Here is a 245,761-nt window from a genome sequence, read left to right as displayed (position 1 = left end):
TTTGGATGTACCACAAGGGTATTAGGGAAGAGAAGCTAGTGTTTGGATGTACCACAAAGGTATGATAGAAGAAAAGCTAGTTTCTGGATGTACCCTTGTTGTAGCACAAGGGTATGAGAGAATAGAGCTAGTTTTTGGATGTACCACAAGGGTATGAGAGGAGAGAAGCTAAGCTAGTTTTTGTACCATAAGTGTATGAGAAAAGAAAATCTTGTTTTTTGGATGTACCACAAGAGTATGAGAGAAGAGAAGCTAGTTTTTGGATGTACCCTTGTTGTACCACAAGGGTATGAGAGAAGAGAAGCTAGTGTTTGGATGTACCAAAAGGGTATGAGAGAAGAGAAGCTACTTTTTAGATATACAATAAGAGTATGAGAGAAGTGAAGCTAGTTTTTTGATGTACCACAAGGGTATGAGAGAAGAGAAGCTAGTGTTTGGATGTACAACAACGGTATGAGAGAAGAGAAGCTGGTGTTTGGATGTACCACAAGGGTATGAGAGAAGAGAAGCTACTTTTTAGATAAACAATAAGAGTATGAGAGAAGTGAAGCTAGTTTTTTTGATGTACCACAAGGGTATGAGAGAAGAGATGCTAGTTTTGGATGTACCATCGGATGTACCACATGGGTATGAGAGAAGAGAAGCTAGTTTTTGGATGTTCCACAAGGGTATGAGAAAAGAGAAGCTAGTGTTTGGATGTACCACAAGGGTATGAGAGGAGAGAAGCTAGCTTTTGGATGTAGCCTTGTTGTAGCACAAGGGTATGAGAGAAGAGAAGCTAGTGTTTGGATGTACCAGAAGGGTATGAGAGGAGAGAAGCTAGCTTTTGGATGTACCCTTGTTGTAGCACAAGGGTATGAGAGAAGAGAAGCTAGTTTTTGGATGTACCACAAGGGTAGGAGAGAAGAGAAGCTAGTTTTTGGATGTACCACAAGGGTATGAGAAAAGAGAAGCTAGTGTTTGGATGTGCCACAAGGGTATGAGAGGAGAGAAGCTAGCTTTTGCATGTACCCTTGTTGTAGCACAAGGGTATGAGAGAAGAGAAGCTAGTTTTTGGATGTACCACAAGGGTATGAGAGGCGAGAAGCTAGCTTTTGGATGTACCCTTGTTGTAGCACAAGGGTATGAGAGGAGAGAAGCTAGTTTTTGGATGTACCACAAGGGTAGGAGAGAAGAGAAGCTAGTTTTTGGATATACCATATAGGTATGAGAGAAGAGAAGCCAGTTTTTGGATGTACCGCAAGGGTATTAGGGAAGAGAAGCTAGTTTTTGGATGTACCACAAGGGTATTAGGGAAGAGAAGCTGGTTTTTGGATGTACCACAAGGGTATTAGGGAAGAGAAGCTAGTGTTTGGATGTACCACAAGGGTATGAGAGGAGAGAAGCTAGCTTTTGGATGTACCCTTGTTGTAGCACAAGGTTATGAGAGAAGAGAAGCTAGTTTTTGGATGTACCACAAGGGTATGAGAGGAGAGAAGCTAGCTTTTTGGATGTACCCTTGTTGCAGCACAAGGGTATGAGAGAAGAGAAGCTAGCTTTTGGATGTACCACAAGGGTATGAGAGAAGAAAAGCTAGTGTTTGGATATACCATATGGGTATGAGAGTAGAGAAGCTAGATTTTGGATGTACCACATGAGTATGAGAGAATGAGAGAATAGAAGCTAGTTTTTGGATGTACCACAAGGCTATTAGGGAAGAAAAGCTAGTTTTTGGATGTACCATAGGATGTACCATTTGGGTATGAGAGAAGAGAAGCTAGATTTTGGATGTGCCACAAGGGTTTGAGAGAAAAGAAGCAAGTTCTTGGATGTACCACAAGGGTATGAAAGAAGAGAAGCTAGTGTTTGATGATATCCATCGCCCCAAGGCTATGAGACAAAAGGAGCCAGTTTCTGATGATTTATATCACCATAAAGATATTGGTAAAGAGAGCCATTTTCCTGTGATATCCATCACCGCAAGGGTATGAGAGACGAGAAGACAGTTTCGGATGGCAAGGATATGAGAAAAGAGAATCCAGTTTCTGATGGTATCCATCACCAAACGGGTATGACAGAAGAGAAGCCAGTTTCCCTTTTAGCGCTGTGTGCCAGTCAAGGGATTCTCGCGTCTTTGGTACGATGCGAGGAGAGAGCGAACCCACGACCTCCTGCAATCGAGTGGGCTTCTGAATCGGGTAATGTATCTGCTATGCAATCTGTATTGTACTTTAGCATTTTGTTATACGTTCTCCGAATTAACTTTGCCGCGTTTCTTCACATACATAACTAAACAAAAAGTGCTACAAAATATTCTGATAAAGTTATTGGTCAGAACACTATTAGTATAGAAATATTATGCAGGTCAATACATTGTCCGCTATCTAAGTATGAAATCACGCTATAAAATCGCAAATTTTATGTTTGAGGCTTTAAAGCCATTATTTTGTTGTCGTGTTTCGATACCGTGAACTGGATGTTTCGAATTATTTTGGTCAGTGTCAAATAATGGTCAAAAGCTCAAGGGGCCAATTTAGAAAATTGCACTAGTCTTTAAGTTTTATGGTAACAATTTAAGTTATAACATTTGAATACTGTCAACAGCCTGGAGACAAAATAATTATAAAGCTTATTATAATGATTATTATTAATTGTCATTATTTAATGTGGCCATTTTTCCTTTGATGAAAGGAGCGTTTCGGAAACAACTATACTGTATAGTCATTAATTTTATAGAAAGGTAATGCTTTATTTTTGGTTTGGAAATTATTTACTGTGGTAGACACGCAGAAAGGTTAGTTAGTAGCCTACAAGGAAATCTGTTAAAAATTCTTCAATGCGTTATTTTTATTATTATTATTGTTCTAATTATTATTATTTTAGAAAAATATGTTGTAGATAACTTTCAGTTTTCAACAAAATCGAAAAATGGAATGAAATAATTTTATTCACGTAAACGGTTAAAAATTTGACACACTTCTTTCTTAACAAGGTCACAAAAGACTTAAAAATGCTATATGCAATGTGACAGTTAGAATGAACGCTTCATTTCCATCTGTTACACGTATAAATATTAATTTTATTTTAAGTGCTATTATTGCGAAATATTAATATTAACCATTTGAATCTACGCTGTTAGGTGTAGCAGCTGAATAAAGTCTTGATTTCGTATTTATTTTGATTTTCTTTCCTTATTATAATACACATTTTTTTATCCATGAATTAAAATATATGTTTCTGATTTTTTTTGTGTTTATTTTTTTTTTGTGTGTATGTTTAAGTAGAAAAAGGGCTATAGTTGTAAAATGAAGAAAACGAGTATCAGTTATAATACATTTCGATTTTAGTGATAGTTTGAACATTGTGAACATATTTTCCTCTTGAAATATTGTTTCACACTTCCAAAATATAACCTTCATAATTTTAAAGATATGGTAAAAACGTCACACGTTACAACAGATCATTTTAAGTATTTTTTATTGTTTGACATTTCATAGATTTTACTGTTAACTATATTCATTTGTAGTTCTTCGTCTGTGTTGTAAATCTTATATACGTATTTCAGATGAACCTTAAACCGGCTCTCTTCTTGATGTTCTGTTTTATCCTGGCAGCTTCTGCCAGACCAGCGGTATGTATCCTTTGAATATTGGAATATTTTTTTAACCATATATCAATCAACCGATAACAATCTCTTTTCTTTAACTGTGTTGTTATATAGTGTCCCAAAAAGAATGATATTAACCAATGTCCTTTTAACAGAAATGTGAGTAGTATGAGATTTATGAAAAAAAAAACTGGTTTGAAGGCTACCTATCATATAACAAAGCATTGTTTCAGCTATTTCGTTTAGAGTATTTGGTTACACATATCTCTGAAGATTTTAAATATATATATTGACAACAAGTAGGTACGAAATTATTAGCAACATTGTAAATTTCAGCTGTTGCCTTTGTGATTTCATGTTGTGATATCTTGGTTAGTTATAACAATATATTTGAATAAAAATTTCCGCAATTTCGAGGACCAAAATTGTACACATATTGAACATAGATAATGGTATTTACAGATAATAATATTAATTCAAAATTAAGATTCCTTAAGTGAATTTCTCTGCTCGCTCGTGCTAAGACAAGTTTCATTTAGTAACTTGATTGACAAATTTAGGCATTGAAAAGGGACAGATGAGCCCCGCCATGAGAATACCAACATAGTGCGTTTGCGATCAGCATGGATCCAGACCAGCCTGCGCATCCGCGCAGACGCTCAGGCTTGTCTGGATCCATGCTGTTCGCTAACAGTTTCTCTTATTGCAATAGGCTTTGAAAGCGAACAGCATGGATGCGCAGTCTGGTCTGGATCTATGCTGGTCGCAAACGCACTATGTTGGTTTTCTCATGGTGCGGGTCAGATATTGGTAGCATGCTATTATTTTATTTTCGGAAACAGCACAGGGTTTGCAAGAATATTAATTTTAAATGTTTTAGATGAATAATGACAAAATTGGAAAGTAATTGTTACTACCAAAAAGACAAAAGTATTATTTTTAAGGAAAGACTTTACCAAAATATTATTTTCAGATACATAAATTTTGTGCTTGCCATAGTTAGCAATTCAAATATCTTGGTCTGGTCGCAGTCTGGTCAGGATCCATGCTGTTCGCTTTCAAAGTCTATTGAAATTAGAGAAACCGTTAGCGAACAGCATGGATCCTGACCAGACTGCGCGGATGCAAAATCACTATGTTGGTTTTCTCATGGTGCGGCTTTTAATGATTCGAGCACTACCTTAAAATAATACATTTGAGTTCTGTTTCAGTAATTATCTATCAGTATAAAGAAATTCAGATTAGCATGATCAAGACTAAGGTTGTCCCCTGTTAGATTACCTATACAGTATAGAGGGAGTCTTCCAAATAAATAATATAAGATATATAAAGACAGAAAATGTTATAGTTCTCACAAAAAAGACGATGAGTATCATCATTTCATTGAATAACAATATTTTGTTGAATTAAGAAAACGGTACATAACAAAATATTTCTGACAGCACCCAAGAAAGTATATCTGGCATTACCCAAATTTTTATTTTCAATTTTTGCAATTATATATTAACGAGAGCAGTTGTAAGACCGAACCGCAAGCAGCCCGTGTGATCCAGCGGCCTTGGGAAATCCAAAAGATTTCGGAATATTGCGGAATACGGTACAGTTATAATAACACTATTTCAAAGAATATAATATATGAACAGAAAAACGAAAATGGGAATGATGAAGGAAAGGGCGACAAGGGCGGTAAAACTCAGAAGAGAGGTCCGGAAAAACTTCTTGTAAAACTATGCGATGGCCTTGAAAACGGTGACATCGCTAACACTGACCCCAACTACGACGGTGTGTTTACCGATCTCGAGCCAGTGTGTGACGACCTTCTGGAATTCGTAGATTCGCAAGAGGAAGGCGGTGATAATAATGATGGTAATAACGATGTCAGTGCTTCAATACAAAATGTAAGTTTGCAATTTTTTTTATAATCAACAACATCTGTTAATTTTAGACACGCGCAGCAAAACGTTGAAAGGTAATACTTCTTAGAAAGGGAAAAAATAAGTCAAAATATTATTTTCAGATATAAAACATTTGAGCTGACAATAAAGCAAATTTCAAAATACTAGTGTTTTGTTTTCTTTACGTATTTAAATGAGATGGAGTAAATGTTTTCAGAACGAACCCTTAAGGCATTTTTAAATGAATAAATACCTTTACAAGTTCACAGATGATGCATTTTTTATTCTAGTTTGAATTATTCAGTAGCTACATATTTCCTTCACGCTCCACATTTTGACGGGAAAACATAACAGATTTACATTGTAATGGCATTTTTTACCTAAATTAAGCGAATATGATTTTCGACCCCTCCTGCAAACCTATCATTTTCTTTTCTTATACACTCAGGACGAATACTCCGATACACACATATTACTTATTGCTGTATTTTTTTCGACCCCTCCGGCAATTTTTTTGTCTCAACCTCTCCGATGGCAATTAAATTGATTATCAATCTTTGAAGGAATGTTTAAGTTTTCACCTTTTTTTACGCCCGAAGGGACTTACTACGTTATACTCCCGGTGTCCGTATGCCCGCCCGTCTGTCCGTCCGTTAACAATTTCGTGTCCGTTCCATAACTCTTGGACCCTTTGCAGGATTTAAAGAAAACAACTTCATACCAATGTAAACCACATTGGGACGACATGCAGAGCACATATTGGGGAAGGCTCACTTCAAGGTCAGGTCAATGTCACACTTGTGTCCTCTCTGTAACTCTTAAACTGCTTGAAGGATTGTAAAGAAACTTAGCACACATGTTCATCACATCGAGACGACATGCAGAGCGCATGTTCTGGATGTCTCGCTTCAAGGCCAAGGTCACATTTAGGGGTCAAAGGTCATTGCTCTGTAACCTTTGATTCCCTTGGAAGATTTCAAAGAAACTTTATTTAAATGTTCACCACATCGAAACGATGTACAGAGCACATGTTCTGGATGGCTAGCTACAAGGCAAGGCCACACTTGCGGGTCAAAGGTCATGCCATCGGGCATGTGTTGCTCTGCAATGCGGTGCTCTTGTTTTGTTGTGTTCTGGTAATTTCGGTCAAAATAGCCATACTGTGGGTAATTTTGAGATCTCTTCCGGGAAATGAAGGTTCTACCTATAAGACTGTCTTGCACTATTTGCATTTAATGGGCCCGATTCCGGCCAAAGTCACATATAGTCTTTACACATATATATGAAATATTGTTGCTCCTTTCCTTGTAAATAGCCTCAATTAATTTTGTAATTGTACCGAAGTACAAAATAAGTAAATGACATAATAAACCACGGAAAAGGCGTGACACAAAATGAAATATTCTAATTTCTTTGTTTAAATGTCTGTAAGATCAACATACCATTCATTCAAGAACACCAGATCTCACTCGCCGCGAACAAATAAATTCTATATAATTATGTAATGCATAAAAACTTGACAATACATTTTCGAAAATAGGGATTGTGAGTTCAAATCCCCGCTCCGCCATCTAAAACTACTAATATACAGATAAATGTTTCGTCTAGGTTGATTACACCCGCCTAATTAAAGTACCAGGCAAGGTTCTGGATTTGGAGCATCGTCTTATCTTGCACTGTCCTCCAACAAAAGTTACTTAAACCTTCAGCAAGAATCGCCGGTAGGGAATACCGATGGCGACTGTAAATAAGCTTACAAACAAATCTGTTAATAAAGACACTTAACAAAGATATGCTAAAAGAATTTTAAAACATGTAATATAACTTGGATATCGGAATAAAACATTTAAGATTGTTTCAACCTAAGCTTTACTTTAGAATTATTATCAATTATCATTTTCTATTATTGCTTATTATTATCAGTATTATTTTTTATCATTATGATGATTATTTTTATTAAAAAGTTTGGAAAGAAAGACGGAAAAAAGGCAGACAAGAAAGATGGAAATGAAGAAGACAAAAGCAGCGAAGATGACGGAGAGAATGACGCCGTAGATGCTCTTCTTGGCTTCTGCGAGAAGTTGGAGAATGAATTGGAGAAAGGCGTAAGTAAATATTATCCCCTTTATGCGTCGGTTTCCGTGTATATCTTGCCTTTATATTATTCAAATGTTTAGTTTATTTGAGATTTACCAGTTATGTTGTCACTTATCACCTTGACTGACCGTTAGGCTTTTAGACTATTTTGGCGAGTTATGTAACTGATGTTACAGTGAACCCTTATCAAAATACAAATGTAGTTGTTGTACACAGCAGAACAATAAAATTTCTATCTGAATCATTTTATACAGAAATAAGTGTCATAAAATTACGAGGATTTCTATTCCTTGTATGTAATGTTTTACTTTTTATTACATCTTCTATATAAAGAAAACTTGATAGGAAATCCATTGGTGTCGGTGATGTAAACATTTTTAAAAAGTGTACAGAGATGTTTAATTCAATGGTTTTTAATATTGAGCACTTCGTTTGTGTGTTTTCAGTTACCTGACAATACTCCTTCAGAGCTGTTAGCCATTTTCAAATCCGTGGATCCTATCTGTGAGGATGCTGAAGAAATTGCTGAATCCGAATCTGAAGACTCGGATGAGAAAGGTGACAAAAGTCCCAAGGGAAGTCCTAAAAAGCTTCTTGTAAGACTATGCGAAGGTCTTGAAAACGGTGACATTGCTAATACTGACCCCGATTACGACAGTGTGTTTACCGACCTTGAGCCTGTGTGTGACGACGTTCTGGAATTCGTAGACTCGGAAATGGAAAATGAAGAGGGAGGTGATGTCAAAAACGGTAGAGAGACCCAAGGTTCAATACAAACTGTAAGCCTTTTCTTATCGATTCATAGTTGCTTTGTTACCTTTATAATTGCTCCCTCATTCAGTTGGGTAGAATTCTGTCCTTCTGTCTGTCTTTCTGTATGTCATAATTTTGGGAAATTACACTTTAATCAAAGAAAAAGCCTCACAGAAATACTCAAATATACACATTATAGTATTTATGGCTTAAACTATGTTAACCAAATTAATCTTTTGACCCCTCCTCCGAATGGTTTTCGTTCTTTACCTCTCCGTGGGAACAGAAATTGATTATCTTAAATCTTTGAAAGAATGTTTCAGTTTTTATCTTTTCTTTACCGTGGTCTGCTCATTTCGGGCAAAATAGCCATGTCGGTAATTTTGAGATTTTGTCCGGGGAATATATATAGGATTAAGTAACTGGCGGAGATTTGAGGATGGTACTAAAAATCCTGTAAGATTTTCTTGCTTTTTCATGCATTTAGTGAGTCCGATTTCTTTCAAAGCAACACATAGTCTTTGCAGTATGTTTTTCAGTAATTTATGGAAATAATAGTACGAAATATCGTTGCTCTTTTCCTTGTAAATAGTATCAAAGGATATTATAATAGTACAGAAGTATAAAATGAATACATGGCATACAAATGCTCAGATAAGACGTTAAAATATATTATATATTTTTTGTTTATATGTCTACAAGGTCAGCATAATATTAATGCAAGAACACAAGATCTCACTCGCCGGCCGCAAAATATCCGCTATATAATGCTTTAAACTTGACAATATATTTTCGAAAACAGGGGCCATGAGTTCAAATGCACTATAATGTAGAAATCGAAATAAAACATCTAAGATTGTTTCAACCTCAGCTTTACCTTAGAATTATTATCAATCATTGTTTTGTATCCTCTCTGTTATTATTATCATTAATATTTTTTATTATTATAATGATTATTTTATTATAAAGTTTGGAAAGAAAGACGAGAAAAAGGGAGACAAGAAAGACGGAAAGAAGGGAGACAAGAAAGATGGAAATGAAGAAGACAAAAGCAGCGAAGATGACGGAGAGAATGACGCCGTAGATGCTCTTCTTGGCTTCTGCGAGAAGTTGGAGAATGAATTGGAGAAAGGCGTAAGTAAATATTATCCCCTTTATGCGTCGGTTTCCGTGTATATCTTGCCTTTATATTATTCAAATGGTTCGTTTATTTGAGATTTACCAGTTATGTTGTCACTTATCACCTTGACTGACCGTTAGGCTTTTAGACTATTTTGGCGAGTTATGTAACTGATGTTACAGTGAACCCTTATCAAAATACAAATGTAGTTGTTGTACACAGCAGAACAGTAAAATTTCTATCTGAATCATTTTATATAGAAATAAGTGTCATAAAATTACGAGGATTTCTATTCCTTGTATGTAATGTTTTACTTTTTATTACATCTTCTATATAAAGAGAACTTGATAGAAAATCCATTGGTATCGGTGATGTAAACATTTTTAAAAAGTGTACAGAGATGTTTAATTCAATGGTTTTTAATATTGAGCACTTCGTTTGTGTGTTTTCAGTTACCTGACAATACTCCTTCAGAGCTGTTAGCCATTTTCAAATCCGTGGATCCTATCTGTGAGGATGCTGAAGAAATTGCTGAATCCGAATCTGAAGACTCAGATGAGAAAGGTGACAAAAGCCCCAAGGGAAGTCCTAAAAAGCTTCTTGTAAGACTATGCGAAGGTCTTGAAAACGGTGACATTGCTAATACTGACCCCGATTACGACAGTGTGTTTACCGACCTTGAGCCTGTGTGTGACGACGTTCTGGAATTCGTAGACTCGGAAATGGAAAATGAAGAGGGAGGTGATGTCAAAAACGGTAGAGAGACCCAAGGTTAAATACAAACTGTAAGCCTTTTCTTATCGATTCATAGTTGCTTTGCTACCTTTATAATTGCTCCCTCATTCAGTTGGGTAAAAATCTGTCCTTCTGTCTGTCTTTCTGTATGTCATAATTTTAGGAAATTACACTTTAATCAAAGAAAAAGCCTCACAGAAATACTCCAATATACACATTATAGTATTTATGGCTTAAACTATGTTAACCAAATTAATCTTTTGACCCCTCCTCCAAATGGTTTTCGTTCTTCACCTCTCCGTGGGAACAGAAATTGATTATCTTAAATCTTTGAAAGAATGTTTCAGTTTTTATCTTTTCTTTACCGTGGTCTGCTCATTTCGGGCAAAATAGCCATGTCGGTAATTTTGAGATTTTGTCCGGGGAATATATATAGGATTAAGTAACTGGCGGAGATTTGAGGATGGTACTAAAAATCCTGTAAGCTTTTCTTGCTTTTTCATGCATTTAGTGAGTCCGATTTCTTTCAAAGCAACACATAGTCTTTGCAATATATTTTTCAGTGATTTATGGAAATAATAGTACGAAATATCGTTGCTCTTTTTCTTGTAAATAGTATCAAAGGATATTATAATAGTACAGAAGTATAAAATGAATACATGGCATACAAATGCTCAGATAAGACGTTAAAATATATATATATTTTTTTGTTTATATGTCTACAAGGTCAGCATAATATTAATGCAAGAACACAAGATCTCACTCGCCGGCCGCAAAATATCCGCTATATAATGCTTTAAACTTGACAATATATTTTCGAAAACAGGGGCCATGAGTTCAAATGCACTATAATGTAGAAATCGAAATAAAACATCTAAGACTGTTTCAACCTCAGCTTTACCTTAGAATTATTATCAATTATTGTTTTGTATCCTCTCTGTTATTATTATCATTAATATTTTTTATTATTATAATGATTATTTTATTATAAAGTTTGGAAAGAAAGACGGGAAAAAGGGAGACAAGAAAGACGGAAAGAAGGGAGACAAGAAAGATGGAAATGAAGAAGACAAAAGCAGCGAAGATGACGGAGAGAATGACGCCGTAGATGCTCTTCTTGGCTTCTGCGAGATGTTGGAGAATGCATTGGAGAAAGGCGTAAGTAAATATTATCCCCTTTATGCGTCGGTTTCCGTGTATATCTTGCCTTTATATTATTCAAATGGTTCGTTTATTTGAGATTTACCAGTTATGTTGTCACTTATCACCTTGACTGACCGTTAGGCTTTTAGACTATTTTGGCGAGTTATGTAACTGATGTTACAGTGAACCCTTATCAAAATACAAATGTAGTTGTTGTACACAGCAGAACAGTAAAATTTCTATCTGAATCATTTTATATAGAAATAAGTGTCATAAAATTACGAGGATTTCTATTCCTTGTATGTAGTGTTTTACTTTTTATTACATCTTCTATATAAAGAGAACTTGATAGAAAATCCATTGGTATCGGTGATGTAAACATTTTTAAAAAGTGTACAGAGATGTTTAATTCAATGGTTTTTAATATTGAGCACTTCGTTTGTGTGTTTTCAGTTACCTGACAATACTCCTTCAGAGCTGTTAGCCATTTTCCGATCCGTGGATCCTATCTGTGAGGATGCTGAAGAAATTGCTGAATCCGAATCTGAAGACTCGGATGAGAAAGGTGACAAAAGCCCCAAGGGAAGTCCGAAAAAGCTTCTTGTAAGACTATGCGAAGGTCTTGAAAACGGTGACATTGCTAATACTGACCCCGATTACGACAGTGTGTTTACCGACCTTGAGCCTGTGTGTGACGACGTTCTGGAATTCGTAGACTCGGAAATGGAAAATGAAGAGGGAGGTGATGTCAAAAACGGTAGAGAGACCCAAGGTTAAATACAAACTGTAAGCCTTTTCTTATCGATTCATAGTTGCTTTGCTACCTTTATAATTGCTCCCTCATTCAGTTGGGTAAGAATCTGTCCTTCTGTCTGTCTTTCTGTATGTCATAATTTTAGGAAATTACTCTTTAATCAAAGAAAAAGCCTCACAGAAATACTCCAATATACACATTATAGTATTTATGGCTTAAACTATGTTAATCAAATTAATCTTTTGACCCCCCCCCCCCCCCCCCCCCCCCTCCAAATGGTTTTCGTTCTTTACCTCTCCGTGGAAACAGAAATTGATTATCTTAAATCTTTGAAAGAATGTTTCAGTTTTTATCTTTTCTTTACCGTGGTATGCTCATTTCGGGCAAAATAGCCATGTCGGTAATTTTGAGATTTTGTCCGGGGAATATATATAGGATTAAGTAACTGGCGGAGATTTGAGGATGGTACTAAAAATCCTGTAAGCTTTTCTTGCTTTTTCTTGCATTTAGTGAGTCCGATTTCTTTCAAAGCAACACATAGTCTTTGCAATATGTTTTTCAGTGATTTATGGAAATAATAGTATGAAATATCGTTGCTCTTTTCCTTGTAAATAATATCAAAGGATATTATAATAGTACAGAAGTATGAAATGAATACATGGCATACAAATGCTCAGATAAGACGTTAAAATATATTATATATTTTTTGTTTATATGTCTACAAGGTCAGCATAATATTAATGCAAGAACACAAGATCTCACTCGCCGGCCGCAAAATATCCGCTATATAATGCTTTAAACTTGACAATATATTTTCGAAAACAGGGGCCATGAGTTCAAATGCACTATAATGTAGAAATCGAAATAAAACATCTAAGACTGTTTCAACCTCAGCTTTACCTTAGAATTATTATCAATTATTGTTTTGTATCCTCTCTGTTATTATTATCATTAATATTTTTTATTATTATAATAATTATTTTATTATAAAGTTTGGAAAGAAAGAAGGGAAAAAGGGAGACAAGAAAGTCGGAAAGAAGGGAGACAAGAAAGATGGAAATGAAGAAGACAAAAGCAGCGAAGATGACGGAGAGAATGACGCCGTAGATGCTCTTCTTGGCTTCTGCGAGAAGTTGGAGAATGCAATGGAGAAAGGCGTAAGTAAATATTATCCCCTTTATGCGTCTGTCCTCGTGTATATCTTGTCTTTATATTCTACAAATGTTTCGTTTAGTTGAGATTTACCAGTTATGTTGTCACCTATCACCTTACCTGACCGTTAGGCTTTTAGATTGTTTTTTCGCGAGTTACATAGTAGAACAATAAAATTTCTATGTTACTAGTAATCATTCTATATAGAAATAAGTGTCATAAAATTATGCGGATTTCTATTTCTTGTATGTAATGTTTTCCTTTTTATTACTTCTTCTATACAAAGAAAACTTGAAAGAAAATTCACTGGTATCGGCGTTGTAAAAATTGAGAGTGTAGAGAGATGTTTAATTCAATGGTATTTAATACTGAGCACTTCGTTTGTGTGTTTTCAGCTACCTGACGATATTCCTTCAAAGCTGTTAGCCATTTTCCGAGCCGTGGATCCTGTCTGTGAGGATGCTGAAGAAATTGCTGAATCCGAATCTGAAGACTCGGATGAGAAAGGAGACAAAAGTCCCAAGGGGAGTCCGGAAAAGCTTCTTGCAAGACTATGCGAAGGCCTTGAAAACGGTGACATCGTTAACACTGACCCCGATTACGACAGTGTGTTTACCGACCTCGAGCCTGTGTGTGACGACGTTCTGGAATTCGTAGACTCGGAAACGGAAAATGAAGAGGGAGGTGATGTCAAAAGTGGTAGAAAGACCCAAGGTTCGATACAAACTGTAAGCAATCGATTAATTGTTGCTACCTTTTGTTATGTCACCCGCATGCAGTTTGGTAGACATGATTTAGTGCTGTCCATCTGTCTTTCTGTCCGTCCGTCTGTCTTTCAGTATGTCATCAACTTAGTCCACGAAACTCGTCTGACAGCACTGGAGGAATTTACACTTTAATCTAACAAAAAAGCCTTACAGAAATACCCAAGTATACATATAGTATTTATGGTTCGAAATGTGTAAATGTAATTTTCGACCTCTCCTGCGAATGGTTTTTGTTCTTCAGCTCTCCGACGTTTAAGAAATTGGTTATGAATCTTTGTTTTCAACTTCTTATCGTGTTCTGATAATGTCGTGCAAAAAAGCCTTATTTATGCTAAGATTGTTTTGCCATTTTGCATTTAGTGCTGCCGAGTTCGGCCAAAATCAAACCTAGTCTTTACAGTATGTTTTCAGTAATTTACAGAAATAGTAGTACGAAATACCGTTGCTCTTTTCCTTGTGGATAGTACCACTGAAGGAGTTTATAAAATTAAATAAGTATGAAATGAGTAAATTACATTTAAAAGCACGAAAAAAAAATGTGAAACAAAATTAAAATAGTCTAACTTCTTTGTTTATATGTCTGTAAGATCAACATACCATTCATTCAAGAACACCAGCTCTCACTCTCCGCAAACTTGACAATGTATTTCCGAAAACAGAAGTCATGAGTTCAAGTCCCCGCTCTGCCAACTGTAACTACTAATATAGAGACTAGTGTCTAGGGTGATTAATTCTGGCTAATTAAAGAACCAAGGAAGTTTCTTATTTTGCACTGACCTCCCACTTACATTACTAACAGTCTTCTTCAGAAGTCGCCCGTATGGGATACCGGCAATTGTAAATAAGCTTAAAATCAAATCAGTTAATAAGAAAACGTCATAAAAGATTTGATGAAAGTATTTTAAAACATGTATTCTTACCTTGATATCGGAATAAAACATTTTATATTGTTTTAACCTCAGCTTTATTTCATCATTATAATTATTTTTAATATTATCATCATTATTATTATGATGATGATGATGATGATGATTATTATTATTCTTTCTATCATATAGTTTGGAAAGAAAGAAGGAAAAAAGGGAGACAAGAAAGGTGGAAAGAAAAAGGACGAAGAGAATGACGCAGTAGATGCTCTACTCAACTTCTGCAATAAGTTGGATGAGGCAGTGGAGAAAGGCGTAAGTAAACAAAATTATCTTCCGCCTTGTACAACTGTTCCAGAGTTCGTCTTGCCCTTTTGAAGATGTTGCTTAGTTTATTGTGTACCAGTACTTCTTACATCCATATTTTTAAGGTTTTGAAAGGCTTACTCAGATATTGCCATCAGCAGTACTTGAATCATTTTAAATAATAGATATAATCATACTGCTGATTCTGACCACCAATGTTAATTACTTTCAAAAAGTCTACCGCTACTAGTGTTATCGAAATTTATGTAGAGTCGTATCCAACATTATTTCTTTGCTTCCAGTTACCCGACGATATTCCAACAGAGCTGTCCGATATTTTCAACGAAGTGGGTCTTATCTGCGACGATGCTCAAGCGATTGATTAAGCACAAACTGAAGAAACTGAATAGAATTTACCTAGATTTCTCCGATGCAATAAACCTTTCACTATGACATAATTATTCAGAATTGCTCTACGCTTGTTTTACATTGAATCACAATTATCTTGTATACTCACGAGCAAATTCAAAACTTAATCTTACTTGACTTAAATGACGTTTCTTTTGCATATTGTGTCAGTTGACTTGCACATACTGTAACTGTTTAAATCCTATACCGAATCTATTTCTTGTGGTTTTCGTTTGACAATAAATATTCCGTATCATTCAAGCAGACGTTTTGTGTTCTTTTCTACATAACATCCCTTACAAGGCGTAGTAAGTCAGAAGTATGCGCCATTATATGCAAACTGATCCACGTAAGACGGGAGAAATCTTCGTAAGACAACAAAAAATACAAGAGGACCATGATGGTCCTGAATCGCTCACCTGTTCCCACATGACCCAGTTTTGAGTATGACGTCGTTTTTTCTATTATTTGACATAGTGACCTAGTTTTTGAGCTCATGTGACCCAGTTTTGAATCTGATCTAGATATCATCAAGATAAAAATTCTGACCAATTTTCATGAAGATCCATTGAAAAATATGGCCTCTAGAGAGGTCACAAGGTTTTTCTATTATTTGACCTAGTTTTCAAAGGTACGTGACCCAGTTTTGAACTTGACCTAGATATCATCAAGGTGAACATTCTCACTAATTTTCATGAAGATCTCATGAAAAATATGGCCTCTAGAAAGGTCACAAGGTTTTTCTATTTTTATACCTACTGGCCTAGTTTTTGACCGCATGTGACCCAGTTTCGAAATTGACCTAGATACCATCAAGGTGAACATTCAGACTAATTTTCATGAAGATCTATTGAAAAATATAGCCTCTAGAGAGGTCAAAAGGTTTTTCTAGTTTTAGATCTACTGACCTAGTTTTTGACCGCAGTTGACCCAGTTTCAAACCTGACCTATATATCATCAAGATGAACAGTCAGACCAACTTTCATACACATCCCATGAAAAATATGGCCTCTAGCGAGGTCACAAGGTTTTTTCATTATTTGACCTACTGACCTACTTTTTGAGGGCACGTGACCCAGTTTCGAACTTGACCTAGATATCATCATGATGAACATTCTGACCAAATTTTATGAAGATCCATTCAAAAGTATGGCTTCTAAAGAGGTCACAAGGTTTTTCTATTTTTAGACCTACTGACCTAGTTTTTGACCGCACGTGATCCAGTTTCAAATCTGACCTAGATATCATCAAGATGAACATTCAGACCAACTTTCATACAGATCCCATGAAAAATATGGCCTTTAGAGGTCACAAGGTTTTTCTATTATTTGACCTACTGACCTAGTTTTTGATATCACGTGACTCAGTTTCGAACTTGACTTAGATATCATCAAGGTGAACATTCTGACCAATTTTCATGAAGATCTTGTGAAATATATGGCCTCTAGAGAGGTCACAAGGTTTTTCTATTATCTGACCTAGTTTTCAAAGGTACGTGACCCAGTTTTGAACTTGACCTAGATATCATCAAGGTGAACATTCTCACTAATTTTCATGAAGATCTCATGAAAAATATGGCCTCTAGAGAGGTCACAAGGTTTTTCTATTTTTATACCTACTGGCCTAGTTTTTGACCGCATGTGACCCAGTTTCGAAATTGACCTAGATACCATCAAGGTGAACATTCAGACTAATTTTCATGAAGATCTATTGAAAAATATAGCCTCTAGAGAGGTCAAAAGGTTTTTCTAGTTTTAGATCTACTGACCTAGTTTTTGACCGCAGTTGACCCAGTTTCAAACCTGACCTATATATCATCAAGATGAACAGTCAGACCAACTTTCATACACATCCCATGAAAAATATGGTCTCTAGAGAGGTCACAAGGTTTTTTTCATTATTTGACCTACTGACCTACTTTTTGAGGGCACGTGACCCAGTTTCGAACTTGACCTAGATATCATCATGATGAACATTCTGACCAAATTTTATGAAGATCCATTCAAAAGTATGGCTTCTAAAGAGGTCACAAGGTTTTTCTATTTTTAGACCTACTGACCTAGTTTTTGACCGCACGTGACCCAGTTTCAAACCTGACCTAGATATCATCAAGATGAACATTCAGACCAACTTTCATACAGATCCCATGAAAAATATGGCCTTTAGAGGTCACAAGGTTTTTCTATTATTTGACCTACTGACCTAGTTTTTGATATCACGTGACTCAGTTTCGAACTTGACTTAGATATCATCAAGGTGAACATTCTGACCAATTTTCATGAAGATCTTGTGAAATATATGGCCTCTAGAGAGGTCACAAGGTTTTTCTATTTTTAGACCTACTGGCCTAGTTTTTGACCGCATGTGACCCAGTTTCGAACTTGACCTAGATATCATCAAGGTGAACATTCTGACCAATTTTCATAAAGACCCCATGAAAAATGTGACCTCTAAAGTGGTCATAAGGTTTTTCTATTTTTGACCTACTGGCCTAGTTTTTGACGGCACATAACCCAGTTTAAAACTTGACCTAGATATCATCAAGGTGAATATTCTGACCAATTTTCATGAAGATCTTGTGAAATATATGGCCTCTAGAGAGGTCACAAGGTTTTTCTATTTTAAGACCTACTGACCTAGTTTTTGACCGCACGTGACCCAGTTTCGAACTTGACCTAGATATCATCAAGATGAACATTCTGACCAATTTTCATAAAGACCCCATGAAAAATGTGACCTCTAGAGTGGTCACAAGGTTTTTCTATTATTTGACCTACTGACCTAGTTTTTGGCGGCACGTAACCCAGTTTCCAACTTGACCTAGATATCATCAAGGTGAACATTCTGACCAATTTTCATGAAGATCTTGTGAAATATATTGCCTCTAGAGAGGTCACAAGGTTTTTCTATTTTTAGACCTACTGACCTAGTTTTTGATCGCACGTGACCCAGTTTCGAACTTGACCTAGATATTATCAAGGTGAACATTCTGGCCAATTTTCATAAAGACCCCATGAAAAATGTGACCTCTAGAGTGGTCACAAGCAAAAGTTTACGCACGGACACAAGCAGGGACGGACGTACGGACGGACGACGGACGCTGCACGATCACAAAAGCTCACCTTGTCACTTTGTGACAGGTGAGCTAATAATCCTTGATCCCTAAGTTAAATTGCTTAAACTTACTAAATTTACTCTAGGCAGAAAGTCCCTTTAAACATTGTATTGCTTTTTTTATCCAGCCAGTCTTAAGGGTATGCAGACATCTTATGGAACAATTTAACACAAACAGAGGAAGAGGGAGTTGGAGCAGATCAGTTGGAAGCAGCTCGTACTATTACAGAAGCCACGAAATTAGTCTGATTACCTTTTTTATAAAGAAACTGGTCTTAGATTATTTTTTTAAAGATTGTTAAAACTTTCTTTGGCAAGCTTTCATCTGAGAATGAATTCAGATAAATAAAAACAGTATATACTAGGTTAAATCACCTTTATTTCACAATGTGAAAAACAGCAACAAGAAAAAAAACAATAATAAGTATCTCTTTATACTTTTAAAGCTTACAACAGTTCTCATAAAAAGAAAGAAAACTGAAAAATCAGACAACAACAACAATATGTAAAATGTACAAAACTGCAGTATTGGTCAAATACTGAATATATTGACTAGATCATACAACTTTCACATAAAACTAATGGGCCAAAAATATCACAGTGGAACAATTGTGACGTTTGAAATACTAGGGAGCAAAAATACCCTTATGCTCTTGCACGTTTTCGTACTGTCATTCTTTTTTTCCCCTTCAGTCAAGGATGTTAATAACAAATCAAACCAGCCAGTAAACAATATTCATTTCATTATAAAGGCACCTAATTTTAAGTTATTTCTCACTGATATGCCATCAGTTTTCAGTGTTATAAAAACATTTTAATGACTTGAGGTAAATACAGTTATCTAGAATTCCAAGCGACCAAGCGTTTCACTTTGAGTTAACCAAAATTTGACTTAAAATTGTACTTTGTGCATGTGTTTCTGTGCTGGAACTTGAAAATGTTTTCTACATACCCAGAACTTTGAGATAAGCCAATACAAGTTTCAAGTTTATAAGCAAGTACACATAATTTACATAAACAATATTGCACATCAACAAAACCAACTGTGGTGCTACAACCCTCTATGGCATATAGAATAAATAAACAGAAGCACGTAAGTTACAATTTCTAAGTATTGCACAACAATTATGGAATAAACAATGGTAAAACTCTACAACCTACAATACTATAGAGTCTGAATGGTCCTATAGAAGTGGCAAGTACATGGTTCAATAACTGGTACCCTTGTAGAAATGGTAAGCCTATGGTTCAATATACAGCATATTTTATTTACAACCCTTCTTTAACAAACAAGAGATAGAAAAAAGCATGTGTTCAAAAGATATTGCAATAATTATATCAAAAATTATTACAGGACTCCTTATGTAAAATGCCAGTCCCTAGTTTGTGCTCTTGACTGGTCAATAGTTCAACATTAAATTTTGCAGGGCTCAAGTCAAAACATATGAAAGAAAATAACATGAAAATTTATTTTTGATGTCATTTATCATGTCTGACGCAGGAGTGTAATAAAGCCATTGCTTAACAAGAGCTGTCGGATGACAGCGCGCTCGACTATTCGAAGAATTCATTGAAGAATGTGGTTAAAATATTACCACAGATATTCAGACAAAAGAAAAAACAAGAGCACCGCCTTGCGGGTGCTGACGCTCATCTGATTTTTTTGTTTAATAGAAATATTGTCCTACCCATGATTTTCTAAGTCTAAAAAGGGCCATCATTCTTGCAAAAAGCAGGATAGAGTTATGTTTCTTGATGTACAGTGTCCACTTATGATGGTGAAAAACTGTTGCAAGTTTTAAAGCAATAGCTTTGACAGTTTATGAGAAAAGTTGACTTAAACATAATACTCAACCAAGAAAATGATTTTCTAAGTCCAAAAGGGGCAATAATTATTGCAAAAAGCAGGATGGAGTTATGTTGCTTGCTGTACAGGGTCAGCTTATGATGGTGAACAAGTGTTGCAAGTTTCAAAGCAATAGCTTTGATAGTTTAAGAGAAAAAGTTGACCTAAACATAAAACTTAAACCAAGAAATCTGATATTTTCTAAGTCCAAAAGGGCCATAAATCTTGCAAAAGCAGGACGGAGTTATGTTTCTTGCTATACAGGGTCAACTTATGATGGTGAACAAGTGTTGCAAGTTTTAAAGCAATAGCTTTGATAGTTTAGGATAAAAGCTGACCTAAACATAAAACTTAACCAAGAAAACTGATTTTCTAAGTCCAAAAGGGGCAATAAATCTTGCAAAAAGCAAGATGGAGTTATGTTTCTTGATATACAGGGTCTGCTTATGATGGTGAACAAGTATTCCAAGTTTCAAAGCAATAGCTTTGATAGTTTAGGAGAAAAGTTGACCTAAACATAAAACTTAACCAAGAAATCTGATATTTTCTAAGTACAAAAGGGGCCATAAATCTTGCAAAAAGCAAGATGGAGTTATGTTTCTTGCTATACAGGGTCAGCTTATGATGGTGAACAAGTATTCCAAGTTTCAAAGCAATAGCTTTGATAGTTTAGGAGAAAAGCTGACCTAAACATAAAACTTAACCAGGCAACGCCGACGCAGACGCCGACGCCGACAACCGCTCAAGTGATGACAATAACTCATCATTTTTTTTCAAAAAATCAGATGAGCTAAAAAAGATAAGACAAACAATGTTCCTGTATTTGTGGATTTCGATAAGTCTTGCACTAAATGGCAATGTGTGAACCAATTTCGAAGTTCAAAAAGGGCCATAATTCAGCCAAAATAGTTGTCAGAGTTATGTACTCTTGCCTACAAATTGAAATCATGATGATAAACAAGTGTTCAAAGTTTAAAAGCAATACGTCAAATAGTTTTGATGAAACGTGGACTTGTATGAAAACAGAACAAATTTCCAAGTCCAAAAAGGGCCATAATTCTGCCAAAATAGACGACACAATTATGTACTCTACAGATAGAGTCTATTAAACTGAACAAGTGATAAAAGTTTCAAAGCCATATGTCAAACACTTTACACAAAATATTAACTGGTACAAAAAACTTAACCCAGATTTCTTAGTCAAAAGGGGCCATAATTCAGCCAAAATCCTTGATGGAGTTATGTACTCTTGCCTATAACTGGACATGGTGATGGTTAACAGGTGTTAAAAGTTTCGAAGCTTTATCTCAAAAGACTTTGTCAAAATATGAACTGGTACGAAAAACTTAACCAAGATTTCTAAGTCAAAAAGGGCCATAATTCAGCCAAAATCCTTGGAGTTATGTTCTCTTGCCTTTAACTGGGCATGGTGATGGTAAACAAGTGTTGAAAGTTTCAAAGCTTTATCTCAAAAGACTTTGTCAAAATATGAACTTGTACGAAAAACTTAACCATGATTTCTAAGTCAAAAGGGGCCGTAATTCAGCCAAAATCCTTGATGAAGTTATGTGCTCTTGCCTATAACTGGTCATGGTGATGGTAAACAAGTGTTGAAAGTTTCAAAGCTTTATCTCAAAAGACTTTGTCAAAATATGGACTGGTACGAAAAACTTAACCAAGGTGTTATGCTGACGCCGTGGTGAGTAGGATAGCTTTACTTATTCTTCTAATAGTCGAGCTAAAAATGATAATACACTAGTGTAATAAAGTCTTGACGTCAACGTCATTTATAGTATAGGAGACGTTGGTCAAACTGACTTGTTTATATAGTAAAAGCGTAAAATTCAATATGAAAAGACACTAATGTAATATCCTCTATATAATAAAACACTAGCCCTTTGGACCTTGTGCAACAGCTCTGACTATTGACAGGCCAGCCATTCAGTAAGTATATACTGCTTCATACATGAATACTAAAACATAAAAAAAGCAATAAACAAAACAAATTTCAAAAGATTATGAAACTTCGCATTACATGTACTCAAACATTCATTTTAGTTTCATTTTCTGTTTTCTAGTTCTTTCAATATCAAAGTATAACAAAGTGTCCAACAACAACAACAACGATAAAAACAACCAGCGCCCAGTTTAAAGGTGGTCAATCACATTTAAGCAACATTTGACAGTTTTCATATACTAATATTCTGTTAGAGATTTTTTATGGAACAAAAAGACTCATTACACAGAGTTAGATCCCTATAGTATTGGAAATGTGTATTTTATTACTTTTTATGAAATTACCACTCTTTAATATAACAGTATTTATAAAGTGGACTGTTATTAATATAATTTCTAGTTTCACATTTGCATTTGATAAATATTGGGATATTTCAACAACCTACAACAAAAGGCAAGTTTTAAAACTGTGTGTAGCTTCGAAATTCATCTATTTTCAACCTACATGTATCTTGGTTGCACAACCAAAATAGACAATGGGAGGTAATAATAATTTAATAACTTGCATTCCTTTTAAATTTTGGCAAAATATGTACCTGTCAATGCAGGTCTTGGCCAACTTTGATACTGTAGTGTTTATATTCGTAATACTTGTTAGTCAAAATAGATTCATTTAATTTATACTTATGCTAAAATAACACTATCTTAGTTGGGCAACCAGGATAGGAAAATCAAATTTTAAAAATACTTCCAGTGAAAATCTGACGGGTATTAAGGACTCAATGAACATAAATAAATGTAAATGATCAGTTGGTTAAGTTTTGAACAAATCTATTAGTTGGCCAAAGTCTGATTAACCACCTTTGTCATCAAAATATAATCAGTCTTTGAACATAGTTACAAAGTTTGATATCAGAAACACTAAAACTAAATAATGAAGAGCAATACAATGTTCATTAAGCCAAGTACAGGGTACAATAAAAGCATTTTACATCTCAAATGATATTTATAACTAGGTCTTCACATGGAAACTATGAAATCCATAATGTCTACTAATTAATGATTATGCCTGCTGTACATTTTCTGGTTCTCAGTTCAGGGTTTAATTTACTCTTTTGCCATAGTCAGGTGAAACTTGAGTCCAGGCAGGTCAAATTTTGCAGACTTATCCATAAAGTGAAAAACTTGTCATTTTATACTTTTCAGGTGGTACATTGAAACACCTTTGTTTTGGTGGTATACTGAAACAGATACCTAAAATGGTATATTGACAAAGACACCTTTATTTCAGTGGTACACTAACAAAGACACCTTTACTTCAGTGGTACACTAACAAAGACACCTTTACTTTAGTGGTACACTAACAAAGACACCTTTATTTCAGTGATATATTGTAGGCTGACATAGACACCAGGTCTATTATTAACTTGGTGGTATATCAATAAATATCCCTTTACTTATGTTCAACATTGAAAACATTTTGGTTGTATATTAAACCAAACATCTTTATTTTGGTGGTATATTGATAATTCTAACACGACCAGCAAATAACCTATAACCCATGCGCATGCAAAGTAGTGACGTCATCCTTTATGTATAGTATGATCCATGTGTGTAGCACGAAGTGTAGTTCATGTTGTAAAAAGTAGTTACCATTTTTTCTAACACTGCTGATACTAGTATGTCGTGTTAGAATCGAAATAACAAGTTCCAAAGTGTGATTTATCGTAAAATAACCCGAGTTATTGAAAATAACAGCCTACGGCCTTACATTGAAACAGACATCTGTATTTTGGTGGTACCTTGAAATAAACACCTGTATTTTGGTGGTATATTTAATCAAACACCTTTATTTTGGTGGTATATTGAAATGAATCCTAGGATGTTCCTTCACAGTGAAGTGTATTCCCTGGTCAGAGTGCAGGGAGTTGTTAGATCTAGCCAAGTGGTTATCATAAGTCAATCTCGACTCCGCATTCAGCAAATCAACTTCCTCCTCGGTTGCTGAGTAGGGGCCTAAAAATAATCAAATATTTAAAATCAATATTGCAATACAAAATGTCCATACACATACTAAAACAGGCAATCTCTGATGTATTTATTATTTCTCTGCAAATAATGACAACTTTTCTCAAAAATGGAATAAAACAACTTTGGTAAGAAAGATTTTTTTAACAAGAGCTGTCACTATTGGTGACAAATGCCCCCGAAGTAGGCCCAAGAATGCCACAGTTGTATTCGCAAAAAATCACATATCATTTTGTAACCTTGACCTAAGAGGCCTTGGTCATACGTGTGACACATCTTCTCAATATGGTTAACATTTGTGTCAAATTATTCTCAAATCCCTTGATAAATGGCAGAGATATGGACCAGACAAGAAACACCTTTGACTTCTAAGTGTGACCTTGACCTTGGAGCTAGGGGTCTGGGTCTTGCACATGACACCTCATCTTATTTTAGGGAATATTTATGCCAAGTAATTTCAAAATCCCTTCATCAATGGCAGAGTTATGGACCGGACAAGAAACAGACCATGTTAACCTTTGACCTCTAAGTGTGACTTTGACCTTTGAGCTAGGGGTCTGGGTCTTGCTCATGACACATCATTTCATTATGGTGAACATTTATGCCAAGTAATTTTAAAATCCCTTAATGAATGGCAGAGTTATGGACCGGACACGAAACATACCCTGTTAACATTTGACTTCTAAGTGTGACCTTGACCTTGGAGCTAGAGGTCTGGGTCTTGCGCATGACAATCCCTCATTATGGTGAACATTTTTGCCAAGTTCTTTCAAAATCCCTTCATGGATGGCAGAGTTATGGACCAGACACGAAACAGACCATGTTAACCTTTGACCTCTAAGTGTGACCTTGACCTTGGAGCTAGGGGTCTAGGTCTTGCGCATGACACTTCATCTCATTATGTTGAACATTTATGCCAAGTTATTTCAAAATCCCTTTATGGATGGAAGAGTTACAGCCCGTACAAGAATTTACCGGATGCACGCAAGGACGGACGAACAGTGCAATTTTAATATGCCCACCTTCGGGGGCATAAAAATCAAAAACATACAAATCAATACCCATAAGGATCTCTGAACTGGTATTGATAATTAAAATAAAGATCACAATGACTATCATTTTATCCTATTTTTATAGAACATCTAATATCAAGCTTTTAGAAAAACTTCTAAATGATTGTTCTGAAGTTTCAAGATATTTGTCAAAATAGCAATCACTTGAAAAAATTGATATAAGGTCCAACTTGTGCCAATGGACTTCTTTCATAAGTGGTCACCTGCCATTGTCAGTCACTCTGACCTCAGCCCCAACTCCCTTATGCATCTTCTGTCACCATTTAACAGTCACACTACACCTATTTTCTACTCAACAATAGATGTGGGGTCAAGATTATGAAAACAATCATACTTTTTAGTTTTTGCTAATCATAAAATACCAGAAGTATCCTCCATTTAGTAACATCAGTCAACATTATTTATACTTTGGCCAAATTTTATAGTTACATACTATACTGTTCACAGAAAATATTTGCACTCCTGAAAAATTCCCTACCTGTGTTAAGTGGTCATCTGTTTTAAAATGCCAAGTTGGCCTTTTCCCTTGACTGGCTGCTTAACAAAAGTTTGACTGTAACACCCGATTATGTTGTTACAGGATGTGACTCAGACACTGTAACATGTAACACTTACCTTCACTCTCTTCCTGTTCCTCCACTAGACATGCGTCATTGTACTCCCCTCTAACATTTGTCTGTCCAGTTAGCGCCCCGTGTGCCGACAGCTGGGCCAATGTCCTCCGTAAGTCACCAACTTTTCCACATGGGTCCAACATTAAAGGTATGTCTGTATCCTTAGATCGCTCTTGGCTTGGATCCTAAGCAAAGATATAACAGCTATATAAATATTGTTGCTGTTCTACCACTTTACTAAAGTCTAAGGTGGTGCAGGAATGTTACAATGAAAACATTACATGCAACACTGGATATACATTGTAGCAGAAAGTTGACAATGAACCTGAATCTGGAGCAACTCAAACAAAATTCTATGATTCTAGTTGATTTTGAAGATAAGAAATCATATTCTGATGAAGGTGCTAGAAAAATAGTGAGAAGTACCGGGAATCAACAAGCAAATTTGATGAATTGGAATCCCCCGCCCAAAGGGTCTGTGGTGAGGAACGGCAAAACAATACATCTGGCAAAAAGTTAAGAATGTTACAAAGAAGCAAATAATTTCATTAGTCAAAATCAAATTAACAGAAAATGAAGGCTTTTTTTTGTTGGGGTGGGTGGGTGAGGGTACAAAACTTTACATGTTGATTATACATATTGATGGAAAATTAAAAATGAAAAAAATGGGGGGGGGGGGGGGGGGGGGAGGATTACATGATCGGGGTGATGATCATGACTGGGTGGAGGAGTGAGGTGAGAGAATGGTACAACTTTGCATCTTTGCATGTTGATAAATATTCACAGAAGGTTTGAAAAAATAGAAATAAACAAGAGCTGTCACTAATGGTGACAAATGCCCCCGCAGCACCTTGACCTTTAACCTGGTGACCTTGACCTTTGACCTGGTGACCCCAGTCAATAGGGGTCGTGTTCTCTATAAGTACTATTAGCATGTGAAGTTTGAAGGTCCTGGGTGCAGTGGTTCGCGAGTAAAGTGCCTTCATGCAAAAAGTTAACATTAGCCCCTGTGACCTTGACCTTTGACCTGGTGACCTCAAAGTCAGTAGGGGTTGTGTACTCAATAAGTACTATCAACATGTGAAGTTTGAAGGTCCTGGGTGCAGTGGTTCGCGAGTAAAGTGCCTTCATGCAAAAAGTTAACATTGGCCCCTGTGACCTTGACCTGGTGACCCCAAAGTCAGTAGGGGTCGTGTACTCAATAAGTACTATCAGCATGTGAAGTCTGAAGGTCCTGGGTGCAGTGGTTCGCGAGTAAAGTGCCTTCATGCAAAAAGTTATCGTTGTGACGAACTAACGAACTAACTAACGAACAGAAGGACAGTTGAAAACTAATATGCCTCTCTTCGGGGGCATAAAAAAAGGAATGAAAAAAAAAAAAATTAGTGGGGGCGGGGTGGGGGGAGGGGGTGTGACCAAGGCAAGGTGGCGACCAGGTGTGGGTACAAAACTTTACATGTTTATCATAAATGTTCATGGAAAAGAATGAAAGAAGTTTAATGAAGTTCTTCCAATTGGTTGGTTTGTTATGTACAAATCTGTGGATTTTTAATTAAACAATTAAAGGGCAATAACTCTATGAAAAATTGACCAATAAAAAAAGAAAATGATAGGCATCATCAAAGTCTGTTGGTTCATATTTATTTCAAGTTTCATGAAATTCTACAAACTTGTTACTGAGAAATGGCTGCAGACGTGTATTTTTCATTAAATCAAGGGCAATAACTCTAAGGGAAATTGACCAATCCAAAAAAAAAAACTTGACGGGCATCACTGCAGTATGTTGGCTCATGTTTATTTCAAGTTTGATGAAATTCTACCTGCTAGTTACTGAGAAATGGCTGCGGACGGATATTTTTGTGCTTTTTTCATTAAATCAAGGGCAATAACTCTAAGGGAAATTGACCAATCAAAAAAAACTTGAAGGGCATCATCGCAGTATCTTGGTTCATGTCTATTTCAAGTCTATTTCAAGTTTGATCAAATTCTACCTGCTAGTTACTGAGAAATGGCTGCGGACAGACATTTTTCATTAAATCAAGGGCAATAACTCTAAGGGAAATTGACCAATCAAAAAAAAACAACTTGACAGGCATCATCGCAGTATGTTGGTTCACGTTTTTTCGAGTTTCATGAAATTCTACCAGGTAGTTACTGAGAAATGACTGCGGACGGACAACGCCATTTCAATACCCACCTCCCGATTTCATCGGCGGGGGATAATAAATAAGTACATTGTCAATTCTATTAGCCACAATAATACACATGATCTTATTTCATATTTCACCTTGACTCTGCTGTTGAGAGCATACAACTTGTTAGTAATGTCCCGCCCCATGATCGTATTGAGTACAGTAGCCAGAAAAGGTTCCTTCATGAGAAGATATTCAAGTGACTGTCGAGGCCAGTAGAGGTAGCGACAGGTTGTGGCAGCATACACTGACACCTGCAGCAAAAAAAATTTCCTTCATCAGATTAAATGAAAACAAGTTTAATAATTCTACACATATTGATTTCACCAAGAATTTCTGCAAGTTGTGATCTACAGTTTACTAGGAAACCACCACATTCAAAGCTTTATAGGGAGTATAATCTATTGTTTTTTCTATGTACTACATTGCTTTGAAAAAGTACATCTAAAGTAACTCAAAGACATTACTTTGATCATACACTAAAGTGACTTGCTCACAGGTTTTCTATGTACTACAATACGTTGACAGTACACTAAAAAGACTCCCTCACTGTTTTCTGTGCAATACAATATTTTGACCTTACACTTCTATGCACTACATTACCTTGACCATACACTAAAGTATCTCACTCACAGTTTTCTATGTACTACATTACTTTGAACATACATGAAAGTGGCTCACTCACTGTCATGCTATGCACTACATTACCCCGACCGTATAAGAAAGTGGCCCATTCATAAGTTTTTTATGTACTACATAACTTTGAACATATACTAAATTCACTAACTCACAGTTTCTATGCAGGACAATACTTTGACCATATAATGTACACTGAAATGACTCACTCACAAGTTTCCTATCTAATACATGTCTATTGATTAATCTGTCCATACACGAAAGTGACACACTCACAGTTTTCTATGTACTACAGTACATTGACTGTACACTAAAGTGACTCACTAACACTACATTATTTTGACTGTACATTTTGTTAAGACTTGTATTTTGTAAAAGTGGCCTTTTATTTTCTCAAAGTATCCTAGGTAATGAAAAGAATCTAAGAGTATACATGTGTCTAACACATTTTTGGAAAGACAAGTCAAATTAACACTCTTCATAAATTTAAAACTTTTTTTTCTGTTCTGTTGTTACTTTCAATGTTAAAAAGGCATCTGATAATAAATTCTGTGTAAATAAAAACCATTTGACATTTTTAAAAAAAATCCCCACAAACGGTGACTGTGAAGAATTAATCATTTTTGAGAACTGACAGATGTAACTAGACTGTTGAACGAAATTATCTGTCTCATACTTGTTCACAATTTGTATAAATCAAAATACACAATTAGAAAATTCAACAAATATACTGTGAAATCATTAATATTCGTGGGGGACTAATTTTCATGGATTTTGTGGTTGAGTCAATCCACAAAATTTAATCCCAATGAACAAGTAAAATTCCTATTCAAATTCCCATGTTCAAATGTTGAAATCCACAAATTCATATCCCCACAAAATTGCTGTTTTGACCAAAACCTCGAAATTTCATGCCCACAAAATTATATGATTTTACAGTAGTGTGTATTATTGCAGAAACTGGAACATAGTAAAGTACACGGCCAGTAACAACATATTAAGGTAGTTCTGCATGTTCGGATCAAAATATTTTCTACAATGTAGAATTTGATTAAACCCTGTTTTTTTCCAAAAGTTCTGAATATACTTAGAGAATTCTGCAAATAAAAAAGATAGATTCATGTGCTTGATTTTTTGCTAGACTGATTTGAAAAAATTGGACCTCACGCAAGTTTTCATAATGCGAGTCAATGGGAAAATCACAATTTTCATAACATTTTCACAAATAGAAAATTTTCTACAATGTAGATTTTAATGGAACTTCTCACAGTTGTAAATAAACATATGATCTATAATGTGGTGAAATAAAATGTATTGATCCGTGTGCTTATTTTTGAGATATTTGACTATAATTAAAGTGAATAGCACATTTAAAGCTAATTTCAGTACATTATTTAGAATTATTTAATGTGTCAGATGTTTTAATATCATAGTTTAACTTTAGAAAGATACTAACCTTACTATTTTTATTAGGGATGGCAACGAGTACTGATTTTGGTACTCATGTACTCGCCGATTTTTTCGATCGAGTACTCGGTTACTCGTTAAAAGTGGTGTCCATAACCGGAACAGGCGAGAATCGACTGTATTTAGCCTTTGTTCACTATTAAAGGAAGATAATTCAAAATCATAAGTTGTTTCACCATGGCTCCCGTAAGCAGTGATATAATGTTTCAAAACCATTTTTGTTGGATACAGTTGTAAATAATTACATTGGGCTAAAGGGAAAACTCAAGAATGTAAAACCAACACAGATGATAACAGTTGATTGATATATTACAAGTAACATTTTACGTCCACATGTAATAACATAAGAAATATCAAAACACAAAAAAAAATTGTCTTTAAGTTTCTTGTTAGCTATGCTATATTTCAAACTGCAAGCAAACTGCGGTCGGCATAAAATTGGACTGGTTTACTTTTTAAATTATAAATGGCATGTTCTTAATCTTTATGATGTACCGCTGCTTTTAACGTTTGCACACTGACGTGGTGTGATTTTCTAATTGTTTATGATAGAAGCGGTATGGCAATAAGCAGCATAATTACAATTTACAGTGATCACAACTTTTCAAGCAGGTGTTACCTGTCAGGGGTCATTATTGACCACTGTGCATTGATTCACACCTTTGTGTTTGTATAATCTGGGTAACTGATCGAAAAGATGTTAGGTAGACACTTTGGTGTTGGTTAAACAGCCGTGTTAAAACTGAGGTGTTTCTAGTCTGCAAGTACTTAGTTAACTGGTTAACCACTCCCATCCCTAATATTAATAAATTTACTCACGGGTTGCCATTAATTCATAAAATGATTTTCATTTCTATCTGCCAAATCCAGCCTTTATTCTACGTTTTCCAGTCAAATGACGTTACGCCATCACTTCCAGTAAATCAAACATGCAGAACTACCTTAAACTGAACTCCAGATGAAGTTGCTATAAAACGTATCATGAGAACCAGTCTGATAATTCTAAAAATCAATGTGACATTTACATGCTTTCAACTACCTGAAATTTCTCATCCCCAGTAACACTACTTTCAAATTCAGGAGAGTCAATGAATTCCATCTCCTGTACGAGGTGTAACAGATTACGGTGGCTGTAAACTTTCATCCTGAAGCATACAAGTATGTGTTACAAGTGTAAACATTGAAAAATATTGAAACTATTAGTTTATGAATTTCCCTGGTGTAACATACTTTTCTTAATTTTTCTCATAAGAAATCATTTTGAAACTAGAGTAATGTCCAATTTGTACAACAAAATATTGTATGACACATGCCATAACAAGGTAAATAACTGAACTACATGTATAACAAAGCTATAATATACATAACTAGGTTTGGCACTGATCACTCCTGTGAAGTCTGGTAGAATTCTAATCACTGGTCTACTCTAGAAGCAACAATTACATCACAGCTTTTGACAATCAAGGGCCATAACTATGCTTAAATTTGTTATTATTTTTATCATTACACTTAGTGGGAGACATTACTTAATTAGGGGGAGACTTAGATATTACTTAATATCAAAGTTACTACTTTCCTTTCATGTGAATTTGATGGAATCTGAAGAGATGAATACACAGGATACTGGGGTACTCGTGATAATGTTAAGTCCAAATAAGAGGTTCAAATGGACAAATAATAATATATAAGATGCTCGCTTATGAGGATCCTGACCTTTTGACCTTGCCTTTGAGAAATTTTAATGAAAAGCCAATTAACAGCTCATTAAAAATAACTTAAAGCTTTTTATCTGTTATAGCCCCAAAAATGCATAACCATTTAAACAAACAAAGGGTGCTACAGATTTAGGGGTGACTATTGAGGCCAATTTTGACTATTGCAATACTACTGATATTGCTGAAAAACTATTGCGATACTATTCTACTGCAGGTTACTATTGCAATACTATTGCAATAGTTATCGGCCACCATGTTTTATACAGTAAAACTACCAACTGGCATTGTTACTCAATGTAAGACACGGCACTGTTTATAATTGCTGTTAATACACATTGAGATACATGTTTGTATAACTGAAATGGACAGCAATAAAATCTAACATTAACTATTTTTAACATTTTTTCTATTTCTTGCCTTCCTTGGCTTTGAAACAATAAGTAAAACAATAAACCTATGCAAGGTATACTCAAACGAATCGGCCATTTTGTTGCGAATGTCAACAATTTAACGAATTTAATAACCCAAATCATCGAAAAAGACGAAAATTGACGGATCGGACTAAGGTGTACCAGCACTAAATGAAGGGCCCTACCGAACAGTTTGCTATATCATACAAGTAACCTACTTTCTCCATTGTACATTTTCTCATTTAAGATTAACAGGTTATTTAAATATATTCAATCAAAGTTTCTCAGAAACCAAATTTATTTATTTTCTCCCAGACTTCCCAGTCCTTTGTGGAAGTTTATTTCCGTGAGGGTAACTACTGTAATGGAGACGTAAACATTTTCCAAAGCGCAAATGAAAGCTGGCTCTGTTTCTTGGTTTATAAATTATAAATTATTTCTGTATTTACTAAAATTGACTAAAATTTTAAAACTATCGAAACTTTCGATTGTTGAAGGAACTATCGGCGATTGTTATTGGATCATGACTTTTCTATCGATGCATACTATTGGGACACTATCGCAATGCATCGATATTTCGATGTATCGTTACACCCCTATACAGATTATTTGGTTCATCAAGTGCTTCATGAGAAGAAGTTGTTTAAAAATATTTCTGCAACACTTACCTGCAGTCAAGCAGACACATCTGAATAAAACTGAGAAAGATCCATCCCAAGAATGCTACAGACCAAGTTTAGTAAAGATCTTTTAAGCAGTTTAAGTGAATGTTTTTTTTATATCTTAGTTCTGGCTGCCCCTAAAAGGCATTCAGTTTCATTTGAATAGGACGGAAAATGTAGGAGTTGAGTACACAATAAAGTGAAATTGACAGGATAGTTCAAACATTATAAATATATTTTCTTTCAAAGGCATCAACATGGCTTTTAATGAGTCCTTGAAACATGAGGGCCACGATGGCCCTACATCGCTCACCAGAGCTGATCTGGCCTATTGACCTAGTTTTTGACCCACATGACCCAGTTTCAAACTTGACCTAGAGATCATAAAGACAAACATTCTGAACAAGTATCATAAATACTGGGTCACAACTGTGGCCTCAAAGAGTGTTCACAAGGCAAATATTGATAGACGATGCACGTCACACGCCAAAAGATGCCGGACAATGACTGGTCACAATAGCTCACCTTGAGCACTTTGTGCTCTGGTGAGCTAAAATGGTAAATCCACAGTTATTATTTTACCCGCATAACAATATGATAGTTATAATACTCACGTTCCAGAAACAAGCAGTCCGAGACGATCAGTTTTAGTTATACCTTGTGCAGCATATGCATCACCTTCATACAATGTGGATTCCAGACAAAAGTTCTTGTCTATCAACTTCTTGAATAATCTCCTACAAGGCAAGCATATGATACTCCAGACAAGAGGGCTATGATGGCCCTATATAGCTCACCTGTTATCATTGCACTTGAGGAAAGGTCCTAAAAAAAAAATATCTAAGTCGAAAGGACAGGAACAAGTTACTAAAAATAAGCTATTTATAGTAACGTAAAAGGAAAGTAATTAAAAAAAAACATTGTAAGTGAACAAAAGAAGGACCTGCCAAATAAATCTGTTGACATAAATGAAATTTCAGATCAGTATCTTCATTTGTTATGGAGATATACCCATTTTAATTTGAAATAAAGGGAGGTAATTTGACATAAAATCAGTCCATAGTTATCTACCCGGATTGTCTCAGTCCAACTCATAACAATAATGAAATTTCAAATAAGTCCTATAAGTACTTACTGATATAAATCCATTTTGATTACAATCAGGGGAGGTAATCAGATATAAAATAACTCTGGAACCTACGATTGGATCTGATTTGTCATGGAATCCAAGATTTATTGTTGTTGAAGATATTTTGGAAGTTTGTATCAAATTAAAACTATAAATGAAGTCTCTATATGGCTGCAAAAGCCAAAATAGCCAATTTTGGACCTTTAAGGGGCCATAACTCTGGAACCCATGATGGAATCTCACCAGTTCAAGAAAGGAAGCAAGATCTTGTGGTGATACAAGTTGTGTGCAAGTTTGGTTAAAATCAAATCATAAATAAAGCTGCTATTGTGCAGACAAGGTCAAAATAGCTAATTTTGGCCCTTTCAGAGGCCATAACTCTGGAACCCATTAAGGGATCTGGCCGGTTCAAGAAAGGAACCGAGATCTTATGGTGACACAAGTTTTGTGCAAGTTTGATTAAATTCAAATCATAAATGAAGCAGCTATTGTGCAAACAAGGTCAAAATAGCTAATTCTGGCCGTATCAGGGGCCATAACTCTGGAACCCATAATGGAATCTCGCCAGTTCAAGAAAGGAACCAAGATCTTATGCTTATACAAGTTGTGTGCAAGTTTGGTTAAAATAAAATCATAAATGAAGTTGCTATAGTGCAGACAAGGTCAAAATAGCTAATTCTGGCCTTTTCAGGGGCCATAACCCTGGAACCCATAATGGAATCTGGCCAGTTCAAAAAAGGAACCAAGACCTTGTGGTGATACAAGTTGTGTGCAAGTTTGGTTAAAATCAAATCATAAATAAAGCTGCTATTGTGCAGACAAGGTCAAAATAGCTAATTTTGGCCCTTTCAGGGGCCATAACTCTGGAACCCATTATGGGATCTGGCCAGTTCAAGAAAGGAACCGAGATCTCATGGTGATACAAGTTGTGTGCAAGTTTGGTTAAAATAAAATCATAAATGAAACCACTATCGCGCAGACAAGAAATTGTTGACGGATGCACGCACGCACAGACAACGGACAAAGGGTGATCACAAAAGCACACCTTGTCACTATGTGACAGGTGAGCTAATAAAAAGGATATAGTTATAAATATTTCATTTTAATTGCTGAATGAAAGTGGCTTTCTTTAGTTTTTATGTACAGATAAATTTTCAAATATTGTAACATTAAAATTTCCACTAGGTAGAGTATAAAAAGTACAGGCCTTTGAAACTGATTCAGTAACTACTCAATCAAGTTAGCAATTTTTATCAAAATGAGCTGATTTTTTCAAAGCTCGTGCAAAATGAAAGACAGAATATGATCAAGAAATCCATGATTTGTGCTAGCCAATCACATCATGCAAAGGTTTTGTAAAATTTCTATAATAAAAAAAAAACAACTGTGATTTTGCCTCATTTCTACATTTTTCCCAATCAAAATGACATTGTTAATGATATACCACCATCAGACACTTTTAGAAGGGTGTACAGTTAATATCTGGATTTTGCAAAATAAAGTCACAGTTAGTGAAAACCCTGATGCTTTAGGTTTAAGCTTCAGCCTGCCAACGGCAAGTTATTCTGCCTTTGCGACCAGTGCAGACCAAGATCAGCCTGCACTGATGTGCATACCTGGAGACATTCATTGGTTGGAACACAGTCTGATACAGTCTTTCAATGTTCTCCTCAAACTTTATAGGTTTGATGTTGTAAAGTATCATCAATGTCTGGATGATGTTTATAATCATGAACGCAAAGTTCCAGGAAAAATAGTCCGGAGCACATAATACAATCCAGGCCCATACTGACAGCAACAGGAAACCTGAAAGATAGTAAACAAGAACCTTGATGAAGACTTAACGAAAGCAAACATCAGCTCATAAATAACGCTATAATACACATACATGTATAAATGGATTGCACTTGTGAGTGTCCCAATTGTGAGAACATTTGGTGAAAGTTACACTCCAATACCTATCAGTTATGACCACCAGTACTGTAACAGTTAAAATAAGCCTCCACAGTCATTTCTATTCAAAATTGTTTTCAAAAGAACTATCCTTATTTCATCAGTTATTGCACCTATGATCAACTAGACATGACATATATTTAATCTTGAAGTCCTAGTAAAATTTGCTATTAAAATTTCAATCTCTAACTCAACTGGTACCGTAAACAGTTTTGTAAACATTAGGCCTGATCTTAACAACTGTATCACTGATTCTACTAAATCCTGGCATTCTACATATTCAATAATAAAACAAAAAAACAATAGACAATTAAACTGTTGAAAGTTTCAGTATGTCAATTTCTTTTACAGCACAACTGTTTTACAAATCCAATTCATTTAAAGGAAATAAAGTTACATACTGATCACAAATGCTGTATGTAAGAACAGAACTCCATGCTTTATATGGGGTGACAACAGCCCAAGGAACAAAACTGCATTGGCAACCTAGTCAAAAAGAAAGTATGAAAACATGCATTGTTGAAATACATCAGTATCTTAAAACAAAAATTTATTCCAGCTTTAAATGATACTGTCAAATAAGATGGTCTGTATGTAATAAAGGGTTCTGGCATTGGACTGCTACATCTTAGGGCCACAATTCAGAAACCTAAATCCAGACCTTCAGAAAAAGCACAGGCAAAAAATCAAATTACTTTAATCCTTCATTTATTAAATAATCAAGGCCTTTGAAATGCTCATCATTTGATTTACCACAGTTCAGAGTTCAAATATGCAGGAATTGAACCACCAGGGTGTCAGTCCGAGTTCTGACTGAATTCTGAACCATGGTATATCAGACGATAAACAACAGTAAGGCATTGTTTATTTTCAATTTAACATGCTCATTTAAGCATGATGGCATAAATTATGCTGGATTTATTTCATCAAAATAGGAATGAGTCAGACATCATGGAGCCATTTGATATCATGACTAAAGTGATATTGTTCTCTCAATGGTCAGTGCATGAATCTTTGTTTAGTGCAGAATATACAATGCTTAATTCCTTCTTTGTATAACTGACAAACAAATCCACATTTGAATACATAATTTCATGTGAAAAGAAAAGAAAACCGGTTAGATATTTTCTCTTGAATACTTGCTGTATATTATGTAAAGATCAATACCTGAAATAAGGTGTGGTTTGGTGGCTTCCATGACAAGCAGCCCAAAGCCATGGAACTCCAGTTTGTGGAAATAAGCGAGTCATTACCAAACACAGCATCAACAATCCTCAGAGTTGTATGAGTGTTTCCAATCAAACTAGTAGTAGAAGTAATATTCTCTACCAACATTGGGCCAGCAGTGACATTCTCAGCAAACACTGCGGATGTTGCAGAAATGTTCATCCTCAGTTATTGAAAACACACTGGCATCTGTAACGTAAGAAAGACAGAATAAAAAGCAATATAAATTTTAACGTAATAAACTGATGCAGCAATTACACAAGTTGCATGTATTTAATTATATTATCAAAATTAATCAAATGTCAACATTTCACTTTTAATTCACTTAAAATCTCTTAATATTCAATATACATTTATTGTACTCCTTAAGGAGGGAGGTGGGGGGTGTGGATGGTTCAAGTTTCAAGTCAATATGTTGAATTATTTATTGTTTTTTTTTTTTTTTCAAAAAAATATCAAGGACAGGTTTGATATCTGAGCTGAATGAGTGACCTTGACCTTTGACCTACCATCCCAATATATGCCTCCTGCACATTGTCTCATTGCCACTTACCTACATGGCAAGTTTGAACTCTACATTGAATTGTTACAGTAAAAACCAGACCTGCTGGTAACTCTGAAAGTCAGATGATTTCCAAAGTCCCAATCTTTTCTCTTAAATTCAGTAAGAAATGCACTCTTAATACTGAAAAGTCTGAATTCTAAAAATCGACAATTTTGCAAGGCCACAAAGGAATACAATAAATTTCAACTTGCATACCATGTAGGTTACATGAATTTCAAACAAGAGCTGTCACTAATGGTGACAAATGCCCCCGCAGCGCCTTGACCTTTGACCTGGTGACCTTAACCTTTGACCTGGTGACCCCAAAGTCAGTAGGGGTCGTGTACTCAATAAGTACTATCAGCATGTGAAGTCTGAAGGTCCTGGGTGCAGTGGCTCGCTAGTAAAGTGCCTTCATGCAAAAAGTTAACGTTGTGACGAATGGACGGACAGTTGAAAACTAATATGCCGCCCTTCAAGGGGCATAAAATATCATCTAGCTTAAATAAAAGTTTTGATCAATTACTAGAAATATATTCTGCATGCCCACGGACAGAATGTCAAGCCCACCAGCACCTTTGGCCTCTAAGTGTGACCTTGACCTTAGGGACCTGGTTCTTGCGCATGACAATCCGTCTCATAATGGTGAACAATCATGCCAAGTTACATCAAAATCCCACCATGCATGAATAAGAAATGCTCCGGACAAACTTCAATTTGACCTCCAACTGTGACCTTGACCTTTGAGATAGGAACACGGGGTTTGCGCATGATACTCCTTCTCATTGAGGTTAACATTCATGCCAAATATAAACAAGATTGGTCCATGCATGTCGAAGTTATGGTCAGGACAAACTTCAATTTGACCTTTGACCTCCAACTGTGACCTTGACCTTTGAGATAGGAACATGGGGTTTGTGCATGACACTCCTTCTCATTGAGGTAAACATTCATGCCAAATATAAACAAGATTGGTCCATGCATGTCAAAGTTATGGTCCTGACAAAATCGGACGGACACACATATACCGGACTGCCAAAGGTGGCGACTATATCGAGCTCACCGCAAGCGGGCTCGACAAAAAATGATATGAATGGTTTCAAATTTATTTTGAATTGATAGTTTTTTAAAGATACATTTTTGAAAGGAAATGGGAAAAAATGTTAGCCATAAGGCCACATTTAAATAGTCTTTGTTTGCTGTCTCTCGATCCTACTCTGTAAAGTTGGGTAGGTAGGTAGGCAAATTATCTTTTTTATTCCACTGCTACTTATAACTAATTATTTTATATTTCTCATGAAGATAAATGAATAAAATATGAAAAGATATCTTATGTCATTTTACATCTGATTTGTTGATACTTTTGCGAATATTTGAAAAAAAAATCTAAATTTTAAATGATACAATTAAACTTCTTTCTGCTCTTCTACAACAATGAATAAGATTCTAAATTGTTGTTATCATTTTATGTGTGAGCGCTGGACCTCAGTCTGGGTAGGATGTGTGGTAGTGTAAAACGTATTTCATTTCGTAGGGTTTATTTTTTTTTTTAATTTTGTTCATGTTTTTTTTTAACATACAAACTTAATGTAAGGGGAGAGAGAGTGATATCTGATGAGGCTAAGGATCCATGGTAATGTAGTTTATAAGGATTCACCGAAAAAGTCACACTCCCAATCCCCAGACATCGATCTAAAAATTTCCTTCCGTAAATACTGTGTGCTAAAACAATCTACATTTCTGAAAATTTACTTAAAGTAATTTACATAAGGCTCTAAATACTGAAATCATTTTGCATATGTTACGAGGAAAATATGCACACATTTAATAAACAGAAAACTTACGATATAAACGCATGTGTATTGTTTTCCCACCGAAATATACAGAGTGCGTCAGCAATTAATTCATTTTTAGCGCTCAGAGTTCAGGATTTTTGTTTACCGTCTGTACTTCAAGTCGTGAAACATGATGTTCTGAGTTATTTTCATATTAACATCCGATAAATTGATGAATTTTGCGCAGCGACATCGAATAAAAATGGCGGCATCCATAACTTTTTTCTGTGGCAGCACCAACGAGTTTAATCGGGAGAGGCGTATTGAATGAATAAGACAGGTTACCAATCTCAGGAGCAGAAATGGACAGGAAATAATAGTTCCCGCTGTTAATACCCTTTTGATTTATATTGACTTGAAAAGAGACTGGAGTAGCCCTTCTGCAAACACAATATCAGTCATGAAACGCATGTGCTTCTTTCCCGCCAGAATTATAATAATGTACCCTCAATGTAATTATTTTCGCAAGCGTGCAAAATCAATCTCATTTCAAATTTACCAAAAGTATTCTAAGATGCTAAACAAGAGGTTTTTACATTTTGTATATAGATTTTTTGGGGGGTTTCGAACAGACAGCAATATTGCAGCAGACGACTTTGTGCACGTGAATAGTTGTTTCTTTTTTACTACACTTTCTATAAAAGATAGGTTCTTATTTGCAACATAATTATTGAAATGTATGAGCAAATTTAACATTTTACATCTAGAAAAATATTATAATGGTCTCATGTAAGTATGGTATTTCGCGCTTTGAAAATTTGCTTTTTGCACTCGTCGGCAATATGAAACAAATTTTGTAAGCTTGTCAATGCAGCAATCATCCAGGGTTTCCACTGGGCACAATTTTTTTTCCACCACTTAAATTTTTTAAAGAAAAAGATGCGCGCGGCAGAGGATCAATAATGTCGGAAAAATTAGAATTAATATAATGTCACTCAATTAGTTCAGTTTTTTAAATTTATTTTCTACATTCCACAAATAACTCTAATTTTGAATTATCTCCCTTTAATGGTCATTTTTCACTACTAAGATGTTTCTAAAACATGAACATTTAGCTCTTTAATTTCTAACTTTTTATTTCAAAATTTATATAATATCATTTATCCAAAAAAGCGTGTTCTATTTTATTTGATGACTTTTGAAATAAAAAGCTTTTCAGAAAGGCTTAAATTTCATTATATATATATCTAAATTTCTTTGACATTTCATACATAAAATGTATAGCAAAAATACCACCTACAGGTACAAGTAGCTCTTTATTTTGATGCCCCTGAATGGGACCGTGTATAAATGCTATACTTTGGGCACGTAAAAGAACCAAATGAACTGCTTTAGTTCATTTGTATCTCAATTCTTCGACTGAAATTTTACGAACGCGCTGAAATACGCGACTGAAATTTATGAGCGCGTAGATTTATTTAACAGTAATATTTTACCTTTACGATCGCACAAATTTATCTATAATATATTCGACTTTTCATTATTATCGATTACTTCCGCGAATTGGCTTGATATTAAAAATAACTTGCAATCAAGAAAATGGGTGGGGCTTTAGACGAACCCGGCTGTACATTTTCCAGGTTCACCCTGGAAATGATGCTGGAAATACCTGGTATTACATGGTAATCCATGGAAATCCCTGGTAAATGATGACTTTTCCATATTCTGTTACATGAAATGTGGTATAATTTCCATGTAATGTGGAATTTTATTTCCATCCTTTTCCAGCATAGGCTGGGCTATGATGGAAAGAGGCTGGACAACAGAGGTAAAAGGCTGGAAACCTCTGGAAATGATTCCAGGGCAACATGGAAAGTGGAACTTAGTAATTTTTAAGGCTGGAAAAATATGGAAAAAACTTTGAAATTTTACAGACCACCATGGAAAGAACTTAGTTATTCTTTAATCAAAATAACTGAGGAATAAATTTAAAATGCTTCTTTTTCAGTCCAGGGTAGTAAAGGCTGATCATGACTATTGCAAGCTTGCAGAAAGCTTACGCAAGCTTGCGTGTATTATCATACAGAATTCTGCAAGCTTGCAATAGCTTTGCAAGATTGCACAAGCTTTTTTAGTTGCAAGCTTGCGCAAGCTTTTTCTGTTAAAGCTGGACTTAGAAAATTTCATGCCAGTTGTAAGGTGGGAAGCAGTAAACAAATTCTAAGTTGAGAAACATGGAAAAAATCTATAAAAATCATTATTTGATGATGATTTATTTTTATTTTAACATAATGGTATTCAAATTAAATGACATGAAACAAAGAATCTAAATATCAGGTAAACAATTATTTTTTCTATATATGTCTATATAAGGGCATGTCACACTAAATACCAAAACCATTTGTCTGTAGCATGCACAATATAAATAAGACAATAAAATATGACAAAAAAATATCTTTATGTTGAGAATGTCTGAATTGATCATACAGAGAAAACTGTACAAGTGTACATGTAAGTATATAGGTCATATGGAATAATATATATATATATATATATATATATAATATATTAATATACAGGTGATATTCTCATAACTTTCACTCAGTAGCAAAGCTGCCATTTTTAGAGGATGGTGTTAGTTATACATAATCTGACAATTTTTTTTTTCAATTTTTTCTTTCCAGAAAGAGGAAATCAGCTGAAAAAGGAAAAATCACATCCTTGAAATTTTAAACTAATATTAAAATTTATTGAAATACTATGCTTTTTTTCTCCTAGAAAACAACAGCAGCAACAGTAATTGCATGAAATAGTACAATTCTTTTCACCAATTCATTAAAAGTTATTGTCAAAGGGATTCCTAGATAAGTGATAAATCATTTGGGTCTATTAATCTGCTACAGTGTATGTATATTGCTTGTCTCACTACAGGAGATTATCTCATGCAGACTGATAAGATTTGGCACATGCTTTATATTTAGAAACTCATAACAAGAGATCAACCAATGGAAATAAAGTCAAGGAACTACTTCTGGGGGCTGTACATGTACCACAAAAAGTAATCCATAGTTTTTTCTGTTTTATATCAGAGTAATCTTCAAAATTTATGAGCATGTAATTGAATGGAATAATATCTTCCTCTAGTACAAAAATATTTTAACATCATAGATGTATCATTACCTTCATTAATAGCTGACTGTAAATGGCACATTTGCCCAAGAATATCAAAATTTCAAATCTACACAGGAAGTTCTTTGACAGAGCAGAATAGAGTAAATATTTGGGAGAGTGTTTCCCTAAATATTTTACTATGTGCAGCTTATTTCATCTTGGAAGTTAACAATAATTAACAGAATGCACCAGGTGAGTTCATAAAATTTATTTATTTTCAAACAGTAATCTAGATTACCTTTAACAATGTCAAAACTAGAACAATGGATTCTAACAGGAAGCAGGTGGTTTAGTTTTCACCTGTAATGCAACAAATGATTTTAACTTCATGTCATTTTGTTCCACTGCAACTATTATGCAGCAGCAATTTCTAATTTATCACGCTTTTAATTTATAAGAAGGAAAATTGGATATTCATTTTAAATGAAAATATCAAATGGAGCAAAATAAAAATTAGGCCAGTAGAGTTATCTCCACAGGTGGCACTACTGAGTAAACAATGCTACCAGTCTGCTGACTACAAAATTACACAGTATATTCAGGGAATATTTGGTTTAAATCAATGTTTTTAACCTGTTATTATATGAAAATTATTTTTTAACAGGAAGAAATGTTTATGGATAATTTAGTTATTATTATAGATCATTAAACCCTTTATTGAAACAGCAGAACATTATATCGAAAATGTAGCACATCATTTTTATTACAAAATTTGTAATGCATATCTTATTTACTTTCAAGTAACTTTTTTTTATTATGAGGTGCAGTGAATAATGCATATATTATTCATAATTTGTAATTTTAAATGTGTGGCAAAATTTAAAAATTGTTTTACATAATCTTATGCAAAATTTGTTTAATGAGCAGTTAACAGCTTTTACGTATTGTTACATGCTAAATTACATAATATATAAATAACTTCTCCAACTACTATGAAGCAAAAAAAAGTATAAACAGTACTGTCAACTGATGAATGAATCAGAGACATTTTTGGCCTCATTATTCATCACAATGTAATGTACAGTTTCAATTTTAAATCATTATAATTTATATATACCAAATAATAAACTATGAAAAAATTATGGACATCTAAGTGTTAAATTAAATCTATTTTTCAGGTATAGCATCATATGTGTATACACATATAAAGTATCAGCACACATGAATGAATTGAGACATGTTTAGTGACCCAATGTATTGTGTTCAAACTTGGCTCCATCCAACAGTTCAAAGACATGTAAGTATACTGGCATTATATATACCAGTACACACACACTACCATAGTTCTAGGTCAACTGACAATTTTCCCCAAACATGACTGAATATATCAACCAATTTCCAGCAGGACCCATAGGAGGTTTTGTAGTTACTCCCCTTGTATCAAGTCCAGACCAATATTATTATATATAATAGTTAAAAGGTACCAAATTAAGTAATCACTTGGCAGTCAACACACCTTGGGATGTCAGTGCAGGTAACTGGTAGAAATAAAACTTGTTACTATTTATACAATAAGAGCAATGCATAAGCCCAACCTATTAATCACTAACCCAAAACATTGAAAATATCTGTCTGCCTTCATTGGAACGTTATTCTACCAACATTTGAAATCAAATTGAGAAATAAAGCTTCGTGAAAATGCAACAAGTAATGTTATTACTTGCTTAAATCTTCAGTGTTGCCTGTATCATAAAGATGCACTAACTTTGAATACCATGTAAGATATTAATTTTATTTTGAAACTATGATCTATGGACAATACTTAAATGAAGAACTGCTTTAATGGTTTAATATCTAGTGATTCATTATTTCAACAGGTCATAGCAGTGGAGCAAATGGTGGCAAATGACGGCTTTGTGGTGGTTAGTGAAAAACTGTGGCAATCTACATTGGTGGTGGCAAACACTGACAAAAAATTTCTGGACCAGCAGTGACATTAAGCTGAAAATAATGACATATTTTACACTGTACTGAAGATGTAATTGCGAAAATTATTTATGAAATAATATATCTCATCCAGTGATTTGTCGTTGAATAAATCATTGCTTGGAATTCAGATGCGAAGGAATTATATCACGAGGGCGTAGCCCGAGTGATATAATAATACGCATCTGAACGACAAGCAATGATTTATTCAAGAGCAAATCACTAAATGAGATATATTATTTCGATTCTAACACGTTATAAAGGATTTTAAAGTACATCCTTGATGACATGCATTAAATATTTGCCCGTTTTCAATCGGTTTCTTTTCCAGCGCGCCGCTATGCCGCTTGACGCCGTGACGTAATAATTGTGACGTCAGAACAGTGATTTGTTGTATGATAATTCACTGCTTTCTTCCTTCTTTGTTTCATAGGAAAATGAATCGGATCGTGTTAGAATTAAGAAATAATATATCTCATTCAGTGATTTGTCGCTGAATAAATCATTGTTTGGAGTTCTGATGCGAAGGAATTATATCACGAGGGCGCAACATTACTGAAAGGATTTTCTTCAGACTTTCACAAGTGAACAATCTTGACGGGTAGATACAACTACAATTACACTGCATCCAAAATCAGTGGCACAGAAACCTGTAGGGGACTATGTATTGCCTTGCAATACTTCAGCACCTTGTTCTTTTATATGTGTAACTTGTAAATGATTATTTGTGTGTTTTATAAAGTTAAGAAGTCCTAGATGAAATTTTTAGTTTTTAATTTGAGCCTCACCTATGGACATGCACTGCTTAGGGGAGCTCATTTGTGATCATCCTTTGTCCAAGACCGTGAATCAAACCTACAACCTGCTGCACACAGCATTTTCATTTAGGATATAATTATATGGGGTATAACTTTTTGCTATTTCAGGGCCCTTAGAACTAGGCTGGAATATTTTCCAGGTTATACCAGGCTCATTTTCCAGCATTCCCTGGAAACTTTACCATGGTAAAACCTGGAACATTTTCCAGCCTAATCCAGGCTATGCTGGAAAATGTTCCAGGCTTTTCCAGACTTTGGTTAAAAATGGTCCGAATACTCCAGGTTCATGGAAAAACAGGAATTTTATTCCTGGCAGCCTGAAAGATGTTCCAGATTTTACCATGGTATATTTTCCAGGGATGCTGGTATATCATGGTACATATTCCAGCCTTGGCTTTTTCAAATTTTCCACATTGATAATTTGGTTAGGCTGGAAAAGGCTGGAAACTTAGTCCGAATACTCCAGGCTTTTTTTTCCCATGGAATTCCATGGTAAACCCTGGAACTATTTCACCCGGGAAGCGCTCAGCAAATATTTCATTTCATTTGCTTTCGTAATAGTAGGCGGGTCTGAATTTGGCGAATCAGATTGACTGATAATCGTTCTTGCGTGGAGGAACACTCTCGTGACTCCGCGAAGTTTTAAATTATGCCCAGAGGTGTAATTCGGTATCGACACAATGTATTGTCTTCGTTGGTGTATTGTCATCGTGTATTGCTAAATATCGGATTATCCGTGACACGCTGTGTATAATTATTGATCGGTGATAGTCGGCACGTTTCTATTGTACTATAAGGTTGTTTCCGGTAGTAAGTAAAACAAATGTTTATTTTACGAAAATTTAAAATTGTTAACTGTGGAAATTTTTTTTGCCAATTTTATTTTTTTTCGCCAAAAAAGGAATTGGCGAATAGCAGCGGAAACCTTGATCATCAGTCATCTAATATATTTTTCACACCTTGTGATGCAAACACACTGGCTGATGTACATGTAATTACTGGCCAGTGATAGAAATTCAGGGGTTAATTGAAAGTGATAGACGTTCGGGAGTTAATTGAAAGTGCTGCTCAGTCATGTGAATGCAGTTTGGGTTAATGTTCTGCAGCTGATCGGAACTTATAAAAAAATGTTCTGCTCAGTGGGCCAATAAAAAAATTCGGAGTGCAGTGTTTTTTTGCGGGTCAGTCGGGAGACAGCAAACCAACCTAATTTTAATTTTGGCCTAATTTCCTAATATATATCAAGTCATCACTGCAGACAAAAGAAAATGACGTTGTTATGATAATAAACATTATACGATCTCACAAGCCTACAATTCAGTATTCCCATAAACCCCCAAATGGGTGTTTTTCACCCCTAGAATGGTCCTTTGCTCCCCCAGTTTTGGAGACAGCTGTTATATATCTCTTAGTGAGGGGGTGCAAAAGTGCAAGAAAAACTCAGTTTTCACCCCTAACCTTAAATGCCAGTGGGAACACTGTAAAATTGATACTACATTGGGCACTTTTATTCTTCTTAAAGTTCACTTTGCAGTATTGGCTTATACATATTTGTGGAAAAAGAAACAATTTCTGAAAGTGGTTAATTTATTCCCATTTTGGATAACAAAATAATTTGCAACTTTAATACCCAATTACGAATGTTATTATTAGTATCAAGATAAGTAAAAATACATTTAATATAAATTAATCCATGCAAGATTTGACATAAAAAACTATATCCACTTTTATAAGCATAAATTTGATGACATTAGGTGTCAAGGTCATTGCAACGCCCTACAATCAGTAACTGCTTACTGTAATGCAAACCTGTAAATAGAATCTTATTATTGTGAATCAACTGTTGTTGGCTCATTCTGCTCAAGTCCTTTGTCAGTGTTTGTGACAGTATTGGGATACATTACCCTAGTCTAAATAATGAGACCTTGGGTAGACCGATTTTACATTTTAATATTTTACGTTGTCTACCTAGAGGTCTCAACCAGAAACAATCAAAACTGTGGTGGAAACTGTCGTCGATTGAAATTACGATTTATCAGTAGTCACAATTTTTCTTTAGCCCTAACAACTTACCTGTTGTTTTAAATCATAAATAGTAAATAAAAAACATAAGAACAGGACATATTTATCAAGAATTTCTGTTGAAAAAAATTTAAACCTCTAACATTTCAATCGTCTTCATGTAATGGCGGTCGGAGGCGTGACCAATGAAAACGCTTCGTGTAGTTATGTGTTTACCTGTATCGGCCATTTTCCAATATGTAGTACACGCGATTTAAACCTCTGAATTTTTTTAACTGCCATAGTTTGAAAGTTTTTTAAGGAATCTAGATAATATATATGTTACGCGCACATAGCCAATCTGCGCATTTGGTAAATCGCGCAGCGCAAATAACCAATTTGTTATCTGCGCAACGATTTGTAAATCAGGCAACCTTATATATTTCTTATATGCGCAGGGTAACTGTCTTGCGCGTTTGGTAAATGAGTCTGCGCTTTAAACATATGGATGATATCTCCCGATAAAATTAAATATCATTAGAGGGTTAGACTTGTAGGCTTATATAAAACTGTTTAATTTTAAAACTGACGGTGATCAGGCACGCGTAAAGGTGTGAACTGACTGTGCTTAATTTGTAAAGAACAAGAAAAACATTTTTTTAAAGTAAATGAGCGTATTTATGCGGTAATTTCAATAAGATGCTCGCGTCCCTGGTAGTTTATGGACTAAAAATTTCTGTTGATGACGGTATTAAGAGCCATTTGTCATAGGTGTTAAAAAACTTTAAAATGATACAAAATATCCAAAGTATATTTAATAACACAAGTTTTTTTAAATTTTTTTTTTTAACTTTTAAACGCCGTAGCCTGTGCGTGATGTCGATCCAGCGCTAATATCAAATCCTGAAATGACACCGATATTTCAAATATATATTGATCATTTCTTACAGATCGTACTGATATTTTTTAATGTTTTGCAGTACAAAAGAGTAATTTTCGCTAGAACGTGAACGAATTTTTGTTGCTGTGCAAGATGTATCCTGCGCTAATAGAAAATTCGGAAATCACTCTGATAATATGAATAACTGCCATAAACCGTGCTAACTTTTACATTGTTTAACAATTACAGACTGATATTGCAAATCTTGGTTTTAAAAATGTGTCATAAATTTATTTCAACATCAGTAAATTCATGGAAGTCGGTCACCAGGTTTCAATATCTGCAGTATGATACAATATGCAATAAAACTCAAACATGCGTGAAGGTGTGATTTCCTTCGGATAGCCACATCGTCCTCTCTATTCTTTTCATAACTAAAGTATTTTATTTCGTTCAATCACACGCAGTCATTTTATACCGGATATAGAACATAAAGAAGACTTACATAAAAGAATGAATTGCTACACACTTACCACAATTCACCATATCGCTTTTTTTCATCATATTGAAAAAGCGCAATTCTTTTTTACCAACGCATATCTCTTGGCATTGCCAAGATTAAAAATAAAACAAAAATAAGCAGAATTAAAAGACGATTCTTACAGATCTTTTATACTTATATCATTTTTTAATGTTTTATAGTGAGACAGATAGAATAACTAATAAGTTTCGTCAAAATGTGAACGAAATTTTACATTTTGTAGGTGCGCAAGATGTGTGTCCTGCGTTAATAGAACTCTGAAAATTACTCCAATAACTTGAATATCTTTTATAAACCATTTTAACTTTTACTTCGTTTTTCGATTACAACCTAAAAATGTAGTTTTTGAAAATCTGAATATAATGTTTCATCGTAGCCTGCGCGGGATGTTGTTCCTGCGTTAATAGCAAATTCTGAACTTACGCCGATATTTCAAACATATTTCAATTCTAAAGGATGCTATTTATGTATCTTCATAAAAAATGTTTTCGGAGTAGAAAAAAAGTAGAGAGAAGCCTGATTGCGGTCATAACGAGAACGAAATATTACATTTGTTATCTGTGCAAGATGTGTTTGCCCTGCGCTAGTAAAAAAAAATCTGGAAATAATACGGATAACTTGGATATCTTTCATAAACAATGTTAACTTTATCATTGTTTTGTGATTTCAGGCTAAAAATGTAGCTTTTGCCAAATGAAAACTTTGCTATTAGCGCGGGACCGACCTCCCACGCAAGTTACAGGTGTAACATTATAGATCCATTTAGATTTGTAAAAAAAAAACACTATTGTTTAAGTCTGTAATCCTAAATCAGGCCATCCTTAAAGAATTGTTTGTTTGCAGTAACGCGACCCAGAATTTTTAGTGTGAGTAGGTAGGTAGGGATTTTTTTTTTTTCGGTTTTTTTTTTTTGTATGCTAATTGTACAACACCTGCATTTTCTTTTTAACCCTCTGGTTTATACACCTTCTGGGTACTAACACTTCTCTGTAGAATGCTAACTTGATTGTAACATATCTGCAAGGGTGGTAGTTTTCACATAGTATGAATACTAATTTACTAATATTACTAGTAATATCACCTTTTTAATAACAATAAAAACAACAGATAGCCTGACACCAGTCAGAAACAGAGCTGAACTTAGAAATTTAAGATTATCAATATATTAAACAAAAATAATTGGCCAGACCTTTTGAATGTCCTTGCACTGGATAGGGTAATAAAAAAACATTACATTCCTTAGGATTCAGCATTGAAGTACATAGCAAAATCTTCGATATTTTAATACCTTGTAGACCTGAGTCTGATTACTAGCACCGCACTCCTTCAAAGCATATGTATCATGTAATTTTAAGACAATACTTAATTGTTTTACATTGTTTACTCAGGGCTTAAGCTATGTTGATATTTTAGGGAGAAGTCATTTCCTCCTCAGCTAAGATTATGGAGAAGTGGAGAGATTTTAGGGAGAGGTGGAGTGATTTTAGGGAAACGCGGAAAGATTTTTAATAGCGCCATGACATGCAAGTTGAAAATGGAACTAAATATACTTATCAATGTAAACCTAATTTCTTATCCTTGTGAATCTAATGTGATTAAACTGCAATGATTGCCTTAACCAAGAAAAGTCTAATCTGAATATGAATACAATTAAAAAAAGCTAGGTTAATTCCATATAAGCAAAACATAAATCAAGCTTCCAGTGCTAATGCACTCAAAGTCAAAACACAAAAACCCATAAAATTATTTCACAGTCACTTCTTGAATTAAATACATGTCAATAGCAGTGACATCACTATGACATCACACATAATACACGTCTTCTTTGATCTGCTAGTGTCTTCTTTGATCTGCTACTGTCGGCACACATTAAAAGAAACAGTTGTCAAACAGATTAAAACCCAGTTTCTGATGGCAGGTGTCAAAAATTTGCATGAATTTCAGTTACATTATTTAAGTCACAGAAAGTTTCAGTAATAATAACTATGTTTCTAAAGTCTGGGTTTTGAAAAATAGGAAAAAGTGGACCCATGCAAATTTAATTTCACGCAAATAGGAAAATCTAGAAATGTAAACATTATGGATATCTTTCGCTGGTTTTAGTCATTGCATTGAAAGGATGTTTAACTTTTATAAATAAATTTTCAGGTAAGAAATTTTGTTTGTCTAATATTTTTGACGTTTATTGTGCTCTTTCCAAGTGACTTGTGCAGTGTCACTGCAGTTTTATCCTCGGGGCAGATTAAAAAGATTATGCAACGACAAAAGATCGAAACTAAAATTATTATTTGTTTGCAAAATTGTTTGAGAAATTATGACAGAATGATATCCAAGAATTTATCTATCCCAGATGTTTTACGATCGAGAAAATAATTACTTTACAAATCTAAAACTCGGTTAAATAGTCTGCAGTATTGCACAGATAAAACTATGTACCACGATTTGTCCATGTGGAATTTTCTAAACAACTTTTTGCATGTATTTTTGTAGTATATCAGGAAATCGGCAGGGCGTTCGGTAGACCCAAGGTTCTGGGTTTTCACTCGCACTTATCGAGAAAAACTCGTATTTGACCCGCACAAAAAATTTCCTGTGTGTCAGCTTCACCCGAGGAAATTTTCTTTTATGCGTCTCGAGTTCGAAAGAGCTGCCCCTTGTCAATCAAAATCCGGATGAATTCGAATATTGTTTGCCGCCATAAGCGGAAGTATGGCAGTAGGCGGAGCTTGGTATATTAATCAGCTTCTGGCAGATGTCAGTCATGCCACGCGCCGACTGACACGGGGACTTCTCGCGGTTTGTATTTGGTACAATAATGTCCGTCATTGCCAAAGGTATTTATTGATCAATGTGTAAAAGTTAATTGATAAACAATGCATAGAAGAGCAGCCTATTATCGTATTTGTGTCACTTGTTATAATTAGCGGTATACAGAAAGGCCAGAGTTTTTTTATTTTTCGTTTTACGGGAGCGCCGGTCCTAAATATTGCAAAAGTGGAATAAAATTAAAATTCATTTTCCCGAGTTTTATTTTATTTTTTCCGCCGGTCGGCTGTTTACAGCCCCAAAGAAAATAAAATTAGTGTATTCACCTGGACGTAATTTCACAGGAAGGGAGTTTAACGCGTGCAAAATATCGTGTTTTGCCGCACATTTATCGGCATTATCCACTCGCCTGCTCGCATTGGCGAGTTAAGTCTGAGTAGGACGAGTGGACCTCGCTGTGTACTCGGACGATCGGGCGAGTGGTTTTTTTACGTCCTTACTTTACCAAAATTCAGAAATTACATCTACAAAACGTCAACAAACTTTGAGATGGTTCAGTCGCTACCCGGATTGACTGGAATTTACCCGCGAATCGTAAAGATATCAAAACGTCATGCCGGTAATTTTCCATTCCACAAGCACGTGTGACCTTAGTATCGTAACATCTAATTTACATCGACACGTACACAAAAACCGTGCGTAGTGCATTCATTATTTAATATTTTCGCTTGAAGTTTTCAACACCCCTTGAGAAATAATACTTTTTGATTTCTATAATGATTTTTATAAGATATCGACAGAAATGTAGGCAAAATTCTATAAAAACGGTCGAATTTTCATATAATCATTTGTAAAAATTCAAACAGCGCGATCTTACTTACTTATTTCTTTCTAAAAGTAAATAAATGATGAATACTATGGGCTTAAAATTCAGACTTTTGACCAGAAAGTACAAAAAACAGAATAAAAAAATCTTAAATAATGAAAAAGCGGCTGCGATTACAATACATGGAGTAAGACGATTTTTGGCAAACAGATTTCTGTTAGTGCGGCAGAAAAGGTTACGTGACCTCGTGAACGTAAGTAGAAATGCGATTTTAAAATAAAGCAATGTGATGTCACTGCGGGTTTTAATAAGTTTTAAATGAATCTTTGTACATGTATTTTTTGACCAACAATTTAAAAGTTTTTCTTGTCAAACAATAATGTAAATTCCTCGAGGGCAAATAGGTCACAGAGGTAGGATATCCACTATAGTAACTATCGTTTGAGACATTTACCTTTTATACGGGATATAGCACATTCGCTTTTGATAACAAATTAAAGAAGAAATTTTTTATTGATTTCTATTTCTCAGCAATTTTAAGAACTGATGTGGTACGATCAGACAGTGATACATGCACATGGCGCGAAAACATGACGTAATGCCATGACAATCTCGAGCAAAAATACCGCTTTGATCTCCGCTTCAGATGTCAAGATACTGACACACTTCTTTTAGCTCTTACAGGGGGTGTAAAATGATCATGAAAACAAGGTCAACATTACTTAGTTTATCACTGAATAATTACCGATAATCTTTAACGTTTTTTCTCTCTCTTTCTACATGGGTGGATGGACGATGATTGTGTCCAAAATTTTTTAGACACTTTTCAAAATATATATTTTTCGGGAAATAATACTATTGTACATAATACTCATTTCATAAAAGTGACAATATTAAAAGTATTAAATTGTCTAAAGATTGTCTTACTCACATTTTGTTTTCAATAGATTCAACTTACAAGTTTGCCATAGAAAGGTAATACAATATCAAAGGTGCTTTGACATTAAATTTTATTCAAAACATTAATTAGTTGTTTGCAGAACAAATAAATTTTTGTAACAGCAGATTTTTTTTACATTTTTATTTCAATGGTGACCCCTCACACTTTACACAGGCTTGGGACTGTCTGGCATAAAGCAGCTGGTAGTGTTGGCAAAATCTCAGACAGATGGTCCATTTCTTTTGTAACTTCAATAGAATTCATAAGTGTATAAAGAATAATAAAGAATACTTTTTATTGGAGACAATATTTTGACAAAAAGTGATGCAACTTCAGTACTTGAACTTAGTGTAGTATAAAAAGGTGCAAATTACAGAAGCAACTTCAGTACTTGAACTAAGTGTATTATAAAAAGGTGCAAATGAGTTAAATGAGGTAAATTTTCAGATTACTTTTTGCTAGATTATCTTTCGTTTTTCATCACTGAAAAAAAATCTTGCCCTCTGCACTGTGACTGTTATTCAAAGTTATTAAATACTTTATTTTGCTGATAAAATCCAGTATATTATGAGCTGGCATAAACTGTAAAGTTAGCTCGTTAAAGATGATATTGGTGAAAGATACAATAAGTAAATATTATGTATAAAAAGCAGAGGTTACACAGCAGAAGATGCAAGCAAACCAAACCACCAAAACTACTATACTACTAAGCCACTTTATACCAGACGTGTTTAGTCTCTACTTGCTGTCACTGAAATTTACTGTGGCTGTTGTAACAGATAAAATAATTTTTGTCTTCCACTTAAACACGGTGGGGAAACCACGTGACTAAATCGGATAACGTGCACGCAATAGTGCTAAAAATAGGCCCGCTTCAGGTATGTTTTTTCACTATAACTTTTTTGATACGGAATTGTTTTAAACGAGATAACGTGCATAAACCCCGCAATAAAAAGTTCTTTCAGCGGATATATGTAACTTGATGAAACCCCCTCCCGTTTTTACGTAATCCTTGCCCAACCGATTCGAAAGATGCAAAATATTTTGGTAACGAACACGTCTGTTCACAAGTTACGCATCTAGGACATATTCTGCAGAGAATTTTCGCTGGAATGTAGGTTTAGAATAAAGCTTGTCATTGTCCAAAGTCCTGTACCAAATTTTTAACATGACTATTCATGAATATTGAAGATATTGTAAGACAAAGGGTGCGGTAACGTACACCTTATTTTTCCCCAGAGGGTAACGTACACGTCAAAGACTATTTATCACGCATGTAGAACATCTTTGTTTTTAAATGACTGAATTGTAAACATTTTGATATTGTTAAAAAAGATGCAGATGCTGGGAATAGGCTGTTTTTCTTTCGATAGGCTATTATATACAGAAATGCTACAGTGAAAATGAGCAGCAGTTGGAATTTTATGTTTTTCTTTCGATAGGCTATTATATACAGAAATGCTACAGTGAAAATGAGCAGCAGTTGGAATTTTATGGTCTAAACGTGTATGTTATTTTGACAAGTAGACTTTGTTAGCAGTTTCCATTTAAAATGTCAACTTGTTTTCTTTCCAAATATCAAAAGTCGATTAGGTTTCTGGGAATAAACCATATAGTTTTTTCTGTCAGCGGTGTTTAATCAAATCCATGTGTTCAAATCTTTTTGATGACCCGTTGAACTGTAAACATTTTTTGGTATTGTTAAAAGATGCTGGAATTAGTATAAATTCCGACCGATAACTCGAACGAATAACATGTTTGATAACCATGATTTTCTTCATTAAAACATTTCAATACAGAAAATCTTTTTGTATAATATGACAGCATGCACTTTATTTGTATCATTGACAACATTTTTCAGTTCAGTTATGCATGGGACCATAACAATCAACCAATAATATAAACACGTTGTCGTTTAAAACTATCGTGCGGGAGTAATATGTTATTCTTTCTGGAGGTTAGTGACATATCATTTTGCTGGTCAGCTAGATATTCATTTAGACCTCCTTACTGAAACAACATATCAGTATTGACCTAAATTTAGCATATCTAAAGACTATAGCCATTCCATGATTGATTAAGTTATAAATGCTGACATATTCTGATAATATAGATCTATAAATGCGTCAATTACATTCAAAGCTTTAAAATAACAGACTCGGTTAAGTCACAAAATCAAATATCTTATATGTTTTGATAATGATTTCATTTTTTTTCCTAATTTATTGTACATGTATAAACATTAAAGAGATTATAATTAACTATTAAACTAAACTAAGCTATATTGGATTGCGATTTTATAAAAATGTGAGTATTTTTAAACAAGTACAGATAACTTAGACAGTTTTTGTGTCGCCTGCTACAAAGTAGCTGCGACATATAGGTATCACTTTTCCGTCGTCTATCTGTCTGTCCGTCTGCCGACTGATAGGCGTCCGTCACGCTTCTTGTCCGGAGCATAACTCAAGAAGTATTAATGGTGCAATTTGTTACTTCACACAATGATAGAACACAATGGGAGGATGTGCAGTATCGAAGAACCATAACTCTAGGTAGTCCCATTTTTCAGTTATAAAAATCCATACAATAATTTAATACAGTTGAGTACTGATTTCATAAATATCAAATGGATAATTTGACCTGTCGAGGAAACACAAAGTTACCTTCTTCGCAAGGCCACTCATATCAACCACGCATGTGTACAGTATTTTAACATTATAGTACCATATCATCATTGGCATAAGTATTCATGTATCTTTAAGCCTTTGATGATATGTTGGAACTTTTTAAAAGTGTTTGATGTTATGGAATACAGTACATGGGCGTACCCTAATATTAGGAGCCTGGCCAAAGTTGTTGTGAAATAATGACGGACTGGAAAGCCTGCCGTCGAATAAAGATTCCTTTGAAATTTAGATTTAAAGGAAACCTTTATTTTTCACGTTTTATTTTACTCTTGAACAATGTTACCACATACATTTATGATCAGTCTCCGTTGTCAAGTGCTTAAGGTCGCTTATCTCAAGTCGCTGTAACCTGTTACTGATAGACGGTCATGAATTCGAGCCCCTCGCTAACGATATGCAGCCTGACCGGGACTCAAATCCGGGGCCTTTTGCTTATAAGGCAAAAGCTCTACCGACTGAGCTTACGAGCCACTTACACATGTCCCCAACATTGGTAATTAGATTCGATCTAGCGCATACACCCCTGCAACCATAATTTCAGGACTCCAACGCTAAGGATAAATCATAACATTACAAGCGCTGTAAGACTTTCCATACAATGTTGCCACGTTCAAACGTTATGTGGGAAAGTTGACAGTTGCTGATAGAGAATGGGAGTCTAGTACTTGCTGTGGCATCATTTTAGTCGATTCTTGATAGAAAAAAAACTTAAAGTGTATAGGTTTCTTTAATAATTTATAATTTTAGATCGATTGTAGAGTAAAATTCATACACATTATATCGTCCACTCTCCATGACTGTTTCCTTGAGTTCTGCCAGTACTCGCGAGGAACGAATGCATTGTGATGGTAGCAGTCAAATACTGCGGACGTAATTCGAACCCACGGCCTCCGGGCTACAAGTCCAACGCTCTACCCATACATTATGATCTTAGATTTAGACTGATAAATTAAAAACAGATTTTGATGAATTGAATATATCCGAACTTACCGATGTCTGGTTAGATGGGCTTTTGAAGAGTAGTTTTTCCCACAACAGTGGTAAGGACACGCTCCACTGTGTCTCTTCTCGTGCTCTTTAAATTACTTTTTCTCCGAAAAGACTTTCTGCACTCCTGGCACATTTATTCATTCTCCATGCTATAAATAGATAATAATTATGATAGTTTTAATGCTGTTATCCTCGGTGCAACAATGATAACTATGTGCGTATTAAATGTTAATACCTATTTTTGTTTGTCTTTGATTTACGTCCTCTTTCAAACGTCATAATCATATGGTGCGGACAACTAAACTAACCATCGTTACTGGAAAGAACAAGTACTAGGCTTCCATCCCCCGTAAACAACTGTCAACATTTTCACTCAAAGATACATGGTCGGTTGCGCATATGATATATTTAGAGCAAAATAATTTCAAAATTTTATCATTTTACCTTTTTATGTATAGATATACAAGAAACGTTTAAAGAGCAGTAAACGTATAATTATTTCCAAGTTAGGGTGAGGAATGACGCTGATCATTTTCACTGTAGCATTTTTGTGTATATACTAACCTATCGAAAGAAAAACAGCCTATTTCCAGCATCTGCATCTTTTTTTAACAATATCAAAATGTTTACAGTTCAATCATTTAAAGACAAATATGTTCTACATGCATGATAAATAGTCTTTGACGTGTACGTTATCCTCTGGGGAAAATGACGTGTACGTTACCTCCTGAAAACCGCAACGTGTACGTTACCGCACCCTTTGTCTTACGATATCTTCAATATTCATGAATAGTCATGTTAAATATTTGGTACAGGACTTTGGACAATGACAAGCTTTATTCTAAACCTACATTCCAGCGAAAATTCTCTGCAGAATCTGTCCTAGATGCGTAACTTGTGAACAGACGTGTTCGTTACCAAAATATTTTGCATCTTTCGAATCGGTTGGGCAAGGATTACGTAAAAACGGGAGGGGGTTTCATCAAGTTACATATATCCGCTGAAAGAGCTTTTTATTGCGGGGTTTATGCACGTTATCTCGTTTAAAACAATTGCGGATCAAAAAAGTTATAGTGAAAAAACATACCTGAAGCGGGCCTATTTTTAGCGCTTTTGCGTGCACGTTATCCGATTTAGTCACGTGGTTTCCCCACCGTGTTAAATTAAGTAAAACAAGCTTTCTGAATTTTAAAGACTTGCCAGTGTGAGTTACAGTGCCTGAAGCAGTTTATTCACAAGTATGCATGAAACTTTTATTCAATGTTCATCCTGTATAAATGGCTTTTATAGTCTTAAAACATAACAATACATCACAATATTAAATACTGGACACAAACACAAGTAAACAAAACTTGAAACGAAAGTTCATCAAAATAAAAAAAATCTTAAAAAATTCTATTTTATTTTTATTTTTTTCCGAGATGCTGACTTTCAAGCTTTTTATTTTTATTTTTATTCCCTCCTCCCCCTGCTCATTTTTCAAAAATCTCCCATAAAACGAAAGATAAAAAAACTCTGGCCAAAGCGTAACATTCACATATTTTGTTTCTTATCGGTCATATCGATCATTCATGTAGTTGAACCTCAACGAACACTGTCTAGGAAAACGTATACAAATACAAATAGTTACCCAAAAGAAATAACGAAACAGGAAAGAATAAAAACATGGCACCGATAAAAAAAAAATTCCGAGTTTTGGGTTAAAAAACTGTTTGAGTCGCGGCGATTTTCGTGAGTCGGTCGCGTTACTGCAAACAAACAATTTTTTAAGGATGGCCTCAAAGTAAAAGTTAATATGGTTTATAAAAGAAATTCAGGTTATTAGAGTAATTTCCAGATTTATTATTATCGCAGACACACATCTTGCGCAGATAAAAAATGTAATATTTCGTTCTCGTTATGACAGAAATCACTCTTTTTATATTCGTTTTTTAAAGTATTCATTGTAAAGTTACATAAATAGTATGTTTTATGAATGAAATATATTTGAAATACAGTGTAATTTCAAACTTTGCTATTAGCGCAGGACCGACCTCCCACGCAAGTTACAGGTGTAACATTATAGATCCATTTAGAAAAATTATAGTTTTAGTTTGTAATCGTAAATCAAAGTAAAAGTTAATATGATTTATAAAAGATATTCAAGTTATTAGAGTAATTTCCAGATTTATTATTAGCGCAGACACACATCTTGCGCAGATAAAAAATGTAATATTTCGTTCTCGTTATGACAGAAATCACTCTTTTTATATTCGTTTTTTAAAGTATTCATTTGAAAGTTACATAAATAGTGTGTTTTATGAATGAAATATATTTGAAATACAGTGTGATTTCAAACTTTGCTATTAGCGCAGGGCCGACCTCCCACGCAAGTTACAGGTGTAACATTATAGATCCATTTAGAAAAATTATAGTTTTAGTTTGTAATCGTAAATCAAAGTAAAAGTTAATATGATTTATAAAAGATATTCAAGTTATCAGAGTAATTTCCAGATTTTCATTTAGCGCAGACACACATCTTGCGCAGATAAAAAATGTAATATTTCGTTCTCGTTATGACAGAAATCACTCTTTTTATATTCATTTTTTAAAGTATTCATTTGAAAGTTACATAAATAGTATGTTTTATGAATGAAATATATTTGAAATACAGTGTGATTTCAAACTTTGCTATTAGCGCAGGACCGACCTCCCACGCAAGTTACAGATGTAACATTATAGATCCATTTAGAAAAATTATAGTTTTAGTTTGTAATCGTAAATTAAAGTAAAAGTTAATATGATTTATAAAAGATATTCAGGTTATTAGAGTAATTTCCAGATTTATTATTAGCGCAGACACACATCTTGCGCAGATAAAAAATGTAATATTTCGTTCTCGTTATGACAGAAATCACTCTTTTTATATTCATTTTTTTTACAGTATTCATTTGAAAGTTACATAAATAGTATGTTTTACGGCTGTCATCGATAGAAACGATATCGATGTATCAACGATATATTTTTGTCGATCGATTATCGATTCCCATTTTCAAAAATCGATATTTTACAGAGAGAAAAAACTATCCAGATAAACACCCAGACCCTCAAAAACAATTAAGTTCACAAAATTGTACATTTAGATAAATGTAAAAGAGAAGTGAAGGCAAAATAAAAATGAAAGATTTTATTAATTTTTATTTCTTTTATTTCATAAATACAAATACAACACAATCAAACAGTAATATGATAAGTATGCAATAAAACTAAAAATAGCATTTACAGGACGGTATATAGTATGCATATGAACTAAAAGGTTGTTAATCTAACTTAATAATCGGTATATCGATGTATCGTCGATATTTGTCTTCTGATATATCGGTATTGTCGATATGCCTAAGACCCAACCAATGACAGCCCTAGTATGTTTTATGAATGAAATATGTTTGAAATACAGTGTAATTTCAAACTTGGCTATTAGCGCAGGATCGACCTCCCACGCAAGTTACATGTGCAACATTATAGATCCATTTAGATTAATAAAAAATTATAGTTTTAGTCTGTAATCGTAAATCTAAGTAAAAGTTAATATGATTTATAAAAGATATTCAAGTTATTAGAGTAATTTCCAGATTTTCATTTAGCGCAGGGCACCGAACACATATCTTGTGCAGCTACAAAATATAAAATTTCGTTTATGTTTTGATGAAAATTAGGCCTACTCTTTATTCAATCGATTTTGTACTATAAAATAATACTACTACTTCTAATAATAATAATAATAATAATATAGATAAGATCTGTAAGAATTTTCTTTTAATTCTGTGACTTTTTTATTTCATCTTTTATCTTAGATATGTTGAGAGATATGCTCCCGTTGATAAAAAGAATATTATTGTGAAATTTCAAGATATTTCAATATAATAAAAACGATATTTTGCTAAGTGTGTGCTCGGGTGAAGTAGAAAATTATAAAAATAGCCTAAAACATACCAGAGGACGACGTGTGCAAGCTGGAGGAAATCACACCTTCACGCATGTTTGGGTTTTATTACATCTTTTATCAGATCGGAGGTATTGAAACCTGGTGAATGACTGCCGTGAATTTACTGATGTAGAAACAAATTTATGACACATAATTTAAGTACCAAGGTATTCAGCATTTGACATCTATATTTATTAATAAATTGACCAACTGCATGATTTATCAAACACGAAATGCAAATTTCTGATATATAAAGTTACATTTATTATTTGCGCTGCGCATTTGGTAAATCATGCAGGGTAAATTTATCCTGCGAAACGATTTGTAAATCGTTGCGCATATAACCAACGTATAAAAATTTGTTATATGCGCTGCGCGTTTGGTAAATAGCGCAGATTGGTTATTTGCGCTCAACATATACATCATTGGTAAGGGAAAATTACAGGCTTTCTATGTATGTATTTCTTTTTTTGATCCATGGCTTTATTGTAACACAATTCCTGCCCACCTCATTTGTGCTCAGAGGCAGATATCGACAAGTCAAAAAAATATAACGATATTCAACTCTCGAGTACAATTAGTTGGACTAACACTACCCACACTGCTTATCCGAACATACCTACACTAACATCTCTGGAGAAAACAACAGGTACAGATTGATAGTAATTGGTAGCAGAAGACAGTCAGGTAGCTGCAAAATAATTAGTAACTCTCAACTCTTAACATCTACAGAATAGCTATATAAATGGATATGGACCGCTTTTTATTACATTTTTTTCTGTTCCCAAATTTTCATACGGCGTCATGAGAATACAATGTCATGGAAATTTTAAGCACCGGCCTCACGCACTGCTAACTACAGGTTATCACATGGATAAGGTCCTTCCTGATTGGCAGAACGCAGTCAGTACTCGTGGACGGAATGAAGTACCTGTCACATCAGGTGTCCCTCAAGGCTCAGTCCTTGGCCCTCTCTTAATCCTGTTATACATAAATGATCTACCTCAGTCCTTACAATCACAAGTCAGGTTATTTGCAGATGACACCGCAGTTTACCTCACAATCTCTAAAGAACAAGACTGCGTCACACTACAGCAGGATCTCCAGAAACTAGAAACTTGGGAGCATGTCTGGGAGATGGAGTTCAATCCCAGCAAATGTCAGGTCATGAACATAACAAAAAACAGAAAGAAATTTACACATAACTAAATTTTACAAGACTCCAGTTAGGCCACAACTAGAGTATGCCTCTACGGTATGGTCACCACACACACAAAGAAACATATATAAAATAGAAATGGTGCAAAGAAGAGCTGCCAGGTGGGTAAAGGGTCAATATTCATATTATGATAGTGTAACAAACATGTTAAATGATCTCAGTTGGCAGACACTCGAGGACAGACGGACAATTGCTAGACTTTTCATGTTTTACAAAATCGTTCATGGTTACGTAGCTATTCCAGTCCCTCCGTATCTAGTACAGCCATTGAGACGAACACGTCATATGCACGACCACTCCCTTAGGCAGATCCATACAAACATTAATGTTTTTAAGTTCTCTTTCTTTCCATACACCGTTACCCTATGGAATCAACTGCCACCCCTGATCGTTCATCAGCCTGATCCTGAATATTTCAGACATGCTGTTAACGCATCCCACTACTATTAAGTGACTATTTTTGTCGTGTCTTCGTGCCGACTTTGGGCGCCACCTGACTGCACGAGGACACAACAAATAGCATTTTGTCGTGTGTCGTGTCGTCGTTCTGATTTTCAAATCAAATGATAACACATGCATACATAGACGAATTCTAAATTTTTTCATGAAACTATTAAATGCGCGTTTTGAAATTTATTCGATTGTTCCCTATAGATCTAAGTATTCTCTTGAATGAACGGAATCCAAAGAGACCCTAAAATCATTCATAGATAACTTTTTAAAGAACACGCAGGAACAACCGAACTATCCGAAGAATTTCTGTATCAGCTAACTGTTCATATTGTACTGTCAGCTCTCAGCTTTTAGTTTCTTTGGTGCTTCTACGTTCCTGACAGATGTATCATTGAAACTATTCATTATGGTTGTCCATGCATTCTTAAGAGAATTTTAAGATTACACAGAACATGAAGGGAAGATAGTTTTACAACTAAATATAGATTTTATATTAATTAAGTATAGTAAGTACTACATACAGTGGCTGTTGCCATGAATGTTTTGCTTGCTTTGTTGGGAAATAAATAAAAATGTCCAGAATTCATTATACACATGCCAAATTACATTTGTATCAGGAGCCTCCCTTGGCCGAGTGCCTAAGTCAGCTGACTTCTTATCACTTTTCCACAATGATATGGGTTCGAAACCTCACTTGGAATGTAAAATCTTTCATGTGAGGATGCCATCCAGACTTCTTACGGAAGGCCGGTGGGTCTTCTCAGGTGTCCGCGCATGCCTGCATGATGTCATGCATGGAGGTCGTCTGGGGTCTTTTCCCATCATCAAAAACTGGATAAAACCGCAATATGTCCTAAACTGCGCCATTTTGACTGTATGACTCTATATCCAACTAAAACAAAACAAACATTTGTATAATTTCAGTTTTCTTATCCTGGTTTCTACTTTCTATGAGAGTAAAATTATATGAACAAAGTGACTATAAAATATTTCATTTTACTTTACGGAATAAAATTTCATTTCATATTTGAACGATAGAAGTAGGACATGTCTTTAATATTTTTCAGATCTCTAGAGCGGTCTGTAAGTGATTTACAAGACCTGTTAGCATAATAGGTAAACATAATTATGACATAGTAACCGATATTTTATTCATTTATTTATTTGGCCTAATATACAGCATTCAAAAGGCTCTACTTATAATAATCATCATAACTGGACAAAATTTAATCAAGTCAGTGATTTTTCCCGGATGAAATTATCGATCAGGGCCAAAACAATTGTAAGACAGGCAATCCAGTCAGATGAATTGATAATCAAGGGAGAGAATTCTAGAGAGACAACCTTGCTCTAAATATTTATTTATAGCCTCAATATGCTGCAAATAATGCAGTTTGTAAGTTACATAAAACATATCTGTTAAATGTTACCTTTATTATATGTTTTAGAGGGCTGGTCATGAATTTTAATTTTGTTTTAGTCAAGGATTTAGCTAACCTCTTAAAGCAATAGTAGGACGAAGTATAGCCAATCAAAAAAAAAAAAATGGACAAAAATAGCCCTGGAGTTTTACGAATTTATCAATCGCATAATACAAAGCAATCTTTCCAGCGATATAGAATTTGAGCAAATTGAAAGTTGATTCCTGAATAATGTACAATTATTAATTCTTTTCACTATTTATTTTTGGAATACATACTGTGATTATTGGTGGGAATCTCAAGCGAAAAAGCGATCGAAGACCATTAAGATAAATGTGTATAAACATAAAATTCTCGCAAAAGTGGGACTATGAATTAAAACGCAGGTAAAATTCAATTTAAATACACATTCAATATGATATTGGCCAAAGTTATGAGCGGTCGCAACTGTTTGAGCATCCCACAAACATAACCTATATTATATGAACTCCCGGCAACATTATAGTATCATATAATATCACATGAATACACCGACTTCCGTGTATGAACTAGAAAATGCACATGGCTGATTAAGTACTTGACTATGGAGACATCCATGCGTGAATTTACCATGACGGAGTTAATTTTACTTTGTACTGTTCTTAGTGTTATGCCGTCCTTATACTACAGTGTAAAGGTACAAACGCAGTGCGGACCAGTGGATGGAATTCAAACTGATGGAGTAAATAGTTTCCGAGGTATTCCGTATGCTTTGCCGCCTGTCGGACGATTAAGATGGAAGCCGCCAGTTGAACTCAGTCCAGAGAAGGGAAACTGCTGGAACGGAACTCTACTGGCGCACAAATATGGAAACACGTGTTTTCAAATAAGTTTTACAGATCCAAAACGGCAGCAGTTGCTTGGAAGCGAGGATTGTTTATACCTAAATGTTATATCACCATCACTGAACCCGACTGCCCTTAAACCCGTTATGGTATGGATACATGGTGGATATTTGCAATGCTTAAATGGCAACTGGCCGCTGTATATGCCTACAGAAAAGCTGGCGAAGGAAACCGATACCGTAATTGTAGGATTTAATTATCGACTGCATGCATTCGGCTTCATGGCTCTTCAAGTGTTGGCTGACCAGTCGCCGACGAATACATCGGGAAATTACGGATTCATGGATATGATTGCAGTTTTGAAATGGGTACAGTCTAACATCAAAAACTTTGGTGGAGATCCGAACCGGGTAACTGTCTTTCAAATTAATGAAACAGAGTAACTATATGTTCAACTTATTTTTAAATGTTTTATTGTAACATTCTCATTTTTCACTGAATCTTACTAGAATCTTGGAGCTACAAAACTTCAGTATATAATTCATGTTTGACCTTGTTATAAACTCTTTTATTTATTTCATGTTTTTTTTTTGACAACACTTTCCTAAACTACATGTATTTATTCGTGTCCATTTTCTTACATCTTATAGATTTGTGAAAACATACATTGTATCAGATATGTAATAACTCAGTATTTTATCAAACTTTTTACTCTGCATTTACATATGATACTTGTAAATGTGTTCTTTGCATGATATTTGCAGGTGACTGTATTTGGTCAGAGCTCTGGAGGAACTTCAATATTTGCTTTGTTATCTTCCCCTTTTTGTAAGGGCCTCTTTCAAAGAGCATGGATGTTATCGGGATCACCCATATTGAACAAGACTGCCAACGATGCTTTCAAAGACAATGAAATATTCTTGAAAAACACCAATTGTACCGATATTAACTGTTTATATTCACTTTCGTCTACTGAAGTGACCTTTGCAGTCCCTTGGACATCTTATCCATACTGGGCAATGACAGATCAAGGAGATTTACCACGGAACGGCTACTTTGATGGAGCGCTTGCAATTGTTGATGGTAATCCGAATTTATTCTCGATAAATTATTAGACAACATAACTTTTAACAAGAGCTCGTAGAACACGAAATGCCCCCCCCCCCCCCCCCCCCCCCCCCACCACTTGATGCATTCAGTATTGAACAAGGAACAGAAATTATATGGTCATTGTGCACAAAAGTTCTACTGTTCTTGGTCAAAGTGACATTGACATTTGATCTATTGACCTAAAAATCAATAGGGGTCATCTGCTGGTCATGATAAAACTCCATATTAAGTTTCATGATCCTAGACCCTAGCATTCTCAAGTTGTCGTCCGGACACATTTTAACTGTTCTAGATCACTGTGACCATGACCTTTGCCCTACTGACCTCAAAAAATCAATAGGGGTCATCTGCTGGTCATGATCAACCTCCCTATCAGCTTTCGTGATCCTAGGCCAAAGCTTTCTTGAGTTATCATCCGGAAACTGTTAAACTATTCCTGGTTACTGTGACTTTGACCTATGACCTACTGACCTAAAAATCAATAGGGGTCATCTGCTGGTCATGTACAACCTCTCTATCAACTTGCATGATCCTAGGCCCAACCTTATTGAGTTATCATCCGGAAACCGTTAAACTGTTCTGGGTCACTGCTACCTTGACCTTTGACCTGCTGACCTCAAAATCAATAGAGATCATCTGCTGGTCATGACCAACCACCCTATCACCTTTAATGATCCTAGGCCCAAGCGTTCTCGAGTTATCATCCGGAACCTGTTTAATTGCTCTGGGTCACTGTGACATTGACCTTTGACCTACTGATTTCAAAATCAATAGGGGTCATCTACTGGTTATGACCAACCATCCTATATATTTTCATGATCCTTAGCCCAGGCGTTCTTGAGTTATCATCCGGAAACGGACTGGTCTACTTACTGACCGACCGACCGACATCTGCAAAACAATATACCCCCCCCCCCCCCCCACACACACCCCCACCCCACCCTTCTTCGAAAAGGGGCATAAAAATACATGAAAACTTAAAATTGTTGATTCATCAAAACAGTTTGCTTACATGGCACAACGTTCGCATGAAGCAAAGATCACAATATCACACTAGATATTTCACATCTCTTATGTTATATAATACACTGTTCTGAAACAATTTATTTTCAACATAGGAAGGTCCGCAAGACAAATTGTTTTAACTTCCACAACAAGATTCTAGCGTTACCATTAAAAGGTGATCACATGGTGGGCCCCTGTATTTCTTTGGAGGGTCAGTAAATTTTCTTGTCGGGCTGGGCTAAACGTTAGGATATAAATTTTGGGACTAGGCTAACACCTCGCTGCCAAATTATCATATTGACCCAATATATTTCTTTACATGGTTGAGGGTCACTTTACCATACCAAATAATTAAAATTGCAGTACTTCTTCCATAAGTCGTACAATATATAATTTTTGTTTTCACACAGGAGTTGTGCTTACTGAGGCACCGTTTGAAGCTTGGTCACATGGAAAGATGGTTGACGTTCCTCTACTCATAGGTACACATTTCTTTTTATACCCATTTTAGTTTATGAGTTAGCATTCGCCAGAAAGTGTCTAATTAATAAATGACCATGTGAATGCAGATATGTAAATAAGCGAAGACATTTAATACCATGTGATTTTCTCCATTGAAATCTGAAACACCATAATTCAAACATAAGACAGTAAAACACTGTTTCCAATTTTTCTTCGCAGTTTGTGTACACTTTATTTTACAGGTTCTTGCGCAAACGAAATTGACAGTGACCCCACTGACAAGTCGATCAATAATTGGACATGGACACAATACGAAGACCACGTGAAGCAGTATCTAGGAACATTTGGTGGTAATATCGCGAACATAGCTCTTAAATTATACCCACCTAACCTTATTTCACCGGAATTCCAATTTACAAGTATGGCAAGTGATTTACGAATGAATTGTCCAACCGATGTATTGTCTCTGCACGCGGCTTCCGCATTTACGTCGCCAGTATATCGTTACGTTGTGACATCAACTCCGTCGTCCCCAGTTTTTGCTGTAGGAATTCCCTTTCCAGCGACGTATTCATTTCACCTTTGGGATGTGTTTGCATTCTTTGGATTTATACCAGACTACATAAAGCACCCAACAGACTTTAATATAGAATGGCAACGTAATGTTAAACAAGAAGTGATGACCTTTGTAAGAACAGGGAAACCATCAACATTTTCTTGGAAACCGTTTCCTTTTGTGACAGCCAGTTTGTCGCATACAACAGAGGCAATAACCGCCTATCATCCAGTTCAGTGTGACTTCTGGCTGAAAAATGGATTTTTTGACTATGCGTGGATAAATTAATTCGGAATTATTGCCAATTTGAAAACACATTTATTGAAGAAAAAATACATGAAATATTTTATGACTTATACATTTGCTACTTCACGGAAACTCTTTCTTAAGATTTTTTTAAATGTTACGCAGTTCAGTGCTGCACTATATTCTATAAAGTTTTTAATCAGACTGCTTAAGAACTTTATAGAATATAGTGCAGCATTAAGCACCTCTTCTTGTCTTGCTAAAAGTCTTTACCTAAGCCGATTACTTCGTGACTAAATATTCTGTTTACATCAGTATTTATAAATAAAGAACGTAATATTTTGAGCAGACCTGTGGTAATTGAAAATGTAATTATAATTAATTGTAATTTAATTATATTTCCAGATTAATTGAATGTTATTTGTAAATGAAGATTTTTTTACAATTACATTTAATTGTGTTTAATTAATTACAATGCAATGTTGGGATGTAATTGACAATTAAATACACTAATTCAGTAAACTCAACTAAGATAATAGAAATTTATTATACCAGTGACAACTGTAAAAACATGCTAAGTTCCATTTCATAGCAGTGAAAAAAACAAAATATAATAATTATTATGGGCAGCCTTAATCCCCATGACCTGGCTCCTTTTGTCCTTATAAATTTGTTTTCTCACTTTTTACTGACGAACCCCCCCCCCCCCCCCCCCCCCCCCCACCAGATATCTGGGAATTTTAAGCCAACTGCAAGCACTGCTTAAGTGAAATAAGTGACAGTATAAATGTAACTTTGTGAAACATATACGGGTTAGTGCAAATTCATTTGATTTTGTGCCAGTTGGAAATGAAAACAATTTTGTCAATGATACCTATATAATACCTGCTTAATACCAAAACAGTATTCACTCCACCTCAATGAATTTATTTTACAGTAAAAAGAGAGTACTAAATTTCAGTCCTTTCCAATATTAACTCTAAAATTTAGAAGACATTATATCATAAATTTTGAAAAAGACATATCATAAAACTGGACTTGTTAAAAAGTATTTATATTTTAAAAGAAAGCACCGTAATCTGTTAGTAGATACATCAAAGAAGTGTGATAAACCAGCTGCAGACCAAAAACAGGTTACTGATTGTTTGGCAGGAATCAACAAATACTCTCCATTAGATCAAAGACAAACAATGATAGCAGATGCACTGGTGTCTTCCATTGCTGGAGATCTTATTCCACTTTCAGTGGTTGAAAGTCAGTACTTCAAAAATCTAATGGACAAGCCAAATACGAAATGCCAGGTGCCCAGTCGAAAATATCTGACATCAAACTCATCCAAGAAAAATGTACAGATGTTCAAGGTCAGATCAAAAGACAGCTTAAATCTGCATAGAGTATGTGTTTAACACTAGATCTATCGGCAAATGAGAGCTTTCCTAGGTGTCACTGGACATTTCATTCAGGACTGGCAGTTAAATCTGTTATGTTAGCCTGCTCTAGGTTAAAAGGCAGACATACTGCAGAAAAAAAGAATATAAGGAGACCATTGCTTGCTTTAAAATCGGATGTGAGAGTTCAAATGTTGTCACTGACAATGCAGATAACATGATCAAAGCTTTCAACATTTCTGTGCCAGACTTTGAAACTTTTGATCATTTGCCTACGCGCTAATGCGCCTTTGTTACAGCTTGCTATTAAAGATGGTCTGTGTGAATATGGAAATCATTTAAAAACTTGATTTCAAAGGTCTCCAGTATTTTCAGTTCTGTTAGAAAATCTGCACTTGCATCGGAAATTCAGTCAGAAGAGAAACGTTTACACGCAACTAATACTACACGTTTGAATTCTCAGATTTATATGCTGGAGTCAGTTTTACAGTGTTTGAAGAAAAACTGAAGTCTGGATTATCCTCATAAGCTGATATATTATGAACGAAAAATTATGGAAAAAAATATGTGCAATCCTCAAGTCCTTGGAAGAAGCAGCATTGGAGGTTCAAAAAGAAAAGACAGTTAGCCTAGTGCAAGTTTGACTGCAACTTTGTGTGTATCACTATAAACACAACTAAAACTATGGCAAGCACATACAACACAAAAATGGTCATAACACTGAGGGCATCACTCAAAAGGACTCAAAATACGAGGAAAATGAAGATTATATTCTTGCCACAAGTTTGGATCCACGATTTAAGTTGTCATGGTGCAAATTTGATTGTGAAAGAGAACAGCACATCACCACCCTGAAAATGAAATCCAGCACAGTTAATATGTCCGCTGAAGCTGACTCATCACCACAGAAGCTTCAAAGACCTGCTACTGACATCTTTAGTTTTTTAACCAAGACACCATACCTAGAACTAGTAATGAAACTGATATATCTGGCTGATGATACAATGGAATTTTCTGAAGCCCTCTTCAGTACTGGGAACTTTACTCTGACAAATCCCCTGCTTTGAGCAAACTGGCTCTGACTTACGTAGCTATTCCATCTTCCTCAGAACCTGTGAAAAGGCTTTTCACCATTGGTGGTAAAATACTTCGAGCTGAGAGTTGCTTCTAACTGACAAGAACTTTGAAACCCTGTTGTTTCTAAAGTGCAACAATTCCATAGAGAGAGAGTTTAGAGCAATTATGCATAACCTGTGTATATCAGAAAACATTTCATCCACTTGTGAGACTTCAGTGTGTATCATAAAATCTGGAAAAAAAACATGATGATTCACCATTTACACCATTTACACTACTTGTTGAATATAACCTGAGTAAATTGACTTGCATAATGTATTTTTTGAAATTATAAAAGTTGTATATGTAGCTTTTTTGTTTGTAATTGAAATGTAATTAATTACATTAGACAATGAAAACATGTGTAATTAGTTTCCCAAAACGACTGTAATTGTAATTTAATTGATTTAAATGTCAAGTAATTGTAATATAATTAATTACATAAAAAAGTAATTGACCTAAGGTCCGACTTTTAAAAATAATTATTCAATCAACCGAGACCAAGTTGTTTCATAGTTTGTCTTGGTACCTTTGGATATACGTTAAATTATAAATACATTTAGTGCTGTACATGTAGTTTGTGTACTTACTTTTTTAAGTATTTTGCCATTCTTGACTTGCAACGTTACTCTAGAGATAAACTGTGGATTGGTTATTGACATCATAAAGGCAATTTCAGTTTTTGGGCGAGATCCGTATGCTATGTCTCCTGTTGGGCGCTTCAGATGGAAGACACCTTAAATACTTTATCCAAAGATGGAAAATTGTCGGAATGGAACACATACTGCGAACGCACAGGGAACACGTACTTCCAAATAAGCCCGCAGTACACTAAACGTAAAGCTTTTATCGGTAGCTAAAGCTATTTGTACCGACATGTACTAAGTCCAGATTTGAAACCAGAAAAGCTTAAACGGTTATGATGTGGATTCATTGCGGAGGCTTTCAAATGTCAAATGGAAACTTGCCGTTATATGCGCCAAACATGCTAACTGAAATATTAGCCATGAAAACTGATTTAGTTTATGTAGGATTTAATCACCGTCTGCATAAATTCGGCAGACAACTCCACGACTAAAACATCCGGTAAACACGATAATTGTCCTGCAATGGAATCAGCTGAATATATGAACTTTTGGTTGCGATCCAAATCAGGTATATAGTTATTCTCGCCGTCTTATCTGATCACGTTTCGTTGTCTCTGGTCCTCGGTCAAAAATGAGTCTGTAAGCCTAATTTCCTCTACTAGAAAAAATAAATAAGATTTCAAAAATCTTATAAAACATAGTAAAAAGTATCCGCTTTAATAATTTACAGGCATTTAAAAATGTTGCCTATTTTGTAGCAATCCGCAGAAATATCACACAGAGTAAACAGTGATATCTTTCAACCACCTGAAGAAAACAGACAAAACAACTAACTGTTAAAGACATAAGAAATGGCAAGCAATGTATACAATGTCAATAAATACACTTAAAATGTAATGGCTTAAAACTAGGGACTTCACAATTTCAGAGAACTACTTCCTACGATACAACGATTCAAAAGTACTTCAATCCGGGACGACACCGTATCTAGATGGACATATGAACGTTTTTTTCCGTTTTGGCTGACTTTCAATTGTAGACCTAACCATCTCTACGTAGCTTGGAATATCCATTCATATATTCATTTTTTACACAATTACTTATTCCACACAGTCCTATCAACACCATAAATAACCTTTTGGAAATAAATGCCAGAGACATAAAACTTTACTCTTATTTTGGTACTTCCGTATCTTGCTTAGAGACCAAGGTACAGTTCTTTAATAATAAAATGTGTTTTAATCTATAACTTTTGTAAGAAATAAAATGTTGAACAGTGGATGGGGCATTGGGACCACACTGACATCCTTTTTGGAAATATAAGTTTTTGTTTTAGGCAGACAGCTTTTTTAAGAGAAAAACATTTATCCCATTCGGTGGTGGATACCAGTTCACTGTTTCTTGTTTCGTGTGTCGCTTATGTCACGCCTTTTTACTAACTCAGTTGATATATTTCGCAACAGAACGTCAATATCGATGCATTACTACAGTACTTACAAATGTTTACGTTCTGCTTCTTCCTCATTTTTTTTATCAGGCTCATTATAAAGGTAATCATCTTTTAAAAGGCACAGATTCCTCAGTTTGGCAATAAGGTCTTATGTTACCGTTAAATATTTCTACATGTCTCCGTTACTGAGGAGAGAACAAGGTAGGCTGCAGTACGTCTTCCGTAAATCAGGAAGTGTTGTTTTCACGCAGGTATTGTGCTTACTGAAGCACCATTTGACGCTTGGCCACATGGAAATTCGATCGACCTCCATCAACTCATAAGAAAATATATCGCGTTTTCTGCCATTTCTATTTTTACGGTTAAGCTCCTTTTCGCAAGTGGCATATTGGATCATCTTGTAAAGGCAGATAGGTAAATAGATAGATATTTGAATGTAAATTGTACATTCTTATATTGTATCGGGGGATTTGCAGAAAATCTACATAAGATATATTGCTACTTTTACTTTTTCTCCCTTGTAAAATTTTTAAAGCAGTCATAAACGAAATGAACGTAAGTAGATGTTATACGCTATTCAATGAAGTAGTTCTTAAGAACCATAAGTAGTTATGTAAGCTAAACAACGTTATCAATCGCACAATGTTCTGTTTAAATGAGTGTTAATAAAGTAGGTTTAAACAAGAAAGATAATTTCTAAAACTAAGACTTGTGACTTTTTGTTAAAGTATTATTTAAGCAACGGGCTACAATCGCTAAAATGTTTCGCTTAATACTTCGGGATTTACGGTATATCATGATGAACGCTGCTCAAGGAATATCGCTACTTATTAGTAGTATTCTGCCATTCCTGACTTGTGATGTTACTGTTCAGACAAACTGTGGATTGGTTAATGGCATTGTAAAGGATGGTGCTTTCAGTTTTCGAGGGATTCCGTATGCTTCGCCTCCTGTTGGGCGCCTCAGATGGAAGCCACCAGAAGCGCTCAGTCCAAAGACGGGAAATTGTTGGAATGGAACATTTACTGCGAATACATATGGGAACACGTGCTTCCAAATAAGCCCGGAGGATCCTGAACGTAAAACTTTAATCGGTAGCGAAGACTGTTTGTACCTAAATGTACTAAGTCCAGATTTGAAACCAGAAATGCCTAAGCCAGTTATGGTGTGGATTCATGGAGGAAGTTTACAAGTTTCAAATGGAAACTGGCCGTTATACATGCCAACTGAAAAATTAGCCATGGAAACTGATATCGTATATGTAGGATTTAATTATCGTCTGCATGCATTCGGCTTCATGTCTCTACAAATGTTGGCGGACAATTCCACGACTAAAACATCCGGTAACTACGGCTTCATGGACATGATAGCTGTCCTGCAATGGGTTCACCTGAATATAAGAAATTTCGGTGGCGATCCAAATCAGGTATAGGTTTATCCTTGCCGTCTTATTTGATCTAAAATATTTCTTCTTCTTTCCATTTCGCCTCGAGATAATAAACTTGATTTTTATGGTACAAATTCCTTTCTTATTTTACTTTCAAAGTGACACGTACAATAAAATTTAACTTTAATTACACTTATATAATTTGAAAATTAAGGGTCTTAAACAATTACATTTTCAGGTTACAGTATTCGGGCAAAGTTCAGGAGGAACAGCGATATTTGCCTTACTGGCTTCTCCACTCTGCAAAGGTCTGTTCCATAAAGCCTGGCTCCTATCTGCTTCACCCATCTTGAACAAGACAGCTTCAGAAGCCTACACCGATAACGAAGCTTTCCTGAGAAATGCAAATTGTTCCAACATAGATTGTCTATATTCCCTAACATCTGCTGAAGTGACCTTTGCTGTTCCGTGGATGAAATATCCATACTGGGCAATGTTAGATCAAGGGGATTTACCTACCAAATATTATTTTGACGGAGCTATTGCGGTAGTTGATGGTAAACATAATTTTTATTTTTATTTGCTGCAATTGTACAACATTAACTTTTAAGTAATGTAAAATTCGTTGTTTCATTAATTTTGATTTTAATTATATGGATTGGTTTGCTAGTCTTACAAAGTGACGTGATGCAAAGAAAATATCAGTTAGAGAGCTGTTAGTAAACAGTTTCCGGCCTGAAACAGGGTTGTGTTGATAGTATCTCGGAAACGGTAGGCTGCTTAATACTTGCATAAAATGCTGCCAGCCAATCTGTATCAGTCGATGGATCCCTTCATATTTTAAATATTACCCTTCATATTTCAAATATTACATTAATTGCATCACACATTTGTTAACAAATACAGGCTTTCGGCAGACTTCCCAATTTCGTGTTACTTTCAATGTATTCCCATTCTTGTGAAGATTTCTCTGAGACTGTAACCGACTTATTCCGGCACGTCTCCACGGGTCGGTGTTACGATAGTTTTTTTTGTTTAAAAAAAAAACAACGAAAAAGACCGAAGCCTTTCGGATCCTATGGAGGTTTTTTACCTTGCTTTCTGTGCAAACAATTGCAAATGCACTGTCATGTTGAGAACCAATTATTGCAATCTATAAACCGGACGAGACTCTTACTAAGTTGTCTCCTTTTTTGCTTAATCGATTCATGGTAAACCAATACGTATACTTCGCATATCTTTCATTCTCAGTTTTGTTGATCAGTTGCATAATAAACGGGCCTCTACTAGCTTTTTCAAAAGCTAACCATGTGAAAATATAGGATGGGAAAATGAGCAAATCAAAATCAGGAACAATGAAACAGATATTTATTTCATTTTGTTTTGGCGTATGCCATTAGTGTTTGTAGTGCTGGGGCTGACTCAAATACTGGTATATATGGGAATGAAAATCGCATAGGATATTTCCTTCTAAAAGGAGCTGTTGGGAAAGGTCGTACAATATCCTCTATATATTTTCTAGGTGTGGTGATTCCAGAAGCACCATTTGATGCCTGGGCTAACGGAAACATGGTGGATGTTCCATTACTTATTGGTTTGTGATTTATTTACAAGTTTATGTTCAATATTCGTATATTTATAAAATGACGTGGTTTGCTACTTTGAGAGAACTGAATATCAGTCTTGTTTCACGAACAAATCAATGTGTTTTAGACGGGAGGAGTAATTACATCATATTTGAAATAATTTAGGAGTAGTTTTTAGCGGAAGTTTTATTTTACAATTATTTGTTTGATTTTTACGCGGCGGCGTGCTTTTAAGGTAATATGTACATTTTGCATATAACATTAACATTTTCCGAAACAAATTCGTTCCATGCAAGCAAGATCAAGTGCCGAGCTTTCTGTTCTGATCTACCCATATCTATTTTATCTTTTAGGGTCATGTGCAAATGAAATAGACTACAATCCGCTTGACATGACCATCAACAACTGGACATGGACACACTATGAAGAACACGTTAATGAAACAATTGGGACATTTGGTCGACTTGTACTTGAAACAGCTTTTAAATTGTACCCAAGTCACCACATTACACCGGAATTCCAGCTGACCAGTATGGCGAGCGATATTCGAGCTAATTGTCCGAATGACGTTATGAGTTTGTATGCAGCGGCTACGTTCAGCTCACCAGTATATCGTTATGTAGTCACAGCGAAACCTTCAGTACCCATTCATGCTGTTGGGATACCGTTCCCTGCATCGTACTCTATGCACATGTGGGATGTTTTTGCTTTCTTCGGTTTTATTCCCGATTATATAAAACATCCTACAGACAGTGATATCCAATGGCAACGCAATGTTCAAAACGAGGTTTTGGAATTTGTGCGCACAGGGAAACCGTTTACGTCCTCCTGGAAGCCATACCCTGCAGTGACAGCTAATTTATCTTTTGTGACTGAAGCAATGTCTGCTTACAATCCTGTGCAATGTGAATTTTGGCTTCAGAATGGCTTCTTTAGTTATTCTTGGATAAACTGATGGTTTGTTACGAAAATAAAAGTCTATCAATTAAAATGATAATGATTGGTGTACCCCTATTCACTCTGACCGTCCGTTTGTCGGTTCGGAACATTGTTCTATCTGGGTCATTACGTTGTTGCCTTTAAATATGTAACACGACGTTGCCGTGTGTGTTACGCAGTCATTGTCCATTATCCGATCTTAAGACCAAGGTCACAAACAGTCAAATACGAAAGTGTTTCAGATTTCGTACATTTTTGTCTACGTCCTAGTTTTTGTACCAATATTCCTGTTTCTTACACAAGTAGTATTAAAGCGTTTGAAACGGATATTGCACTTTTTATCCAAGCCAAAACTTTGCTCAGCCTTTTTGCGAGTTTAAGTAAATACGTCCATGGTATTCATTGTAATATTGTGGTAAACGAAGCAAAGTGTCCAACATACGGAATTCCGTTAGGCCCATCGCCTTTGTATGTGTTGATCTGAAACGCGATACTCGATAGTACGATGATGAAAACGCGAAATCACGAAACTACGATAACGAAAACGCGACAACACGATATAAAAATCAGCAGAGGTGGGTTTTTTTCGAAGTTAATTTACACTTCGCTACAACATAGTCCTGGCCCCAATTTCACGACAAAACTTAGGTAATTACTTAGTTAAGTCTGTTATTTTAAAACCTTACTATTGATTAAGCTTTTGTTATTTGATGTTATTTTTTTCTTTACCAATGTATTTATAGCTAAATTAAACTATGGTTAGTAGTATTTGTCTGCAGTACTTATTCCAGTCACGTAAATACGATATTTCTGTTTAATCACGGGATAACGAACTTAAGTATTTGCTTAACTATATTTCTTACTTATATACTTCATTTACTGTAAAATTCAGAATTGTTGTTTTTTGATCTATGAAATAGTTATACACGGGTCTGATATAGATGAAAAAGTCAACAGTGTAGATGCATAAAGGGCAAAACCAAGTATTTCAAATAACAGACTTAGCTAAGCAATTACTTAAGTTTTTTTCGTGAAATTGGGGCCTGAGCTATTTAAAATAACTATACTTTCATTACCATTATGCAGATTGACGGTATTTAGATTATTGTACCAATATAAGCAAATACTTCCGCTCAGGTGTTCACGAGTGAAAGATATTTTTATCTTACAATTAAATAAACCGTAGTATATTTCATTTTTTTGTGGACTGGTTTTTAACATTATTGTAGTGCTGTACTGGTCAGTAAAATACATGTTTGATACTATTCAAACTGTGAAATACCAGAAATACTTTGCTGACATATATCTATAACCGACTGGCAAACAACTGTATTAAATAAAAAACATACTTGCATAAATAAAGAGAAATGCAGATACCCTCTGGGCACCGTAGCCCGAAACTTACCAGTAAATGTCCGTTGTTTTTATGATGAGTTCTATTGCAATATAGGTGCTATAGTTACACAATGTCATTGTTTTCTTTTGTTTCTTTTTGAGACGGCGGGATACTCAGGGTATTATATTGTAATACAACTTTCAAAACATGCTGAATTTTGTAACAGAATACAAAGTACCATCTAAAGAATTTAGAGCGTCAGATGCCACCAAAGCTTACAAATCATAAAACCCATTAGGAGTAAAAGCGCTCATAGGAAACAACACCCTTCATTATATATGGAAGTGTTAATGAGTAACATATAAAAGTTACACATATACAAATGCAACAGATAAAGGAACACAGTGGACACCACCTCGGAACGGTCAGAAAATAAAAAGCACCATTAAATAGTTAACCAAACCTCACTCTCAGACCCGATCTTCGTCCAAAGTACCGAGGAGTATATAAAAATAATTCCCGCTCAAATTACACAAGATATGATACATCATGGAAAGATATAACTTACTGAATATTTCGGCTACCGACTAGAAATTTTGTACTTTTTTTTATATCTGCCCGTTTATTATCTCGAAGCGAAGGAACAAAATTTACACTACATTTAAATAGCATGAGAAGTTATTCCCCATGCTACAATTTATAAGTTTAAAAATATCCGCTTTTCACGACCTAAATATTCCATTTTGGATGCCCTTTTTCTACTTGCTTTTTTGTCCGTTTCGTATTATACGCTAATGTATATTGCTTTGTTAGTGGTGTTACTTCCCTGAACCCTACTCTGGCTTTGTTTGCTGTGCTTTATGCTTCCAGGAAATATACTCTTATAATTGTATATAATAATAATAATAAGAAGAAGAACAACAACAACAACAATAATAATAATAATAGTAATAATAAAACACAGGTATAGTGAAAACTCAATAATTTGTTGGGTTTTTTTTACAAACAATATTTGCCAATATTGTAATAATAAAAAAAGGTCATACCATGGGAATGCTATTTTATGATAAACCTGCAATCACTGTTATTTGAATATAATATTAAGCGATAAAATCAAATGATTCTATTTCTTCTGTATTGAATTTTCAATTTTAATAATAAGATTATTAGTTATCTGTCCAGTTCCTTTATTATGATTCATAGAATGACTTGAATAATGTGTACCGTTTTCATGCTTAATTTTACAACATTGAAATGCCACATATAGTTTTCAATATGGCACAAATGTTCTTTACAATACTTAGAAAACAGTAAAATCAAAATGTGCTTTCGTACATATCTAACACAAATGTTTATTTTTATAATTTAAAAGTTGATAGCACTTAAAAAATAAATACATGCTTAAATTCTTCATAGAAACATTGTGAAATTTGAAATATATTCCTAAATAAGTTTCTTACATTTTATTATTTTTGTTGAACAACATTGTTCTTTAAAGAAAAAAGTGCCAAGAAATAGATATGATTTTAAAAGTTATTTCACATTTATTAAATAAAAGTTTGATTTAAAAAAATACACTGCTTCCTCTTCACTTACTGATACAGTCTTAACAATAAGCCCTGTTTACTGGAACCATATGTGACTCTTTTCTTAGGCAAAAATGGCACGAATTGCACACCTAGTTAGTGAAATCTGCAGACGACTGACCTTAAGCGTATGTATATTTTATAGCAAGATACTTGACAGAAACAACGGTGATGAGACAAATGTTTGATAGCCGTTTACTTCTTTCAGAATACAGATCGATGGATGACTGTTTCTATTTTGACTGACTGTCGATACCTCGGGTAAGATTTTAGACCCAACAATCTCTAACTTAGTCTCAGGAGCTAAGAAAATCGGTTCAAACATTCATTTGTTGTACACAACAATTACTCACTCCACTAAGTTATAATCGACCTCAAAAGTTGGAAAATGTTCAAGAATATTCTCATTTCTAGATTGTATAGATAAAGATAAAACTAGTTCCAAAATGTACAACCACGATAAGCAAATGATTTTGATTCAAAACCTTTAAAAACAACGGGGGGGCCTCCGTGGCCGAGTGGTTAAGGTCGCTGACTTAAAATCACTTGGCCCTCACCGCTGTGGGTTCGAGCCTCACTCGGGGCTTTGACTTCTTCATATGAGGAAGCCATCCAGCTGGCTTACGGAACCTCGGTGGTTCTACCCAGGTGCCCGCTCGTGATGAAATTATGCACGGAGGGGCACCTGGGGTCTACCTCCACCATCGAAGCTGGAATGTCGCCATATGACCTATAATTGTGTCGGTGCGATGTTTAACCCAACAAAAAAAATAAAAACAATTTACTGATAACTGCAAACTAATATATCACTGAAAGTTTCGGCAATACTTGGATCTGGTGTGTAGTTATTGACTTTCAGTAACTGCAACTGGAAGGAATTGATACTTGAAGCCAAATTGTGACTGACTGTACTTGCAACTGGTAACTGACTGAAGGAAAAAAAACTGTTCTTTAACAATCCCAGTTCAAAACAAACGTAATTAGCCTATTTTGAGTTGCCTGTAACGCAATCGATCGGTGCATCGTTAGCTGGTTATTTATTTGCTTTCACTTGTTCACCAGTTCGTAATTAAGGGAAAACAAACTGTATAGTCATGTTCAAGATGCATTTCAAACACAACGTCTCTTTTCCTAACACACGCTGTTGATTTGATATATCTCTATCACGCTAACACGCCTAACACGCAAAGGGACAATTTACAAACTTAAAATATATGTATATTGTCTATATATTTTTTTAACATTATGATATTGTGATATCTCTTTGATATAATACATTATGGTATTCATGAAATGCTATAGCAATTACACTTAACGTATATTTCAAATATAAATTATATATTTAGCATTTTGACTATAAATTGCAAAATACCAGCAACAACACAATTGTCTGAAAATTGAGCAAAGAATTAAACATTTTCAAGCAGCGACACGTGTATTTATTCTTAGACAATTGTATAAGAGATTGGCGATTATTCAAGTCGTTTTCCTTGATGCTTCATACATAAAATACTACCCTAATTTGAATAGCTGAATGTACAGCCATTGTTGTATATTGATGAAAAAGGTTGGAAAAAAGTTGATATATAAGACTATTGCCGCGTGCAGAAGCAATGGCCATTTAGTGCAGGCCTGCGGGAAAACGTTTCATAGTAATGAGAAAGTAACATATTTCATGGAAAATAGTTCCATGAATATACAAGCTTAACGATCGGAGTGACAGATACATTCTTCCCCAGGAGACACTTAAATCGGAAGACTTCACGTTAAGATAAAAACTCAGAAATCAGTCGCACAAATTTGTTGCTATTATTGGATCAATACACTTTATAGTTCATCACATTTTGTAATTATCAGGATTTAAAATGTAATTACCAAAAACACAATGACATTTTCTTAAAACAGGAAGTTTTATTTTTAATCATATTATTCGATGTGTGTTCTCGTTTGAAAACAGTTTATATTTATTACTTAAGAATTGAATATAAAAGGCAACAGTATGGGTTGTTCATTGTCTACAGTTTCAAAAAGTCAAATTGCACAGAAAAATGGAATACCTGTGAAAAGCGACTGTAGTGACATTACAGAGCGTCAAAAAGTTCTCATAAAAAAAACATGGAACGTCGTTTCAAATGATATGCCAGGCGTTGGTGCCAAAATATTCCTCAGGATATTTACAATAAAACCAGCAATAAAACAGATCTTTCCCTTCCATGATGTAACAGGAGACGCACTATTAAGAGATGGTCAGTTTCGAGGACATGCTTCTCGGTTCATGCAGGCGGTCGGTGCAGCGGTAGACAATATCAATGCTTTAGACTCTGCCATGGCGCCACTACTTTTCGGTCTTGGTCAACAGCATATTAATTACAAAGGATTTAATGTTGAATATTTTAGTGTGTTTTCAATAGCAATAACTCACGTTTTGGAGCGAGAGCTTCGTACAAAATTCACACCAGAAGTTGCTATAGCTTGGGCTAAGATGATGGAGTTTATGGTATCTAAACTCATAGAGGGATATCATGATGCAGTGAAAAAAACTAGCCACGCAAGCTTTGAGTGATTAACCTTGATGTAATTAAAATACCGGTGTTTGATGATCTTGATGCACTGAAATGTATTTATCTAAAATAGTGTATAGTCTCTGTAAGTGACACGTCTCTAGAACTAATACCTACCTTCAAAAGCAGACACGGTGTTCACATCTAGACAATTTCATCGTCAGTTCACCTGTTACGAGCGAAAACCTCCCCATAACAAGCAGAGTTCAGTCTGTACTCCGGACTTCGCAGTGTAATGTTTATATATTTATATTTTTGATGGATGTCTTTTTTATCTCGTGTTTGTCATTAATTAGAACCTTGTCGTAGCATAAGGTATAACCTACGAGTAACCTTAACTTACAGAAGAATTAATAACCAAACACATCCAGATGAACTTAATTTGCCTGTCTTTGAACCAGCAAAATTATTTCAATTTAATCTGGCAGCGTGCTGCTTATGTCACATCTTTTTGCTAAGTCAGTTGACAGGTTTCACTATCAGGGCGTCATTAATGCAAGATTTATGTCAATTAGTTACTGTATTTGAAAAATATTTACGGTTCTATATTCACATCTGCTTCTTCTTCAACTTTTTTTATCAGTCTCATTTTAAAGTTAATCATCATTCAAAAGACACAGATTCCTCTGTTTGCTAGTTAGGCCTTACGTTACCGCTAAATGTTTCTACGTTACACCGTTACTGAAATATTTGTATACGTTGTAAAACATGGACACAAGTGTTATGTTTGGACATTATTGAGGAACATATGAAAATGTTACCAAAATGTGGGTAATTTATCAGAAGGTTATCACGCGATAGCGAAGTTACTGTCAACAAAGTGTAATCTTAAAAGACACCAATGTATAATCAAAGGATTAACACTGTATTCGGATATAGATACTACCGTATTAATACAAATAAAATGGTTTGTAAATATATCAATTTGTTATTATTTCTTTGACATGAAATGTATTAATCTTTTATTGTGTATAGTTTTCATTTTTTTCTATCATCAAAAGGCATCATTAAAAAGCAAATTATTAAACCTAATATACTGAACAACAAAAGAAACTATCCAGATGTATAACTGGGGTATTTTTTAATAATTTTCTTAAATTTATAAATTCTACTTGTTTTCCTCATACCGCATTACTCTTAAAGGCCTAGATTTTGGCAGTGGGCCAAGGGATTTCTGTCTTCACCAGCACAGTTGGAGGCTAATGACCATCACAGTATGGTTCCAATAAACAAGGGTCATTGTTTACCGGAGAGTCAGTCTACCTTACAAGTGTATCAATTAGTGAGAAAGGGAAACAATATAATTTATTTTAAATTAATGAATAATTGATAACATTTAAAGTTATACCAGTTTCTTTTTGGCATTTCTATGTAAAGAAAAATATTGTTGATCAAACACAATAATAAAATAAAATAATTCATAATAATGAAATAATGAGAGACTTACTTAAAGAAATATGCAAGTTTTTATTTTTTCAAATTCTGTCTGGAGAATTGTAATATTTCAGAAAAATGTGACTTTCACTCATCTAAAGCTGGCAGAATGCTGTAAATAACATTTGTCTAAAATTGAAAACAGTATGTGCATTTCAAAGTTACAAAGCAAAGCATGAAAAAAGTCCCTTTTGGCAACATACTGAAAATGATAGTCGAGTATAGATGGAACACAATAATTTTATATTATACTGTTTGTCAGCACAAAGAACTCATGAAGTTTTCACTATACTTGTGTTTTATCATCATTATTATTTTCAGTATTATTTCTGTATCTTTTATCATCCTAAATGTAATATAATAATAATAATAATGATGATAACAATCATGATTACATTTATAATTATTATTATTATTATTATTATTATAACATTATAGTAATAGTTATTATCATCTATATAATATCAAAATAATAATTATTATTATTATCATTCCACATTCATTGAAGAAAAATTAATTTCTTTCAACTCCACTGCACACATCTTCATGGTCTAGTTGGGGTCCCTGCTGTGCTAATTGCCCTCTAATCAGTTACTGTTACATAATCGCTGATAAGCAGCAGATAAGATGGGAGTTGTATATTGGATTTGGGGGGGGGGGGGGGGGGGGACACTTATATAGTAGTGAATCTAGGCCTTTAAAGAACTTCACGTGTTAAATTAAAAAAATCGATCACCCGTGAAGTCAGTTGTCCCCCAGTAGCCGTTTTGCACAAAACACTTGCACGTTTACTTAACGATTTTCTTTGTGAAATTTTTTAGTAATTGGAAACATTGATGATTGACTCACTGGAAAAACAGCATAAATTCAAAAATTATTGTTGGTTGCATGGCACGACTGACTCAAATTCAGCGCCAGCGCGCAATTGGGATGTTACAATGCAACAGACGCGCAGAGGTTTTCCTATATTTGGTACTGTTTTCTTTGCGCGAGAAAATCGTGCTCTAGACTGCTGTTACCAGTTATGCCATTACATGTAAAGTGACAAGTGATTTACCCCTTTATCATAGAAAAGGGCCATAATATTAAAACACATATTTTTTCATACATAGATTGTACTCTTGATAAAATACAGTAAAATTTTACAATATTTTGGATTACCCTAAATTTTCGCCTTGTTCAAATATTGATGGCGGGTAAAAGTTATATATGATTTTTTAGTCAGAAGCGTCTATCAGATCAGATTTGCTTTATTTGTTTAGAGATTTGAAAGACCTTTACAAAATTATATAGTTTATCAATTTTCTGAAGAAAGTACAAAATACAACCTTTCGAAGATTTAAGCAACTAAATGTCACATTTAAACTTACATTCAGAAGAAGAACTTATGAATACTCTATTGTTGGACTTTCCAAGGAGAACAGTTAAATATCTGTTATGTGCGTTTGCTAGACGAAGGTCATTAACCCATCGTTAATTCAAATCAACTTTCAAATATTTAAAACTACATTATATTTGTTTTCTGTAATTATGTAAATTGTCCATACATTGCTTTTTAGATCAGCAATTTTTATTGTTTTGTAAAAAAGTGACTTATAGGCCCATCGGGCCGGTTTAATTATATTTCATTTGTATGATATTGTTCTGTTTGCTATGATATACAAATGTCACTGTAATAAAAGATTTATTTTTGTAAATTTCACAAAGCGTGATACGCCTCCGGTGTTAACGTCTATTTTGTTACCTACGCGCCAAACAGGCAATAGTTTTTGAGGGGCTGATATTTTTGGGCATTCATGTAAAAAAGTCTTTTGACCTTTTTATTCTTTTGACCTTTTAATCAATTATAATTAAGTGCGAAAATCTATGAAATAAAATATGCATTTCCTCTTAACTGCTTTAAAATATAGTGATGTATTGTCAGATATATAGGCCAGTGCTTCTACAAACTATACAGCGTCTTGTTTTGTCAACAGTTTTTCGAGAATCAATATTGCTAATATTTATTTCATCACAGGCAATATCCAGACCAACAAGATCTTTAGTATCACGCAATAAGGGAACAAACGAAGAACAAATATTCCCCCAAAACACCAACTGTCCAGAAAGTAGGTTACGCATACATAATTATATTTGACACTTTTTACGGAAGACGGTCTCGCAACTTATATCAACCTTTTTGCTTATTCAAGAATACTTTTCATGCCCCTTGAAAAGATGCCAAAAAGAAAGTCAAACTTTGTCTTGCGAAGAAATATTTTACTCCATTCCTTGAATCACATGGAACGTTTGTAAAACCGTCATAATGCGTCCAATGTTTCGTACGATTCTTCTAATCATTATACTTAACAAAACGTGTCGTGTAGCACAGCATTTTTATTACTCAAATTTTGTAAATGAACCAGCTCACAAGTGTTTAAAGCTTAATGAAGGAAATACCTATATTAGAGAGAGGTTTGCTAAATGAAATAAAACAAAAGTGCCAATTAAAACAGTTTTCATTATATGACCTAGCATATAAGGGAAGAGTATAAACATTTAATGTAGATGTAGGAATTTCTAACCAAATTTCGGCGACAAAGGAACACCTATACATTTGCATAACACTGGGGAGATAAATGATTCTCAAATTCCATGGGCTGACGTGAGATCCGGGCAAGTTAGTACTGGGATGATGGCATTAACATCTTAGGATTATTTGAAGTGACAACTACATTCCAATTTGTCGAGGACGAATAAAAGTTAATCTCTAATTGTCATGAACGCGAGAAAATAAATGAGATTTGATGCGGTTTTGATGAAGATAATGCCCCTATAGGATAAAGCAGAATTAAGATGTTAAAACCTATAATGTCTCATTCAATAGTGTGACCCGGTGTCAAGTGAAACAGGTGGGAGAAAATACCACATAATTTGTTCACAATGTAACAACAATCAATGAATAGATGGAAAATCAATTTTATTACTCATTTCACCCCCAGATACCTTTCGAGATGACCACATTTCCTCATTAGCTTATACAAAAATTACCTTCTCTATTGATTGCGAAATGATTTTATATAGCTGGGATTTCCATTACTGTTCAGTGTCTGAAATTCAGACGTCGGGTCTAAATTCTCTTTCACTTAGATTAAACTGTTATGATATTATCAGCATTGGTATTATGCTTGTAATTTTCGTTCGATTGTATATTCAGTACTTTAAACAAATATAAAAATCTTGGTCAAGGATTTAGAATGTTGGCGAATACATGCACATGTATAGGAAGTTATACACAGGGACAAAATAGCCTCATTCAAAGTCACCCATACAATAACTTTCCATAGATATTTGACCCACGAGTTTATGACATTTGCCATTGAAATGTATAAGTAACGAAAGTACAAATTCTTTGTAAGAGTTTGTCTCCGTGTATACATGTTTTACCACGCATACGAGAGAACGTTCAAATGTTGTATCCTGTGTTCAAACAAATCAAACTGAAAGGAAAACAATCATCTTTATTTTCAATAATATATAATTATACACAAATTTGAAACAGAAATACTATGATGTATTCAGCTTCGCTGTGTTATTGTTGTCTTCAACTGTATTCAGTTTTCTTGAAGAAGAGTTATGATGATCATACGTCGGACCCGACGAGGAGGAAAACATTGTGGACGGAAGAAACATAACGTTCTGGTATGACGGATTCTGTAAAAGTCCTTTATAGTACACTGCCAGTGCTTGAGAATCGATGGACGGCGACTGAATGCCACTTGTATATGGGAAAGCAGGATGGATTTCTGGGTTATGGTGATACACTGGTGGGGGTGAAACTGGTGACATTGACGATAGATATGATACCGACGACGACGGCGAAAACGATGAAGATGAGCTGATACTTATGTCACTTGTACTTGAGCTAGATTTTGTTTTCACGCCCTCAACTTTGTCAGTCTCTTTGTTAACATCATCGTTGATTTTGCAAATATTTTGTGAAACAGTATGTTGAGCTGCCAAAAACTGGTTCGGATGAAACAACATTGGTGGATACATTAGCATGTGATTAGAAAGTCTGTGGTCAACAAACATTGGAGAGTGCCACATTGCTTGCTTTGGTGGTGATAGTTCAGCCGAGTCTGAAATATAAAATCGACCTTATGAATAATCAATTCACAGAGTTCCTACAATTAAGCTTCTTACAGATTTGATAAATCTGACAATTATGTTTATCTAGTGGCATTCTTGATCCGAGAGCCACGGCAACAAAGTTAAAGGGCTCTTGGCTGTTACAGAGCTAAAATGACTTAAGTTCATTTATAAATTCTAGATAAATGATAAGCTGTCTCAGAAAAGTATACCTAGTTCGTGAGGTTCTTCAAACCGTCGTTTTCCTTGAGGTGAACAATGACCTTGGTTTGCATCAATTACAACTCCAAATGACGCCATCATTGCTTCTAGAGAACTTCTTAAAGAAAGAAAAAATATATCATTCACAACAAGTACCATTAATAATAGTAATAGTTTGATTTCGATAGTAATATTATCTCAATGATTTTAAAAATATTTTAGCTTGGTAAATGTATGACTCAAAACATAACGTAATCGGCTGTCTCCCTGCTGAATAGTAATATTTTACGAAACTTCATTACTAACGAATCATAAACTTGGGTTATAATAGATCTATAACATTTTTATTTGTTAGTCTACCACGCATTAAGTACATTGTGTATGATATAGGGATTTCTTTGTCAAAAGCTAGCGCATCAGCTTTCAATTGCAAATTGGTCATATTTATTTTTATCATTTTGTCGTTATCAAATTTATAATATTATTGTAAATAATAATGTGATAATTAAGTGTTGTTTAGTGTAATCTATGGACGAGGGAACCCCGACTGAGCTAAAGTTTTCATGAATGAAGCAGAGATAGCGGCAGTTGACCTCTATCTTTTGCGGTAAAGATAAAACCAGTGCGATATCTCAGCCAGGCCATAAGAGGTGTTGAATTCTCACGATTGTTCACACCAAAGAGGTGTGTAGCAGCATGTCGAGATGGCACGAGTTAAAACAGTCTCTTCTTTACAGACCGCTTTTCCCTTTTTTATCTTTTCTTTTGTTTAAAACTTATTGATAGGCATAATCAGTTGTTTCATGTGTGTCACCTTCTTAGATATCAAGGAATAAACACGATAACTGAAGCAGTCACATCAGAGTTCAATTTAATATACCTGCATTTTCCAGCTTCCCTAAACCCTTTGGCAAATGGGTTCCTTGCAATTTTCAATCTTGTAATCTAGATTAAAGAGAAGATAATGTACATATTTTATACTGTTACTTCTTCTGTACATTTTACAACAATAAATTTCAGTTTCTGTGTAATTCATCATTTTTCTCTTAAGGTAGTGGACCCGTACTGACAACTGGCAAAACACGTATTCTTCGTATGCAATCTCTGCACTCCGGGTGTTTTTTTTTACAGGAAACCATCTGCGTGCTGGGCTCTTCTTACGTCCGAAGAATGCCGTATTGTCCGTCGAGAACACGTAATCAGCCGGAAATTGCCTAATATTATTACGAGTCCACTACCTTAAAAATGATTTCTGTAAATGCTTTTTACGTCTCCATGTTATTACAAATGAGTGCTGATGAAGAGAATTCTTTGTTTCAGGGCCGCGGTTTATAAGTTAACATCAAGCCTTACAGTAGTCTACATGTGAAAATACTTGCTGCAAAGTGGACAAACTGATAATGGTGTTCTCCTAATCAAACTTGAGATATAACACAGTTCTTGCGATGTAACAGTGGCTTAAGTACATCTGTGTCAAAGTGATTATAACGAGCATGGGATATCTCCATCACTGATATCCCTAATCTCAAATACTACTTGTGTTAATCCGTTCTGCGCTAAACATCCGCCGTACTATAATTTAAACAATAGCTACTGTTAAAGTATAATCACAGAAGTGGCCTTTGACACCCTATAACTAAGTCTAAGTTTTAACTTTGATTGTAAGCACTTATTTGATAGACAAGCACAGGCTAAATTCAGACAAAGTAGTTTTATCATTGACAACAGTTATTAACTTATTACATTAAAATAAAATTTGGCGATTTGTTAGAACACTGACTCGAGAAGAAGTGAAACTGCTAGTGTATCTAAACCTTCAATATGTGAAAAAGTTAAAACGTGATATAATCACCAAGTAGCTGAAACGTTACATTTGTTACATTTATCCTGAATATAGACCAGATTCAAACTACTTTCAAATTTATTCTTGATGGACGCAAAATTAAGGTTTAGCAATGCCTCATTTGCAATTCTAGTCCGTCAGATAATTATCTATCCTAAATGGAGACATGATGATTAAATTATATATATTACAATACGCTGTAAAACAATCTACACACAATGGGAATTCTAGCAGAACAATTACATTGCCACTGAAATGCGTCAAGTAATAATTAAGCCAATTCAATTTACAGAATTAAGTTGAACTTTAAGGACATTACAAAATACAAATTACTGAAGTCATTGGCATAACATCACGGCAAATTTTAACGCTTTCCGATCACTATATTGCTTTCATGTGACAGTAGCTTATCTCTGAAATTGGTTTGACAATAGAACTATGCTCCGTCAATTAGCATAAATAAGTTTATCTTGTCGTGTATTTGTTTTCTGGAATGGCTTATTTCGGAAAAAAAACACAACAAAATAACAGTTCTCCTGCACGCATTTTTTCAGCTAAAATCTTTTTTAAGTGTTAACACGTCTAGACAGACAGTCTGTTTTAAGGGTCTCTTTTTACTCCATCAGTGTATTTTGGCTCAGCCGTATCTGTAAGGTCGTGTTTGATGTGTGATATCTATCTTTCCTATCAATTAGACAAGAGGTAAGGTTTCGATTACAGAATAGTGTCATATGTATATACAGATTAAAATCATTGCAAGAGAGATATGAAAAAAATCACGCCATTGAATAATGTATATTGTAATGTGCAACAGCCTTGTTTTTCATACACGTATGTTTGCATCATAGGCTGTTCATATAAAAAATGGTATAAGGCAAGTTAATGAACATTTTATTTTATGTAACTATTATTCGGGTCTTATAATCTAAATATGCATAAAAATAATTACAGTATGCTATATTAATGTACCAGATCTCAAAGTGTAACGAAATGATTTGTTTATTCAATATTTCTTTACATCTGCTTAATTCTTAGCACTGTCTGCTAAAATTAATTTTTTTAATAAGTCCCAAAATAACTATTAAAAACTCTTTTTCACAAGTTGCAAATGGATGTTAATATATGATATAGATATTGGACACAAGTCTTTGCGGTTTGAAAGAGAAACTATTAAAAGTAAAAACCCACTAATTTAATAGCGAAATTCCTCATTTCTGAGCAGACCCGACAAAATCCAGGTACTGATTATTCTGGTATCTTACCTCTTGGTTTTGATATGCAGTAACTGCTATAAAAGAGGTTTGCGGGAACGTAACTGTAATTTGAGAATCAGATGTACATGAACTTCCTTTCTCTTGAATCATTATTCGTGGCTGGAACTTCTGCATTGATAATAGTGATATCTGAAAGACGTAAACGGCATAATTATTTCTCTTTTTAAACGTTATATCAGGATTTTTCCGAACGTTTGAATTTCGCAATAACATACGCAATGAACCAACCTCTTACAGAAATAAATAAACAAACAGAATTTGATTTCTTTTGACATGTATACGTGTCAATATATAATGACACATTCAAATTGCACAGACGGCCAATCGGATGAATGTCTTCTTTATCGTAAAGTCATTTTGTACATATACAAATGTTTCAAAAGTGGTCGCAAAAGCCTCAAAGAATGAACTTGTGCAAGATGCAATTATTTTTGGAAAGCAATAAACCTGCCTCTCAAAGAACAAAAATCAACACACACATACGTGCTTTAATATCTCAATTTTAAAAGAAATGACCGTGCTATTCAAACATAAAAACAGTATCTATTGTGGAAAAAATGGTACACGGGCTGCACAACAATAACAGGTTAGTTCAAATGATACACACCCGTCTATGTACATAGTTTGATTAAAAATAAGCAATTTCCGCATGTTTAGTGTTTCAAGTGTCCCATTATATAATTCTGAATCATTCGAACGACATAGTTTTGACTATTGCCTGGCTAAATATTCAATTAATATTTACTATAATGATTATCTAGTTTCCCTTTAGAAAAAAACTTTTAAAACAATATATTATAAGTAAAAAAGTATAAAGTATAAACGTTCACCTGTCCTGTGCTCGGTTTCTCGTGATTGGTAAGTTTGATTTTTTCAAATGAAATAACTTGTGACGTCATATATTCTCCAGTCATTGGAGACTCCGGATGTTCGTAAGTTTGATTCTGCTTTATAGAATCCCCAACACCAGACACCATCCATCGAGAACTGTAAAAGTTTAGAACTTCATTACTTTGTTTCCTTACAAAATTAATTATAGCTAAGTTCTAATTGTATGAGCTGTTTCTTGCCAACTTATCTTTGGTGAGCGTATCTGTATTTGAATAGCCCATTGTTATAAAATCCATAGAAATTCTTTAAACGTATTCTGATAAATGAATCTGTATTTGTTTTTGTCATTCCGGAGTTTATTGAAACTCTGTACCTACCTGTGGATAAACGCATATACATTTGTTTTCGTCCACAGGTATCATATGAAGTGCATGGTAACTCTGTACCTACCTGTGGTAAACATATCACTATTTGATTTTGTCCACAGAGAGTTTATGGAAACTCTGTACCTTCCTGTGGTAAGCGTATTTGTATTTGACGCTGTACCTACATGAGACGTACGTATCTGTATTTGTTGTTTTTGTTCACAGTAAGTTTATGGAAACCCAGTACCTTCCTGTGGTAAGCGTATTTGTATTTGACGCTGTACCTACATGAGACGTACGTATCTGTATTTGTTGTTTTTGTCCACAGTAAGTTTATGGAAACCCAGTACCTTCCTGTGGCAAGCATATTTGTATTTGACGCTGTACCTACATGAGACGTACGTATCTGTATTTGTTGTTTTTGTCCATAGTAAGTTTATGAAAACGCTGTACCTTCCTGTGGCAAACGTATTTGTATTTGTTTTTGTCTGTGAGTTAAAGGAAACGCTGTACCTACATGTGATAGACGTATCTGTTTTTATTTTTGTCCACAGTAAGTTTATGGAAACCATGTACATTGTATCTACATGTGATAGACGTATCTGTTTTTATTTTTGTTCACAGTGAGCTGTACCCACCTGTGGTAACTGTATCTGTATTTGTTTTTGTTCACAATGAGTTTATGGAAACGCTGTACCTACCAGTGGTAAACGTATCACTATTTGTTTTGTCCACGGTGAGTTTATGGAAACGCTGTACCTGTCTACAGTACGCGTATCTGTATTTCTTAATGTCTAAAGTCAGTTTATGGAAACTCTGTACCTACTTGTATAGTGTATCTGTTTTTATTTTGTCCACAGTGAGTTTATGGAAACGCTGTACCTACCTGTGATAAACGTATCTGTATTTGTTTTTATCCACAGGTATAAAGTCCATGGAAACTTTGTATCTAGCGGTCTTTTTTAGACCTGATATTCGTATTCTAACTGCCGGAAACATTCGCCTGGAAGCAGAAATAGAAATAGGATTTTGATTTATATATATCTATTGGTAAAATTTAGCAAAATACATACGCATTTATAATAACAGAAGATGCTGAAGAAGTTTATTTGTAATGTATTGATTGAATCCACTGAAATCGTCAGCAAACCGAAATAAACGAGAAATATATATATATCTGAAGACGTTGCCATGAGTACATCCACATCTAAATGGGAAAACATTTCAATACATTTCAATACATATGTATAATGTTGTTACATATAGAGATATTTTTGAAGCAGCGATATCCGAACTGATAGTTTTATTTTACTGGAGTTGGCTGATGTCTAACATAAAATTTCTGTCATTACATTATAAAAACAAATCTGCGACAATAGGTGCATAATATGTTCCTATGAAAATTACAATTACTTGTCAGAAACTGCATATCGAAGTCTGGAGTAAATGCGGAAAGGACTTGAAACATTTCGTCGAAAGCCTAAATAGTAATAGTTTGTAAAGCTACTGGTAACAAAAAAAAACTATTTAAATTTTTGAAACTAAATGCGAAAACTCAGGATTCACCAAATTTGACAAAAGTTGTTTTTTTATTATTATTAAGGCAGCTAGTCTTATTTTGTAAAGTGAAATACAAAGCAAAATAATTTAGACTTTCTGATTGAAGAAACTTAGTAATTAGTATTTGTTTTTTTTACTTATCCAGGATTTCGCTAGAATTTTTTAAATAAACAAAATATAAAATATTTGTGTCTACTAGAGTTTCATTTGCTGTATCGCAATATCTTTCATGTAGGTTTTAAAAGCAGTAAGACAAGATTTTGAATTAATGGTTGAACAGGATACATCATTTAAACTAGACTTACAAAAAAAGTTATTGTTCTTATTGAGTGATAAAAATTTAAAGAAGGCCTTACTGTTCTAAATTTCAAAGCATTATAAGAATATAAGAATATCATTTTATTAGTTGTTGTTCGTGTAAGAAATTACGATAATTGCTATGGATGTATTTGAAAATCATGCAAATGTTTTCAGCATCGGCAAACTTTTGCTAGACTTCTCTACTAGTATATAATTATGTCATCAGAGAGCATTTTGTCTCAAAATCGCAAATAGCTAAATATGTTTTCTTTGCGTGCTTAACATAATATACAATTTAACAACGACGAAATAAAAGCTGGCATGTCTGTCTCTTTCGATCTTTATATTGCCTTTCTATCAGGGGACTTAATTAGTAAGCTTAACTGTTACACGACTTTGCTTGTCAAATGGCATGCAAATTCTACTGGTCACGTAAAAAAAAATGAACTTTCAAGTAAAAAGTACATGTATTCTGCTTCTGATCTGCATTTCTCGCGAATGAGGTATACTAATTAAGGGGCGATTTTAGTATTTACTCTGGGTTTATAGGATTCACATTTTAAATTTCCGAAATGTTTCACGTTTTACTTAACCTTCAGCCTGCTGGCGACAAGAAGTGTTGCCTTTGCGACTAGTGCAGACCAAGATCAACCCGCAGACAGATACACGTCTGCACTGTTCGCTATTCCGTCAGTACATTTTCAGTGAACACCCCTTTGAATAAGAAGTAGTACTGCCCAAATTGAATGATGGACAAGTCCATTTTAGAAATTTAACAGGTTAAAGGTTAAAGACAGACGTTGTTGTTACGACAGTAATGATCAACAGACTTTTAAACACATTCTTTATACCCATCGAAAATGGAATAATAGGGACATGTAACAATATTTGTCGTATTTATCTCAAAACCCTTAAATGTAACTCATTACCAGCTTAGCGATATTAGTTACGTCACAACCTAGGGCAATGTTGAACCAACAAAATGAAAATTTTGCTAAAATATGACTGCATTATCAGAAGCATTCAACCGATATCCATTGTCTGGCCATTGATTCAACATCAATTAAATTTTAATGATATTTATTATATCCATTTCAGGTCCTCCTTTTCGACTGCCAGTTAAGTTACTTCATAAGTAATAATAAGAAAAGTAATGCTGCTGCTGCTGCTGATGATGATGATGGTTGTGGTCGTGGTGATAATGATGAAGATGACGATGATGATGATGATGATGATGATGATGATAGCAATAATAATAACGAGGATAATATAACTTTGCTATAGCCAGTCTAATATATGGTCCTATAACATAATGTTGTTGTATTTTTTTTAAAGGGAGAAAATGTGTGTAACATAAACTAATGCTTAGTCGCATACACAGTAGTATGAAAGCAATGCGAGTATAATTTTATCTTATGGTAGGGTCGCAGGACCTCCTGTAAAAGGGCAAGCAAAACTAAAGCGTGAATATAGTCAGAACTAAATAATAGTTGTGACGATAGCACTTGGTAGTTTATTAATTACCTTTCCTTATACATGTGTATATATAATGGTTTAGTGTCAACAGAATTTATTGCCTGCATTGACAAAAAGAGCTCGATCATAGTTCTTAATTTTAAACGTTCCAAGTTCTTAATTTTAAACGTTCCAAGTTCTCAGGTAATCAAAACTTACCGTCCAGTTTTTGTTATAATCATCTCAGTTCCCAGAGTATGGAAAGCATGCCATAATTCCGACTGACAAAGTTCTATCTTCAAAACATCTCCTTGTTTCTCTGAAATACAAATAATATTATTCATAATAGTATATTGCGAACATATGTTTAATATAAGTTTCTTTTACTATATTTAAAGCCGTTTAAGATTGTGAAAATAATAGATGAAAAAATACACCATATAATAAAAATAATATTTTGCTGCGTATATATATGATAGCAAATTATTATTATTATTGTGTTGTTGTTGCATATAATTATATTGTTGTAAACAACGCATATGAAATAAACATCATTTAAGAATCTTGAATGTGGAAATTACAGAAAACTATACTGTATAAATAAAGAGAAGGATACGAAACAGAATAACAGGATACTTTGGCTAAAGACTGACCCAAAAATTCCACTGAGCTTTTATGGCGGCAATTCGGGTCATCTCCCATGAATGGGCATATTTCCTCCCCATCTGGACTAAGTTTGCTGTTGTATTTTGCAGCTTTAGATGTCGTCTCCTTCTCTTTCTTCCCTAAAAGCTCGTCAACGGAAAATGCGCGTGCCTTCGCACTAAGCTGGCTCATGTTTTTTTCTTACACTTAACTTTAATTTTTTAGCTGAGTTATAGAAATTAATTACGTATATTTTTAATTAGTGCTTGAATGAGATATTTCGTCTGAATTAATCGTACATCGTAAATTTAAAGGCACAATAAGTTCCACGACTGCTATAAAGTTCCATCTTTAATATTTCAATTTAGAATATCGGTTGTCCCTATTTGGCACTCTGACAGTACTATTAAATATCACAACATTTTCACACCTTGTAAGGTAACCATGTTTTTGTGTCTTGTAACTCACATTTGATAGCGATAGGGAGGGGACTGTGTGAAAACGGCACATTGAGAGAGCCTATCACAAGGACGAATTTGAACTAAGGACACGCAGTCATATGATAACAAATGACAGTAGATAACGTCTTACTATCATTTGCCACTTAAATTTTAGAGTAAAACAATTATATCAAAAATTCACAAGAGAACGTGCAAAGAGGTGTTTAAGTTTGCATATGCATGGAACAAACAAAACCGTTTTTCTTAGACAAATAATAAGTTCAATACTATTTCTATGAACAATATATTAATAGATATTTACAAATATATCACATCATCAGAAGAATAAAAAGAGTGATGACAATTTATATCGCGTTAGCATTTTGACATGCAACAGTAATAGTAGTGTAGTCTTTAGCAGATTTTGACTGCTGTATTTTTTATAACTTTACTTCATAAAAAACACCGTTTCAATAGACATTTTTCCAGCATTTCAGCCGTCCATTGTGAACAACAAAAGGACTACAGTTGGGTCCATGTTCAGAAACTGTTAGATTCAGACTTGAGAATGAAAAATCCTCAATTAACAACAACATTCCTTGTGATCAATTAATACCACTAAATTTTTGCTTCGCTGTCTTTAGCAGACAAGGCACATTCATACTTAGTTTAATTATATTATGCACAGACACTTGGGATATAGAACACTTGATCCCCCTCAAAAAACAAGAACGACAGCAAATTATTTGTAATGTTTTGGTAAAACATCATGCTTTCAATTATTACGCTTTCATTTTAATCAAAATCTACTTGAAATGTGGAAAAATATGCATATGTCATGTTCTTTATCCTCTTCTTGCACCAAAGGCCTTTGCTGAACCCATTCTTGCTTACACAAAATTCTGAATCATGGTGAATATTTTGTTTGAAATTTACAACTCTCTTCAATTAGTCAGTAACTCTCACTCTAGTATTTTAATATGACCATAACCAAGACGTATGGAAATTATAAAACAAAAATATGTTTTTGTGTATTTCTCAATGTCATGAAAGTATTACATAGCCCCTGCATCAAACCCTTCGACCATGAAAATCGTATAGGAAATGATCTAAGAAAATCAGAGCTCACCCACACATGTTACGTTCAGAAATAGGGAAGTTGTCGCCGTTTTTATGGTGGCTACCGATAGCAAATATGTGCTACTCCTCTTCAGAGTCAGTGTCATTTTAGTGTGTATTATTTATTTATTTATTTATTTATTAAAACAGAATCGCATAAATACTAGTATTTGAACAAAAGATTTTTTATTACATATTGCATATATCAAACAGATAACTAAGGGGCCGACCATTTGATATTCAGTTGGGGGTGGGGGAGATTTCTTTTGAAGAAAATATTCTGGCTTCAACATAATGAAAAATATCTGACTCCCAAATCACTGAAAAAAATAATTCTGGCTCCAGGTCAGATTAAAAAAAAGAAGATTATTTCCATAACTCTGAATGCCATGTTCTTTGCTTTTGACTTGAAGATTTAATTAATATTCTATATTTGTGTATGTGTCATTACATTACATTCTTTATTATTAAGGAAGAACAGCCTTTCCATCGATGTTTAAATATTAAACACTGCTGAAGAGTGCAAGATTAATTGAAAGTATTAAAGCTGTAAGTAGTTTGGCTACCGACTAAATAATCTTTTTATTTTTTTTCAATCATTGCACTTATATATTCTGACCATAAGATGTCGATTTTATTGAAACATAGTTCTCAAACAGATAGAAAAAATGAAATATAAATATTTATGATTATTAACTCTTTATAATAAAAAGTCAGTAAAAATACAAACTTTTCTTCAAATAAAAAAAACAGACACTTGATGACAGAAATTTCTTTTTCTTAAAACTCAGGACTAAGATGTAAAAACATGATTATGTCATTTGAACTGTTATGCATACGATATCTTTATGAGATGTTAAGCGTGATATATTCAAAAACATAAACATGGGCATAAACAGGACTATATGTAAAGGACTAAAACTCTACAGCATATATCAAATTGTTTCTAAGAGGTCCTCCGTGGCCAAGTGGTTAAGGTCGCTGACTTCAAATCACTTGCCCCTCACCAATGTGGGTTCGAGCCTCACTCGGGGCATTGAATTCTTCATGTGAGGAAGCTATCCAGCTGGCTTGCGGAAGGTCGGTGGTTCTACCCAGGTGTCCACCTGTATGAAATAATGCACAGAGGGGCATCTGGGGTCTTCCTCCACCATCAAAGCTGGAAAGCCGCCATATGACTATGAGTGTGTCGGTGCGACGTTAAACCCAACAAAAACAACAAATATTGTTTCTTAAGAAGTTGTTTTTCTGCTAGACACTGCTTGATATATATCTGCTTTTTGTACATCGAAGATATTTGGTCTGACTGTGGAATACATTGGGCGTGGTTGTTCAACCTTCAGTATTGATAGATTTATGTATTTCAAAGAGGTTTTCTCACTAACACCATTCCTCCATTCTTCTTCTACTTTGTTGTTGATGGCTTCTATCAGCATAGCTTTGTTGGGGGTAGACTGGAGAATATCGTAGGTTGATGGAAGTTTGCAGTGGTGTAGAAGCTGTCTGGCCCTTGAGAAGATACTGCTTGATTCAATCTGTTTAATTGCAAGCTGTCTCACTGCTATGTTGTACTCTATGGTATCTGGTGTTGCCAGGATGGAATACATAAGATTGAGTAGGTTCTTGTCCAGAATGTTCTTTACTGTTACTATCTTATCAGTGCCCTAGTAGGGCGGTGGTTACAGTGTTTGCTGTTCTATCTGGAGGTAGGGTCTCCGATCCATATGTGAACCTAGGGACACATACGTGGTCCGTAGATGAGCTTTTACTTTCTGGGATACTCTATTCTTTCCATGGCAGCCGGGACCTAGTAGGGAATAAACTGTCTTTCTTCTACATCGATTTTCTCTTGGATGTTAGCTTTACCATCTTTTTTCCTGTTACGCCCAGATGTACAGTTTTGTCGGAAAATTCAATTTCTTTTCCTTGTAACACCGGTTTTTCTATATTTTGTTTGGAATTCTACTGAATGACCGGGCTTTTCGTTGGGCTGATCTTATACCTATTCTTGTTGTTGTATTCTTCTACATTTTGTCCATGTTTCTCAGTTCCCTGTCACTGCTGGATAACAGTGCTAGATCATCTGCGCTTGTAACATGTGGTACCTTCATTAGGCCTATGCGTACACCTTTAAAGTTGTTTTCTAGCTATTTGAGTAGAGGGTTGTTATATCTCTTATAGTGTCCTGCAGAAAGAACTCCTCCTTGCCTCACTCCTTGAAGTGGGGCGGTGGGATATTGGGGAGATGACTACTGCATTTAACTATTGAGATCATATCTGTTAACAGGTCTGTCAGTAGAAGCCAATCAGCACCTTGAATTCCACGGAAATAAAGTTTATGTAGTAAGATTTCATGAGACACAACATCAAACGCTTTCTGTGTGTCAAGGGTGGTTAACAATATCATGTTTTTTGTTTGCTTTTATTTCATGTTGGAATTCTGTGACAAGAAGAGCTGATATCAGACTTGATTTCCCATTAGTAAATCCATACTGTAGTTTGGATTGTATTTTACTAAGAATTTGGTCATGTCTGTCTGCCAGGATATGTTAAAAGTACTTTCAGGACTACTGGTGTAAAGGAGATGCCTTTATAGTGTGCAGGGTCATCAGGTTTGCCTTTCTTGGACACCTATTTTAAGAAAACTTGGGATACATTTGGTTTCAGTGATTCTATTTATCATTTGTTGCAGGGTCTGAACCACTGTATATTCACCGAATTTCAAGTGTTCTGCAGTAATTTTGCTTTTTTATTTCTTGGTAAGTTACTGGCTGCATGCTGTTTTCACTGTTTTCAAATATATGTTGGATTAACTTGATTTCCTCATTGATTTTTTTATATTCTTCAATGAAGTCTTCGTCTGTGAGGGGGGAAGTGGGTTTCCGGAAAGTTTGCCCACGTTTCAGTAATCTTCTCAGGGTCATCAATGGGTTGGCCAGCGATGGTTAAGACTTCAGTTTGTGTTGTTGAGTTTGCTCTCTGTTCTTTTATTAAACTGTAGAATGTTTTATCATCACCTTTTGAGTTCATGAATATTTTTTCTAGTTTCTTAAGTCTTTGCTTGTTGAACACCTGTCGTTGAGCCTTTCTTAGCAACCTTTTTGCTGTGATTATTGCTTGACGCTTTTTATTCTCTGGGTTCTTTGGGCAGCCATCTTTCTTCCATTCCCAATACTAGTATAGCATTTTGATGTTCTTTGAGGCATGTTTTATTGTTTCGTCATAATGTTTGAAGTTCATACGTTTCTTGTTTTTATCTTCTACTCGGCATACTCTTTTACTCTTTTCCTCTGCAGCTGTAAGTGCTTTGTTGAGCTGATTTATTCTGGTTTCAATGTCTGTGTCAGCATTGTTTTTCTTTCAGAAATTCTTTGGTGACTTCTTAGTACATCATTTTGTTGCATTTTTGCCATAGTGGTTTTTTCTGTTTTACCGGGCTCTTCTTGGGACTTTTTTGAATGGTGAGGTTCAAGTGAGCGGTTAGGCGTGTTGAAATATTGATCCGGGTCTACTTTAACTAAGGTTGTAACTTCCTCTGCTTTACTGCTGAGTAAAATGTAATTTACTTCATATTTGTCAAGTCAATTCGCATGAATGAAGGTAAGTTGACCAGATTATCTTACACACATGGTGTTTTCACTGACAAAATTCTTTAACACTTTATCGTGTTCATTCTCTGGGTTTCGCGATAAAGAAGACTTTAGATCACCACAGATGAGAACGCATGAGTATTGGTGAATTTTCGCACTACTTCTGAGAGTTCATCAAGTGTTGATCGAAATTCACCTTTGGTGTTGTTGCCTCTAGATGGCGTGCATTCACTAATTATACAAAGTTCAGGTTCTGTTTGTAATTGAAGAATATTTATTCGTTCTTGTCCATCAGGCTTTTTGGTACACTTAATATTCCAGTCAGTCCTGTATATTATTGCATTTCCACCATATCCTCTTGGGACTTGTATTGGAGAAATATGGTTGTTTTTGTCAACGGCTTTGCTGTGCGCAGTGTAGCTGTCAGAGATTGAGTCCAAGTAATTCAATTCAAAATCAAATATCCAGTGCTCTTGCAGACATATGACATCATGTGTTTGTAAATGTTTCTGTAAGTAGGCATTATTGCTTTTTACATTCTTTATATTTAATGTTGCTATTGATATGTTAAATGTTGTTCTTTTGGGGATTCCAATCTATTCTTGCGGTTGCTCTGCCGTAGTCTAAAAAATCCTGAGAGTCTCAGCCCTTGATTGGGGGAGTTTTCTACATAAATTGGTTCTTTTGACGCCTCTTTGTCTGTTTAGTTTTTTGTGCTTCATCCCTGTCTGCCCTTGAGTCATGAAATCTAACATTTTTGTAGCAGAGTGAAGGTTTGGCTTCTCTTTAAGTCTTTTCAGTTTTCCTACTAGTGGCTGTCTGGTCACCATTTCAGCCATCGAGGGTGGTTTCTTGTGGACATTGTTCTGCGTTTGTGCAGGAGTTTGTACGTCTGAGTGATTATTTTGACTAAGTTAATCTGCATTAGGAGTTTTAGGTTGTGGTTGCAGATTTTGCGCAGGTGTTTGTTGGATATTAGGGAGTAGGTGTGGTGCTGGCATCTGTGTCACTTGCGGTGGAGGTTGTGAGTTATTTTCGCATGGCATCCTACATGCAAACTGATTATAATTAGGAGATGGTAGAACGTTATTTTTTTGTCAAAATAGGTGAATGATGATATGATAATGGCATCCATCCTTGATTAGTTATCATCTTATTCATCTGTTGTGTAATTTGTTGTTGTTGCAATTTCATCAATCTCTGGGATGTCTCTAACTGTGCCATTCTCGAGTACATTTCCAGGTGATGGGGTTTTTCTAGAATACAGTTTGAATCATGGTAACAAGTGTTCATATGTAATTATCCAAGTGTTTCATTTCTCGTATAGTTCTGGGGATGTCTTGTATGGTTTTTGCCTCAAGTGTCTTTATGATATTAGCTGTATGCTCAGTTTGTTGTTTCATTTCTTATACTTCAACATCAGTCTTTTTTGTTGTTCTTTTGGGTTGCTTTTATTTGGAGTTAGCTCTAGTTGTTTTGTTGTTGTTAGTTTTTATTGTTAGTTTTTCTGCAGTTTTCATCTGCAATTTGTTCCGTTTCATGATTCTCGCCCTGTTCTATAGCCATTGAGATTATTCAGCTGGTCTGTTTGTAATTGTTGTCGAAGGGAGGGTTGTCCTAAATCTTCCTCGGTTACTGGTCTAATTTGTATGCTCATTTGATGGAGTTGCTCTTGACATTCATCTTTATAGTAGCATATTCGTCATTTTCAGGGTTCAGCTAACAGTTAATGTGTTCGTGTCGGGGGGATGAATGCTGTATATTTGGAAGTATTAATTGTCGGCATGATATGCAGTTTTAACATCATAGAATGTCATAAGATCGTCATCAATTTGTTCGCACTTGTTGTGATACCATCTTGAGCAGTTGTCACAGCATATACCTTCTGATGAGACAAAAATCTTGCAATAGAAGCAGAACTCAGGATCCTCTAAATCTTCACCAATGTCATCAAACGTATCTGTTGTGCCAGCTGTTATTTGCCTTTGGTGTTCCAGCTGCTCGACAGCCACACTGGTACTGCTATATGGGGTGTTTGCATTTTCGAGTAGGCAGTGATCAATTATTGCTGTTATATTATGGTCCAGGTTGATCATGGGCGGGTTGCTTTTTACTATTTCCAGTACCTCTGGGAGAATATCGTCTTGGAAAACACTAACATGTCTTCCGTTGATTAAGGGTGAGCACTGGGTATTGTATAGATTTAGAGTAAACTTTAATTTCATTTCCTGTGCTCCATTTTGAAGTTTATTGAAGGCACGTAGTATGTGTTCAGGCTTATTTCCTACTACATCAGTAACTTTTTCTTCTTCAAAAAAAGATGTTATACTTGTCGCATATTGATTTTATACTTGAGCCTAGCAGTTGACTTCTTAAGAGTTCATAACAGCCGGCATTACACTCAGTTTCGATTTGGCGACCACTGTCCTTGGGTATTATATTTATGAAGGGTTTATTACACGCTAATCTTTTCTTTTAAATTGACTTTACAGTGTTAAGTTTGAATTTACGAGTGGAAACGCCCTGTCCTATGTTTTCTGTTTGTACAGAGTGCTCTTCAGTTGAATTTCTTATGGAGATTTCCATGCCATTTAGTCTTCTTTCATATTAAAAGTTAAAATGTTTTCAATAAGAAATAAAATGAGAATGTTACAAGCACACTAAAAGTTGCGTTTTTTTTTTAGTATTTTCTTTACACGTGAACTTTTATATTGCCTTAACATCACCAGACTTCAGACATTAGATATTATCTTTTATTTCAATGCTTTGTGCTTTGTGGAACGTTGTATTTTTGTAACACTTCGATCGGTATAACTAAACTTCAGAATGGGTTTACATATGAGTGTGTACTTATCGATCTTTGAACACCTATGCACTTAGTCAGTTCTTTGATGCACAGGGATATTTTTCTTCAACATAGGCCTACATTAACTGCGGGTAGGTCTATCAGGGGCCATAACTACGTCAAAATAACTACGGCCTCATAACTGTTTTCATAGTGACTGCAAGTTCATATGATTTGATTTATATGATTTATTTAATACTGTTATGGTTCATAAAAAACATATGGAATAAAATACAAAATAATATAAAATGTGAACATGTAACAACCCGGAACACACAAAATTATACAAAGTAACAGGAGAATGAGTAACAATAACATTGTAATCATAATATTTTCTCCCACATTCAAGGATTCCTGACCAAGGCAATTAGCAAAGGTTCAAACCCCTGGAAGAATGACTAGCCTCTAAACAGCCACAACTTGACCACTGAAAAAAAAACAACAACAAATTTATGCATATTAACAAATTTCTAAAGAAGAAATCTAATGAGAGAACATTATCAAAAGTAGTAATTATATCTTTACAAAACAATGCAAGATTTTTTAAAAGTGCTTTGCTTCTACTGCTCATAAGTTCTTCAAATTTCAATGTATTAGGATACCTATAATAATATTGATAAATTTACGTCTACTGTTTACAAAATGTGCAAACTAAAAGAGATAGTGAAATTCCCCACCCAGTTGGTTTAACTACATACATGTAAGTTTCTATCTATATTATTATATTTGTTAAAATATTCTTCAAATACAAATTCTGGCTTAAATATACCATAGTTTAAACATTTGCTCAAAGTTACAATTTTGAATGAACTGACTTGAAATTAACAAAATCAATCGTGCAACATCGAGCATTTCCGTATACTCCGGTAAATACAGACTGTCTATTGCGTAGCATAAAGGCCGAGGTGATCAGATTGTTAACAAAATGTGAAACGCATATCTTTCCTCTTATTTTTATTCTTTTTGGTGTTTTCACAGTTGTCTCCCTTGAATAGGGTGGAGGCGCTGTCAGAAAAGTTGCAGAAGAAATTGGCAAGAGAAGTAAGTTCGATTTATTTCTTTATCGTAATTAAAATTTCTATGTGATAGCAGTAACTAAACGGTCAACACGTAAAAGTTACTTCAGACTCTCTTCTTTATGCTTTTGAGAGGATATTTGCATGTGAACGAACATGTTTCTGAATGAGGCTGACAACTTTCTGAACTTTTTCTGACTCGTATGTTTCATTTATCTGACTAGTGTATAAATATGCATTAGTTTGTTTATCAACCAGTCCTTTTGAATAGTGATGTTATATGGCATATTTTATACATTTCAGTCAATTCCAATTTCATATACTTACTATTCACTGTAACTTGACTCTCTTTTTGTAAACAAAGAGACATTAATCATGAAGAATGCCTTCAGGGAGTGTACACACCCACACATGCTATGTTATGTTGAGTACATATACATTTTAATACTGGATAAATATGTTTTAATGTTATATTAAATAGGGTTTGTAAAATTTCCAATCATTGGCATTTTGGCAACCATTAAATAATTCTGTTTATAGCTATATCATATGTAATTTGAAAGTTTGTAGGTGATGTTGATTACTTAACTGTGATTGTTAAATTGCGACACTAAGCAGTGTTCCCATTCACGTAAAATACTGCGTAAATCATGTAAAAAAGATAAAAATCACGCACATATTTTTTACCCTGTGCGAGATTGCGTGCGCACGAAAATGCCGTGAAGTTATAGGTTAATCTGAAATCCCACACTATGTCCTAAAAATAAACCTACTACGTTCCCGGCAAATCGATTTTCTCAGTGACGTCCTAAAAATGTAGACGGGTTTTATATATTACGCCCTGGGAAATGAATTAGCTCTTTAAAATTTTAACCAATCTAAGTTCTAACTCCCCGTCTGCAAGAACGTCGCAATCCCAAGCTTTACAGCAAATAACAAAATAACGAGTGATACTTCGCAACAATTGAGTAAAGAGTGCCAGCGGCCTACGACAGGCATTACCAGTGCTAAAGTTCAGAAAAGTACCCAAAACGTTTCCAAAATAAGTGGTTGTAAGAGTTTAACTTTAGTATAGAAATTATTATATGATAATTTCCATACCATCAAAAATTTAGATATATCCCCCAGTTTTTATGTCCAGGGGGTAAGTTTACCCTTGAAAAAATACTGAGTGGGAACACTAAGTACTACTGCTAGAATTGAGTTGAATATCACCAACACAGGGCTCAGCCTTAACTTTGAGGCCAATAGGGCAACTTCAGCTATAAATTCACTTACTGGAACCAAATTCTAGTTACCCAGTTAAACCTGTCTTGGTTAACTTTAGATAATGCTTTCAGTGTGGTAAGACTAATAAAGCAATGAAAAGTATCCATAAGCTTTGAAGTGCAACTCCAATGTTGACATCATCTAATTTAGCTTCTTAAAATTATTATACTCCCTCAAATGAAGTTTGGGGGATTTATAGGAGTGAGCTTTTGGTCCATTGGTTTACAAGGGTTCCGGACAATAACTCATAAAAGGCTTGACAAATTTATATAAATTTTGATACACAGGTCACTGGTGTAACATCATAAAATACAGGTCTGATTGGACTTTGTCTACAATTCACCATTTTTTACTTAGTTATGGCCCCTTTCCAACTTAAAATTTGCCATACTTATGGTCTCTGGACAATTACTCATGAAAGGCTTGACAGACTTTCGCCTCAGTCACAATCAAATGCATTTTTTTGTTTCACTTGGGGTCAAAAATAAAAGTTTGTAAAACTCTTTTATTTTGAAATGTTAATTTACCATATACCTTGGTTCTACAAAAACAATGGTAGTTGTCGCTGTCTGATAGTCCGACAATACTTTTTTTTTCGATATAAAGATGAATCTTCAGGGAAAAAATAAAACAGACATGACCATTTTTAAAGGACTGTTTTATTCAAATAACTCTTTAAGACCCAACAAAATTGTTACCACATGATAAGGTACATAAAAGTAATGTAGAAAACCCCAAAAACTAATAAATTACACAAAGATTTGTAGTTATTATCTTCTTTTGAAGTTCAAAATTCTAGAAATTTTTGTTTACTACTTGCTTTCAGTTTTTGCATACCTTTTGAAATGCATTTATTCAACTCAAATATGTTATTTTCGAAAAATTCAGTCATTTCTCTTTAAATAATGGTCTCATTTTTGTGATTACGACTATGTTTGGCAGAGATATCGCAATTTTAAAATGAAAGCCGAAATTTACCCAAAAAGTCTACGGACAAGACATCATCGCCAAGTGCTTTCTACATAGGTTTTAGAAGACAGTCTTTTAGTTCTGTTGAACTTTTTATGTTTAAAATGATCAAGAACAAGTAAATAACAAACAAATTTATGAAAAGAAGTATAATTGACGGTCTTCGGAATGTGTCTTCGAATAATTGAAGGATTTGAACAACTGTGACTAAATCAAAATGTCATTATGTGACAAGTTCTGTGCTATTGCTTACATAAATTAGGACTAATTGTTTTCATATTTCACTATATACTAAAAATAATGATACTTGGAAGGATCCTCACTGAAATAGGCTGTTAAAATTCTCCTTCAGCTTGGTGTCTACGGACAAGACATTTGACCATAATTTCTGTCTAAAAGACAGATAGAGTAATGATGTTTCTGATCAATGCTCATGCATTTAATGGGCTTAAGAACTGACCTTGCAGCCTGTTATGTACACCATTTAGACTATGTTTATTTATCTGTAATAACTTTTAACCTCAACTAAACAAAATAAACCATAATCTTCCTGAAATTGGATGGTGGAAGAAACCACCTGACTAGACTTTGTTGAGGCAAATATATTTACATGCTGTTATCAACCATATCAATCAAGAAATGGTAAAAAAGTATAAACACAAAGTTTAACATGATGAACTCTATATTCATTAAAGTAGAAACATTAAAAAAGTAGGAAGAACTTGTTAAACTTATAGCTCAGAACAACATCTTAAAAAGATTACAACTGTGTCTTAAATGGAAAACTAATGAAACAAACTCCCTTGCTGACTGCTTAAATAGCTGCATGTTGTAAAATACTCATATGACATTTATTCTGTGAGATCCATAACTCATACTAATATTTTAAGTAGTCCTGCAAAATAAAATTTCTGTGAATTTTAACCTGTTTACAGAATAATTAAATGTTCACTGTGATAAGTTTTTATCACTTAGTTTTGAGTCAGCTAATGACTTACATATTATGCTTTTTTCTTAAAATTCCCAAGATACATTCTCTTTTTCTAGCCAGTAATATTTTTGATTAATATTGACCTTTTTCCATTATATAAGATAGTACGACCGGAGACAAAGTTTTTTAACTATCTTTTTATCACATTTACTTCATTTTTTTCATGTTATCACCTAAATTAATATTATTTTCTTGGAAAAATACTGGAACAAATGTTAGTAACTCAAATCGTAAATCAAACTATGATTTCAAAATTCTAGACCTCTGCCTCTGATGCATGTGGGGAAGTTGGCAGTTACTTGCAGAGAACATGTTTGTACAGTACAGAATCAATTAACAATTGTTAAGTTACATAACTGAAATTCTGTTGAAAAAGGGCATTAAACCCCCCAAAAACAAACAAATCTAAATAGCTCTCATTTTTGAAAGGGAGAAAGCTGCAAGGAGACTACGGTAATCACGTAGTAAATTGCTTGTAATTTCTTTTTTAAGATGATTTAAACTGCTTCAATTTTATGTGATTTCAGTCAGTTACAGAATAAAAGTTGATAGGCAGATGAATAGAATGAAATCTTGAAAACCAATCACCATTATATCTTTGCCCTGAACAGCACAGAAATATGCAATCTTGAGTGGATTATAACAAAATGTTTAAGTTGAAAGTGGACAGCCCACACCATGTCTAACAATAGATCCATACTCCACTAGAATATGACCAAATGTCAAATGATTTTGCTTCTATCGTCTCATTCTTTCTGTTTTACTACTAACTTGTAAAAGATTGGGTTTTTTTGCATTTCAGAGTCTCTTGATTTATTTCAAAGAACTGACTTGATATATTTCTAAGGTCCAGTGCTGGTTTTTATTGAAAACAGAAAATATATTGAATAGTATTTGTGCAATGTCTTGTCCGTAGACTCTTCCACTGCATGCCTTGTTTTTGCCATAACAAAGGGAGGGTTAGAAAGAAATGTATTATTCCTTTTTTGATAGCTTTTAACATTTATATAAGTCATGTATAAGATTAAAACATATTCTATATCCATTGTACTTCTCAGATTCAGATTGTACACACAAGAATAAATGGGTAACATTTTGCATTTGGAAGAAGTAAGTTTCATTAGAAATATATTTATTCTATATTTTGTATAAACATTAAGTGTGGTGTATCATTGAAACTTGATAAATAGCTCCAGTATGATTTTATAAATGATATTTGTCAAAAAAACTTAGTTTCTTTTGTGTCTACGGACAAGACATGTGTCTACGGACAAGACATTTTGCAATTCAACAACTATTTATATCTATATAAACCAGCTTAATTCCGTCTAATGTTTATCAACTTAGACACTATCCTAGCAGCTTTCATACCAACAGTGATTAAACTCTAATATTGCATCCTTCACAAAGAAAATAGGTGTCTACGGACAGGACAAAAAAATTGGCGCATTTATCATTGTCTGTTCAGAGTCAAATTTGAGGAGATAAGAAACTTTCACCTGAAAGAATGCTATTATTTTCAGAAGAAGGTAGACTGAAGTTCACACAGAGACAAATAAGACAGTAAAAAAAGAATTATTTTATAATGAAATCACATTATCTGATATGAGGAAGAGCAAAAAGGCAAAATATATAACAAAACGGTCTTGTCAATCTTCAGTACATAACTTCTGTTGTGGGTAACATAGACAGTTGAAATAACTTGCAGCTGAAAGAAGACGAATTTTCCTGTAAACCAAACAGCACAAAAAGGTCTTGCTGGTTCAGGCTTTAATTAAAATGAAGAGACAAAAAGCACATTTTTTAAGGTGAAACAATATAACGCTGAATTTTGGCCTTTTTTCTGTTATTGGACAGCATGGCGTTCGTTTTATATGTACATCAGCTACCTGATAGTAGTTTTACCTGCAATTGGGTAGTGATATGTAACTCCTGAAGTGCTGAAGGCAGAATATATAAACATGCACTTTTAAATTTGGGTGTATAACACAGAGCACCTAAAAAGTATGCATTTGATTGTGACTGAGGCGTTTATTAATTTTTGGTACACAGGTGTAACATCATAAAATACAGTTCATGATTCACTTTGCCTAGTCAACAAACCTCCAACTTAAAATAATTTAATTTGCCACTGTTACACTTTTGTGACTTGTAAGGCCGTATTGTGGTGATATACTTCTGTCACTCCTGTGACAGTTATAGTTTTGTTAGTACAACATTTAAGTACTTCCTTTAATATCTACTCATCACAAAACTTAGTTTTAATTATGAAATGGCATAATTTCATTAACAAAATGGTTAAAGTTAAACTTTCAGTTAGGTACAATATTTGGATTGTGAAATCTGAGTTAAGAGTTTGCTGTAAATAGAGACTTTAAACATGTTAAATGGTGAACTTCCAGTGTCTTTAACAAATATATACAGGTATTATACATTGTACATACTTTTATTTTAGAAGTCAATATGAAGAGTCTGGTGTTACTTCTGTGTAGTGTGATTGGTCTTTCACACTGTGTGTTGATTGAATGGACAGCTAAGGATTATCCTAACCCACAGGATGATCCAGAAGCTTGTGGTAGATATCCAGACAAGCCATCATATGTATGTGATCCAAATGGACTGATCAGCAGAAAAGCAGGTATAGTCCTAAATTTTACATTTGAATTTTTTTTTCTGCAGATTTAATGCCATTTTCATTAGAATTTCAGTTACCGCATATACGGCAGGCAGAAACCTTTGAGGTGTTCCAGAATTATAAATATTTGATCAGTAATATAATTTTTATTATAGCATATAAATTTGGTGTAATATATAATATTGTATTCCTAACCCTCTTCTGGTAACTGACAACTTTCCCAATGAATGTAATAGAGTTTAGGTTATCACAGAGAACACTGGTCTTGCATAAGTGTCAAACTCGTGGTCTGTTGTAGGTACTAAGGTTCAAAGTGCATGGTATCATTTTTAGCTCACCTGTCACATAGTGACAAGGTGAGCTTTTGTGATCACCCTTCGTCCGTCGTCAGTCCGTCCGTCCGTGCGTCAACAATTTCTTGTCTGCACGATAGTGGTTCATTTATGATTTTATTTTAACCAAACTTGCACACAACTTGTATCACCATAAGATCTCTGTTCCTTTCTTGAACTGGCCAGATCCCATTATGGGTTCTAGAGTTATGGCCCCTGAAAGGGCCAAAATTAGCTATTTTGACCTTGTCTGCAAATAGCACCTTTATTTATAATTTGATTTTTACCACCATGGCACACAATCTTTAAAACCATAAGGTCTTGGTTGCTTTCTTGAACTGGCCAGATTCCGTTATGGGTTCCAGAGTTACGGCCCCTGAAAGGGCCAGAATTAGCTATTTTGACCTTGTCTGCACATAGAGCTTCATTTATGATTTTATTTTAACAAAACTTTGCAAATAACTTGAATCACCATAAGATCTGTTGCTTTCTTTGAACTGGCGAGGTTTCTATTATAGGTTCCAGGTTATAGCCCCTGAAGGGCCAGAATTAGCTATTTGACCTTGTCTGCACAATAGCAGCTTCATTTATGATTTGAATTTAATCAAAGTTGCACAAAACTTGTGTCACCATAAGATCTCGGTTCCCTTTTTTTACCGGCCAGATTCCATCATGGGTTCCACAGTTATGGCCCCTGAAAGGTCCAAAATTGGCTATTTTGGCTTTTGCAGCCATATAGAGACTTCATTTATGGTTTTATTTGATACAAACTTCAAAAATATCTTCAGCAACAAGAAATCTTGGGTTCCATGACAAATCAGATCCAATCGTAGATTCCAGAGTTATTTTTTATCTGATTACCTCCCCTGATTGTAATCAAAATGGATTTATATCAGTAAGTACTTATAGGACTTATTTGAAATTTCATTATTGTCATTAGTTGGACTGAGCCAATCAGGGTAGATAACTATGGACTGATTTTATGTCAAATTACCTCCCTTTATTTCAAATTAAACGGTATATCTCCGTAACTAATGAAGATACTGGTCTGAAATTTCATTTATGCCAACAGATTTATTTGGCAGATCCTTCTTTTGTTCACTTACAATAATTTTTTTTTGAAATTTTTTCACTTTTACGTCTCTAAATAGCTTATTTTTAGTAACTTTTTTATTATTGGCCATAGGGAAAACCCGAGGCCACTTTTCTGTGGTACAACATGGATGGTTCCTCCAATTTTTAGGTGTATTTTGACATATCTGTACCTTGTAAGATTTTTTTTTTCTTTTTGGTTAAATTTCTTCCCTTTGTTGTTCTGTCCTTTGGACTTAGATATTTTTTCTGAGGACCTTCTTGTCCTCAAGTGCATTGATAACAGGTGAGCGATATAGGGCCATCATGGCCCTCTTGTTCAATATTGGTATTAACCCTTATTATGCTGGGCACGATTGATTCTGCCTTTGCGACCAGTGTAGAAAGATGTACAAGTTCATTATAGAAATTTAGCAGGTTAAGGGTTAAATACAATGCCAAGCTAAAGGGCATGCCCCTACATGGAAGTGAATTTTGATAATACATGAAAGGTGTATGTTTCTGTTGCATTATGTACAGCTGACACATGAAGCTGCAACACTGTTTTGTTTTGTCTTTACAGCTGACTTTCTAGACCATATACTGCTGAATCTTCAGAATGACACCAAATGTCCATGCTCAACCTACTCCTGTGAGGGAAGACAGCATAGCAAGGGATATATTATGGCTATAGCTCTTGTCGAGAAAATTTATAAACCAGAAAAGTAAACACAATTTGTTTTTTGAATCATTATATTTTTAGCCCACCATCATCAGAAGGTGGGCTATTCAAATCACTCTGCGTCCTTGGTCCGTCGTCCTTCCATCCGTCATTCCGTCCGTCCTTCCGTTAACAATTTCTCGTTATCGCATCTCCTCAGAAACTACCAGGGGGATTTTGACCAAACTTTGTCAGAATGATATATTGGTACCCTAGTTGTGTCCCCCTGAAAATCAGACTGGTTCAACAATTTTTGAATGAGTTATGGCCCTTTGTTTATTTCTATAATTTACATAGATTTATATAGGGAAAAACTTTGAAAATTTTCTTGTCCAAAACCACAGAGCCTAGGGCTTTGATATTTGGTATGAAGCATCATCTAGTGGTCCTCTACCAAGATGATTCAAATTATTTCCCTGGGGTCTAATATGGCCCCGCCCCAGGGGTCACATGGTTTATATAGACTTATATAGGGAAAAACTTTGAAAAACCTCTTGTTCAAAACCACAGGGTCTAGGGCTTTGATATTTTGTATGTGACATCATCTAGTGGTCTTCTACTAAGATTGTTCAAATTATCCCCGTAGGGTCAAATATGGCCCCGCCCCGGGGGTCACATGGTTTACATAGACTTATATAGGGAAAAACTTTGAAAATCTTCTGGTCCAAACCACAAAGCCTAGGGCTTTGGCATTTGTAATGTAGCATCATCTGGTGGTTCTCTACCAAGTTTGTTCAAATTATCCCCGTAGGGTTAAATATGGCCCCGCCCTGGGGGTCACATGGTTTATATAGACTTGTATAGGGAAAAGCTTTTAAAATCTTCTTGTCAATAACCTACAACATTCAGATTTGGACCACATATATGGTTTTGAGTGGCAAGATGAACCTTGACATGAGTTGACCTTGATTTTGACCTAGTGACCTACTTTCACATTTCTGTAGGTACAGCCTTCAAATTTGGACCACATGCATAGTTTTGTGCACTGAAAAAAACGTTGACATTGACCTAGTGACCTACTTTCACATTTTTGAAGGTACAGGCTTCAAATTTGGACCACATGCATAGTTTCATGTTCTGAAATGAAATTTGACCTTGATTTTGACCTAGTGACCTACTTTCACATTTCTCAAGCTACAGCCTTCAAATTTGGACCACATGCATAGTTTTGTGTACCGAAACAAACCTTGACCTTTACATTGACCTAGTGACCTACTTTCACGTTTTTGAAGGTACAGGCTTCAAATTTGGACCATGCATAGTTCTGTGTTCCGAAATAAAATTTGACCTTGATTTTGACCCAGTGACCTACTTTAACATTTCTTGAGCTACAGCCTTCAAATTTGGACAACTTGCATAGTTTTGTGTACCGAAATGAACTTTGACCTTAAGTCTTAAAGATTGACCTAGTGACCTAATTTCACATTTCTGTAGCTACAGGCTTCAAATTTAGACCACATGCATAGGATTGTGTACCGAAACAAACTTTGACATTGACCTAGTGACCTACTTTCACATTTTTGATGGTACCGGCTTTAAACTTGGACCACATGCATAGATTTGTGTTCTGAAATGTAATTTGACCTTGATTTTGGCCTAGTGACCTACTTTCACATTTCTCAAGGTACAGCCTTCAAATTTGGACCACTTGCATAGTTTTGTGTACTGAAATAAACTTTGACCTTAAGATTGACCTAGTGACCTACTTTCACATTTCTCAAACTACAGCCTTCAAACTTGATGCACATGCATAGTTCTGTGTACAAAGAACTTTGTCCTTGAAATTGATCTAGTGACCTACTTTCACATTTCTCAAGCTACAGCTTTCAAATTTGGACCACATGCACAGTGTTGTGTACGGAAATGAAATTTGACTTTGAGCTAGTCATTAAGTCTTGAAATTTGGAACACTCAAAAATGGCACATTGGTGGGCGCCAAGATCACTCTGTGATCTCTTGTTATTTAAGTAATTATTAATAATAAATCCCAAACTGATTTATTGTTGAATAAAATCATTGTTTAGAGTTCAGATGTGAAGGAATTATATCACACGGGCACATAATGTGCATGTAAATGACAATGATTTTATTCAAGAACAAATCAGTGTTTGAGATATATTATTTCGATTCTTACATTTTATCAAGAATTATAAAGTACATCCTTGACGGCATCCACCAAATATTTGCCTGTTTTGTGTTGGTTTCTTTCTAACTGCTGCTATAACATTTGATGCTAAGACTTGAAATGGTTAGTAATATATATCAAATCCCAGATTGTTCAGATGGTTCCGGTTCATTGAACATATGGATCTTTCTTGTTTAAATAGAAATATGTTTTCAGCTATCAGACTTTAAATGTTTTCTTCTCTGAAGCCATAATAGCTAGAGCTTTGATATTTGGCGTGTGATATAATGGTTTGACTCTACCATAATCGTCCAAATACAAATGTAATTGTCCTAAGGTCAAAAATGGCCACACCCTATTGTGTGACATGAATTACTACAGGCTTATATATAAGAAATTTTGAAAATCTTCTTCTCTTAATCCAAAGCTAGAGCCTTGATATTTGGTGTGTGATATCAGGGTTTTACTGTCTACCTTAATTGTTCAAATTATTGCCTGAGATTCAGACGTGTGTGACATGTATATAATATAGGCTAACATAGAAGAAACCTAACTCTGTACTTGTACATTATGCAAACACACTTGAAGCCTTGTACACAGATGAGTGCTTTAGGGTCAATGACCCTCATGTTTTGATATCTGTGCCACTTCTCCTATACCACTGATTGGAATTCAACCAAACCTCACAGGAGTTAACACTGCCAAGACTAGTTGTTATCATTGGGATGTTATGGTTCAGTTATTTTCACTGGAGTTATGGCCCTTAATTTGTGGTATTTTACACTTCCTGCATGTAGTGGGAGACATTATGTCTTTTCTTGAAAAGCAATCTCCAGTGTTTGATTATTATTTAGAATTATCTACAAATTTTGAAATATGCCAAGGGAGCAAACTGCTTAGGAATGGTTTACATTTCAGTGTACAGGATACAGTTGATGGCAGGAAAGGGCTGGTGAATCAGTTTGCCTTTGATTTACTGCGTAAACGTTGGAACACCTGGGACACTTGTGATGAACTTATCATTATTGCTTTCTCAAAGGATGATCGTATAGTGAGTATTTACTACCTTATATAAATGGCTGTTCCAGTTTATGCTATATATCAGATCAATAATCAACACAGGTTTGCTGTGCTTAAGGCAAGACCTAAAAAAAATCTGTGAAAAATTATTTAATTATTGTGAGAAAACTTTTACTTGCAGTTAACAACAGTGTCTGGCAAAACACCCCTGCGGGTGTTGACTGATCCCATCACAAAGGCCATCCAAATTGAATTGGCAAGGTTCTTCAGAGACGATGGTGGAAATGTCGGCCAGGGTCTGCACTACCTAACCATGAATTACAGGTTAGTCAATTACTACTGTAGAGAGAAAGTCACCATATGGCCTATAATTGTGTCAGTGTGATGTTTAACCCAACAAAACAAAACTGTAGAGAGAATTTAAGCCTTTTAAAAAATTCTGAGTCTTTGGTCTAGAGGGATTGTAGTGTTAGAAACAAGAGTTGTGAAACACAAGTTTCTTACTGTTTCTTGTAATCTGATCTTAATATCTTGAGCACCATGCAGGTATGTATCTGCAGTCTTCACACTGCAACATGCTTTTAACAACTCATACAATCCTGTCATTTTCGCTAGGTGAAAATTCAGTTTCAGTTGTATTTTATCTTTGCATTATGTGCTGGCTTCATGTACAGGGTTTCCTTGATGCATTTTTTTGTGCGCTTTATCATACCATATTCCCAAATGACCCTAAAATAATTTTGAATGTGTTACAGATGATGCAAATGAACTTGCAACCAAATTTTTGGTGATGCAAATTTTTGTTCCCAGTCTAGTTAAGTAAGCATGGGTTCGCACATCAGTTCAACTTTGTAACGTTGACAGTGACCAAAGTTTCATTATTGGATACAGTTCAGGGTCTACAATCTGCATACAGTGTAAACCTGTCTATACTAGACTGTGTCGAAACTTTAACAATCCAATACAGATCAATATGACTTGATAAAGCTTAGCATACAACATAATGGCTCAAAAACATGTTTTCTGTTATCTGCTGTAAGCACGAAGGAAGTGCTCTGTGGTCTTTTGTATCCAAGAGGTTCATGCTTAAAGGCATGGCTGTCTTTGCATTGAAAACATTAATTGTAAATTGAAGTCCTGGTCATGTTAGCCAGTTAATTATGATATTTTAAAAACTTTTGACCGGCTAGAATTGAAAATGACCCCAAAGCCAAATATGAAGGGGACATGATGACCCTCTTACAAAATTTCTAAGAGAAAACTCTTGGACATGTGTATGATGACTACGTTCTGGATCATGTACTACCATGTTATAGTTATGGTGTATTTGAGATAATATTTTAGGTGCGTGTTAGATGGCTACAACTACTACTGGATCATGTAAAGCCGTGTTATAGTTATGGTGTATTTGCTATAATATTTCAGACGTGTGTTAGATGGCTACAACTACTACCCGATCATGTACTCGGATGTTGTTCCAGATAGTGCCGCCAATATGATCAAAGTCTCCATCATCACAAGCATCATCACTACAGTTCTACTCAATATATTCTGTTAATTAATGTTTGCTCTTATTGGGAAAAAATCTTAACATATCTACATGGCGCATTTTACAAGATTAAGTATTTTAAAAAGTGAAGGAAAAAACAAGTAGATTTCTTAATGATGAAAACTGAGTAGGATGCAAAATTGAGATCATCCTACAGAACTTAATACTTGCAGGAATAATTTTAACAGCATTCAGATACAGTTCCTTTTTATGTTCAAAGTACTGAGACTAATTAGATTTTGTTAAGTGAAATGTCCCTTCAGGTTACAAAAGGCTTCTGTACAGTTGCTGTCTGATGGTCACTGCTTTTTTGTAAGAGTGTTTTTCCCAATTTTATTGATATTACTTGAAGGTTTTCATTTTAGATAATTTAGTTAAAGACAAGTGAAAGTTTAACCAATGTTTGATAAGTAAAGATAAGTTTTTGTGATTTTACCAGTAGTTTACAAAGGTAAGAACTTACGTATGGATGTCATTTGATTCTGAAATTTCAAAATTTGTTATTAAGATATTGATATTGTTACTGAAAAAGTTCCTGTTTCTTTGATTAAGTTGGGGTTTTGATGTTGTTGTTTTTTTTCACTACAGTAAATGATGAAAAAAGCTAATGACATTTGACAAATATAAATTTATTTGACCTGCATCAGATCTGATCTGTCAAGAGAATCTCAATGCTGTTTATCTTGTATTGATCAGCTAATTTTGTTGTTTTGAGAATCAAAGCTTGTATAGAACCAAGTGTGTGATTTGTGAGTTAAATCAAATTAACACTTGTTTTTTTTTTATACCAAAGATTTTTTTTTAAGTGAACAACTGACTAACTACTTAAAAACTGACTTACTTCTTACTAACTGGTGCTATATCATTACTGTTTTGTTTCAGTGCTAAGGTGTTTTCATTTCATAAGTGGAAAATGTATAAATTGACTATATATTCATTCATTACTTTTGCATATCATATGATTCGGCTTAATGTATACTTGTATATTTAAATCCAAACAAGCTGCTGAAAGGGTAGAAGTATGTGCTTGTAAAAAATCTCACTAGTTACGCTGATTTGGACTTTCCATCAATTCTTACGTGTTTACATCTATCCACAGCTGCAGTTACCAGTATATGATATATATAATAAGCATATCTTTGAGAAATGTCTTAAATACTGGACATCCAGCTGGCTTATGGAAGGTCAGTGGTTCTACCCAGGTACCTGCCCATAATGAAATCATGCCCGGAGGGGCTCATGAGGTCTTCCTCCGTCATCAGAGCTGGACAGTAGCCTTATGACCTATAATTGTGTTGATGCAATGTTAAATCCAACAAAACAAACAAACTGTTAACAAACTTAATAATGATTGCTGATAATAGATGTTGCTACCTGTTTTTAACATTCTGAAAGGCTAATGGACATTGGCAGACTGGCTTTTGACAAAAGTAATTAACTAGAATCATTTTTATAAATGTCTAGATTCAGTATTCTAGGATATGTTTACCCAAGGATTTTTCCCCTTATATTGCAAATAATCAGGGTTGCTATATGATTCATTTACATAGTTATGATGGTAGACGCTCCTTGTGCCAGTTTTATACAAGACATTATATTGTCTCAAAATGCTACATGACTGCAGTCAGTGCTATTTGTATTTTTAACAGTGATCATTGAGAATAAAATTTAATTCATGATATCTATAATGGGGGTATTAGCAGGTAATTTTGCAATTGTGGGAACATAAAGCTTTTGTTATTAGGTGTATTGGATGTTAAAGTTTACAAAATACACTGGATTAATTAAGTTTTAAAGATATTTGTGTGCAATACAAGGTTGCTTAGTAGGAATACAAGACTGTTGTTTATATAATTTTATATGTATATGCATGTATGATTTATTATATTGGAAAGTTTTTAGGGAGTTTGGAGAAATGTTGGCGTTTTTTATTAGCTCACCTGAGCACTAAGTGCTCGGGGTGGGCTATTGTGATCGTTTACTGTCCGGCGTCCGCCGCCTGTCCGTCACACTTTCCTTTAAACAACATCTCCTCTGAAACCATTTGGTGGAAGTTCATGAAACCTGGTCTGGATGTTCATTCGGTGGTCCTCTTCCAAAGTTGTCATGTGGTTCCACTTTGTTGCACATAGGGGCCACCAGGGCTAAAAATAGAAAAATCTTTTAACCTTATAATATGTAATCCTCTACCAAGATTGTTCAAATTATCCTGATTCGTCAAAAAACATGGCCACCAGGGGATGTGGGAATTTTTTCCTATATGTATATATTGGAATCTTCTTGTATGAAACAGCAGGTTCGATTTTGAAATAATTTCACACAAATGGTCCTTGTGTGACTCTATCAAGACTGTTCAAATAATTTTGATTCGTCAAAAAACATGGCTGCCAGGGGGTGAGGTCACTTTTCCCTATATGTGTATAATGGAAACTTCAAAAATCTTGTAGGAAACTGCTGGCCTGATTTTAAAATAATTTCACGTAAATGGTCCTTGAGTGACCCTCTACCAAGGATGTTCAAATAATTCAGATTTGTCGAAAACATTGTTGCCAGTCTTCCCTATATGTGTATATTGTAAACTTTAAAAATGTTCTTGTCAGAAATAGCAGGTCCAATTTTAATATGATTGTCAGAAACTGCTGGCCCTTTACAAAGATTGTACAAATAAACTGTTCCATTATAATTTCATAGACATTTTCCATGCATAATTATCTTCCAAAACTGTTGAAGTAAGCAATGTATCTCAGGTGAGCCAACTAGGGCCACCATGGCCCTCTTGTTCATTCTTTGACCACATTTTACAGAAAATTAGTTCGTTTTTGCTGTACTAGATCCATATTGAACCATACTGAATTGTGTATGATGTCAGCTTTCTGCATGATATTGTTTGGCAATGGGCAGTAGACACCAGTCACAAAAATGGAAAATCTATTCTGGCTTTAAAATGATTCTGACTTACATATTTTGCAGATATAAAGAGAAAACTCTCATGCAGATGTCTAAAGATTCTGAGCACAACCTTACATAAGTTTAGTGAAATGTGGTCTCAGAATGTATTTGTTTGCTGTTTAATGATTTGAGATTATTTAAACATTTTATATGTTTTTTTTTATAAATGTTAGTTTTATTTTATTCACTTTTTACCTGTTTATAACTTGCATGCTTTTGCTTTATCTTGATAACTTTTGTATTGTTGCTGCTCATAGGCTAGGTTTATAATATTTTGATCTTATAAATTTATTGTATCAAAACAGGGTACCCAACTACATATTGGTAAAGTAATTTTACTTTATTTTTGAAAAATAGCTTTGTGTTTACAGATCAAGTGAAATTTTTCCATTTCCTGAAATACAGTCAGTGAGTCTGCTATTAAACATAAAAGGTATACCAATATTGTAGAAAAAAATCCAATGAAAGAGTGATAAAACAAATTTAGATTTTATGTACACACACTGGGAGATTATTTTGTTCATAGTCTGCAGTGCTTTTAGAGTTGTTAAAATCACAAGGTGGAAATTCTGTCAGTTTATACTAAGACTGCTTAACAGGACATTTTCAAGATAATTATCTTTTAAAGGCACTGGCCTCCAGATTTTGGCTAAAGAATGATCTTTTGATATTGAAGTTTGGTCATAATATGAACACAAGTTTTTGTTTCTAAACAATCTTTAAAGTGCTAAATCAAGAAAAAAACAATACCGGTAACCTAGTCAGGAATCGAAACTGGGTGGCTGCGGCAATAAACATTTTTGTGTGATCTTGACCAGTATACCATGGAGGAATACGTATGTAATGGTTGTTAAATATAAAGCTTTATAATTTAATAAGGCATTTTACCTACCCCTTTAAAAATGCTTTTCAATTCAGAATGGAAAAATTAGTAAAAACAACTTATAATCTGGCAGTACCTAAATTTCAAGGCCTTCTTAAAAATATATCAATAATTTTCTGACATTTGAAAATAAATCTTTTTTGGTTGTTCGATCTGGAGGTCAGTGCCTTTAACAAACATTATTAACATTAACTGCCATTCATTTTTGAGCACCAGCTCTATTTTAATATTTCAAAAATTGTAGTTTTCTCATAGTAAAACAATTACCAAAGAAAGAAAGGATGAATTTGTTGTAGTTTTGTAACACAAATAGTATTTATTATGCAGTTTTCACGTCTTATCTGCTTTATATTGTGTATTGTATTGACCCTATGCAATAAAGTATTTTGTTATCAATCTTTTGTGTTTATTTTAGCTTAACTATTCGAAGAAAGTGTAGAGCTATTGTAATCACTTGTTCTCTGCATTATTATGTGTCACAAACTTTTTGTATGCAAGCTTGTATCTCGGTACACACTAATGTGAATGGATTGAAACTTCACACACTTGTTCACTGTGATAATCTGAAAGGCACTGCATAGTTTCCAGAATTGTATTTTACCTGTTTACAAAATTATGCCCCTTTTTCACCCTAGCAATTTTTGGTTCAGTTTTTGTCAAGCCCGCTTGCAGAAAGTGAAGACATAGGCGTCCAAATGGCTGTTTGATGTATGTGAGTTTGTAAGTGCTTGCGTCCATCTTGATTTTTTTGTCTAGACAGTAACTTTGACATGCATAAAGGAATCTGGTTTTATATTTGGCATGAATGTTAACATCCATGAAACAGTGTCATGCGCAAACCCTAGGCCCTCTCAAAAGTCAAGGTTACTCTCAGGGGTCAAAGGTCATGTATGATCTTTGGCCATAACTTGGAATGGACATGCATTGATCAATCTTCTATTTTTTGTCAGATCCCATTTTTGTGGACACCATTTTTTTTTTAGCTCACCTGTCACAAAGTGACAAGGTGAGCTTTTGTGATCGCGCGGTGTCCGTGCGTTCGTCCGTAAACTTTTGCTTGTGACCACTCTAAAGGTCACATTTTTCATGGGATCTGTATGAAAGTTGGTCAGAATGTTCACCTTGATGATATCTAGGTCAAGTTTGAAACTGGGTCACGTGCCATCAAAAACTAGGTCAGTAGGTCTAAAAATAGAAAAACCTTGTGACCTCTCTAGAGGCCATAATTTTCAATGGATCTTCATGAAAATTGGTCAGAATGTTCATCTTGATGATATCTAGGTCAAGTTCGAAACTGGGTCACGTGCGGTCAAAAACTAGGTTAGTAGATCTAAAAATAGAAAAACCTTGTGACCTCTCTAGAGGCCATATATTTCACAAGATCTTCATGAAAATTGGTCAGAAGTTCATCTTGATGATATCTAGGTCAAGTTCGAAACTGGGTCACGTGCGTCAAAAACTAGGTCATAGTCAAAAATAGAAAAACCTTGTGACCTCTCTAAGGCCATATTTTTCATGATCTGTATGAAAGTTGGTCTGAAGTTCATCTTGATGATATCTAGGTCAAGTTCGAAACTGGGTCACGTGCGGTCAAAAACTAGGTCAGTAGGTCAAATAGAAAAACCTTGTGACCTTCTAGAGGCCATATATTTCCAATGATCTTCATGAAATTGGTCGAACGTTCACCTTGATGATATCTAGGTCAAGTTCGAAACTGGGTCACGTGCTTCAAAAACTAGGTCAGTAGGTCAATAATAGAAAAACCTTGTGACCTTTTAAGGCCATATTTTTCAGGATCTGTTGAAAGTTGGTCGAATGTTCATCTTGATGATTTTTAGGTCAAGTTCGAAACTGGGTCACGTGCCTCAAAAACTAGGTCAGTAGGTCTAAAAATAGAAAAACCTTGTGACCTTTTCTAAGGCCATACTTGTGAATGGATCTCATAAAAATTGGTCAGAATGTTCACCTTGATGATATCTAAGTCAAGTTCGAAAGTGGGTCACGTGCATCAAAAAGTAGGTCAGTAGGTCAAATAATGAAAAAACGTTGTGACCTCTCTAGAGGCCATACTTTTAAGGGGATCTATAAAATTGGTCTGAATGTTTACCTTGATGATATCTAGTCAAGTTGAAAGTGGGTCACTGTGATCAAAAAAGTAGGTCAATAGGTCTAAATAGAAAAAACTTGTGACCTCTCTAGAGGCCATACTTTAATGGATCTAATAAAATTGGTCGAATGTTCACTTGATGATATCTAAGTCAAGTTGAAACTGGGTCACGTGCATCAAAAAGTAGGTCAGTAGGTCAAATAATGAAAAAACGTTGTGACCTCTCTAGAGGCCATACTTTCAAGGGGATCTTATGAAAGTTGGTCTGAATGTTTATCTTGATGATATCTAGGTCAAGTTTGAAACTGGGTCACGTGCCCTAAAAAACTAGGTCAATAGGTCAAATAATAGAAAAACCTTGTGACCTCTCTAGAGACCATATTTTTCAATGGATCTTCATGAAAATTGGTCAGAATATTTATCTTTTAATATCTAGGTCAAGTTCAAAACTGGGTCACACGAGCTCAAAAACTAGGTCACTATGTCAAATAATAGAAAAAACAACGTCATACTCAAAACTGGATCATGTGGGAAGAGGTGAGCGATTCAGGACCATCATGGTCCTCTTGTTTATTGAAAGGTCCTCTCGCATTCTTAGCTTATCTGAACCAAGGGTTCAGGATGAGCTATTAGTACAGGTGCATGGTCTGACATCCATAGTCCTGCATCTGTTGTCCACAAAGGGCCTAAGATTTTGCGCACATATCTCAAAAAGTAGTTGACCCAGTATAATGAAACTTTGCAGGAATATTATTCAGCATGTGAAGTTGTCCTTGAAACATCATAAGAACATTATACAGCATGTGAAGTTGTGCACCTGGGACAGAGATATGGCCCTTGATTGTCAAACATGTGCATAAATGGGATACAAGATTGTGTCGCATGTATCTCAAAAGTCATAAAACATTTATTAGGAGATTGTTATATAGCATGAGGTTGTGCACATGTGTTCTGTTTGGGATTTCACCCAGTCAGACAGAGTTACTGTCTTTGACTTAGTGAAAAATACACATAGTGTTTAAAAGTTTGTGTTGCGTATATCTTAAACAAGGAATCGGTAAAACTGAATGATGCTCCCCGATGCATGTGCTTGTCCCTTAAATGTGGTGAATAACGTATTAGAAACCAAAAATAGTGAAAATAAAAAGAAGAAAATCGAATAAAAGGAGATAATTCAAAAACTTAAGGTAGTTATGGTCCATTCTTTGACATTGCACTTCCTGTCAATGGCCTCTATCATTTTATGAAGTTTCAATAAAATGTCATTAATACTTTTCAAGTAATGCTCCAGACAAGCCTTATTTTGTATAATAAAGGGAGATTTTTCAAAAATTAGGTAAGGTAGAGTTATGATTCTTTGACACAGCACTTTGTCTCTATTATTATGTGAAGTTTCGATCAAATGCCATTAATACTTTTCTTCAAGTTATACTCTGGACAAAGTGACAACTATATGCTCTCCCTTTGGGGAGCATAAAAATATACCTACTCGTGAAACCATGTAGGTAAATTATCAAGTATGTGAATTTGTGCATCTGAGTTTTTTTTTATTTACTATTTCCCTTTGTAAGACCAGATTTATGGCCCTGGACTTTAATAGTCAAAAATAAAGTTTCTGCCCCATGTATCTCAAAATGTCATAAAACATTAAAGGATTTGTTTTATAACGTGAAGTTGTGTACCTAGTGTTCACTTTGGGATTTCGCTCAGCTAGGCCAGAGTTATGGTCCTTGACTTGGGGAAAAATACACATGAACATTTTAAAGTTTGTGTTGCAAACATCTTAAAAAATATTTCACCTGGAGTCATGGAACCACGTACAGTGACAGGAAACACATCTAGTTTAAACATCTTGTCATCTGAAAGTACTGGTCAGAATTACTTCAGACAAAAAATCTGTTCAAATTCACCAGTAATAAAAATGTTAAATTCTTCTGTTACGTATTAGGTGAAGACTAAATGGCTAAACTTACTAACAGCTGCTTGAGAACTACTTTATCAATTCTTTCTAAATGAATTTCTATGGTACAATTTCACAGATGGGTCAGAACATTGTTGCACATCCATTTATCAGTTAATCAAGAGGTAATGCTTTTCTCCAAAATACAACTGAACTTGTCGAGACAGCAGGACTGGTGCATTATCATTAAAATGCTTGAATATGGAATTAAGGCCATGATTGGTCAATGGAATTCAAGAAAAATTACATTTTTCGTCCAGTTGGAATATTGAAAGATAACATATTTTATGTTGCTGATAAAGGAGTACTAGTATCATATTCAATTTATTGAAAGATGTTTAAACTAATGTAACTAACGGTGATAGTTGAGTAAAATGCATGTTGTGGGTTCACAGTTTTTCATCATTTTTCAACAGTAACTCTATAACAATAACAGCCAGTAATCTAACCAGTCCTGGATTCTGTACCAGTACATACTTCAGAATCAACATACCGTAACTTCCCCAAATTAATCTGATTTAGAGGTAAAATTGTCTATCTCCTGCCAAATATCACAATATAATAATTTGGCTTCACCAAAACACAAACTTGCAAGCATTCAACTGACAGTCTTCTTCTCTACATAATTTGCTAACTGAGTAGGCAATGATGAATACAGGCTTTGGGTTGTCTTGAAAACATGATTATACATCGATCAAGTTTGGGAAAAATAAATGTAACAGACAAAATATAGCAGAAATTTATTTATTGTATAAAACTATAATAGAATACTTTCAAAACTGGATATCCTAACTGAAGTTCAATGATAAAACAAGTGAAAATTAAATATTAATTAAATATAATACACACAATTATATAATGATTGCATGATTAATAAAATTATAACACAAAAGCATAACTACCTTCTCAAGCATGATTGTTGTAAGCAGCAGTTCACAGTTTAAAAAAGTACATACAATTTATACTAAACCAGTCTTCATTCCTGCCTTCATAATTTATTCTTATTTCACTTCAGGTAAAAGAATTACATACTGACACAGTCCACAGACAGCTGTATGATAAATGTAAACAAACTTGTTACCCTTTAGAAGATAATGGTTAGCTTTTACAAGTTACGGTTAATCTAAATATAGAGACTTGGCCACCTGATTCACCCGAAATATGTAGTGAACCCGGTCTGTAATTAACATACATCTTCAAGTGGGTAATACTTTTGTTTGCCTTACTTTGTTCGCATCTTTTAGACAGATATAAAATATTCTGTTTGTTGTTACAAATGTACTTTGAACTCTTAACAGTGTGTGCTGACTCAACTTATTATTTCTCACTGTAAGAAATTCAATGCTGAAATAGATGCTATTAAATATTGAAGCATAATGTGCAGTAAGGGAAGGAAATTAAATCAATTAAAGTTTAAACATTGTAACACAACACCAACAGAAATAATTTTGTGCAAAGCATGCATGATATTTAAAAAAACAACTATTCTTTACCAGATGTACAAATCAGCAGCAAGATTTTATCACAGAATTACAAGCTAAAAAGCTTCAAACAATGAACAGAAACATTAACAAAAATGAAAATGCACAAACATATATAGGGCATACAAACAACAGGGGACAGGTAACAACACAGATTACTTAACACAAATCAATGTTGAACAAAATCACAGGCAATGTGCTGATATAATTTGATTAATAATAAATGGTCACACAAAAACTTTATTTCATACAAAACAAAAGTAATGATATTCTTATAAAGAAATAATAAAGAGTAAATATTTTCAAAATTCATAGAATACGTAGAAAATCTACAGCAATGTTTGTATTGAATAATTGGGAAAGATATTACCCTCTATACATTATTCAAAAGCAAAATAAACAATCTTTACCCAAATATAACATAATGTATCTAGTTTGTGAAATATTAAAAAGAGCATTATAATTCACATTTTCAGGTTTGTATTTATTTTGCGAAATGTGTTTATGGTGAGGAAAAAACATTTTGGCCTACTTTAGCTTGGTCAAGCTTATATGAACCACTCTCTAGTCTGCTTTCTGGAAAATCCAGTACTGGTGTCATGTGAGGTGTAGTTGTGACCTAAACACCCAGGTTGAGTGGCTGACTCATTTACAACTACACCTACTATTATTGACATATTTTTGTATCAATATGTAAATTTCTAACAACTGTAAACAACAGTGTACTAGATCTAACTTGGTATCAGAATGTATCAATTTTCATCATAGCACTTGCTGAAATTTTTTTGGCTCTACATGATATTTTTTGGCTTAAAACTTTGGCATACCTGTAAGACAAACCATAACATAATATGAATGAAACACAAAATAATGGAACTGGCAGTCATTCAGTATAGGTCTCATACTGCTGTATTAACTTATTCAGTACTAACATAATAAATGATGTCCTCTCTGTACACATACAGTTTTCTTTTCCTTCTAACCGAAATCCTAGAGGAAATCTTGGGGAATATATCTCTGGTGAATGAAACTTTAAAAAAAACCTATAGATATAAAAAGTTCTCTTTAAAATTATGACAGTTTTACAAACTAAGTTAATATACCAGAATGAACAGTTTTTACTCTAGATATGCTACAACGAATACAACAATGTAACATAAAAAATCACAGTTTTATCATAGTCCTGCTATCACAGATTCATTGCATCACAGAATTGCAATAAAACTATAGTATACACAATTTGTAAAAATACAACAAATCATTTTTACTATTTTTATTGAATTTTCAAAAGATGATTTAATATAATTTAGTTAAAACTCATTATGTGAAACATAATTTAGCCTGTATGGTATGGTACAAAATATATAACCTGAATATTTCTTACTCTGTCTTAAATACTAATACTGAAAAGATTGTAGAAAGCACTTGAATCAGTAAAATCTCGCATAAAAAGTATTAAATACTGAGTATAACATGTACACTATCCATGTTAAAATCCTGATAATACATTCTTTAATCCCTTCATGAACTATGCAGGTAAGCCCTGATGAAGTCATTGTAACTGATTTTGCCATCCATGTGTTTATCGTAGTAGGACATCACATGATAGAACTCGTCCTCGTCCAGGTTCACACTGAACAGACGTAGAACGTATCTGAAATCTACTGAGTCTACCATACCACTTCCTAAAGGGTCCAACGCCCGGAACTGACGCCGCATTTCTTTCCAGTTTGAGGAGACTGTGTCTTGAATCCGCATCATGGCACTGAAAAACTGTGTGTTAGTTGAACCAGCGCTCCTCTGTAAGATTCCAAGAAAAGTTCACAACAGTAAGATGAAGCATATTTTTAAACTGCTGTGAATATAAACAAGTTAAAGTTACAATGTTCATGTTTAATTTAAAATTTATTTTGGTCTCAAATTTCCTAAGGTTGCATGTTAGATCTGCTCGAGTAATGTCAAAAGTTGTATACTGGTAACACATTATTTTTGGGGTTTTTTTTTTAGGCCCTATTTATTTTCCCTATCACTGGCATAATAAGAGTTGGGAAGCATCTGCCTACCAGCCTTACAAAGTTTATGAAATAAAATATTATTATGAAATAAATAGAATCCATATAATACAAACATTAACAGTAGTTCAAATATTATGACAAGCAATTTGTTAACCCAAAGCAGTCTCAGTATGCTGTATAATCAAACAAAAAACACCTTCGCTATTTGATGTCACTGACTTGTCCGAGAGTGAAAAGTGACAAGGTTGAGAAATGAAAAATACATTATAATATCTATCTCTGTAAAAGCTGCTAACAGTCATTATGATAAATCTGGACCTGTCAATGAAATTATTTTATCAAAGAAAGAATCAATCTATAAAAGCACACAATTTACCGCAACTTTTGGTGTAGCTATTTTTCTCCTTGCTAGAAGTGACCGTGGCTCATCCTGGGGTTTAAGGTTCAAGATAAAATGGCGTAGAAAATCGGAATAGCAAAATTGGCCATTTTCTTTCAAGTCATATTTTGTTAACAGGTCTAAGAATTCTTGGCTACTCAGATCTACTCCATAGCGAACCAGTATTTCTGAAAGCAAGAAAAATTCAGAATTTCTTAATGACATAGCAGTAACTCCTTTGACAAAATATATTCAATGCAGGTGATTGTAAACACTTTCCACTACAGATCTTGTTATTCATGATGGATATGGTAAAAGTGGTGTTAACTCCATGGATTTATAAGAACAAAACCACTAAAGCACTACCAGTCAAACTAGAACAATATATACCAAGATCTTGTACCTGATTTTATTGACATTAATTATATGTTACATATTTATTACCACTAAAATGCTCATTTAAGTAATCAAATATCCCTTTCATGGTATATTAGGTCAAAAGGTAAGGATATACAACAGGTAGAAGTTCTGATGTGACAGAAATTTAAGAAGTGAAAAGAATTAAATGTGTGTAAACCTTTGAGGTCAACAACATTGATGGTTCCGCAGTTGTCTACATCTTTCTGTCGACACATCTGTTGTATTTGTTTCCAGTTTCTGTATATTGTGTTTTTAACAACATTCTCTGCCACCTCTGCATTGACAAGGGGCGTGGCCATTCTGCTCTGTGACCTTGACATTGCACCGGGACGAATCATGTCAAACTGAAATAAAGAATTTTGTACATACACCATGTCTGAAGTCTCACACTCATATAAATAAGCTAGTAAAATTGCATGTGAAAGCAGGGGAAATCACTTTTAAAGCAAATTAATGGGAACTGTAGATCAACAAACCATTCATACATACTGAAGCACAAAAGTGGGTTATCTTCTTCAGGTCAATGCATTTAACTACTTATTGCTTTAAGGTGACGACATACATCTCTTTCAAAGCTCTTTTTTTCTGGTCTGGACGTTAAAACTGCTTTGTAGTCTAACAACATGTATTTACCATCAAGTCAGAGTCTTTCTTATAATATGCCTTTATATAGGGCAAAATTAAAAATAAAAGCATGAAAATGAAAATTAAAGTCCAGCATACCCTGGTATTTGATCTTCTAAGAGCCATACTATCTGGTCTCCTGCTGGTATTGAGAACTGTATTAGATCTCTGTAATGGGGTAGGGGGAGGTAAACATGAAGGTTTCATCTCACTCGAGAATCGCTTCACAAATTCACGGTAATTTATATTCCCAAACTCATTTATTGACAGTGATGGCCACAGTTTCTCATACTGAAAAAGAAAGAATATAAGAAAACATATGAAACTGTTAGTTGCTGACATCAGAATAAAACAGGTGTTCACATAGAAATTTTCTCCAGTCTAAGTTCATGAACATGTGCAAATACTTATAGGGAAATATGCAATGTCTGACAATATTTCTGTGTAGAAAATGCTTGATGAAAGACTAAACAAGAATGATGTCAACACTGTATGACACATGCTCCCTGAGAATGCTTGATAGATTAATAAAGTCAACAATTTGGAAAATAATTTGACATGAAAGTCTCAACAATATGGACATGTACACTTCATGTTGACAGGCCTCCTAGCAGGCCTGAACAAAAATAAAGGTTTTTATAAAGGCTCCAATCTATGGAAATAAAGGCCTTTTAGTGTAAAATATTAAAAAATAAAGAGTAAATAAAGGCTATTTTTGTCGGAATTCTCGTTGAAAACACCCATGGTCTGGTAAACACTACTGCAAACATCTACATGTATGTGGTCTAGTGAACACAACAGCATTCTGAAAAACTCAAGATGAAAGATACACAAGCAGTATCCTAATAACAACACTTAAAAGGGGGGAAGAAATACAGTAGTATAACCATTACTTGCTTTAAACTGGCACGGCTAGCAGTCAGAACAAAAATATAGGTTCTGAGTGAAAATTACAGGCTATTTGACCATTTTAAAGGTTTTTTTCAGAAGATTTAAAGGTTTTAAAGGTTTGCTCTGAAATTAAAGGTTTTTAAAAGTTTTAAAGGTTTCACTAGGAGGCCTGTGTTGATGAAGTATACAAAGTTTCATTTCAACATGACGGAAACTCCAGGAAGAGTTGAGTATGCCATGATCTGATGTAGCTGCAGTCCAAAAAAGGGTCATACATCCAGAAAAAATAAATGAAAGTCATGACAATATACTCATGTCACATTCAAGCTGACAAAGTATCTAAAGTCTCATTTCAATTAGAGGAGTTGAGTACACAAGGAAGTGTGACAGATGGACTGATGTATGGATGGCTGGACAGTTCAAACAATATATGCCTCCAAGGTCTTTGACATCACAGGCTTAGGAATTAACCCTTAGCCTGCTAAATTTCTATAATGGACTGGTCCATCATTCAATTTGGGCAATACCATTTATTATTCGAAGGGGTGTTTACTGAAAATTTACTGACTGAATAGCGAACAGTGCAGACCATGATCAGACTGCACGGATGTGCAGGCTGATCTTGGTCTGCACTGGTCGCAAAGGCAGAATTACTGCCGCCAGCAGGCAAAGGGTTAAAACTGTTCAACATACACAACTAAAAGTCAAGAGACAGATTACACAAGTCAAAGAGAAGCAGGCTGCTTTCAGTACTTTGATGAATTTTTCAAAGTGGTTTAGAAGTTAATTAAACAGCTAAAAATCAGCAAAGACATAAAAGACATGGAAAGAAGAACATCATGCTGGACACAATTGATCCTGCCTTTGCGACCAGTGTAGATCATGATCAGCCTGCACGTCCGTGCAGTCTGATCATGATCTACACTGTTCGCCATTCAGTCATGCACCTCTTTTAACAGTTAATGGTAATGTCCAAATTGAAAGATGGAGAAGTTCATTATAGAAATTTAGAAAGGTAAGGGTTAATGAATGGCCTTTACATATATATCTTTTGCTTAAAGGAATACTGGTAAGTCAATAAGACTATGAGAGTACAACAGCAATAAGATTTCAAAACAACTGCATGTATATATACCTGTTCATCTGACAGTCGGAAAAGCTGTTTATTGAGAACAGATTTAAAATCATCTTTTGAGACGACCCCCATGTTGGCAAAGTCTGCTTCCTGGAAAGCCTGTGTGAGGTTGTATGGATTAGCCATGACAGCTTCCCGTAGTTTCTCCTCTACTTCATCTATAGCCATCAGATGTGGGGTCTGTGAACGTATTGACTTCTGTAAGGAGGCTAACCATCTCTCAGAGTCCTGTAAGCAGGTAATGTTTAAGTTACCATATGCGCTAAAGACATTATGCTGTTTAAACAAACAAAAGATCTGAATTTGAAAAAGAAAAGCTTTTAATAAAGAAAAGAACATCTTTAAAGACTTTATAAGAAACAGGAAATATATCCCACAAGCTTTATTTCTTTGTATATTCTCAGATACAGTTGAAACCAGTTATCTCAAACTTCAAGGAACCGCGCATTTAAGTTCGAGATAACTGAATATTGACTTTTGTGCATGTGTTTTCCAGATGTGGCTTTGAAATATCTTTTAGATAGCCGAAATTTAGAGATAGGCAAGTTAAAGATATCGTGTTTCAACTGGTTTTCAAGTCTAACACTAAGTTTTATGACACTAAAAAAAGTTCAATGCATAATTCCAGATATTTCGAAACAATCAAAGGCACACACTTTGAAAAAAAACAACTCAGTATTAAACTGCAAGACAAAAACACAGATATATTTCAAAATGTCGAGTTCAGCAAAACTTGAACATTTCAACATTGTCAGAATCAAGTGCCAAAAATCACACAAAACTTCAAAACTGTGCATGACAAAACATAATAAAGCAAAATGTTAAACAACTTTATTATAGCAACTGACAGGTGTATATATATATGTATATAGCCAGACAGGTTGTGCGTACCTTGTTACCCTGTGTAATATAGAAATTCTTTTCATTTTAATACAGATATATTCAAACATAGCATATCTGGAATCTGGGTAAGTTATTTTAAGAAGTGTAAACCACAATTTAGACAAAACTTTCTGATTCATTAAAATAAAAATTGCATAATTCCACCTATGAAAATTATTTGGTGAGCTTAATTTTGAAGACACAACTGTAAACTTATAAAATATTTGTTACATGCCCCAACTTTATGTGTGAAAAGTTAATATATATGCCTTGACTTTATCTATATGTGAAAAGTTATGACTAACATAAAATTTCTTGGCTTTGTCTGTATGTAAAAAGTGATCACTCACATTATATGCTTTGACCTTATCTATCATGTCTATGATACATAAAAGAGATGGCTGATGTTACATGCCTTGGCTTATCTATGATACATGAAAGGGTAGGATTGATGTGACATGCCTTGACTGTATCTATGGTACATGAAAGGTCCTGACTGCAATACATGCCCTCACTTTATCTATGATATGTGAAATGTTCTCACTGAGCATCATGTTTTGTTTCATTGCTAGGTAAACAAGTTATAAACATTTCATTTTTTTAATTATTTTTCAATTAGATACATGATTTGTCTGTTCAAAAACTATATATATTTTTTTTTTACTGATTTTTTTTACCAAATTTAAAGTTTTAAATGTTTTCATTAACTACACAATGAAACACCAAGAAATATTTCCTTCTCGACAAAGATACTGAACCACTTATCCTAACCATCTCCCCTTAATACTGGTCAACAATGACTTAAGTGCTACAAACATAAGTGCTAAACAACCTTCCAATCAACATCTTGTAACTGTTCTCTAAGTTTTGCTCTTCTGTACTGCAAACATGAATTAATTTTTTTGATACTTAGAAATAAATATAACAAGAGCTGTCCATAAGACAGCCAAGCTCGACTATTCGAAATATTGTCCCAGAAGCAGGAAAATATTACCCAAAAAGGTTAAATATCAAAAGAGTTTTAAGTTCAAAAGGGGGAATAATTTGATCAAAATGCATATCAGTTATGGGACTTGCTGCTATCAACTAGTTTTATAATCCCGAAGACACATGTGAAGTTTCAATTCAATATCTGCATTAGTTTTGGAGATAGAAACTTGCATGTAAAACTTTAACCAGAATTTTCAAAGTCCAAAAGGGGGCATAATTTGCCCAAAATACATGCCAGAGTTATGGGACTTGATCCAGTGAGGTTAGTAATTGATCTAGAAAAAGAAAAAATAAGTTTCAAATCTATATGCCTTTTAGTAATAGCTGTATGTACTTGCACGCAAAACTTTAACCAGAATTTGCTAAGTCCAAAAGGGGGCATAATTTGGCCAAAATGAAGGTCAGAGTTATGGGACTTGCTGCTATCAACTAGTTTTATAACCATGAAGATACATGTGAAGTTTCAAATCAATATCTGCATTAGTTTTGGAGATAATGACTTGAATGTAAAACTTTAACCAAAATTTTCTAAGTCTAAAAGGGGGCATAATTTGCTAAAAAAACATGCCAGAGTTATGGGACTTGACCCAGTGAGGTTGGTAATTGATCTAGAAAAAGAAAAAATAAGTTTCAAATCTATATGCCTTTTAGAAATAGCTGTATGTACTTGCACGCAAAACTTTAACCAGAATTTTCTAAGTCCAAAAGGGGGCATAATTTGGCCAAAATGAAGGTCAGAGTTATGGGACTTGCTGCTATCAACTAGTTTTATAACCCCGAAGACACGTGTGAAGTTTCAAATCAATATCTGCATTAGTTTTGGAGATAGTAACTTGCATGTAAAACTTCAACCAAAATTTTCTAAGTCCAAAAGGGGGCATAATTTGCTCAAAATACATGTCAGAGTTATGGGACTTGACCCAGAGAGGTTGGTAATTGACCTAGAAAAAGAAAAAATAAGTTTCAAAGCTATATGCCTTTAATTGATGGCTGTATGTACTTGCATGCAAAAACTTAACCAAGGTGTGACGCCGACGCCGACGCCGACGCCAGGGTGAGTAGAATAGCTAGACTATTCTTCGAATAGTCGAGCTAAAAACCAAGATTGGCAGTTCTGAGTACTCATTATTCTTACAGGTAAAAGTTTGTTCAAAAAGTTTGTAAGTATGGAAAGAATACTGGAAAATATATGTATTATAGCAAAATCTAAAGGCAAAAAGAAAAACTGCAGTTGCAGACATGTATATTTAAACCCGTTTGAAAAACCTGAAACAGTAAAACCTAAGATGCTTTATGGATCACATATCAGTATTTCCTGGACATTCCCTTTTTAAAAGAAAATACTTCTAGGTGACCAATTCTGGTAACTGAACCAACCTTCATTGAAACTGGTAAAAAGATATATAGTAATATAAATTTATAAAACATGTGTTGAAAAACGTAGATTCGGGTGAGGGGGTTTATACACCATTGATAAAATACACTTTAATTCCAATTTTCAATGTTAGTTTATTATGAGATTTTGTCTAGTGATGGAAATAAGTCATCAAAGGTATAATTTCTCTCATTCCTCTGGTCTAAAGTCACTTATAATTATAACTGTAAATATTTCATTTCTTGTTTCTATGATCTGTCATTTTCAAAGTCCGAGCCAAAAGTAAAGAATTCCCCTCCCAAGTTCTGACCTAGGCTTATATACAAAAGCAGGTACCCTCCCATATTTGGAGTGTATCATAGTGATGAAAGACAAAGATTACCCCTAATATTTATGAGGATAACCGTTGACTGATGGTACCATCCCAAATATGGAGCAACCTCTAACTCTAACAGATCAGACATGTTTACGATGGTACATGATGACAACATACCCTGATAAAATGATACACACTCCAGTCCCAAGCAATTTATGAGGTGTAATGGTGAATGACATCTTAGTAGCAGAGGTCAAAGTTTCACATCAGTAGAATCAATTAATAAATCAACTTTAATAAGACTAGCTGCTAAATTTACAACACTCCCCCACCCTTAGCTTCTTATTGTCCCAATTAAGTTTAAACATTAAAATATAAGTGACTACTGAGCCAGACCTTGCTCTCAAATACTATGAAGAAGGTAATAAGAATATGAATACCTAAACTATATTATCACTGAAATTGCTCCGCAATATAAATGATTAAGTGTCATGAATAGTAGCAAACATGCTATACTTTGTGTTTTAATAAAACTCATGATTATAGTTCGAAGAACTATGTGACTAAATACTTCTCAAGTAGTATACATGTAAATGACTATTATACTAATGTATGTATGAAACATTAAAAGTGTAAAAAAAAATCGCCAACTATCCTAGTAAAACACATGTAAAATAAAATCCAGTGTTGAATTCAGTTCATCTATAAGGTGAATATATTTTTGTAAGCACTTTCACACAATGTTTATTTCACTCACACTAAGTCCTGGTGCCTTTATTTATTTTAACATTAACACAGTATGATGATAGAAATATGGCACAATTTGATTAGTTTCATTGATATGGTAGTCGTCTTTACCATTTACTAATGTAAGTCCTGGTGCCTTTAATTTATTTAAATTAATTAGAAAAAAAAGGGAATAGGCACAATGTTGGATTTTATATGGCTATGGTAGTCGTCTCTACCAAAGTTTTAGTCCTGTGTGCCAAGAGCATCTAATTATACAACATATGATTTTAATAAATGGCACAAATTTTCATATCTGAAAATGAAGCCCACAAATAAATCATTTCGATACACCAAGGCTGAATAGGATTATTATTACCAATGCAGCCACTAATTAAATCCATACAAAGAAATTTAATCCATTTGAATACACTTGTGCTGAATGGGATTATTATTACATTGCAGCCACTAATTAAATCCATACAAAGAATAATGTAATGAATAAGTACACACTTATAATCCAGGACGGAATATTAGTTAGCACTTAAAATCCAGAAGGAATATGAACTTAATCCAAAACAATTAACACTTTTAATATTTATAACTATTGTGCACCATGTTGGTATGGTCTGTATTGGGTCCTGTTCTAGAACTTCTCCTCACTTGTTGATGGTACTGTCCAGGCAGGGTTTGGAAGTTTGCTGGAACCCTTTCATTTTTGATTTATGGTTATTTTCCTAAGACTTCACCATGTTTGATTGCCAATGGGTCGTTTTATTTCCATGAAACGGTTTCAATCGTGTCATGATGCACTATTCTTGATTTGCCATTTGGGGAAAGTCTTATCTCATACAAAAGGTCTGTGATCTCCTTGTAATAACTATAGGCCCCTTCCAAATATTAGGGTCAATTTTCTTGTGATTCCTTTATGTCTAGACTTCTCTAAGCACAAAACTAACTGTCCTTTACTAAAATGTGTTTTTTGAAATCCGGGTGTCATAATCACGCTTCTGTCTGACAGCATTCTTTTGCAAATTAGTTCGTGCTATATGATGCGCCTCTGTTAACTTCTCTTGTAGTTGAATGGCATAGTCCACTGAACTTATTTTATTCTCTAAAATGCAGCCAAGTGAAACGTCAACCGGGATAATAGCTTCGCGTCCCATCATTAAATAATTTGGCGTGAATCCGGTCGCCTGGTGGACACATCCTCTGTATGCGGAGGTGATTAAATTAAGATTTTCATCCCAGTTTGTTTGATTGGAGTTTACATAAGTAGATATCATATTTTGCAAAACTTGATTGAATCTCTCTGGTCCACCATTTGCCATTGGCCTATATCCACTAGTCCTAGTTTGATTAATTTCCAAAATCCGACAGACTTCACTGAACAACTTGGATTGGTAATTTGTCCCTTGATCAGAATGTATGTCCAAACACATACCATATCTGGACAAAAATTCATATACAATCTTATGAGCAACGGTACTGCTAGCTGATCTCTGGTTGCATAACACTCAGCCCACTTGGTAATCGTCAATGACCACGATAATGTACCGATTTCCGGATTCTGTCTCATTAAGTGGTCCCATTATGTCTGTTTGTATACGATCCATAGGATTGCCGACTGTGTACTCTGTTAATGGTGCCCTCGGTATGTTTTTCGGCCTTTTTCGGAATGCACACTTTTCACAACTTTTGATATGCAACTGGACGTATTCCTTCATTTTATACCAGTGATATTTGAGATGTAATTTGAATATGTCTTTGAAATTCCTAAATGTGCTCCAGTAATTGAATCATGACAAGATATCAAAAGTTCCTTATATAGTACTCTTGGCACTATCAACAAAAGCCGATGGTCCTTTGCACTGACAATGTACTTTTTAAATAACACTCCATCAATCAGAGTTAACAGGTCATAATTTAGCCAATAATTCCGCACACTTGGTGAATTCCCTGCTACCTTATCTCTCAGGGGTCGTCTGTTTTCTTCAAGCCACTGTATCACAATTCCTAAATCTGGGTCTGCTCTCTGTAATTTGGCCATTTTGACAGGTGAACAATTAACTGTGTTAAACTGTTTGAGACAACCTAAGTTAGATGTTTGCGCTGCATCCTCGGATAATGCAACATGTTCATCCAGTATAGCATTTACGTCCTTGTTCAACACCTCCTCGTTATTGTCACCATAGTTGAAGCTATTTCCACTTTGTACACCATTTAAATCCAGACATATTATGGAATCGAAGCGTTGAACGCGATTTCGGAAGTACTTCCCAGTCTGTTTTAATCCATGGAAAAGTGTATTGAAACAACCTATCAACTTCATGATTTGCAGCTGCATGAGCACAAAAATAACTGCTCCAAAATCCACTATTTTGAGCCTTCACTCGTAATATGACTGGCCTACTCTGATTCCCAATATTAAGTTTTTATCGAATAATGGAACAACGTCATTGAATTGTGCAAAATCTGACCAGGAATCGTGTTTCTTCAAACAAGTCTGACACCCCTTACATGGTAAACTTTCAAGTATTGTATTCCCATCATAGCACTGACACTCTCTGGTTCACATGAAATCTGGACAGGCTATCAGCATTGATATGCTTTTTCCCACTACGATGTTCGATTTTAAAGTTATACTGTGACAAAACCTCTAGCCAGCGCGCCATTTGATCAGTAGGTGACTTAAACGACATAACCACCTTAAACTTGAACAGTCAGTCCTAATAAAAATTCTCTACCCAACAGAAAGTGTCTAAACTGGGTTATAAATGTCACTACGCCCAACAGTTCTCTTCTTGTGCACAATAACGTCGTTGTGTTTTGTCAAATGATTTACTCGCAAACATAATTGGTTTTTCAACATAATCCTGAACTGTATCTGACCATTGCATTTGCGACAAGCAAACCCCGCACGAGAAATTGCTACTATCAGTATCCACTATGAATAAGCCTTCTCTTTTGGATATGCTAACACTTCTTCGCTGTCAATGCAGTTTTTAAGTCCATAAAAGCACTATCCTGTTCTGGTCCCCAGATAAACGCTCGACGGCCTCTGTTAAGCGATTAAGTGGTGACGCCCTAGCACTAAATCCCTTGATAAAACGTCTGTAATAACTACAAAAACCTAAAAAACTTCTGAGTTCGGTTAAATTCGCGGCACAGGCCATTCTTTCACAGCTTTAACTTTCTCTTCTGAAGGACGTATTCCAGAACTGTCATTGTGTGACCTAATATATTTATGCGCTTTTGGAGTAGATTGCACTTGCTTGGTTTTAATTTCAAGTTATTTTCCTCAATCTGGTTAAAATTTCATCTAACCTAAACAATGCCTGATCAAACGTTTCGGCAAAAGTACAAATATCATCCATGTAAATAATCATTGTCCGCCATTGTAAGTTCTTAAACACTAATTCCATACACCGCTGAAATGTATGTGGAGCCCTGTAAGGCCCGTGGCATAGTAACGTATTGATACAGACCGCCCCTGCTGGTGCCAAATGCAGTCTTTTCACGATCTCTCTCATCCAATTCTATCTGGTAAAATCCTGACAAAAGATCTAATGAACTGTAATAATTATTTTCCTCCCAAACTTTCTAAACAACTGTCAATTCTCGGCAATGGATAGGCACATTTTTTACTTAGATCATTTAAACCCCTATAATCCACAACGACACGCACTCCTGCCTGCGGGTCCTTTTTCCTTACAAAGCATAAAGGTGCAGACCATGGGCTCTACTTTCTTCAATTATTCCCATTTCAAGTTGTTGTTGAATAATTTTTTCTTCTTGGCCTTCGAACGCTTTTGGCACCCGTCTAGGTGGTATTTTTACAGGTCGAACATTTTCTGCCACCTCAATTGTATGTCGCACTAATGAAGTACGCCCTAAATCTGTGGAGGAACTGGAAAAAAAACATTTTTATGTTTCTCAATAGACACTTCAATGCTTCTTTTGTGACTCATTGAGATTTTCAGAGGATCTATGGTACAAGTCCTTTAACCACTACTCCATTTAGTCATGTCAAATTTAATGTCATTTTCACTTGTTTTGGTATTATTGTCCAATATTTCACAGTCATTTAAATCGACATTTTTCTCTCAATAAATCCTCTTGTTTAGTTTCATGTAAATATCCCAATAATGACCCTTTGATAATTTCACTTTTCTGTTAGAGGTGTTAACTAGTCTAATGGGAATTGAATCACCCTGAATTCTCTTTGGAGCAATGAGCACACTTCCCATCAAAACATTGTTAGCGGTTGTTTATTCTCTGAAGGGTAAAATGATGCCCAATGATGAATAATTGCACCGAAATTTATAGCCTCCCCAGGTATTTACTGTTTCTGAATTCGCTGGAATTGTTACTCTTGACCTTGTGGTCACTTGATGCCCTCAAGGGAACTTTTTCAACTAGAGTTCTACACATTTTCCCATTCAATTTTTAATCCCTTTTTAGCACTAAGTTGGTATCATTTTCATACAAGAAGTCTAATCCAATTAGTCCATCTTCATGAATAGGTGCAATTATACAGTGTAATTAAAAGTTTGACCCGATGCACTAAATGAAAATTCACATTGTCCATCTATGGCTAATAAACCATCATCCGCAACTTCAAGACGTATTGAAGGGTCAACTTTACACAATCAGGTCGCACATCCTCTGGTATTCTATGATATAATGCAGTAGAAAAAATTGTAGTACAGGCACCAGTATCTATGACTAAGTTCGCGCGCACAGTTTGAAAAATATTTACAGGCAATATAATGGAAAACCCCGTTTAGCACCCTACATTAATAGCTTAAATTCGACTTCACTTTTAAAATTGACAAGGGTTGGGGGACCGTTTTAGGGGTCAGCTAGTTTTCCGATGTTCCCTTCCTGAAGGTTTGCCTTCATGGATAGTGACAAACTCTGGCATCTAAAACAGCACACTTTTTTTTGGGCGCTGATTTATTTTTACGATCCGAGGCTGATTCTACTTTTAAAACATTCAGTGGGTTCGCGAGATGATCAATTTTTTTTGCCTATTTGGTTTTCAATCCTAAAAATTCTTGCAGTCTTGTTCTTTTTCGTATTTTCCTGCCCGTGTAAATGTTCCAAATTCTCGCCCCTCTAGTCATCTCTGTGTTTAATATTTTGTCGAAATTTCTTCCTGATCGATAGTTTTGGGGTCCTGCACCCCAATAAACAAACCCGGCCCTGAGTCCTAACCCCCTTTAAGAAAGTCCCAAAAGGTTTATCGTTTCCCTTCTCGTTGTTTGCTGGGGGAAAACCTTTTATTACCAACCTTTAACCTCTCCCCAAAATTAAAACCAACGTTTTTTTTCCCTATTGTTTTTCCCGGTTTTCTAACCGGGAAAAGGGAGGAAGTGGGGGCGCTTTCCAAAAATCGCATCCCCCTAGATTTTTTTATTTGCATAATTTGAAAATTTCTCAGCTCCCACGGGTTTGAAAGCGTATTCCGCACCAAACCGCGAAAGTTTTAAGGCGGAAAAAACGTTCACTTTTCCCCACTTGCCGATCAACCAAATTTTAAAAGGGTGAATAAAAACTCCCCCGGGATTTCCCATAAAAGTAATTTGCGGGAAAGGGGAACCTTTTTTTTATCCGCCTCCTGTTGTTTTTTCTGCCTTGTGTATTGTTTTTTCATTCGAAGCGGTGTCCCTTTCATTGCCCTAAATTTTTATCTGTTTGTCTTTTTTCCATAAAAATGTCATTGTTTCTTTGTGGTAACTGCTAACTAATTCATTCTTTGAAAAGTACTTTCCTGTTCTTTTTGGGTAGTCTCTCATTTAAAGGTCAAGTTTAAACTTCTCCCGTTTTTAAGTTTTGTCTTAAAAGTTCAATTCGCAATAATGTTATGCTATCACGTTTTCATTTGTGACAGAATCTTTTTTTCGTGTTGCTTTTTGGGGTCCCATAATTTCATTTAATTTGTCACCACAAAATTTTTGAATAGAAAATATGCCCCAAATTTCTTAAAAGGGTAAGTCCTTTCCGTCGCTGCCACCAGTGTTGAAAAAAATGATTCGGGTGAGGGGGTTTATACACCATTATAAAATAACTTTAATTCCAATTTTCAATGTTGTTTATTTTGAGATTTTGTCTAGTGATGGAAAAAAAGTCTCAAAGGAAATTTCTTCATTCCTTGGTTAAAGTCCCAAAAAATTTAAAAAGTAAATATTTCATTTTCGTTTTTTATGATCTGTCTTTTTCAAAGTCCGGCCAAAAAATTAAAGAATCCCCCCAATTCTGACCTAGGCTTAATACAAAGCAGGTACCCTCCCCAATTGGGTGTATCAAATATGAAAGACAAAGATTTTCCCCCAATATTTAGAGGGTAAAAAGTTTTTCTGATGGTACCACCCAAATATGGGGCAACCTCAACTCAACAATCAGCATGTTTTCGATGGACATGAACAAATACCCCGATAAAAGAAACACTCCCGTCCCAAGCAATTTATGAGGGTAACTGGTAATGACCTCTAGTGCAGGGCAAATTTTTACATCAAAAATCAAATTTAAAAAATCAACTTTAAAAGACTAGTCTAAATTTACAACACATATCTCTTTTTTTGGAATTAAGTCCCCTTTGTATTCCCCTATCACAAACCAACAAATTGTATTCCCACATCTTTTACCCATACAGTTAAATACAAAAAGAAAAAGGTTTTCCCCAAAAAAAGATTATTTCAATTTGGTAGCCCAAAGGAGATTTTTCGGTTAATTGAAAAAAATTTGGAACGGAAAAGTTTTCCTCTTTTTGGCATGGTGAACGCGAGGGGAAAAGACAAATTTTTTCTCTTCCCCCGTCACATTTTTAACAGGCACGACAAACTTCCATTTGGGGGTCTGTCAACTTGAAAAAGAACAAGTCGGAGACGTCTGAAGTCAGCAGTGTAACCGACTACTGCCCCCCTTTTCAAATGCACCAATCCTGAAACAGATTTAAAAATAACCCCCTTTGCCTGCTAAATTTCTATAATGGGTTGGGCCATCATTCAATTTGGGCAATATCATTTATTATTCGAAGGGGTGTTTACTGAAAATTTACTGACTGAATAGCGAACAGTGCAGACCATGATCAGACTGCACGGATGTGCAGGCTGATCTTGGTCTGCACTGGTCGCAAAGGCAGAATTACTGCCGCCAGCAGGCAAAGGGTTAAGTCTAAAGAAAGATGAAAAGTGCATTTCAAAGTATTATGTCCCTTGCAAGAAGAATAAAGTGTTTGATTTGACAGAACAACTTCAAGATCATTGAAAAGAACACATTTCCAAACTATCTGTTTACTGTTCCTAAAATAAACATTCATAATCTAAAATTTCTTTACAATTATAATGCTTAATTTTGATCCAAGGCCACTTTGTGTATATACAGATGCCTCAAGTAAAAAAATATGAGTTAATGGCAAAAGTTGCAATTATCAGTTTGAAAACTACAAGAATATTAACACTTAATGTATAAAATTTGATTCATTGATATTCATGGAAGAGGTAATCCAGGACATAAATCCAAATGAATAAGTAAATTTGCTATTCCTTTTATATTCAAAAGCTGTTAACCAGAAATTCATATTCCTACGAAAAAGCCGTTTTGGTTAAAACCATGAAATTTTGTGCGATTTCAGAGTATTCAATGCTCTAAAGTGTATTAAAACATTTTAACTTTAATGACAATATTTACCCTTTCTAAAACTTCCACTTGTGATGCTACAAGTTCTCGCAATCTGTGCTCCGCCTCCTGGTTAGTTAAATTTGGCTGTTCCTCTATTTGAACATCTCCCTTTCGTTGACCATAACTTGATTTACGACCCTCCTCAAAAGCTGCCAGGAATTGTTCATAGTTCAGTCTACTTTTGCGCGTAGTGAGACCACACCTTTCATAAAAAAAATATAGTATGCAAGAATCTTTAATTCTGTCGTAAGTGCATTTGTGAACCCTATACACAGTTTTTAAATTTTCTTATGCCACATTTATTCTGATACGCAGTTTGAAAACAAAACTCTTTCTTCAATTTGTAGAATATCCGGAGATTCCCAAATGGTATTTAATGAACATGAAAATGTTTACAGTACATGAAAGCTGATCAAGCAACATAGTCAAACCTGTGTTTAACAACCCCCTGTGAACAGGAAAAACAAAAATCAAAAGATCTTATTTGCTATTATAGGCCTTGACCCGTGAAAAAAAACCTCCCAGCTAACAAAGACGTTTTAGGCCCTTTGGAGTGAGGTCTTTATATACATCTTTTATAGAATAAAGTTGAACTTCGTTCACCCTTTGCTTAAACTCATTGTCAGGTCCCAGCAAAATCCCTATATAATGAATAATTTTCTATGGCTCGAACAACCAATAACTCGAACAAATCCTGTGGAGTTTGAGTGAACAAAGTTTGATCGTATTGTGAAAATATAGCATCAAAAGACATTCATCTGCAGGAAATTTAATTGCCAATGCATGAAGTTATTTTGACTCAATATCAAAATAATATTACAAAGTATGTTATGATCTGTTGACTAAAGTGAAAAGCAATGCCATTTTCATTTGGAGTAGCTTCTAATGTTTTGATGAATCCTTTAATTACCTGTCAAGGAGTGTAAAGAACTGGTCATCATCCAAGAATAGATTGAAGTCAATGAGAACTTTCTGTACTTCACTAATAGAGAGTGAACCTCGTTTTTCTGTATCATACTTCCTGAAGGCTTTGTTAAAATCATCATAGTTATCACGGATCTTGTCCCTAGAAAGAAATAAGGTCATACTTATTTTCAGAACAAAACAAAGATTTAAGGTAAAGGAAGATACATACTGCTACTTACAAAAAAAGGTAAAAAGTGCAAATGAGAAGTGCATAGACCTCAATCTGACTGCCTTATGCTATTATGAAATGCAATGACTACAGAATATTCTCTCATTATCGACACCATAATTATTCTGAGACATTTGTAACACACTGTCATCAATATCTGGGCAGAGTGAATATTTCAAGTCAGAAATAATTCAGAATGTTGTGTTCTTGTATAACATGGCTATTCTGGGTAGCGTATATTGATCAAATTTATTTAGCTATGTTCAAGTATATATAGTTATTTTGACATTTTGGAAGAAAAACAACAAGTTGCACACTTTTAATAATGAACTTCCTCAAATCTTCACTATTATTCATGAATATTCAGTAAATTAAGGTATATTGGAAGTTCTGGCTACTGACAGTATCTGTCAATATCAAACAACCTTACTTTACACAAGAGGAATAACGCTTTGTTAGAGCTATTTTTATCCTCACTTTAGTGCTTGTTCTACATCTTCAACAGTCATAAAGCCAGTACGGTTAGCCTGTAACTGTGTAATTCTTTCATGCTTCTGTTGCTGCTCTTCATTGTGATCCTCGAGGAACTGTCGGCTGTGGTCAATTATCTTAGAACTCATTCCAAACAAGTCCCCTGGTGTAAACTCAGACGCACCTATCTTCTGCAGGAATGCATCATGGGTAATATACCCTACATTTTCTGGATCAAACCTGTCAGAAAAAAACAGAAAATGGTACTGCCATACTTTCAAGCACTACAAGATTAAATTTATGATTTCAAATATGAAATATAGGAAAAGCCGGTTTGACATCTTAAGTACATGTATCAGTAAGTTGAGAATTAAGTAAGCTGACAATCGAAAAAAAAAACGTTAGTTTCAAATCTTTATTTTGTCAAGCTTTGAATAACTAGAAGATGCTTTTGTAAAAAAGCGCATGTCTCCCCAAATGCAAAGTCATATAGGCAAGAAGTCAATAGGGGTCAGGAGCGAAAGTCAAAGAGACACTGATGGTTGGCTGCAATAGGGATCATCTACTTGGCATGTCCAATCATCCCGCTAAGTTTCAACACTCTTGGCCTAGTGGTTCTCAAGTCACTGTTCAGGCTCCTGTGACCTTGACCTTTGATCAAGTGACCCCAAAATAAATAGGGGTCATCTACTCTGCATGTCCAATCATCCTATTAAGTTTCAACATTCTAGGTCAAGTGGTTCTCAAGTTATTTTCCAGATGATTTTACATGAACAGACCCCTGTGACCTTGACCTTTAATAGACTGACCTGAAAATCAATAGGGGTCATCTACTCTGCATGTTCAATCATCCTATGAAGTTTCAACATTCTGGGTCAAGTAGTTCTCAAGTTATTGATCTGAAATTGTTTTCCATGTTCAGGCTCCTGCGACATTGACCTTTAACACAGTGACCCCAAAATCGATAGGGGTCATCTACTCTGCATGTTCAATCATCCTATGAAGTTTCAACATTCTGGATCAAGAGGTTCTCAAGTTATTGATCGGAAATTGTTATCAATATTCAGGCCCCTGTGACCTTGACCTTTAACGGAGTGACCCCAAAAACAATAGGTGTCATTTACTCTGCATGATCAATCACCCTATGAAGTTTCAACATTCTGGGTCAAGTTGTTCTCAAGTAACTGACCGGAAACGGTTTTCCATGTTCAGGTCCGTGACCTTGACCTTTAATAGAGTGACCCCAAAATTAATTGGGGTCATTTACTCTGCATGTCCAATTATCCTATAAAGTTTTAACATTCTGGGTCAAGTGGTTCTCAAGTTATTGATCGGAAATGGTTTTCCATGTTCAGCCCCTGTGACCTTAACCTTTAACAGAGTGACCCCAAAATCGATAGGGGTCATCTACTCTGCATGACCAATCATCCTATGATGTTTCAACATTCTGGGTCAAGTGGTTCTCAAGTTACTGACCGGGAACGGTTTTCCATGTTCAGGCCCCTGTGACCTTGACCTTTAATAGAGTGACCCCAAAATTAATTGGGGTCAATTATCCTATAAAGTTTTAACATTCTGGGTCAAGTGGTTCTCAAGTTATTGATCGGAAACGGTTTTCCATGTTCAGCACTGACCTTAACCTTTAACAGAGTGACCCCAAAATCGATAGGGGTCATCTACTCTGCATGACCAATCATCCTTTCAAGTTGCAACATTCTGGGTCAAGTGGTTCTCAAGTTACTGACCGGAAATGGTTTTCAATGTTCAGGCCCCTGTAACCTTGACCTTTAATGGAGTGACTCCAAAAACGATAGGGGTCATCTACTCTACATGACCATTCATCCTATGAAGTTTCAACATTCTGGGTCAAGTGGTTCTCTAGTTATTGATCGGAAATTGTTTTCAATGTTCAGGCCCCTGTGACCTTGACCTTTGATAGAGTGACCCCAAAAACTATAGGGGTCGTCTAATCCAGCAGCCCTACAACCCTATGAAGTTTGAAGGTTCTAGATCAAATGGTTCTCCAGTTATTGATCGGAAATGAAGTGTGACATTCGGACAGACAGGGCAAAAACAATATGTCTCCCCCAGAGTGGGGGAGACATAATGATATCAATGCAGACAAAATTTCCCACACAGAAATGGTTAGTTAAAATCTACAAAGACAAAATTATGGAACATTCAATCTGACAGTCATTTCAATAGGATATATGTTTACTTACATAAGCCACAATTTCTGGAACTCTGTGTCAGGTACTGGCATGACAAACATTAACAACAACTGTCGTAAATCTCTGCGCTTCAGTACACCACTAGATTTGTTTGTACCTATTTTGATGAAAGCCTGCATAGAGAAAATTTACATGAATGATTAAGATTAAAAATACTGATTCTGCTAACAGAACTGACTTTTGACATATCTGTAACAAAGAGCATTTATTTTTACAGTTTAGTTCCAAAAAATGACAAAAAGACAATCTATCATTTGTTTTTAAGAATGATGGATTGATTAATTACCACTATTCTAAGCAAATAATGGTGTATTCAATTAATGCAAGTACACTGCTTTCAAATACTTCACTTTTTAAAGACATAAAATTATATATATATTCTCTGTCATTACAGAAACAGAAACAAACCTGAGACAAATCTTTGAACTGTTGATGAGCTTTTCTCTTTATTATATCAAACGCATCTCCCGCAGTCATTTCTGGTGTCGGTTGTGTTTCATTAAATCTGAAATTTTTTTACATTCAAATCATCTCAAATACTAAAAATCAATGTCAAGAGTTCAATTTTTAAACAAAGAATTGCCCTATTTCCTCAATACTTAGAACAAGTGAATGAAAATGCAATACAAAGTCACCTGCAGGAAGGCACCTAAATTTCTTTACTGCAGAATACAATAATGAACTAATATCTGTCAATGATGTATTAGAAACAATATTGTACTATATATACACAATATTTTATAACAAAACACTTGGATTAAAATATGCATATACAAAAACCTACAGCTGTTAATTCTATATAAGTCCACATAAAACTCTTTACCAGGTAGAGATAGGTCAAAATACACCTAAAAATTGGATGTAACATGCATGTTGTACCACAGAAAAGTAGTAAGTTATCTATAGTAACAACAAAGGGAAATTAATCCTAAAAACAAAAAAATCTATACAATATAAGTCGACCCAAAACTAGAGATAGGTCAAAATACACCTTAAAATTGGATACAACATGCATGTTGTACCACAGAAAAGTGGCCTCAATTCGTCCCTACTGCCAGTAATAAAAAAGTTACAATATAAACTATTGATAGCAAAACAAAGGGAAGTAATTCTAAAAACAAGGGTGCCTCATGGTGGTGAACATTTGTGCCAAGTTACATCAAAATTCCTCCATGCATGAAGAAGAAATGCTCCAGACAGTCGCTCCTGAATTTTAACTTTGACCTCAGTGTGACCTTGACCTTAGACTTAGGGACCTGGTTCTTGCACATGAAAAATCCATCTCATGGTGCCGAACATTTGTGCAAAGTTACATCAAAATCCCTCCATGCATGAAGAAGAAATGCTCCGGACAAAGTCATTCTTGTAACAGATCTTTGGCCTCTAAGTGTACCTGGGGACCTCAGGTTCTTGTGCATGACACTCAGTCTCATGGTGGTGAACATTTGTGCCAAGTAATATTAAAATCCCTTTAAAGACTGTTGGTTACAGACTGGACAGGAAAAAAGCCTTTTGGCCTTTGACTTCCAAGTGTGATTTTGACCTTTCAGCTAAGGGCCAGGTTTTGCGCATAACACATTGTCTTTTACACATTAATTTTATCAAATCTGAAACTCTTTTTCACAACTGGTTAACAAGAAGTAGACTAAATACCTATGCACTGATTTAAGCCATTTATGTCCCTCAACAGTGTCCCGCACTTCAAATCTGTCCAAGAATTCAGGGTAAGTTATTTTGGAACTTTTTGTAATTCCATGTTTATTGCAAAATGCGTCAAATTGTTCATCAGTTAGAAAACACATAAATGAGTCCAGGAGGCGACGCATGCTGTCCTTTGTTAAAGCTCCTTTATGATTATCGTCAAACTTATAGAAAGCACTTCGCAAATTCTGAAATGAAAAAAGGGAAAAAGTTATAGATTAACACTGACTTTTGTCAATACTGGCCCTTTTATTAAAACTCCTAGTGTTGACTTTCCATACTCTAACTTTTTAATGAGTAACTTCATTTTATCTTCTTAATCATTAACTAATGTAGAGAGCTGAACAAGTAAAAACAAGAGCTGTCGGAGGACAGCAACGCTCGACTATTTAACAGCCTTGTCGCTTGAATGAATAAGAAAGTCGAAAAAGGGGCATAATTCAGTAAAAAAGTAAAATAGGGTTATGGAACCTGCATAGTGCTTATCAGCTCATGACAGTGGACTGTGAGTGTATGAAGTTTCAATCCATTCCCATTAGTGGGTACTGAGATACCAGCTTACATGTAAGAATTTAACCCAAAAACTCCTAAGTTGAAAAAGGGGCATAATTTTGTAAAATGCAAAGTTGAGTTATTGACCCTTTGCACTGCATGTCATATCCTGACAGTGAACTAGTGTGTGAAGTTTCAATCCTTTCCCATTAGTGGATACTGAGATACCAGCTTACATACAAAAACTTAACCAAAAATTTCTATGTTGAAAAAGGGGCATAATTTTGTAAAAAAGCAAAATAAAGTTATGGGACCTGCTTTGTGCATGTCAGATCATGACAGTGAACAAGTGTGTGAAGTTTCAATCCATTCCCATTAGTGAGTACTGAGATACCAGCTTACATACAAAACCTTAACCAAAAAATTCTAAGTCGAAAAAGGGGCATAATTTTGTAAAAAGCAAAATAGAGTTATGGAACCTGTGCAATGTAAGTCAGTTTATCACAGTAAATAAGTGTGTGAAGTTTCAATCCATTCCCACAAGTGGTTACTGAGATACCAGCTTACATACAAAACCTTAACCAAAAATTTCTAAGTCAAAAAAGGGGCATAATTTTGTAAAAAAGCAAAACAGAGTTATGGAACCTGTGCAATGTAAGTCAGTTTATCACAGTGAATAAGTGTGTGAAGTTTCAATCCATTCCCACAAGTGGTTGCTGAGATACCAGCTTACATACAAAAACTTAACCAAATCGGGACGCGGACGCGGACGCGGACGCGGACGCCGACGCATGGGCGAGTCCAATAGCTCTACTATTCTATGAATAGTCGAGCTAAAAATATTAACAACTTTTTTTTCTGCTACAAAGTGGTATGTATAATTTGACCAAGCAAACTTTATAATTATATACATTTAAATACACATGCATAACATCTTTTTTAATTAGGAGTGCATCAGAAAAATAATTTTAGCATATTAATCAAAATCTGACAGCCTCTATAACAGTCTTTGTTATTATTTCTGGTATTTGTTTGAAGTCAGTATAAGAAAGTTAATCCCAAGAAGAATTGAATTCAGGTGCATGTACAGTCAAACTTTGTTTGCTCCAACTTGATGGCACAGGCATAATTTGAACAAAATTTGACTGTATATGTAATATCTATAATTTGAAACCAACAGTTTTTGGTGGAAAACTGTTATGTCCATTAAATCAAATGATCTAACAGTATTACACAGAATGTAGAACTTACTGCAAAGTTTTCTCTTAATTTGCTTGCTAGTTTTCTCTCCACTTCTTCTATACTCATGCCAAATTGATCTCCCCTGATCGGATTCACTCGATGATTTCCTGATCTGATTATTTCCTCACCAGGACCACCGTGTCGTGGGTCATTAAAATTAGAAATAAAATCTGAATACTGCATCTGACCAGATTCATTGAAATTAAGTTTTGATACCAGAATGTTGAACTGTTCATCAGACATTGCCAGTCCAAATGACATCAGAACCTGTGAATATCAACATATTTATAAACAATATTTCCATAGTACAGTCAAAACTCATTTCCATGAATTCTACATTATTTCGATTTAAATATGTTTTCTATGTAGCAAATCAGGTGAAACTTGAAAATACTATTTCATGGCACATGTATGGCACCAAATATAGTAGACAGATATTATGTCAATGCATAACCGTGTTTTAATAGTGATAAAATATGGGAAGTAACACCTCCCAAGGAATAACTTAGGAGTGCCTCTAATGAGTTATTCTACATGCCTTATAATTGATACAGTGTGTATGAATTAAGTGTAAAACCTGATTCTGTTGTAACATGTTGATTCTGAAGCACTCTTTCTCAGTGCCTGGGTGATACCAAGTAATATGTTAGTGTTTAACATTTTAACTGAAATGTGCATGGATATTTCATATTAAAATCTTGCTTTAAAATAAGTATCTCAATACACATTAGTTTTAAAAGAAACAATCAGCTAAATGATAATGTTTAGTGAGTAAAAAATAGTACTGTAAAAAACTTTTTAATCACTTTAATGAAATTGTATATTTTTCAAGTAATACAATATATAAAATGTTTTGCCTGTCATTGACTGTTTTCTATTACATCTATATCATATCTGAAACAACAAACTAAAAAAGTAAAAGAAAAACGCAGAAAAAGGCAAATTTGAGTGCTCTGCTTTTGACAATATAACAGAAATAATGTGAGCTACCTCCAAATGATTTAAGGGTAGATATAACAATGCAGCTTCCATCAGTGATGAAAAATTCTTTCTACCGAGAAAAACTATATCCTTTCTTTTATTTTTTTTCTACTCTTTTCCTCTGCTTCTACTCTCCTATTTCATTTTCTTTTTGTTTTCAGACATTCTATTTCCAATGAATGACCATTTATAGTAAATGTAGAAAATGAAGCAATAAAGTATCTAATAACAGGTTTTATTAAAAAAATGTTAAGACATACCTGTCATTTATGCATTTGTTGTAAATACTTTAAGAAAATTTTTGTTTTAGAAGACTGTTAAATTTTTTTTTTTCGAAACAAGAGCTGCTTGTAAAACACAAACGAATGACCCCATCCCCCCTCCCCCTACCCCCATGATGGCTTGTCCCATTTTCAGTCTTGTAATTACTTTGACCTTGACCTTTGACCTACTAATCCAAAAATCAATTATAGTTGTCACAGGAGTGACAAATTATACCCCACAATACGGCCTTGTCACAGAAATAAGCCAATGTCAAAACCGAACTTGCTTGACCTTTCACCTACTGACCTCAAAATCAATAGGGGTCATCTGCTGGTCATGATCAACCTCCCTATGAAGTTTCATGATCCTCAGCCCAAGCATTTTCAAGTTATTGTCTGGAAACTGTTTAAATGTTCCGGGTCACTCTGACCTTTGACCTTTTGAACTCAAAATCAATAGGGGTCAACTGCTGGTCATGACCAACCCAAATGTTCTGAAGTTATTATCTGAAAACCGTTTAACTGTTCCGTGCCACTGTGACCTTGACCTGTGAACTAATTACCTCAAAATCAACAGTGGTCATCTGCTGGTCATGAACAACCTCCCTATCAATTTTCATAATCTTAGGCCCAAGCATTCTTAAGTTATCAATCGGAAACCGTTTAACTGTTTCGGTTCATTGTGACCTTGACCTTTGACCTACTAAACTCAAAGTCAAAGCTGACCTATATTTTATCATGTTACACCTGTCTAACAAAATTCATGATCCTAGGCCCAAGCATTTTATCAAGTTATCATCCGGAAACTGTTTAACTGTTCCTAGTCATTGTGACCTTGACCTACTGACCTCAAAGTCAAACTTGAACTATATTTCATGATGTAACACCTGTGTACCAAAATTTATGATCCTCTGCTGAAGCATTCTCAAGTTATCATCCAAAAAACATTTATCTGTTCAGGGTCATAGTGAACTTGACCTTTGACCTTCTGACCTCAAAGTCAAACTTGACCTGTATTTCTAATGTTACACCTGCATACCAAAAATTATTTAAATCTGTCAAGCCTTTCATGAGTAATTGTCTGGAAACCATGAAAACCAACGGACCGACCAACAGACTGGGAGACTGATTGACAAGCTCACTCCTATATATCCCCTCCCAAAACTTTGTTTTGTGGGGGCATAATAAGGGTCATCAACTTCATAAGCCCAATCATGCTATCAAGTTTGAAGATACTGGGTCAAGTGCTTCTCAAGTTATTGCATAGAAACTGTTTTCAAGGTTCAGGCCTCTGTGACCTTGACCTTTGACTTACTGACCCCAAATACAATAGGGGTCTTCTACTTCATTAAGCCTAATCATGGTATCAAGTTTGAAGGTTCTTGTTGAAATGATTCTCAAGTTACCATACAGAAATAGTTTGCAATGTTCAAGTCCCTGTGATCTTCATCTTTTACATAATGACCCCAAAAACAACAGGGTCATCTAATTCATGCTAACAGGTTCTGGGTCAAGTGGTTCTCAAGTCATTCTAAGATGGGAAACCATTTTCAATGTTCAGGTTCCTGTGACCTTGACCTTTGACCTATTGAACCCCAAAACAATAGCGGTCATCTACTTTATAAGCTCAATCAAATTTTCAAATTTGAAGGTTCTAGGTCAAGTGCTTCTCAAGTAATTGAGCAAAAACCGTTCTGAAGGTTCAGGCCCCTGTGATCTTGACCTTTGACTTATTGACCCAAAGAAACAATAGGTGTCATCTTCTTCATAAGCCCAATCATGCTGTCAAGTTTGAGTAGTTCTGGGTCAAGTAGTTCTCAAGTTATTGGGTGGAAACCAATTTTCAGGTTCTGACCCGTCTGACCTTGACGTTTGACGTATTGATGCCAAAAGCTACAGGGATCGTCTTCTACATAAGCCCAATCATGTAACCAAGTTTAAAGGCTCTGGGTCAAATGGTTCTCAAGTTAATTGGCAACTAGAGCTATCACTAAAGGCGATGAATGTACCCCCCGCATGCACTGACACAGTACATTGCAATTTGACACACACAAGACTGCATAATTATGTGGACTGTATGTATACAGTATAGTAACAAAAAACAAAGTCCCATAACTATGCAGAATATTTATCTAAAAGAATGTAACATGCCCCAAGCACAACTAGGGTTGGTACTGATCACTTGTGTGAAGTTTCATTAAATTGTGTGCAAGGGTTTGGTAGATTAGGCACGCACAAGATTGCATATGAAGACTGTATGTACATAGTATGTTAACAAGAAACAAAGTCCCATAACTCTGCAATTTTTGTCGCTGAAAGAACCTAACATGCCCCATGCACAACTACTGTTGTTACTGATCAGTTGTGTGAAGTTTCATTAAATTGTGTCAAGGGGATGAGGAGAGATGGTGCGCACAAGATTGTGTCTATGTCTATAGTACAGTAACAAAAAAACAAAGTCCCATAACTCTGCAAATTTTTTTCTGAAAGAACCTAACATGCCCCATGCACAACTACTGTTGTTACTGATCACTTGTGTGAAGTTTCATTAAATTGTGTCAAGGGGATGAGGAGAGATAGTGCGCACAAGATTGTGTCTATGTATATATTATAGTAACAAAAAAACAAAGTCCCATAACTCTGCAAATTTTTTTTCTAAAAGAACCTTACATGCCCCATGCACAACTACTGTTGGTACTGATCACTTGTGTGAAGTTTCATTAAATTGTGTCCAGGGAATGAGGAGAGATGGTGCGCACAAGATTGTGTCTATGTATATAGTATAGTAACAAAAAAACAAAGTCCCATAACTCTGCAAATTTTTTTTCTAAAAGAACCTAACATGCCCCATGCACAACTACTGTTGGTACTGATCACTTGTGTGAAGTTTCATTAAATTCTGTCAAGGGGATAAGGAGAGATGGTGCGCACAAGATTGCGTCTACGGACAGATGACCAGACGGACAGACAGACAGACAGACAACCTGAAACCAGTATACCCCCCCTTACAACTTTGTTGTCAGGGGGTACAAAAATTGTTTTCAGGGTTCAGGCCCTTATGACCTTGACCTTTGACCTATTGACCCCTAAAACTATAGGGATCATCTACTTGATAAGCCCTATCATCCTATGAAGTGTGAAGGTTCTGGGTCAAGTGGTTCTTAAGTTATTCGGTGGAAACCCTTTTAAAGTTTCAGGCACTGTGACCTTTTCCTTTGACCTACTGATTCTAAAATCTACTTTATAAGCCCAATCATGTTACCAAGTTTGAAGGTTCTGGGTCAAGTGGTTCTCAAATTATTGGGCAGAAAATGTTCGCTTTATAAGAGCGGTGGAATGACTGACTCACATACCAACACGACCAGCTGGTACAAAGCAATATGCCCCTGTTTCTCCGAAGGGGGACATAAAAGGGCTGATTTTCAAGACAGGCAATACCAATGATATGACTGTACATTTAAAAAAAATATACATGTATCTGATTTTTAAAACATAAATATATCTCTTTTAAATATTAACCATGGTTTGATATATATCTTACACATAGGTTTTTGCTCAAAGTAACCCATTGCTTGATTAAGCAATGAGAAAATAACACAAACATTTTGTGAGCAAACATATGAAATAATTAATCTAACTCCACCCTTTGTTATCCCCCGCCGATGAAATCTGGAGGTGGGTATTGAAATGGCGTTGTCCGTCCGTCAGTCCGCAGCCATTTCTCAGTAACTACCCGGTAGAATTTCATGAAACTTGAAATAAACAAGAACCAACATATTGCGATGATGCCCGTCAAGATTTTTTTTGGACTGGTCAATTTCCCTTAGAGTTATTGCCCTTGATTTAATGAAAAATACATGTCCGCAGCCATTTCTCAGTAACTAGCAGGTAGAATTTTATCAAACTTGAAACAGACCTGAACCACGATACTGCGATGATTCCCTTCAAGTTTTTTTTTTATTGGTCAATTTCCCTTAGAGTTATTGCCCTTGATTTAATGAAAAATGCACAAAAATGTCCGTCCGCAGCCATTTCTCAGTAACTGGCAGGTAGAATTTCATCAAACTTAAAATAAACATGAGCCAATATACTGCAATGATGCCCGTCAAGTTTATTTTTGGATTGGTCAATTTCCCTTAGAGTTACTGTCCTTGCTTTAATGAAAAATACACGTCTGCAGCCATTTCTCAGTAACAAGTTTGTAGAATTTCATGAAACCTGAAATAAATATGAACCAACATACTTTGATGATGCCCATCATTTTCTTTTCTTATTGGTCAATTTTCCATACAGTTATTGCCCTTTAATTGTTAAAAAATCCACAGATTTGTACATAACAAACCAACCAATTGGAAGAATTTCATTAAACTTCTTTCATTCTTTTCCATGAACATTTATCATAAACATGTGAAGTTGTGTACCCACACCTGGTCGCCACCTTGCCTTGGTCACACCCCCTCCCCACACCCCCAAATTTTTTTTTTCATTCCTTTTTTATTTCCTATTTTCAAACCTTCCATGAATATTTATCAACATGCAAAGCTGTACCATTCTCTCACCTCACTCCCCCACCCAGTCATGCTCACCACCCCGATCATGCCATTCTCCATCCCCCATTTTTTTTTTATTTTTTATTTTTTTATTTTTAATTTTCCATCAATATTTATAATCAACATGTAAAGTTTTGTACCCTCACCCCTCCCCCCACCCCCCCAAAAAAAAGCATTCATTTTCTGCTAATCTGATTTTGACTAATGAAATTATTTGCATCTTTGTAACATTCTTAACTTTTTGCTGGATATATTTTTTTGCCGTTCCTCACCACAGACCCTTTTGGCGGGGGATACCAATTCATCGAATTTGCTTGTTTTTTGATATTTTCTCTGTTAATTTAGGACATAGTTCAAGGAAAATTGTGGACACAAAGTTAAATTATCATTGCATTTTGAGAAAACAGACCAATGATAAGAAAAAAATTTAACAGAGTTACTAACTTCTCCCACCTAGGGCCATTCTTCACAAAATATTGCCAGTCAATTAAGAGGGCAACACACTAAAAATGTATATCAATCATAATTATATATCATTTATATATCATATAATTCATGAAGAGGTATGTAGGTTAAAAATGTACATAAAAATCTATAACTGGCAAATATGTTCAAATGTTAATATCTGTACTTTAAAGATTTAATGCGATTTTATCTTTAAATTGATTAAGAAAAAAAGCAATCAAATATCCTATCATATAAAGGGAAGTAATTTATAAACAACTGAAATGCATGGCTTTGGGAGCAATTACATGGTACTAATAAAACTTGTTTTTTAAAATAGATATCACTGAAATTTAATACTTGAGTTGAGCTGCACTGTATATCAGCTAATGTATTGCAATTTTAATAATGCTATATTTACCTATATATATAATAAGTAACAAATTAATAGCTTTTTTATATCTATCAAAACCAAACATCTTACTTTAAACTTAATTTTATTTTTTAATCAGTGAGAAAATTGATGAAAAAAAACCATATGTATTGTACTTTATCAAATAAAGGGGAAGTAATTTCATGTACCAACAAAAGAGAAGGTTAACTTGAGTGCCTGTGGCCTTGACCTTTCAGGGAGGGATATGGGTACTGAAACAAAACATTGTCTTGTAATGGTGAACATTTACACTAATTTATTTTATCATACATCCATGCACAAAAAGGTAACACAGCAGACAAAAAACAAGAGCTGTCAGAGGACAGCAACGCTCGACTATTTAACAGCCTTGTCGCTTGAATGAATAAGAAAGTCGAAAAAGGGGCATAATTTAGTAAAAAAGTAAAATAGGGTTATGGAACCTGCATAGTGCTTATCAGCTCATGACAGTGGACAAGTGTATGAAGTTTCAATCCATTCCCATTAGTGGGTACTGAGATACCAGCTTACATATAAGAATTTAACCCAAAAACTCCTAAGTTGAAAAAGGGGCATAATTCTGTAAAATGCAAAGTTGAGTTATTGACCCTTTGCACTACATGTCACATCATGACAGTGAACTAGTGTGTGAAGTTTCAATCCTTTCCCATTAGTGGATACTGAGATACCAGCTTACATACAAAAACTTAACCAAAAATTTCTATGTTGAAAAAGGGGCATAATTTTGTAAAAAAGCAAAATAAAGTTATGGGACCTGCTTTGTGCATGTCAGATCATGACAGTAAAAAGTATGTGAAGTTTCAATCCATTCCCATAGTGGTTACTGAGATACCAGCTTACATACAAAACCTTAACCAAAAATTCTAAGTCAAAAAAGGGGCATAATTTTGTAAAAAAGCAAAACAGAGTTATGGAACCTGTGCAATGTAAGTCAGTTTATCACAGTAAATAAGTGTGTGAAGTTTCAATCCATTCCCACAAGTGGTTACTGAGATACCAGCTTACATACAAAACCTTAACCAAAAATTTCTAAGTCAAAAAAGGGGCATAATTTTGTAAAAAAGCAAAACAGAGTTATGGAACCTGTGCAATGTAAGTCAGTTTATCACAGTGAATAAGTGTGTGAAGTTTCAATCCATTCCCACAAGTGGTTGCTGAGATACCAGCTTACATACAAAAACTTAACCAATTCGGGACGCGGACGCCGACACGGACGCGGATGCGGACGCCGACACATGGGCGAGTACAATAGCTCTACTATTCTATGAATAGTCGAGCTAAAAATCACCTAAATTTTTTATTTCCTAGTTTGACCTTGAAATTGAGCTAGAGGTCTTGGTCTTACATACAACAAATCAATTTGTAATGGTGACTGTTAGTGCCAAGTCACTTGAATATCCATAATCCAAAGTAAAGTTACTGAGTTATCTCTCCAGCAAAACGTGTGCTTATTTCTCAATCTAAATATGATAACCTACAGATATACATTTGCTTAATATTTCTTATGTCCAAATCAAGACGTCTTCTAGTTAAGTTTGTCATAGAATCGTTTACTGCAGTGCATGGCATTACTTTCAACATAGTGGCGAGCGCTCAGTTGTAAAAATTAACTGATCTTTATTCTATGGTTACCTTCCTAACTGTCACTGCTGTTCAACAGTTATCGTTGTTTTGATTTATTAAAAAAAATTGCTCATTTAATAGTGTATTCAATTTGCACTGAAATATGTATTAACAATAAAAAACACCACCTCTGGAGTTAGAAAAGTTGTTCAGTATGTTACAAAGTATTTGTGCAGTTTTTTACCTAGACCAAAATTAATCTGCTTACTAATTTAATTACACTCACCTGTCTAAAATCTTTCTTCGAAACTGAACCCTTTCCTCTGCGGTCGTAGGCAAGGAATGCTTGTCTAAAATCTTGATTGTGTTGAGCCATTCTGTCCTTGAGACGCGCTACAACCTCATCCGCTGACATTTCATTAGTTCTTCCATGTGCTACTCCGGATATTTTAGAATTTCTGTAATCAAAGTCATAAAAAGGCCATAAAAGTTAAGCTTAAAGTCTGAAATAAGTAGTAAAATTATTCTTTCCTAAAGATCAAGATTGTTGCAATACTGCACACAGTCTTGAATGTATTCCTAAAAATTTAAAGTATGAGACTGGGTCCACTGGGATTGAAATAGACAAAACAGTACTACCAACCAAGTTGGGTAAGTTTCTTTTCAATAATAGGACAAAGTATTGAATATCTGAAGTGCATTTTTAGTTGTATCAAAAATCTAATGTTATACTGTGGAATCATTAATATTCATTGGGGACTAATATCTAAAGATTTCATGATCCAGTTAAACCATGAAACTAAATATCAATTAACAAGAGTATTATTTAAATTCCCATTAATCTTTAAAAGTTGAAATCCACCACCAAATAGCCCTTTATGCCAAAACAAAATTAAATGACTTCATAGTTTACAAATCTAGCCATCTACCTGAATATATGACCCACCTGTAGTGTAAGTCTTCTTGACGTTTGAATTCCCGCTCTATACTACCATTAAATATCTGTGTACTTAGACCATTAAGATCACTTGGTTTAACGTCCACTTTTAATTTCTCTAAAAATTCAACGTAGTTCACCTGGCTATCTGTACGGTCCTCGCAACGACACAACATACTGGAAGTCAAAGTAATAGAACAATTATAGTGATTATCTTTCATGTCTCCTAGCATATTACTGAAATATAACATGAAATATATCTTGTAATTTTATAGCAAATATTTTCACAAAAAGGTCATTATAATTATGTGGAAGCACAAAATATGTGAAAACTCGGACGGATGCACACACAGACGCATGCAGGCACATACACCAAACCGCCATTGTGACAATTATGTCGAGCTCACTGCCAGTTGGCTCGACAAAAATTATAAATTAAAAGAAATAATAATAATTAACTGTGCATAATATATAAATGTGACATCTGGTTAAACTCAAGATATTTATGAAAAGATTTTTTTGCAATTGCAAGGTAATAAATATACTATCTACCAGGATGACAGATTGAAAAATGGTATACTTTATAGCCACATCAAAATAGTAATTAAAAATAAGTTCAAAATAAATATAGGATCAGGTTGTGGTTTTGCCCAAAGATAATTATGTTTATCAGTACTTCAGTGGAAATAATTTTACTTTGGTCACAGTGATGTGAATCTCTCAACACATTAAAAAGAAGAAAGAAATCATTATGTAGAAATGACAAAATGGCAAATCGAATGGAAGTCTGCTGGCTTAATTTACTATGGTAAGTTATTTCTAAAATGCATTTTTTACTGATTTTTATTTCAATTTGGCTAAAAAATCAATTTAAATTAGAAATTTTTTATAGCTGAAAATATTTTTCTAAATTGCTAAAAATGATTTCTTTTCAAATAAAGAAAGTTAAAACAAATTCTTTATAGCAAACAAGATAAAACTGCTAATTTTTGTAACTTTATCACTATGTATATCTTCAATTAAACACACACAAAAATTTTAGTACCAGTTTGCTAAAGTCTAACTTCTTTTGCTCAAAGTCACAGGTCCCTAAAAATTTGTTCAAGCTATTGTAGTTCGAGTCAACCAAGTTTTCACTGATATCAAACTTATCACAGAAACATGTACATCTGAATCTATGACCTTTAAGATTGTTTCAATATCAAGTTTAGTAAATTAATTAAGAAATATGAAAAAAAAAGCACAGTTTCAATTTCTGATTTTATCATATTTATACAAATTTAAAACAGTCGTAACAAAACACATCACCAAAGCAATATTTTCGTAAGATATGTGTAATGTCATACAAGTTCTTAAAGTAGCATTGGCACTGAGTCTAATAACACATTGTATCAAGAGAACACAGTTTTAGCATTGTGCATATCAAACTGCATTTATCTAAAGAAGTTAATTGTAGATGCGTTCTTTTCAACCATTCATTTGCATTTAATAAGATGGTTAGTTTGCAAAACCATCAAATACCGAGTTAAGTGAATATTACCTAATTTTAGACAATTTAACCTTACCTTAATTACCAATTTCAAGAGATGTGAAAAGCTGATTTTGAATTAATAAAAATTTAGCAGTATTTTAATAACTTATTTTGCCTGAATTCTTACAAAATTTTAAGGCCAATAATTATTTATCTTGCATTAAGATTTTCCCCTTTAAACTAAAGATAAAAGCTTGAAGACTATAATAAAGACTTGAAGACTAACATGTCTGTCCTTTATTTCAATAATATTTATCTATTTTTATTTTTTTTGGATTTAACGTCGCACCGACACAATAAATCTCCCAATAAGTTACAGAAGTATTTAGATACATTAATTAAAGTACTGTTACACAACATTACCATTCAATCCAACTTTTAAAAAGTTTCCATTTTCTGTCTCTTTTAATGATGGCAACTTCACATATCAAATAATTTTTTGTCTTTTACAGTTATTTTGTCTTAACTTCTGAAATATGTGACGTATATATCATCATGTTATTGCCAATTTAAGTATAAATATTTATTATTTTTAATTGATTTTTTTTTTTTCTTATTCAAATGTACTAATGCATATATCAGCAATGACACTGCATCCTTATACTGCTGCCTATTTCCCTCCATTTTAACGAAACATTATATCTGTTGTTTATTATTATTTCCTTAAGAAGACATGTAGCCAAAACGTTGGAGTATTAGTAATTTGTAAATTGATTTTTGGTTTTTATCCACTACATTACTTCTGAAATACGCAAATTATAAAAACATGAAAGAGTTATACCTTTGGAAGTGTTCATCTGACACTGGTAGGACATAATTATCTATTACTTTTCTAAGGTTTTTGTGACTGATATGGCCATTTCCCTTGTAGTCATAGTCCAACAATGCCGCTGAAACATTGCGCCAGTACTCGGTGATCTTCTCCTTTAATATATCTTCTACCTGAAAATCATAAAACAATTTCTTGTTACAGTATAACCTTTTAAGAATCAAAGAGTATTTCCTTGTTACGGTAAAACCTCTGAAATTTGTAGATTATTTTCTTGTTACAATATAACCTCTGAAAATCATAGAGCATTTTTGTTAAAGTGTAACCTCTGAAACCCACAGAGCGTATAACCTTTAAAATCATTGAACATTTCCCTGTGACAATATATTTCTAAAAATCATTGAATATTTCCTTCTTACAGTTAAAACCTATGGAAATCATGGAACATTAAATTTTGCTTGTACAGAAAACCCCTGAAAGCCAGACAACTCTCTACAAAGACAGAAATATTTTGCTGTCTCTCTAAACCATCAAAAAAGCACGTTTCATGTGCATTTACTTAATCTTCTGTTATTTACAGGTTTGCTGGTACTGTGTTTGACACAGGATGGCATTTCAGCTGCATCTCTGAACCATCAACATGGCACTAACAAAAACATCCACCTTGACAAAATATCACCTGCAAGCAATCTCTATGAAAATCAGCAACAAACAAATTTAAAAGAAAATTTGCAGAAAGTCTTAGATAGACCAGAAAAACTTCCGGAGAATGCAAAATTACTGAAGAAAACAAACAAACAACCTATACTCCATTCTGAAGAAGATCTGTACAAAATTTTTCACGAAAAAGACCCAAGACAACAAAATTCTCCAACTTTATATATGGTCTCTCAAAAAATGAACTCTCCAGTAAAGAAGTCTACAAATGTAGAACAGGAACAGGAAAGGAGGAATGACAGAACTCTCTATACGCTTCTACTTTTACCTTGGCTAATGTACCCTGTGAGTAAAGCTTCGTATTTCACAATTTTGGAATTGTTTAATGCATATGGCGACAAAAAAGGTGTATCAGACGAACTAGCATTTTTACTCCAAATTTTCCTACAGTGTGTTGATTTTGTGGCTCTTACCAGAGGACGTTTCAAATTCATTGATGGGGGAAATAATAATATGCAGCAGGAAATGCTCGATTATTTCCTAACCAAGATGGGTGCTTTGAACTATGAAAAGCTGGCTGTACAGATCCTACTACCTGCTAATGACTGGCCAGAGTATGAGGAGAAAAGGAAATGAACTGAAGAAAAATAGAAATCCCTCCTGTGTATTCAAGAACATATACATATGTGGTAACTTAAAAGAAAGAAAAAACAATCTGTGTTTAAAATTTTAGTGATCATTTCGGTTTTTTTTTTAATATTACTGACATTTTTCCCTAAAACATCATGTGGTAATAACTGTAGAGCAGAAACTTCGAAATACAACTGATAATGATAAAATGTTTTGTTTTATACTTATATCAAAGCTATGTGCATTTCAAAAACAATGAAACTGCACAGGTATTATGATTTGGGTTGAAATTGATTATTTCCTTTCTGGTTTTGTCGGAAATCAATTACCACAAAGAAACATGTATGCAATTTATCAAAACGTTAACACATTCTTTTAAAATTGTAAGTAAATTAGATATAAATTTCAGCAAAGGACACTAGTATGGGTCTAAAAAAGCTTCATATCTTGAATTTCCAACCTTAAAATTCTGGGAATCATTCGAAAGCAAAACTAACATTCAAGTCAAATACATTTTTTTTTTTTTTTCGTTTTTTTTTTTTTTTCACTATGTTTAACCTTGGTTACTTTTAAAACCAAAAGTATAACACTTGTGAAAGATTCGATAAAATATGGAAAAAATGTGATAAAATAAGCCACATTTTTATGCTCTGGGCTATAGTTTACGCCTATGAAACACTAAATCATTTTGCTAGGAAAATTTGATAAAATCTGATAGTTTTATTTTACTAAAAAAATACATGTAAAAACTAGAGCTGCTTTTGAGAAAAGCGCATGTCTCCCACAACTGCCTAATCATCTAAATGGTAAGTCAGTCTTTATATACTGTTTACTCACTACAAATATACCTTTGAAGAGTAAAAAGGCTGATTTTGGGTAATTCAAGGGCCATAATTTTGAAGTGCCTGGGGCGATTTGGCTATTTAATGAACTTGGCTAAAGAGTTATGGTCAAAAACATTTGGTTCAAGTTTGGTAAAGACTGAATGAGAACTGTTGGACTTAGAGCGCGGATAAAAGTGAAAAGCTTGATTTTCGGTAATTCAAGGGCCATAATTACAAAGTGCCTGGGCTGATTGGTGAAGATCGAATGAGAAATGTTCGACTTACAGTGCGGACAAGAGTAAAAAGGCTGATTTTTCGGTAATTCAAGGGCCATAATTCCGAAATGCCTAGGCCGATGTGGCTAGTTATCGAACTTGGCCGAGGACTTATTGGCAAACACATTCTGTTCAAGTTTGGTAAAGATCAGATGAGAAATGTTTGACTTAAGAGCGCAGACAAGATTTGTGACAGACATAATTTGTTTTCATTATTAGAGGTAAAATATGGAGGCGTAAGATTCATGTCGGGAGGAAATCATAATAGAATTTCAATTTGCAAAGTACACTGATTGGTTGCTTAAGGCAGGTATTTGCCTAATACAGTTGACAGCTAAGGCAAACAGTATATTGTTTTTGGTCTGAAAGGCTTATATTTAATTGTCACAAAAATAACAAAATTCTGACATGCCAATTTTGCATTATAATTTTTTAAGGATTTTTCTCCTGCACCCAGATATTCCCCTGATTGCCAGAATATTTAAACAATAAGTAAAACTACTTAAGACTAAAAAGTATAATTATAATGAAAAGAGGAAGAAAATAAACACTGAAACATACTTCATGTTCTGTCAAGTCCTAAACTGGTCATCTTGTACATGTCACGACTTTGTCAACAGTCATTTCAAAATTTCCAAGTGGTTTTTAAGGTAGTAGAGGTGTAATAGAGTACCTCCTTTTTGAAGAGTATTCAATTCCTAACATAAACCCACTTTTACTACAATTCTCAGGGGACGTAGGTTCAAACCCTACTGGGACCAAATTTTTTTTCTTTTATTTTCCATTTTTTTCTCGTAAGTTTTTACTTCTTTCAAGACCTATGATTGATTTATTGTACAAAAATGGGAAAAAAATAATTTGATAAGCGATTTTTTGCTATTCAAAGTGAATTTACTACTTAAACAGAAGGGGTAGAGTTACACATCTTTAAAAATATTGAGTTACATGTGGTAAAAGTTCTCTATTTTGCTTTCACTCTTTAGATTACATATTGTGGAAGAAATTTAGGTAGGTTTTACGTCTGCCCCAAGGTCATTTTTGAATGAAGTAAGCAAAATTCAAAACAGAAACACAGGATTCAACCTTATTTTTTCAATGTTGAAGTTAGAATTCTTTATCATTAAGTCCGTTTACTTAAGGAACCCTACATAAAATGATATTAATATTTTTATTTTGTGTTTTATATTTGTTTACCAATAGTTTGATGATTCTTGTATTAAAATTAATGGTAAAATGTGTTCTCTGCAAACGTTTTGTAAAGTGGTCATCACTTTGAAGTTTGTCTCTACTTGAGCTAGAGGAGATACCATAAGTTATACAAAATTTTGAAAAAACGGCACGGTAAATGTTATTAAAAAATTGCAAAGCAGTGCAAAACACGGTCATCTTTAAGAATATACCAAGCAAATGCTATTTTGCAAATATTGCTATTACACTCCTACTACCTTAATGCTGCTTTCCTTAAAATAGCCAGACAGAATCATGCCCCAACTGTCTGTTTTACTTATTCTATGACAGCTGTTCTTTTCATAAATTTCTTTTTAGTTATTTGAAATTAAAATTCCTTGATGAATGGCAGAGTTATGGAATGGACACGAACAGACCCTGTTAACCTTTGACCTCTAAGTGTGACCTTGACCTTGGAGCTAGGGGTCTGGGTTTTGCGCACGATACATTGTCTCATTATGGGAAACATTTACGCCAAGTTATTTCAAGATCCACTGATGGAAGCAGAGTTTAATGGACCAGACAAGAAGTGTGACAGACAGACGGAAGGACGCAGCCTATTTTATCTTTGAAAAACGCGGGGAACAATAAAGCATTAAGTTTAACGACCTAAGGAGAAACAAGAGCCAACTCACGAAAGTATGCTCAATTATTCCAAGGTTTGTCAGTAAACAGGTGTAGCCAAGTCCAAATTGTCCAAATTCATGTAAGAGTTATAGGCCCTGATGCTGTGATCATGTTCCAGTGCTCGCGCTGCCACCCGACATACTTGCCAAATGGCGATTATTTTACGAAAATGTTGAAAAAAATCCAAAAATGTGGAGAGAAATTGGGGATTATTTTATACTGAAGCTTCAAAAAATATCATCAAAAATTTGTATTACCTAGTGAAAAACACGTGTTTTTATCGACAAAGATGCGCAAGATCATATACAGGAAGTGCATGCCTCTAGGCAATTATCTAAGGCTGGGTGACATAACACAACAACAGATGCAACCAAATAAAACAGACGCTGGTAGAACATGTCGAATCATTAATATTGTATTTTCCATATCCAGCAAGTAGTAGTTAGGCTATTTCAATAAAAATACTTGCAAAACTTGCAAAATTACAACTGCTATTGGCGAAAATCTGGAAAATTCGTACCCGCAACTGCAGGGTATTTCAGACGACACAAATGCGGATAAGTCAATATACAGTGTCAGAGAAGGTAGAAAGCATCAATAATTTGATTAAATTACTTTTACTTTAAATGTTCTTTTATGAAATGAGCTGCAGATTCAACTAAAACACAAAAGTATTGTAGGTTTAAAAGATAGATTGTGTTTGACACTGTAAGGACCATATAATCGACATTATTTCCACACAAAAGTGATATGTTTCTGTAAAAACTTAATTAATGTAAGAAAAAAATCATAATGCATATTTTCTTTTATTCTCAACTTCAAAGAATATTAAAAAATGGTTCTTACTGATTTATTTACTTAAGCTACCTTTGTTTGTGCAAGGAGTCTGATGTCAGTATTAAACTAATGATGATTTTTAGAACTATAATTAAACAAGAGGACCATGATGGTCCTGAATCGCTCACCTGTCCCCACATGACCCAGTTTTGAATTGAGTATGACGTCGTTTTTTCTATTATTTGACATAGTGACCTAGTTTTTGAGCTCATGTGATCCAGTTTTGAACCTGACCTAGATATCATTAAGATAAAAATTCTGACCAATTTTCATGAAGATCCGTTGAAAAATATGGCCTCTCGAGAGGTTTTCATTATCTGACCTAGTTATTGACAGCACGTGACCCTGTTTCGAATTTGACCTAGATATCATCCAGGGGAACATTTTGACCAATTTTCATGAAGATCCATTCAAAAGTATGGCCTCTAGAGAGGTCACAAGGTTTTTCTATTTTTAGACCTACTGACCTAGTTTTTGACCACAGTTGACCCAGTTTCAAACAAGATCTAGATATCATCAAGATTAACATTCAGACCAACTTTCATACAGTTCCCATGAAAAATATGGCCTCTAGAGAGGTCACAAGTTTTTTTTTTATTATTTGACCTACTGACCTAGTTATTGAAGGCACCTGACCCAGTTTCAACCTGACCTAGATATCATCAAGGTGAACATTCTGACCAATTTTCATGAAGATCCATTCGTAGTATGGCCTCTAGAGAGGTCACAAGGTTTTTCTATTTTTAGACCTACTGACCTACTTTTTGATCACAGCTGACCCAGTTTTGCACTTGACCTAGATATCATCAAGATAAACATTCAGACCAACTTTCATACAGATCCCGTGAAAAATATGGCCTCTAGAGAGGTCACAAGGTTTTTTTATTATTTGACCTACTGACCTAGTTTTTGAAGGCACGTGACCCAATTTTGAACTTGACCTACATATCATCAAAATAAACATTCAGACCAATTTTCATACAGATCCCATGAAAAATATGGCCTCTAGAGAGGTCACAAGGTTTTTTTACTATTTGACCTACTGACCTAGTTATTGACGGCACGTGACCCTCTTTTGAACTTGACCTAGATATCATCAAGGTGAACATTCTGACCAATTTTCATGAAGATCCATTCATAAGTATGACCTCTAGAGAGGTCACAAGGTTTTTCTATTTTTAGACCTACTGACCTAGTTTTTGACCACACGTGACCCATTTTCAAACTTGCCTAGATATCATCAAAATAAATATTCAGACCAACCTTCATTTAGATCCCGTGAAAAATATGGCTTCTAGAGAGGTCACAAGGTTTTTCTATTATTTGACCTACTGACCTAGTTTTTGATGGCACGTGACCCAGTTTCGAATTTGACCTAGATATCATCAAGATGAACATTCTGACCAATTTTCATGAAGATCTTGTGAAAAATATGGCCTCTAGAGAGGTCACAAGGTTTTTCTATTTTTAGACCTACTGACCTAGTTTTTGAACGCACGTGACCCAGTTTCGAAATTGACCTAGATATCATCAAGATGAACATTCTGACCAATTTTCATAAAGACCTCATGAAAAATGTGACCTCTAGAGTGGTCACAAGCAAAAGTTTACGCACGGACGACGGACGCTGCGCGATCACAAAAGCTCACTTTGTCACTTTGTGACAGGTGAGCTAAAAAGTGTTGAATAACTGACTTTTTTTATGCACGCAATTTTTATGCGCAGGCTTTGGTTATTATTTTAGTTGGCTGTTATTTCAATTTGGCCAGAGCTGGCACTGCATTTTCAATTGCACCCAACATCTGTGTGAAGTTTCAACAAGTATCTGCATTGATTTTGGAGTAAGTAATTTCCATGAAAAACTTTAACATGCATTTTCCCAGTTGAAAAAGGGGCATAACTCGTCCAAATTACAATTCAGAGTTATGAGAAATGCATCTTTCACCATGTTTTATCCACATCAATAACTTGTACAAAGTTTCAATTCAATATCTGCATTAAAGCACAAAATTTCAACCTAGATTTTCTTAGTCCAAGAAGCGGGATAATTTAGTTGAAATTCAAGTAAGAGTTATGTTACTTGATGCTGTAACTTTCTGTTATTGACGGAATGTTGAGTGTAAAGTTTTAACATAGTATCTGCAATTTTGTATTGCACTCTTTCAAAATATTTACTCGAAATTTCTAAGTTAAGAAGTGGCATTACTCTATAAATACTGCAGTAGAGTTACACATCCTGTCACACCAATGAAAATTGTCACTATGAGCAAGTACAGAACTTTCACTTGAAAATCTTAAGTAATGAAGAAGATATTGGACTTAAAAAAACATTACTTAAAATTTCCATGTTAACAAGAGGGCCAAGATGGCCCTAGGTCGTTCACCTGAGAAACACACCATAACAGTGTAAACATGTTTGACCTAATGATTTCATGGAAAAAATATTCTGACCAATTATCATTAAAACTGGAGCAAAAAATCTTGAGTATAAACAAGTATTTTCTTTGATCTGACCTAGTGACCTAGTTTTTGACCCCAGATGACCCATATTCAAACTTAACCTAGAGTTCTTCAAGGCTATCATTCAGACCAAATTTCAAGAAGATCAATTGAAAAGTGCAGACTCTATCGCATACAGAAGGTTTTTCTTTGATTAGACCTAGTGACCTAGTTTTTGACCCCAGTGTACCCATATTCGAACCTGACCTAGATTTCATCAAGGCAACCATTCTGAACAAACATTATGAAATCCAGTGTAAAATGCAGCCCCTATTGCATACACAAGGTTTTTCCATTATTTAACCTAGTGACCTAGTTTTTAAACCCAGCTTATCCATATTCAAACTTGACCCAAATTTCATCAAGGCTATCATTCTGACAAAATTTCATGAAGATCAGTTGAAAAATACAGCCTCTATCACATACACAAGGTGTTTCTTTGATTTGACCTAGTGACCTACCTTCTGATCCCAGATGACCCATAATCAAACTAAACGTAGATTTTATCAAGGCAATCATTTTGACCAAATTTCATTAAGATCAGTTGAAAAATACAGCCTCTATAGCGTACACAAGTATTTTCTTTGATTTGACCTAGTGAACTACTTTTTGATCCAAGATGACCCATATTCAAACTTGACCTAGATTTCATCAAGGCTATTATTCAGACATAATTTCATGAAGATTTATTGAAAAATACAGCTTCTTTTGCATACACAAAGTTTTTCTTTGATTTGACCTAGTGACCTAATTTTTGACCCCAGATGACCCATATTCAAACTTGACTAATATTTTATCAATGCAATCATTCTGACCAAATTTCATGAAGATCAATTGAAAAATACAGCATCTATCGCATACACAAGGTTTTTCTTTGATTTGACCTAGTGACCTACTTTTTGATCCAAAATGATATGACCCATTTTCAATCTCGGCCTATATTTCATTGAGATTATTATTTTGACTTAACTTCGGAAGGATCAAGCGAAAAATACAGCCTCTATCGCATATACATGCTTTTTCTTTGATTTGACCTAGTGACCTAGTTTTTGACCCCAGATAACCCATTTTCGCATTCGACCTAGATTTTATCAAGGTTATCATTCTGACCAATATTCATGAAGATTAATTGAAAAATACAGCCTCTATCGCATACACAAGGTTTTTCTTTCATTTAACCTAGGGACCTAGTTTTTGACCCCAGATGACCCATTTTCAAACTCGGCCTAGATTTTATCAAGGTTATCATTCTGACCAAAATTCATGAAGATAAATTGAAAAATACAGCCTCTATTGCATACACAAGGTTTTTCTTTGATTTGACCGAGTGACCTTGTTTTTAATCCCAGATGACCCATTTTCAAACTCGGCCTCGATTTCATCAAGGTAATCATTCTGACCAAATATCATGAAGATCAGTTGAAAAATACAGCCTCTATCGCATACACAAGCCAAATGTTGACAGACGACAGACAGACAGACAGACAGACGCCGGACATCGAGCGATCAGAAAAACTCACCTGAGCATTGCTCAGGTGAGCTAAAAATGGGTATAAATCTGGAAATACTACAGGTAGCATTATGCATCTTGTGACACTAATATAAATTGTCACTATGAGCAAGTACAGCAAGATTCAATTGAATATCTTAAGTAATGAAGAAGACATTGACTTCATAAAAAATGTGGGCGCTGACACCAACACCTGAACAAGTGCAATAGCACACCTTATTCTTCAAAAAGTCAAGCTAAAAATATTGTGATGTGGTCATGAATTCTTTTAAAGATATATATTAGTATATCCACAAACGGTACAGGTCAATATCCTTAGATGTGATGGTAACCACAATTTTTAATATAAAATTTGTACTGTACTTGTATTACCATCTGATCAAAACTTGTTTATCTCATGATGGTCTGAACAACAGGTACTATCCGACCAGGGATACCTGACAGTGACATCATATTGTGTTTACTTTCCAATGTTTACCTTATATTGTACTGGGTTATCATTATGTTTCTTTACCGATAGACTGCAAGGATATGTAGCCCAGAGGATAACGTCACTGTCGTCACTGTCGTAGTAACCAAAAGGTACCGAGTTCGAATCCGGTCTGCGGAACTTTTATCCCCACACGATATTTTCTTATTCAACTATATAGTTATCTTGATTTTCTAGTGCTTCACGAATTATGCGTATAGAATAAATTCTGTAGAAAACGTTTGTCATTTCACTCCACATAAAATGACTAAAATGGCTAAGAAATGATTTTAACAGTAACGAGCCTTTGGAGAATAACGTGAAAGCAATATTCATTCTAAAACACAATGGACTGACGGTGAGACAGGCATATGTTGCATTAACATTGGTATACTTTATAATAAAATAAATGATTGATAATTTAAAAAAAAATAACAAGAAAAATATATAAAAACAACTTTTGTCAAATCAAGGAAAGCAAACGTAACTTATCTTTCAAACAATCTATGTTTTTGCTTTTTGTTTCGAACTTACATCAACTGCGTGACAAGTAGACAACACACCCACTGGGCCATACCTTACTTAGAGCTTCGCATATGATTAGGACCTATTTCTATCTATTATAAGTATACATCTGTTTGGGGATATACCTTGGTTATTTATAGTTTGTTGACGAAATGACGTCACTGTCAAAAATTGTCGGTGGATTATTATTATTATTATTAATGCACTTATTTCAAAACATCAATCCAGAGGTTGTAAATTCAATCCCTGTACAAAATGAATAATTTAGGTGAAGCAGGCAACCTGTGTTTTAATTCATTTGCCAATAACAAGGACGTAATTTCAAAACTGACCAATAGCAAGGCTGTAATTTCAAAACTGACCAATAGCAAGGATGTAATTTCAAAATTGACCAACAACAAGGATGTAATTTCAAAATTGACCAATAGCAAGGATGTAATTTCAAAACTGACCAATAGCAAGGATGCATTTTCAAGACTGACCAACAGCAAGGTTGTAATTTCAAAACTGACCAATAGCAAGGATGCAATTTCAAAACTGACCAATAGCAAGGATGCATTTTCAAAACTGACCAAAAGCAAGGCTGTAATTTCAAAACTGACCAATTTCAAAACTGAACAACAGCAAGGCTGCAATTTCAAAATTGACCAATAGTAAGGATGCCATTTCAAAACTGACCAATAACAAGGATGTACTTTCAAAACTGACCAATAGCAAGGCTGCAATTTCAAAATTGACCAATAGCAAGGACTGACCAACAACAAGGATGTAATTTCAAAACTGACCAATAGCAAGGATGTAATTTCAAAACTGACCAATAACAAGGCTGCAATTTCAAAATTGACCAATAGCAAGGCTGTTATTTCAAAACTGACCAATAGCAAGGCTGCGATTTCAAAACTGACCAATAGCAAGGCTGCAATTTCAAAATTGACCAATAGCAAGGCTGTTATTTCAAAACTGACCAATAGCAAGGATGCAATTTCAAAACTGACCAATAGCAAGGCTGCAATTTCAAAATTGACCAATAGCAAGGACTGACCAACAACAAGGATGTAATTTCAAAACTGACCAATAGCAAGGATGTAATTTCAAAACTGACCAATAACAAGGCTGCAATATCAAAATTGACCAATAGCAAGGCTGTTATTTCAAAACTGACCAAAAGCAAGGCTGCGATTTCAAAACTGACCAATAGCAAGGATGCAATTTCAAAATTGACCAATAGCAAGGCTGTTATTTCAAAACTGACCAAAAGCAAGGCTATAATTTCAAAACTGACCAATTTCAAAACTGAACAACAGCAAGGCTGCAATTTCAAAATTGACCAATAGTAAGGATGCCATTTCAAAACTGACCAATAACAAGGATGTACTTTCAAAACTGACCAATAGCAAGGCTGCAATTTCAAAATTGACCAATAGCAAGGACTGACCAACAACAAGGATGTAATTTCAAAACTGACCAATAGCAAGGATGTAATTTCAAAACTGACCAATAACAAGGCTGCAATTTCAAAATTGACCAATAGCAAGGCTGTTATTTCAAAACTGACCAATAGCAAGGCTGCGATTTCAAAACTGACCAATAGCAAGGCTGCAATTTCAAAATTGACCAATAGCAAGGCTGTTATTTCAAAACTGACCAATAGCAAGGATGCAATTTCAAAACTGACCAACAGCAAGGCTGTAATTTCAAACTGACCAATAGCAAGGATGTAATTTCAAAATTGATTAATAGCAAAGCTTTATTCTAAGCTGGTCTCCAGTTTTATTATCAAAAGGCCAGATGCTGGGTTTCTAACTCGAAACTGTGGTAATTCAGCATAAAGGTTTACTTTAAAAATCTACCTTATTTCAGGTTTTAACTTACCGTTTCCCAAGCAAGAATGGCTGGTTTGTTGTGTTCATTTACTCGATGGACAGAGTTTAACCACTTATGACCCTCCTGAAAAAAAAAAAAATGTTATGAGCACAATATGGTACTAAAATCTTATTTTGTAACCAATGCCTTTCAAAAGAATAAATGTTTCTGTGTTTTCTAACAAGCTGAAAAATCTTCTTGTCATTGAATGCCCAGGACTGCTTCTAACTGGTGAAGATGAAAACAAGAGCTGTCGGATGACAGCATGCTCGACTATTCGAAGAAATGATTGAAGAATGGGGTCAAAATATTTCTACAGATATTCAGACAAAAGAAAAAAATATATTAGACAAACAATGTTCCTGTATTTGTGGATTTCGATAAGTCTTGCACTAAATTTCAACGTGTGAACCAGTTTCAAAGTCCAAAAAAGGCCATTGTTCAGCCAAAATAGTTGTCAGAGTTATGTACTCTTGCCTACAGATGGAAATCATGATGATAAGCAAGTGTTCAAAGTTTAAAAGCCATAATATTATATCAAATAGTTTTGACAAAACGTGGACTTGTATGAAATCAGAACCAATGTCCAAGTCCAAAAAGGGCAATAATTCAGCCAAAATATAAGACAGAGTTATGTACTCTTTCCTACAGATAGAGACTATCATACTGAACAAGTGATAAAAGTTTCAAAGCCATATGTCAAACACTTTACACAAAACATGAACTGGTACAGAAAACTTAACCAAGATTTCTAAGTCAAAAGGGGCCATAATTCAGCTAAAATCCTTGATGAAGTTATGTACTCTTGCCTATAACTGGACATGGTGATGGTAAACAGGTGTTGAAAGTTTAAAAGCTTTATCTTCAAGGACTTTGTCAAAATATGAACTGGTACAAAAAACTTAACCCAGATTTCTAAGTCAAAAAGGGCCATAATTCAGCCAAAATCTTTGACGGAGTTATGTACTCTTGCCTATAACTGGACATGGTGATGGTAAACAAGTGCTAAAAGTTTCAAAGCTTTACCTCAAAAGACCTTGTCAAAATATGAACTGGTAGGATAGCTCTACTCATTCTTCAAATAGTCAAGCTAAAAAGGGCCCAAGATAACCCTTATTGCTCACCAGAGGATATTTCTAGCTCAGGCAGCCATTTTTGAGTAATTGGAACACTCTTGGTAGAGGATTTTCCAAGAAACTTTTCTATGAAATTATATTAAAAACAAATCAACAGCCAAGTAGATGTCATTTAACAGATTTTCCTATGTAGGGATAACGCATGTTTTTTTGTGTTATAACATTTGCAGAATCCTGAGGGATTGGTTGGTGCCCGAGCCCGTAGGGCGAGCACACCAACATATCTGGAGGGATTCTGATATAACATGAAATGAACATGCGCTAACGCTATTCTAGCATAAAGCATGAAAATAATTAATAAACGAATACATTCTCCCTCAACGTCATTAAATTTCCATGAAATGCGCGGGAAAATCTGACTTTTTTTTTTTCAAGTTGACGTCATTTCCATTTGGGGCCGTAATACGTTTACGCTTTGCCATGGAATGCCCATATATAAAAAGGTGTTATAACAGCACGTGAGCACAAGAATCACTCTGTTAACACACGTTTTCTCCCTTGTTAAAACACCCCCGAAAAGTGACAAGAACAGCAGTTTTATGCTAGAATATGCATATAGGTAAAAATGGCCATGCCTTCTGAGAACAATATTTTTTGATAACTAAGAAAGATTTGAACAATCTTAGTCAAGACTACAGAATCATCCACGACTCATTCATGTGAATTTCTTATTTGATTGGGAGAGACACTTCTGACAAGAAGATTTTTAGAATTTCCACTACTGTTCATTTTTGTACATAAGATAAACTCAAGTAAGAAACACCACAGACTTTGGACTCGCAATCTAGAGGATTTTTGCACTGACCCTCATAAAAGACAAGGTCATATTTTCCCACTGATAATATCTGACAAAAATGTAGAAACACATTTTTTCTCAAACATTTTATATCTTGTCAGAGGTATGTTCCCTAAAAATTTGAGATTTTATGAAATATTCCTTTAATTTTCTGTTAGAAGTCGCTTATAAGATGCTTCCTCTTTTTTCAACCTAAAATTTTGTCTTACAGCTAAACACAGACAATATATACATACAAGGAAGAGTGACTCTCAGGTGCTTGATGTCATTTTAATGTGTGCTGTTGCACTGAATTATCTGTTTATGCCAGTATTGTCAAATTTATTCAGGCTTATAATGGAACCAAATTCATAACATTTATATAATATTAATATGTGTAAGATTGCTAGGTCTGCATTAAGAAATATGCACTCTTTCTTTAGCATATTATATTGTGCTCCTAAAAGTTGCATTATATTTCCGCTGCAAACCTTGTGCTTATCTCTCCATATAAAGCTAATGACCTAGCTATAAATAGAACAATGACTGTGCAATTACAACACTCCATGCCAATCCATTTTAGCTAAAATTTTGTATTGCATTCAGGATAAAGAAGAATAATCAGTTTAACAGGTACTATATCTGTATACAGAATGATTACAAACACAACACAATCTTCTCACCAAACACATTTCAATGAAACTAGTACTGTTCACTGGAAATACATTACAGATCAGAAGTTATGAAACAAGATAAAAATTACTGGTTAAAAACATCAATTGGTTGATCAATGTAGACACTAGGATGTAAGATATACATGTAAATTAAATATGCCCATCTTTGAGATAAACTGGAGAATGAAAGTTCAAAAACTTGGAAATAAAGTCAGTAAATTTGTATTACCTAAAGGACAAATATTCAATCATTTATTAAACTAAAAGCTAGATGAAATACAAGATGAAATGAATATCAAGATGCAGACAAGGACCACTGAATTTGTTGATACAGTGAGTATTGTTCAAGGTAAACCTCTGCTGGTTTAAAATGTCAAGGTCATGACATGGTTATTGGGTTTAGATTCACACAAACACAATTTATGTCGAATGACAACTTTTCCACCTTTTCATGTTTGAGGAAGACCGCAGGTGACTCTCCAGGCATTGTTTCAGCCATTGACAGACAACTGGGTAGAACCACCGACCTTCCTTAAGCCAGCTAGATGGCTTCCTCACATGAAGAATTCTACACCCCAAGCCAGGTCTGGAACCCACACCAGTGAGGGGCAAGAGATATTAAGTCAGGAACTTTAACCACTCAGCCATGGTGGCCCCCACCAAGGTCATGATAAAACACATCCCGATAAGGCATTAACAAAGTGGGACGATAGGCAGATTTAACCTGAAAGAAGATGGATATTTTAGTCATTTCTTCTTAATATCACAACAGTTTTTCCTACATAAGACCAATAGCCAGGGGTATCCCTTCGTTTCCAAGCCTGGTATTACTACAATTGATGAAGTACATGATACTTCTAAACGAAGATCTGAGAACGGGCCATTCACATTCGTTTCTGTATATTTTGGATTTCCTGTATTGCTATTTTTATTTTATCAATCAGACACATGTTCGAATGTCCCAAAGAGTAAGAAAAATGATGCAGTTATTCCCCGGGCTCGAACCAGGGCCCTCCTTACAAGCATAGTGGCTTCCGACATGAGCTAACCGGCTATCTGGATACATTATGACATAAGAATTGTAAATATCAAAGTCAGCACAGGTAGATTGCAAGATGTTGTATAATTAGCTCTGATTGGCTAGCGAAAGGGGTCGTCAGAACGAGGCAATGAATAGGTCGTTCTCAGATCCTATGCGTAGCGTAATAGGATATGTACTTTAGTCAGATTGGGTATGTACATGTCTGAAATTTAGACTTAGATATTAAAATGCTAATTCTTAATTTGCTCTTTCATTTAAAATATATTCACAGACTACCGTATAATGTAACTCTGCATGGATGTCATTCTTTAAGTATGAATACTTTAACTGGCAAAATTGTGGTAAATTGAATATTTGGCTTTTTTTTTTAAGTCTGAACTTTAAACACTGATGAATATGGGTTCAAGTCCTACTTACCTACCTGCACTGGACCCAAGTTTTCCAAATTAGCAGATTAAAAGTGACACAGTTAGATTCAAGCTTTTGCTACCATCAGTTTAATATATTACAACATAATCTAAAGAGGAGTTTTTCAATTTTTCTTACCCATGAATCTTTCTCTTCGAACAATTCAAGGAATTTTTGGTATGATATATTGTTTGTATGGAAGGGGTCAATCTTCTCCATAAGCTGTTTAAACTGATCGTCCTGTAGACGTATGTGAAATTTCTCAAGAATATTTCGAAGTTCCATCCGGGACACTCTACCTTTACGATTCTGTAAAAAAGGATGAAATTCAATGAGTAAATAAAGGGAGCTCTGAAAATAACTTCCATTTAAAGACATTTTCTAGAATTTTTTTTAAAGTGCACGACCAACCTGAAATTGGTATGCAAATATGAGAAGCCAACCCTTACAGAAGCAAGCCTCTGTGGCGTACATGCTGCGTATTTGCTGTGTATATGCCGCGAACACAGTAGTACGCCAGAGGAGTACATTTTACATACACCGCATGCCGCGTACATGCCGTGTACTATTTCGACGAGTACACAGCATGTACGCAGGAGGTCACTAGTACACTTCAAGTACGCAGCACAGACTCTGAAAATTTAAGGAGTACACTGCATGTACGCAGGAGGGACTTGTACAAGAAAATAGTACACTGCATGTACACTGCAGATACTTTGAAATTTGTGCAGTACACTTCATATACGCGGGAAAGACTTGTACAGTTTCTTTTGGCATTTATACTTAGTTTTTTTTTTATTAGTTAAAGTCTGAAGTAAACTTCATATACGCGGGAGGGACTTCATGCAGGAAGGATTTGTACATTTTTTTTTTTGGAAGCAAGAACTTGATTTCTGAGTAACTTTTATCTTAATAGCATAGAATAGTTCAGATTACCGGTATTCTGAACAATAAAAATTTGCCAAACTATTTGCAATGTTCATTTGTGAAGCTTACATCTTAGTGATTTCTGAGCTGCACCTTGCATGCAGTGTAAAAATATATTCTTTTTCATTTTGAATTAATCCTGGAGCTTTCTAACTTGGATAATTGAAAAGCCTTATTTGAACTTCGTTGCATTACATTTTGTAATACATGAAATAATTACCAAGATAATGCTTCAACAGCGCCCGAATGAGAAGAATTAATAGCTCTCACTGTTATTTGAATACTCTTAAGCAAAACACCACTCTATCATGTTTTATAAAGGCTTTAATGCTCATTATGTTAACTCATTAAGGCCTCACCAAATTAAAAAGTTGTTCATCGGATTTGCCGCTCGTATATTTTCAGAACGTTTTTGGCTAATTGCGCTTGCCCCATTGGAAAAAATCAATCCAAAATTTTTAGGTGCGCTACTTTTTACGGACGTAAAAGTGTATAAATGCTTATATAATTCCAGTCCTAGATTGTTCTCAGATGGATTTTAATCAAAATAAATACATACTACGCACACATCGTCTATAATAAATCATAACACTTATATTTAGTTGCATTAAAGTTGTTTCCCCTTGATGCAGTTACGCCATTTTCTTCAAATGTTTACCAAATTACATGCTACAAAAATTGATTTATTTCATTGAAAAGTGGATGGAGAAAAGCATACTAATTTATTTGATAACATCAATCTACATTATTTTGGTAAGGGTAAATACTTATTGATGCATGTCACTTATCTTTTTTCTGTTTTTTTCTGTCCAAATGATCAGCATTTGCATACGAAAGTTGGTGGGGTAAGGAATTTACATTATCACAGCAGTTTCGCCACAAGAGTACACAGCATGTATGCAGCAGGAGTACGCTGCATGTACGCCGCAGGACTGGGGCCAGGAGTACACAGCATGTACGCCGCAGAAGTACACAGCATGTACGCCGCAGGGGTAGTACACCGCAGGCTCATTTGCATGTGAAAAGTGTATGTGCCGCGTACATGCTGCGTACTATTTCTCGCATACTAAATTCCTCCAGCGTACATCCTGTGTACCATATAGTCCACAGCATGTACGCAGCAAGTAGTACGCGGCAGAGCTCATTTGCATGTCAAAAGTGTACTACAAACGTACTATCGGTGTATGTGCGGTGTATATCCTGCGTACTATTGATTTCAGTACACATCATGTACGCATCATATACGCTGTATGTACACAGCAAGAGTACGCAGCAGGCCTTTTTCTTCTGTAAGGGAAACCAATCTGTAATTGGTATGCAAATATGAGAAACCAAACCAACCTGAAATTGGTATGCAAATATGAGAAACCAAACCAACCTGAAATTGGTATGCAAATATGAGAATCCAAACCAACCTGAAATTGGTATGCAAATATGAGAAACCAGAGATGAAGCAAATTCTAAAATAAACAAGCAAATTCGATGAATTGGAATCCCCCGCTGAAAGGGTCAGAGTTGAGGAACGGCAAAAAAAAATTTCCAGCAAAAAGTGAAGAATGTTACCAAGAAGCAAATAATTTCATTAGTCAAAATCAAATTAAAAGAAAATGAATGGTTTGTTTGGGTGGGGGGGTGGGGGGTGGGGTGAGGATACAACAGTTTACATGTTGATTATAAATATTGATAGAAAACGAAAAATGAAAAAAAAAAAAAAAAAAAAAAGGGGGGAGGGGAGGGGGGTGACCAAGGTAAGGTGGTGACCAGGTGTAGGTACACAACATCACATGTTTATAATAAATGTTCATGGAAAAGAATGGAAGAAGTTTAATGAAATTCTTCCAATTGGTTGGTTTGTTATGTACAGATCTGTGGATTTTTAAACAAAGTGCAATAACTATATGGAAAATTGACCAATCGTAAAAAAACTTGAAGGGCATCGTCGCAGTATCTTGGTTCATGTCTACTTCAAGTCTGATGAAATTCTACCTGCTGGTTACTGAGAAATGGCTGCAGATGAACATTTTTCATTTAATCAAGGGCAATAACTCTGAGGGAAACTGACCTATCAAAAAAAAAAAATTTAACGGGCATCAGCGCAGTATCTTGGTTCATGTCTATTTCAAATTTGATGAAATTCTACCTGTTAATTACTGAGCAATGGCTGCAGACGGACATTTTTTATTAAATCAAGGGCAATAACTCTGAGGGAAATTGACCAATCAAAAAAAAAACTTGACGGGCATCATCGCAGTATGTTGGTTCATGTTTTTTCAAGTTTCATGAAATTCTACCAAGTAGTTACTGAGAAATGGCTGCGGACGGACGGACTGACGGACGAACAACGCCATTTCAATACCCCCCTCCCGATTTCATCGGCGGGGGATAACTAGAATTGTGTCCTTAGGACACGGATGCCCCCACATACTTTGCCATTCTCTAAATACTGTAAGCTATACATAGGCGTGTATTTTACGGTACAAGGTACGGGATGGTATCGGCTAAATTCCTGTATTAATTACCGAAATGGCCGAAATGGTAAAATACCACAAGTAGAAAATAGCAATAAAAGCTCTTTAACATTTTATAAGTTTTAATTGATACTGAAATGGTATGTTATATTTATAAATGATGTTGAAACAAAACAACCAAAATAATTCGTAAATGCGTTGCTTTTGTAATAGTTTTTTGGAGGGGTGAAAGTTGTTAACGTTCATTGGTAGTATGCTTCTCCAGTGCTGGTCGTGTGAATTGTTACTTGTATCTATGATCGGATGTAGACTCTACTGTCTGACGGTTTTATCAACTTACGGATTCCGTAACTTACGGAAATCGTATATAATCTGCACTTGTACTGTTTCTTGTATAGATTTTATATATACTGTTATTAACTGACGGATTTTATTCACTTACGGATTCCGTGACTGACGGAAAATGTAACCTTGCGGATCTAACGTAAATTTTAACCATATGTCCGTACTCACGGATGGAAAGCCGTCAACTGAAGACGAACGCTGTATTTATAACCTTTTCAGCATTAATTTCCGTAAATTGTAAACAGTCTTTTTGAGTCTATCCAATGAGCGTGACTTACGGGTTTTCTCGACCAATGAAAATGTTCCGTTAGTCTCAGGACTCTGATATTCCAGTTCCGTACAAAACGTAGATCTGTTAGCCGATTTAAACTAGGGAACTGTTTAGTTGCATGTACTTTACCATAAGAAAAGATACATTTCGGTTTTTGCTCTGATAATGGTATCCCAAAATACTTGTGTTACTTAAGAATGACTTTGGGTAAATCAATTGTTTGTTGTGACTTACGGAAACAAGATCCGCGTTTCGGCTGCACTTCAGGTTGAATTCGAGCTCCTCAGGTAACTGGCAGACAGTTTTACGTAAAGTTTAATGAAAAACCATTAGTTTGTTCTTTGATTTATACGTAGTTTGCATGAGAGCAGCTCATACGATTTTAGTGAGACAGTAAAATCGTTTGTCATCGGTTTCCGCGACAGGGTAAACTTCCCCATAGGATATAAATATCTTCTCCAGCTTTTTATATAAGGACTCTCATTAGTTTTCAGATAGTGAATGAAACTGAAATTAGTTTAAGTTTGGTCTTCATTACTGTAAACAGAAATAATTTATTGATAACCCCGTATTTGTGACAGGTTGGTCTGTCAGTGTACATTTGATAACAATACCTAGCAGTTTTTAATATGAAAGGGCCATAATTCTAGAAAAAAATACCCACAGAAAAAATTCTATTATTTATGGTCATCTTCAAATGAAGGTCCTTCAACTGTGGAACTTTCCATCATATCCTTTCAATAGTATTTTTGGAGTTGGACACACAATATATCTATATTCTTATATTGCAAAACTATCAAATGGCCATAACTGTGGTAAAAATAATCACAGAAAAAAAATCCATTCTTCATGGTCATCTGCACATCAAGCTTGTTCATCTGTGAAAGTTTGAAGCAAATCAGGCTAATAGTGTGGGAAGAGTTGGACACACAAGATTTTTCTCTATATTCTATATAGCAAAACTATCAAAGGGCCATAACTGCGGAAAAAATCGCCACAGAAAAAATTCCTTCCTCTATGGTCATCTGCGCATCAAGGTTGTTCATCTGTGGAAGTTTGAAGCCTATTGGGCTAATAGTGTGGGAAGAGAACGTACGTACATACGGACAGCAGCAATGCTATATGCCCCCTACATGTGTGGGGGCATAATAAAATGGTATGTCTTAAATTTCCACTTCAATACATAGAGTATTTATACATTGTAACTGACGCAAATAATTTTAGTTTACTATAATTCCAAAGTTTACAATCATGAAAAAAAGTTTTCTTTAACTTTTATTTATGGGGAAATCTATCTCATGTATCAAAACTGTAAAAAAATTCTACAAATTGTTTATCTCATTTTTGTTCAATGAACAAATTTTTTTATATACATCAGGGGTCACGCTGTCGATCGCCACTTGAGCCATTTGCGATTAAAAATTAAATGTGGCTCCGAAAATTTCTAATTGGCAAAAATGGCCCGAAGCTATGTCTGTCTGCAAAACTAAAAAATTTTGCTTGTTTCAGTGTTTACGAACCAAAGGTGTGAAAAATCGATAATCTGTGTAGACGAAATCTGTGTATAACAGCCGTTATTGAAAGGAGTGAGCCAATTTGCAATAATTTTATTTGAATAGGCAGTCAATTGGTGATAATTAAATTAGTGAATAACAAAGTGGATAATTATAACCATCATTTTGTGCGCTTGATACGATTATATGAGCGGTCGGCCGTTAGTCGCCGTTACGATCTATAGCAAATTTTTTATTACTGCCGAGGCTTATTTTGGGCAAAACAAATAAAGAATGCTTTAGATAAGCAGAAATTGTAAGTACTGAATAGCTATGATGATAAAAAAGAACAAGGCAGTCTGAAAAACAGCTAAATCCCCTGCCACTGTTATGGATAGTGGAAGGGTAAACCTTCGACCTTGAGCTGTGACCTTGACCTTGAACTGACATGGCTGACTCATGAATTCTGCAAATCGTCTTGATGAGCTGATCATTTGACCTAAGTTGCATGAAAATCCTTCTAGGGGTTTAGGAGATACATAGCTCAAACCTTCGACCTTGAGTTGTGACCTTAACCTTGAGTTGACATGACTGACTCATGAGTTCTTGATGAGGTGACCATTTGACCCAAGTTTGATGAAAATCCTTCAATGGGTTTAGGAGATACAGAGTGAACACAAAATGGAAGGCTCAAACCTTTGACCCTAAGTTGTGACCTTGACCTTGAGCCAGCATGGCTGACTCATAAGTTCTGCACATCGTCTTGATGAGGTGATCATTTGACCTAAGTTTTATAAAATTCCTTCAAGGGATTTAGGAGATATAGAGCGGACACGAAATGGAAGGCTAAAACCTTTGACCTTGAGTTGTGACCTTGACCTTGAGCCAACATGGCTGACTCATGCGTTCTGCACATTGCCTTGATGAGGTGATCATTTGACCCAAGTTTCATATGAATCCTTCAAGGGGATTAGGAGATACAGAGCGGACACAAAATGGAAGGCTCAAACCTTTGACCTCCGAGTTGTGACCCTGACCTTGAGCCAACATGGCTGACTCATGAGTTCTGCACATTGTCTTGATGAGGTGATCATTTGACCCAAGTTTGATGAAAATCCTTCAAGGGGTTTAGGAGATACAGAGCAAACACAAAATAAAAGGCTCAAACCTTTAACCCTAAGTTGTGACCTTGACCTTGAGCCTGCATGGCTGACTCGTGGGTTCTGCATATTGTCATGATGAGGTGATCATTTGACCCAAGTTTTATAAAATTCCTTCAAGGGGTTTAGAAGATACAGAGCGGACACAAAATGGAAGGCTCAAACCTTTGACCTTGAGCCAACAAGGCTGAATCATAAGTTCTGCACATTGTCTTGATGAGGTGATCATTTGACCCAAGTTTCATGAAAATCCTTCAAGGGGTTTAGGAGATATGGAGCGGACACGAAGTGTTACGGACACACTGAAGGACGGACGGAAGGACAGAGGGAGACCATTCCTATAACCCCCACCACATGTGGCGGGGAATTAAATAAAACATTTTATCATGAATTTAATTCTACATTACTTTTGTTTTCAGCATTTGTCACCCATTTTCTCGACCATGATTTTCGGACATTTCTGTCATTTCCAATTAGATTTTCTAGTGCAACTGTTACCTTAATAAAAAGCCAATAAAAAGTCTGCATTTAAGAAAAATATGACAACTGTTGCAAAAGCGGCTCTTATTTTGAAGCTTTTTTCGAGAATAAAACACGAGAAGGCATTCAAACCCCACCCACTTCTAAGCAATGTGCAAAATAAGACAACTTAAAATGTGAAGTGCTTTAACAAAATTGCTTCTTTATTGACATCTTTATTTCAAATGTGATTTTCAAAAATCTTTTTATTAAATGGCAGATGTTTATAAAAATGATAATTTTAAAAGTTAACAAGAATTGATATTTCTAAATAGCTTTTTAAAGGGTAGAAATATTTAATAAAAACATAAAATAATTTCTTGAGTGGTATGAGTACTTTGGTAGTCCTATGCGAACATCAATGCTATGCGCTTCGCAGTTGTTAGGCCTCATAATTCTATCATTTCGGAAAAAGCAGCGCTTCAGAGAAAAAAAATCCCAGTGTGACCCATGTACATCCAAAAGAGAGCAAAAAAATCATATGTATCTCAGCTTTTTGCTGAAGTATTTAGATATTTCTAGAATTCTGGTTCATGTCTGCTAGGGACCATAACTCTATTGTCCACCTGCGTTGTTTCCATCCTTGCTTAATTCAGAAAATTGTCCTTTACACATCATGCTCCTAATAAATGCTAAACATGCTTAAACATGGATAAGATTTAAATATTCTGTGGCTACACAACATAAAGCCACATTTTCTTTACTTTCCATTGCCTTATTTGTAAGCAGGCATCTGTATTTTAATGCATTTGCTATTCCTTTAGATAGAAGTGGACTAGTCTGCTTGTTACTGATTATAATATCTTCACAACAAGATTGTTCCCATTAATACGACTTATCTGTCACTGTCTGAAAATGATCCAATTTTCTATTTAATGAAAAACAGAATCTAAAAGCAATGGACAGGCCACTCCTCTATATGTTGCGCAGAAGTAACAAGCCAGAAATGCCCATAAATTTACCAGATAGCACTCAAGTTCACAAGATTTGAACTATGACTAGTAATGAGTGGACAGGAGGGCATAGCTTTTGAAAACCAAAACAAGGCACTTTTCAGAAACCATACTACAATGAGTCAGAAGAAAGATTTTCACAATCACCAGATCAAACGATTTGATTTAAAAATAGTGGTTAATTGCTAATTAATATCATGGTGTAAAACTAAAAATCATTTTATATATGCAAAATAAGCCAGAAGTGCACTAATCAGCATTTAATATCATGTGGTTACTTACCACATCAAACTGCAGGAAGGCTTGTTTAAATGAACCATAATTGCTTTGTACATGCTTATACAGCAGTTTCCATATCTCATCAACCTCAACTGTCTGTATGCCTTCCTTCACTGGGAAAAATCTACCAGATAAATAAGCAAAACTTAGTATACAATCAGCTATAGAACACACTGTTTTTTTTTAGAATTAGTCCCACATGAATATTATTGAATTCACAGTATATTAACCCTTACCCTGCTAAATTCCTGTAATGAACTTGTCCATCTTTCAATTTGGACAGTACCATTAACTGTTAAAAGGGGTGCATACCAAAAAGATACTGACTGAATGGCAAACAGTGCAGGTCATGATCAGACTGCATGAATGTGCTGGCTGATCATGATCTGCACTGGTCGCAAAGGCAGAATCAATCGTGTCCAGCATGATAAGGGTTAAGAAAGATATATACAGCAATAACAGTGAAACCTTCAATTATATAAAACAGTCTCCCAACATGACTATTACCCAGCAATAAAAGCCCCTACAAGAAGAGATATTGTCAAAGAGTGGATGCAGTGTTCCAGTGGTAACACTGTCTGACTATGAAACAAGGGGCTGTGAGTTTGAGCCCCCGCTACTCCAGCTAATAATTACTACCATTGGGATAAGAGTCCCGTGTATGGGAGCTTTAGTTACACCTGGCATGCTAAAGAACCAGAAACTTCCTTCTGTATCTTGCACTATCCTCCCACTAACATTACTAACAGGCTTCTGGATAAGTCGCTCATTTGAGTTACCGATGGCGACTATAAATAAACTTAATTACAAACAGATATTTGTCATATTTGCTGCCATTGCAACCACATTTTTTATATATTGTAACTTAATTGAAAAACCCTCATGTTCTCCAAACACCCTACACTCTATAAGGCAGGTTTCATGAAAAAAATATATTGTATTTTGAAAGTTCACGAGAGGCCCATCTTTTACGAAACCTCTTACACTTTAATGTTCTGACAGAATCCATCATTTAGGACTGACAAAAGGACAAACAAATGGACAAATGTAGAAAATTAAATAATGTGCACTTTCTTTCTCTAAATTTCCTGAAAAATCTTTTGTACTTCTTAAGTTATCACAGAATCATTGTTTTTGTAATATTTTTGGACTAATTTTTGCCATAGCAACAAAACCTTAGGACTCGAATATTCTTAATATGGCTACAAGTTTCATGGAAAAAGTATCTAGCACTTTTTAAGTTATTGCAGTATCTCTCTTCACCACTTTTTTGTCATATTTTTTAATCATTTGTTGCCATAGCAACCATTCTTTATGCAACAGCAACAAAGTAAAAGGATATGCATATAATTTGTTTTGCCATCTATCAATGCACTAAGTTTAATGAAAAAACATCTTGTACTTTGAAAGTTATCACACAATCCCTCATTATGTGAATGTTTGACAGACAGACTGATGAGGGCAAACCAGAAGTCACCTCTGATGAAACAACCTTAGGCATCTAAAAATGGAAAAATTGTGGTTTGGAGATGTTTCAGGAAATTTCATCTATTGCACTTCATAAACTCAAATATTTTTTGAAGGGTTTCAAATATTCAGGGATCCAGTTTAAGTGTACTGACCAGTGCTTTAGGCAAATAAAGCAATGATGTTGATAATACCAACATAAGTTTTTGCATGATTTTAATACAGTAAATAAAAAACATTTTAATTATAAAGCAATATTCATTTCTATGAAACATTTCATTACAATATTAGGCAAGATGAACTTACTTGTGGTTTGGTCTTATTGGCAGTGTTTGTCCGTTCCCTGTCATCATAGGTTCTTGAAACTTCTCTAGAAAATCTTCCCAGCCAATCCTTCCCGTGGCCCTTACTCCACACCTGCAACAAAGGTAAGTTTACAGATACAAAATATCATCATTCCTTTGATATAAACCCTCTATTGTCATTTTCTGTTTGACAAATGAATTGTCCACATGATCTGTAGAATAAACTCACTATTTCAGCATGCCCAGACTCAAATGTTTATGAACATTTGGTTCCTGGGTCTCAAACCAACAGTAATGCTTATGTAAGGACAGGTTTTACACAAAGGCCTCTAAGCTAACAAGCATTGACACGATTATAAGTCATATGATGACTTTCCAGCTCTTGTGGTGGTGGAGGAAGTCCCTAAATGCCCCTCTTGGCATCATTTCATCACAGACAGGCACACAGGTCAAATCAATGACCTTCCTAAGCCAGGTGAATGGCTTCCTCACATGAAGAATTCTACGCCCCACACAAGGCTAGAACCCATATTGGTGCGAGGCAAGTGATTTGAAGTCAGTGACCTTGGCCACAGAGACCCCCAATCTCAGTACTGTATCAACAGTATATCTATCAAGTGTACCTGTACATTTGTCTAAAATGTCTTTCTGTACTGCATTATATTGTTATGGGCCAGTGGCCAGTATCAAATAAACATTTTGTCATTGTCATTGTCATTGTCATTATATCTATCACATTCTATCATATGGGTCAAAGGTCACACATCAAGCTTGTCTTGCATCCGAAGTCAATTCTAGCTATTATTTCCAAATGTTATTTGATAAAAGTGCAATAGACTTTTGCTGATTTTAGAGAGAAAAAACTTAACTTATTCTTGGGAATCACTTTTCATTTCAATTAAAAGGAATTAAGGCAAACTGTATTCCAAAGAAAGATACAAAACCAAATTCCAACTAACTTTTCCATCATCTGTGCGAAGAGTTGTTTTGACATCGGTATAGTGAACTGTGTCAGTATTGACTGTAAGTCATCCACCGAGACAAATCCATCTAAATGTGTATCAAATACCATGAACGCTTTCTTCAGATTCACATAGTTGTCTCGCATCTAGTAAAGCAAATAACAATCAATACGAAAGTTAATTTCAGATGATAAAATTTTATATCCAAAATGCAAAACATGATTACGAACATACTAATTTATGCAGTTTTGGTGGATGCAAATATCTGTTTTAAGTAAAGAAAACATTTTACCATAATTAATCATTTACTTTCAACAAGGTACATACTACCACGTCGTTACACAATTTTTTCTTAGTTAAGCTCTTACTTCATATTCCGTCTCTTAGTACAATGTGTACCGACTACCATAATCTAAACTGATTTATTCTACATAAATTACTGAGGGTCAGACAAACTCTTAGACTTAAGAAATGATTACTTTACATAAGTAAAGAACAACCACAAAGACCAAGAAAATTCGATCTTTCAATTGTGTATTGAAATATGGCCATATCATCAATATGTCTGACCCTGCTTTATAACATGAAAAACTGTTTACCCTTTTCCTAAATTCTATCTCTATTTCTCTAAAGCTCATAGCTTGCAACATCTGTTCATCTTCTTGTCTTTGTTTAAAGTTTCTCAAATGAGGATTTGGTGTGTTCTGTTGCCAGTTCAGTGCTGAAATAAACAGTTTTATGATTTAATTTACGTAGCCAGTTAAAAGCTGAAATAAACACATAATATCCATTAATCTACCACAGAAGCCTAAAATTTCATCCATAAGACACCAAAAACACAAAAAAACTACCCCCTGCAGATATTTTTAATATACAGGTGATTATTTTTTATATAAGAGTAAAGACCAAGACAAATGGATAGTTCGGTCTCCTGTGATTATACACTGTGATAATACATTGTTTATATATTTGAAAAAAAAAATTAAATTAAAGTCCAGAATTATTTTAAAACGATTCAGTCAATTTTGACATTAAAGTTTACTTTCAGTGCACTTAATACAACATGAAGAATTAACCTCTTCAAGATTCGACACTGCATTACATTTTTTTTTACAAAGCGAAGCATTTTTTCTATTTTCTTGAAGACTACTTCTCTTCAGCCCTTAACACAGTCCACATTTGAAACAAAACATTCATGTGACATTTTCCAACTACATTTCACATACCACTTTTACTCATTCACTTTAACTGTACCAGACTCCTATACAAATATATGAAGCTGAAAAACTTCTAAAACACAGTTTGAATTTACTTATTTATCATCATTATGTGCCACACAGCTTTTTGACTTTCTTTTCAACTGAAGTGCCCACTTTTTGTTGTTCTTGCATATATATCTTAAGTGATATGGTGATCGAATTCCAGCTATAACTGTGGAGGAAGACCCAAGATGCTCAACTGAACAGTCTATCAGGTATCAACAAGCTTGCTTTATAGATTGTTACCCTAGCTTAGCCTGTTTCCCCAGCTTAGCCTGTTCCCCTAGCTTAGCCTGGTTTCCCAAGCTTAGCCTGTTCCCCTAGCTTAGCCTGGTTTCCCAAGCTTAGCCTGTTCCCCCAGCTTAGCCTGTTCCCCCAGCTTAGCCTGTTCCCCTAGCTTAGCCTGTTCCCCTAGCTTAGCCTGGTTTCCCAAGCTTAGCCTGTTCCCCTAGCTTAGCCTGGTTCCCCAGCTTAGCCTGTTCCCCTAGCTTAGCCTGTTTCCCAAGCTTAGCCTGTTCCCCTAGCTTAGCCTGTTCCCCTAGCTTAGCCTGTTCCCCTAGCTTAGCCTGTTCCCCAAGCTTAGCCTGTTCCCCAAGCTTAGCCTGTTCCCCTAGCTTAGCCTGGTTTCCCAAGCTTAGCCTGTTCCCCAAGCTTAGCCTGTTCCCCAAGCTTAGCCTGTATCCCAAGCTTAGCCTGTTCCCCTAGCTTAGCCTGTTCCCCTAGCTTAGCCTGTTCCCCTAGCTTAGCCTGGTTTCCCAAGCTTAGCCTGTTCCCCTAGCTTAGCCTGGTTTCCCAAGCTCAGCCTGTTCCCCTAGCTTAGCCTGGTATCCCAAGCTTAGCCTGTTCCCCCAGCTTAGCCTGTTCCCCTAGCTTAGCCTGGTTTCTAAAGCTTAGCCTGTTCCCCAAGCTTAGCCTGTTCCCCCAGCTTAGCCTGTTCCCCTAGCTTAGCCTGGTTTCCCAAGCTTAGCCTGTTTTCCCAAGCTTAGCCTGTTCCCCTAGCTTAGCCTGTTCCCCAAGCTTAGCCTGTTCCCCTAGCTTAGCCTGGTTTCCCAAGCTTAGCCTGTTCCCCAAGCTTAGCCTGTTCCCCTAGCTTAGCCTGTTCCCCTAGCTTAGCCTGTTCCCCTAGCTTAGCCTGGTTTCCCAAGCTTAGCCTGTTCCCCTAGCTTAGCCTGGTTTCCCCTAGCTTAGCCTGTTCCCCTAGCTTAGCCTGGTTTCCCAAGCTTAGCCTGTTCCCCTAGCTTAGCCTGGTTCCCCTAGCTTAGCCTGTTCCCCATAGCACTTAGCCTGGTTTCCCCTAGCTTAGCCTGTTCCCCAGCTTAGCCTGTTCCCCAGCTTAGCCTGGTTCCCTAGCTTAGCTGTCCCTAGCTTAGCTTCCACTAGTATAGAAGCAGGTTACCTAGCTTAGCCGTCCCCTACTTACCAATCCTAGTCTCCTTCAATAAGTTATAGTCCCTAGGTATCAATAACACTAGCACATATGATAAATAGCTTTTAGATATTTATTCATTATATTTGAAACTGGCATAAAAAGAAGCACTTTCAGAAAGCTAACTGCCCCTTTTTTCATGCAAGCACACAAAAATCAAATGATTTGAACCTCAATCAAAAGAAAATTAAATTTTCATCAGCTTAGAAAAAAAAAATAGCATGTTGTCATGTTTATATTTATCCCCTGGGCTAAAAGGTTTCTCCAGTTAATATTCATGCATTCACTTCAAACAAAACACAAAAATAACTTATGATAGTGGATCTGTAATAACAATTGGCAATTTCCATCTGACTTCCTATTCTAGTCTGTTATTTTGGCATTCTTTGAACCTTGCATCAGTTCACTTGTTATGCCCTTCCCCTTTGTATACTGTGATAAAACATGGTCTTGAACAGGGAAATATACAAGCTGAGATATTTAAATCTGAAAAATGCCTAAGGGACTAAGAGCAAGTTTATTCATTACACTAATGAAAATATAAAATATGGGAGAGCAAAAAACATTAAGCAAATGTAACTATAGTGCAATGACAGAAGATAAATTTTCAGTTGTTCAGTATGCATAGTACCAATTTGCTGAACTGTATGTTTCAGGTGAGTAATGCACAACTGAAATGGGCTAGTATATTATCCAATTCAAGACCATATTTATCATAATAATAAATAATTATCAATATACATTGGGTTAGGATATAACATGTATAGTGACATTTTCTTTCTGGTCTGGTGTCAGTGATCCTTTGGTCATAAATCTAGGTCATATAAGCCATGAATTCTGTAACAACCGGTGAATGTCAATATCACGAGGAAAATACAATCAAACGAAATTACCCATCCACTACCTTAAGTTGCAAGAGAAGCTGAAAGAATTTCCAATTAAAGAAAAATGAGACAGAAAGTAAGATTATACATAAGTTACCACACCTCGAGAGACCTGACAAGTCATTCGGTCGAGAAGTTTGGATCAATGATACCAAAAAAAAAACAAAATGTTCCCTCAAGGCTGTTATATGAAATGACAAACCATATAGGACAGGACTGAAATGAAGCTGGAAGGATTGGCTAAAAAATAAATGTTCATCACTCGCATTAAACAAAGTTAGAGAAAAGATTAGAGAAACAAAGCTAGTATTAAAGCCTGAGCTAAATACCAGGATCATCTTCTTCCTCTGAAAACAACATTTGGTAATCACAATCAAATCTATGGCAAGATTTCACAGTGATTTTTCTACTCATTATAAGCAAGTTGATTTCAATCTTTATGGCAGCATGCACTAGTTCAATTTTGATTTTGTTTTAGTTGAGTTTGTTGAGTTTTACGTCACACAGTCTACAGTTATAGGTCATATGGCTATTTTTTGTCTTTGATGGTGAAGGAAGACCCCAGGTGCACCTCTGTGCATTATTTCATCATGAGCTGGCTTCTGGGTAGAACCACAGACCTTCCATAAGCCAGCTGGATAGCTTCTTCGCATAAAACATTCAACGCCCCGAATGAGGCTCGAACCCACATTGGTAAGGGGCAAGTGATTAGAAGACAGAACCTAAACTACTCAGCTACAGAGACCAAAATTTGATTCTGAAGCTGAGTTATCAGTTCATCTGCAGTAATATATAATCTGTCATTTGTTGTAATATCTGGTTTGAGGTTAACTATTACGGCAGTAATGGAGCTATGCCAACTTAATGGCAAAACAGTTATCTGAGAGTCCATCTGCATCTACAAGCAATGGTAGATTATTTTTCTTCCACAAAGTATTCTCAAAGCTTAAGAATAAATAAAGCAAAATAAACTTTGTAGTACTCTTTCTTTCAGTAGAGTAAACAAAGTGCAAGAAATTCATGTCCATAAAAAAGTTCCAGTTTAATCATTTATAGTGTAACATACATGTCTTTCCATAAATTTTTAAAAATCTTTTTCTGAATCAAGAAATATTCGATATGGAACAAGAACAACTATCAAAGTATTTGATATTTGTAAAGTTTTACACACAAAAAATATACTTAATACCAGTACATAAATGTAACTTCTTAGTTGTATTTAAAACAGGATGAGAGCCATCCAACACATTGGAGTGCTTGATGGGATTTACTGGCATGACTAAAATCATCAGAAATACCAGTTTGGTGTGCAAGAATAATTCAACATCAACTATGCGTAACTTACACAGTCAAACTTGCATGAGATACCGCATCTATTAAGAGACCACTTTTTAGTTTCCTTTTTGTGTTGTTAAAGAACAAATTATGTTGTATCAAGAGACCATTTGTGCCCTTCTCATAGATGGTCTCTTGATACAAGTTGTACTGTACATGGATGTACGTAAAATATTTAAAAGAAAAAAAAGCAATAACACATTTCCATAGGTAATGGGAAGTTACTGCTTATGGAAAATTTAAGAACTTGTGATTAGGGATAATTTGTTACCTCCCATGGCCCCTTCCTGTGGTGGTTTACTTCTGGCCAGCACACTGACCCCTAGGCGACTGAGGAAATCTTTGTAGTTAACCATTCCTGTATGGTGGAAGTCATACCTCTGCCACAATCTAAAATACAGTCAAAAACATGCAGAATTTTCTTTCAATAAAAACATCCTTTTTTGATGACAGATCTCTAAAAGCTTCCTATTTCAATTATTCCATAGTATTTTATGGGTTTGCAGTTGTAAACAAGATGACAGAACTTTCACTTTTTGACTCAAGAATGAAAATCTATCAGTCATTTTGTGTATAGGGGACTGAATCTGCCAAAAATTTGCAGAAATTAAAAACACATCAAAGTGTTAGAACACCAGTTTTGCAAACCAGCTTAGTTAAACTACATGAGCAGTAGAAGATACCAGATTACAGATAACTAGCAGAATCTCAGTGTGATCAGGGCAAAAAGGTTAAAAAAGAATTAGACATGATACAATATTTACTAAATTCTTAATATAATATACTCAAATAGAGCAAAATACAAATTATTCAAGAAAAGGAAATACAGATCTCTATAGGAAGTCAGAGGCACAGTGGTCAGCAGGTTGGACTACAAGGCCTACAATCCAAGTTCAATTCCTAGGCATGACTGATATCTTGACTAATGTTTAGTGCTGGGGGTTTACTTAAATTGCTGTTTACAGCAGTATCGGCCTAGACTAGATGCTGGGGAAGTAAATGTGACATCCGCCATGGGCTCGGCTGGAATAAGCTGTTCCATCCATTCCAGGTGGGGACTTTCATCGACTACCAATGCTCAACAAGAAGCTTTACCTTTTTTTACCTCCCTGCTCAATAGATCAACAAGATTAGTTTCTGGATGGTATCTATAGTTCATTCCCATACATGAAGGGAGTTGAACTATATACTTACTTGTCATACTGCGAATCCGACAGTTTGAAACAGTAGTTTTCTATAACCCTTCTCATCTCATGCCTCTGTATGCGACCATCACGATTATAGTCAAACAACTGTAAACCCTTCACCACAGACTTTAGGTTACCCTCAATCTGAAAAACATTATCCATTTGTAATAAAATTCTAGCAAACTATATTATCTCAATAGACAACTCTGTTTTTACATCATAGCATTATATTTACAGGAAGAGGAGCCAAGATGTTATGTTTTCTTCATTATGTTAAACAATTAAAACGTAAATCTATTAAAAATGCTATTAAAAATGCTAAAAGTCTTTTGAAGTACTCAATTCAATCATGTCAAAATCAGCTGATAATCAGATAGATTTTCCCAATCAGCTAATGCAGCCAGCTTAACCCTCCAATATAAGTCAACTAATGAATGTTGTAAGTATGATTTTGTTTAATAAATAAATATGCAGCACTGAAAATATATGTTCAAAACAACTTTACCTTTTCTTTAAGCAGTTTTTCTATCATGTCAACATTGATTTCTTTAGGAGTTGGCGGAGTTGGGAATCTGAAATGATTTACTTTTTGTAAGCTTGAATCTAAAGATTCATAATGTTACGCTTATTATCAAAAAAGTTTTTGATCTCAAATTAGTTTTAAATGTAAGACAAGGATATTATAGGGATGGTGCTCAAAGTCCACTTTATTCAAAACTCAAGCCCTCAAATACTGGGTCAAGACAGCCTTATTTCATTTTCCATGGAAAAAACAAAAAGACACATGTGTGCTTTGTGACCGTTTTTTTCTACAATATAATTCATGTGCACAATTTATCATTTACAATATCCTTGAATATTAATTGTTGGTAAGAAAAATGCTGTAACATGTCTGTCTGTGCAAGACTATATGGATTCGTCGGGTTTGGAAAACCCTGTCTTGCATGGCTGGCATGTAAGATCTTTATATTCCTACACCATTGCACCTCCAATTTTGATTTATAAAAGCTGTTATGTGTCACTTTTAACAATTACCATTTCAATTGATCTATGTATCTGTTAGCTCAGTTGTGTATTTAATGAAGAATATGAATATTGGATAGCACCAACCATCCAGAAAATTAAGTGTTACCGATATTTTGTGAATGATAAAACTGCATTTAAGGCAAACTTACTCCTAGCTTAAGTTAAGTCTGCAAAACTGAGGTACTGCTGAACAAACCTTCCAAAAACCTTACATTTGAAAAGTAGGTGGCAGTGATGTTTGAGGCATGTGGGTGGGGGAGAGAGAGGCTAAACAAGCGATTCATTCATATGGCTAAATTTCTATTATCTTGTTCTATTAGTTGGCTAAGCTCACATCTCTGTCTTAGCATTAATTAGTTATAAATATTATACTTACTGAGTATAAAGATATAATAGTCACTTACTTTGGCACTCCATTTGTAATTCTGTCAACCTGTCGGCGACCCCCTGGAGAATTACCTCCACTCGAGTGAAACTTGTCCAGGAAATCTGCATACCGCACTGTCCCATTTGGGTTTTTGCTCACCTTAAATATTGAAATCATATGATGCAGAAACACTCTAAATCTTGTGTACATACATTCTTAGAAAATATTTGTTAAGTAAAAATATTAAATGCATTAAAAAAACACTTGATTAAAATCTAAGCAATATTAAAGCAAACACACCTGCTAAATAATCTAATTCTATAAAATTTATTGAAAAAACATCTTCACCAATCTATATGTGTAATAAAACATGTTTTTAAATTAATGAAAGAAGTATGAATAGAGTATGTTATATCTTACTGCTGAACTCAGCCTAACCTACTGCTTACCCAGCAGTACTCATATAAAACCAATATCAGCAGACCAATTTGAAGCATTTTTATCAATTCAAGGGGGAAATGGCTCTACTGAATTTAAAAAATCTTTAAGACTATAGAATGTGTTAAGTTTTTCTTAATTAAACTTCTATTCAGTACAACCTATAGTATAATTATTGAAACTTCCACTTCCTATGGTGCAAAATAAATTGTACCACAATTTACTAGTAAATGGAACTATAAGTTCACTTATGTTAACATTATGTTAGTTAATCAGTTATTTCAGAATTTTTTTTCACTATGTTCCTAAAGTTATTTGCAGAAGACATCTTTAAAAATTACATTTTGAGAATCGTTTAAACAAGATACATGTTATAACAGCTGAAGTATTTTGAAACATATACAAGTTGAACATTTTTTTAAAACTAAAAGAACTAAACTGAAAGGTTCTGGTAGTACGTACTTGGTTAGGTAATATAAAGAATGTGTTTAAAAAAAAAGAGAGAAATTCTATTAACCCTTACAATGCTGGACATGACTGGTTCTGCCTTTGCGACCAGTGTAGATCATGATCAGCCTGCACACCCGTACAGTATGATCATGATCTGCACTGTTCGCTATTCAGTCGGGACCATTTTGGACAGCACCCCTTTTAACAGTTAATGGTACTGTCCAAATTGGAAATGGACAAGTTCATTATAGAAATTTAGCATGGTTAGGGTTAAACTAGGAAAAATATGCCTCAACAGATATTTTACATCCACGTTTTCATAGTAACACAACCTGCTTTGGCCTCAAATATTTGCACCATCTTCGTACAAGTGTTGCATTATTTAATACAATGCAGTGTAAAAGTATAACTCAAGCACAAACAAACTAAATGTACAAGCTTTCTCTAAAAGCAGCTTTCATTCTTGGATAGAGTTAAGCGCCATGAAGAGTCTATAAACTGACTTGTTAAATAAACTTCAGTTACAGACATTTAAAGTAAACATTTAACAAAGGTCATAAGAATAGCCATATGGAAGGTGCCATTTAAGGTGATACTAATATAGCTTTATTAATGAAATGCTTTCATTTTATCCTTGTCACTTGTACAAAGATGGCCATATTGGCCTTATGTTTGAAGGCTGATGGCCAATAAGACTGCCAGAAATAATAACAAGAGTGCCAGACTGTCACAAAATACGCCAGTCATCGAACTTGGCCTGATTCAAGGGGCATAATTCAAGAGTGCCTAGGACAATATGGGTGGTTATCGTACTTGGCTGAGATATTATGCCCACAAACATTGTTAGCAAGTTTGGTGAAGATCAGATGAAAACTGTTTGACTTAGAGTGCGGATCTTAGGCTAAATTCAGAGTTTTTTAGTAATTCAAGGGCCATAACCAAGAGTGCCTGGGGCGATTTGGCTGGTTATCGAACTTGGCGGAGATATTATGCCCACAAACATTGTCAGCAAGTCTGGTGAAGATCAGATGAAAACTGTTTGACTTAGAGAGCGGACAAGGCTAAATTCGCAGTTTTTCGAGTAATTCAAGGGCCATAATCCAACAATGCCTGGGGCGCAATTTGGCTGGTTATCAAACTTTGCCAAGATATTATGCCCACAAACATTGTCAGCAAGTTTGGTGAAGATCAGATGAAAACTGTTGGGCTTAGAGAGCGGACAAGGCTAAATTCGCAGTTTTTCGAGTAATTCAAGGGCCATAATCCAAGAGTGCCTGGAACGATTTGGCTGGTTATCAAACTCGGCCGAGATATTATGCCCATAAACATTGTCAGCAAGTTTGGTGAAGATCCGATGAAAACTGTTTGACTTAGAGAGTGGACATGCTTTAGACGCCCCTTGCCCGCCGCCACGGGTGTTCACATATGACCTGCTCTTTCAGAGACGGGCGTATAAAAAGGCCAATAGGAATTAAATCGCTTGCTTGATAATAATCTGCAGGCCTTTTTTTCATCAATTTGGGAATGCCACCGACACCGGTGGAATTGGGAAAATGCTCTCGGAAATTGTCTTAATTGGGACAATTTGCAAATTACCAAGATCTACATAAATGTGTTTTTGTGTGAAATATTAATGAATTGCATTTCAGTATTTGTTCAACAGTATTATAATTTACCTAAATATACATACAAATCAGCAAAACTATCTTATAACAGCAAAAACCCTAAAAGGTATAATCATTTGGGAATTTTAAATTCAACTTTGGGAAAAAAACATACTTTTTTGTATTGGGATTACCTCCTTTTACAGGAGGTAGATTTATAGCGGAAAAAAGCCCTGATCTGCTTATTCCATTCCATACAGACACCCTAAAGTTTACCAGTTAAAATGCTTATTTCTGCAATTGGTGTTTTCTCATATTGGCTCTTCAAAATTTGGTATTAGCTTAACTTGTTTCATATCATATGCACAATTTATTTAGTTGTGTGTCCAGTATCGAAAAATTATGAAAAACATATAAACTACTGATGATTTCATGTCATCCTACAGTCTGTGACTCACATATACAGTCAAACTTCATTTGCTCAAACTCAAATAATTTGAATATCGGCCTTCACTTGAACTTATCATCAGGTCCCGCTAAATTCCCTGTACAATGTAAATTGATCGATGTCTCAAACTACTGATAACTCAAACAAATTTTGCCAGTCCCACTGTGTTCAAGCAAACAAAGTTTGACTGTATATATAAAAATATCAGATGTACTTTGAAGATGAAGATGGTCTAAAAATCATCTGAAAAATCAAAATAACTTTAATGAAGTTCAGAGTATGTATCCATGCAACTATATCTGCAACTGTTGTTAATGCAAACTATTTTAATATTTGTGTAAAACTTGCAATTGTGTTACATGAGAAACTTTAAACAATAGCATGCAAAGTTCATACAATATTAGTTTCTTCAGTGCAAAAAAGTATTAATTCAAAATGCTGTAAAATAAACAATTTCAAAAGGCTTATCTAACATGCATTATGCTATCTTTTAAAATAATTGTACATTGAAAATATATAACCTTAAAACTATTTCTCATTTTCATGTATAAAATATAAAACAAAACAAAGAAAAGTTAATATCATGCTTAGATAAATGAATATTCCTTTTCAAAAGATTTAAAGCATTTTAACCCTTATCATGCTGGACACAATTGCAGTCTGATCATGATCTGCATGGTTCCCCATTCAGTCAGTATCTTTTTGGTAAGCACCCCTTTTAACAGTAAACGGTTACTGTTCAAACTGAAAGATGGACAAGTTCATTATAGAAATTTAGCAGGATAAGGGTTAATCTGACTTCTAACCATCAGACTTTAGATCAAGTGATACTGTTTATTTTCTTCAGAAAGTGCTACCTAAGGAGGATTTTGTGGCTGAGATATATTTATTTTTAGGGATTCTAATGACTGATGCCAGTATATATTATATTTATACTTTCATGAAAGTAATAACTAATTTTTTTTTTGTTTTCAGTATTCCTTGATAAACACTGACAGGTCCAGAGAAAATGCCTTGCAGACATTTTGAGGAATACAAAAGCATTCAAATTTCTGCGTAATAATCAAAATATAAAAAAGAAATAAAAAATGGTATGCTATTTTCTTACCATTTTACATAATTTTCAAATTTCCTGGTTTCTTGTTCCTTCTTTGGTTTGACAATATTGTGCTTTTATTGTCCAATTTTGTGACATTTCTTTAAATATTATGTTATTCTTATTCTTTCTGTCTAACCTATGTAATCTGACATGTTTCAATCATACCCAAATATTCAAAAGAAACACATATGGCATTGTCAGACATTTTCAATCAACTATGTTTTTGTGAGTTAAAATTTATGCACAAGCATTACCTAAAAGTTATTACATGACTGTATGACACAATCAACAAAGAAGGAACTCCCAACCAGAGCAATAAGAAAATATAAAATGGCCAGTGATGTCCCATGCAATGCAACATGCTTGATATTGCTCTTGAATAATAACTAAGTGATGTAACAGCTAATGTCAATGTCATATTCCCTTACAGAGAGAAAATATTGCTTAATGGTTTGACATGTATACAGTAAGCAACTTGGACACTTGAAAAATATGTGCTGTTAAAATAAAAAGGACCCTGTTGTAAAATCACTTAAGTTTACAAATAACATGTTACTATAATCAGTCTTATTTCTCATAGATTAATTCTTACCTTTAATTAACTTTTATATTATACCAGATTTATGTTACACCCATAAAATATATATCTAACCTTTAGCCTGCAAGTGATTCTGCCTTTGTGACCAGTGCAGACCAAGATCAGCCTGAACATCCAGTCAGTAAATTTTCTGTGACCACCCCTTCTAATAATAAATGGTATTGCCCAAACTGAATGATGGACCAGTCCATTTTAGAAATTAAGCAGACTAAGGGCTAAAGTAGTCTCAAAAGCATGTATTTTTTAACATACATATTTTAATCCTTATCAGGCTGGCCACAATTGATTCTGCCTTTGTGACCAGTGTAGATCTTGACCAGCCTGCACATACATGCAGTTTGATCAAGATCTGCACTGATCGCCATTCAGTCAGTTTCTTTTTGGTAAGCACCCCTTTTAACAGTCAATGGTACTGTTCAAATTGAAAGATGGACAAGTCCATTATAGAAATTTAGCAGGGTAATTGTTAAGACAGTGTAAGGATTATAATTCAACTGAACTTAATTTCCTCAAACATTTAAGCAAAGTGAACCCTTTCAACCCAACATGTCTTCGTACGTAATTTCAACACAAGAAGATTTTCTTTTCCAAATGTCTGAACTGCTTACTATATAAATACTTTTAAAGTAAATTAATCATTTTTAAAACACTGTGAAAAATTAGTTCTAAATTTCTACATACTGACATTAGCTTCTTTTAAAAATATTTCTGACATCAAAAAATCTAAATATCTATCACAAGTTATTTCTTACCTTTTCTAAAGCCTTGTTGATATAAATATTAGCTATTGATATTAATGGGTAACTATCTATAATAAAATACAGGTAAACCTGTTACAATGACCAACAATATGTACAATATTACTATATGCATTTATGACAAATTCACTGTTTAATACTTCAGGCTACTGGGTGTTCTTTATTCCAGATCTGTGGGGTTAAAGTTTAAACTGCTACAACCATTTGACACTTGTCCCCCATTTTTATAAATGCTAGCCTAGAAATCATACTTTGGGCTGGCTGTTCTAGTGAAACAAACATGCAAAACAGTGTATTTTTTAAATTGTACTATATTTTTTTCCGTTATAATTGCCTTTTAAAAGTCTGAGACAGCCAACTCACAGAATATTTGTATATTAGTACAAATAAATGATTAACTTTACAAGTCAAAGTGGTCATTCAAACAGGTTTTCTGCAGACAGTTAAATGTTTAATACAGACAGAAATACAGTTAACACGCGGTATCTCGAATTCAAAGGGATCAAGCGTTTTACTTAAAGAGAACTGAAATTCAACTAACAAGAGCACCGCCTTGCGGGTGCTGACGCTCATCTGATTTTTTTTGTGTAATAGAAATATTGTCCTACCCATGATTTTCTAAGTCTAAAAAGGACCATCATTCTTGCAAAAAGCAGGATAGAGTTATGTTTCTTGATGTTCAGTGTCCACTTATGATGGTGAAAAACTGTTGCAAGTTTTAAAGCAATAGCTTTGATAGTTTATGAGAAAAGTTGACTTAAACATAATACTCAACCAAGAAAATGATTTTCTAAGTCCAAAAGGGGCAATAATTATTGCAAAAAGCAGGATGGAGTTACGCTGCTTGCTGTACAGGGTCAGCTTATGATGGTGAAGAAGTGTTGCAAGTTTCAAAGCAATAGCTTTGATAGTTTAAGAGAAAAAGTTGACCTAAACATAAAACTTAACCATGAAATCTGATATTTTCTAAGTCCAAAAGGGGCCATAAATCTTGCAAAAAGCAGGACAGAGTTATGTTTCTTGCTGTACAGGGTCAACTTATGATGGTGAACAAGTGTTGCAAGTTTTAAAGCAATAGCTTTGATAGTTTAGGATAAAAGCTGACCTAAACATAAAACTTAACCAAGAAAACTGATTTTCTAAGTCCAAAAGGGGCAATAAATCTTGCAAAAAGCAAAATGGAGTTATGTTTCTTGATGTACAGGGTCTGCTTATGATGGTGAACAAGTATTCCAAGTTTCAAAGCAATAGCTTTGATAGTTTGGGAGAAAAGTTGACCTAAACATAAAACTTAACCAAGAAATCTGATATTTTCTAAGTACAAAAGGGGCCATAAATCTTGCAAAAAGCAAGATAGAGTTATGTTTCTTGCTATACAGGGTCAGCTTATGATGGTGAACAAGTATTCCAAGTTTCAAAGCAATAGCATTGATAGTTTAGGAGAAAAGCTGACCTAAACATAAAACTTAACCAGGCAACGCCGACGCCGACGCCGACAACCGCTCAAGTGATGACAATAACTCATCATTTTTTTTCAAAAAATCAGATGAGCTAAAAATGATGTTTTGTGCACATGTTTTGGGGATGGGGCTTGAAAATGTCTTTGAGACAGCCAAAATTTTGAGATAAGCAAGTTCCAGATATCGAGTTTTAACTGTATATATATTATATACTGTATGTGCAGTAAGTCAGAAATGAGTAGGAAAAGTTTCAGGAATTAATCTGTCCTTACTATCACCAATGATCTACCGTGATCTATCTGTCCATGATTTTTATGGCCTATAGCCCTGCAAATGATCTACATTCTGCAAGCCTAAACTTCAAATGAAATGAAAATATACAACTAAAATATTTACAGACAGAGGACATACACACTAATGACACAAGTGTGAAAATACCAAAATACATTGGAAGGAGCATACACATAGTTATCACCACTCACAGTTTGAAGTTTATATATCGTGCATTAAGGGATAGCAACATCATAGCATAAACTTGTAAAGACAGAATAAAAACAAGAGCACCGCCTTGCGGGTGCTGACGCTCATCTGATTTTTTTTGTGTAATAGAAATATTGTCCTACCCATGATTTTCTAAGTCTAAAAAGGGCCATCATTCTTGCAAAAAGCAGGATAGAGTTATGTTTCTTGATGTACAGTGTCCACTTATGATGGTGAAAAACTGTTGCAAGTTTTAAAGCAATAGCTTTGATAGTTTATGAGAAAAGTTGACTTAAACATAATACTCAACCAAGAAAATGATTTTCTAAGTCCAAAAGGGGCAATAATTATGGCAAAAATCAGGATGGAGTTACGCTGCTTGCTGCACAGGGTCAGCTTATGATGGTGAACAAGTGTTGCAAGTTTCAAAGCAATAGCTTTGATAGTTTAAGAGAAAAAGTTGACCTAAACATAAAACTTAACCAAGAAATCTGATATTTTCTAAGTCCAAAAGGGGCCATAAATCTTGCAAAAAGCAGGATGGAGTTATGTTTCTTGCTGTACTGGGTCAACTTATGATGGTGAACAAGTGTTGCAAGTTTTAAAGCAATAGCTTTGATAGTTTAGGATAAAAGTTGACCTAAACATAAAACTTAACCAAGAAAACTGATTTTCTAAGTCCAAAAGGGGCAATAAATCTTGCAAAAAGCAAGATGGAGTTATGTTTCTTGCTGTACAGGGTCAGCTTATGATGGTGAATAAGTATTCCAAGTTTCAAAGCAATAGCTTTGACAGTTTGGGAGAAAAGTTGACCTAAACATAAAACTTAACCAAGAAATCTGATATTTTCTAAGTACAAAAGGGGCCATAAATCTTGCAAAAAGCAAGATGGAGTTATGTTTCTTGCTATACAGGGTCAGCTTATGATGGTGAACAAGTATTCCAAGTTTCAAAGCAATAGCTTTGATAGTTTAGGAGAAAAGCTGACCTAAACATAAAACTTAACCAGGCAACGCCGACGCAGACGCCGACGCCGACACCGACGCCGACGCCGACGCCGACAACCGCTCAAGTGATGACAATAACTCATCATTTTTTTTCAAAAAATCAGATGAGCTAATAATGTCAGTTTTGCAGTAAAACTCATTATGCCAGGCTGCAATCTAATTTTCATCAAATGTCGAAGTAGAGAACTTATTCCAAGGTACATGTACCATTTAATCAAGCACCTGCATAACTTCAATGCAGTGTAACAAGTTGAATCTTGAAATGTTGCTATACCTAACTTGTACCAGGAGGAATAGGGTGATCTTCGTGAAAGGTAGCAAATTTTGTTATACAATAGCTGGTATCACAATCACTTAACACTGGGGTAAAATGTTTACATTCAAAGGGCAGATAACTGTTTTACTGGCTGATGGTATACTTGAATATTCAACACTTCAAAAGCAGCATTTAAAAAAGCAAGGGAATAAAGTTTACGCTTCAAATTTGTTTGAACAATAAGTTGAAAACAGCTTCATTTGTTTTACTTATTTCCATTGATTATAAGTTAATATTCACACAGCATATGTATGGTGTAATGCTGTTACTTTCACACCAAACTTAGGTCACTATGACAGGGGCTGGCATGAAGCATTTACTTAGCCATTTTGAAGAAAAATATATATAATTTTTGACAAGGAAACCTAATGCAGACATTCAAATGCTATTCTTATTAAAATACATATTATATTGTTATTAACTTGAAATTATAAATTATGCTCTATTATAATACAAATCATGTTATACAGTAACCATGACAACAAAATGGAATGACTGCATGGACAGGAGAGCTAAGTAAACACTTCTACCACTTAGTTACTCAAATCATAAAATCATGAGAACTGTCATGTACAAGACTGATGAAAGATGAGTGTTTTTAGAGATTTCAGGTAGGTAAGAGCAAAAAGGCACCAGATGCAGGCATTAGTGCCATACACTGGTAAGACTTTCATGCTCTTGCCCACATGTTTGTCACACACGGCAGTGTAAGAGAGCAATATTATGGAGCAGGACAGCGAGAGTACCTTGGCAAGGACTGCTTCAAATTGGTCTGTGGTTAATGGGCTACAGAAGGCTTCAAGAACCCGCCTAAACTCGCCTTTTGTTACACTGGATGTCTGATCAACATCATAGGTTTTAAATGCCTGAAAGGGAAAATACAAGGCATTCAGAGAGTACTCTAGAAAACAATATTTTTCATATTACTTGCATTCTAAAACAACATTTATCAAATATGAATATTATTATATGGAAATTGTGTGCCATTTTTTGGATCATAATCTTTGATTAATCTATTGTAATGATGTATGTTATGTTAATATACTAAGGACCTTATTTTTATGCTTACAAAATTTTTTTTTTTGCTTCATAATTTTACGTTTGTACAAAATTGTACATTATTATATAATTCCATCATTTATTATTAAATGACCATTTCATTTTCAGTTTAATGTGTCATGAATCAAACATAGAAAACTTTCACTCTGCAAATTTATCAAAACGCCACCAAAGAAAGACTTAAATTTCATTGTGTGGCATTTACAACTGACATCATATTTGCTACTGGTATTTAATTTAATTACTTCCTATATTTCTTGTATCAATACAAAACTAATCAGTATTAAATTGAAGACAATCTGAGAATCAAAATATTTGTCAGATAAGACACCCATCAAAACATTTAAAATTATTCAAAATTATGTACTATGAGTAAATAATAATAATTCACTATGACCTTTATTTAGGTAAGTTCAATATTAAACATCATACTATTAAAATTGTGAAGTCATTGTTAAACCTTGGTTAACCATCACAAACCTTGATTCAACTGTTACAATATCAGTTGGCTTTTTGTAGGTCTATGGTCATGAATGATATAATTGTTTAATTGTTCAAGTAAACTGAAATTCGATCTCAGATCAAAATAATAGATTGGTTTATAACAATCAGTCAATAGAGCACAAAAAGGGTATGTTTTGTACAGAACAAAAACATTAATTTTTCAAACTTTCACTTCAGTGTTTAAATCAATTTCAATGAAAATATTTTAAGTAATCTTCTTAAAACAATTTTTTCTTCTTCAATGTTTTAGCAAGAATACAAAACATATATATATATTTGAATTTAAATAAGTTTCAGTTGTAGAAAAAAAGAGAAGTTTCTAAAGCCATTAGTTTAATCATTTTTGCATAATAAAAATTCCAATTTTTCAAAAAGACCAAAATTTATCAAATACAGGGTTTTCATAGTATACTGTAACAAGAAAGTTTAATGTCTGCATTTAACAATGTAATTTACATTCCACAATAGTTTTATGTCTCATACACTTCAGTCACACTTTAGTCATGGTCATAATATTACTGTTTCTATCAAACTTCTACATTTCTAATTGTCCTTCAATAAGCATATTTTCTGTAAAACTTGACCAAAAGGAAAAAAGGGTACCACGAACAATGACCATCGATGTATGTTCTCTTTACTTACAAAAATAAACAACTACTGCAGGAATACCAGATATTTTTGCATGGGCAAAATTTACAAACAATCTTATTATACATACATGTATTAGAGGTTTAACCTTTGCTGAAGTTGTAACTTTTTTCTTAAATTAGAGTAATCAAAGGGGACATTTTCATGAAACAGTAAAAATATTAAATTAACAACCTAGTCCAAATAATAGAATGTTTCAGGACAGCATGATGACTTTTGACTGTCGCTGTCCTGTCAAGGATGACAACTATAAAATATCAGTTCATAAAATAAGTCATCTCGATAAGCCAAATGAGTATGGCTAAATAGAATTGTACCTGAATGATGCTGTCAGACTTGGCCCTCACCTTCTCCCGTAGCAGGGCCTCAATCTCTATACTAGATAGACTAGCATTAGGTGAGAGAATACCACTGTCTGACGCAGAACCTGTCAAGTAAACCATAAACATGAATGGCATTCTTTTTTAAAGGGGGACAACTCTTTTAGAATATTTTAAGTATCCAATTCTAAGGGACAGAATGGTAAAAATGTATTGGACAGATAGGTTGTTTGTAAAGATGTTGTTCGTTTACTAAAAATTTCTGTGGTTTTGTGATATACTGCAAAACCATAACTTGAGAACATTGTCCAAACATTAAACTTAAAATATTCTAAGAGTTGTCCCCCTTTAAAAAAGAATGTCATTTGTAAAGAAATAAAAGTAAACAATTGTCAAAAACAATGATTAACCTAGTTATGTAAAGTTTAAGCATCGGGACATTGTTGCAATTTGCATTATGCATCAGAACAAAGACATGTAAAAACTTTTTTAAAATGGTGTTTTTAAAGGCGTTGAACTGTCCAGAAGTGTGGCCCCTTCAAGCAGTCCCTTTCCGGAATTCAATACATATATGAGTAAATTGACAATAGTTTTGTAGAATAATATATATGATTTATAAGCTGTTTAATTTTCATGTAAAACAATTCTTTCTATCTATTGTAATAGATACGTTGTTTTGTTGTTGGGGAATAGCGAAAAGTCAGTTTATGGTTTTTTATGTTTATTAAAATAATATATCCAGAATAAAATTTAAGATGTTGTCAGGTCTAAAGATTCTAGCAAACTGATACAGAAAATACAGAGGTACAGAAATATAATTGTTTAAGCAATTACAAAGGCAGCATTCAATGACATATCAAAGAAACAAACATATTAAATCAGAAGATTTTACAGTAAGGTGTTAATGATACATGTCAATCAACATGGAAAATAAGAGACTTTGAAGAACTAATTATAAACTGAATGGAGAGATTTGGTAACAAGGTTCTAATGACAAATGTCAATCACTTTGGCCTTCCTTAACTCTTTGAAGTTTGAGACCACCCAAAATTCTAGAAATATACAAAATGTACATGTAAAAAATATAGATGTGAATATCACATATATAACACTATGATTTGGTGATGTTCGAACTTTTTTCTCCGAAACATGGACCTAATTAACTCTTAATTTCATGTAAATGTGCATACCAATCGAGGATGAACGCCCATTCCTGTTTGTGTTGCGGGAGCAGTCCCTGGTTCTGAGGGCAGGGCGTGCTGTAAACTGGACCCCTGAGGAATCAGGAAGAAGGCCAGGCATCACTGATGCCATGTTTTCTGAAATGTAAAAGTAAGCATGAAATGAAAAATATCAATCAATAGACATATTTACAAACATTTTTATCTCCCTTTTCTCTTCAGTTCTGACAATTTTTACCGAGATAAATCTTAAACCTTCTTGATTACAGGCAATGTGTACATGACTGTGCATGCCAGTAACAGTCAAAAAATGAAATTCAATACAAATAACTTAAGGTGATAAATATGTCTTTACAGCATCAGTAAGCTGATTTCTAACATATCTGACCATGTTTAAAGCATAAAAAGTGCAGTTTTGAAACTTTTTGTTAAAAAGTTGAAAAAAAATTCTCCAAAGCCATAAAAACATTTAGGGTCGGGCAAAAAATTTAGGGTAGGTCGGGATACCGGAAACAATTTTTTTACGCTTATAATATTTGGGTTATACAAATTGCCAAGTCCAAAAGGATGGGGAATAACTTAATAGACAAAAACAAGATCATTCATAATTTATGTTACTATGTTCACACTTATTACACCATTGTGAATCATTTCTGACAAATATAAACAAATCTGACCAATGACAAAAATATTAAATGTTGATTTTCTTTGTAACTTTTATGGAAAAAAATTCAAAGTCACTGTCAGAAACTGGCACTGCTGCATCAACTCCCTGAATTTTGACACAGTTGCTCAGATAATTAAAAGTAGTCGACTGTGCAGCATTTTTTTGCACATATGATGAAATCTGCATGTACATATTCACCTGGCTTATTTACTATCAACTTATAATCAAGGGAATTTCAAGCAGAATAGAGATACAACACTTTTGAAATATAGGCAGTAGTGGTGACATCCTCCCAAAACCCAAACAATAAATTGAATTATAAATTCAAATACTCAGACAAAAAAATAAAGTTCTGGTATCTCATGAGGAGCAGAAGTTGTGAACCCTGCGCATAAAATCAGTTACATATTCTGGTTAGCAGATGTGGTCCTGGTTTAATCACTTCCTTTGACAAGCTGGATTCACTGGGGATAAGTTACTGAAACATTTTGTCCATAGAGACTTGTAAGTTGTAAATTCTGAAGCAATTTATGGGGTCAGTCTTGTATTTAGGAAAGCCTTTAAATGTTTAAGAAGTGAGATCATGCATGACAAGGCTAAAAGTGTATAAACTCTGATTTTAGCATTTTCTGTAAGTTTGCCCAGTAACTTCCCATATATTATGCTCACGTAATTCAATCACCTTGTCATTTTATATGATACTATGACAGTTTTTTTGTTGTCGATTTTGTTTTCATTTGTCTAAGATATAAACAGTACATTTATGCGGAAAAAGGGATTTTTGAAAAAAAAAACGGAAGTTACAGGACCCCTAGTCACTGCCAAAAAAAACAACACTGACCAGTACCTGAGGGTGGTAGTCCAACAAATTTGAAATGATCCTAGGAAATATTGAGTTATTTTTCTTATGGGCAATATCTCCACTTGCGTCAAACACTTGAAAGACCGAAATAGTGGAGGAAATTTCTAATGAAATTTGCATTGTTGCCGACACTTGCTATAGGTTTAAATGCCGATTATGTTATGAATTGGCCATAAATTCAAATAAAACTTACATGTATCAAAAGGGGATTCAATTCCTCATTGATTTATGTAAAAATTATGAAATAATTTCCAAAATTACGAATTTTCTGCTGATTTAAACCAATGTATGTACTATACACTATTAACGTTTACAGCATGTCTACATGACCTATGCGCAAGCGATAAAACCAATAAATTTACATGAAATCATGACTGATTTATCCTCCATCATTTTGGTCCTTCGAAGTTTTGACGGTAAGATTATTTAAATATAAAACAATCTGACTGTCAAATTATTTTGTAGTGGTTGTAGGTATGTAAGGCCACTTCCAACAGCCTTGCTGTTGGGTTAATTTTTAGCGACGCAGTTAGAGTGTCCGCCTACAGATCACAAGGTCCGAGGTTTGATCTTACTACAATGGCGATGAGGATGTTTGATGGATTCATGCATTTGGATGAGGCTATAAACTGATAGTAGGTTCAGTTGATGCCTCAGGCTAGAAACTGATAGGAGGTTTAGTTGACGCCTTGAACTAGAAACTGATAGGCAGTTCAGTCGTGCTGTTGGGTTAATCTTTTAGCGACGCGGTTAGAGTGTCCTCGGTTTGATCCTCGGCAAAGACTACGATATTTTACTACAATTTTGACTACTGTGAGTGGCAGTAGCTTGAACACTGTTTATGTCCTGCAAAATAAAAATATATAAGTTTTAAATCTTCTCTAAACCACAAATACCGACAAGTGACAAACGCATCCATATCATATGATATACTGGGTATACCAATTACCGTGAGTCTTAAATTCAGTGGACTCTATTTATAACAAAATGATTGTTTGAAAGGATAATTTTTATTCTGTTTAATTAATTTATATTTTAGCTTAAGACTTTTGGCAAAAAATCGTCAAAACCCCAGGAAAAAGTTCCACTACTGTCATTCAAAGAACAGAGGTGGAGAATTTTAGCATTTTCTGGCATATACCTATTACCGTGAATTTCAACTTTCAATCTAAAGAAGTTGTTAAATTGATCTAAGACAAAGAAAGCATTTCTATTTTACAATGGGCCAAACTAAATATGAAAAAGATATGGCAGAAATAAGCAAGTTTAATGAAAATTTGTGGAGAAAAATTGCAAAGATTAACCATAATGACCAGTCACTTAGCTAAATTCCTTAATTTCTGAGATCAGTGTGAAATAAAAAGAAAGACATTCCAATTTTCAAAAATAGTTTTGCTAAAAATCTGAGCACATTGAGCATTAATAATGAGAGAAAAATTGTAAAGCAATTTTCTTGTTAAGTGTCAAAACAGGACATTCGCGGTAATATGTATATCCCGGTAATTGGTATATTCAGTATAACTCTTCAGAATAAAGTGCTGAGCCTGAAAACATCTTCAAAAAGACAAATAAGTTTGCCCTGTGTATCTATCGATATCAGTCTAAACGCCTTGATTTCACATTAAGAGAATGATATCTTACTTTTTTTGTTTTACGTCCAGAAAGAACAATTAAACATCAGTGAAAGGCTAACCAGCACCTGTCTCTTGCTTGGTTGCCATGCAAAATAATACGGACATGTATATTGTTGACTGTGTCCTTCAAATTAGTATATAAATGTCTTTATTTTGAATACAAAAATAAATCGAAATACCAGTCTATCGTGCGCCAGGAGAGAATAACCCAAAGAGAATTTATATACCCGACGTAGTATAAATAAGCGAAATAAGACCGCTAAAATTTTATAAAATTATACTAAATCTCAAACAAAGTACTTCTAATTGTATGTTATATGGTGACCTTGGGGTTGCTCCAATATCTTTGCAAATAAAAAGTAGAATATTCAGTCAACTGGCACTATTTTGTCTAATTTGGTAACATCAGCATTAGTTTCTTGCTTTTTATACAATCTCTGTGTCGACAATGGGTCTTATTTTACAGAAGGGTAGTTCATTGGGTTCAGAAGGGTAATTCTTTGGTAATGTTAAAATTCCTAAAATGTATGCATAAGTTACAGTGTTTTGTTAACACCCCCTTTTATATTTTGACAGTCGGTTAAACTTAATGCGAATTGTAATTTGGCATTTTGGCGGGAAAATTTCCATATAAATACTGAGATTTCCCTGTCCACTTTGCCAGGTCTATAGACGCTCAAGGTAACGTATAGCTGTTGTAACCAGACTGGCCATTTTCGCTCTTAAAGTCTTTCTTCCTCTCTTTTCATATTAGGTTTCAAATAAAGGTATTCGGGCATACTAGTAATGCTATTTGTTTTTTTTTTTATATTTAGGCATTATAAATTAATTTAAAAGGTTAATATTTTGTCTAAATTATACTAAAAATAAAAACAATGTGTGTACTGAACTGGTGTTGCTCTTTTCAATTTTCAATTTGATACATTGAACCTGGATTTATAAAAACAGGATTGTGACCACTACTAAAACGTAACTCTTCAACATTGGAATTTCGCTTAGGAACATATTTTGATTTAAAGCATTATCAGTCTGTTTATTGTTCTTCTTCCAACTACCTATATTAATTGGGACATCGTTCATTTCACCTGCCTTCCTTTCCCAGTGTGGTATCCGTGTTCATCAAGCTATTTCTTAATATTTTCTTTGTTAAGTCCAGCTTTGTGTAACTTTAACTTGATTTTGAGTCTTGGTGTGCTCCGTCATGCTTTTCTCGAACATTATGCTTCGTAAGCGTGGCATGTATCTAGTCGGTCGCTCTTTTTTGAAAGACTATAGCTTCTCTTTATCGGCAGTTTTCTTTATTTGTTACTTCAGATTCCTTTTTTCATATGCTACCGATCTCAACTTTTTAGATTATTTCAAAGGCTGTGAGTTCTGTGAAGTTCTGATAAAAGTAAGATACGTTAACACAGTTGTAAGATACGTTAAGGTATATCAGCAATGATTCCCTCTTTAACACCAACTTAAACTATATTCATTTAATTTAATGTATGAAATTAATCCTTTAAAGATTTAATAGCATGTATTTATTTATAAACAAAGCTAAATATTCTGAAAATTATGTAATACATATTGGATACCATGTGTAAATACGTTAACTTTAAGCAAGATACGTTAAACTTGTTTCTTTAAATTTTCTTCACAATGACTCATGATGCCTGCTTTTAAAAATGCTATTGTGAATAAGATATGAGGTACATATTGCCATGAAATGTATAAAGAATAACTCTAACATGATAACTTACCTTCGTAAAGTTCTGCTTGTTTATCCCCCCCCCTCCCCACTTCCCATAAAATACCGAAGTTTAAATGCTCCCGCTTGTAAAACTTTGATGGTCATACGCCAGCACATACTTCTGTCGGATGTAATAACAACCTTTACGAGTATAAGCAGTGATGGAAGCCAAATGTTGGATTTTACCGCAAATGAAACAAATTCTCAACAAATACATTAACCGTTGATTAACGTATCTTACTTTAACGTATCTTACTAACAATTCGGTTTTTAGTGAAAATTTAACGTCCATGCGTTGCTATTTAATCGTACAAGTTTATATCTTTTCATAATAACACAGACTATGAAGAAACAGTGTTCTGAATTATGCTATAATGCTGATCTTTTGTATCCAGCTGCTTGAATGTTAACGTATCTTGCGTAAAATGAACGCAATGAAATTTTGATATTGTTGACTTCTCACTGTCATTACTCCTATAACTATTGTAAACATTCAATATCGCCACTGCAGATGTCATATACGTATAATTCATGTTAAAATGACATTACTTTATACGAGACTCGTGGGCACAACATATGTTAACATATCTTAGGTGAGATTCAGGGACACCCATGTATTATATATAAAAATCAAAGTATCACAATTACAGTCTATTCAAGCGTATTAGTATGTTTTCCAACCAAGGATAAAACGTTGTCTTAAATAACCAGTTTATAATCATTTGACCTCGTACTTCAAATAGCCCCAAAGCCAGGACACTGGAAATGTCACATTGTTTTGGGATACATTTTGTCAAATATTTCATAAAAATCCGTTTGTAATTTAGTAAAAACGATATTTACATATAGACTGGGTCTTGATCTGCAATTATATGCTCTAGTTGACATCATGTGTAGCATACATTCAAAAAATAAAGGCTTGGGACAGCAAAAATATGAAAATGCACTCTTAATTGGTTCACATTAACACTAGACTTCGAGATCAGTTCATTCAAAGTTAGAATTGTGATGTTCAAACTTTAAGCAAATGTTTAAACTATCTTATATTTAAGTCAGAATTTGTATTTGAAGGGTATTTTAACATACTGCCTTGGCAACTTTCTTCAGCTTTGTTAAAGTTTAGATGTATGAATCAGAAGATCCCAATTGAGAAAGGTAGATTGTTTAATATACAATGTAGATATAAACTTATGAGTATGTACTTTATGTGATGCAAACCAATTGGGTGATGAATTTCACTATCTCTTTTATTGTACACATTTTGTAAACAGTAGACGTAAATATATTAAAGCATTATAGATATCCTAATGCATTGAAATTTGAAGAACTTATGAACAGACAGTAGAAACAAAACACTTTTGAAAAAGCTTGCGTTGTTTTGTAAAGAAATAATTACAACTGTTAACTTGCAGATAGTTTTCTATCATTAGTTTTCTTCTTTAGAATTTATTTAATGATGCATAAATTTGTTTATCATCGGTCAAGTTGTGGCTGTGCAGAGGCTAGTCATTCTCCCAGGGATTTTGGACCTTTGCTAATTGCCTTGGTCCGGAATCCTGGAATGTAGGAGAAAATATTATGAATACAATGTAATTGTTACTCATTCTCTGGTTACTTTGTATAATTTCCAGTGTTCCGGTTGTTACATGTTCACATTTGATATTATTTTGTATTTTATGTCACATGTTCTTATGAACCATGACAGTATCAAATATACCTAAAATAAATAAATCTTGAGTCCCCCAACAGTACCGTTTCGTCCACGTCTGTCCGTCAGTCTGCCGGTCCACAACACATCTGAGTGGGGTCACAAAGGTGAGCATACGTTTTGTTATGCCAAAAATTAATCATTTCTGCCAAATCGCTCTTAAAGATTTAGCAATAATTGCTGTTGTGGTGGACAAATTTTTAAAAAAGTGTCATCTTGGTCATCTTTTTTACAAAGTTAAAAGATGACATTCTGTCAAATATTCCTCGATGCTAAATTTATGTCAAATATAAATGCCAGGTTGCACCTTTTTACTTGCAAGTTTCTATGGGCATGTCCCCGAACCCCTTTTTTTAACTCTCTGTAACCCCCCCCCCCCCCCCCCCCCACACACACACACACACGCACGCATCCCTCCCCGAAATAGCAAACTATTGGATCCGCACTTACCTTTAGAAGTACAAATTTCCTTTTTATGCAAGTTGGCCCGTTGATAGGTGCAAGCACATCATTTCATATTTGACAGAAAAATGGCATTGAAGTGGGATCCTGCGATCACTTTAAAAGTTCAAAATATTTTTTCTTGAAAATTAATACCTGCATGGACAGATTATCCTATCAAATGGATTCGATAGATGAGGTTTGTGTTTGCATTTATTGAAGATAATCGCAAAATATGAGTTAAAATGTTTGTAGGGGAAGTTTTATTGGCTAACAGAATTAAATTTTGAATAATGTGCAGAATTATTTCCACTCGTTTAAATGCAGTTGGGTAAAATGTCCCCTTTTCCGTTACGTGACAGATTGTACCTTGAAGTAAATTATGTGCTTATTTCAAATGGTTGCAGATACAGTATTTACATATAAACGTCGTAAAATCTTATTGAATTAGTAAAATTAAAGCACGTCTACATACTGATTTTATTGAAAATAGGAATACAAATACACGCGTAATCATTTTCATATATTAGTAAATAAAATCAATTTACAATTCTATATCCTAATAATAACGGAGTGTCCGTCAGACGAACATTTGCCATCTGTATCAGTCACTTAATTCTGCGTATCAGTTTGCCAAATAATGAAAGCAAATCACATGCAATTTTGTGACTTTTTAACGTTAAACAGTACTCGGAAAGTTTTTAAAGTTTATCAATGTCAAGATACGATAATGACCCTAAAATCTTAACTGTATGCATTTGAATTTTTGACATCCTGATTTTGAAAGAAGTAATGAACATATGAATATTATTATTATTATTATTATTATTATTATTATTATTATTATACCACATTTATATAGCACTCTTTTCATGTACATGTACACGTTCAAAAGTGCTTTACATAATAAATTGCAAACAATACAAACAAATACGCATACAAAAAATGCATTCCACATTAACAAAAATCAAGAATGTTGTACAAAGAAGTGGATTTTAGCAGGCTTTTGAAAGCAGTTAGCGTGTGACTTCCCTGATCTTGACAGGAAGGGAGTTCCAAAGCTTTGGAGCAGTGAAAGAAAAGCTGCGATTGCCATACATCATGGTTTAAGTTTTTGCCAATAACCAATATAACTAAATTAGTATAATTTATTTTGAAGTTACTTTCATAGCCTATTCTTGAAAGACCAAATTATCAGAATGCGGATAGAATGCAAGGTTTTTTTTTGTTTTGTTTATTTTACTTTGATAATGGAATACGTACCCGAGTATTCGTGTAAAGCTATCTATAACATAGTGACTAAATAACAATAACTGACAACAAAAAGCTATTTACACATCATGCTGAGCATTTTGTATCTACTATCTACATTCTCAGTAAAACTATTCTAAGGAAATTACACTTATAATAGTATATCTCATGAAGATGTTGTTCACAGTTCCCCGCTGTCAGCGAAGAACGCATACCGGACAATAGGTCAAACACACTTAGTTGAAGTATGAAATCTACCTTTAGAAAGATAGTAACGTTGCCATTCCAATAAATCTACTCACCTGTTGTCGTTAACTCATAAACGGATTTTCATTTCCGTACGCCGGATCCAGACATTATCTACGTGTTTTAGATTAATGACATTGACCATCAAATGACGTTCACCTTCAATCTTAAAACAATGGCTTCTCAAACGTGCAGAACTGCCTTAAGAGAAGATGTATCCTTCGACTCCATTATTCCTGGTAATTTTCTCTTCTTTTATTTCTAATTTCATGTTGAATTTTATTCCCTTTTTTATATGTCAGATATTATTTAATATTTGCTAAAGACTGGAAATATTTGTTCCTTATCATCGCTTATATAGATTTGAAAATATCTAATGCATTTCAGTTCCAAAAATGTTGTTTTAATAAGGTTTGAAGATTGAAGGTGAATGTCATATGAGAGTCAATGTCATTTATATATAGGTCAGTCTGTAGATCTTGCCACAAAGATTGTTGAGTGCGAGTATGACCTAAATCAGGTCATTTATATGGGCTTCACGCAATCTGGTGCGTATGGACGAATGAAGGTCAAGGTCATCTTGATAGTTTACTTTCGATCTTGAGTAATAGCCAGTAACGACCATTATGACCAAAAATGTTGTTTATTAAGGGTTTAAGTTGAAGTTGAAGGGCATAAGAAGGTCAAAATCATTTCTTTCCAGGTCAGTTTGTAGGTCTTGTCAAGGGGATTGTTGAGCGTGAGTTAGAACGCAGGCGGTTCGTTAATGTGGGCTGTAGACAATCTGGTTCATGTCAGAACGTAACAACTTAATCACACATAGTGCTTGGTATCATTGCTATGATTATAGTTGAATTGCTGTAAATAATAGGATCTGGGTCATTTATGGTTGATTTGAATTAATTACAGTGATAGCTGGGTCACAGCATCACACATTTTGTTATATACAATATGTACAATGATAAAAGGGAACCAACTATTTGTTAGAGCAAGTTCTCGTTGTAAAATAGTATGTTCAAATTTGAACCAATCAGAAACAAGTTCTATAAATAGCACCAATCAAAGCGTACTTCTGCTAGGGTATAAATAGGTAAACAGATGCGGACGCAGTGGTCCAGTTGTAACACAGTTTGATTACGAAACCAGGGGTCGTGAGTTCGAGCCCCCGCTCCTCCAACTAAAAATTGCTAACATTGGGATAAGAGTCCCGTGTATAGGTGCTTAACACTTGGCACGTTAAAGAACCCGAGCATCTTCTGGAAATGGAGCGTCTTCTGTATCTTGCACTATCCTCCTACTAAAATTACTAACAGTCTTCTGGATGAGTCGCCCATATGGGTAACCGGTGGCGACTATAAATAAACTTACATACACAAACGTATCCAGCGATTAATGTAGAAACACCGAGGATTCAACTAATAATTTATCCTATACCTTGATGAGAAAGTTATTGCAACTACGCTGTCAGGATGGATAAATTATTTAAAAGAAGACGTTTGACGTTCATAGACTAAAGAAGAGAAACTGTTGCAGAATTGTCACAACGACCAGCGCATAGGAGTTTTACCTTAACGGTAGCTGAATGCTATAGACGATAGCAAATATAGGCTGAGCATCGGAAAGCTGAGGCAGAGACACAGAGTTTGGTAATCTACTGAGATAGTTGAAAAGGCGAGGTTCAGCGTGATCGGTGAAGTACAGCCAAGACATCAGGGTCATACCTATATGATAGTTGAATGCTATATGTGATAGCATATAGGCGCCGAGCATCCAGGGGTGAGGGCAAACATATGGAGTTGCAGCTTCAATTAAGAGGACACAGGCTGAACATCTATGCGATAGGACTCGTATGTTGTTGATTCAAAGACATTGTCTGACGGGAACTTCAACAAAAGACCAGTCAAGTATAGTATCTCCAGCCTATAGGAGTTTGAATTGATTATCATTAGTTGAAGGTTGTTAGTTTGAAACATTGAGTGATTTGCCTGATCCCTGAAATTATCTAGCTCATAAATGAAATCATTTACGAAAATCATTTAGGCAAGATAGCCAGAGAAAAAAATTATATATGAGATATATATGGTCTCACCAGCGCTACGTTTTAACAAAAGACATTCTACATCGTTTGTCGCCATAGCGATTGGACCCGTTTCATTGTTCAAGATACTAAAGGCGTAGGCACACACCTAGGTCATATAACTCGTATCCTGACAGTTCATACGGACGGATGAAGGTCAAGGTCATCTATATGTAGGTCATTTCAAGGATTGTTGATTGTGAGTATGACCTAAATTCGGTCATGTGTGCTGTAGGCAAACATTTAAAATAGGTGTGCTGCACCTACGACTGCTATCGCGGGCTGTACCATACAGTTACAAATAAGTCAAAGTTAAGTCTTAAAAAAACCTACAAGACGATCCTTTGGAAGCATAGAACGCAACCGAGCAATATAAGTAGACTCAGACCACGACAGGTCATGAATTTTGCAACAAACTCCGCCTCTCTCCTTTCCAACACTCCCATCCCCTTCTCCCTCTCCCTCTTCCGCCCAACCCTGACACCAACTAAGTCTGCTTGAAAAGAGAATTATTGTTTTCCTGGGCATGAGATATAATGCTGCTATCATTCATAGACAAAGTTGCAGCTATTAATTCATACGTACATGTATTACAGTTTTATTAGTAACTTTCTAATTCTTTCATCATAATTCTATGTTTGTAATATAATTATATTTATTTATCTACGAGAGGAAACAATAAGCAGTCCAGTTTCTTTATTGTTTTTCGCCTATATAATCTTATACAGTCAAATATATGAAGAATCAACAACGACAACATCATCTCTTTTCTTACTATGAACTTGAAGCTCTTCATCTGCCACGTATGCAGTATTTTCCACAGATTCCATAGCATATGACTTTCTTGATTTCTGTCCACATATTTCCCTTATTCCAATTATTAGTTCAAGCAAAGATCCAATAAAGAAAAGAATACTTGAGAAAATAAATGCTCCCCTTTCTGTCTTGAAATGATCGCTAACAAATCCTGAGGAAGATACAAAGATAATAAACATATAATATCAACATAAGAGCTAATCTTCGCATTTCTGTTTCATTATCAATTTGCTTGAATCATTTATGTTCGAGGCAATCATAACGTAACACATTAGAGAATAGAAAAAAGTGTAAACTCCGCAGGTCGCTCAACCGGACAAAAATGAAAATGTTGCAGGCTCGGTTTGATTGAGCCTGTTCATGGGGTAGTGGAAATGCATGCTACTGTCCAGGCCCTCTAGCCCCAGTTTGAGCAGAACTCAACATTTACACATGTTACAAGTACAAAAAAGAAAAAACAATTTGAGACATCCGGAGATGTGTTCATACGGCGGTACATATGGAACCTTCAATGATACACTAGCCAGTGTGTAATTCCGTGAAAAGTGGCGAATGGTCCCCAGTTAAAATAATGGGCTTGCCCTATGTTTTTCGTTTTGTTTTGGGTTTAACGCCGTTTTTCAACAGTATTTCAGTCATGCAGCGGCGGGCAGTTAACCTTACAAGTGTTCCTGGATTCTGCACCAGTACAAACCTGTTCTCCGCAAGTAACTTCCACCTTCCCAAATGAATTATCAGAGGTGGAGGACGAATGATTTCAGACACAATGTCTTTTATCAAATCGCCACGGAGAACATACGCCCCGCCCGGGGATCGAACTTGCGACCCCGCGGTCCGTAGACCAACGCTCTCCCTACTGAGTTAAGTGGGCGGGCTTGGGCTTGCCCCAAAGGAGAAAACAACGGGCAAAACTAAACAAAATGGAACTTCAATTTACAAAGCGGATCTGAGGTTACGGAGCCTGTATATCACAGAAACTGTCAAAAGACAAAAATCAAAAAGCAGGCACCATATCCAAGGGGTGATTATCCATACCGAAAGCTATGAAAGCAGGAGTATTGGAACCGTCCAAGCCGAAATGGTCAAGCTGAAAAACTAAACAGTACCAGTAGCACAACATAAAGGTCGTGCTGAACGATCTGAGAAGATCGAAACATAACAGTCTTAATTGAATGTACGGGGAGACTTTTTACGGCCGCACCGCCACACAAACAACGCTGCTGTGATAATAAAAAAGAAAAAGTACATGTAAGGTAAAAAGATTTCCTTCTGTTGCTTTTTGTCTATTGTCAATGATTTATGCGTTTATTTCACATGAGCTGTGTTATTTTGTTTGATATATGAAATAAAATGTACTTTAGAAACTATAGACTTTATATCAGATGGACGAAAAATCGTCATAAATCTTATCATCTTATCTTTTTCTTTTGCATTTACATTTGCGAGTTTTTTTTTGTTTTTTTTTTAAGGAACAATGAGTTTATTATACGTAGCAGTCGTGCAGATATTGGATCTTACAATGTTCGTATAGCGTATTACATAATGGTTGCCATAGCAACCGACACCAAACCTGCAAGAGGCATCCCAGCTACAAGTGACAATCCCCCAAAAGTCAAAACAAGGCCATAACCGAATCTAACGTCTACTATAGGAAGTAAATGAGCTGACATGACGAATTGTAGTCCAGCATAACAACCTAAAATGTTTCCATCAATACATAAATTAAAACAAGAAATAGTTATTTTAAAACTATTTCAAAACTATACATGTTTTATATTATATACTATTATGCATCTAGAACATAACAAAGAAAATATTTTGTATAGGAGTTTAACCCTGCAATGGAGTTAGTAGACGCATTTGTGTTCTTCCAGGCTTCTGGTCAAAATTCAGCTGATGATATTGTAAACTTGAAATCTTTGGGGAAAAAGTTATTTAAGAAAATTCAGGATATTCGCAGTGTTGTTTTTTTCGAAGAGAATTGTGAGAAAACATGTGGTTTTATTTCATGTACGAGTTATATTGCTCAAGACAACGTCACAATGAACTTTTAAAAATGTAAACGACAGCAGCCTATACATACCTGACCCTAAACCAAGAAATGCTGACACGATAACGAACGTTCCAATAGATTTTGATAATGCAATTAGACCCGATGACATGCATAGAATCATTATGCCGGCACTGTGAATTAATGCCAATTTACTTGGCATCTTGTGCACCAAAAATCCAGACAGCAATCTACCAACCAAGTCACAGGCTCCCATTGTCATCACACAGCTATACACCTCACTGGAACTTCTACCGAATTCATGCATAAGGTCCGGTAAAAATGTTGCAGGAGCATAAACAACGAGAAATACTACACATGATGTCACAAAATATAACATGTAGTTAAGGTTTTTTAGACATCTTGATAGAGATAACTTCCAGCTGTTCTGTTGGCCTGTAAGAAAGAAGAGAAGATATAATATAAAACACAGCCTATCAGGACATGCGCATTTGATATTTCAACAAAAAAAAACATTTTTTTAACTTGTGGTTGCCGGTGTTCCTTTTGTGCTGAATTTAATTTCTAAACCAGTAACCTTTAACCCTCCTTTAGTAGAGTGATTGATTGCACCTGGTATGTTCACAGTGAAAAAAGTACGAAAATATAAAATGGAGGAAATTTAATGAAAACATCAAATAAAAATGTGTTTGTTTACATACAAGATCAAAATATAGTGAAAGATGATTTTACTATACAATGAAACAAAAAATAAGTCTTCATAAAATTAATGCAATCTTTGCTTCAAAAGGATTGTGTTATATATTTTATTCATATAATATCGAGGGATGGGAACGAAAAAGGTTTAAGTGCATATAAGAAACAGAAAGACTTTTCTCGCTTTCATCCCTCGATACGCATTGTAAGTAACTGTTACACAAACCAGCACTTGATTCTGTCCCGGAGTCTATGTGTAATTTCGGTGGAAAGAAACTAAGACCTGCTGGTACCCCAAGCAATGATAAGCATGCTAGAAACATGAAAGCTTTCCTCCAGTCAAATTGTTCTATCAGTATTGTTAGGACAGGCGGTAATATCAAAGCACTCAGTGGAATTCCAGCACTAGCGACAGTCATTGCCACAGGGCGCCATCTGTTGTCAAAGTGAGGTGTCAGGACAGTATATCCGCAGTAGTGTGACGTTCCAGCGCCTAACCCTGGCAATAATTGTACAGAGGTAATGAAGTCATTTGTATAAGATACTAATCCGAAGAGGATCAAGTTTTTTTTCAAGTTTTATTTAATCGCCGGTTTGTTTTATGATATAATTTATACTAAAAATATGGAACTTTAATACATACAAATGACATACAAATACTTTCCGTCAGAAAAATGACGACAATGACAAGAAAAATATTAAGTAGCGGGGGAAAGCAATGAAGCGAAATTTTGGACATATCGATATGTCCTTCAATCTTCATTCCACTAAATTTGCCATGAAAGAAAAAACTGAAACAAAAAAGAAAAAGCGATTATGCGACATTTTCCTTGCTACCATCTTTATTTTCTACCTTTGCATGATACAACATAAACAGTAACTAGGACGACGCACTTTGAAGTAATTACAGGACATGCTTCAAAAGACTGATTATTTGGGTCAAGTTTGTCTTTAGTACTCTGACTGTCGTGTTGAGCGACCTGTAGAGTGTCCACTTTTTCTATTTTGTTCGTAATGTACATAAATGACAAAAAGAGCATCGACAAACTTTTACGTATCTTTAATACACCCATCTTGCTCTTCCTTGAAGTCTTGACTTTTTTATTTGTTTTCTATTCAAATTTTGAGTCTCATGGCATGATTAATTAACCCCAATATATTTAGTATGTCCATTATCTGGGCTAAACTATATCATTTTACATCTAATATCTCAATACGATATTAATATATTATAGTTATGCTCGTTTTGCTTATTCTACCATTGCGTTAAAGTAGCCTGTCGTTCTAGATTTTGAAAAGAACGATAGTATGTACTTTATCGCATCATAAAATTCATATATTAAATTTCTTTACAACTGATTGTTCAACTGGCGGTTATTTTTTACCAATATGCATAGACACGGAAACTTCAGCCGACATAACTTCAAAAACCAACATAAAACAAATCCGCAGGTATACACGAACTTTTATCCAGTCTAAAGAAATCATGATGTTAAAATTTACCAAAACTCATTTTCTATTCTCGGGAATTCGCATTGAATATGTGATTTAACTAGTCACCTAAAATGCACCTTTTTGATGCACCTTTTTGATATTACCGGGAAATGCATTTTATCAATTTTTGCCATTGTGGTGAAATGACAGTTTCTTATCTCTGCAGTATCACTTTAATATTATTGAGTAAATGTAAACGTGTAAGTCATATGTTACATATAACGTGCTGTTGTTTGCAAATTAAATTTCTGTATTTATAGGAAGCTTGTTCACTTTCCATAATATGTAACCAGACATTTTCTTCAGATATTGGGGGAAGATACTGGTTCCGGTAAAATAGGGAAAATGTGCCGTTCTTAGGAATTTATTGAAAAAAAAAGATGGATCAGGGCGTCGGTGCCTTTTAAAGGGATACATTTGTCCAGTAATAAAAGTGGTATCCTAAATACAGTTGTTACATTTAATTCATTTCAGAAGGAATTGATTCCGTAATGTCTTAATTAAGTATACTGCTTCTGTATCAAATATTTAAATTTACGTAATTCTTGACTGAAATACGTAAAACGTTTTTTATTTTTCGAAGATTGTTTTTGTTAAAATGAGGGAAATTGTTTTTTTTTAGTTGGTGAATGACTTCACTCATGGTGGACAAAAAATAATGAATGACTGTTTCTGTTAAAACTTCTTTTTAAATTTTTCTCCCACTCGATATTGATGTCATGTAGATTGTTGACAGTGAAAATGCAAACTGTGAAAATATTTATGAGAATTGCTTTCTTACCTGCAAGTAACCCGTATGTCACATACACATTGCTTATATTGGTTGCAAACATACTTGTCAGCATGCCAAGTGATAGAAGTACCGAACCACACACCGCCGGCCATCTCTCACCTATCTTGTTAGTAATAAAACTCAGTGGAATACCTGTTATGTGAAATTCATAACTATGACATAGTTTAAACAAATTTTAATGTTGTGTAAAGTATAGGCCTGATAGCAACTTTTCAGCTTTTGGTGGTGGAGACAAAACTCCATTGTTACCCTCAAGGCGTGTTTACAGGCACGAGCGGGCACCTAGGTAGAACCATCTACCTTCCCTAAGCCAGCTGGATGACTTCCTAAATGATGAAAATAATCAACTTTCCAAGCGATGTTTCGAACCCACAACGGCATGGGCGATACAAAGCCACGGAGTCCTGATACGAATACATATAATAGGACATTTCAAGATTTCCTGATGGATTCCAAAAATGAAATTATGTCTTCTAACTTAAAAAACGACTTGCACTTTTTATAATTATTTATAAGCGATTAATGTATAAGAAAGGGTATCAGCCTAATATAAAGGAAAACAATTGTATTATGTGATAAAAGTCTACTAAATGAAACATTTAACTTATTTTTATTTTCTGTAGTTAACAATTAAACATTACTAAACATGAATGCATCTTAATGTAATAATAATTATAAATATTACATTTTTCTCCAAGATTAACGTTCAAACTGTTTAATAAATACATCATTCTTTCAGTTATGTTACTATTGTATTTTAAATTATATTTAATTTTTTTTTCAAAATCTTACCTACAAGTCCCAGCAATCCATTGAAAATAGACGCGATCCAGGCCGCTTCTGACTGACTTGACCCGAACTCTATCCTCATTTCCCTGTATAAAACGCCAAATGAGAGGCTCATCCCAGCGGTTATCATGTGCAAGAAAAGACAAGCGATTACAAGAAATATCTTCCTTAACATTTTCCTATTTTTATAGGTGATATATACAGCTGAACAAAACATACAAGTAACACATAAAATAGGTCATCGTACGAATCATTGAACGGATAAATGAATGAGATATATATAGTCCTGGGGTAATCAAAACACGTTTTTGCTTTCAAAAAACTTATGGAACGCCGCAGCTGCCTATTCAGAGTGTGTTGTTTACTTACCAAAACAATGTCTTATAATTTTAAAAATTTAAGTTTTTATGTCGAAGTGTGATTTTGCCCTGTTAAAACAGTGTCTTATTATGTTAAAAAGCTATGAGCATCATGTCAAATTACCGTGTTATCTTGTCAACATATTACGGTGTTTGGACCATCCGGAGATTTGTATTCTTTAACTCGATACCTCGAAAATCGAAATCACAAAACTACGATGATAGAAGTCAAAATCACGAGGGCGAAACTATCATTTCGCACTTTCACCATCGTGGTTTCGTGTTTTCATCATCGTAGTATCGACTTTCCTCATCAAACTTTTGACTTTCACAAACGTAGTTTCGACTTTTACCATCGTAGTTTCGACTTTCATTGTCGAGATTTCGACTTTCCTGAACCTAGAACTTCGAATGTCGAAATCACGAAACTACGATATTGAAAGTAGAAACTACGATGATGAAAGTCGAAACTGCGATGTTGAAAGTCGAAACTACGATGACGAAAGTCGAAAGCACGATGATAAAAACACGAAACCACGATGGTGAAACCACGAAAAGATATCGCGTTTTCATTATCGTGGTTGCGTGATTTCGACTTTCACCATCGCAGTTTAGAGTTTTCACCATCGTGATTTCGACAGTCACCATTGCATTTTTGACCTTCATCGTCGTAGTTTCGTGATTTCGACTTTCGAGATATGAAAATCGGAAATGAAAAAAATCGACGGTGTAAACGGAACACTGTAACCTAGCATGTTATTATGAAAACAACTATTTTATCTTATTTAGGTACGGCACGAAACAGCTACGGCGTTCCACACTTTTGGGGTTTATTTATCATGCTGAAAAAAAAACCCATCTGTCTAACACGCTCCAATAATTATGTTATGTCAATGAAAAGTCGAAGTAAGACACAGTTTTTAAATATGTAAACGATACAGAGGAGAGAAATCAGTCTTGAAATTGAGACCCACATATATAGAGATACATGTTTGTCCTTATAAGAGCACCTGTAAAGGAGAACTTGTTTCAACATCAACAATATAAAACTGAAGTGATATGTATATATTGTTTTACTTACAGAAATTATTCGTCGTCGACATTCTTCGTCATCGGCATTTTTTCGTCGATATTTTTCGTCGGCATTCTTCGTCGTCGGCATTCGTCGTCTTTGTGAAATTCTTCGTCAACTGTTTTATTTGTTTTCCTCAGCGTTATTTGTCATCTTTCGATGTCGTCTACATTGTTCTTTGTCGTCGGTATTCTTTATTTTTCTTCGGCTAGAATATAATTATTACATTTATTGACGAATCGGAATATAAAAAGAAAACAGTGTCATGAAATAAAAAATAAACCTATTGACAAATCACAAGTGTGCCAATAAATATGACCTGATATTCACAGGCAGAAAGTCAACGGTCAGTATGACTTTCTGCCTATGAATATCAGGTCATATCCTATAGCTCATTCTAGCTTAAAACTGCTGTTCTTGTCAGTTTTCGGGGGTGTTTTAACAAAAGAGAAAACGTGTTTTAACAGAGAGATTCTCGTGCTTACGTATTGTTATAACACCTTTCCATATATACGCGTTCCTTTGCAAAGCGTAAACGTCATTCGGCCCCGAAAAGGATAGTTCAAAACGAAATGACGTCAATGTAAAATCAACACAGACATTCCGCTGCGCATTTCGTGAAAATTTAATGACGTTGAGTGACATTGTATTCATTTATCAGTTTTTACGCGTTTTATGCTAGAATAACGTTATTCATTGTTCATTTCGTGTTATAATATTTTGCAGAATAACGAGGGACTGGTAGGTGCCCGAGCCCGTTATAACATGAAAAAACATGCGTTATCCCTACATTCTAGCATAAACTGCTGTTCTTGCCACTATTCGGGGTGTTTCAACATGAGAAAAAACGTGTGTTAACAGAAAGATTCTCGCGCTCACGTGCTGTTTAAACACCTTTTTATATATGCGCGTTCCATGGCAAAGCGTAAACGTATAACTGCCCCAAAATGGATAATTTAAATGGAAATGACGTCAACGTGAAAAAAACCTCAGATATTCCCGCGCATTTCATGGAAATGTAATGACGTTGAAGGAGATGTGATCAGTTATTAGATGTTTTTCGTGTTATGCTAGAATAGCGTTAGCGCATGTTCATTTCATTTCGTGTTATAACATCTTTAGAATCCCTCAGAATTCTGCAGACGTTATAGCATGGAAAGACATGCATTATCCCTACATTGGTCAATAATTAACACAAGGTATTTGTTCTGTGAAACATGTGTGTGTGTTTTTTTTTCGTCTGTAAAACCACGTCTAGGGTTTTTGTCCTATATCATGGAGTGTATAATTTTAGAAATGAAATATCTTTCGAGTAATCCTCAATACCTCACTCTTATCTGGATTGAATTTCATTGACCAGTTCTTTTCAGGCTTCTAGGGAATGTAGATCGTTTTGTAGGGTTCGAGAATCAAGGGAGGATTTAACCGTCAGATAGACAGTGGTTTCGCAAAAAGTCGTGATTTGCTCAAGCTGGGGATAGAGGGCGTGAACGGTAGCATGCATTTCCACTATCGTCCATGAACAGGCTCAATCAAACCGAGCCTGCAACATTTTCGTTTATGTCATGTAGGGCGACCTGTGGTTTTCCACAGTTTTTATTTCATTTGACTTTGTGATGCTTAACTGCACATTTTGAGGGTTTAAACTCCATGTCTCATGTATTTCCAGAAATTTAAGCTGTCGATATAATGCTGTAGAATCCTTTCTTGGGGCATTTTATTGACAATTATGTAGACAACAGTGTTCTTAGCGATTAACCGGACCTGTGGAACCTTAGTTTCATGTAGGTAATTTATAATATATTTGACAGAAAGAAAGGGGACGATTGCATGCAATACAATGCAAATTATTTTCATTTAAAGTCGGTGCATATATGGCCTTGGAAGAAACCTTGGGGTACATCATATGCTAATGGGATCAATCAATGTTTCCTCTACAAAGACGAAACTGAAACCGACTGTCAAGAAGGGAAGAGTTGCATTGGACACCTTGTTATTTAAGTTTATGTAGCAGTTTATGATGATTAACTTTATCGCAAGCTTTCGAAAAATCTGGCGGTACTAAATGAGTTTGGTGGACCCTGCACTAGGTTTCTTAACAGGTCTTGGCTGTGTTTTATGTGACTTTTTATTCTCGCCGATGGGCGGGAGTTATCATAACCGGAAATGCTCTTCACTGAACTGTCAAAATATTGCGCAGAATAAAATCAATTTCTAATTTAACAAATTCTATTAATTTAAGATATTTAAATAATCGGAGACTATGGGATCAAAATCTTCATCGCAAGAGTATGACTTTTCAGGAGATGAATCACCGTTTAAGACATACAAGCCACTCAGATCACTTGTGAATGAAAACACCAAGTTCAAAACAACAGTTAAATCTGAACAAACTGGTACAACATTGTGCCAAACACTAAATGAGATTGCAGCTGTTACCGAGTCAGCAAAAAAAAAAAAAACCAAACAAACTATTCAACGGAAAATATTGATCCGCACTTAACACAAATTCAAAGAAATGTCATTTATATGTATAGTAAACGCATAATTGACACAGCTGACAGCATAATCAAATTGCCCAAATTTGTTGGTATATCCTGGCATATCCTGCTATTCACAACATCTTGATTCCGTTTAGAATAAAAGCAATTAAATCTAGTTGGCAACTTGTGATTACGTCAGTTTACAGGGCTTGTTTTCACTATATAATAGGTGGATGTTCTGCTACTTCACCACTGGCACCAGACCAGAATAAAATGCATCTTTACATGTTATACCCTATCTCTAGGTATAATAAAAGAACTATGGTCATGAACTAACCCATTTCAATCGTACATTTCTCACTTAAAACATGCAGTTCGATGAATGTGTACCAAGCATATTGAACAAGCGGTAATTCATCTTCCATCGTGCACCAGTCTCATTGTCTCAGTATTTCATATTGCAGAGATACTCCTCATTTCATGCTTTCGTCAACGTTACAGAAAAAAACTTGCGTGAACTTCCCTAATGAACATCCGGTCTAGAGGCCACACCAGTGTGCACATGTTAGGCGAAATGTAAACAAACAATAACAAAAAAACAAAATATTCACAGTTATACAAAAAAGCTCAAAATGATGAATGAAATCCATCTTAGAAATGATTTTGAATTTGAAGTGCTACATTTGTATACATCTGTACTGTTTGCACATTTATGCTGCATATACACAATGGAACGTACATGTGTAGTTAAACGACGATTGAAACATTTTCACATCAACCAATCAGAATAGTTTTGTAATCTAGACCGGAACTTCACTAGGGAAGTTCATCAAAGTTTTTCGTAACGTTGCTGGGAGTACGAGGGGTGTTCGTAAAGTTTCGGGACAAGTGCCGTTACATTCTTAATTTCTAATATTTTTGTGCCCCCATGAGTGGTTGGGGGGGGGGAGCATATAGATTTGGTCTTGTCCGTGCATCCGTGCGTGCGTCCGTCCGTCCGTCCGTCCGAAGTTCGTGACGCGCCTATCTCAAAAAGTATTTGATATGAATTGATAAAACCTTGCATGAGTCTTTATCATGATATGAACTTGCGCACCTCCTATTTTTCGTCTGGCTCTGCCCCCTATTTTTAGAGTGATGGTCCCTGAAATAGTCAAAAATGCACATTTTCACCTTGTGAGACGCCTAGCTCAAAAAGTATTTGATATAGATTCACGAAACCTTGCATGAGTCTTAATCATGATATGAACTTGCGCACCTCCTATTATTCATTTTGGTCTGCCCCCTATTTTTAGAGTTATGGCCCCTGAAATAGGCAAAAAGGCCCATTTTCACCTTGTGACGCGCCTAGCTCAAAAAGTATTTCATATAAATTGATTAAACCTTGTATGAGTCTTTATCATGATATGAACTTGTGCACCTCCTCTTTTCTTCTGGCTCCGCCCTCTATTTTCAGAGTTATGGCCCCTGAAATAGTCAAAAATGCACATTTTCACCTTGTGACGTGCCTAGCTTAAAAAGTATTTCATATAAATTGATTAAACCTTGTATGAGTCTTTTGTCGTGATATGAACCTGCGCACCTCCTATTTTTTGTCTGGTTCCGCCCCCTATTTTCAGAGTTATGGCCCCTGAAATAGTCAAAAATGCACATTTTCACCTTTTGACGCACCTAGCTCAAGAAGTATTTAACATAATTGCTTGAATCCTTGCATAAGTCTTTATAATGATATAAACTTGCACACCTTTTATTTTTTGGCTGGCTTTACCCCCTATTTTTAAAGTTATGGCCCCTGAAATAGTAAAAATATGCATATTTTCACCTAATTATGTGCCTAGTTCAAAAAGTATTTAATGTAAATTCATGAAACCCTGCTTGAGTCTTTATCATGATGTAACCTTTCACACTTGGCATTCTTCTTGAGAATCTTTGCGCTTATTGCAGAGTTATGGCCCTTGAAAATAGCCAAAATAGTGGATTTTTTGTTTGTGATGCTCATAGCTCAAAAATATATGGCCTAGAATAATGAATCCTTTTCATAAAATGTTTGTTTAGGCTAAACCCCATTAACACTGCAAACATTTGAATTATTGCCCCTTATTTGTGACAAATGTACCAATAGGGAGCACACCCTGTGTCCTACAGACACATTCTAGTTATACATTTCTTTGAACATACATAGCTCCATATACCTTTTACTCAGAAGCAAATTTACAAAATTAAAAATAACACGCTAATTATCATTACCATAGCAACGTTAGGTAAACGTGAGCGGGGCAACTAAATGTATAAATAATTGCAGAAAGTCTATGTCGTAATGTCGGACACAATACACATGTCAAATGTTCTCAAAATATTCCCCAGAGTACTCCACACACTTCTCGTGTCTGTGAACCCAAGATTTAAAGCAGCTGTTGAAGTTTTCTTTTGGTATTCTCCTGATACACTCCCGAACAACCATTGGCAGGTCTTCGACGTTGCCGAAACATGAGTCTCTCAATACATTGATGGTGGAGCTTTTCGGCAAATTCTATCTTCCCCATGACAACGCAACACCACATACGTCTGTCGTTACCAAGACAACGCCAGCTGGGCTAGATATTAAACATATACCACATCCCCCGCACTCTCAAAATCTAGCACCATGTGACTTTTGGCTTTTTTTCCCACCATCAAGAACGAACTGAGAGCGATTAAGTGGGGATCCAGTAGTTTGTTTTTTCAGGTGTGGGGGAGTTTTAGAGATTAAAAAGGGGTTCAAAACTGAACAACCATGGCTATCATTTGTTAAGGATACTTTAGATGAACTTTGTTTATCATCAGTCTAGATCTATACCCAGTCCGCATAATTTCAAGAAATTTGTTAACACTAGACTTCGAGTTCAGTTCAGTCATAGTTGGAATGGTGATGTTCAAACTTTAAGCAAATGTTTAAACTATCGTATATTTATGTCAGAATTTGTATTTGAAGAATATTTTAACGTACTGCCTTGGCAACTTTCTTCAGCTTTGTTAAAGTTTAGATGTATGAATCAGAAGATCCCAATTGAGAAAGGTAGATTGTTTAATATACAATGTAGATAGAAACTTACGAGTATGAACTTTACGTGATGCAAACCAATTCGGTGATGAATTTCACTATCTCTTTTATTGTACATATTTTGTAAACAGTCAACGTAAATATATTAAACCATTATAGATATCCTAATACATTGTAATTTGAAGAACTAGTGAACAGTAGAAACAAAACACTTGTTGCTTTTTTAAGAAAAACAAAAAAAAATACAACTTGCAGATAGTTTTGATAATGCTCTATCATTAGTTTTCTTCTTTAGAAATTTGTTAATGATGCATAAATTTGTTTATCATTGGTCAAGTTGTGGCTGTACAGAGGCTAGTCTTTCTCCCAGGGATCTTGGACCTTTGCTAATTGCCTTGGTCCGGAGTCGTGGAATGTGGGAGAAAATATTATGAGTACAATGTAATTGTTACTCATTCTCTGGTTACTTTGTATAATTTTCTGTTCCGGTTGTAATATATTCACATTTTATATTACATTGTAGTTTGTATTTTATGTCACAGGTTCTTATGAACCATGACAGTATTAAATATATCTAAAATAATAAATCTCGAGTCCACATCAGTACTGATTCGTCCCCGTCTGTCCGTCAGTACGCCGGTCCACAACACATCTGAGTGGGACCACAAAGGCGAGCATACGTTTTCGATATGCCAAAATTTCTGCCAAAGCGCTCTTTAAAAAGTGCCATTTTGGTAATCTTTTATATATTTGAGTATAAATATGCAAATATTGAACCAGTACGAATGTGTAGTACAATTCGGGCTCGTATATAAAGCAGCATCGAAACTAATCTTATTGGGTTAGTGGACTTGCTGTGGCATGTGCGTGTTCGTTTGTACTGCTAGGCGCTTTGCCGGAATTGGTCTGGCATATTGTGGTGGTGATTTAGTTCGTATAAATTCTCTCTACTATATAATAATTTATAATGATCTCACGTATGGGAAAGTCAACTGTTCTGAATATAATTATATCCCTTAATGCAAATTATCTATATATATTCAATGTATCTTCGAGATCCAGTTAACTTTCAGAGAGAGAAAATATAGCTTCTCTGGTCCCAATCAGTTATAAAGACTAAAAAGTCACTACTGATTTGTGAGACATGAAAACAGAGATTTGAGTATATATATGCAAATGTTGAACCAGTACGAATGTGTAGTACGATTCGGGCTTATATATAAAGCAGCGTCGAAACTAATCGTATTGGGTTAATGGACTTGCTGTGGCATGTGCGTGTTCGTTTGTTACTGCTAGGCGCTTTGCCGTAATTGGTCTGGCATATTGTGGTGGTGATTTAGTTCGTATAAATTCTTTCTACTATATATATATATATATATATATATATATGGTAATCACAAGTTCATCTGATTAAGTCATGCATTATTTTTGAATATCATTGACCGTATCTAAACATATTGGATATTACATATATCTAGGTTAAATCGGGCAGAAGTAATTACTTTATCAAATTATACGAAATTTATAAAAAAAAAATTGGCTTGAAGTGTTCAGTTTTCATATCTTTTCTGTGTTGAGATATAACATAATTGAGATATATTCCGTGACGAAAGAGAATAACTCATGTGTCTAACCTTTGTAAAGCAATGAGGTATTACACGAATTATATAGATATAACAGCAGAGATGTTTAGTGATACATTTACACAAACTGCTTCACCAGATGTATGCGTCTAAAGCATTAGGGCTTGCCAACACGTTTCACTTTCTTTAAGGAGACCTCTGCGATAGCAAATTGATAGTGAACACTGTAGACTAGGTGCAAACATCGGCAAGGCACTAGCTGTAGCACCCCCAAAACACATTTAAATTCTTTTTATAAAATAGAAACTTTAGTCTTATCTATGTTCAAACACTATACAATTTCAGTTTTTTTTTGTAATATACTAATGTTCATGATTACTTTATAATTGCATGAAAAATACGCAGCACTAAGGGTTGATCCTCCACTAATCTAGATGGTAATAAATTTTTGACAATATTTTGGACTGTGTCATGATTAAGAAAACCTAAGACAGTAGAATAACTAAATCATTACGATGACATTATTAAAACGTGTTCTGTAGCAGTTTGGTGTATTGTTTTTCCGTATCTGGTGCAGTTTCAAAACGAAGATGAATTGGATACTGCGTAGAATGTTTCGATCAGTTTTATTATCCTTCAATGTTGTAGGTCTGGTCTAAATAAAAACGTTGTTCGATTCCGAAAGTTCACTCAGCTTTCAGGTCGATGCGTTTCTTTGACTTTTTTTCAACAGCTTGAAGATGTTGTAGAATAGTTTTTGACGCAAAAATGTTAAAAGTCATGTTGTGACTCGAGGACTAGATAACTCGATCAGATTTAGTCCCATATAATAGACGGATATATACGAACAACTGATATATACAAACAATCAGTGTTATCAAATATAAGACTAAAAGAAAAACACATGTTGATTTAGTCATTTAAGCTTTCTTCGATTTGGTTGGTTGGTTTATGTAGTAGGAATAATTCCTTTTAATAGGGATTTTCTAGCTTACAATATATATCATGTTGACTGTATTGACACTGATAATTCCGATTCCCCCAGGATAATGCTTTAAATATAAACTTGAACCAGTAACAGTAATATCAATAAATTCAGTATGAAAAGACACTCATGTAATATCCTCTATTTAAATTGACATTTCATGTACTATCTCTACATAACTCCTTAACACTGGATGTGAAAGTAATGTATTTTTTATGGATTTTTAGTTCCAGTGATGAATCGTGGAATACTACTGTTGTAATGATTGGTCCAGTTATTTACGATATCAGACTTCATGCACACCACTCTAGAGCAGCTACAGCCAAATTAAATCGCAATAATAACTCTCGTTTTTATTGCTGTTGACATAGAATAAACTTTCCGGGATTCTTCATTAGGTCTAATGGTAGTTAAATTATATTAAGACAAAACCTGTAAGAAAACCTTAGTCCACTCCCTATCATTTGTTATTATTTTTGTATCATATTTAATCACGTTATCAGTTTATATTTTAAGAAAACAAAACTTGATCATATCCACAGCTCTTGTTTTGTCCATAACAAATGATTAACATTTCTAAAATTTTGAAAAAAAACTGTAACACCATTGAAGCATTAAGATGTGGGTGTCTTGTTGCGTCATACTATACCGATTCCTTTTAGCAGAGAATAATAAACAGTTTTCAAAAACTGTCATAAACAGTAGGAGAGACGTTTGTGAAATTATCTGTTAAAGTATTTGCCAGCCTTGTCGTAAAATTGCCGTTTATGTTGTAATTGATCTCAAATTTAATGTCATATATAACTTTGGGTTGGAAAATTGGATTACAGGAGTGTTTTCGAAATGTGTGCCATTCCTAATGTTGGATTCTAGGACATTGCTGAGATTTTGAAACCATTTACACTTTTCTTCACATTTCTTTAGTTTTCAAGTGTTTACCTTTTGGTCGTTCCTTTCTTTTAGTCAGCTAAGAATGAAAATAAAATATAAAGGTTAAGTTATCAGTGTATGTCATAAAGTATGTTTGGATTATGTAGCATCTGTTGCAATCGGTATGCAAGGCTTGTTTGGACTACATTAAATATTGTATAGAAAGAAGTTATAAACAATTGTGCAGCTACTGGTGTTGCTCTAGGTCCCTGACAAAAGGTGTTCAAATTCTATACCCAAAGATCTTCAGGATGTGGGTATATATGTTTATCTATGGTTCCCCTATTCTTGAAGGACATTTTGTTTTCTACTTTTGCGGTATGTGTAATCTTTTTTCTGTCCGTTCGTTCGTTCGTATTTAGTTTGTTCGCAGTACATCTCCAATTCCACAACATATTTTAAACGAGACTTTACACGAGATATTGTTATGAATACCAGTATAATCTGAAAATATCCTTTGGAAGCATAGAACGAAAAAAACAACAGAATAGAAGACTGGTTGATTGAATCTGTTCACGAGAGGTAATGAAATGTGCCAAATCCCTCACGGCCTTGTTGTGCATAGCGTTGACTCAGGTTATTCAATGTATTTTCGAGATCCAGTTAACTTTAAGAGAGAGAAAAACTTCAGCCCTGACCACGAATCGAACCCGGGACCTCTCACAGCTAATGCGGACATTCTACCACGTCACTATAAAAGCTAGCTCATATAGCATGTTCATGAGAGGTTTTGAATTGTGCAACGCCTCCCACTTCCCTAGCAATGATTTAATAGAAATTCTGTATACAGAGCACTTGAATGAATTCCATGATCCTAAAGGACCGTAAAATTTTATTGAATTAGTAAAATAAAACACGTCTTCATACGTTGGCCTTAAATATACACGCGAAATCATTTTCATTTATTAGTAAAACTTGAAAATATAACAATAAAAGGTCACTTAGAAAGCAAAGGCCGCTACTAAGCAAAATAATGCCAGTAGTCTGGTGGTTTTTGGCCCCGGAAAAAGTTTATAAGGGCCGGAATGTTAATGCTCGGAAACAAAGATCTTACCAAAGTACAGACATCCACGGTTCATATGAGTGCTGTCTCCAAAAAATATATGGCCTTTATATGCAAATTACAAAGGTCAAAAGGTCATACGTTAAAACTGATATTTTCACTTAATTTTACGGTATTGATGCACCAAATCATCAATAAATTAGTATTAAATGTTACTTTGTTTGTATTTATAGGTTTAAATAAACAGTATTCATGTTTACAATTTATGACTGATAAAACATCACTCATAAACACATCGAAGGGCCATATATTGGGGTTAAATGTCATATGGTATACATGTTGGTTTTAAATATATACATGTGGTACCACATATGAATTTTAGAAACGTTTTTATATATCAGAAAATAAAAACGTCCTTGTAAATATAAAAGTAACATATTTATGAAAGTTATTCACAAATACAATTGTAGTTCACCTTTGACCTTTCAGTTAAAAGGGTATGCCATAAATATTGTTTGGTTTATTTGTTTATTGCATAAAACAACCTATAAGGCGAAGCGGTATTTTTTGCAAATAGTTCTGAATTCTGGTAAAGATAGTTTCTTTCATTTCAAATATACAACCATTTCTATTATATAGATACATCGCATGTCAAAAGTAACAAGGATGGGTCAAAGGTCACAACGAATTGTAATTATAAAGATCCATTAAACCTTAATGATACATAAGGGTGTTATTGATCAGCTACAACAGTGCCAGTTAATATGTCAAAACAAAGAACAGAAATAAGTACTCTATTATTGATTATATTTCTCTTTTAAAAAGAAATATTTAGATATTTCTAACCATTATTGGTTACATATAAACAATACATTTGTTAAAATAGGCTTTAACACAGTTACAAAAATACCTTTTAAAACGTTCACTACTATTATACAATTCGAAACATCTAGCGCCTATCCATATTTTTATGTCTTTCATACTACAAGAAGTGCATTTATGAAATTTCTCATACCATAAGAACAATACTAGTATGTTGTTAATGTTATATTGAAATTTAATAACTTGTGATTACTTTATACTTTCATGTAATCATTGTATTTGAACACTTAAAGTTTACTAAATACTGAATCGATAACCACTACATTTTCGTATCAATTTTCATCTTTCAGTTTGCTATACTACATGTCGTCACCACTTTCATCATCTTCAACTGGTTTGTACGGGTTGAAACATATGTCATCTGAACAGGCACAAGCCGGCGTGCATTTTAATTTGTTTGCTCGGCATGAACATTTTGCTGATGTGCAAGCTTTACAGTTACATGATATGGTTTCAATACATGTTTTTGGCAAGGGGTCCAGTCGGGTCAATCTGGGCTTAAGCAGTTTGGTTGTGTCATTTTCCTGCCAGCCATTATCATGAGGCTGTGGTAAAATAGGGTTTGGGTCGGCGGCAAATCTCCATATTAATGCTTGGTAATGAGCTCTTTGAATGTGAAGATTCAACGCATCCTTTGTCGGTGGAAGTTTTATCATGTCTGTAGTGCCCTTTCGAAACATCTTTACTCTAACATCATTTATAATCTACACTTAACACAAATTCAAAGAAAAGTCATTTATATGTATGGTAAATATATGATTGACACAGCTGACAGAATGATCAAAGTGCCCAAACGTGTAGGTATCCTGCTATTCAAAACATCTTGAGTCCGTTTAGACTAAAAGCAATTAAATCTAGCTGGCAACTTGTCATTACGACATTTTACACGGCTTGTTTTCACTGTATAAAAGATGGATGTTCTGCTACTTCACAACTTCACCACTTTCACCAAACCAGAAAGAAAATGCCTCTGTACATGTTATATCATACCCTTAGGTATAATAAAAGAACCATGGTCATAAACGGGAAAATGCACTAACCCATTTCAATCGTACATTTCTCACCTAAAACACGCAGTTCGATGAATGGGTACAAAGCGTAATGAACAAGTGGTAATTTATCTTCTACTTCTACTTCTACCAGTCAACGGCCTCTGTCAATAGGTTGACTATTTTGCCGTGTTTAGGGTGTGCGCGAAAGATAAAAGTCCAAAGTTAAAAATATTTCATGAACATTTGTGCTTCCATCGTGCACCAGTCACATTGTCTCAATATTTCATATTGCAGAGATACTCCTCATATTTTATGCTTTCGTCAACGTTACAGAAAAAAAAACTTGCGTGAACTTCCCTAATGAAATTCCGGTATAGAGGTCACAGCAGTGTGCACATGTTAGGCGAAATGTAAACAAACAAAAACAGAATGCAAAATATTCACAGTTATACAATAAAACTCAAAATGATGAATGAAATTCATCTTAGAAATGATTTTGAATTTGAAATCATGCACTGGTATACATCTGTACTGTTTATTTTAATTCACTTTGCACATTATGCTGCATATACACATTGCAGCGTACACGTGTTGTTAAACGACGATTGACATACATTTTCACATCAACCAATCCGAACAGTTTTGTAATCTAGACCGGAACTTCACAAGGGAAGTTCATCAACGTTTTTTCCGTAATGTTGATGGAAGTATAAACAAAGCGTTGTTTCTCTAAGATAAGAAATATTGAAGAAATGTGACCGGTAAACAATGGAAGATAAATTACCACTTGTTCAGTATCCATAGTACACATTTCACGAACTGGGCGTTTTAGGTGGGAAATGCGGGATTGAAATGGGTGACAGTATATTTTTCTGTTCATGACTATGGTTTTTATAGGGTAGGGTATAACATGTACAGAGGCATTTTCTTCTTGGTCTGGTGCCAGTGAACTTCACTACCCGAAACCAGCCACTGTTTATAAGCTCACCTGTCACGTAGTGACAGCGTCAGCTTTTGTGATCGCCCTTCGTCCGTCCGTTTGCAATTTCTTGTGAACACGATAGAGACCACATTTTGCAACTGATTTTAATCAAACTTGCACACAACTTGTATTGGCATAATATATCGGTTCCTTTCGAAAACTGGCCAGATTCCATCATGGGTTCCAGGGTTATGGCCCCTTAAATGGCCAAAATATGCTATTTTGGCTCTTGCAGCCAAAAAGAGACTTCATTTATGATTTTATTTGAAACAAACTTGCAAGATATCTTTAACAACAATAGATCTTGGATCCCATGATGAATCCGTCAGATCCAATCATAGTTTCCGGAGATACGGCCCATAATTGAGCCCTGAAAGAGCCAAAATTTGTTAATTTTTACCTTGTGAACATGATAGAAATGACATTTTACATTTGATTTTAACCACACTCACACACAACTTAAGTCACAATAAGATCTCGGTTCCTTTCGAAAACCGGCTAGATTCCATGATTGGTTCTAGAGTTACTTGAGCAAAATTTTCTATTTTGGCCCTTTCAGCCATATAGAGGTTTCATTTATGATTTGATTTGATACAAACTTGCACAGAATATTTATCTTGATGATCTCTAGGAAAAGTTCGCAACTGGGTCATATGGGGCCAAAAACTAGGTCACCAGGTCAAATCAAAGGAAAACATTATTAACACGCTAGAGGCCACATTTATGACTCTATCTTCATGAAACTTAGAACGTTCATCTTGATGATTCCTATGCCAAGTTTAAAACTGGGTCATATTGGGTCTAAAACTAGGTCACCTGGTCAAATCAAAGGTAAAGCTTGTTAACAATCTTTAGGCCACATTTATGACCTTATCTTCATGACACTTGGTTAGAGTGTATATTTTGATGATTCCTAGGCCAAGGTCGAAACTGGATAATGTGGGATCAAAAACTAGGTCACCCGCTCAAATCAAAAGAAGAGCTTGTTAACACTCTAGAGGCCATATTTATTATCCTATCTTCATGAAACATGGTAAGAATGTTCATCTTGATGATTCATAGGACAAATTCGAAACTGTGTCATGTAGGGTCAAAAACTAGGTCACCACTCAAATCAAAAGAAAAGCTTGTAAACACTCTTGATGCCATATTTATCACCCTATCTTCATAAAACGTGGTGAGAATGTTTATCTTGATGATTCCTAGGCCAAGTTTGAAACTAGGTTATGTAGGGTTAAAAACTAGGTCACCCGCTCAAATCAAAGTAAAAGCTTGTTATCACTCTAGAGGCCATGTTTATGACCCTATCTTCAAGAAACTTGATGTTTATATTGATGATTGTTAAGGCCAAGTTTAACAGGTGAGCGATATAGGGTTATCATGACCCTCTTGTTAAAAATATCCCGAGGCGAATACACGAAGACACGACAAAAGAAGGTCGACAACACGAAGTTTTAATACCCGCCGACACGAAAAGTGATTAATACAAAAGTTCGTGTGTTCGCCCTTAAAGTTTCGTTAGTTTGTGGTTGGATATTGGTTGGTTTCACAACGTTGTATCGACGTATAAAATACTTAAACAACCGAAATCCAACGGTCATTCAACTCATTGTCTAACGTCAGTACAACGTCTATATCATGTGTTTGCTGGGTATAGGTCTGTGCTTTTTTGTAATTTCCCTTTTAGTTTTAGCCGAGAGTGCTTTATTCTGCAAAACAGCAGACTGATATAGTGCAATACCAGATCAGCAGAAACAATTATCTTCAGACCAGTCTGCAAAGTAAACATCTAGGTGCGACAAAGGGAAAAAATCTTATTCTTTTGCATGGACATGATTTTTCAACATATCAGTATAGATAGATTTGAATCAGTTCATACAGAACATTTTCTTTTTCACATAAAAATTATGATTGAGCTCTTCTGAAGCTTTGAAGAAAATCCTGATAGAAATATCAGACATTTAAAACTGTGTTTTGAATAATTTAATGGTACAGTATACCCCCTCATTTTCAGGAATTTCTTTTTTCTTTGCTCTGTTGGCAACTAGAAAAAATATTCAAAATATTTGCTTCCATAACTGATTGAGAACATTTGAACATAAACTGCATGCATAATAAATTTATGATAATCTATAGGCTGCTGCTCTAAAAAACTGTTTCATGAAGTATCTCCTTTTACTTTAATTTCCTCTTTTAGGCAAGTCTTGTGTCAAGTTTGATTGAAGCATATGGTCTCCACAAATATCTTAGGTACTGTTTTTATCTGCTCATAAAATATGGCAGTTATAAACTTGTCTTGTTTGCTAAGCAATGAATTAGGATGTTGAGCAAATTCTACATGTTTAGCCATGGTATTGTTATTTGTAAGCAACAAGGTAGGATCAAACTCATACCTGTCTAGGGGCCTCCGTGGCCGAATGGTTAAGGTTGCTGACTTCAGATCACTAGCCCCTCACCGATGGGTTCAAACCTCACTCGGGGGGATGAATTCTTTATGTAGGGAAGCCATCCATCTGACTTACGGAAGGTCTGTGATTCTACCTAGGTGTCCGCTCGTGATGAAATTATGCACGGAGGGACACCTGTGGTCTTCCTCCACCATCAAAGCTGGAAAGTCACCATATGACCTGAATTGTGCCGGTGTCACGTTAAACTCAACAAAAATACATGTCTTACGTATGAATTGATTTGCAATTTGAGAGCACCATAATACATAAAAAAATGGTTGTTGGGGAGATACCTAACAAATTTCTATAATAAACTTGTCCATCTTTCAATTTGGACAGTACCGTTAACTATTAAAAGGGGTGCTTACCTAAAAGATATTGAGTGAATGGCAAACATTGCAGATCATGATCTACACTGGTCGCAAAGGCAGAATCAATCGTGTCCAGCATGACAAGGGCCAAACTGCATCCTTCAGCTTTAATCTTTATATATAAATGAATGATAATAGATAAATAACTAATGCATTTTATGATTCAGTTGTTTACATTGATTGTACTTGTGTTTTCATATTTACGCATTTTATGAGGTTTTATGAGTTATAAGTTAACACTACGCGTAGTTGAAGCAAACTGTGTACATAAACAAAAACATTGATTCTGACCAGTGCCCCATTGACTTAGGTAACTGGCAGATAAAAGACAAAAAGGTCAGCAAGGAATACGGCCATCACAGTGTAAAATCAAAGTCCGAGCTGTTGTACACACCCTGACCTCGGCGTCACACCTTGGTTAAAAGTTTGCATGCAAGTACGTTTAGCTATCATTTAAAGGCAAATAGCTTTGA

General features: G+C 34.8%; 11 protein-coding genes and 1 long non-coding RNA gene across 17 annotated transcripts; 7 read left to right on the top strand and 5 right to left on the bottom strand.

The window, feature by feature from the left end:
• The first annotated feature begins 1,966 nt into the window (after nucleotides 1-1,966).
• On the top strand, nucleotides 1,967-15,186 carry LOC123553030 (protein PFC0760c-like). Its single transcript, XM_053542304.1, has 12 exons — nucleotides 1,967-2,200; nucleotides 3,545-3,610; nucleotides 5,230-5,484; nucleotides 7,446-7,586; nucleotides 8,025-8,357; nucleotides 9,301-9,465; nucleotides 9,904-10,236; nucleotides 11,180-11,344; nucleotides 11,783-12,115; nucleotides 13,076-13,240; nucleotides 13,631-13,963; nucleotides 15,061-15,186. Exons 1-7 carry the CDS (start codon nucleotides 1,967-1,969, stop codon nucleotides 10,225-10,227), a joined length of 1,518 nt encoding a protein of 505 aa, XP_053398279.1. The 3' UTR covers nucleotides 10,228-10,236; nucleotides 11,180-11,344; nucleotides 11,783-12,115; nucleotides 13,076-13,240; nucleotides 13,631-13,963; nucleotides 15,061-15,186.
• On the top strand, nucleotides 10,582-15,560 carry LOC123553029 (cylicin-1-like). The gene is made up of 7 exons (XM_053542303.1): nucleotides 10,582-10,587; nucleotides 11,180-11,344; nucleotides 11,783-12,076; nucleotides 13,076-13,240; nucleotides 13,631-13,963; nucleotides 15,061-15,183; nucleotides 15,477-15,560. The coding sequence occupies exons 1-7, from the start codon at nucleotides 10,582-10,584 to the stop codon at nucleotides 15,558-15,560; spliced, it is 1,170 nt and encodes a 389-aa protein (XP_053398278.1).
• A 5,217-nt stretch (nucleotides 15,561-20,777) lies between these two features.
• Nucleotides 20,778-62,232, bottom strand: LOC123552293 (popeye domain-containing protein 3-like). 4 transcript variants are annotated; one of them, XM_045341840.2, is made up of 11 exons: nucleotides 62,053-62,232; nucleotides 57,470-57,618; nucleotides 37,545-37,793; nucleotides 36,779-36,863; nucleotides 36,041-36,230; nucleotides 33,910-34,032; nucleotides 31,548-31,653; nucleotides 28,501-28,659; nucleotides 26,215-26,398; nucleotides 24,315-24,514; nucleotides 20,778-24,283 (listed from the first exon to the last, which is right to left on the bottom strand). In XM_045341840.2, the coding sequence occupies exons 3-10, from the start codon at nucleotides 37,764-37,766 to the stop codon at nucleotides 24,348-24,350; spliced, it is 1,236 nt and encodes a 411-aa protein (XP_045197775.2). In that variant the 5' UTR covers nucleotides 37,767-37,793; nucleotides 57,470-57,618; nucleotides 62,053-62,232; the 3' UTR covers nucleotides 20,778-24,283; nucleotides 24,315-24,347. The 4 variants fall into 4 exon arrangements, with proteins under 4 accessions (XP_045197775.2, XP_045197771.2, XP_045197772.2 ...); XM_045341836.2 differs by having other exon boundaries at nucleotides 20,778-24,514; XM_045341837.2 differs by lacking the exon at nucleotides 57,470-57,618 and having other exon boundaries at nucleotides 20,778-24,514.
• On the top strand, nucleotides 43,093-45,775 carry LOC123564560 (uncharacterized). Its single transcript, XR_008370710.1, has 3 exons — nucleotides 43,093-43,286; nucleotides 44,213-44,331; nucleotides 44,912-45,775. It is a non-coding gene; the product is annotated as an uncharacterized LOC123564560 (long non-coding RNA).
• Nucleotides 62,233-64,642: 2,410 nt separating the features above from the next.
• On the top strand, nucleotides 64,643-71,809 carry LOC123552292 (para-nitrobenzyl esterase-like). 2 transcript variants are annotated; one of them, XM_045341834.2, is made up of 4 exons: nucleotides 64,668-65,760; nucleotides 66,115-66,433; nucleotides 67,876-67,947; nucleotides 68,170-71,809. In XM_045341834.2, the coding sequence occupies exons 1-4, from the start codon at nucleotides 65,110-65,112 to the stop codon at nucleotides 68,769-68,771; spliced, it is 1,644 nt and encodes a 547-aa protein (XP_045197769.2). In that variant the 5' UTR covers nucleotides 64,668-65,109; the 3' UTR covers nucleotides 68,772-71,809. The 2 variants fall into 2 exon arrangements, with proteins under 2 accessions (XP_045197770.2, XP_045197769.2); XM_045341835.2 differs by lacking the exon at nucleotides 67,876-67,947 and having other exon boundaries at nucleotides 64,643-65,760.
• A 2,072-nt stretch (nucleotides 71,810-73,881) lies between these two features.
• LOC123552290 (para-nitrobenzyl esterase-like) lies at nucleotides 73,882-77,247 on the top strand. The gene is made up of 4 exons (XM_045341833.2): nucleotides 73,882-74,696; nucleotides 74,896-75,214; nucleotides 76,180-76,251; nucleotides 76,597-77,247. The coding sequence occupies exons 1-4, from the start codon at nucleotides 74,031-74,033 to the stop codon at nucleotides 77,196-77,198; spliced, it is 1,659 nt and encodes a 552-aa protein (XP_045197768.2). The 5' UTR covers nucleotides 73,882-74,030; the 3' UTR covers nucleotides 77,199-77,247.
• Nucleotides 77,248-82,103: 4,856 nt separating this feature from the next.
• LOC128556684 (hemoglobin subunit pi-like) lies at nucleotides 82,104-82,667 on the top strand. The gene has a single exon (XM_053542302.1). The coding sequence runs from the start codon at nucleotides 82,104-82,106 to the stop codon at nucleotides 82,665-82,667; it is 564 nt and encodes a 187-aa protein (XP_053398277.1).
• Nucleotides 82,668-87,579: 4,912 nt separating this feature from the next.
• LOC123552289 (T-box transcription factor TBX20-like) lies at nucleotides 87,580-97,209 on the bottom strand. 2 transcript variants are annotated; one of them, XM_045341832.2, is made up of 8 exons: nucleotides 96,713-97,209; nucleotides 96,279-96,378; nucleotides 93,631-93,747; nucleotides 92,379-92,535; nucleotides 91,537-91,677; nucleotides 89,312-89,376; nucleotides 88,443-88,546; nucleotides 87,580-88,220 (listed from the first exon to the last, which is right to left on the bottom strand). In XM_045341832.2, the coding sequence occupies exons 1-8, from the start codon at nucleotides 96,894-96,896 to the stop codon at nucleotides 87,646-87,648; spliced, it is 1,443 nt and encodes a 480-aa protein (XP_045197767.2). In that variant the 5' UTR covers nucleotides 96,897-97,209; the 3' UTR covers nucleotides 87,580-87,645. The 2 variants fall into 2 exon arrangements, with proteins under 2 accessions (XP_045197767.2, XP_045197766.2); XM_045341831.2 differs by having other exon boundaries at nucleotides 88,443-88,549; nucleotides 96,713-97,207.
• Nucleotides 97,210-105,590: 8,381 nt separating this feature from the next.
• LOC123552288 (uncharacterized) lies at nucleotides 105,591-122,624 on the top strand. The gene is made up of 6 exons (XM_045341830.2): nucleotides 105,591-105,739; nucleotides 111,399-111,581; nucleotides 113,565-113,706; nucleotides 116,746-116,878; nucleotides 117,029-117,171; nucleotides 118,273-122,624. Exons 2-6 carry the CDS (start codon nucleotides 111,407-111,409, stop codon nucleotides 118,403-118,405), a joined length of 726 nt encoding a protein of 241 aa, XP_045197765.1. The 5' UTR covers nucleotides 105,591-105,739; nucleotides 111,399-111,406; the 3' UTR covers nucleotides 118,406-122,624.
• A 4,399-nt stretch (nucleotides 122,625-127,023) lies between these two features.
• On the bottom strand, nucleotides 127,024-214,220 carry LOC123553028 (EF-hand calcium-binding domain-containing protein 6-like). Its single transcript, XM_053542301.1, has 32 exons — nucleotides 214,110-214,220; nucleotides 210,949-211,077; nucleotides 209,756-209,865; nucleotides 207,974-208,093; nucleotides 198,607-198,728; nucleotides 197,682-197,748; nucleotides 197,184-197,320; nucleotides 196,261-196,379; nucleotides 191,685-191,806; nucleotides 191,083-191,231; nucleotides 190,125-190,235; nucleotides 188,355-188,475; nucleotides 180,075-180,245; nucleotides 175,911-175,985; nucleotides 163,971-164,131; nucleotides 161,668-161,835; nucleotides 161,008-161,179; nucleotides 152,497-152,754; nucleotides 150,706-150,941; nucleotides 149,461-149,557; nucleotides 149,044-149,165; nucleotides 146,828-147,061; nucleotides 146,126-146,281; nucleotides 145,225-145,417; nucleotides 144,832-144,836; nucleotides 141,245-141,439; nucleotides 139,496-139,739; nucleotides 133,241-133,651; nucleotides 131,314-131,505; nucleotides 130,748-130,934; nucleotides 130,168-130,358; nucleotides 127,024-129,576 (listed from the first exon to the last, which is right to left on the bottom strand). Exons 2-32 carry the CDS (start codon nucleotides 211,070-211,072, stop codon nucleotides 129,298-129,300), a joined length of 5,049 nt encoding a protein of 1,682 aa, XP_053398276.1. The 5' UTR covers nucleotides 211,073-211,077; nucleotides 214,110-214,220; the 3' UTR covers nucleotides 127,024-129,297.
• Nucleotides 214,221-222,257: 8,037 nt separating this feature from the next.
• LOC123553533 (monocarboxylate transporter 8-like) lies at nucleotides 222,258-224,814 on the bottom strand. Its single transcript, XM_045343238.2, has 3 exons — nucleotides 224,460-224,814; nucleotides 223,947-224,072; nucleotides 222,258-222,527 (listed from the first exon to the last, which is right to left on the bottom strand). The coding sequence occupies exons 1-3, from the start codon at nucleotides 224,764-224,766 to the stop codon at nucleotides 222,289-222,291; spliced, it is 672 nt and encodes a 223-aa protein (XP_045199173.2). The 5' UTR covers nucleotides 224,767-224,814; the 3' UTR covers nucleotides 222,258-222,288.
• LOC123553027 (monocarboxylate transporter 3-like) lies at nucleotides 224,781-228,274 on the bottom strand. The gene is made up of 4 exons (XM_053542300.1): nucleotides 228,163-228,274; nucleotides 227,359-227,502; nucleotides 225,284-225,582; nucleotides 224,781-224,822 (listed from the first exon to the last, which is right to left on the bottom strand). The coding sequence occupies exons 1-4, from the start codon at nucleotides 228,272-228,274 to the stop codon at nucleotides 224,781-224,783; spliced, it is 597 nt and encodes a 198-aa protein (XP_053398275.1).
• Nucleotides 228,275-245,761: the final 17,487 nt, after the last annotated feature.

This window comes from Mercenaria mercenaria, chromosome 4, assembly GCF_021730395.1.
Source record: "Mercenaria mercenaria strain notata chromosome 4, MADL_Memer_1, whole genome shotgun sequence".
NCBI classification, from domain to species: Eukaryota; Metazoa; Mollusca; class Bivalvia; order Venerida; family Veneridae; genus Mercenaria; species Mercenaria mercenaria.
Note: the sequence above shows the minus strand (reverse complement) of the source record. Positions and strands in the feature narration are given on the sequence as shown.

What these genes read in the sequence shown, in the direction of transcription:
- LOC123553030 (XM_053542304.1), top strand. Translation starts at nt 1,967, where the DNA reads ATGAGAGACGAGAAGACAGTTTCGGATGGCAAGGATATGAGAAAAGAG. An exon ending in ATGTATCTGCTATGCAATCT is followed by an intron (nt 2,201 to 3,544) that starts GTATTGTACTTT and finishes TACGTATTTCAG; the next exon opens with ATGAACCTTAAACCGGCTCT. An exon ending in CCCAAGGTTCAATACAAACT is followed by an intron (nt 8,358 to 9,300) that starts GTAAGCCTTTTC and finishes TTTATTATAAAG; the next exon opens with TTTGGAAAGAAAGACGAGAA.
- LOC123553029 (XM_053542303.1), top strand. An exon ending in CCCAAGGTTCGATACAAACT is followed by an intron (nt 13,964 to 15,060) that starts GTAAGCAATCGA and finishes TCTATCATATAG; the next exon opens with TTTGGAAAGAAAGAAGGAAA. An exon ending in ATGAGGCAGTGGAGAAAGGC is followed by an intron (nt 15,184 to 15,476) that starts GTAAGTAAACAA and finishes CTTTGCTTCCAG; the next exon opens with TTACCCGACGATATTCCAAC.
- LOC123552293 (XM_045341836.2), bottom strand. Translation starts at nt 37,766, where the DNA reads ATGAACATTTCTGCAACATCCGCAGTGTTTGCTGAGAATGTCACTGCT. An exon ending in CAACCAATGAATGTCTCCAG is followed by an intron (nt 34,033 to 36,040) that starts GTATGCACATCA and finishes CTTGCCTTGTAG; the next exon opens with GAGATTATTCAAGAAGTTGA. An exon ending in GGACTGCTTGTTTCTGGAAC is followed by an intron (nt 31,654 to 33,909) that starts GTGAGTATTATA and finishes TGTATGCTTCAG; the next exon opens with GATGAAAGTTTACAGCCACC.
- LOC123552292 (XM_045341834.2), top strand. Translation starts at nt 65,110, where the DNA reads ATGGAGACATCCATGCGTGAATTTACCATGACGGAGTTAATTTTACTT. An exon ending in AGCGCTTGCAATTGTTGATG is followed by an intron (nt 66,434 to 67,875) that starts GTAATCCGAATT and finishes GTTTTCACACAG; the next exon opens with GAGTTGTGCTTACTGAGGCA. An exon ending in TGACGTTCCTCTACTCATAG is followed by an intron (nt 67,948 to 68,169) that starts GTACACATTTCT and finishes TTTATTTTACAG; the next exon opens with GTTCTTGCGCAAACGAAATT.
- LOC123552290 (XM_045341833.2), top strand. Translation starts at nt 74,031, where the DNA reads ATGTTTCGCTTAATACTTCGGGATTTACGGTATATCATGATGAACGCT. An exon ending in TCGGTGGCGATCCAAATCAG is followed by an intron (nt 74,697 to 74,895) that starts GTATAGGTTTAT and finishes TTACATTTTCAG; the next exon opens with GTTACAGTATTCGGGCAAAG. An exon ending in GGATGTTCCATTACTTATTG is followed by an intron (nt 76,252 to 76,596) that starts GTTTGTGATTTA and finishes TTTATCTTTTAG; the next exon opens with GGTCATGTGCAAATGAAATA.
- LOC128556684 (XM_053542302.1), top strand. Translation starts at nt 82,104, where the DNA reads ATGGGTTGTTCATTGTCTACAGTTTCAAAAAGTCAAATTGCACAGAAA.
- LOC123552289 (XM_045341831.2), bottom strand. Translation starts at nt 96,896, where the DNA reads ATGAGCCAGCTTAGTGCGAAGGCACGCGCATTTTCCGTTGACGAGCTT. An exon ending in AGAAACCGAGCACAGGACAG is followed by an intron (nt 91,678 to 92,378) that starts GTGAACGTTTAT and finishes TACGTCTTTCAG; the next exon opens with ATATCACTATTATCAATGCA. An exon ending in TGAAGAACCTCACGAACTAG is followed by an intron (nt 88,221 to 88,442) that starts GTATACTTTTCT and finishes TTTATATTTCAG; the next exon opens with ACTCGGCTGAACTATCACCA.
- LOC123552288 (XM_045341830.2), top strand. Translation starts at nt 111,407, where the DNA reads ATGAAGAGTCTGGTGTTACTTCTGTGTAGTGTGATTGGTCTTTCACAC. An exon ending in ACTGATCAGCAGAAAAGCAG is followed by an intron (nt 111,582 to 113,564) that starts GTATAGTCCTAA and finishes TTGTCTTTACAG; the next exon opens with CTGACTTTCTAGACCATATA. An exon ending in TACCTAACCATGAATTACAG is followed by an intron (nt 117,172 to 118,272) that starts GTTAGTCAATTA and finishes ATAATATTTCAG; the next exon opens with ACGTGTGTTAGATGGCTACA.
- LOC123553028 (XM_053542301.1), bottom strand. Translation starts at nt 211,072, where the DNA reads ATGGCATCAGTGATGCCTGGCCTTCTTCCTGATTCCTCAGGGGTCCAG. An exon ending in AGATAGAATTTAGGAAAAGG is followed by an intron (nt 191,232 to 191,684) that starts GTAAACAGTTTT and finishes TTGCTTTACTAG; the next exon opens with ATGCGAGACAACTATGTGAA. An exon ending in TTCGCACAGATGATGGAAAA is followed by an intron (nt 190,236 to 191,082) that starts GTTAGTTGGAAT and finishes CCTTTGTTGCAG; the next exon opens with GTGTGGAGTAAGGGCCACGG.
- LOC123553533 (XM_045343238.2), bottom strand. Translation starts at nt 224,766, where the DNA reads ATGTTATATTTTGTGACATCATGTGTAGTATTTCTCGTTGTTTATGCT. An exon ending in ATTTCTTGGTTTAGGGTCAG is followed by an intron (nt 224,073 to 224,459) that starts GTATGTATAGGC and finishes GAAACATTTTAG; the next exon opens with GTTGTTATGCTGGACTACAA. An exon ending in AGCTGGGATGCCTCTTGCAG is followed by an intron (nt 222,528 to 223,946) that starts GTTTGGTGTCGG and finishes TATCTTCCTCAG; the next exon opens with GATTTGTTAGCGATCATTTC.
- LOC123553027 (XM_053542300.1), bottom strand. Translation starts at nt 228,274, where the DNA reads ATGAGCCTCTCATTTGGCGTTTTATACAGGGAAATGAGGATAGAGTTC. An exon ending in TGGATTGCTGGGACTTGTAG is followed by an intron (nt 227,503 to 228,162) that starts GTAAGATTTTGA and finishes TTCACATAACAG; the next exon opens with GTATTCCACTGAGTTTTATT. An exon ending in GACATACGGGTTACTTGCAG is followed by an intron (nt 225,583 to 227,358) that starts GTAAGAAAGCAA and finishes AATTATTGCCAG; the next exon opens with GGTTAGGCGCTGGAACGTCA.